General features: G+C 40.7%; 9 protein-coding genes, 2 non-coding genes and 1 pseudogene across 50 annotated transcripts; 7 read left to right on the top strand and 5 right to left on the bottom strand.

The window, feature by feature from the left end:
• The first annotated feature begins 12117 nt into the window (after positions 1 to 12117).
• Positions 12118 to 36683, top strand: LOC129546089 (uncharacterized). 4 transcript variants are annotated; one of them, XM_055410856.2, is made up of 5 exons: positions 12118 to 12153; positions 15187 to 15271; positions 19411 to 19537; positions 24285 to 24380; positions 32741 to 36683. In XM_055410856.2, exons 2-5 carry the CDS (start codon positions 15263 to 15265, stop codon positions 34105 to 34107), a joined length of 1599 nt encoding a protein of 532 aa, XP_055266831.1. In that variant the 5' UTR covers positions 12118 to 12153; positions 15187 to 15262; the 3' UTR covers positions 34108 to 36683. The 4 variants fall into 4 exon arrangements, with proteins under 4 accessions (XP_055266831.1, XP_055266829.1, XP_088687002.1 ...); XM_055410854.2 differs by having other exon boundaries at positions 24282 to 24380; XM_088830876.1 differs by lacking the exons at positions 12118 to 12153; positions 15187 to 15271 and adding an exon at positions 16484 to 16552 and having other exon boundaries at positions 24282 to 24380.
• Positions 24858 to 24964, top strand: LOC129547401 (U6 spliceosomal RNA). The gene has a single exon (XR_008684075.2). It is a non-coding gene; the product is annotated as a U6 spliceosomal RNA (small nuclear RNA).
• Positions 36684 to 44484: 7801 nt separating the features above from the next.
• Positions 44485 to 59904, bottom strand: LOC129546115 (uncharacterized). The gene is made up of 5 exons (XM_055410938.2): positions 59410 to 59904; positions 58078 to 58132; positions 50114 to 50237; positions 49198 to 49293; positions 44485 to 46629 (listed from the first exon to the last, which is right to left on the bottom strand). Exons 2-5 carry the CDS (start codon positions 58087 to 58089, stop codon positions 45188 to 45190), a joined length of 1674 nt encoding a protein of 557 aa, XP_055266913.2. The 5' UTR covers positions 58090 to 58132; positions 59410 to 59904; the 3' UTR covers positions 44485 to 45187.
• A 20107-nt stretch (positions 59905 to 80011) lies between these two features.
• ZNF568 (zinc finger protein 568) lies at positions 80012 to 106060 on the bottom strand. 14 transcript variants are annotated; one of them, XM_055410798.2, is made up of 9 exons: positions 105576 to 105826; positions 104410 to 104469; positions 100837 to 100996; positions 100054 to 100326; positions 99520 to 99651; positions 97799 to 97857; positions 87691 to 87817; positions 87346 to 87441; positions 80014 to 84115 (listed from the first exon to the last, which is right to left on the bottom strand). In XM_055410798.2, exons 6-9 carry the CDS (start codon positions 97811 to 97813, stop codon positions 82533 to 82535), a joined length of 1821 nt encoding a protein of 606 aa, XP_055266773.1. In that variant the 5' UTR covers positions 97814 to 97857; positions 99520 to 99651; positions 100054 to 100326; positions 100837 to 100996; positions 104410 to 104469; positions 105576 to 105826; the 3' UTR covers positions 80014 to 82532. The 14 variants fall into 14 exon arrangements, with proteins under 14 accessions (XP_055266771.1, XP_055266773.1, XP_055266769.1 ...); XM_055410796.2 differs by lacking the exon at positions 99520 to 99651 and having other exon boundaries at positions 80012 to 84112; positions 105576 to 105828; XM_055410794.2 differs by lacking the exons at positions 99520 to 99651; positions 105576 to 105826 and adding an exon at positions 106002 to 106059.
• Positions 95268 to 95394, top strand: LOC129547375 (small nucleolar RNA SNORA25). Its single transcript, XR_008684052.1, has one exon. It is a non-coding gene; the product is annotated as a small nucleolar RNA SNORA25 (small nucleolar RNA).
• Positions 105920 to 119922, top strand: ZNF829 (zinc finger protein 829). 5 transcript variants are annotated; one of them, XM_055410905.2, is made up of 5 exons: positions 105920 to 106214; positions 107932 to 107989; positions 110668 to 110794; positions 111097 to 111192; positions 117654 to 119922. In XM_055410905.2, the coding sequence occupies exons 2-5, from the start codon at positions 107957 to 107959 to the stop codon at positions 118631 to 118633; spliced, it is 1236 nt and encodes a 411-aa protein (XP_055266880.2). In that variant the 5' UTR covers positions 105920 to 106214; positions 107932 to 107956; the 3' UTR covers positions 118634 to 119922. The 5 variants fall into 5 exon arrangements, with proteins under 5 accessions (XP_055266880.2, XP_055266878.2, XP_055266879.2 ...); XM_055410903.2 differs by having other exon boundaries at positions 107916 to 107989; XM_055410904.2 differs by having other exon boundaries at positions 105920 to 106540.
• A 7491-nt stretch (positions 119923 to 127413) lies between these two features.
• ZNF793 (zinc finger protein 793) lies at positions 127414 to 155938 on the bottom strand. 9 transcript variants are annotated; one of them, XM_088830887.1, is made up of 8 exons: positions 155624 to 155938; positions 154223 to 154364; positions 150560 to 150651; positions 148797 to 148858; positions 148400 to 148445; positions 137496 to 137622; positions 136438 to 136533; positions 127414 to 133089 (listed from the first exon to the last, which is right to left on the bottom strand). In XM_088830887.1, the coding sequence occupies exons 5-8, from the start codon at positions 148412 to 148414 to the stop codon at positions 132110 to 132112; spliced, it is 1218 nt and encodes a 405-aa protein (XP_088687013.1). In that variant the 5' UTR covers positions 148415 to 148445; positions 148797 to 148858; positions 150560 to 150651; positions 154223 to 154364; positions 155624 to 155938; the 3' UTR covers positions 127414 to 132109. The 9 variants fall into 9 exon arrangements, with proteins under 9 accessions (XP_088687013.1, XP_055266895.2, XP_055266897.2 ...); XM_055410921.2 differs by having other exon boundaries at positions 127415 to 133089; positions 137496 to 137625; XM_055410920.2 differs by lacking the exon at positions 148797 to 148858 and having other exon boundaries at positions 137496 to 137625.
• A 12532-nt stretch (positions 155939 to 168470) lies between these two features.
• On the bottom strand, positions 168471 to 186020 carry LOC129546064 (uncharacterized). The gene is made up of 4 exons (XM_088830862.1): positions 185888 to 186020; positions 177860 to 177986; positions 173804 to 173896; positions 168471 to 172541 (listed from the first exon to the last, which is right to left on the bottom strand). The coding sequence occupies exons 1-4, from the start codon at positions 185963 to 185965 to the stop codon at positions 170206 to 170208; spliced, it is 2634 nt and encodes an 877-aa protein (XP_088686988.1). The 5' UTR covers positions 185966 to 186020; the 3' UTR covers positions 168471 to 170205.
• LOC148774360 (large ribosomal subunit protein uL24 pseudogene) lies at positions 180218 to 186024 on the bottom strand (annotated as a pseudogene). Its single transcript, XR_016035970.1, has 2 exons — positions 185888 to 186024; positions 180218 to 181088 (listed from the first exon to the last, which is right to left on the bottom strand). The product of XR_016035970.1 is annotated as a large ribosomal subunit protein uL24 pseudogene (transcript).
• An 11668-nt stretch (positions 186025 to 197692) lies between these two features.
• LOC129546097 (uncharacterized) lies at positions 197693 to 212847 on the top strand. Of its 2 annotated transcripts, XM_088830878.1 has the most exons (6): positions 197693 to 197888; positions 198728 to 198794; positions 200459 to 200515; positions 201910 to 202036; positions 202346 to 202441; positions 210700 to 212847. In XM_088830878.1, exons 3-6 carry the CDS (start codon positions 200507 to 200509, stop codon positions 211890 to 211892), a joined length of 1425 nt encoding a protein of 474 aa, XP_088687004.1. In that variant the 5' UTR covers positions 197693 to 197888; positions 198728 to 198794; positions 200459 to 200506; the 3' UTR covers positions 211893 to 212847. The 2 variants fall into 2 exon arrangements, with proteins under 2 accessions (XP_088687004.1, XP_055266859.1); XM_055410884.2 differs by lacking the exon at positions 198728 to 198794 and having other exon boundaries at positions 197694 to 197888.
• A 6974-nt stretch (positions 212848 to 219821) lies between these two features.
• LOC129546100 (uncharacterized) lies at positions 219822 to 232550 on the top strand. 5 transcript variants are annotated; one of them, XM_088830883.1, is made up of 7 exons: positions 219822 to 219988; positions 223442 to 223680; positions 223948 to 224006; positions 225802 to 225873; positions 227625 to 227751; positions 228886 to 228981; positions 230620 to 232550. In XM_088830883.1, exons 2-7 carry the CDS (start codon positions 223632 to 223634, stop codon positions 231588 to 231590), a joined length of 1374 nt encoding a protein of 457 aa, XP_088687009.1. In that variant the 5' UTR covers positions 219822 to 219988; positions 223442 to 223631; the 3' UTR covers positions 231591 to 232550. The 5 variants fall into 5 exon arrangements, with proteins under 5 accessions (XP_088687009.1, XP_088687007.1, XP_055266867.2 ...); XM_088830881.1 differs by lacking the exon at positions 225802 to 225873 and having other exon boundaries at positions 219826 to 219988; positions 223549 to 223680; XM_055410892.2 differs by lacking the exon at positions 225802 to 225873 and having other exon boundaries at positions 219827 to 219988.
• A 15793-nt stretch (positions 232551 to 248343) lies between these two features.
• ZNF527 (zinc finger protein 527) lies at positions 248344 to 288058 on the top strand. Of its 6 annotated transcripts, none has more exons than XM_055410811.2 (6): positions 248344 to 248465; positions 263243 to 263363; positions 264793 to 264867; positions 267332 to 267458; positions 268082 to 268177; positions 272086 to 278179. In XM_055410811.2, exons 3-6 carry the CDS (start codon positions 264835 to 264837, stop codon positions 273657 to 273659), a joined length of 1830 nt encoding a protein of 609 aa, XP_055266786.2. In that variant the 5' UTR covers positions 248344 to 248465; positions 263243 to 263363; positions 264793 to 264834; the 3' UTR covers positions 273660 to 278179. The 6 variants fall into 6 exon arrangements, with proteins under 6 accessions (XP_055266786.2, XP_055266790.2, XP_055266785.2 ...); XM_055410815.2 differs by lacking the exon at positions 248344 to 248465 and adding an exon at positions 261466 to 261603 and having other exon boundaries at positions 267332 to 267448; positions 272086 to 288058; XM_055410810.2 differs by lacking the exon at positions 248344 to 248465 and adding an exon at positions 261466 to 261603.
• Positions 288059 to 288358: the final 300 nt, after the last annotated feature.

Below are 288358 nucleotides of genomic sequence, written 5' to 3'. Positions count from 1 at the left end.
CAGTAGATTTTATCTAAGAATATTCTCCTTGAAAAGACCATTAAAATAGAATCAACAGTTATTATTGAGGGAAAAAAGATGATTCAGTTACAGCTTTATGTATGGGAATGTATGTATGTATCAAAGAAGTTTAAAAGTTTTTTAAGTTTTTAAGTTTATGAATGTACTATAATATACATATATTTCATTATGTATAAAAATAAGGAGAATGAATTATTTAGAGAAACCTAAATGATCAAAGTTGACTCAAGATTGTATAAAAATCCTGGACAATTTATTTTATATTTTAAACAATTTATAATTTATAGATTTTGTAACATAGGTTTAAAATGTAAGAGATCTGTAGGTAAGGGAAATATAGTTATGCTCTTGTTTTTTTAAAAACTAGGGTCAGTAGTTTTGCAGGCAAGAAAGTTTTAAAGAATAGATAATCTCTAACAAAATTTTTCAGAATCGTTCTACAAAGTTGACTCAAGATTGTATAAAAATCCTGGACAATTTATTTTATATTTTAAACAATTTATAATTTATAGATTTTGTAACATAGGTTTAAAATGTAAGAGATCTGTAGGTAAGGGAAATATAGTTATGCTCTTGTTTTTTTAAAAACTAGGGTCAGTAGTTTTGCAGGCAAGAAAGTTTTAAAGAATAGATAATCTCTAACAAAATTTTTCAGAATCATTCTACAAGGCAAATATCCCAATAATAAAATTAGATGAGGATAACTCCTAAAAAGCAAAATCTAGACCAGTATCATTTGAGATCGGAGAGGGCAATGGCAAGCCACTCCAGTACTCTTGCCTAGAAAATCCCATGGATGGAGGAGCCTGGTAGGCTGCAGTCCGTGGGATCGCTAAGGGTCGGACACGACTGAGCGATTTCACTTTCACTTTTCACTTTCACACATTGGAGAAGGAAATGGCAACCCACTCCAGTGTTCTTGCCTGGAGAATCCCGGGGATGGGGGAGCCTGGTGGGCTGCCATCTATGGGGTCACAAAGAGTCGGACACAACTGAAGTGACTTAGCAGCAGCAGCAGCAGCATCATTTGAGAAACATGCATACATTTCAAAAAGAGGTAAGTAAATTGAACTCAGTAGTCTAATAAAACAATTATAAACCATAAAATGATTTACCAGGAATACCTGGGGCCTGACCTCTTGTGATTTAGTTAGGCATCCGGATTTTAGGTTTTCTAACTTGAGCCGTGTGACAATGTTGGGGGAAATGACATGATCCAGCCCCAGTTATCTTTTAGATTGTTTCTCTTTTTCTTGTTTGTGTTAGCCTCATTAATTTTATAAAAGGAATGAAAAATTACTATGAAAAATAGGCATTCAATACTTAAAAATTAATACCTTCAATAGGAGAAAATGAGTAGTGCCATAATAAAGAGATTTATTTTATTTTCAGTCAAACTAATGCCACTCTTATATTGACTTGTACCTCCAAGTACATTTTGCTTTAAGTGGGCAGACGGTCAGATGTCACTGAAAAATCATTCATCATTTAGAATAGCAAATCTCTCCCACTCATGATTTCAAAATGCTTTTAATTTGTAGACAGTGCACAGTGTTTACACAAAAATGTAACACAAGTATTTTAGGTGCTATAATAAAATTAAGTTTTTCTAACAAGTCAATATGTTTCTCTCTGGTAACATTTTCTTATTAATAGAAGTGTTTTGGGGACAGTACATTAACTCAAAATTTCTTAAAGTATGTTCCACAAGACACTGCTACTTAATGATTCTTACAGAAAATGATTTTGTGGTCTAACAAGCATGTTGTTCAGTTGCTCAGTCATATTCAACTCTTTACAACCCCATGGACTGCAGCATGCCAGGTCTCCCTGTCCCTCACCATCTCCGGGAGCTTGCTCAAACTCATGTCCCTTAAGTCGGTGATGCCATCCAACAATCTCGTCCCCTGTCATCCTCTTCTGCTGCCTTTAATCTTTCCCAGCATCCAAGTCTTTTCCAATAAATTGGCTCTTCGCATCAGGTGGCCAAAGCATGAGAGTGCTGTATTTTGTATTTCTTGAGGGGGGAAAAATCACATTAAGTGCCTATCAAAAGACTATGAAGTGTTTTATCTAATGCAATGTATCTCATACTTCAGTATAGAACTCCCATTCCCAATACCTATTGTAGATGTAATTCCACTTTGGCAGATGTTGCCCTCACCAAAAAAGAGAGACTTCAGGGATGGAAATTTCAGCATTACGGCAGGTGTATGGTTATCTGGTGAGGAAAGCAACTCACAGCATGCTGTCCAAACAGCTGCTTGCTTTATTTTGGATTTAGCATGGTGCTTTTCCTTAGAATTGAAACCCCAGCCCTGTTCTAAATATACAATATGTATTTAGGCCTTTTATTGGTCAATATTTAGATTATATATAATTTCTCACTGAAAAATATCTTATTGGATATATGTTTCTTGCTATTCATAAGCAAGGTTTTCTCTGAAATATTTATCCAAAGGTGATATTGGTAAGTCACAGGTTATGTTCACTCTCATCCTCACTAGATATTACCATAGAAGAGGAGAACGTTGGGGAATTTACCTGACAGTCCAGGGGTTAAGACCTTGCAATACGGGGAGTGTGAGTTCGATCCCTGGTCAAGTAGCCAGGATCTTACATGCTTGCAGCCAAAAAGCCAAAACATAAAACAGAGCAGTATTGTAACAAATTCAGTAAAGACTTTAAAAATGGTCCACATCCAAAAAAAAAAAAGGAGAATATTATTGTAGTGCCAGTTTACAACCCCTTCAACTTTACAGCCCCATTTCTGGTATATGCTTTAATATTTTCTTGGTAAATAAGGAGTTGAGCATCTTGTTGCTGCTACTGCTGCTGCTAAGTCACTTCAGTCGTGTCCTACTCTGTGCGACCCCATAGACGGCAGCCCACCAGGCTCCCCCGCCCCTGGGATTCTCCAGGCAAGAACACTGGAGTGGGTTGCCATTTCCTTCTCCAATGTGTGAAAGTGAAGTCGCTCAGTCATGTTCGACCCTTAGCGACCCCACGGACTGCAGCCTACCAGGCTCCTCCATCCATGGGATTTTCTAGGCAAGAGTAACTGGAGTGGCTTGCCATTGCCTTCTCTGGAGCATCTTTTTACATTTGTTTATTACTAGATACTGTAGCTTGCCAATTCGTATGTATTGCCCATGTTCCTTTAAAAAAAATTGATATAAAAATCGTGCGATTCTTGGGACATCCCCTGGTGGTCCAGAGATTAGGACTCAGTACTTTCACTGCCATAGCCCCAGATTCAGTCCCTGGTGGGGGAACTAAATTCCTGCAAGCCACATGGCATGGCCCCCCAAAAATCGTGGGATTCTTAAAACATTCTAGAGAGTCATCCTTTACCTAGTATTATGATAGACTTAAACTTCTCACAGATTTTTTTTATTGTGATATTGTGATAAAGTTTTAAACATGGATGAAATCATAGCTTTCATTGTTACCCAATAAACTATTTTAAAATTAGACTTGATTTTTTTAAGCAATCAACTACAAATAGATGTGATTTTTTTGAATATTTATAGTGATTATTGTAATAAAAATAATTTCCAGAACAAGATTTAGGATTAGTGATAGCAGGCATCCAGTTGTTTTTCCCAACTTAATGGAAATCACTTAGTGTAACGTTTGCTAATTGTTTCCTTCAGTTCCTATTTAACTTTTTTTTATTTAATTAAAAATGCCTGTGAATATTGTCAGATGCCTTTTTGGTACATTGATATATTTTTCTTCTTGAATTTGTTAATGTGATCAGGTGTACTTTGGTCATTAAGGCAACATGATGCTGATGCAAAATGAACAACTAGACCAACAATAAAATAGAGTCCTGAAATAGACCTAATAATACATATATGTGGTCATCTGATTTATGACAAAAGTTCCTCTGCAGGGTGACACTGATTTTAAAAAATCAATTCCAGATGTATTAGTGATATAATTGTAAAAGATACAACAAAGGCTTTAGAAGAAAACATAGGATATATTTCTGGTCTTGGGGCAACAAAAATTTCTTAAACAGGACACTGGAACCACTATATGGAGAAAAGATAGTCAATTTTACTGTATTAAAATTAAACATCTGTTTTCATCAAGAAAGTAAAAAGACAAGTCACAGACTGGGAGAATATATTCACAATATACTCATCCAGAATGTATAAAGAACCGCTACAGATCAATAAGTGACAGACAACTAGTAAGAGATGGGAGGGACTTCCCTGGCTCTCCAGTGGTTAAGACTCCTCGCTTCCACTGTGGGGATGCAGGTTCGATCCCTGGTCAGGGAACTAAGATCCTGCATGCTGGGCAATATAACCAGAAAAGGAGGGGGGAGGAAAATTAGCACTTACAAAAAATGGGTATCCAAATGAACAATAAAGATATCAGAAGGTACAGAAAATGGAAAAATTAAAACCACAATGTGATAAAACTGTACAGCCACTGTAATAGCTAATGAAAAAATACAAGTAAAGTGCATGTGCAAAAGGCACACCCACAGTCTGCCATTGTGTGCGCTGCCTGTCAATATGCTGCTGCTGCTGCTAAGTCGCTTCAGTCGTGTCCGACTCGTGCGATCCCATAGACGAAAGCCCACCAGGCTCCCTCGTCTCTAGGATTCTCCAGGCAAGAACACTGGAGTGGGTTGCCATTTCCTTCCGCAATGCATGAAAGTGAAAAGTGAAAGTGAAGTCGCTCAGTGGTGTCTGACTCTTCGCGACCGCATGGACTGAAGCCTACCAGGCACCTCCATCCATGGGATTTTCCAGGCAAGAGTACTGGAGTGGAGTGCCATTGCCTTCTCCGACTCTAACCACTGCTAGCCCTCTAACAAGCAAAAACATAACCTCTCCCACATAGTCAATTTCCTTGTTCAGAAATTCACTGATAAAGCCCTCTAAACAAGAGAATTATATATTTTACATATTATAAAGATAACTACGAATTCTCAAACTTCAGTTTTTAACCCACACAGGCTAATTATATTGCCTGCTGCTGCTGCTGCTGCTGCTAAGTCACTTCAGTCGTGTCCGACTCTGTCTGGAAAACACAACCAGTGAGTACCTAACTTATAAAACTTCAGATATTGATAAGGGTCACAAAGAGAAAATATGCTGGGAAAGAGAATTACTGAAGGGGGACAATTCAGTTAATCTTTTCATCTGAAGTGTATAAAGTACCCATAGTGGTAGCAATACAGGTTTTATGTAAGAATAGCCTGACTAACACTGAAAAAAGCTTCAAAGGGGGTACTAATCCAAGGAGAATGAAAAATGCTGAAAAGTCCCTATCATTGAAACACTGGTACTCATGCATGAACAGATCAGTGAAATAGAACAAAATTCCATAAATAGACCCAAATACACAGGGAATTTTATTACATGAGGGGATAGGGAAGTGACACATTCTTTTTGTGTATGTTTTTTCTTTTTTTTTTTTACTTTGGGGACCATATGAATGTTTTGCAAATTTTAAAAGTCAGTAACAACCAAAGGGGAAAGTAGGGAGTAATAAAGAGTATGGGACTAACAGGTGCATACCACTATATATAAAATAGATAAGGATTTGCTGTATAGCACATGGAACTGTACTCAATATCTTGTAATAACCTCTAATGAAAAGTAATCTGAAAATATATATATATATATAAATAACTGAATCACTTTGCTGTACACCTAAAACTATTGTAAATCAACTATAGTTCAGTTTTTTAAAGTGAATCACAGAAGAGAGACCTTAAGTTGGAACATAAGCAAAAACAAATGTTTCCTTCATACTAAACGGGGAAAAAAGACAGGCAAGCAACTTTTGAAGACAATTTGACTGTACTTCTTCAGGCTAAAAACAGAATAAAAAGAATCCGTAAACTAATAATTAACTCTTGTTAGTAGGATTGGTTTACACAGCTATATAGATTAGTAATTCTGAAAATAACTCATGTATTCTAGAATCAGGCAAAAAAGTATTGTGGGAGTAAATAAATAGGAGCCAAGTTTATTGTTGCTGGAGAAGGGAACTACAATATGGAGAGGAGGAGGCTAGAATAAACCCTGTGATTTTGGATTGCAATTGGGAGTATCACTTTTCAAAGTGATGTTTTTAAAAATAAATTTAGAAATACATATAGGAATGTGTGTATGTATGTCCCTCTAGCAGAAAGGACATAAAAGCAATTACACTTTGTAGCAATGAGAATATCCAGCACCCAGATCCAAGGAACAAGGACTCCTTGGAGAAATAGCATAAAAGGCTGAGCAGAGAAAACATAAGATGTGGTTTGGAACATTCTGTGGAAGTAGAAAGTAAGGAAGTGCTCATAAAATGGATGAAATATGTCAGAAAATCACAGTATTTCAAGGAGTTCTCACTGGCCAAATCTGGACAATGTGAGCATCAAAATAGGTCATGATAGTAGCAGATTGAGTAAAATCATTGACTAACCCAGCGACTATAAAACATTTAATAGTAGAATGCCAACTTACTAATGTATTAATAGAAGGCATGGTGAAATTAGAAAATCACCATCAGTCAGTCATCACAGTAATCATTGATTCTGGTAAGAATCATCAATGTAGGGGCCTCCCTGGTGGCTCAGTGTTGAAAGAATCCACCTGCCAGTGCAAGGGACACAGGTGTTTGATCCCTGGTCCAGGAAGATGGCACATGCGACTAAGCCCATGCATCACAACTTACTGAGCCTGTGCTCTAGAGCCTGGAAGCCGCAAACACTGAGCCCATGTGCCACAACTACTGAAGCCTGCATGCCGTAGAGCCCATGCACCCCAACAAGAGAAGCCACTGCAATGAGAAGCTCATGCCCTGCAAATGGAGAGTAGTCCCTCGCTTGTCGCAGCTAGAGAAAAGCCTGCACAGCAACAAAGACCCAGCGCAGCCAGGAAAGAAATAAAATTAAGAAAAAAATCATCAATGTATGCCAAAACTAGTGAGTGAAAATTTGATGAGAAAAAAGAATTTGATACCATTTTAAATTCTGTCTCCACAAATATTGATTACAAAGGGGAAAGTAGTCATTTTACAGTGAAGAAACCTGGCAGACAGCACCTTAACCAGTAATCAAAGTTAACATAACCACTGTGGTACAAAATGATATCCTGTACCTCCTGTTATAATGCATTGAGAAGAACAGAGCAAATCCTGTGATATTCCTAACAAAGGGCATACCAGAATTTAATCATAAGGAAATCACAGAAAAATGCAATTCAAGCAATGTTCTACAATTGGCCTTTACTCTTCAAAAATGTCACCGTCAAGAAAGATCAAACTTGAGGAACTGTTTCAAGTTAAAGGAGACCAAAGAGACATGACAAGTGTAATATATGATCCTGAACCAGAAAAAACTTTTTTTCTATAAAGGCTTTATTTGAACAATTGTGAATTTGAATAAGGTAAATATTAAAAGTATTATATGCATGTAAATTTCGTAATTTTGATAATTATAATAATGGAAATTATGAAAGAGAATGTTTTTGCTTTTAGGATGTATATACTGAAGCATTTAGGGGAAAGGATCCTTATGTGGGCAATTGACTTTTCTGAATGAAATTCCAATTGTTCAGACAAAAATAAGATTGTAAAATAAATGTGGTAAATGTTAGCATTTATAGAATCTATGTGAAGGGTAAACAAATTCTTTGTGCTGTTTTTGTAAGTTTTCTGTTTGATATGTCAAAATAAAAAGTTTTATTAACAAAGAAAACAAGTTTGCATTCTGCCTCCTCCACTAATTGCTCTGTGACTTTGGACAGGTTGCTTCACCTCTTTTGGTTTCTGTATCTGTCACAGGATCAAAATAGTACTGACACAAAGAGATTGTTCTAAGAAATAATTAATGCATGTAACATTTTTAAAAGTAGGCCTGGGAAAAGAAAGAGTACTTTAAATTTTAGCTTTTATAATTTTTACTTGAAAATTTGTGTCTTTTTCACCCCCAAGAAAATTTTTTATCTGCTTTTTTTATTTTTTCCTTAAAATTCCCTTTTCTTCCTTATTATTGGTTTCTCCTAGAATTTCTGACACTGCCTTTCACATGTCATTTTCTTTCATGTTTACCACTTTTATTGTTTTTTTAAATTGCTATTGTTCAGTTGCTAAGTTGTGTCCAACTCTTTGCAACTTCCCTGTCTATAGCCTCATACTTTATTTTAAATAAGCTTTTTCTTTTAAAATGGTTTTAGACCTACAGAAAAGTTGCAAAAATAGTTGAGTTCCCAAATAATGAGAACTCAGTTTTTCCTTTTGTTAACATCCTACACTAATATGGTACATTTGCATTAACATATTCTTATTAACTGAAGCCCATACTCCATCCTTGGACAGCAAGGAGATCAAACCAGTCAATCTTAAAGGAAATCAACCCTGAATATTCATTGGAAGGACTGACGCTGAGGCTGAAGCTCCAATACTTTGGCCACCTGATACGAAGAGCTGACTCATTAGAAAAGGCCCTGATCCTGAGAAAGATTGAATGAAGGAGTAGAAGGGGACGAAAGAGGATGAGATGGTTAGATACCATCACCAACTCAATGGGACATGACTTTGAACAAACTCCAGAACATGGTGAAGGACAGGGAAGCCTGGCGTGCTGCAGTCCATGGGGTCACAGAGTCGGACATGACTGAGTGAACAATACTCAAATCAAATGTCCTTGCTGCTGCTAAGTTGCTTCAGTCGTGTCTGACTCTGTGCGACCCCATAGACGGCAGCCCACCAGGTTCCCCTGTCCCTGGGATTCTCCAGGCAAGAACACTGGAGTGGGTTGCCATTTCTTTCTCCAATTCATGAAAGTGAAAAGTGAAAGTGAAGTCGTGTCCGACTCGTAGCGACCCCATGGATTGCAGCCTACCAGGCTCCTCCATCCATGGGATTTTCCAGGCAAGAGTACTGGAGTGGGCTGCCATTGCCTTCTCCGTCAAATGTCCTTAGTTTTTACCTAATGTCCTTCTGCTCCAGGATCCTATCCAGGATACATTATATTTAGTCCTCTGTATCCTTATGCTGCTCAAGACTGTGACAGTTTCTCAGGATTTCCTTGGTTTTTTTTTTTTTTTTTAGTTTTGGTTGCTTTGGGTCTTCATTTCTGTGCTCAGGCTTTCTTCAGCTGCAGCCAGTGGGGGCTACTCTTCCTTGTGGTGCACGGGTTTCCCATAATGGCTTCTCTTGTTGCAGACAACGGCTCTAGAGTGCACGGGCTTCAGTAGTTGTGTTCCACGAGCTTAGTTGCTCTGTGGCATGTGGGATATTCCAGGACCAGGGATGAAACCCATGTGCCCTGCATTGGCAGGAGGATTGTTTACCACTGGACCATCAGGGAAGTCCCAGTTTCCTTGTTTTTGATGTCCTTGACAGTTTTGAGAAGCACTGGTTAGTTTTATAAAATGTCCCCCAAGTTGTAATTGTCTGAAGTTCTTTTCCTAGTTAGACTTGGGGTTTAAATCTGGAGGAAGAAGTTCACGCTAACTGCCATTCTTACAACATCACATTAGAAGTACATGCTATCAACATATCACTGATGATATCAGCCCTTAAAAAATTATTTACTTTTGGTTGTGCCGGGAATTCGTTGCTGCATATGCTTTTTCTAGTTGTGGCGAGCAGGGGCTCCTCTTCGTTGTGGTGCACAGGCTTCTCATTGCAGTGGCTTTTGTTGCAACGCACAAGCTCTAGGCACACTGGCTTCAGTAGTTGCTGCATGCAGACTCAGTAGTTGTGGCTCATGGGCTTAGTTGCCCGGTGGCATGTGGGATGCTCCTGGATAAGGGATCAGACCTGTGTCCCCTTCATTGGCACATGGATTCTTAGCCACTGGAGCACCAGAGAAGCCCAAGAAGTGACTTTTGGAAAGCACCCAAGGATGGGATCTGGTAGCCAGTGGAGTCCACCATGTGACTAGAGGTTGAAACTTTCAGACCCCCTTTTTCTCTCCTTTGTCACCGTCCCACCTCTGGGGATGGAGAGGGGCTAGAAATTGGGCTATGTAATGAAGCCTCCATAAAAACCCAAAAGGAGGGGGTTCAGAGAGCTTCTAGCTTAGGGAATCAGAATGCATCCATATGTCACTGTGCCCTGCAGGCCCCAAACTCCATGATAACTTTCCCCTCCATATCTCATTTGGCTGTTCATTCATGTCCTTTAACATCCTTCCTAATAAATTGGTAATCTAGTAAGTAAACAGTTTTCCTTAGTTTTGTGAGCCATTGCAGCAAATTAATCAAGCCTGAAGGAGGGGTTGTGAGAACATAACCAATTGGTCAGAAACACAGGTAACAATCTGGGCTTACAATTCGCATCTAAAGTGGTGGGGGTGAGCAATCTTACAGGACCGAGCCCTCAACCTATGCAATCTGATGCTATCTCTGAGTAAATGGTGTCTGAATTGGGTTGAATTGTAGGACATCCAGCTGGTGTCCAAAAATTTCTTGGTGGTGTGTGGAAAACCCTTCACACACATTGTAACTGGTGACCAGAACCCTCTTACCTTCCCTGCTTGGTGGTCTAGAACCTCCCACTTCAAGACTGAAAAACCTGACTTTCATTGTCTTTCATCCATCTATTTGTTTAATAGATACATGTAGTGGTTTCAGAACTGTTTACCCAGACACCATTTATGTATATTTGTCTCTAGACTTACAGTTTCTGCTCATTTCCAGAGTTACTTAGATCAGCTTCTTTCCCCCCCATACTCTTCAGTGAAGTTTATCATACATTTTTAATGCAATGGGTACGTGGGTGCGTACTCAATCACTCAGTCGTGTCTGACTCTTCACGACCCTGTGGGCTGTAGCCCACAAGATTCCCCGGTCCATGGGATTTCCCAGGCAAGAATACTGGAGTGGGTTGCCATCCTTTCCTCCAGGGGATCTTCCTGACCCAGGGATCCAATCCGAGTCTCTTAACATCTCCTGCATTGGCATGTGGGTTCTTTACCACCATCACAACCTGGCAAGCCCAGAGTGACTACTAAATTAAAACAGATATCAAGACAAGAGACAGAGAAATGTTTCATAATAGAAGAGTCAATTCATTAGGAAGACACACAATCATAAATGTGCATATACTGTACTAACAGTTTTAAAACATTGTTACATGAAGCAAAAACAAAATGAACTAAAGATAGAGACAAATCCACTACCATAATTTTCATTTATCTCCTACCCCATATATATTTAACTGTTAAAAAAAGTGAAATTTAAGATAAGCCTAGATATTTTCAGATGTTTCCTGAAGGTTTTTGAGAGATGAAAAACTCTTCTATCTATGAACCAATACATAAAAATTTTAAGACTAGGATGCTGCTGCAGTGTGGTCCCCAGCAGGCTTATCCAGTTTCTTTCCTGAATGAACTCAGCACAGGACAAATTCAATTATTACTCATCGGAGGACACCCTTCCTAATGTTTACTTTTCAGACCTCTTCGTCAGGAAAACAATCATAAATATATGTACTTAACAGGGCTTGAAAATACTTGAAGCAAAACCTGGTGGTACTAATAGAAATAGACACCCTATCTCAGTAATTACTAGAACTAGAATTTTTTTTTTAATCAGTATGGACAAAGAATATCTAAATGACAATATCAACCACCTTAACCTAGTAGGCTTTTATAGAATTATACCTTCACAAGTGTAGGAGGGAAAGAGGGAAAAAAACTAAAGAGAGGAGGAAGCGGGGGAGGGAAAGAGCTAGAGCGCGAGCAACCTCTGTGTGTCCAGATTATGCTAAGAGTTTGGGGATGTTGAGACTTGATGTACCTACGTCCTGCTTGGGTATATATAGAGAGCACCTGCCCTATGTCTAGTACATGTATTAGGTGCTGCTAGTGCCAAGACGTCTCTCTAAACCGCAGTAGCAGTTCCGCAGACACCTCAAACCCAAGCTGGCAGCGGGCGCCTCATTCATCCCCATGCAGCCTCGAAGCTGGTGCCGCTTCAGCTGAATCCCAAGCCGGGAGGTCCACAGCGAGCTCCCGCCCTGCCCACTCGCGCCCGCGCTTGCGCATCCCACGCAGCCCGTTAAGGCGAGGACCAGGCCCTCCCTACCCGGGACTACATTTCCCACATGCCTCTGCGCCTAGTTTCCTTCCGGCTTCCTTGCTGGTTTCGGCTCGGAGAGGTGAGTTGGTCTCGTGCACTGAGGAAATGGGCGCGGGGGCGGCGCGGGGGCGGCGCGGTCTCTGTGTGCACCCGGCTGCAGTGACTGTGTAGTTTGTGACGCTGCCCGGACACTGGGTGCTCTGATGCGTCCTCTGTCCTCCTGCTTCAGGGCCTCGCAGATGCAGCGGCCCAGAATGGCTTCGAGTTAGATTTACGAACCCCACAGTGAAGGCCTGTAACAAAAAGACGCAGAAGAACAACAGCTCTCAGAACCACAGCTTAACCAGAGCTCCCTCCCAAGGCAGCGCTGTTGAACTCGGAGACAGCTTCCAGCCCTTGGCCATTGTACTCTAGCCATTCTCTCCGATGCCGGGAAGGCACAGCGTCACCCCAGGCTCCCTCTTATTTCCATCGGGTAGCGTGTGTGATGGATGGTGGGAGCGAGGGTCGTAGCGGGGGTGTGTCCTTAGTCTGGCCTGGCTGAGCTCGGGAAAAAGGCTCACTGCGTCGATTCCTGTCACCGTCCCCCAATCTTTAGAAAGGAGGAAATTTATATGATGTTTCCTCTTTGTTCCATGAAGTGTAATTTTAATTTTTTTTCTAGACCCGGGGATATTTGCTTCTGTGAGAGAAGTGAAAAATCGGTCAGACTAAGACAAAAAGCAATCCTGCCGTTAATCTGGTTGAGAGACAAAAGACAGAAAACCAACTACACAGTTAATAGAAAACGTTACTACTGCACAGGTCACGCAGCAGTTGTAAAATGCCATAAAGACTCCCCTTTTTTGAGAGCTTATAGCTTTCTTACCAGTGTTGCTCCAGACCTGCCTTGCTGTTTTTATTTCGGGGGATACCCGCTTGCTAAATTACCCTCACTTCACTAATAGCACTCAACCTCCAGTTAGTCCCTGCCTATCTTGTTCTCTCACTTCAGTAGCATCATTCCAGAATGGTTCCCCACAGCCTCAGAATCCTTCAACTGGAGCACAACTGCTTACAGAGGGGCTTTTCTTATCCCTCTTCTCTGTCACATTTCAACGAATTTCCTCCCTCTCTTGAGTTAGTCCTATTTTGTTGGACTCTGGAGGCTTATTCCAGGTAGTCTTTAGCTGGTTAGGCTTTAACTAACCAGCTGAAATATCCTACCCATTGGCCTAGTATTTTGTTCTTCCTTCCCCGTGAATGATGGAGAGGATGAGGGTAGTACCCTGACTCCTACCAAGGGTAGCCTCTCCTCTCCATTGGCTCTCTGATGAACACTTGGCAGTCATTTAATTCCGCCTGTGAGCTGCTGCTTTCTAATAATTTAAATAATCTGCAGGTCATACAGGGAGGCTAACTGCATAGCATTATTTTAGGCTGTCATTTATTGAGAAGATTACAGTTTAGTTGGAATCATACCCTAGGTGTCCTTGATCTTTTTCTCTGCCCTGAGGTCAAAAGCAGGAAAAGATAGGAGAATGTTTGATTGGTAACAAAGTCTTAGCTTTTCAGGCCTTTAGGAGTTTCAAGATGACAGATTCTTAACAGAGAAATCTGTGTTAACAAGAGAAGGGAAATATTAGTAGGAATGAAGGAAAACAGTATAGAAATTTGACCAGTGATTTGAAGTTTTTGACAGCATGTGTGTGTTTCAGATCACATATTTATGTGATCTTATGAAAGGGAGTTTAGTATAGTGGCAATAGTATGAGTTATGGACCTGAATTACCTGGATTCTAATCCTAACTTGCCACTTAAAACGGTGAAGTTGGGGCAGTTCATCTCTTTGCACCACTATTCCTTCATCTGTAAAAGGAGGATAGTAATAGAACCTACTGCATAGGATTGCTATGAATAGGTGAATTAATATATGTAAAGTCCTCAGATAATGCTTGACACATAAAGGCTCAATAGATTTAGTTGTTATTATTAAATTATAATTCCATGTTTTTCCTCATCACCCAGATCCAAAAATTATGAGGATTTTGCCACGTGTGCTTCATCCATCCTCATACTGTCTGTCCTTTTGTAAATTATTGTTAATCAAAAGGAATTGCCTACCAACCTGAAGTTTTGACATTTATTAGCATTATGAGGGGCTGAGAAGCTCACAGTTTTTGTGGAAGAATAAAGAAAGAGTAGAAGAGAATTTTCTTTAATAATTGTTGAAAGAAGTATATAGTATTCTTCATTTTCAGTGATATAGTTGACTTTTATTAAATGATTATTTGCAACTTTAGTGTATATATATGTAGAGTATTATTTAATACTCATAACAGTGCTTTGGGATAGAATCTATAGTTATCACCATTTTTTATAGGAGGAATCTAAGGCTGCAAAGTAACATGTCTAAGGTAACACAGTTTGATAACTATGAGAGCTGAGATTTATATCCTGGAAGTTTGACAGCAAAGCCTATGTTAGTAATTACAACAGTGTACCAAATCTCATCATTATGTATACTTAAATCTTTCCCACTTTACTTAGTAATCCATCATCAGTAGTAGTAATGCGTAGTCAATCGTGTCCAATTCTGCGACCCCATGGACTACAGCCTACCAGGCTCCTCCGTCCGTGGGATTTTCCAGGCAAGAGTACTGGAGTGGGGTGCCATCGCCTTCTCCGCATGAGACTGCTATCGGTGCCTAAAAGACATCAGTCAGAGACTTTCTTTCTTTTCTAGGTAGTATTCTTAACACATGGGCTTCACAGGTGTCTTGGTGGTGAATCTGCCTGCCAAGAAGAAGCAAGTTTGATCCCTGGGTTGGGGAAATCCCCTGGAATAGGAAATGGCAATCCCACTCCAGTATTCTTGCCTGGGAAATCCCTTGGATGGAGGAGCCTGGCAGGCTAAGGTCCATGGAGTCACAGAGAGTGGGATGAGACAGCATGCACACATCAAAGCTTGGATTTCTTGAGACTCCCTGTGCTGTCCTCCAGTTTGAATATGAGAGCAGTGAGGAGTATTTTGGAAGCAGGAATGGAAGAGGAAAACTCATAAAACTAACATAAGTCATTTGGGGGAGCTCTGAGGCACCTCTGGTTTTATTGCTGCTTTGTCTTCTTCCAGATCTGGCTTATCTGAACTCTGCAGATCTCTAATAGAAATCTTGAAAAGGACTGACCAGTGCTTGCAGTTCGAAACAATGGCCCATGTAAGTTGATGTTTCTTCTTCCTTTTTGAAATATTGCCTATTTCTAGACCATGTATACATACTCATTCCTTATTCTAAAACTTCTGTTTAATGGAACTCCATTCAATAATCTACTCTAGTCCCTCTCATTCCTGTGAGAATTGGCAACAAATAGCCCAGTGTCCCCTCTGTGTGCCCTTCTCTTTTTTTCCACTAATGTGGAACATCTTCTGTCAAGAGCCATGAGGGAGCAGAAGTAAATTGCCTTAAGAAAAAAGCAGCTAATTTCTGCCGAATGTGCCCCCGTTAACATTTTTTATCTTAGGTTTTTATTTTAATACCTAAACTTCAACGAAAGCCTGCTTCTCTGAAAACAGTGATTTTTGGTCTGGTTCTATATGGAAACAATTTACATCCCCAGGGACTTCCTTGGTGGTCCAGTGGTTAAGACTGTGCACTTCTAACTACAGGGGCTGCTACTGCTAAGTCACTTAGCAGTGTCCGACTCTGTGTGAACCCATAGACGGCAGCCCACCAGGCTCCCCTGTCCCTGGGATTCTCCAGGCAAGAACACTGGAGTGGGTTGCCATTTCCTTCTCCAGTGTGTGAAAGTGAAAAGTGAAAGTGAAGTCGCTCAGTCAGGTCTGACCCTTAGCGACCCCATGGACTGCAGCCTACCAGGCTCCTCTGTCCATGGGATTTTCTAGGCAAGAGTACTGGAGTGGCTTGCCATTGCCTTCTCATGGGTTCAATTCCTGGTTGGGGAAATAAGATCCCACATGCCATGTGGCATGGCCAAAAACAAACAAACAGCAACAAAAATTTACATCCCCAGTACAGAATTTAACATCTTTTAAAAGTTTTTTAAAACTTTTTATTGATGCAAAACATACATAGAGAATAGTGCTCAAATCCTAAGTGTGCAGCTAAATGAATTTTCATAAATTGAGTATATCTGTTGTATGAGCCCTCAGGAGAAGAAAGAATGTTCTTGGTATTCAGATACCCCCCTTTCAGTTACTTTCTACCCACCCTGTCCAAATGTAACCGTGACTTTGAATACCCTATAATAATTTTGCTTATTTTGAGGACTTTATGTAAGTGAAATCATATAGTTCAATGTAACTTTTTTAATTTAAAAAACAGAAAACTATATACAGGAAGTCTTGTTGTATTCCAAATACAATTGCTGAACCATCAGAACCATCTGCAGATGTTTTGAAATGCTTGCAAATATCATCAAAGGAGATGTGTATAATTGGTGTTGCTGGCAGAAGGGGAGGCATAAGAGCATTGTACAGAGTATGAGTCATTCCTCTGTTATGTTCTTATTAGAAACGCACTTTCATGGTGCATTTCCCATGCAGCTCCTGTTTTTGTCATTTTGTAAAATGAGTTCCTGAAAAGTTGGAAAAGTATTGAAGAAAAGTGTGGAGAAACAAAGCAAGTGAGAAAAAAAAATTGGTAAAAGAAATAACAAAGCCAAAAGAAAATACGAAAGCCAAAGATATCATATGTGCATGACCCATGTGTACTGGAGTTCTGTCCTGGGGGAAATGTGAAGCTGGTGGGAGGGTTGGAATTAATGTATAATGCAATATAATTCTTTGCTTTAAAACGGTAGGAAAATAGGCACTCACCCAAAATGGTAGGAAAATTATGTAGTGTTAGAATGTCTTGATTTTCAGCAATGGATTATTGATACTAAGTGGGAGATCCCTCTTTGAACTTTCCTTGAAAATCTTGTGGTTTGATGAAAGAGAGAATTTGGTCTTATTTGACTGCTGATACGGAAAACGCCAAATTTTTCCACAAACCTGAGTTTTTTAAATATGTGATGAGATTTTGTGTTGGTAGAAATATTAGTGCATTGAAATATTATGGTATGTAAAGAGTCGGACACGACTGAGCAACTGAACCGAACTGAAGGCTTTGTAGAGGGTGGAAGAGGTAGGGATTTGATTGAGGCCTCATTTTGTGAGGCTTAAAATTTCATATGCTGCCTTGATATCTTGTCAAGGCTCCAGAGACCTAACTTAGAGTTTCCCTGCTCTCCCCAGATGGGGCCCCCATTTACCTGGCTAGATCCTCTGTTCGCCAGACCAGCTGAATCTCTCCTGGTCCTTAACCTAGTTTCATTTCCTGGGCTGTGAGTATATGTGACTAATAAACTGCCGTCAGTCACATCTATCAGGTGTCAGATATTCAGTCATCTCATACTGTTTAGGATCCCTCCCTCACGAGCGGGTTGAGTAGGAGGTGATCAGAACTGAACAGCAAATAGGTCAAGAATTATCTCCAGGAAACCCTGAGAGAAGAATACTAGGAGCAGAGTCCATAGTACAGTTTTACCAGATGTGCTGGTTTCAAGCAGGGTTTCTCAATTTTGGAACTACAGTTGATCTTTGAACAGTGCAGGGATTGGGGGTGCTGACCCTCTGGGCAGTTGAAAATCTGGCCCTCTGTGTATGCCATCCCTCCATATCTGGAATTCCTCATTATCTGCAGTTCCACATCCATAGATTCAGTGAACCTAGAATTGCATCATACTGTAGTATTTATGACTGAGAAAAATACACATAGAACTGGTACCATGCATTTCAAACCTTGTTGTTCAAGTGTCAACTGTACTAATATTTTGAGCCAGAGAATCGTTTACTCTGGCGGAGTGTCCTCTGCATTGTTGGATGTCTAACAGTATCCATATTAGACATTTATTAGATGCTTCTAACACTCACACCCCCTCTCCCCAGTTGTGCCAATCAGAATTGTCCCCGGACGTGGCCAGATGTCTTCTTGGAAGTAAAATCCCTCCTCATTGATAATCATGATCCAGAGTGCTATTTTTAACACTTGGGGCTTCCCTGGTGGCTAAGACGGTAAAGAATCTGCAATGCAGGAGACTCAGGTTTAATCTGGGTCTCCCTGGGTCGGGAAGATCCCGTGGAGGAGGAAATAGCAACCCACTCCAGTATTCTTGCCTGGGAAATACCGTGGACAGAGGAGCCTGGTGAATCTGTGGGGATTGCAAAGAATCGGACATGACTGAGCGACTAAACACGCACACACTCTCTAACTCAGAAATGAGGAAAGGTGTTCATTGAGGGATGATGAATGATAAAGAGCTAAGAAGATCATACAGATGCAGAAATAATGTGTCATTTATCCATATAACTCAGTTGCTCAGTCCTGTCTGACTCTTTGCGACCCCATGGACTGTAGCCCGCCAGGTTCCTCTGTTGATGAGTGTAAGTAATAGTGTAGAATGTGAGGGTTGAGGAAGATTTTTGAGATTGTATTGAATCCAGTAATCTAAAGAGAGCGAAAAAAGATTGAATTTAATGCATTCGAAATGTGGACTGCCATGTAGCAAATTTTTAAAAATATACCAAAGAATTGGTCATAATAGGCAAAGTGCTTATAATAAAATCTGACTTTATGATGAACTTGAGTCATTTTCTTAGAGATTTTGTAGTACATTTGGGAGAAACTTTTATCAATATTTTTTCATTATCAGTGAAGGGAAAAGAAGATAGAAGATCTTATACTTCTTAAGAATTTGTGGTGGAGAAACAGCTTGCTGAAGGCTTGTGCACTGTTCATTTCATTGGGACTTCTTTTGGTTAATTTATTCCTTTCCAGGTATTTTTGGGTAAAAATTTAATCTTATCTGCAGTCACAGGACAGTTCATAACATGTAGCACTGTATTTCGGTGATGCTAATTTTCTTACTGTTTCATTCACATGGCATAAATTTGCTTGCTCTGGGCTTCCTCTGGTGGGCCAGTGGTTAAGAATCCACCTGCCAATGCAAGGGACATGGGTTTGATCCCCGGTCTGGGAAGATGTCACAGGGCATCTGGACAACTAAGCCCATGTGCCACAACTACCGAGCCTGCAAGCCCTAGAATATGTGCCGTGCAACAAGAGAAGCCACTGCAATGAGAAGCCCGTGCACAACTAGAGAGTAATCACTGTAACTAGAGAAAGCCAGCGCACAGCAATGAAGACCTAGCAAAACCAGAAATAAATAACAAATAAATAAATGTGCTTGCTCTGTGCTCCCTCCCTCTCTGCAATGCAATCATTGATCCCCTCTCTATTTATAAAAAATGTTTCATGTATTTTCACAAGTAATACATGAATTTTATTTTTTTCAGGGTTCAGTGACTTTCAGAGATGTGGCCATTGACTTCTCACAGGAAGAATGGGAATTCTTGGACTCAGCACAGAGGGACTTATATAGGGATGTGATGTGGGAGAATTACAGCAACTTCATCTCACTAGGTAAGGCAGTTTATCTCAAATTATACTGACTTTCTCTCCTGTCAATTTGAGGACTGTGTTTTGAGAAACTAGATAAAATTTTTCTCTCTGTTCCAAAGGAGTGGTTTAAGCTTTGTTAGGTTGGAAATAGGGCCCTCCTTTTAACATTTGTCTTTCTCAGGCTCAGCAGGCTAGGTCCTTCAGACTTTCTTCAGGCTCTGTTTGTTGTTTCCATGTTTCCTTAGTACACAAAGGCTGGGTTTGAATTCTGGATTTTTTTTTTTTTTCGACAGAAACATTGTCTAATAAACCGGAATTCACTATGTATTTGAGCTAAGACTTGATGAAGCTCCTTTCTAATCCACCTGTGAAGAGAATACCTAGACACAGGGATTCTGAATCTCTTTAAAAATTAGAGGAGCCCATAGAATTTACATAGTAGGAGATGAATCCACATAGTTCATCTAAAACTCAAGTAAATGCATTCTATTTTGTATAACAGACATATTCAGTTCTACTTGCTTTGTGGTTGAAGGTTAAAATCTAAGAACTTTACATTTACTCTTAAACAAATATCCTAGTAAGTATCTGAGGATGTCTCAGGAAGCCTCTTATTATTCTTTCAACCAATTGATAACAATAGAAATCAACCACTAATATACACATGTATTATGTGTATATATCGGAGAAGGCAATGGCAGGCCACTCCAGTACTCTTGCCTAGAAAATCCCATGGATGGAGGAGCCTGGTAGGCTGCAGTCCGTGGGGTCGCTACGAGTCAGACATGACCGAGTGACTTCACTTTCACACATTGGAGAAGGAAATGGCAACCCACTCCAGTGTTCTTGCCTGGAGAATCCCAGGGACGGGGGAGCCTGGTGGGCTTCCGTCTGTGGGGTCACACAGAGTCGGACACGACTGAAGTGACTTAGCAGCAGCAGCAGCAGCATGTGTATATATAACAGGCTTCCCTGGTAGCTCAGATGGTAAGGAATCTGCCTGCAGTGCAGGAGATCTAGGTTCAGTCCCTGGGTCGGGAAGATCCACTGAAGAAAGGAATGACTACCCACTCCAGTATTCTTGCCCAAAGAATTCCATGGATGGAGGAGCCATGGACTGGCAGGCTACAGTCCATAGGGTCACACAGAGTTGGACACGACTGAGTGACTAACACTTTCACTTTAATATATATAAATGCATAAATTTGTACTTATGTACTATTCTGAACATTGTATATTACTAATTAATCCTCACAACAACTCTATGAGAAATGTACTGTTATTATCCTTATTTCAGATGAGAAAATTTAGGCACAAAAGGTTAATAATTTGCTGAGGCAACATAGCAACAAAGGCAGGATGAACCTGTACTATCTGGATCCATATTTTGTGTTCTTAGCTATGAAATAAGACTGCCTCTCAGCAGAGCTTGTATGAGTTTAAATTATTTTAAAGCCTGTTCTTAACTTTCTGGTGTCTGTTCTTAGTGGTCCTGAGGTTACCCTAGTGTGAGTGTTCTTCAACTTTCTAGCATTTCTTTGTGCTTCAGTTCAATTCAGTTCAGTTCAGTCGCTCAGTCGTGTCCGACTCTCCGCGACCCCATGAATCACAGCACGGCAGGCCTCCCTGTCCATCACCAACTCCCGGAGTTCACTCAAACTCATTTCCACAGAGTCGGTGATGCCATCCAGCCATCTCATTTTCTGTCGTCCCCTTCTCTTCCCGCCCCCAACCTTTCCTAGCATCACAGTCTTTTCCAGTGAGTTAACTCGTTGCATGAAGTGGCCAAAGTATTGCAGTTTCAGCTTTAGCATCAGTCCTTCAAATGAACACCCAGGATCGATCTCCCTTAGAATGGACTGGTTGGATCTCCTTGCAGTACAAGGGACTCTCAAGATTCTTCTCCAACACCACAGTTCAAAAGCATCAATTCTTTGGCACTCAGCTTTTTTCACAGTCCAACTCTCACATCCATACATGACCATGGGAAAAACCATAGCCTTGACTAGACGGACCTTTGTTGGCAAAGTAATGTCTCTGCTTTTTAATATACTATCAAGGTTGGTCATAACTTTCCTTCCAAGGAGTAAGCGTCTTTTAATTTCATGGCTGCAGTCAGCATCCGCAGTGATTTTGGAACCCAAAAAAATAAAGTCTGACACTGTTTCCACTGTTTTTCCATCTATTTCCCTTGAAGTGATGGGACCAGATGCCATGATCTTTGTTTTCTGAATGTTGAGCTTCAAGCCAACCTTTTCACTCTCCTCTTTCACTTTCATCAAGAGGCTTCTTAGTTCCTCTTCACTTTCTGCCATAAGGGTAGTGTCATCTGCATATCTGAGGTTATTGATATTTTTCCCAGCAATCTTGATTCCAGCCTGTGCTTCTTCCAGCCCAGCGTTCCTCATGATGTACTCTGCATATAAGTTAAATAAGCAAGGTGACAATATACAGCCTTGACGCACTCCTTTTCCTATTTGGAACCAGTCTGTTGTTCCATGTACAGTTCTGACTGTTACTTCCTGACCTGCATACGGGTTTCTCAAGAGACAGGTCAGGTGGTCTGGTATTCACATCTCTTCAGAATTTTCCAAAGTTTATTGTGATCCACACAGTCAAAGGCTTTGGCATAGTCAATGAAGCAGAAATAGATGCTCTTCTGGAACTCTCTTGCTTTCTCCATGATCCAGCGGATGTTGGCAATTTGATCTCTGGTGCCTCTGCCTTTTCTAAAACCTGCTTAAACATCTGGGAGTTCACGGTTCACATATTGCTGAAGCCTGGCTTGGAGAATTTTGAGCATGACTTTACTAGCATGTGAGATGAGTGCAATTGTGCGGTAGTTAGAGCATTCTTTGGCATTGCCTTTCTTTGGGATTGGAATGAAGACTGACCTTTTCCAGTCCTGTGGCCACTGCTGAGTTTCCAAATTTGCTGGCATATTGAGTGCAGCACTTTCACAGCATCATCTTTCAAGATTTGAAATAGCTCAACTGGAATTCCATCACCTCCACTAGCTTTGTTCGTCGTGATGCTTTCTAAGGCCCACTTGACTTCACATTCCAAGATGTTTGGCTCTAGGTCAGTGATCACGTTATCGTGACTATCTTGGTCGTGAAGATCTTTTTTGTACAGTTCTTCTGTGTATTCTTGCCACCTCTTCTTAATATCTTCTGCTTCTGTTAGGTCCATACCATTTCTGTCCTTTATCAAGCCCATCTTTGCATGAAATGTTCCCTTGGAATCTCTAATTTTCTTGAAGAGATCTCTTGTTTTTCCTATTCTGTTATTTTCCTCTATTTCTTTGCATTGATCACTGAGGCAGACTTTCTAATCTCTCCTTGCTATTCTTTGGAACTCTGCATTCAGATGCTTATATCTTTCCTTTTCTCCTTTGCTTTTCGCTTCTCTTCTTTTCACAGCTATTTGTAAGGCCTCCTCAGACAGCCATTTTGCTTTTTTGCATTTCTTTTCCATGGGGATGGTCTTGGTCCCTGTCTCCTGTATAATGTCACAAACCTCCGTCCAGAGTTCATCAGGCACTCTATCTAGTCCCTTAAATCTATTTCTCACTTCCACTGTATAATCATAAGGGATTTGATTTAGGTCATATTTGAATGGTCTAGTGGTTTTCCCTACTTTCTTCAATTTAAGTCTGAATTTGGCAATAAGGAGTTCATGATCTGAGCCACAGTCAGCTCCTGGTCTTGTTTTTGCTAACTGTATACAGCTTCTCCATCTTTGGCTGCAAAGAATATAATCAATCTGATTTTGGTGTTGACCATCTGGTGATGTCCATGTGTAGAGTCTTCTCTTGTGTTGTTGGAAGAGGGTGTTTGCTATGACCAGTGTGTTCTCCTGACAAAACTCTATTAGCCTTTGCCCTGCTTCATTCCGTGCTCCATGGCCAAATTTGCCTGTTACTCCAGGTGTTCCTTGACTTCCTACTTTTGCATTCCAGTCCCCTTTAATGAAAAGGATATCTTTTTTGGGTGTTAGTTCTAAAAGGTCGTGTAGGTCTTCATAGAACCGTTCAACTTCGGCTTCTTCAGCGTTACTGGTTGGGGCGTAGGCCTGGATTACTGTAATATTGAATGGTTTGCCTTGGAAACAAACAGAAATCATTCTGTCGTTTTTAAGATTGCATCCAAGTACTGCATTTTGGACTCTTTTGTTGACCATGATGGCTACTCCATTTCTTCTAAGGGATTCCTGCCCACAGTAGTAGATATAATGGTCATCTCAGTTAAATTCACCCATTCCAGTCCATTTTAATTCACTGATTCCTAGAATGTCTATGTTCACTCTTGCCATCTCCTGTTTGACCACTTCCAATTTGCCTCGATTCATGGACCTAATATTCCAGGTTCCTATGCAATATTGCTCTTTACAGCACTGGACCTTGCTTCTGTCATCGGTCACATCCACAACTGGGTATTGGTTTTGCTTTTGCTCCATCCCTTTATTCCTTCTAGAGTTATTTCTCCACTGATCTCCAGTAGCATACTGGGCACCTACCGACCTGGGGAATTCCTCATTCAGTATCCTGAGTTTAAACTGTTTTAAAGCCTGTTCTTAACTATCTGGTGTCTGTTCTTAGTGGTCCTGAGGATACCCTAGTGTGAGTGTTCTTCAACTTCCTAGCATTTCTTTGTGCTTAGACTTTATAAAATACCATTTTGAACTACTAGTTTATTATAAATTTAACCAAATCTGAACCTCAGGACTTTGGGGTTTATAATTTCATGTCACATTATATTTTAAGCAGGACCTTCCGTGTCTAAGCCAGATGTGATTACCCTATTGGATGAAGGGAAGGAACCCTGGATGGTTGTGAGAGAAGGAACAGGAAGACATCACCATGGTGAGTGAGGGCTGAGTAGGCATGGGAAAATCATTACTGTAGGTAATAGCCAAGTATGTCAGGGTAGAGACATTCCCTTGAGATTTACAGATCACTCTTCAAAAGCCTGTAGAGGAAAGGCCTAAGACCTATGAATCAAATTAAAATCTTTAAACCTGGGCTAACAAGGGAATTTCCTACTGACCTTGATTACAACTCTCTAATTCTTGCATCATATTTCTCTCCCACTTCAAAGAAAAAAGCTGTTTTCAGTAGAAGGAAAACAAATGATAATATAAGAGTTAAAATCAACAGAATAGAAAAAAAAGAATTAGAGAAACTTAACAGAGCTTAGAGTTGATTTCTCGATAAGATCAAAAAAATTAATAAACATCAACTTAACTAATCAAGAGAAAAAGAGAGACAACATAAATTACTATTACCAGGAAAGAAAGAGAGGTTTTCGCTTAACGTATTATATCTGTTAAAAGAATAAGAGTGCTCACTTCAGCAGCACATACACTCAAATTGAAACAATACAGAGAAGATTAACATGGCCCCTGTGCAGGGATGACTTGTAAATTCATGACATGTTCCATATTAAAAAAAGAGCGAATGTCATGTATAACTTTATGTCAGTAAATTTGACAACTTAAATGGAAAAATTCCTTGAAAAATACAAACTCACCAGATCTGACACAAGAGTAAAAAGAAAATATTCATAATCTCATATCTACTAAAGTAATTAAGTTCATTATCAGAAGTCTTTCCAGAAAGAAAATGCTGGACCCACATAGTTTCCCTGGTGAATTCTATTAAATATTTAAGGAAGTAATAGTACAGTATTACACGTATTCCTTCAGAAAAAGAACTCCTTCCAACTCATTTTATGAGACTACTTTAATTCTTACACTATGTTCATGAAGGATGTAAGTTTATAATTCCGCCCCCCTCTTGGTAATTGCTGTCCTTCTTAAACATAGATGTAAACTGCTTAACAAAATATCAGAAAATTAAATCCAGCAATATATAGAAATGATGACTAAATAGGGTTTACCCCAGGAAATTATGCTTGGTTTAACATTTAAAAATTAATCAGTGTAATTTACCATATTAACAGAAATGTGAGAAATCATTTGATTATCTCCATGATTGTAAAAATAGCATATGACAAAATTCAATATCCATTCATGATAAAAACTCTCAGGAAACTAGAAATCGAAGGGAGCTTCCTCAGTGTAATAAAGGGCATCTGCTGAAAAAATACTGCATCGTTAACTTTATCATCCTTGATTGAAGATTTCCCTCCTAAGACTGAACAAGGCAAGGATGCCCAGTCTCCCTGTATCTGCTGCTAAGTCACTTCAGTCGTGCCCGACTCTGTGTGACCCCATAGACGGAGGCCCACAAGGCTCCCCCATCCCTGGGATTCTCCAGGCAAGAACACTGGAGTGGGTTGCCATTTCCTTCTCCAATGTGTGAAAGTGAAAAGTGAAAGTGAAGTCGTTCAGTCATGCCCGACCCCTAGCGACCCCACAGACTGCAACCCACCAGGCTCCTCCATCCATGGGATTTTCTAGGCAATAGTACTGGAGTGGCTTGCCATTGCCTTCTCCGCTCCCTGTATCTACTTAACATTAAATTGAAGATCCGAGCATTGCAATAAGGCAAGAAAAAGAAATAAGAGATACAAAGATCAAAAAGGAAGAAGTAAAACTATTTGGACATGGTATAATAATATACTTAGAAAATCCTAAGGAATCAAAACAACATCTACTCAAACTAGTAAGTGAAGACCACAGTATACAGTTAAGCTACAAAAATCAGTTTTTTTTTATATATGAAAAAAATTAGAAAATTAAAGTTAAGTCAATTAAGAAAAATTAAATTAAGTCCGTTTACAATAGGGTCAGAAAACAAAATCCTAAGGAATAAATTTGACAAAATGTGCAAAACCTCTACAATAAAAGCCATGGAACATTGCCAAGGTGATCCGATGAATAGGAAGATACCATTTTGGGGATGGAAACTCTGTTATGAAAATGGTCAATTGTATAGATGCAACACAATTCCAGGCACAATCCTAGGAACCTTTTTTTTTATTTTTTAGATACTGACAAACTGATTCTAAAATTTATATGGAAGAGCAGTGGACTTCGCATGTCTAAAACAATCTCAAAAAAGGAAGAGCATGTTATGGAACTTAGACTACATGACTTCAATATACTTTGAGATATATTATAAAACTAAATTAATCAAGACATTGTGGTATTGGCTAAGGATCAACAAACAGAACAGATACCCTAGATGTAGACCTCACATGCACTTAGAACTGTCATTTATTTACTGACAAAGCTGTCCAAGCCTTCCAATGGTAAAGGAAAGTATTTCAACAAATGATACTGGAATAATTGGGGAAAAAATCTTGACCTCATACCACAATTAATTTGAGATAGATTTTAGACCTAAATATAAAAACTAAATGTTAAAAAATCTTAAAAGTCAAATATAAAAAATAAAATAAAAATTTTAAAACTAGATATACATTTTATATGCAAAAAATATAAAAGCAAAATGTAAATTGGCTTCTCAGGTGGTGCTAGTGGCAAAGAACCTGCCTGCCAGTGCAGAAGACTTAAGACACAGGTTCGATCCCTGGCTTGGGACAATCCTCTGGAGGACGGCATGGCAACCCACTCCAGTATTCTTGCCTGGAGAATCCCATGGTCAGAGGAGCCTGGCGGGCTACAGTCCATAGGGTTGCAGAGTCAACATGACTGAAGCGACTTAGCATGCATGCAAAGCTTTAAGAGGAAAACATAGGGGAATGACTTGATATTAGGGAAAAGTTTCTTAGGAGAAAGTAGTAGCCATAAAAATTAAAATTGATGTCATAATTTATCCAAATAAAAAATTTTATCTCATCAAAATATACCAATAAAAAATAAATAAGCAAGTCATAGATTGAGAGAAAATAGTAGTAAAACAAAGGACCAACATCCAGTAGATACATTACAACTCAACACTATAATGATAGACAACTCAATTAAAAATGGGTAAAAAGTACATCCATACCATGGAATAACACTCAGCAACAAAAAGGAATATATTCTTAATACATGTGATAATTTGGATGAACCTGGAAGAAATTATGTTGAATGAAAAAAATAATCATGAAAGGTTATACCATATGACTCTAATTAATATTTATGAAATAATAAAATTATAGAGATGGAAATTGGATTAGTGGTTAGCTGGGGTTAGGAATGTAGGGAGGGGAAAAGATGGTTGAAGCTACAAAGGAATAAAACATTGTGGTTATGATACAGTAGAGTCTTGATTGTGGTGAGTGTTAGGCAAGGCTATGTGTTATGTTATGTGTTAGTGGCTCAGTCGTGTCCATCTTTTTGTGACCCCACAGACTGTAGCTTACCAGGCTTCTCTGTCCATGGGATTCTCCAGGCAAGAATAGTGGAGTGGATTGCCATTCCCTTCTCCAGAGAATCTTCCTGACCCAGGGATTGAACCCTGGTCTCCTGCATTGCAGGCAGATTCTTTACTGTTTGAGCTATAGGGAAGTCCTCAGGCAAGGCTATCAGTTCAGTTCAGTTTAGTCGCTCAATCATGTCTGACTCTTTGCGACCCCATGAATTGCAGCATGCCAGGCCTCCCTGTCCGTCACCAACTCCCGGAGTCCACCCAAAAGCAGGTCCATTGAGTCCGTGATGCCATCCAACCATCTCATCCTCTGCCGTCCCCTTTTTCTCCTGCCCTCAATCTTTCCCAGCATCAGGGTCTTTTCCAATGAGTCATCTCTTCGCATCAGGTGGCCAAAGGATTGGAGTTTCAGCTTTAGCATCAGCCCTTCCAATGAATACCCAGGACTGAGCTCCTTTAGGATGGACTGGTTGGACCTCCTTGCAGTCCAAGGGACTCTTCAAGAGTCTTCTCCAACACCACAGTTCAAAAGCATCAATTCTTCCGTACTCAGCTTTCTTTATAGTACAACTCTCACATCCATACATGACCACTGGAAAAACCATATCTTTGACTAGACGGACCTTTGTTGACAAAGTAATGTCTCTGATTTTTAATATGCTGTCTAGATTGACCATAATTTTCCTTCCAAGGAGTAAGTGTCTTTTAATTTCATGGCTGCAATCAACATCTGCAGTGATTTTGGAGCCCAGAAAAATAAAGTCTGACACTGTTTCCACCGTTTCCCCATCTATTTGCCATGAAGTGATGGGACCTGATGCCATGATCTTAGTTTTCTGAATGTTGAGCTTTAAGCCAACTTTTTCACTCTCCTCTTTGACTTTCATCAAGAGGCTCTTTAGTTCTTCTTCACTTTCTGCCATAAGGGTGGTGTCATCTGCATATCTGAGATTATTGGTATTTCTCCTGGCAGTCTTGATTCCAGCTTGTGCTTCCTCCAGCCCAGCGTTTCTCATGATATACTCTGCATATAAGGCTATACATTTGGTAAAATTGCATAGACCTGTATACAAACACATACATGAGGGCATGTATAACTAATGAAATCTACATCAGCCCTATGGATTATTCCAAGGGTAATTTCTTGGTTTGAATATTGTACTATAGTTTGTAAGATGTTCACATTGAGAGGGAGGGTGAATGGGTCGTGAGACTTCCCTGTAGTTTTCTTTGCAGCATCCTGTAAATCTGCAGTTATTTCAAAACAAAAAGTAAATGAAAATGTCCTGTTGGAGTGATAGGTAAAAGATTTGAGCCAAGAGAGGAGCTACTCTCTTTCTTGATTAATAACTATAATGCATCATGATCTAAACCTGTACTAGGCACCTCTTGCTGCCATAACAAAATACCATAGAATAGGTGACTTAAACAATAGAAATGTATTTTCCTACAATTCTGGTGGCCAGAAGTTCGAGGTTAGCATTTTGGGGCCTGATGAGGGCTCTCTTCCTGGCTTGCAGGTGGCCCCATTCTCACACTGTCTTCACATGATGAAGAGAGAAAGATCTCTCTCTTCCTCCTGTAAGGCCACCAGTGCTGTCCTGTCCTATTCTGTCCACCAGTCCTGTGAATTAGGATTCCACCCTTATTACTTCATTTAACCTTAATTGCTTCCTAAAAGCACTGTCTCCAAATATAGGCACATTGGATATTTAGGGCTTAAGTATATTTTGGAGGGACAAAATTCAGTCCATAGCAATGTCTATATAGGGTCCAGTTTCTTTCCAGTCTAACTAATATACATACACCTGCTTGCCTAAAAATATGTTCATTTATTCAGTAATACTTGCATGCCCAATCTGAACCAAGCACTGTGCTACACACCAGTGGAACAGTTGTGAGCAAGAGTGGTAGTTCCCAGCAGTCTTCTTGTTTACATTTTAATAAGAGTAAGGACATTAAGTTAACAAGTAAATGAATAGTATTATGTAGTGACAAGTGTTATTAAGAAAAGTAAGGAGAACAGGAGATAGAAATTGGGAGGTGTAGACAGATTTTTGGGCGGTTGGGGCTTTTTGAAGAGGTGATTTTTGAGTGGAGACATGAAAAAAGAGCTCAGACTATTTGAATATCTAAAGCAAGAAGCAAGAACAGTCATAATGAAACAGTAAGTGCAGAGACCTGGGGTCAGAGGGCAAAGACTTTGATGTTTGAGGAACAGCAAAAAGGCCAGCATGCAGATTTTTCTTATCATCCTTACCTTTTTTCTAGATGATCTTACTTGCAAAGCAGAAATAGAAACACAGCAGTGTAGAGAACAAACTTGTGGCTACCGAGGGGGAAGTTCAGATAGAATGACTTGGGAGATTGGGACTGACATATGTACACTATTGATACTATTATAAAGTAGACAAATAATGATAACCTACTGTATATCACAGGGAACTCTACTCAGTGCTCTGTGATAACCTAAAGAGGAAGGAAATCCAAAAGAGACAGGATATATGTAAACATATAGCTGATTCACATTGCTGTACAGCAGAAACTAATACACTATAAAGCAACTATACTCCAATCAAAATTTTAAAAAGAAGAAGAGGAGGAAGGCCAGGATTATTATTCAAAAGGTAAGTGAGAAGTAGAGTAACAAGATGAAGTTAGAAAGTTAGGCAAGGGCTAGGTCATGTAAAATTTGTGTATCATAAGGGAAGTCATTGTGATAGAAAGCCGTTGGAGATTTCTAAGCAGGGGAATGCCATGAGCTGATTTGTCTTATACTTATCACTCTATAGAGAATAGATCAAATAGGGGCAAGATGAATAGTAGGAAGACCAATTAGGAGGCTATTTTGTTTGTCCCAGTGTAATATGGTAGTGGCTTTGATTTGAATGTTACTGGTGGGAGATAAGCAGATGTTAGATTCATGGTGGGTTTGCCCAGAATATACTGCTGGGCTGCTCCTCGGTCTGAATCCTCCACACTTGAGGCTGCTCGCACAAGTGGATGTTTTCTTTACCCAGATTGAACTCCTCATACAGCCTCCTTCTCCCTATGTGGATAAGAAGCATCTTTATCTTTTAGTTGGTGCATTTTATCCATCTGCAATTAAGTAATTTTCTTATATGTGCTGTGCTTAGTTACTCAGTCATGTCCGACTCTTTGCAACCCCATGCACTGTTGCCGGGCAGGCCACTCCATGGACTGTTGGCCTGCCAGGCTCCTCTGTTCATGGGGATTCTCCAGGCAAGAATACTAGAGTGGGTTACCATTCCTTTCTCCAGGGGATCTTCCCGACCCAGGATTTGAACCCAGGTCTCCTGCATTGCAAGCGAATTCTTTACTGTCTGAGTCACCAGGGAAATATATAAACCTTATATACTTAGGTTTAAATCCACCTTCTTTTTTCTGTTTGTTCAGCATTCTCTTTTTTCCCTCTCATGCCTATTTTGGATTAATCAAAATATTTTAGCTTTTGCCTCTTGAGTGTGTTAGTTATACATACTTTAATTTTTAATAGTTGCTCTGGAGGTTAGCACATGCATTCTTCACTTACTGCACTGTACCTTAAATTAGTTCCTTTATATCTTTCTAAATATTGTAGAGACATTAGTAACATTTAAATTCTTTTTATGTATTCTCTACTTTTTCTACTGTTGTTAGGTATCTTAACTCTATATACATATAGATCCCCATAGAGTATTAATTTACATATTATTATTAATACTAATTTAGATTTACCTACACAGGTGCCTTTTACAGTGCTCCTTTTTCTTTTCTGCACTGTAGTGCTTCTGCTTAGAATCATTTTCTCTGTTCCTGAAGAACTTCCTTTAGTATTTCTTTTATTGTGCCTGTTGGCAATGAATTCTCTTAGGTTTTATTTGAAACTGTCTTTATTTTGTCTTCATTTTTAAAGGGTACAGAATTTCGTCTTCATTCTTTGAAGTACAGAACTCTGGATTGGCTGTTGTTTTCTCTTAGCAGCTGTCTTCTTGTTTTTCTGGCTTCTGTCATTTTCATTGAGCAGCAGTTTGTCAGTCATGTTGTAATTCTGTTGGAGGTATTGTTTTGGAGATATTTTTCCTGTTTTCCCCATAAACTCTAATATTTGGTGTGTAATTTTTCCAGAAGATAGGTTTTTTAGGTACTCATACGTGTTATTAGCAGGAATACAATGTCTTCTAGAGATGTCTAATCCATTCACTGGTAATAATGTTGAAAACTCAGCCTCTGCATGCTGGTGGTGAATCAAATATCAGAAACAGAGTTTTGGGTGAATAGAAAAGAATAGCCTTATTTCTTTGCCAGGCAAAGGGGGACACGGTGGACTTGTGCTTTAAAAATTATGCGTCCCAACCTGGGAGGAGTTGGTGAAAGTTTTATAGCAATAGTTCAAGATCAGGGTTAAAAGATCAGGGTGTGTGCAGGGCCTGTATTCCTTTCATTTAATCTGGCCTCTGGTGGTCTCCTGATGAGCTTCACTGGTTCCTTTAATCTGGCCTCAGGTGGTATCTTCATGAGCTTCTCAAGGTTATCAAATTGTCACTTTCTCTCTGGAACATCTTCCAGTTTCTGGGGGTTTTAGTTCTGCAGAAAAGCTCAAAGATACTGTTATGTGTATCCCTAGTGGTGGAACCGGGACTCTGACCCAAGGTTGCAGTACTATTTCTTGACTGCCCCTTTCTTGTTTCTGCATCCTCTCCCTTCCCTGATTAGCGCCTGTTCAAATTTTCCCTTTGGAATCTAGGGAAGGTCCATGGAGGCTGGAGTCTATTCTCTGCAAAGAAACAGGGGACACAGAAAGGCTTCCATACCCAGGAGCCCCGAAAGGTCCTACTTGGTTTCAGTAATAGGCATTATTTTAGGTGCTTTTTATTTCTGTATAGTTTTCTTTCTTCTGGAACAGGAAAACATTGTGTGTTTGCTTTCTTGTTTTCTTTCAGACTTGGAACCCAGATACAGTGCCAATATTTTATCTCCAGAAAAGGACATTTACGAAATATATTCATTCCAGTGGGAGATAATGGAAAGAATTAAAAGCTATAGCCTTCAGGACTCCATTTTTAGAAATGACTGGGAGTGCAAAAGCAAAATTGAGGGACAAAAGGAACCACAAGAGGGATATTTTAGGCAAGTGAAAATTGCTTCTGAAAAAATGACCACTTACAAAAAGCATAATCTTCTTGCTGAATATCAGAGAGTTCATAATGGAGAAAAGTTATATGAATGTAAGGAATGTAGGAAGACCTTTATTCGTCGCTCAACACTTAGTCAACACCTGAGAATTCATACTGGTGAGAAACCTTACAAATGTAAGGAATGTGGGCAGGCCTTTAGACAGCGCGCACACCTTATCCGGCATCACAAACTTCATACTGGTGAGAAACCCTATGAATGCAAGGAATGTGGGAAGGCCTTTACAGTCCTCCAAGAACTGACTCAGCATCAGAGACTTCATACTGGTGAAAAGCCCTATGAATGTAAGGAATGTGGAAAGGCCTTTAGAGTACATCAGCAACTTGCTCGACATCAGAGAATTCACACTGGCGAGAAGCCCTATGAATGTAAGGCATGTGGGAAGACCTTTAGGCAATGTACACACCTTACTCGACATCAGAGACTTCATACTTCCGAGAAGCTCTATGAATGTAAGGAATGTGGGAAAGCCTTCGTATGTGGTCCAGACCTTAGAATACATCAGAAAATACATTTTGGGGAGAAACCCTATGAATGTAAGGAATGTGGAAAGGCTTTTAGGATATGCCAGCAGCTTACTGTCCATCAGAGTATTCATACTGGCGAGAAACCCTATGAATGTAAGGAGTGTGGGAAGACTTTTAGATTAAGGCAACAGCTTGTTCGCCATCAGAGAATTCATACTCGTGAGAAACCCTATGAATGTATGGAGTGTTGGAAGACCTTTAGTAGTTACTCACAACTTATTTCCCATCAGAGCATTCATATTGGTGAGAGACCTTATGAATGTGAAGAATGTGGGAAGGCCTTTAGACTACTGTCACAACTTACTCAACACCAGAGTATTCATACTGGTGAGAAACCTTATGAATGTAAGGAATGCAGAAAACCTTTTAGACTGCTCTCACAACTTACTCAACATCAGAGTATTCATACTGGAGAGAAACCTTATGAATGTAAGGAATGTGGTAAAGCTTTTAGACTTTATTCTTTTCTTACTCAACACCAGAGAATTCATACTGGTGAGAAACCCTACAAATGTAAGGAATGTAAGAAGGCCTTTAGACAGCATTCACACCTTACTCAACATCAAAAAATTCATAATGTAATTTAATACAAGGCTTTCAAATGCACATTATGTTACAGAACATCAGAAAATTCATTTTTGAGAGAATTTGTTTGATGCTCCTCATTAAGCATAAAAAATTTCTATTACAGAAAAAAATGTTGCTTTAATGGTTGCTTCCACCACCGTTCAAGCATTGTCTTCAGCATATTCATATGAGAAAGTAATATAATGAATGCAGGAAAATCTTTAGCCTTATCTATCTGTTATCACCATTTCATCACTGTATTACCAGTGTATTATTGGATAGGTACTTAAGTTTCTGTGCCTCATTTTGCTCACTTGTAAAATGGTGATAGTAGTATCTATGAATATTAGCTATTTATTGCTGTATAATAAAATACCACAAACTTAGTAGCTTAAAATAATACACATTTATTATCTCAGTTTCTGCCGGTCAGGAGTCTAGGCATTAGTTGGGTCCTCTGCTTCAGGCCTCTCACAAGGCTAAAATCAAGGTTTCAACCATGTCTGAGTCTCATCTGAAGGTTCAACTGGGGAAGAGATCCACTTCTAACCTCACTTGGTTGTTGGCCAAATTAATTTCCTGAGGGCTGTTGTACTGAGGTCTTCAGATTCTAACTGGCTGTTGGCTGAAGGCTGACTTCAGTCATTTCCTTGCTACATGAGCCTCTTCAGCGTAACTGCTTGCTTCATTCATCAGAGAATGCAATCCAAGAAAACAGGAATCTGCTAGCATTGAAGAAGCTATCATCTTGTGTTTCTAATCATTGAAATGACATTATTTCATTACCTTTGCTACCTTTTATTGCTTGGAAGCAAGGAACTAGGCTGCCCTACACTCAAGGGAACGGGCTTATAGAAGAGTATGAATCCCAGGAGAAAGGGATTACTGGGGCCAATTCAGAGTCAGCCTGTGTATCATTGTGAGGATTGAGTAGTTAATACTTGGAAAAACATCAGCCATATAGCATGTTTTCTGTAAATATTATCTATAGTTGTTATTAACATCATTAGTGTTAGTGAATTCATATGAAAGGAAGATTCTATAGAAGTAATAAATGTAGAAATGCCTTCTGTCACTGCTCAGCACTTACTAAACTTAAGATTATTCTGGATAAAATCTAGGAGGTTATATTGAATGCGAGAAGTTCTTTGTCACTTGAGCTGCATCAGAAATTTCATGCTGAAAAAAAACCTGATGAATTTCATGAATATGAGGTTAAGAATATAGTGGTTGAAGAAGCAAAGAGATATATGAAATTATTTTCCCATAATAAATTACAAGGTAAATGTTTTATAGTATATTTTCTGACTACCACTCAATATTAATTAGAAACTGTCAAAAAGATGGCAAAAAAGAAACTAACCACTTGGAAATATAATTGTGTATGTGTGTGTGCACATGTGTGTGTATATGTTACTCTTGTAGAAAGAAAGAAAACATTCCATTACAACTAGTAAACTTTTTGATGCTCATAGTATCCCATCTTCAACCGGTTGGAGTTGGGTTTTTTGACATAACCCCAGTAGCAGTTTGATAGTTTACTTGGTTATGGCTGCCTAATTTGGTCAGCTTGGGAAGATGCTTGGGTACCAACTCATCATTCTGAAAACTAATAAATAAAGGGAAAAGTATTTATTTTGCTTATTCCATGTGAATCAAGTCTCAGGGTCACCCAAAGCTCATCAAATTTAATTTTTTTTAATTTAATAAATCTTTCCAGTAAATACAGAAAATAAAAGATATTTGGATTAGAAAAATCATTTTCTAGTTCCTAATTTAAAGAATGATGTCCAGAAAGTGATCTTCAAGGGATATTAAAACTATTTGGGGAAAGAGTTTATAGTGAGAACAGTATATAGGATTTATCAAGCTGACCATCTCTAAGCCCTTTGGTTGACTTTAATGTTTATAAAAGTGGAACTGTCAGACAGTATGCACCTCCTGGTATGATGCAGTTAGGAAGTACATGTCACTACCTATGAAGTTTTCTTGCCAAAATAATGAACAGAAGGAATCAAACTTTTAAATCAAAAAAATTTTTAAACCCAAGAATTTGAGAAATAGATGAACAAAGTAAATGATACCACAGGAAGCAGCCAAGCAGATCCTGAATGTATAAAATTCCCAAAGCAGTTCCCAAAATTGAGCTGATTTCTTCAACTATTGAGTGGCATGAGAAAAGAAGGGCACTGTTAACAGATTTTAAAAAAAGACTTGAGGCACATCAACTAAATTCAATATGTGGGCATTATTTGGACCCAGATTGAACAAAGTGCAAAAAGACATTTTGGAGACTGGGGAAAATATGGCCATGCAGTGAGTATTACATGATTTTTAGAAATACTAGTTTTGTTGTTTAGTTACTAAGTTGTATCCATGGACTGTAGCCCACCAGGCTCCTCTGTCCATGGGATTTCCCAGGCAAGAATACTGAAGTGAGTTGCCATTTCCTTTTCCAGGGATCTTCCTGAATTGGATCTTCCCAACCCAGGGATCGAACCTGAATCTCTCGGGTCTCCTGCATTGGCAGGTGGATTCTTTATCACTGGCGCCACCCAGGAAGCTTAATAATATCAATGTAGTTATTAAAAAATAAAAGATTTTATGATTAGAAATAAATATATTGGAAATGGTAAGATATCCAGATTTGTATTAAAATAGTCCAGCAAAAGAATAATAATTGGCAAAGAGAGCTAGAAAGTATCAATAGATTGGTAAAATGTTAATAATTACTGAAGTAGAATGGTTTATGGGGGGATTCATTGTTCTAATATTTTTACTTTTTTATGTGTTTGGAAGTTTCAATAATAAAATATTTAAAATCAAAACAAATTATACACTGCTTCAGTAATCATTGTTAATAAGATGCCTGCATATATGAACTTGTCAGATGTCACCAAAGTTCTATTCAGTGAGGAACTTATGCCCCTGAATGTATTAAGAAAATCTTGTTTGTAGACCTAGGCTTCATCTTCACTTTTCCACAGCCATCAAAGCTGGGCCTGTCACATGGATAAATGTGTTAAAAGTAAACCTTTATGTCAAGAAACCATAAAAAGAACAAAGTAAAACCAACAGAAGAGAAGCAAAGTAAAATTAAAATTAGAAATTAAGGGGTTAGATACTAGTAGACTTAATCCAATGTTAATGACTATATCTTGGCAAGTCTAATCAATGAAAAGAAAATGAAATATGAAACAGCATTAATGATGATAAAAGGGACATAACTACAGATTATCAAGAAATTTTTCTTTTAATTCTCAGGTAACACTATTTGTATGTACAATAGGTATTCCAATATATGTCAAAACATAGAGGGATTACATTTTCTTCTCTAAGAATGTTATCACAACTGACTGTGCTCTAGAACCCAAACAGACCAACAAATAAATGTGTGTGTATGAAGTTGCTGTTGAAGGAAAAAAATCTGATAGTTGCACAGGTGAAAGCCTTAAGAAACAGGTAATCCTTAATAGGATTTTAGCAATTAATTTTGCACAGGTAAAATAGTCCTGCTATAAAACTAGACGTGGATAACTCCCAAAGAGCAAAATCTAAACCAGCTTCATTTATGACAATTCTATTAATTCTAAATAGTTGTATTCAGAATTTATTACAAAATCAGTCTTCATTAATAGGTTAGTGTTTTGCCTTTTTCAAGCACAAAATATCTCCAGAAGGCCTGTGTTTAACCTAGCACAAGACCTTAACCCAACATTCTCCACAAGTTTGTTTCAGGGATACCAATCCATGAGGATATTTGAAAAAAAGGTATTGTGGGGAAAATCATGAATTGAACAAAGGATAAAATATCTATTTTGCGGGGGGAATCCAAGTACCTGTTACCAGCTTGTTAAAAGATGTATTCAAGATATATTTTCATTAACACAGTGTATCTCAAATTTACTTCGCTGTGCAATTCTCTCACTCCAAATATCCCGTAACACCTTTAGAGTGTGAACCATTCTGGTAGGTGTTAGCATAACCACAGTGAGTGTCTTGCAGGATGTCATTTCAGACGTTACGGTAAGTGAGTGTGTTGGGGAAGGGTGAGGAAGGAAACTTTTCTCCGCAGCTCACATCATACTCTGAAAGCAGCTTCCGGCTTGAATACTGGGCTAGTGCTTTTCTACAGAGTGGAAATGATTTCTGCCTGGTCCTTGGTAGTGTATGTATTAAACATGCTGAAATACTCTATTAAACAGTGATTAGGACATAAATGATTTTTCATTGTAATAAAAACGCTATATTAAATATCATTTTGTGTATTTCTTTATAGAGACAAGATTTTCTCAAAGGTGCATATCTAGAAGTGCTGTATAGACTTTGCTTCACATATTGCCAGATTGTTGCCCCATCCTTGAACCAATTTTGAATCCCTTCAGTTATTAAAGATGAGTGTCTGTATTTCCCTGATTACAAGCAAATTGAGCACATTTTTTCATATGTGTTTATTGATCAATCATATTTTCCTAAAAGTGGTTTTTATTCACGTACTTTCTCTGTTTCTTTTTGGGTTTTCTCATTGATTCTTTTAGGATCCTTAAAGTAATCTGCTGCTGCTGCTAAGTCACTTCAATCGTGTCCGACTCTGTGCGACCCCATAGACGGCAGCCCTCCAGGCTCCCCCGTCCCTGGGATTCTCCAGGCAAGAACACTGGAGTGGGTTGCCATTTCCTTCTCCAATGCATGAAAGGAAAAGTGAAAGTGAAGTTGCTCAGTCGTGTCTGACTCTTAGCGGCCCCATGGACTGCACCCTACCAGGCTCCTCTGTCCATGGGATTTTCCAGGCGAGAGTACTGGAGTAGGTTGTCATTGCCTTCTCCATTAAAGTAATCTGCTACTGCTACGTCACTTCAGTCGTGTCCGACTCTGTGTGACCCCATAGACGGAAGCCCACCAGGCTCCCCTGTCCCTAGGATTCTCCAGGCAAGAACACTGAAGTGGGTTGCCATTTCCTTCTCCAATGTGTGAAAGTGAAGTCTCTCAGTCGTGTCCGACCATTAGCGACCCCATGGACTGCAACCTACCAGGCTCCTCCATCCATGGGATTTTCTAGGCAAGAGTACTGGAGTGGCTTGCCATTGCCTTCTCCGATTAAAGTAATCTAGGTATTGATAATTCCAGGTATTGTTGTTCAGTTGCTCAGTCATGTCCGACTCTCTTTGCGACACCATGGACTGCAGCATGGCAGCCTTCCCTGTCCTTCACCATCTCCTGGAGTTTGCTCAAACTCATGTCCATTGAGTCGATGATGCCAGGTATTACACCATTTATAAATGTTGGACTTATTTTCTTCATAGATAGCATGTGTTGTAACTGTGTTACAGTGTTCATTGTTTTGCTAACGTTAAATTTAGATACAGTTTTCATTTGAAAGTGAAAAGTGAAGGTGAAAGTTGCTCAGTCGGGTCTGACTCTTCGCAACCCCATGGACTATACCAACTGAGCTATTAGAGACGCCCATAGTTTTCATTTTAAATCATACCAAATAATTGTATTCAAAAGATAGGAAGGACCTCTTATGATTTACTCCTTTTTAAGTATGTTTTCTGCCATGTATCTGCAAATAGAAATAAGTTCCCCCAATATGTTATTTATTTATATTTCCCAGTAGATAAAATGACATCAAGCTGTACACTTAAGATTTATGCCCTTTATGTACTGTAGAAACAGACAAGCACCCCCTGGTGTGCTGGAGCTGCTCAGGGCCCTTCAGCTACATCTTGGTGTTTTCCTGGTGACTTTCAGTGATCTCACTTCCCTGGTGGCTCAGATGGTAAAGAATCCACCTGCAATGTGGGAGACCTGGGTTCGATCCCTGGGTTGGGAAGACCTCCTGGAGAAGGACATGACAACCCACTTCACTTCAGTATTCTTGCCTGGCGAATCCTGTGGACAGAGGAGCCTGGCAGGCTACAGTCCATAGGGTTGCAAAGAGTCAGACACGACCGAAGCAACTTAGCAACAGCAGACAGGTACCTCTGTGACTCCAATGGGTCAAGACAAAAACAAGATCATTCTGTAATAATACTGAAACAGATAAAACAGGAACATTTTTCAAACCACAAAATGCCAAACATGCTCCTGGATAATAGGAATGACTGCTATTTCTTTACCAATTGCAATTTTAAGCTTGCTTTATTCTGCCCCCCCCAGAGATAAGATTTATTAATATATGTAGTCATAAACAACAAGGTCCTATTGTATAGCACAGGGAACTATATTCAATATCCTGTAGTTAACCACAATGGAAAAGAATATGAAAAAGAATACATATGTGTATGTGTGTGTGTATATATCTGACTCACTTTGTTGTGCACCAGAAACTAACATAACATTGTAAATCAACTATACTTCAATTCTTTAAAAAAAAGAAAAAAGTTAGCCCTAATTCCTGACTACATCCAAACTAGAACAAAGCTCACTTCCTTAAACCTTCTCTAAATCAATAAACACAAGAACAAGCCTTCTAGCACCTTCTTGTGGACACACCCCCATGGTTCCCAATGGTATGTGTTTGCTGCAACGAACAGTAAACCCAACTTGCTCTTTTACAGGAATGTTCCTGGTAGTGGTGTTTGACTGGAGGACACCTGTACACTTTATGAATCTTAACAATAAAAATATTTTTTTAGGGTTCAGTTTTTCAACTGACTGACCAGAAGCTAAGTTGATTGCAACACTAAGGAAGTTGTGAAGTGAAAGTCACTCAGTCATATCTGACTCTTTGTAACCCCCATGGACTGTAGCCCACCAGGCTCTGTCCATGGAATTCTCCAGGCCTGAATAGTGGAGTGGGTAGCCATGCCATTCTCCAGGGGATCTTCCCAACCCAGGGATCAAACAACCCAGGTCTTCCGCATTGCAGGCAGATTCTTTACCATCTGAGCCACCAGGGAACATTTATTTATTTAATCAGAGCCTTAAGATCATCTGTAATAATTTTTTCAATCAATTAAAACAGGATATGGTTAAATCTCAGCTTTGCTGATACATCTGCCATTAACAGGATATTTTGTTGTTGTTCAGTGACCAAGTCCTGTTTGACTCTGTAACCCCATGGATTGCAGCGTCCCAGGCTTCCCTGTTTGCTCAAGCTCTTGTCTGTTGAGTTGGTAATTCTATGTAACCATCTCATCCTCTGCCACCCCCTTCTTTTGCCTTCAATCTTTCCCAGCATCAGGGTCTTTTCCAATGAGTCTGCTCCTCACAGCAGGTGGCCGGTGTATTGGAGCTTCAGCGTCAGTCCTTCCACTGAATATTCAGGGTTGATATTCTTTAGGATTAGGCTGCACAAATCAGTCCTTTATTCTTTTTCAAAATCCACTGTTTCCCTTAATGTAGCATTTCCATGTGGCTGCATTTGGAAAGAACTCTTAAAAGAGCCCCTGGTAAATTCACCAGACTCAAGCATAGTTTGCATGCTGCTGCTGCTAAGTCGCTTCAGTCGTGTCCGACTCCGTGCGACCCCATAGACGGCAGCCGACCAGGCTCGGCCATCCCTGGGATTCTCCAGGCAAGAACACTGGAGTGGGTTGCCATCTCCTTCTCCAATGTGTGAAAGCGAAAAGTAAAAGTGAAGTTGTTCAGTTGTGTCCGACTAGTAGCGACCCCATGGACTGCAGCCCACCAGGCTCCTCTGTCCATGCGATTTTCTAGGCAAGAGTACTGGATAAGAAGTAATAATTTGCATAAGAAAGCAAGATTCCCTGTTCTCAGATGAGGGGATAAACTAGCCTGAGTGATTATTTTTTCCATTCATAAAAGGAATTAAAAAATCGAGGGACTTCGCTGGTGGTCCAGTGGCTAAGGCTCCGGGCTCTCAATTCAGGGGGCCCAAGTTCAATCCCTGGTCAGGGAACTAGATCCCACATGACACAACTAAGACCTGGCACAGCCAAATTAAATTAAAAAAAATTTTTTTTAAATTGGGGATTGTTGGAGAAGGCAATGGCAAGCCACTCCAGTACTCTTGCCTAGAAAATCGCATGGACAGAGGAGCCTGGTGGGCTACAGTCCATGGGGTTGTTACTAGTCGGACACGACCGAGCAACTTCACTTTCACACATTGGAGAAGGAAATGGCAACCCACTCCAGTGTTTTTTCCTGGAGAATCCCAGGGACGGCGGAGCCTGGTCAGCTGCCGTCTATGGGGTCGCACAGAGTCGGACACGACTGAAGCGACTTAGCAGCAGCAGCAGAGGTTCCGCATCTGGACACCGTCATGTAGGCTCCTTACAGAATTGGTTGGGGACGGAAGTGGGGGAACCGCTGAAGCCCACCCAGGCCCTAGTGTGCACCCAGACCTGGGGCTCCGCCTGAACGCAGGGTGGAGCTGGGCAAGAGCTGGAAAGAGCTTTCTGCCCATGGGGCACAGTGCTTCCCACCCATCGATTTCCAGGTATCAGGATCACCCTAATTTCCAGAAGCCCTGAGCTCTGCTCCCCAATCTCCCTGTGGGAAGGTTCACACATGAGTGCCCGGGAAGTGCATTTGTTGAAGTCTTTACGGCTCAGGGGAAAAAATCCTGGAGCAAAATGGAAAATGTCTGGCAGTCTACCTGTGATTTGGAAAGACTTCAATAAAGAAGTTAAAAGGTTTGTGTTTGCCCTGGAAGGCAGCAGCCAAACAAATAAAATCCAGTCACCAAAGACATGTTGTCCCTGCCTTTCATCCTTATCACTGCACAATTAAGCCTGGACGTCCCTGTATTTTTATTTATGCCCCATGTGAGCTGTTCACAATTAACTTAATTAGAAGATGACTGAAGCATGGATGGGGCAGAAAGAAATGTTGAGGGACTCCATGTATTAATAAGCCACTCCTCCAGGACCAGGAAAGTGAGCTTTGCCCAACTACCAATAAAGCAGCCTCCAAAGTAAGAAAAGGCAGGCTAAATCTCAGCCACTGGACCACCAGGTGAAGTCCCTTTGATCTCCTTCATTTCTGCAGTTACACATACTTTCTCACTTATGATGCTTGAATTTTTTCTGTCCAGGGTGCAATCTCTTTCACTTCAAAAAGTTTTCAAGGTGTCTTTTCGGTTTTGCACTTATTTTGCTAGAGCACCTCAAGAGACTACAGCAGGATGCTTGTTGAGCGAGTGAATGCACTCGCTCATTTTTCACTCGCTCATTCCTCTGGCCAACAAACGCTTACTGAGAACCTCTTAGGAACTGGCAGTGGACTAAGTATTTATAATAGTGAGAATAAATCCTGGCTTTTAATTGTCCCCGTTTTCTATACATACACTGAAAGAAGTTAAATTCCCTGAGTAAAGCTTTGGTTGCATCCAACAAATTTTAACATTGTCTCTTTGTCATCCATTTGCTGAATGATAATTTGACTTCCTTTTTAATGTAAAACTTATATAGGTATCTTAAATTTCCTTGTAGAGAAATGGATTTTGTCTGAGGCTTTATTTTCTAATTCACTAGAAGAGAGGTCAGACAGATTGTGGCATATGTCTCCTGGTTTTTGGAAGGTCTTAAAAAAATCATCTAAATCTTCTCTCTGACCTTACAGTAGCCCACTTTTATTATACTGGAGTTCCTTACACTATGAATCCCCTGGTGGGGAAAAAGGCAATCGATGAAAAGTTTCAGTTTTAAACTTTTTCTCCAGAAGGAACTATCTAACATTCTAGAAGGAAAGAAAGATGATGTAAGATGTTCATACAGTCACTGTACACTGTAAGGCCTTCCTCTTAGAGGATTTCTAATACAAAACTGGGAAAACAAAAAAGAATATAATGCAACTCTCATTTAGCACACTTTCAATATGAGTCAGATAAGGGATACAATGTACACAATGCTAAGAAATATGATGCTAATATTACTAATTGATTAAGTAATTAGCCCTATAAGAAATGAGCAATAATGGTGAAGTAAACAGTAAATGTTGGTTAAACTGTTTCCCACTCTGATTTGGTTCAGGTTAATTTTAGCAGATTTTTCATCTATATGATATTTGTATTATGACACTTGATTTCCCATAAAGGCTAATGACCCTTCATGTTCAGAAAAGTTAGAATGATTTCTGTCTCTAACATTTTCACTACCTTCCTAAGTCCGCCCGGTTGGCTTATCTTCATGGAGTTTTTCACTTTTTCACCAACCGAACTCTGATGTCTAATAATTAAGAAATACAGATACACCCTTCCCAATTCCAAACATTTATAATTTTTCTCATCAGTTCAGTTCAGTTCAGTCGCGTCCAACTCTCTGCGACCCCATGAATCACAGCACGCCAGGCCTCCCTGTCTATCACCAACTCCCGGAGTTCACTCAAACTCATGTCCACAGAGTCAGTGATGCCATCCAGCCATCTCATTCTCTGTCATCCCCTTCTCCTCCTGACCCCAACCCCTCCCATCATCAGAGTCTTTTCCAGTGAGTTAACTCGTTGCATGAGGTGGCCAAAGTATTGCAGTTTCAGCTTCAGCATCAGTCCTTCCAATGAACACCCAGGATTGATCTCCTTTAGAATGGACTGGTTGGATCTCCTTGCAGTACAAGGGTCTCTCAAGAGTCTTCTCCAGCACCACAGTTCAAAAGCATCAATTCTTTGGCGATCAGCTTTCTTCACAGTCCAACTCTCACATCCATACATGACCACGGGAAAAACCATAGCCTTGACTAGAAGGACCTTTGTTGGCAAAGTAATGTCTCTGCTTTTTAATATACTATCTAGGTTGGTCATAACTTTCCTTCCAAGGAGTAAGCATCTTTTAATTTCATGACTGCAACTCATCAGTAACACATGTCAAATTCTGGCCTTTAATTAAAGGCCTCATATCCACAGTATGAAGTGTGATATTAAGCTGCTGTCTTTAAATGCTTTCCCATGTTCCTAACAATTATAGGCTTGTTTTACTAGCACAAATTTCCAGATGTCAATTTTTATTTTTTTTAGTTTTACCTGTTTATTGTTACCAGCCATCTCCCTCCAACCCCTCATGCATGCGTGCTCTGGTCATGTGACACCATGGACTGCAGCCCACCAGGCTCTTCTCTCCGTGGAATTTTCCAGGCAAGAATACTGGAGTGGGTTGCCATTTGCTTCTCTCAGATGTCAAATTTTAGGTTTCCCACATCTTCACTCACTCCTCTGTCCTGCATGAATTCTTTGATGTTGACTAAGGTGTGAGCCACGAATAAAGGCCTTCCCACATTGCTCACATTCATAGGGTTTCTCACCAGTATGAATTTTCTGATGTCGACTAAGCTCTGAGCCACGGCCAAAGGCCTTCCCACATTCCTTACACTCATAGGGTTTTTCACCACTATGATTTCTCTCATGATGAGTAAGTTCTGATCGTCGAATAAAAGCCTTCCCACATTCCTTACATTTATGGGGTCTCTCACCAGTGTGAATTTTTTGATGCCGGATAAGTTCTGTGCTACAAGTAAAGGCCATTTCACATTCCTTGCATTTATAAGGTTTCTCACCCGTGTGAGCTCTCTGATGTCTGGTAAGTTCTGAGCCACGGCGAAAGGCTTTCCCACATTGCTTACACTTGTATGGTTTCTCCCCTGTATGAACACTCTGATGTCGGACAAGATGTGACTCAGAGATAAAACCTTTCCCACATTCCCTACATTTATGAGGCTTCTCACCGGTATGAATTCTTTGATGTAGGTTCAGTTGTGAGGCACAACTGTACACCTTCCCACATTCTTTACATTCATAGCGTCTCTCACCAGTATGAATTATCTGATGAAGACTAAGTTGTGTGTCATAGTGAAAAGCTTCCCCACAGTCCTGACACTTATGGGGTTTCTCACCAGTATGGATTCTCTGATGTCGAAGAAGGTGTGAGGGTCGGGTAAAGGCTTTCCCACACTCCTTACATTCGTAGTATTTCTCATTGGTATGAATCCTCTGATGTAACTTCAGCTGTGAGGTAGATGGAAAGGCCTTTTCACATTCTGTACACTTAAAGGGCTTCTCACCTATGTGAATCTTTTGGTGTTTACTAAGCTGTGAGGTAGAATGAAAGGTTTTCCCACATTCCTTACATTTATGAGGTTTCTCAGCAGTATTAATGCTCTGAGATTTCATAATCTGAGAGTCACAAATAAAGTCACCTTCCTTATTTTCATTACTTTTTTGGCTTTCATGAATTCTCTGATGCTTCATCAAGTCTGACCTACTATTAAAGGCTTTCTCACATTCTCCACATTTAGAGTCTTTCTCCTTATTATAACTTCTTTCATGTTGACTCTGGTGTGGTTGGGACCTGGAAGTCTTACATTCCTTGGATTCACAGGATTTTGTTCCAGTAGGAGCTGTCTGAGGTGCTCTAGGATCTGTGTGCTGAATGGAAGTGGATCTTTCTTCAGAAGTTATTATGGCTTGTCTGAAATGTTCTTCCGGTAGCCTTTCCAAGTGGCATCTGACTTTTCTGGTATTTCTGACTCTAGGACACTCAAGATTAGAGCTTGTAAGTCTCTTTGTTATCTCCAGTTGCAATGACTGAATTTCATAACTGTCCTCCTTTAAAGATAAAGTCTTGGCTTCTCTTCTAGATTCCCAGTCTGTAAGATAACAAAGAAAAGAGTATTTTCATGTTGCAGGAGAAAGGTAGAAACAACAAACTAAAAATAGTGAATAGTTTAAATTGCTCTTAACACTGCGTTACAATTTGAAATAAAAAAGGACGGGAGGGGAATAAGAATAGAGAAAATGAGGGCAACTTATGAAGGAAGTGATTTTTAAAATATTTATTTATTTGGCTGTGCCAGGTCTTAGTAGTAGCATGTGAACTCTTTAGTTGCAGCATGTGGGATCTAGTTCCCTGACCAGTGATTGAACCCAGGCCCCCTGTGCTGGAAGTACTGGAGTCTTAGCCACTGCACCACCAGGGAAGTCCCAGGGAAGTGACTTTTCACTTCTGGTGAGAATCAGCTGGGGAACTTGTTAAAAATACAATGCCCGGGACCTCCCAGGTGGTCTAGCAGTTAAGACTCCGCACTCCCAACCCAGGGGGTTTGGCTTGGATCCCTACTTGGGGAACTAGATCCCACATGCTGCATCCAGCAGTTGGTAACTAAACACTGAAGATTTTATGTGCCACAACTAAAATCCAGCGTAGCCAAATAAATAAATTATAAATATTTTTTAAAAAATATGTAATGTCTAGGAACCAACCAACTAAATGAGAATCTAAAGGAGTAGGACATTATCTAACAGCAAGTCCTCTCATCGCTAGCCCCAGGTTTTGATTACTTCTATTAGTATCTCTAGTAGTAATCACCTTGTCCAGAGCCATCCCTCACCAAGATTAACAAAACACTATCCTAGCATCATATCTCCCTATTTCCTCCTGATATCCCATCCCCAACACAGTAGCCAGAGTGCTCTTATTAAAATAAGTTCGATCATGTCCTTCTGCTCAAAATCACCCACTGGATTTTCTTCTCACCCAGAGTAAAAGTCAAAATCCCTCAGTGATCCACAGGGCCTTTCCAGAATTTGTCCTGCACTACCTCTCTGTGACCTTACTGCCTTATCCCCTCCCATAAGCTGACTCTAGCTCCCTGACCAACCAGACATTCACATTTGCCAAGCACACCCTTCCTTCAGAATCTCTGCCTACAAATATCTTCCCTAAGATATCAACATGGCTCTTTCAATTACTTCATTCTGACCTCTATTTAGATGCCAACTTAAGAGACCACTCTTTACAAAACAGGACCTTCATCAATCTACTTACTGTACTTTTTTGCAGTGTACTTATCACATGTCATTTTATCTTTTCCCACAACATTATTCTTGAAAGTTTTCATAACACAGAAGAATGAAAAGAACTAGACAGTGAACTCCCATAATCTCATCACCTAGATTCTACAATAAATGTTTGGATCTACTTGCCTTACTATACATCTATCTACCCCTCTAAACATCAAGTCACCTTGCAAACATCAGTATACTTCACCTCTAAACTCAACAGATATTTTAACTTGTTTACTTCTGTACTGTCTGTCCACCCTTCACTGTACCTGCACAAAGTAAATAATATTTGTCTGCCGAATGTATGGCTATTGGTATGTTTTTCTATCTCCCTCACTGATTTCTGAGGCAACTCAAAATGTAGGTCTCACTGTTTAAATGCAGTGCCTTCCCCCTTCACCTAAAATATACAAAATTCACTATCAGAACTGCAAAATTCTGCAGCATCTGGCCCCTGCTTCCCTCTTCAACTTAATTTTGAGGTACTGTCACCTTCACTCACCATGAGTTCACTATACTGGCCTCCGTTCAACTTGCATGTCATGCCAATTATATTCTCATCTTTCAGGAAATGTTCTGGCTTCTTTGCATGCTCTCTGTTCCAGGATATCTGCCATGGCCTGCTTCTTTCATTCTATAAATCTTAATTTTCTATTCTATATCCTTTTCTTTGCCCTCATAATCTTTTTCTCAATTTTATAATTACGTATTTGTTCATTAATTTATCTACTGGTATAATTTCTCCCAAGGCTTCCCTGGAGGCTCAGTGGTAAGGAATCCACCTACTGGTCTGGGAAGATCCCACATGCCAAGGAGTGACTGAGCCCATGCGCCACAACTTCTGAGCCCACATGCAGCAACTACTGAAGCCTGAGTGCCCTAGAGCTGGTGCTCCACAGCAAGAGAAGCCACTGCAATGAGAAGCCCACACACCACAACTAGAGGGCAGCTTTAGTTGAAGCCCAGCTTGCCACAACTACAGAAAGCCCATGCAGCAATGAAGACCCAGCACAGTCAAGAATAAAAATAAATAAATAAAAATTATTAAAAAAAAAAAATCAGAACAAAACTGGACCCAAAGTGTGGTGAAAATGGTTATCTCATGGAAAGGAGGAACGGAGGAAAGCAGAAAGGCACTTCCTTCCTGAAATCAGAGGGAATATGAGGAAGAGTAGCAAGAAAGTGGTAACTGCAATAACAACTGGAAGACTTATGTGAAACATCAGTTTCGCATTACACATTACTCTCTTCTCCAGATCTCAGGCTTCTTGGCGAGCTTTCCTAACAACATCTCAGACGTGCTGCCCGCCTTCTCATAGGCCAGGAGAGTCACACCTTCCACGGCATTTCCCATGTGAATCTCTATTACTCACCTGGGCACCATTCTTCTGTCTCCTTGCCCTTAACCATCCAGGGCTCCTTCCCCTGCTCCAATAAAGAGATCACATCTGGCTTAAAATTGGCAAATCCTGTTCAAGAAAGGAAAAAAGGATCAAGTTATGTTGTGGGTGTCCCAGAATTAAAATCAGTCCATGATTATCACGAAAGAGGAGTAAGAAAATTAAGGGTAAGAGGAAAGGGGGAAGAAGATAAAGTTCAATGGAGCAACTGATTTATTTTTCTTTTTTATTTCAGGTCCTGAATATTTATTTTTTAAGTTTGTTTTTCCTAGGCTGCATGCATTATTTTATTAATGTATTTTTAATTGGATGATAATTGCTTTACAATATTGTGTTGGTTTTTGCTGTACAACAACGTGAATCAGTCATAATTATATACATATATCCCCTCTCTCTTGAGCTTCCCTGCTCTCCCCCTACAACCCCACTAGGTTGTCACAGAGCACCAGGCTCAGGTCCCTGTGTTATATATCAGCTTTCTACTAGTTATCTGTTTTACACATGATAATGTATAAAGGAGCAGCCAGTTTCTAACTTCACAAGGGACAAAGCATTCTTTGGTAAGCACTTAGGAAGAATTGTTAATTCAGCCAAGCATTCAGGAAGGACTCACAAGAAATTGGGATTCCCTTGTGGCTCAGCTGGTAAAAAATCTGCCTGCAATGAGGGAGACCTGGGTTTGATTCCTGGGTTGGGAAGATCCCCTGGAGAAGGGAAAGGCTATCCACTTCAGTATTCTGGCCTGGAGAATTCCATGTATGTATAGTCCATGGGGTTGCAGAGTCGGACACGACTGAGTGACTTTCACTTCTTCACTTCACAAGAAATTATTAAAATAAATATAAAAGTTTAAGACCAATTCTGAGTTTTGGAGGACAAATCAACTTACCCAGTGAGATCAGGTTGTTATAATTCTCCAGCATCACATCTCGGTACAAATCCTTCTGAGCAGAGTGCAAGCATTCCCACTCTTTCTGAGAGAAGTAAATGACCACATCTTTGAACTTGAAATCCTGAAACCACAGATAAAAATACACAGAAATTAATGGGACAAAATCTTTTCAAGAAAATAAAAGAAAATTAAGAGAGCAATTCAATAGGAAAACGTTGTTTGGAAAAAAAGGACATGCTGGACCTTTCAAAATGGATAAATCAACAGCTCTGTATCAAAAACAAACAGCCTAATCAAAAAATGGGCAAAAGACCTAAACAGACATTTCTTCAAAGAAGACATCAGTTCAGTTCAGTTCAGTCGCTCAGTCGTGTCCAACTCTTTGCGACCCCATGAATCACAGCATGGGACTCTTTGCGACCCCATGGATCACAGCACGCCAGGCCTCCCTGTCCATCACCAACTCCCAGAGTTCACTCAAACTCATGTCCATCAAGTCAGTGATGCCATCCAGCCATCTCATTCTCTGTCGTCCCTGTCTCCTCCTGCCCCCAACCCCTCCCAGTATCAGAATCTTTTCTAGTGAGTCAACTTGTTGCGTGAGGTGGCCAAAGTATTGGAATTTCAGCTTTAGCATCAGTCCTTCCAATGAACACCCAGGATTGATCTCCTTTAGAATGGACTGGTTGGATCTCCTTGCAGTCCAAGGGATCTCAAAGAAGACATACAGAGGTGGAAAAAGCACATGAAAAGATGCTTCAACATCATTAATTATTAGAGAAATGCAAATCAAAACCACAGTGAGGTATCACCTCACACTAGTCAGAATGGCCATCATTAAAAAGTCTATGAATAATAAATGCTTGAGAGGGTGTGGAGAAAAAGGAACCCTCCTACACTGTTGGTAGGAATCTAAATTGGTACAGCCACTATGGAACACAGTTTGGAGGTTTCTTAATAAACTAAAAACAGAGCTACCATATGATCCTGCAATCCCACTCCTGAGTATATGTTTGGAGAAAACCATAATTCAATAAGATACATACACTGCAATATTCACTGCAGCACTACTGACAATAGCTAAGACACAGAAGCAACCTAAATGTCCATCAACAGATGAATGGATAAAGAAGATGTGGTGTATTTATACAATGGAATATCAGTCAGCTATAAAAAGGAATGAAACAATGCTATTTGCATGTTTTGGACATCCATCCAACATGGATGGACCTAGAGATTATCATACTAAGTGAAGTAAGCCAGACAGAGAACGACAAATAAGATGTTATTGCTTATATGTGGAATCTTAAAAAAAAAATGATACAAATGAACTTATATATAAAACAGAAACAGACCCACAGACAGAAAACAAACTTATGCTTACCAAAGGGGAAAGGGTGGGAGGAGGGATAAATTAGAAGTTTGGGATTAACATATATATACTATTATATAGGGCTTCCCTGGTGGCTCAGGCGGTAAAGAATCTGCCTGCAATGAGGGAGACCTGGGTTGGGAAGATCCCCTGGAGAAGGGAATGGCAATCCACTACAGTATTCTTGCCTGGAGAATTCCATGGACAGAGGATCCTGGTGAGCTATAGTCCATGGGGTCACAAAGAACTGGACACGACTAAGCTACTAACACACATACACACTGCTAATATATATATAATATAACCAATAAGGATAGCACAGGGAACTATACACAGCATTTTGTAATAACTTTTAAGGAAAAGAATCTGAAAAGATACGTATATGTATAACTGAATAACTTTGCTGTACACTTGAAACTAACAACATTGTAAATTGACTATACTTCAATTAGAAAAAAAAGAAAAAAAAAAACATACAGTTCAGTGTGGAAACAAGGGTGATCACAGTACACATTCTTGGTGTACACACCATTTGTTAAAACTGAGATATAGTTGATGTATAATACTGTATGTTTCAGGTACATAACATGGTGATTCACAATTTTTAAAGATTATTTTCCATTTATAATTATTATAAAATATTGGTTACAGTACCTGTGTCATTCAAATCATTCTTAAACATGCCTGCAACTACAGATATAACCTCTTTGGCATTATCCTTTTTCATTATCCAGCCAGGTCTAGGAATAATCAAAGTCTAGATAATCAGTGTTTCCCAATTAAATAAAACTGTACATACAAGTACATAACACATGCTATGTTCAGCACACAACACTGTGATCATCTCCTTGCATTTACCCATTTAAGAAATTTGTTCAAAAGTCTGAATCATTCAAAGATATCTTTAAAAACCTCTCTCTCTGAAAATAGGATTTGAATATAGCTCATGTGATTTAATCATTTCTTAAAAACTCAGGCTCATAAATATGCCAGAATATTTAATCCTAATTATTCTCCATGTCCACAAATAGACATTTTTTCTGGGTGTACAACACCCCATCTTATGTATTCAGTGCTGTATTTTGCAGCACTAGCTTAGACAAGTTCTCTAAAGTTTTGTTGCAGTTACAAGGGTCATTACTTCTTAATAATTTATACATCTGGTTGAATGGTTCCTGTTATAATAAAGTGTCCCCAACTATACTCTCTTTGTTTCAGAACTCCCAGAACTAATGGAGTAAGATCCAGACTCACACGATGGGACCCACAATGAGAAAACACTACACAAGTTCAAAATGGACCCACAGGTTCCATGTGGACTATCACATAACTGCATACACAGAATCTATCATATCTCTATCATATCCTTAGTCCCCAAAAATCTCAGAGCCAAAAATATGAGCAAATACTAATAATCAAAAAAATCAGTATCAATTACCTTCTTGTCTAATTGGAAACCCCTGGAAAAAGAAATGGCAACACACTCCAGTATTCTTGTGGGGAAACTCCCATGGAAGAGAAGCCTGGTGGGCTACAGTCCATGGGGTCACAAAGAGTCAGACACGACTGAGGGACTGGGCATGCATCCACTATAATCGGAAAACCCAAGTCTTCAACATGGAGTCTCACTTAACCACTCACCTCCACTTCATCAAAGCACAGCTCTAACAAGAGAGGGACACAATTTCCAGCAAGGGTTGGTTTTCCCATTCCATCAGTACTCCCAGTGGAAGGATATACACTTATGGAATGCTAAATAGTTTCTGAATAAACGATTAAACATTTGTTGGGGAAGAGAGACACTTAGGGGACAGCAGCGACACTCATTGGAATTGGAAGAACTGGAGAACAAGTTCTTCAGAGAGGCTCAGGGAAGCAAGCAGTTCCAGGAAAAAGAAATCCACAGTTCAAATCTTCCAAAATAAAAAAATGCTCTTGATGTAGGAGACAGAAGAAACATCAATTCACGTAAGCATGGCTTTTAGGGTTACAAACCAGATCATTTGTATCCTGGGTTCACCCAAGTGAAATACAAGTTAAGAAAGCAAAGGAGGAAGAGGCAAGAATAGCCCTGAATCACCAGACTGACCTCAGAGTCCGCAAATGAAGTTTCCTCTCTCCTCCCCTGTTCCTATCTTCCTGCCTTTGGCAACCCAGTGCGTGCACACACAGACACAGAGTCCCTTTCTCTTTCTCCACCTGAGGAAGAGTAACAAACCTTGGCTTTCCCTGAACTCCAGGGAATCCAACTGTACATAATGTGTTCAGAAGAAATAACTTTCCACCATAAGGAGCTCATCTGAACCCACAAGAGCCTGCTCTGATCTGCCCCGGGTAGACCCTTGGTCTATCAGGAAGATGCTCAGCTCCTCAGGTGAGGAGCATCTTAGAGACATGAGGACATTCTCAGGCCCAGAGCACAGGACACTGAGGCAGGCCCAGCCCTAGACGGATTCCGCAACAGAGGTCTCCAGCCGCCTCCATGCCTAAGACTCAAGTACTTCCTTGGCTTTGTGCCCATATCCCAGAACTAGGGCCCCGAGAACCCAATCTAGAACCTCTTTCCACAAAGACCCTGTCCAGAATCACCAACAGTGGGCCAAACAACCAGTATGATCAGCAGGTTCTCAGCAGCCTCAGCCAAGCTCAACTACCTGTATGCAGGCTGCCATGACTTTTGTTGTTGTTCTGGTTGTTCAGTCACCATGTCCGACTCTCTGTGACCCTATGGACTGCAGCAGGCCAGCCTCCCTTGTCTTTCACTATCTCCCGGAGTTTGCTCAAATTCATGTCCCCTGAGTCGGTAATGCTATCCAACCATCTCATCCTCTGCCATCCCATTCTCCTTTTGACTTCAATAAGGGTCTTTTCCAATGACAGCTTTACATGAAACCATAATTTTCAGAATCCTCATGGTCTGCACATCCTGGTCCCCAACCAAGATCATCCATGGCTTTCCTGCTTTTCATTCCTACCCTCAGCCTTACTGCTGATAGGCAGTACTCATTGTGCCTCAAGCACAATTACAGTGCATTAAGCACTTTTAGTCCCTGGTGTCTTATATGTATTAATCTTCAGGAAAGGCCTGTGACTCTTTAGGTTAGTGAAGAAATAATTTACTCAAGTTTGCAGTAAGCAGTGGCACTGCTTGGCTTTAAATTTAGATTTCTCCAGCCCTCCAGATGATGCCCTTCCACTTCTGACCCTTGCACATGCAGCCAGGGATTTCCTGATCCTTGGCAAGAACCCTGAGCTGGACTCTGCATCTAGGGAAGCAGAAAACACTTGGTTTGCTCTGTTTATCACTGCAGAGCACAACACTATGAGGGGAAATCAAAGGTAGAAGGGTAAGGGAGGAAAGAAGCAGTTATATAAATGGAATTCCTTTAAAATGAACTAACAGTGACTCACTTAAGTTGAGGGGTATGTGGAAAATTTCACGTAACATGTAAAAGAGTAACTGGGGCCCAGAAAAGTAACAGAATTCCAACAAATGAAAACAGACTGAACAGCATTCCAAGAACAGTGAATGTGCTAGGTTGGAGGTAGAGAGGGAGACAAATTGCATCCTATGTGTCTGAGGAAAGGTAAGTTAATGGGGGTAAATGGTGAGGGATTCTGGGAAAGGAGTGGACAGCTGTGATGCTGGAGAAATCCGAAAGGGCCAGAAAAGAAAGGCCTTGGATGACGGTCATCTTTGCCAGGACTAAATACATCATCTTGACTTACCACTCAAGGCCAATACTAGGACTGGTGCTCTAGTAAATATAGATATTCACTATAGTAAATAAACAATAGTGTGAAAGAGCTGGGGTTTTATCCTGAAAGTAACAGGGATTCACTGAATAAAGGAAGTGATGCAATTGGACTATTTTATTTTGGAGGAATAAACTAGAGTTAGGGAGTCCAATCGAGGTTCCCCTGGTGACTCAGTGGTAAAGAATCTGCCTGCAATATAGGAGACGTAGGTTTAATCCCTGGGTGGGGAAAATCCCCTAGAAAAGGGAATGGCTATCCACTCTAGTATTCTTTCTTGCCTGGAGAATTCTATGGTCAGAGGAGCCTGGCGGGCTACAGTCCATGAGATCAACAAGAGTTGGAACAACTGAGCAACTAACACTTTCAAGGAGTTCAATTAGGTAAATGCACTACCTGTTCCCACAAAAGTTTTACCTGGCACAAAGACAGTGGGGTGACATTTCCATTATTAGCATATTCCCCAAAGCCTGCAGACTACATTATACAGAAGTTTTGAGGAAGTTCATGGTCAGAGAGATAAGAAATGGGAGAAACGGGAGGTGGGCGCTACCCTTTTATGCAGTGCAAATATCATTAATACAGAGAAAGGACGACAAGAATTCTAAGAGGAGGAAATAGAGGGAGAAATGGACAGTCAAAGGTTGAAGGGCAAAGGGAAGCTGGAGCTTCTTCCTCACCAAAATGTGCTGAGAATTGAGGAGGACGATATGGTCCCTTTCTCAGAATCTTAGGAAGGTTCTGACCAGAATGGAAATATGAAGACAAACTCAGTAAGTTTCCACAGAATTCATAAGAAAAGTCAAAGACAAAGGAAGAAACAGATTTATCCAAGGGAAAAAAAAAGAGAATATTTCTTCTTTCTTTTTTTCTATTTATTCTTTATAAAAAAAAAAGAATATTTCTAAAGAATATTTAGCCTAAATATTTCAAGACTAAAGAAATACGTAGTTCTGAAAAGCAACTGGACAGAATTAATAAAAAAAAAAAAAGAGTTCTAACTCAGACACATTGAGGGGGAAAAACTCCCAAAGAGCCAGACATAACTGAGCACATACACACACAGGAATTTTACAGCCAATATTCTGTAGTTATATCTCAAATCAGATACCTTAAAGATTAAACTGCTTAGACAAAACGTACTTTAGAAAAATGAGTGATTTTATATTTTTGTATTAGAGAAGAACTTCTGGCATGACAGAAACACACACAAAATAGATTAACTGTGAAAAAATACTTCTAAAACAACCTATAAATGACAGAGTAGTTCTGAAAAGAACTTTGCTTAATGTATGCTTAATATGCTTAATGTATAAACTGACAAATGGCCAAGAAAAATCAGTAGGCAATTTAGAAATTCCAACTGTACCATTTATTAACTGTAATTCTGGAGCAACTGACTCAGCAGAATCTATTTTCTCATCTGTCAACTCAGAATAATACCAAATTTCATCAAATCTGACATGCCATTGTTTGTAAAGCCACCATTATTTTATATACCAGGAAAGAAATAAATGTCATCAATTAAACTATAACTTGCCAGGAACTGGAAAACCCATCCTGGTTTCAAAGAAGTTAAAATGTGGAGGGGGAAAAAAAAAAGTCACAGAATTCACATTCGTAGCTGACTGATAGGGTTGTTATATGGATCCAACAAGATAACATATCAAGAACTTTAAGCTACAAGTGGTTCAAAGTGAACACCCAATAAGTTAAATTCTTCTATTAGTAATTTGATCCCATTCTGAAAACAAAATTACACACCCACACATATGTGCAGATAAAATAATTTAAAATATTAATAATGATTACCTGTAGATGGTAGGACCATGGGCATTAAACTTTAATAACTTACTCAAATTTTGAAATTTTTGCAAGAAACCTGTATTACTTTTGGAGAACGGAATGGCAACCCAATCCAGTACTCTCGCCTGGAAAATCCCACGGATGGAGGAGCCTGGCGGACTACAGTCCATGGGGTCACAAAGAGTCGGACACAACTGAGAGACTTCACTTACTGTATTACTTTAATCATCACAAAGAGAGCAATTAGGTTATTTTTATTTGGGCGGGGATGGAGAAATATCAAGATCTGAAAGGGGCTGGCAGGCATTCCATGCTGTTAGAAATTTGGAAGCCAACAGGCTACAGTGAACCTGGACCCCTAAAATTTCTTTTACAAGAAATAAATTAGTAAGATTTAAGTAACTTATTCTGGTCTTCAATTTCCCTACCAAATCACACAAGCACATTCTCTCAAGACTGTTATGTTGCTGTTTAGTTGCTCAGTCTTGTCTGACTCTTTCATGACTCCATGGACTGCAGCCCACCAGGCTCCTCTGTCCATGGGATTTCCCAGGCAAAAATACTGGAGTGGGTTGACATTTCCTTCTCCAGAGGATCTTCTGGACCCAGGGATTGAACCCATGTCTCCTGCACTGGCAGGTGAATTCTTTGCCACTGAGCCATCAAGGAAGCCCCCAAGATTGTTACAACACTGAACAAAATCCAGGGAAATGGAAACTCCAGATGAGAATACATGCAAAGCAGATAGCCTGGGTTTAACCATCTGTGGTTTCCTTCTCTCTCCCCCTTTCTCCAAATCACTACTGTTAATCTCCTGGATGAAGTGAAGTAAAGTGAAAGCCGCTCAGTTGTGTCTGACTCTTTGTGACTCCATGGATCATACAATCCATGGAATTCTCCAGGCCAGAACACTGAAGTGGGTAGCTTTTCCCTTCTCCAGGAGATCTTCCCATAGAATCCTGAAATGATAGTGTCCTGAAAACCAACAAGTCGCCCTTTCCAAGAAGAGAATGGCAAACAACTTTACCTCCTCCACCATGACTTTTGATGCACAGCACTCTTTTCTTCTCCTCTTCTGGATTCTTAGAGAAGGAAAAAAATAGAAAATGGTTAAGAAACTATGAGACTGCAGGTCCTTCCTGGAGCCTGGGGGAGCCCAAGGCAGAACAAATCCCTGCTCCACCCCAGGCACTGAGAGGGAGCCCAAAGCCAAAGAGGCCAGCTACCTCTCTCATCATCAAAAAGAAGAGCAGACAACCTTAGGGGCCCAGATGGGAGTCCTGGGAAAGACTCCCAGACTGTGGCCTCTTTCTTTCACAAGGGCCTGTCTTTGGGTACTTCCAGACCCAAACTGAGCCCAGATCTGTGATGCAAAGAAACATCCTAACTGGATCCACCTGCTAGAGTCCCACATTTCTGTCCTCTAGGCTGGGGGCACGTGACTGGGCCTTGGCAGCCACAAGGTGAAAAGCAGAGAAGTGGAAGTAGAAGGAGAATCCCAACCCAAAGCTCTAGAAACCCCGTGCGAGAGTGCTAAGTTGCTTCAGTCGTGTCCGACTCTTTCCCACTCCATGGACTGTAACCCACCAGGATCCTCTGTCATGGGATTCTCCAGGTAAGAATACTGGAGTGGCCCGCCTTGCCCTCCTACAGGGGATCTTCCCGACCCAGGGACCGAACCCGCGTCTCTTATATCTCCTGCATTGGCAGGTGGGTTCTTTATCACTAGCACCACCTGGAAAGCACCCTAGAAACCCCCGACACCACCATGAACGGCCCCAGGAGAACGCGATTCACTGCGCTGGAGAGCGAGCTGCTGCAGTTGTGTCAGTTCTTGGGCCGAAGAGTGCAACGGCAGCGCGATCCCGGCCCGAGGCAAGCGCCCAGGACCCACCCACCCGCGGACCCCATTCAACACCTGCCAAAAATGTACAAAAATGGCGCCATTCCCAGCTCCAGCCCCAAAGGCAGAGTCGGCGACGTGGCCATATAGGGGGTGCGCGCGCACCCACGCAGACACCTACCCACACACCCACGCACAGAGCCAGAGTCCAGCTTCTACAGGATACCCACCACAGCCCCGCAAGATCCTGGTTGCCCAGCACCGGACCTCTGGCGCACAAACCACTTTCAGGGAGCATCTCGCGGGCTTTCCCCAAGCAGGCAGCCAACCACACAGCTGCGACACTCCTGACCTTCAGACATCCGACCCCTAGCCGGCGTGGACAGGCGGCCTGGATGCCACCCCCTCCCCGTCAGGCTGTATTTTTCGAGCGCGGGCACCTTGCTTGGACATGCCCGACAGCCACCCATATTTAAAACTCCTGACAAACCCCAGACCTGCCCCGGGGCCCCTCACCGTTCACTTCTCTGAGGTCCTCTCACGCCAGTCTGATGGAATCCGCCCCAAACCAGTGAGCGAAGCAACCTCGAATGCCTCAATCCTTTGCGTCCGAACTCCGGCCAACTTCGTACGGAAGCCGCATATACCGAGGGGCCCTCGGGGAAATGTAGTCCAGGGGAGGAAAAATCCAAGCAGGGCCTGGGCAGGCACAACCTTTTTCGTCCCGAGTCGCGTCGTGTTCCAAGCTTCAACGAAGCCCAGTCCCGATCGCCCAGTCGCGCCTGAGCATCCTCCAAGGATCGGGGCGAACCGACCGGTCGAGGTAGCAACAGGTGGCCTTGGATGGGTAAGAAAGGGTTGTGGCCCGTGGAGGCTTCTGGGAAACGTAGCCCACAGTCAGGGTAAGGGGGTGCTCAAGTTTCAGCTCAAGTTTCATTCCCAGAGGTCCGCAGCGTAGACCCCAAGCGCAGCCCTCGGTCTGGAACTCCGAACGCCGCAGCCGGAAGTCAAGGCTTTTCCAAACGACTTGGGCGGGGCCCCAGAGACGCCCAGTAGGGGTTGGACCCACCCTGGAGGCTTTTGGGAAATGTAGTCCCAGGCTAACGGGTTGGCGGTCTGGTTGGGGAGAGACTGAAGGGGAGTAATCGAGCTCTTGATGGGGGAGTCCGAGAAGGGCTCGGGGAGGTTCAAGAAGGACAACACTGAATCCCGGAATGGACTACCAATACTAAAACTAAACTTAATAATAGGTAATACTGTTAAAATATGTCATACTGTTTTCAAACATTTTGTAAGTACTTGCTGCTGCTAAGTCGCTTCAGTCGTGTCCGACTCTGTGCGACCCCATAGACGGCAGCCCACCAGGCTCCCCAGTCTCTGGGATTCTCCAGGCAAGAACACTGGAGTGGGTTGCCATTTCCTTCTCCAATGCGTGAAAGTGAAAAGTGAAAGTGAGGTCGCTCAGTCGTGTCCGACTGAGTGACCCCATGGACTGCAGCCTACCAGGCTTCTCCATCCATGGGATTTTCTAGGCAAGAGTACTGGAGTGGCTTGCCATTTGTAAGTACTTGCTGCTGCTAAGTCACTTCAGTCGTGTCCGACTCTGTGTGACCCCATAGACGGAAGCCCACCAGGCTCCCCCATCCCTGGGATTCTCCAGGCAAGAACACTGGAGTGGGTTGCCATTTCCTTCTCCAATGTGTGAAAGTGGAAAGTGAAAAGTGAAAGTGAAGTCGCTCAGTTGTGTCCGACCCTTAGCGACCCCACGGACTGCAGCCTACCAGGCTCCTCCATCCATGGGATTTTCTAGGCAATAGTACTGGAGTGACTTGCCATTGCCTTCTCCGTGTAAGTACTTAAATATAGATAAAAAGACATGTAGCTAATAAGATCCCAGGAAAGTCACAGTAACATTTGTAGTTAACTTCTAGGATGTGCGGTTATGAGTTTTCTCTTTTTGAGTATTCCCTTATATTTGGGCCATTTTCATGTCCTTCTTGTAAAACATTACTTATTGAATTTTGTTACATATAAAATGAACAACTATTGTGGATGCAAAAAATCAATAAACAACCTACAATAAGCAATAGAGGAAGGTTTTAATTCAGCTGTACTGAGAACCATATTGGAGGATTTAGCTTGTCAGTAGTTCTGAGAAACTGGTCTTAGAAGCATGGCTTTCAGCATAGTTTGTATTTTGTCAGAGCAAAATACATACATCAAACATGACATGAGAACATTCCTTCAAAATTTCAAGAGACAGATTATCATGTACACAGGGAGTCAGTATAGCCTTAGTGTCTGGGAAAGGAATCTTATCTTTAAAGGAATACTGAAAGTGAAAGTTGCTTGGTCATCTCTAACTCTTTGTGACCCCATGGACCATACAGTACATGGAATTCTCCAGGCCAGAATACTGGAGTGGATAGCCTTTCCCTTCTCCAAGGGATCTTCCCAACCCAGGGATCGAACCCAGGTCACCCACATTGCAGGCAGATTCTTTACCAGCTGAGCCATCAGGGAAGCCCTAAAGGAGTACTGGCATGGGCTTATAGGAGGGGAGGTGTTTATTTATTCCCATCTTCAAAGTGAACCGTCTTTACTTCTGGATCATGCTTTTTTTTTTCTCTTTAATGGTTAAACGAGATGAATAATGTATGATGGTACATCTGCAGCCATGTATAATGCAGATATATAATGCAGATGGTGACTGCATCCATGAAGTTAAAAGATGCTTGCTCTTTGGAAGAAAAGTTATGACCATCCTAGACAGCATAGTAAAAGGCAGAGACATTACTTTGCCAGCAAAGGTCCATCTAGTCAAAGCTATGGTTTTTCCAGTAGTCATGTATGGATGTGAGAGTTAGACTATAAAGAAAGCTGAGCGCCAAAGAACTAATGCTTTTGAACAATGGTATTGAGAGGCTATTGAGAGGCCCTTGGACTGCAAGGAGATCCAACCAGTCCATCCTAAAGGAAATCAGTCCTGAATATTCATTGGAAGGACTGATGCTGAAGCTGAAACTCCAATACTTTGGCCACCTGATGAGAAGAACTGACTCATTTGAAAAGACCCTGATGCTGGGAAAGATTGCAGGCAGGAAGAAAAGAGGATGACAGAGGATGAGATGGTTGCATGGCATCACCAACTCAATGGACATGAGTTTGAGTAAACTCCAGGAGTTGGTGATGAACAGGGAGGCCTGGTGTGCTGCAGTCAATGGGGTTGCGAAGAGTCGGACACGACTGAGTGACTGAACTGAACTGATAATGTATGAAAAACAGGAAAGAAAGCCATTTCAGTAACATAAAGTTCAGGCCAAATTATGTATAAGCCAGAATGATTTTGTTGCCAAAACTCAGCCTCTGTTCACTGGTGCCGAATAGAAATGTGGAGAGAGTTTTGGATGAAGTAGAAAAGAATAGCTTTTAGTGCTTTGCCAGGCAAAGGGGGCCACCGTGGGCTAATGCCCTCAAGACTGTGTGACTCACCCTGGAGGAGGCAGTGAGGAGTTCTCAAGTGTTCAAGGAGCAGGGCATGATCAGCTCATGGACAGTTCTTGGACTGGTTGGCATCAAGGCAAAGTTTCAAGTCAACCTTCTGGTTTCAATCAGTCTAGGATCTATGGTTAGTAGTTTTCATCTTCAGGGGTCTGCTTCCTGTAAAAACAACTTAGGAATGTGCGTCAGGCCTTTATCTATATCTTTCAGGAAATGGAGTTCACTGATTCTGCTATGTCACAGAATTATAGTCTAAACTGTTAGTTCCCTAGCCCAACAGCTGTTCTTTGTTTCTACATCTTCACATTTCCCAATCATTAACTCTTGAGTCAGCCTTTTACTTCAAAAGACAAGGATGCAGGAGCTTGCACACAGTTTCAATTTCCCTATACCTCAATATGTGAAAATTTCTTCTGCCAGTGTAGATTCTGAAATTCTGAAATGGATGAATAGTGGGCCAGATTTTTAAAATTCAGTTTGGTTCTAAAAGATAAGTGAAACACAATATTGACAAATGAGAACAAAACAAAACAAAAACACGAGAAATGTGAAAGGTTAAACCATAGACATTATGTTTAAAATAATTTTGAGGACTTCCCTGATGGTCCAGTGGTTGGGAATCCACGTGCCAATGCTGGGGACACAGATTCAATTGCAGGTCCAGGAAGATCCCACATGCCAAGGAGCAACAAACCTATGCACTGCAACTACTGAAGCCCACCGGTCCTAGTGCCGATGCTCTGAAACAAGAAGAGCCACCTCAATGAGAAGCCTGAACACCACAGTGAAGAGTAGGCCTGGTTCAGCTCAACTGGAGAAAGCCCGGTGAAGCAACTGAAGCCCCAGTGCAGCCAAAACTAAATTAATTGATTAATTAAATTTAAAAAATAATTTTGAGGCTATGTGCAACTTCATAACCACAGTAGAGGGACTTCCCTGGTGTTCCAGTAAGTAAGACTCAGCACTCCTAAAACTGGGCTCAGATTCAATCCTGATTAGGGAACTAGATCCCACGTGCTGTAACTAGAAGCTCCCATGTGCCACCAACGAAGACCCAGTGCAGCCAAATAATAAAATATTTATAACCACAGTAGAGATAACTGGATTTTCTGTGTGTGTTTGTGTGTGTATGTGTGTGTGCTCAGTCATGTCTGGCTCTTTGTGACCCCATGGACTATAGCCCATCTGGCTCCTCTGTCCACGGAATTTTCCAGGCAAGAATACTGGAGTGGGTTGCCATTTCCTGTTCCAGGGGATCTTCTTGACCCAGGGATCGAAACTGCGTCTCTTTTGTCTCCTGCGTTGGCAGGCAGAGTCTTCACCACAGCGCCATCAGGAACCATCCTCATAGATTTTCTAGTAAAATTTAAATTACTAACTTCTACTAAGAAGTAGAACACCTAATTTTACCTAATTTTTGAACTAATAACGATTGTTCAGTTTATTCAGAGCCTAGGAAAAGAAGGAATGCTCTCTAATTAACTTTGTTTAACTGGTATAGAACCTGATAATGACAGGTCAAAAGAAAAGCACTACTCAGTTTCGTTGGTGTTAAAAGATAAGCTGAGACACAGAATTTTTTAAGCGTTTACTTGAACATTCATAAGTTTGAACCAGGCAGCATTAAGTCAAAAGTGGCTAGGAATATTCAACAAATAGGAGCTGATGGAGAGGTTTTTATAGAGAAGACCCCAAAGCAAAGCAAGGAAATAATTTGATTGGCTATACCTTAACCAGTGGTGGTCACATACAGTTGTGCTGGGCTGTAAAGAAGGCAGAGTGCCAAAGAATTGATGCCTTCAAACTGTAGTGCTGGAGAAGACTTCTGAGAGTCCCTTGAAGTACAAGGAGATCAAACCAGTCAATCTTAAGGGAAATCAACTCTGAATACTTGGAAGACTGATGCTGAAGCCGAAGCTCCAGTATTTTGGTCAACTGATGTGAATAGCTGACTCACTGGAAAAGTCCCTGATGCTGGGAAAGATTGAGGGCAGAAGGAGAAGAGGGCATCAGAGGATGAGATGGCTGATGGCATCACCGATGCAGTGGACATAAACTTGGGCAAACTTCAGGAGATGGTGAGGGACAGGGAGGCCTGGCTTGCTGCAGTCCATAGGGTCGCAAAGAGTCAGACATGACTGGGCGACTGAACAACAACAACCTTAAGCAACCATCTTATCTGGGAAAGCTGAGTTGGCTGTTAGTGATTGGTTGTCCCTAAGGTTTGTTTTCTTGGATTCAAGTGCATTGACTCTGGGTTAGGTTTGGGTTTGCTTACATAGACGACCAAAGCATTAGGATCACCTCAGTCTAAGAGCCTCTTCCTTTAATTACTTTAACTTTGTGATTATAGAGGGCTTCCCTGATAGCTCAGTTGGTAAAGAATCCACCTGCAATGCAGGAGACCCTGGTTCAATTCCTAGGTTGGGAAGATCCACTGGAGAAGGGGTAGGCTACCCACTTCAGTGTTCTTGGGCTTACCTTGTGGCTCAGCTGGTAAAGAATCCATCTGAAATGCAGGAGACCTGGGTTCAATCCCTGGATTGGGACGGTCCCCTGGAGAAGGGAAAGGCTATAAAAAATTCCAAATAAAAAGCTGATTTCAATAATATACTATAGGGATTTTGCTGGTGATGCAGTGGTTAAGAATCCATACATCTTCCAATGCAGGGGATGTGAGCTGGCTCCCTGTTCCAGGAACTAAGATTCCATGTGCTGTGGGACAATTAAGCCTGAGCACTGCAACTACTGAACCCATGTGCCAGAACTAGGAGAGTCCACATGCTACAAGGAAGACCTGACACCACCCAAAATAAATTAATTGATTAAAAAAAGAAAAGAAACTTAAGTATCATACTTCTCCACTAAATATGACAGCATTTATCTTCTAAAAACAAGGACATCTTCTTACCACACACCACTAAACAGTGTCTCGCCTATTATGTCACCAAATAACACAAAATACCTGTGTCTTACACTCACATCAGTAAACACGGTAGCACATCCCTTGTATCTCTAACCACAACAGCATAATCAGAGCCAAGAAAAGTAACAATTCCACAATTCATTTGCAATTTCCCCCCAATGTCCACAAAATGCCTTGTGTAGGTTTTTCTATAATCAGGACACAAAATTTATTCCATTACATTTGATGTTATGCATTAAGTTTATGCATTACATTTGATGTTGTGTCTTTTTAGTCTCTTTTAATCTAGAACAGTCCCTCCACCTTTTTGTTTTCTTTAAACATTGATTTTTTTAAAAAAAGAACCTAGCTCTATTGTTCTACAGAATGTCTTATGTTTTAGATTTCTCCGGTTATATCCTCATGGTAAAATCCACATTAACCATAATTTTTCAGGGCACTTCATAGACAGTGTAGTGTCCTCTTGTATCACATCAGGAGAAACATGAAGTCATTTGACTATTGGTGGTGATAAATTTGATCACTTGGTTAAGGTGTTAATGGCCAGGTATTTTAATTATAAAGTTATATTTGTTCCCGTCTAATTGGTGAGTAACCTGAGGGCTGATAATTTAGGACTACATGAATATTCTATTTTCTCAACAATCATATATGAACTTAATATAAGGTGAGTGTTGCCCTCTCACATAAATTAATATGTGTTAATATTTCATGTAAATATGAGACATGAGATATTTTGTATAGGAATTTTATGTATGTATATGAATGTTGTATTACTGACACATGTATACACATTGTTCCTCAGTGTTAGATAATCAATTCATGTTATATTCCTTGTGAACCATTTAAGATATTTTAGAGTATAATTTAGAATATAGTTAATTTTTTATTTTGTTCCTGACTTTTGAATTTAACCCCCATAAAAATACAACATCACTGTAAACAGATATTCATTTTTAGGTTTTTGAGCTTCTCTATCATGTCCAGTGTTCCATTAGCAACACTGATTGACAGAAATACATATCTTGGAGAGAAGTTGAATCTTTATTGTGGAGATTATGATCTGTCAAGGAGGCAGATGGCAAACTATCCTGCCTTTTTAGAGTTGGGTATCAGGACTTCCCTGGTGGTTCAGTGGCTAAGACTCCGCCTGACTAATGCAGGGGGCCTGGGTTCAACCCCTGGTTAGGGAACTAGATCCCACATGCTACAACTAAATCTGCATACCACAACTAAAACCTAGTGCAGCCAAACACAAAAAACCTGATTTTTTTTTTAAAAAGAGTTAGATATCATGGAGACTTAAGTGTGAAGGTCTTGGTAAAAAATGGTGACTTTTGCCAAAAATGGATAAGAAACTTTTTGTACCTGTGACCAATTCCTACAGTCAGTTTGTATCTGTTTGAGTTCAATCACGAAACAAAACTGCACCAGAATTTAAACAGAAGTTCAATATAAAGGTTGGAAGGACTGATGCTAAAGCTGAAGCTCCAATACTTTGGCCACCTGATAGGAAGAACTGACTCATTGGAGAAGAGCCTGATGCTGGGAAAGACTGAAGGAGAAGGGGACAACAGAGGATGAGATGGTTGGATGGCATCACCAACTCAATGGACATGAGTTTGAACAAGCTCCGGGAGATGGTGATGGACAGGGAAACCTGGTGTGCTGCATGCAGTCCATGGGGTTCAAAGAGTCAGACATTACTGAGTGACTGAACTGAACTGAACTGATAGGAGAGTAACCATAAAGACATCAAAGAATTTGAAAGGGCTGTTTATGGTTAAGGAAGGAAAAACTTTGAAGCTGGGTTTCAGACCTCATTTAAGAAGATGTGGTTACAGCCTGTTGGATGGCAGAGAAATCTGCTGGGTTGCCAAGCACTCAAGGAGAGTTGAAGTAGTACTGCAGGTATGAGGCCTGAAATGCATAGTATCAACATCAGGATAGCTCCAGAAAACAGTCCTCCAAGGTACGTGCAAGCCAAAGTGGATGGACAGGCATGCAGACAGAGTTGGGATACCACTGTGGGCATGAGGTCTGGAGCACACAGTGTCTCATAAGGAGGGCCTCAGCCCGGTGGTCACTGAGTCCAGGCCAGGTCTGCCAGACCTCCAGGAGACTGCATGCACTGGAGCACAGCTGAACTGAGCATCACTGAATGCCCCTACCCGCACAAACGCCAAGAAGCAGGAGCAAGAAAAAGCAAAATGCAAAATTCAGAACCAAGAAGAGACAGCCTCTTCCTCCTCCAGCATCCTCCACTGATGAAAAGTTTCACAACATATTCATCGTAAAGATATCCTTAAAGAGGACTTCTCTGACAGTCCTGTGGTTCGAGTGGTCAAGAATCCACTTGCCAACGCAGAGAAAATGGACTCGATCCCTGGTCCAGGAAGATCCCACCTGTCTCAGGGCAGCTAAGCCCACGTGCCACAACTACTGAAGCCCAGGCACCTAGAACCTGTGCTCTGCAACAAGAGAAGCCACTGCAATGAGAAGCCCTCACACTGCAATGAAGAGTAGTCACTGCTCTCCACAACTAGAGAAAGCCCAAGTGCAGCAACAAAGACCCAGAGCAGCCATAAACAAATAAACACATATATTCTTTCAAAGAGATATGCTTAAAGAATCAAGTCCATATTCACAGAGCAGGTACTGAAGGGTGAATGTGGAGCTGAGAGGCAATAATAACTGGGAATAGTCAACCCTTTGGTTACTCAGTCTCTAAACACCTTTCTACACACATTTGAGCTCTCATACAATAACAAAACAACTCTACAGATCTACCTAGCTAGGTACAACTATCCAAATGAGAATGTAAAATCCCAACACGTAACTACATTAATTACTACTTAGTTAATTTCTAGCTGTATTAATTATTCTTCAAGCCAAAGTGGGATTCAGTTACAGCCCCACTGAATATTCCATTGCCTAGAGAAACCTGTATGCAGATCAGGAAGCAACAGTTAGAACTGGACATGGAACAACAGACTGGTTCTAAATAGGAAAAGGAGTACGTCAAGGCTGTATATTGTCACCCTGCTTATTTAACTTATATGCAGAATACATTATGAGAAACGCTGGGCTGGAGGAAGCACAAGCTGGAATCAAGATTGCTAGGAGAAATATAACCTCAGATACACAGATGACACCACACTTATGGCAGAAAATGAAGAAGAACTAAAGAGCCCCTTGATGAAAGTGAAAGAGGAGAGTGAAAAAGTTGGCTTGAAGTTCAACATTCAGATAACTAAGATCATGGCATCCAGTCCCATCACTTCATGGCAGATAGATGGGGAAACAGTGGAAACAGTGTCCGACTTTATTTTTCTGGGCTCCAAAATCACTGCAGATGGTGATTGCAGTCATGAAATTAAAAGATGCTTACTCCTTGGAAGGAAAGTTATGACCAACCTAGACAGCATATTAAAAAGCAAAGACATTACTTTGCCAACAAAGGTCCATCTAGTCAAGGCCATGGTTTTTCCAGTGCTCATGTATGGATGTGAGAGTTGGACTATAAAGAAAGCTGAACACCGAAGAATTGATGCTTTTGAACTGTGCTGTTAGAGAAGACTCTTGAGAGTCCCTTGTACTGCAAGGAGATCCAACCAGTCCATCCTAAAAGAGATCAGTCCTTGGTGTTCATTGGAAGGACTGATGTTGAGGCTGAAACTCCAATCCTTTGGCCACCTGATGCGAAGAGCTGACTCATTGGAAAAGACCCTGATGCTGGGAAAGATTGAGGGCATGAGGAGAAGGGGACAACAGAGAATGAGAATGGATGGCATCACTGACTCGATGGACATGGGTTTGGGTGGACTCCAGGAGTTGGTGATGGACAGGGAAGCCTGGCGTGCTGCAGTTCATGGGGTCATAAAGAGTTGGACATGACTGAGCAACTGAACTGAACTGAGAGAATAAATTGTAAGGTTAACCTCCAACAACTTCTTGTATATAAAATTAAAATGAGGGACTTCCCTGGTGGTCCAGTGGTTAAGAATCCACCTTGCAATGCAGGGGACACAGGTTTGATTCCTGGTTAGGAAACTAAGATCCCACATGCTTCATGGCAACTAAACCCACATGCCACAACTACTGAAGCCCCTGCACTCAAGAGCCCAGTGCTCCACCAAAACAAAGAGCCTGTGCAGCTCCCCACCCCCAAACATACCTGGCTATGAATGTACTGCTGCACTTCCTTCACTGTGAAATTAGTTTCTTGTTCAGACAAAGAGTCATACAGGAAACCATAATGGTGGACAACGAATTCTATGAGTCTGTAGTTAGTGATGCTTGGAAAAATCTAATGTAATTCACCGTCTACCAGGCTGGTCCTCACAGGGAATGGTGCCTTATCAGGGAATCAAGGTTGGTCTCTGCTGCTGGCAAAAAGTAAAAGGAAGGTTTTTGCTAAATAACTGTGCCCCTTTTATTAAGAAAGAAAATGCTAACACTCCGACCCCCAAATATTTCTGCTTATGTATCACTGGCCAAATTTATGACACATGGTCGCCCTTAGTCACAAGGTCAGTTGGAAAATAAAGTACTGAATTCCTCCAATATCTATAACGAAAGTCAGCAAAGAAAATGTGGGCTGAAACTGTCACAGGGACCCACCAGCAGAGAAATGGTTTCTTGCAGGAATACAAACATGGACCCAGAGTGAAGATTTTGGGTGAAGAGACAATGTTTCTGAGTTTAATACATGGGCAAAAGTCACACTGTTTGAATTAGAGATACCTGCAAATCAGATTCTTTGTTGTTGGGTTTTTAAAATTTTTTGTTTGTTTATTTAATATTTTTATTTATTTATTTGGCTATGCTGATCTTAGTTGCAGCACACGCAATCTTCATTGCATGACTCTCGATGCAAGACTCTTAATTGCAGCAGTGGGATCTAGTTCCCTGACCAGGGATTGAACCCCATGGTCCTGGCATTGGGAGCATGCAGTCTTAGTGACTGGACCACCAGGGAAGCCCTGCAAATTGGATTCTTCTGGGGGAAGTAAGAGGACAAGACCTTAGGAACAGGAATCTCTCCTGAGAGGAACCCCTAGTAAAACCTGTGAGGTATGGGCCAAGGTGAGACTCTCCTGGAAGTGGCAGAGGCTGGTGCTGTTTGGATGTTATTACCAGGGTAGAATTAAGAGTGTACACTCTGGGGCCTGTGACCAGAGGTAAGAGTGACAGGTAGATGGCAGCAGGGTAGCACAGAAGAGGTAAGTTTATTCAACAACTTAAAGAGCTCACCTGTCATAGAAACAAAAATGTGTTATACACAGTGTTCATTCAAAGTGTGTTTTTTATAGACACAGTACAGAGAATTGCTATTTCCTTTATGCTTTCTTTGTTATGATTACAGAACTACAAAAGTTATAATAGTAATTTTGTGTCACCCCTATGCACACTTGAATGAACAATGTGAGGTGTTTAATATTATTTTCTTTTCCCTGTTATGTTTGTTCTGATTATATTTGTGAAAATATAATTCTATGCTTGTTAATCTAGAAATGACAAAAATTAGAGCATGTGTTATATGTGTCTTTTTTACTTTTCAAGAAATTTATGTCATAAAAATATATAATACATATAACAACAAAATATATATAATAATATTTTCCAAAAGTCTTGGTCCATAACAGGTTGCTAATCTTAAACAAAGAAAGAAACAAGATCTTGTCTCTCACCACAATTTAAGAAGCATTACTTTAAAAGACAAAAGATGGAATGGTATATTTATGTAGTCGTCTTTGAAGAAATAGCTAATAATTTTCTGTATTCTAGTTAATATAACCAAAGAAAAAAAAATAAGATCACATTTTTATCCTTAATGAAAATTTCAAGCCCAGCTATAATCTCTCTCTTGTAACATTCATATCTCCCCAGATAACTAAAGACCAAACCAGTGTCCTAAGATTGTGTAAAAGATAAATTCTTTTATTCAGAGGTACCCCTCTTCCACCTCTAATGTTAGGGGTGTTGGTCAGCCCATGGGACATACCTTATTTGTCTTCTGCTGCAGGCTCCACCACCTTTTATGTCTACCTTCACTTCACTGTTTTTTTTTTTTCCCCCAATTCATTAGTTTTATTTGGCTGTGTCAGGTCTTGTTGTAGCACCCAGGGTCTTTGTGGCGTCCTGTGGGATCTTTTGCACTTTAGCTCAGTAGTTGTGGCACATGGGCTTAGTTGCCCTGAAGCATATGGAATCTTCCAGAACCAGGGACCGAACTCATGTTCCCTGCATTGCAAGGTATATTCTCAACCACTACATCGCCAGTGCCTTCATTTCACTCCTGAGAGTGATCTTTTTATTTAAAGATCAGACCAGTTCTGGTGTCTCATATTTCAAATAACACTTGTGACTTATTCTGTGCCTACAGTATTTGTCCTTTGAAGGAACTTCCCAGACATAGCAGAAATCACACTTGCCTGCTAGACACTAGGAGATCTTAGAAAGTTATTGTCCAGCATGCAACAAGAAAATAAAATTTCCCAAAGGTTAAAGCTGATATGTGTATGACTTGAAGAAATTTGGAAATGGGGCAGCACTCATAGTATAGCTCGCTGCCAAGTTCATTTAACAGAGACTATATTGGGAGTATTACATAAAATGGCTGCTCATGTTGCTCTCAGTTGTCGAATTTAGTTAGAGGAGAAATGGCAGCTGGTTATCTGGGACCACTGAAACAGTCATTAATTATGCCCCAGAAATAACTGCTGAAGCTTTGCCTCGGCTTTGACACTCTGCGCTCTGCCCAAAGCCTGGTGCCGCTGACGTTCATCTGTATTTGTTGGTCACGAATTTATCAGTCAAAACTGCCACTGTGGCTAATATTTCCATAGGCTGCCAAGCTAAGAAAATGAAACTACTGAAACTGAGTTCAGTTCAGTTCAGTTCAGTTCAGTCGCTCAGTCGTGTCCGACTCTCCGCGACCCCATGAATCACAGCACGCCAGGCCTCCCTGTCCATCACCAACTCCCGGAGTACACTCAAACTCATGTCCACAGAGTCGGTGATGCCATCCAGCCATCTCATTCTCCGTCGTCCCCTTCTCCTCCCGCCCCCAACCTTTCCCAGCAGTATCTAAAATTTAGATCTTTCATGCATATACCTTCTATATCAGTGGTCCCCAACCTTTCTGGCACCAGGGACCAGTTTCGTGGAAGACAATTTTTCCACAGACAGGGGTGCAGGAAGATGGTTTTGGAATGATTCAAACGCACTACATTTATTGTGCACTTTGTTTCTATTATTATTACATTAGTTCCACCTCAGATCATCAGGTATTAGATCCAAGAGGTAGGCTGGGGCTCCCATTCTATAGGACCCAGCCAACCTACTTCTAGTTATTTATCCAAGAGTAGTGAAAACAGAGATCTATACAAAAACTTGTATACAAATGTTCATGGTACTTTTTTTCCTTTTTAAAAGAATATTTATTTATTTATTTATTTATGTGGCTGTACCAGGTCTTAGTTGCAGCATGTGGGATCTAGTTTCCTGACCAGGGATCAAACCCAGGCCCCCTGCATTGGGAAAGCAGAGTCTTAGTCACAGGACCACCAGGGAACTCCCATGGTAGTTTTATCTGTAACAGTCCCAAACTGGAAACAACCCAACTATTTGTCAACAGGTGATTGGATACACAACTGTGGTACCTTAACTCAACAATGAAAAGAAATAAACTGCTACACACAACAATATTGATGAATCTTACAACATCTGAGCAAATGAAGGCAAGATACCAAAGACAATGTATAATTCCACTTATATGGAGTTCTAAAACAAGCAAAACTAGGACTTCCCTGGTGGTCCAGTTGTTAAGAATCCACCTGCCAGTGCAGGGGATACAGGTTCGATCCCTGGTGCAGGAAGATCCCATATGCCGCAGGGTAACTAAACCTATGTGCCGTAACTACTGAGCCTGTGCTCTAGAGCCTGTGAGCTGCAAATACTGAAGCTCACATGTCTAAGACCTGTACTCTGCACAGAGAAGATAAGCCACAGCAATGAGAAGCCTGTGCACAGCAACGAAGACCCAGCACAGCCAAAAAATAAATAAGTAATTTAAAAAATAAAGCTATAAAAAAAATAAAACAAGCAAAACTAATCTACGGAAATGGAAGTCAGAAGAGTGATCACCTCAGAAAAGGATGATAGTTATTGTCTGGGAAGGAGCCAAGGGAACTTTCTGAGGGAATGAAAAATATTGTATTTCTTGATCTGGGTGAGGGATACACACCTATGTGCATATGATGCATACTTAAGATTTTTATTTTATTTTATATAAATTATAACTCAGTTTTTAAAAAGAGAGTGAAAAAATAGAAATTAAAAGACTTTTAGTCATTAAGGAAGGGGGTAGGCAAGTTTTAGAGACATGAGTCAGGGATGGAGTGAAGGATGAAGTAATGCTGGGTTAACAACTTGATACCTGTGGACTACTCAAGAGCCTACAAATATCTCAGACCTATGCGTATAGGCTTTAAAAACATGAGAACTGCAACATAAAGATACCATTTATAGTCCATTGTCTCTAAAATTCTATTTGATAAGTTTAATATTCAATGGAATTCTATGGAGCTACGTAAAAATAATTTTCATGTAGGCTCTATGTGTTTTTGTACTGCATTTATTTGATTTTAAGTGTGCTGAAGCCTTCATGCACCCTTAAAGTTTATTTTAATCTTAAAGTAGCGATGACTTTCTTCATTTCCTTTCTCCCCTCTGTGTTTTGTCTCCCTCATCCCACACTTTTGAGTTGAAAATAATCTTCTATCCCAGGGATCTTGGCTTCTGCCTTCTACATTTCAACTTGGTTCAACACACCCAGTTCCCATTCAACTCCTGGTAAAAGAACTTTTCAACTAGGCCCAGTGGCTATTAATAGGACATGGGGTTCTTTTTTATTCAAGATCTTCTTGAACCCATTTCCTCTGGTCTACAGGCTCCCAAAGCATCCAATTTTCCCACAACAAGACTAACCAAAATATAGGGCTTTTGGGCAAATTTTGAGCCTATTACACTAAATCCAAAGAGAAAAACCAATGTAATATGATTAAATAAAGCATGTGCCCATGCTTCTTACTTTAGCAAAACTATATATATATATATATAGTTTTAGTTTATATGTATATATAAGCCATCCTCCTCTCCAGGTAGAGTAATAGACCCTGTGTTCATTAGTCCTTTGCTTTGTTTTTACGCAGTTTTACTGCATCTGGTCCCATCACTTCATGGGAAATAGATGGGGAAACAGTGAAAACAATGTCAGATTTTATTTTTTGGGGCTCCAAAATCACTGCAGATGCTGATTGCAGCCATGAAATTAAAAGACGCTTACTCCTTGGAAGGAAAGTTATGACCAACCTAGATAGCATATTAAAAAGCAGAGACATTACTTTGCCAACCAAGGTCCGTCTAGTCAAGGCTATGGTTTTTCCAGTGGTCATGTATGGATGTGAGAGTTGGACTGTGAAGAAAGCTGATGGCTGAAAAATTGATGCTTTTGAACTGTGGTGCTGGAGAAGACTCTTGAGAGTCCCTTGGACTGCAAGGAGATCCAACCAGTCCATTCTAAAGGATATCAATCCTGGGTGTTCATTGAAAGGACTGATGCTGAAGCTGAAACTCCAATACTTTGGCCACCTGATGCGAAGAGTTGACTCACTAGAAAAGACTCTGATGCTGGGTGGTATTGGGGGCAGGAGGAGAAGGGGACGACAGAGAATGAGATGGCTGGACTCGAGTCCATCACCGACTCAATGGACATGAGTTTGAGTGAACTCTGGGAGTTGGTGATGGACAGGGAGACCTGGTGTGCTGTGATTCATGGGGTCACAAAGAGCCGGACATGACTGAGCAACTGAACTGAACAGTTTATGAGGGCTTCCTTGGTAGCTTAGCTGGTAAAGAATCTGCCTGCAATGTGGGAGACCTGGGTTCAATCCCTGGGTTGGGAAGATCCCCTGGAGGACAACATGGCAACCCATTCCAGTATTCTTGCCTGGAGAATCCCCATGGACAGAAGAGCCTGGTGGGCTACAGTTCATGGGATCACAGTCAGTCAGACATGACTGAGCGACTAAACACAGAACAGCACTAACTGTTTATGACTCTCATGTGACTTTAGCTCCAGGTAAGCTGATTTTGGCTGTTAATCTAGATTTTCCATCTCTTCACAATTCAGGGTGGTGGTTTTCCCTGCCACCTCAATTCTGATAGGTTTAAGAAAAGTCATTGATTTTCACAAAGTAAGTATGTCTATGAGCTATTGTCATAAAAAAAGCATGGAGGAAATTTACATGCAAATTTTTACCTGAAAGAAGCCAATCTGAAAAGGCTACATACTATATAATTCCAACTATATGGGAAAGGCAAAACTATGGAAACAAAAAGACCAATGGTTGCCAAGGATTGGTTATTCCTTTTTCAAAGGGAATAACAGGCATAGCAGAGAGGATTTTAAGGGCAGTGAAAATATCTGTATGATACTATTCTATAATTGTAGATACATGTGGATACATTTGTCCAAACCCATGAATGTTCAGGGCTTCCCTGGTGAATCAGACGGTAAACAATTCACCTGTAATGTAGGAGACCCAGGTTCAATCCCAGGGTTGGGAAGATCCCCTGGAGAAGGGAATGGCTACCCACTCCAGTATTCTTGCCTGGAAAATCCCATGGACAGAGAAGCCTGGCAGGCTATCGTCACAAATTGTCAGACACGACTGAGTGACTAACATTTTCACTTTTCATGAACATACAAACCAAGAGTGAATTCTGAGGTTGAACTGTGAACTTTGGTTGGTTATGATGTGTCAATGCAGGTCCATAGATTGTAACAAATGTACCACTCTGGTGATGGATGTTGGTAATGGGGTGGCCAGGAGGTGCTGAGGGCATATAGGAAATCACTGTACCTTCCCCTCAACTTTGCTGTTAAAACTTCTCTTTAAAAGACTTTAGAGGGACTTCCCTGGTGGTCCAGTGGCTAAGACTCTGCACTCCCAATGCAGGGGGCCTGGGTTTGATTCCTAGTCCCATATGCTACAACTAACACCCAGTGCAGCCAAATAAATAAAACTTCAAAAAATAATAGTTAACAGTTGCAGGTTCCTAGAGTTGGTGCGGGGGGGAATCATTGATTTTCAGTTTGTTTCTGTTTTTTTCTCCTTGTTTTAAGGATGGGAGTGATGACTTCCAAGATCCTTAAATGTCAAAGCTGAAACCAAAAGTCCTGGATTTTAAAACTGGTGTTAAAACTTTAATTTCCACAGGACTCATACATTTCACATCCTTACCAGCAATGTTCAGTATTCACTTACTTGCACCATTACCAGTGCTGGATGTCATACATCTTTGTAATTTCCCAGCTGGCTCTGCAGCTATTTCTGTTCTTGTTTCTAAGTGATAGCCAGCAGTGTGTAAAAGAAGGTAATGTGTGTAATGCTAATCCCTGTCCTTAAACTGATGTGCCTCTTTGCCCCCTATTCTCCTTGACTCCTGGGGATGTGAATGTGATAGTGTGCCATATTGGGCTGTGTGAATAAGACCTCCCTAGGAGTAATGGAGAAGGCAATGGCAACCCACTCCAATACTCTTGCCTGGGAAATCCCATGGATGGAGGAGCTTGGTAGGCTGCAGTCCATGGGGTCGCTAAGAGTTGGACATGACTGAGCGACTTCACTTTCACTTTTCACTTTCATGTATTAGAGAAGGAAATGGCAAACCACTCCAGTGTTCTTGCCTGGAGAATCCCAGGGATGGGGGAGCCTGGTGGGCTGCCATCTACGGGATCGCACAGAGTTGGACACGACTAAAGCAACTTAGCAGCAGCAGCAGGAGTGATGGAAAACAAGAAAGAGAATCTGAACCAGTTCCGTACTACCTAACTGCAGACTAATTATTACATGTGAGGATAAAAAGATCAACTTTTAAGGCACTGTTATTTGAGGTCTCTTACATTCCATTCAATCTGTATTTCAAAACACTAGTTCTGTCTTTGCAAAGAGAAAGATCTGGGTTTGATCCCTGGGTTGGGAAGATCCCCTGGAGGAGGGTATGGCAATCCACTCCAGTATTCTTGCCTGGAGAATCCTCATGGACAAAGGAGCTTGACAGGCTACAGTCCATGCGGTCACAAAGAGTCCCTCTATCTGCAACAATAAATGGACTTGAAAAACTTTAAATCAAAGTCACATCAATCCTGTAAATTATATGCCGGTGTTTTCCAATAATTTCATTGTTGTTTTTAATATCATAAGTCAATTCTGCTATTCTGTTCCACTGTATTTGTTTCCATTTACTCCCATTTTAACATTTTCTTTGTCCACTATTCTTGTTTCTGAAATCCTCCATCTAGGACTACTTAGATTACTAAATAGCATGCCAATACCCCTCCTCAGTCCTCCTCCCTTCACATCCCTTTAGTCTTTTAACAATGAGTTTTTGAAGAGACCAGGCCAGATGTCAAACAGCTGTTCTTAAAGAGTGGTTGGAGTATCCTCAGGGGTCTCTTAGGTCAAAATTATTTTCATAGTAATTTCAAGAACTTTTTTCCTTTTTCACTTTCATTCTTTCCTGAGAGTAGTTTCCTGGTCTACATAACATGCGACATTGCTACAGAATGAATGCAGAGGTGAGAACCCAACTCTTTCATTAAACTATTAAAGGTATTTGCAAAATTATATAATAATGCAATTGTCATTGTTTTTCAAATATACTTTTCATAAAATGTTATTATGTTAACATGTGATGAGTTTATTTATAAATGAATTTAAAGTTTTTGTTTCACTTTGAGATTTGCTGTTGCAGAATATCCCCGTCTTAGGTCAGGTTCCCTGGGAGATAGAATCTGAAATGAAGCAGAATTGGGTGGAAGGTGAAGTTGAACTGTGACAGGGTTGCAAACTCTCAGGGAGCTCTGGAATGGGATGGCTCTTTGCACTTGCTATAAATTGCCCTTGGGGAGGCAGTGTAGCCATGCATGATGCAGCTCTCTTCATCCAAGGTCAATTCTTACAGAGGAACTCTGGTGAGTTATCAGCAAAGATTTTCAGCAGTTAGCACAGAGAGAGGGGAGTATAAGGGAAAGCTTACATTCTAGAATTCCCTTAGTGATCCGGCTGAAATGACAGATGGCAGGACTACAGCTGGAGATGACACCTTTAACTTCTTTCCTGTCCTGCTTCCTTCATGCCTTTACCACTCTTGCTGGGAGCACTTCCTTAATAAATCACTTGTGTAGGAATTCTCAAGATCTGCCTCTGGCAAATTACAGGTAAAAGAATGTCCACAATATGATTCAATTCCATCTTCCTATCTTTACTCCTAAATGTTTCTCCTTAGTCTGCTGCATTTTTAGCAACTGGTGACCATCCAGCTGGTCCTCGCCACAAAAATGTAGTTTTCCTTTCTCTCTCTTTTCCTTACCTTTCATATCAGCAAGCTTCAAATTAAGTCTGAAATCTAGAATGGAAATTATCAGGCAGTAACCATTCATGTGTATTCAAGTGGAGAGGGATTTATTGTGATTTGACTGATTTTTTAAATATGTTATCTCAGTCATTTAGACCTTATTTCTGCTCTTAAGGATAGGAAAAAAATTAACAGAGACAAGATCATCTTCTTGTTGACATGCAGTAAAACAGCCGTCCTAGACTTGAGATTCAGGTTTACTCTCAGGCACTATATCTCACCCAATCAGCACAGCCACTCTTAGTGGGACAGGCTAAAAAGGCACCTAAGGTGGTCGTTATGAGTATAAGGGAAATTTAAAAAATTTCTGTTGACTCCAAAGCTATGTAAAGAATGGGACAGAAAAAAAGTGAGATACGAGCCAAATAAAGAAGCATGAAGAAGAAAATCAGAATGAAAAATGAGTTTAGATCCCCTCCAAAATTTTGCAACTAAAAATATTTACACAGATTTTGTTGTGTGTGTAAAACAGGAACTTTGAAAAGTACTTTTTAAAAATTCTAAAAAAAAGTGTGCTTGCAAAATTGGACTTACCACAAAACCCATGAAAGAAGAGATTATGAAGTGACAACACATTTAGATATTTAAATTTTGGGAAAGTGCTGATTTCATAAATATCAGTGCCTGCTATTTATAATTCTAAGTCACTGTCAATCTTCAAAAATGACTAACTGAAGTAAAACTGAGCTTAGTCATGCTTGTACTTCATAAATTTAGTCTGAGAATGATTTAATTTTGTAAAATTAGCTTCAAATAAATGCAACTGACATTCAAACATTCAAAGCTAAAGATTCCTTTTGAACAACATTCCCAATCATAAACACCTTTTTAAAAAGACACTAATGGTTTTCTGTGCATCAAGTAATATTGCAGAGTTGGTACAATAAAAAAATAAAATGCCTGAAGGGCTGATTCACGTATTGTTTAACAGAGAATGAAATCCTTTCAGAGGAACTGTTATTACTGCTCAGGGTCTTAGACCACACACTGCTTTCAACCAAAACTAGATAGGTATATAAATCTAGGATTGTAGAATAAATAAAATGATCTGTAGGTTAAGAGTGAAGCAATTTTACATAATTGCTTAAGGCTAGCTCAATAAAATATTGTTTCAAAATATTATAATAATTAATGATTAAGCACAAGCTGGAATCAAGATTGCTGGGAGAAATATCAATAACCTCAGATATGCAGATGACACTACCCTTATGGCAGAAAGTGAAGAGGAACTCAAAAGCCTCTTGATGAAAGTGAAAGAGGAGAGTGAAAAGGTTGGCTTGAAGCTCAACATTCAGAAAACAAAGATCACGGCATCTGGTCCCATCACTTCATGGGAAATAGATGGAAAAACAGTGGAAACAGTGTCAGGCTTTATTTTTTTGGGCTCCAAAATCACTGCAGATGCTGATTGCAGCCATGAAATTAAAAGACGCTTGCTCCTTGGAAGGAAAGTTATGACCAACCTTGATAATATATTAAAAAGCAGAGACATTACTTTGCCAACCAAGGTCCATCTAGTCAAGGCAATGGTTTTTCCTATGGTCATGTATGGATGTGAGAGTTGGACTGTGAAGAAAGCTGATCGCCGAAGAATTGATGCTTTTGAACTGTGGTTTTGGAGAAGACTCTTGAGAGTCCCTTATACTGCAAGGAGATCCAACCAGTCCATTCTAAAGGAGATCAGTCCTGGGTGTTCATTGGAGGGACTGATGCTAAAGCTGAAACTCCAATACTTTGGCCACCTCATGCGACGAGTTGACTCACTGGAAAAGACTGATGCTGGGAAAGGTTGGGGGCGGGAGGAGAAGGGGACGACGGAGAATGAGATGGCTGGATGGCATCACCGACTCTGTGGACATGAGTTTGAGTGTACTCCGGGAGTTGGTGATGGACAGGGAGGCCTGGCGTGCTGTGATTCATGGGGTCGCGGAGAGTCGGACACGACTGAGCAACTGAACTGAACTGAACTGAATAATGCTTATGCTGGTTGTATGGAAATGTACAGAGTAAGAAGACTAATATTGTAGAGTTAGTTTCTCAAGATTTTTTTCTCTCCATAATGACTCTAATCATATTACTAACTCATTAGTTATGAATCCAACAAGTTGTCAAATAAAACAAGACACACTGAGAGAGTAGGGATCATTAGATCATGATACCCTAAAATTCTAAATAAAAATCACATTTGATTTTTCACATTGCCCTCTGATTTTCAAATTTTTAACAAATAACTACATGCTTCTTGACTCTAAGATATAATTGTTTGAAAATTAAGTCCTAAATAAAGAATGTGAAAAAAAAGCATAAGACTGATGAGACATGCTAATTTCATATTAAACAGTAAACAGGATTATCACTTTTAATTACTAATTTTCTGGAAATATTTTTGACAAAACAGTTCAGCATCTGATAGAGCACATGAATCTATTATAACACTTTCCTCTATGCATAGTCATCCCCTAACCCATAAATTCTGTGAAGTACAAAAACAATATTAAGACATCCATATCACCATCATGGATCATTAACTTTTAAGATTTATTTTATATGCTATTCATCTCTTTTTAAGGCATAAAAATTACAAGTAAAGCTAAAAGCCCCCTTCGATCAACACCCTGAATCCTAACCTCCTGCAAGAGACAACACTATCAATAATTTGATATGTGTTCTTTTTAATCCATTTAAAATAGTTTTACATACATATTTCAGTAATAAAAACATAGTTCTATTCTTTGTGAATGATTTCACTCCAATTTACATGAATGTTATTTTATAGTATGTTTCACCTAGATCTTAATTTTTTTCCACTCAACATTATTTTAGATAACAACCCATGTTACACAATACAGACCAAGCTCATTACTTTTAACTGCTGTATACTATTCCACTATTTTAATATCACATTTTATTCATCCATTATCCCTTCAATATATAGGTTGTTTTCTATGCAGATATATATATTTCTTATCCATAGTTGTGAATTTCTTTAGGATGTATATCCAGAAGAGAATCTACAGGGTCCTTTTAAAAAATGTTTCCCTGCCTCGAAGTCACAGACAAACATCCTGTTATTTCCTTCCAAGAAGTTCAGAGTTTGGCTGTTCACATTTCAGTGTTCAAATCCTCTGGAATTCTGTTTTTTTATATATTGTAAGGTTGTATGTAATTTTATTTTCTCCAGTATGGAGATTCAAGTACTCCAACTATTTTTATTGACTAGGCTGTTCCTCCTACTGATTCATGATGTCATGCCTAATACACAACAAGTTGGCATATATTCACGGGTATATTTCTAGGCATTCTATTCTGTAAAACTTTTCTATCTACCTATTAATGCACTAATATTACACACTATTAAATGACCATAACTTTGCTATACATGTAGTATATGGTAGAAGATATGTCCTCTCTGTTCTTTTTCAATATTATCTCAGCAATCCATAGACTTTTATTTCATATGAGGTTTAGAATCATTTTATAAAGATCCTAGAAAATTCTTGTTAGATGTTTGGAACTCTACTAGGACTGTAGATTAAGTTGGGAAGAACAGACATTTTATAATATTTGGTTTTTCCATCTACATTTTCTCCTTTACTCGCATCTTTTACCCTTCAATAAAGCTTTACAATTTTTTCATAAGAATCTTGTTCATTTTTTGAGATTATGCCAAGATATTTTAAAGTTAAGTAAAGCTTGGGTTGAATTTAAAAGAAAGTCTTATTCATTAATACACTCGGCGTTTCTCACCTGTATGACCTCTCTTATGTATAGAAAGGGATGCTCTTTGAGAGAATGCTTTTCCACATTCGTTACATTCATAGGGTTTCTCACCAGTGTGAATTCTCATATGTATAATAAGTAATGAGCATTGAGAGAAGGCTTTTCCACATTTATTACATTCATACGGTTTCTCCCCTGTATGACTTCTAACATGAAGAGTAAGGGATGAGATTCGAGAAAAAGCTTTACCGCACTCATTACATTTAAATGGTTTCTCTCCAGTATGAATTTTTTCATGTTCAAGGAGGTTTTGTCTCTGACTGAAAGCTTTTCCACATTGATTACAATGATAGGGTTTCTCTCCAGTATGAATTTTTTCATGTTCCGTGAGATTTGATTTCTGACTAAAGGCTTTCCCACATACTGTACATGCATAGGGTTTTTCACCAGTATGAATTCTCTGGTGTCGGATGAGGTTTGACATCTGAATAAAAGCTTTCCCACATTCATTACATTCATAAGGTTTTTCTCCAGTATGAATTTTCTGATGTGTAATGAGATTTTCTTTCCGGCTGAAGGCTTTTCCACATTCATTACATTCGTAGGGTTTCTCAGCTGTATGATTTCTCATGTGTACAGTAAGGGATGAACTTTGAGAGAATGCTTTTCCACATTCACTACATACATAGGGTTTCTCACCTGTATGACTTCTCATATGTATAATAAATACTGAGCATTGAGAGAAGGCTTTTCCACATTTATTACATTTATAGGGTTTCTCCCCTGTGTGACTTCTCATATGTAGATTAACAGATGACATCCTAGAAAAAGCTCTACCACATTCATTACATGCATAAGGTTTCTCACCAGTATGAATTTTCTCGTGCTCAATAAGATTTTGCTTCTGGCTGAAGGCTTTTCCACATTCCTTACATTCATAGGGTTTTTCTCCAGTATGAATTCTCTCATGTTCAATGAGATTTGACTTCTGGCTGAAGGCCTTCCAACAATCCTTACATGCATAAGGTTTCTCTCCAGTATGAATTCTCTGGTGTCTAATAAGGTTTGACATCTGAATGAAAGCTTTTCCACATTCATTACACTTATATGGTTTTTCCCCAGTATGAATTTTTTGATGTGTAATAAGATTTTCCTTCCTACTGAAAGCTTTTCCACATTCCTTACATTCATAGGGTTTATCTCCAGCATGAGTTCTCTCATGTCTGATGAGGTCAAATCTATGACTAAAGTCCTGTCCACACTGATTACACTTTAAGGGGGTTATGACATGGGATGAGCAATGGTAAAATGGTTTCCCATACTTATTACATTCAAAACTTTTCTTTTTTATAAAGCCTTTCTCATAATTAAGTAAGTCTAAACTATGTTCAAAATCCTTATCAAGTGAGTCACATTTGAAGAACTTTTGTCTTGAAGTAACAATGTCTGAGTCCAGAGGAAATACTTTTGCAACATTTTTATATTCAGGGACATTTTCCTTAATCAGAGTTTTTTTGGAGATGGATGTGACATTCCTCACAAGGGTTTCCTGTTGCTTCTTGATCTGTTCATCAACTTTCCAAACTTCTAAAATGGAAGACCAAAAATTATTACTTTTGAATATTTCTCCTACTGTTCTATTGATAACATTTCAGAAATTTGCTAAAGTGGGGCGACTTCCCTGGCAGTTCAGTGGTTAAGACTCTGTACTTCCACTGCAGGGGGTGCGAGTTTGATCCCTGGTCAGGGAACTAAGATCCTGCATGCCACGCAGCACACACACACACACACACACACACACACACACAATGGAGGATTTAGGTACTTGAAAGGCAGGGAGAAGAGTGGGGCTGAAAAAAAAGAGGATGAATTTAAATTCTGGAGTTACATACTGATTTGAAGGCAGGAACACGTCTACATCATGAAGGTACATAAAGGAAAAAGGAGTCCATATGTAATTTAGAACTAGTTTCAATAATGTTCTTGAGGGCTGGAGAAGAGGAATTATGTAAAACACAGTTCATAAGGGAATAAGAAAAAATAAACAAATGGAGGAGAAACCAGAATCCTTTAGAGAAGAGTAAAGAAGACATTTCCAAGAAGGGTGATCCATAGGATCAAATACAGAAGAGACTTTCCTGTTTCAATATAGTAGAATTAAACATCTCTATCTTCTCTCCTTTCTGCAAACATGAAGAATAAACAGAAAAAGAAATATGTCTTCAATTATACTAAAAGGCAGCTAAACTCCAATTCCAAAGTATAAAGAAAGTCAGAGGATAGACAGAAATAGGTAGGAAAGAAACCAAGAGGCAGTGGCTGTTATTTCTTGTCTCAGACAGAAAACACGGTGAACAGAGTTCTCCAAAACAGAAGGCACACCCTGTGGACAGAATGAATGAGTCATTTTTCAAAACAATGGAATCTGGATGTGTTAAGACTGCCTGGTGGAACATAATCATCTTGTTCTGGCCCTGTCAAAAGGTAGGAAAGACAGAGCTAAATAGATGCAAATATCTGCAGAGATGCAAATAGCTATTATTCTCGTATAAGCAGGATATTGACATAGGAAGGTAGAAGAGAAACTGAGTGTTAGAAAAAGCATGCAACTGATAATCTTTGATTCAGAAGAAGTAAAGGGCAAACCAACTCTTAACACAAAACTCTGTATGACAGAGGAAGTTGATACAAGCAACAGAGACTTCCTACTAGCTCAGAGTATTTTTTTAGACACTCTCCAACACTTCTTCAGTAAACAGTGGGTCCAGCTGTAAATATCCTTATTCAAAGAAGAGGAATGACAGTTATTCAGATCATATGACACTACAAGAACCAAAAAGTATGAATATACAAGCTGAAAGGAAAAACTGATATTGACTGATCAATAAGCCTCATAAAGTTCTAAAGCGTTAAAGAAAAACAAAACTGAGCATCCAGACAAACAAATCAAGTCATGTATGAAGGAAAACAATCAGGCTTCAGATTTCTCCAAGCAACGTTCAAATCCAAGAAGCAGTAGAGGACTATCTAAAGTCTTCAGGGAACTGTCTATAAAACCTCCAGAGAAGACAGGATGGCCTAAGAATTTTATACATAGACAACTATCAACTAAATATAAAGTTTTTTTTAAAAAAGATATTTTCTTAATTTCAAAATCTCAGGAACTCTTGTTCCCACTAAATTATAAGCTCCCTGAAGACAGGACTTTGTTTTTTTTTTATTGTTTTATGCCCATGTCCAGAATAGTATTTTATCTATATTGTTACAACTATTAATGTGGTTTCCTTTTCCTTGTATCTTCTACTTGGTTATTGAAGTATACATGAAAACAACTGATTTTTTACTTGTTAATTTGATACCTTACCATATCACTGAATTCTCTTAAAGTTTGTTGAAGTTTATTCTCTTGTGTTTTAAGGGATATCATGTTATCATCTGTAAATAAAGATGGTTTTATAGGGTCCTTTCCAATTCCGTTAGCACTGCTTTCTTTCTCTTGTCTATTACTTAGGTATAAACTTAGTAAGAAATTTACAAAAGGTATAAAGGAAACCTTAGAGAGCATTTCTGAAGGATACAAAACAGGCAGATCTGAACAAAGACAGAGAACATGTTCTTGGATAGAAAACCTTGACAGTATAAAGATGTCAGCTCTCTGAAAGTTCATTTATACTTCTAACACATTCCCAGCAAGAAAATCCAACAGGTTTTTCTCCAGAAATAGATAGTTAAATCTAAAATTCATACAGTTAAGAGGTTTCCCTGGTGGCTCAGTTGGTAAAGAATCCACCTGCCAATGCAGGAGATATGGGTCGAATCCCTAATCTGAGAAAATCCCACATGCTGTTCAGCAGCTAAACCCGTGTGTCACAACTATTGAGACTATGTTCTAGAGTCCAAGAGCCACAAATACTGAAGCCTGAGTGCCCTAGAGCCCATGCTCTGCAACAAGAGAAGCCACCACAATGAGAAGCCTGTACACACCAAAGAAAGAGAAGCAAGCCCCTGTTCACTGAAATTAGAGGAAAGCCCGCATAACAATGAAGACCCAGCACAGACCAAAAAAAAAAAAAAAAAATCCATAATTCCTTTAATAAACTGTTCCACCTTAAAATAAAAAACACCCAATATACAAAAAATAAAAAAATAAAATTCATAAGGTGAAATAAACAAGAATAGTTAGCACAACTCTGAAAAAAAAGTGTACTTAGCTTGGAAAAGAAAGGGACTGAGTGTGAAGGGTAAGAGAGAGACTCACTTTTGAATGTTACCTTTTGGATTGTTAATGTTTTTCAACCAAGGGTGCATATATTATATTTCAAAAAAATTAAAGGAATGAAAGGTGTGAATAAGCAAGGAGGAGGTAACAAGTTGTAAGTCAGAGACTGTCAAAGCTATATTGGATTGTGAGAGTTGTGAATACAACAGAAAGTGAGTATTGTTACAAAACAAATCTGAAGCTTTACAAAATAGAAAGAAGAAAAGAAATAAAAGGGAATTTGACTCAAATATTGAACACACAAAAAAGAAAACCTGTGAATACAAAGGAATGAGAAAGCTTAACGATCATAGAAAGGGACTAATCCTGAAAGTAAGGCTGTAAATGAGCTAGGAAGTTTTAGTATTTAAAATTTGAAAAAAGGAAGAGAGCTGCAATGTAAGAATAGTATCTAGAAGTATCACCATAATTCAAGGCATTCATATCTTCTGTCATTCTAGAAGACTTAAGCAAATCTTGGAAAATGTGAAATGGTATCAACCTCCTGAACAGCTGCTATGTGGCTTTCTCATTCCGACCTGCCTTTTCACTTATTCACCTGGACAGTGCCTCCCAAGCATTTCTTCTTCTACCACCCATGGCTCCTCTTCCTGCTCCAACTTGAAGATCACATCTGGTTTGGTGACTTGACAACCTATTTTGAGAGACAGCAAAGGACTTGAGACAACCATCCAGATCTTGGGTTGAGTCCTGGGGACTTGAGGGCCTATGAAAGATGATGGAGGAACTTTCACAGTGACACAAAATAATTAGCATTTACTCTAAAGACCAGCACATACAATCATATGAAGAAAGGAAATGCTAGTTAAAGACATATGGCAAGTTGAAGTCTTCACATATTTCAAAGACAGAATTCTGTGTAAGACTACAAAGCTACCCTTACCCACTGTGACCAGGTTGCTGTAGTTCTCCAGCATCACATCACGGTACAAGTTCCTCTGAGCAGGCTTCATTTGCTTCCATTCCTCCTGGGTGAGGTCCACGGCCACATCCTTAAATGTCACTGTTTCCTGTTAAAACACAATTTGAAGTCATCAAAGCTAAACACTGTGGTCAAAACATGCAAGAACTCATTTAGCTAGTATCCAGGGATCAGATACTGATCAAGTTTTCTAATTTCTAAATACTTAATTTTGTATTTATACTGTGGGGGAAAATATACCATAATAGAAAAACCCTGTAGGAATGTGTTATTACTAAATCAGGTAACTTATTAATTCATCATTTATTTTGCAGGAAGCTGGAAACAGTTGTCACCAATTTGTACTGGGCTGTGACAGCGATGACACAGATAAGATTCACAGGCTCAGAACTGTCCAAGCTGCTGTGTGATCTAATAAGAAAGAGGATATGGGAATAGTAGGGAAGTAATAAAGACAGAAGGTAAAGGGGTAAATAAATGGTGGTACACCCAGATAAAGGAATATTGCTCAGTGCTCGAAAAATAAATGTGCTATCAAGTCATGAAAAGACATGGAGGAATCTTAAATGCATGTAACTAAGTGAAAGAAGCTGACCTGAAAAGGCTATCTATGGTATGATTCCACTATATGACATTCTGGAAAAGGCAAAACTATAGAAACAGTAAAAAGATTAGTGGATACCAGGGGTTGGAGTAGAAATGAGTAGACAGAGCACAGAGGATTTTTAGGTCAGTGAAAATATTCTGTATGATACTATAATGATGGATACATGTATGTGTGTGTGTGTGTATGTTAGTTGCTCAGTCATTTCCGACCCTTCAGTTCAGTTCAGTCGCTCAGTCGTGTCCGACTCTTTGCGACCCCATGAGTCACAGCACACCAGGCCTGCCTGTCCATCACCAACTCCCAGAGTTCACTCAAACTCACGTCCATCGAGTCGGTGATGCCATCCAGCCATCTCATTCTCTGTCGTGCCCTTCTCCTCCTGCCCCCAACCCCTCCCAGCATCAGAGTCTTTTCCAGTGAGTCAACTCTTCCCATGAGGTGGCCAAAGCATTGGAGCTTCAGCTTCAGCATCAGTCCTTCCAATGAACACCCAGGACTGATCTCCTTTAGAATGGACTGGTTGGATCTCCTTCTGACCCTTGGTGACCCATAAACTGTAGCCCACCAGGCTCCTCTGTCAAGGGAATTTTCCAGACAAGAATACTGGAGTGGGTTGCCATTCCCCTCTCCAGGAGATCTTCCGGACTGAGGGACCAAACCCTGGTCTCCTGCATTGCAGGCAGATGAGTGTGTAATAAGCACACACACACCCCATTCTTTACCAACCGAGCTACCAGGGAAGCCCCCATATATATACACACACACATACATACATGTACATACATTTGTCCAAATCCATAGATTGTACAACACCAAGAGTGAGTCTGAATGTAAACTACTGGACATTGGGTGATCATGATATGTCAATATAGGACCATCAATTGTAACAACTGTACCACTCTGATGGGGGATGTTGATAATGGGGGAGGCTATACACATGTGGAGGCAAGGGGCATATGGAGAACCTCTGTACCTTCCTCTCAACTTTGCTGTGAACTTGAAACTGCTCTTTAAAGGCAAACAAGATATATATATATAAACTAATGTAATACACAATGTGGACAGAATAAAGAACAAATTCCATATGCTCATCTCAACAGCTGCAGAAAAAGCACTTGACAAAACCCAATACTTTTTCAGGAGAAAAATGCTTACACCTGTTAAAAACAAGACAACAGGCCCAAAATTGAGTCACTTATGCTAAGCCTCACGTCATCAAACTGAGATTTAATTAGTTTCAGCCTCTCCTACAACTGGACTATTAAACTAGTCAAGCAGAAATCACCTGATGATCACCAGTGAAGTAATCTGTCTGATAGACTCTACCATCCCCTGAGGGAAAGTAATCGGGCCAGAACCAATCTGCTTTTAGCTACTGTACTTCCTTGCCCCGCTCCCTCTGCATGTAAAATTAACTTGGTATAGCTCCTCAAAGTTCCTGTATATCTGCTAGATTGGAAGTTCTCTGACTCATAAATCATGGAATAAAGCCGGTAAGATCTTCAAAATGTACTCAAGTTGAATTTTGTATTTTAACACACCCTTTGACTTGGTCCATGTATTCCAGTGATCAGGCAAGTGAAGAGCTTACCCCAGGAAGCTGCTGCCTATTCACCTGAATGAACACAACCTGGAGGAGCCAGGAGCCCATCCCACAGCCTGTGTCAAGACCAGGTGATCTACAGCCCAAATCAGAGCCCAAAGTCCACAAAATCAACCTGCATAAGAATAAAGACCTGTTGTTCTACTCATAAAAGAAGCAGAAAAGCTGAAAAGAAACCTGATTTAACACATATGAAAATTTTTAAAGCTGAAACTCCAATACTTTGGCCACCTCATGTGAAGAGTTGACTCACTGGAAAAGACTCTGATGCTGGGAGGAATTGGGGGCAGGAGGAGACGGGGACGACAGAGAATAAGATGGCTGGATGGCATCACCAACTCGATGGACATGAGTTTGAGTGAACTCCGGGAGTTGGTGACGGACAGGGAGGCCTGGTGTGCTGTGATTCATGGGGTCACAAAGAGTCGGACATGACTGAGCGACTGAACTGAACTAAACTGAAGCTCTCAAAATGAAACTGGGTTTAGATATTTTTACTGGTCAACAGGCTGTAGAATCTGACATCATAAGTTCAAATCCTGGCCTCAAAATTTAATAATTATGTGGGAATTCCCTGGAAGTCTAGTGGTTAGGACTTGGTTCTTTCACTGCCTTGGCCCAGGTTCAATCCCTGATCAGGGAACTAAGATTCCCATAAGCCTCTCGGCATAGCCAAATTTTTTTTTTCTTAACTAATTGTGTAAACAATTAGTGTAAGGCTTCCTGTCTTAACATTTCCAGAGGTCCTGCTGGTAATCACAGCAGTCTCCTCCTTCATTTTTAAGACACTTAATATAATAAATCTTTTTTAAAAATAAAGTTTACAGTGAAGGCATAAAGGTAATTACATGTCAATTCTATAGTGTATATGCTGACTGGAAACTTTTTGTAAAAGGATTTTTTTTTCCTTAAAGTTATACAAATATTAAATAAATGTTCAGTTCAGTTCAGTTGCTCAGTTGTGACAGACTCTTTGCGACCCCATGAATCACAGCACGCCAGGCCTCCCTGGACATCACCAACTCCCGGAGTTCACTCAAACTCATGTCCATCGAGTTGGTGATGCCATCCAGCCATCTCATCCTCTGTCGTTCCCTTCTCCTCCCGCCCCCAATCCTTCCCAGCATCAGAGTCTTTTCCAGTGAGTCAACTCTTCGCATGAGGTGGCCAAAGTATTGGAGTTTCAGCTTTAGCATCAGTCCTTCCAATGTTATTCTTTCTAAAGCTTGGAGCATAACACACAGTATTTTTTCATGTTTTTTTCTTGGATATAATATGCATTTTTATTTTCCAAATGTCTTCTACACTCAGCTTGAACAGAACTGCCTTGTTCTAAAAGGCGTATTTAGAATATCTGAGATTTAAATAAATCTGAAGATTAAAGAGAATTCATATTGATTTAATAATGACAATTTTATTTTTAAAAAGTATATATTAAAAATTTACTCAAAAAAAAAATTACTCAAATCCTTTTCTAAAATTTACTCTAATCCACTTCAAATCCTCAGTAATGTTTTAAAGGTTTCTTTCTCCTATATACATCTTTTTTTCCTTTAGGATTTTGTTTCCACTCTTAACATCTTTCTTCCATTTTATTTTATTCATTTTTAAAATTTACATGTTTTTTGGCTGCAGCACAGGGTTTTCAGGATCTTAGTTCCCCAACCAGGGATTGAATTCTGACCATGACAGTGAAAGTGTTGAGCCTTAACCACTGTACTGCCAGGGAATTCCCAGCTTCCATTTTATTTCTGAACTGGTTGTGGTTTGTATTAATATATAGAAATGCTATTAATTTTTGCATATTAATTTTGTGTCCATACTGTTTTGAATTCTCTTGTTTCATCTTCAGGTATACACACACATAAATGTATCATCTAGATATAATAATTTTGTATGCACCTTCCCAATTTTTATCTTTTTTCTCTTTTCTATATGTATATAGTGGTGGTGGTGGTTTGGTCGCTAAATCACGTCCAACTCTTGCAATCCCACAGACTGTAGCCTGCCAGGACCCTCTGTCCATGGGATTCTCCAGGTGAGATTACTGGAGTAGGTTGCCATTTCCTTCTCCAGAGGATCTTCCCAACCTAGGAATCAAACCCCAGATCTGCATTGCAGGCAGATTCTTTACCGACTAAACTATGAGGGAAGCCCTATATATATATATATAATTTTAGTAAATAAATGTGGTAGCATGAGCAATCTGGTCACATTCCTGACTTTAGTAGGAATATGTCTCATTTTCCATAGTAAATATGATTCTGGCTTTTAGCTTATTATGTATGTAGAATGATTTTTTAAAATATCACGTTAAGGAAGTATCCTTTTACTTCTATTTTATAAATATATCCTCCTAAAAGTCTCACATTCTGATTTAAGAAAAATTAGCAGTTCTATGGAGCTGATTATATTTTTTCTTGAATATGATAAATTATATTAGTGGATTTTCTTAAAATGAAACATCTTTATGATAGTAAAAATGTTTCAATTATTCTCTGATTACAGATAGTCCCTAACGTACACTAGTTTGACTTACAAATTTTCAACTTCACAACGGAGAGAAAGTGAAGAAAATACCTCAAATTTTTAATCTTTTCTCATGTTAGCTATCAGAGAAGGCAATGGCAAGCCACTCCAGTACTATTGCCTAGAAAATCCCATGGATGGAGGAGCCTGGTAGGCTGTAGTCCATGGGGTCGCTAAGGGTCGGACACGACTGAGCGACTTCACTTTCACTTTTTACTTTCACACATTGGAGAAGGAAATGGCAACCCACTCCAGTGTTCTTGCCTGGAGAATCCCAGGGATGGGGGAGCCTGGTGGGCTTCCGTCTATGGGGTCACACAGAGTCGGACACGACTGAAGTGACTTAGCAGCAGCAGCAGCATGTTAGCTATATGCAGTAGAATATTCTCTGGTGATGCCGGGCAGTGGCAGCAAGCCATAGCTCCCAGTCAGCCAGGTGATCACAAAGGTAAACAACCAATAAACTCTTACAACTATTCTGTACCCACTCAGCCATTCTGTTGTTCATTTTCACTACAGTATTCAATAAATCACATGTGATATTCAATACTTTACTATAAAAGTATTTGTGTTAGATGATTTTCCACAACTATAAGCCAATGTAAGTGTTCTGAGCATACTTAAGGTAGGCTAAACTAAGCTACGATGTTTGGTAGGTTAGATGTGCAGGCTAAGTCCCTTCAGTCATGTCTGACTCTTTGAGACCCCATGGACTGTAGTCTACCAGCTCCTCTGTTCATGGGATTCTACAGGCAAGAATGCTGCTGCTGCTTCTAAGTCACTTCAGTCGTGTCCAACTCTGTATGACCCCATAGACGGCCTCCTACCAGGCTCCCCTGTCCATGGGATTTTCCAGGCAAGAGTACTGGAGTGGGGTGCCATTGCCTTCTCCACCAGGCAAGAATAGTGGAGTGGAATTTGGAACTATAGCCAAATTCCACCCTGGAGGAGGGAATCTGGCTATAGTTTGCTTCAAAATATTGCTCCTTTTTCCCACAAAGGATTGGGGTCTCCGTGCTGCTTGAAGGGAACATTTTATCCCCAAGTTTTCAGCTACTTGTTGAGTAATTTTAGAGGTAAAGGCAGGTCCAGTATCACTTTGTATAGATTGAGATAATCCGAAATGTGGGATTATCTCCTAAAGCAACTTTTCTGTTACCTCCAAGACCTGTTCTGTCTGTGTGGGAAAAGTTTCTATTCATTCAGCGAATGTGTCTACCATTACTAATAAATATTTGCATCTTCTGGACTTGGGCATCTTATTAAAATTAATTTGCCAATTCTCCTTCATATTGCTTCCTCGGTGTTGAATGGATCTGACTAGTGGAGGAGGGGGTGACGCTGTTCTAGGATTATTTTGTAAACATGTGTCACATGATTTGGTAACCTGAGCCACCACCACTTTTATTCCTTTGCTTACAAACAAACTTTGCGATAAATTCCAAAGGGCTTTCCAAAAAGCCTTGCATCCATAATGGATGGTTTCACATAAAGTCTTGATTACTTTCCATTGCTGAACTTGTGGAAACATAAGGTTAGATATATTAAATATTATTAAATATATTTTCAATTTATAATATTTTCAAATTATGACGGGTTTAACAGATGTAAGTCAGGAAGGTCTGTAGTCTATAATTCTTTGCAATTCCAATTAAAATCCCAATGAGTTTTTTTCCTTAGATAGGAAATAAACTGATTTTGAAATTCAAAGAGAAGCACACAGGTCCCAAAGTAGCTGAGAAATTTCTTAAAAACTAGAACACTGTTTGTGCAGATCCCTGTCAATCAAACAGGGTTATTATTAAGTAATTAAAACAATGTAAACACATATACACACACAGAGTATAGCACTGGTATGCTGCTGCTACTGCTGCTGCTAAGTCGCTTCAGTCGTGTCCGACTGTGCGACCCCATAGACGGCAGCCCAACAGGCTCCACCGTCCCTGGGATTCTCCAGGCAAGAATATTGGAGTGGGTTGCCATTTCCTTCTCCAATGCATGAAAGTGAAAAGTGAAAGTGAAGTTGCTCAGTCGTGTCCGACTCTTCGCGACCCCATGGACTGCAGCCTATCAGGCTCCTGTCCATGGGATTTTCCAGGCAAAAGTACTGGAGTGGGTTGCCACTGCCTTCTCCAAGCACTGGTATAGATGTAGACAGATTAAAGAAACTGAATAAACAGCCTAGAAATGGGCTTCCCTGATGGCTCAGTGGTAAAGAATCCACCTGCCAACAGAGGGGACACGCATTTGATCCCTCGTCCAGGGAAGATTCTACATGCTAGGGAGCAACTAAGTCTATGCACAACTACTGAGCCCACATACCACAACAACTGAAGCCTGCATGCTCCAGAGCCTGAGCTCAGCAACAACAGAAGCCACTGCAATGAGAAGCCCTAGTACCGCAACGAGGAGTAGCCCCCGCTTGCCACAACTAAGAAGCCCGAACACAGCAATGAAGGCCCAGCGCAGCCATAAATAAATAAATAAACCTTTAAAAAATAAATAGCCTAGAAATGATTAAGCATGTATATGACAAAACTGGCATCACAAAGGAAGTATTTATTTAACAAACAGTATTGGAACACTGGTCTCCTACATGCAAAAATAATTTTACTGAGATAATTAGCAGCCAATTCCTACCTTGGACCAATTACAAAATTAAATTCCAGGTGGATCAAAGACTAAATATGAAAAACAAAGGTTTGAAAAGAAACTATCTCTATATTGTAATATTAAGAAAGTTATCTTAGAAAAGACAACATTGGCAACTCATGAAAGAAGACTTCATTACTGTTGCACAGGTCATTTCAAAGAGGGCTTATGAGACCAAAACCAGGAGCTCTTAATGCGGTGACCAAAGATTGAAGTTCTCCATAGAATATAACAGTCATTCAACAGTGCTATGTTTTCCTGAGGAGATAATAAGATTTAACCACTCATATACAGGACTGGTGATATAGGAAAGTAAAAATAAATGTCCTCAAGTTTAACAACAATTAAAATTAATGTTGCATATTAATTTTGATTGAATTCTTATTGTATGCCATACTTTTCATAGGCTAGATATAACTATTCAAGTTTAAAGTTTATATACAACAAAAGATGCATGATAATATGTAACTGACAAATTAGAAGATACCTGTATAAATCCTGATGCTGAAGCAGGCATTCTTAAAATTCCTTAATTTCAAGTAGAAAAAGGACTAACAACATAAAATGGACAAATAATATGAACAGTCAATTGACAAAATTTACATTTCTTCACTCAGGAGTGGATTTCCATTTGTACAGTATCATAAGAGTGTGGTCCTAGAGTCAGACTGAGTGAGTTTGAATCCTGTCTTTATTATATACTTGATGCATGAAGTTATGACAGTTTCTTAATCTCTGTGCTTCATTTCCTTTTTCTGTAAAAATTAAAATAATATCGACTTCACAAGCTTCTGGTAATGATTACAGGAAATAAGCTATGTAAAGTTTACAGCACAAAATAACTAGTACATAATAGGTACTCAATAAAGCTATTATACTTATTGCTATAGAAGATTATTTTACCTGCTATGTAGTCTATTCAAATATAAAAAAAAGCTACCATGGAATATAATTTTAACCATATTCTACAATGAATTTAGGTCTTCATGCCCAGAAACATATGCAGTCCATTTCTATTTGAGAATCCAGACCAAAACGTCTGACTCTGGTATCTGAGAGGAACTACACAAATTTTTTGAAAGCTTAGTATCCTATATGTAGATCACAACTCGTTACCTCCAGGTTTTTACTTTCTAAAGAAAATTCACAACGAACTATTTGAAATCCTCTAAAGGATAATCATTACCCATGAATTCAAAATACATCTAAAAAAAATGTATCTACAAATCTGACAGTCTGTTTCTTTGTGACATTTTTATGATATTTTAAAATATTTACTGGCCACTTGCATTTTTTCCAACTGCTTGCTCATGTTCTTCACTCAATTATCTATATTCTTAATTACTGATTTTTAAGAATTATAAGTTGTTTTTTTTTTAATTATTGGCCACATGCTGAGGCATATGGGACCTCAGTACCCCAACCAGGAATTGAACCTACACCTGCCACAGTGAAAGGTGAAGTCTTAACTACTGGACCACCTGGAAAGTTCCAATATGCTTCTGTATTACAAAAACTTTACAGTTTTGCCTTATTACAGTGTTTATGGCAGGTTTATTGAAGAGAAGGATTAATTTTGTGAACACGAATAAGGCATCTTCTCTTTTATCAGTTTTATATGCTAAACTAAAAAAGTAGGCCAATGAATACAGCTAACAAAAGAAAGTTATACAGATAATAATTATTAACAATATTTATCATTTATGGAGCACTTACTGTGTGCATTTAGCACTCCCAATATTCCTATGGGATAGGTATTGTTATTATCTCCATTTACTGATGACATAACTAAGGCCAAAGAGATTAAAAAACTTGCCCATAATCATGTACTTAGTAAGTCACTCAGCCAGGATTTGAACCCAAGTCTGTCTAGGCCCAGAAAAATCACTCTGCCAAAAGGAGAAATAACTGGATGAGCCACATGATCATACGGTCAATAGAAGTGTGTATGTGTCTTTCAAGATGGAAAAGATATGAGCTGAGAAAAAAAGAGTCAGTGAAGTGGAAAATATTTAAAATATAAGAGTGTGAGGGATTCCAAAGTTGGAAACAAAAAGAATCAACAGCAGAGGAAAATGAGTCATTCTGTAAAAATATGACGAATAATGTTATCTTTTGAGACCATAAAAAAAAAAAATGAAGATATCAGAATGACAAAAAATTTTGTCATAGAATATTAGTATATATTTTAGTTCAACTTAAAAAATCTCAACTGAAGAAAATATTAGATCATTTTAAAGAAGTATTCAAATTACTCTTCTATATAATTCTAATTTTTAATCTATGACCAAGGACTTTTAATAAACTGAACTTAAAATCATTAGAATTATGGAATTGTTTTGGATTTCTTTTTCATCTGGGTGTCAATGAAAAGTTTTTTTCTTTCCTGAATTATAAGCTTTTTTCCTCAAAAACAGTGTAAACTATTGGATGAACTTTATGTTTCAATTTGCTTTTGCTTCTCCAGATCATATTCAAATTTGAACTCAAGTTTTATAACCCTGTATGGACCTGTTTATGCATAGCCATATCTCACATCTCCCCTGGTTCTGATCTTCTAGCTGTATTTTTCCTCACCATAATTTTTGACATTTTTTTCCAACTTACTGGTAGTTTAAGGTACTCATTGCAACTGGTTGTAAAATAATACAGGAAACAAACACATGCTTAAAACATACAAGAGAACCGGCCATTTCCTCTTCTTCCTGGAAAAGGGCAGGGTCTGGAGAATGCCAAGCTGAGGAAAAAGAAATAAAAACCTATTTACTTTAAAGCTCCAGATAAAGGACTACAGAAATTTTCAACATCAGCTACAAGATTATCTGTAACAACCCTCAGAGCTTTGAGAAATATTAACCACCACCAGGCTACAAACACACTGAAATGTACACAGATGGCTTATAATTTAATCCTATAGAATTCTATGGGAATTTCTAGAGGGCTAAGTCCAGGGTGCCCAATGAATCTATTTCCATAGGATCCTGATATAAGGATCCTATTCCTAATAAGAGACATATTAAGTACATAATAATAAATACTACAGAGATTTAAGGATTAAATTATTTATGAAGTACTATAAAGAATTTGGAAAAACTTTAATCATAGACAGGTTATAGGCACTGTGGAATATTCATATGATGAAATGAAATACAGTTATAATTCTAAAGACATTTTAAAATAACTTAATTGACATTTTTTACCCTAAAAAATTCAGGTCCTTCAGGTTAGAAATCAAAGACTGAACACTTGTATTTATTTCTATTCTCTCTGAAACACAAGCAAAATGAAAGAAACAAAAGAGCAAAATCTCACAAGGACAAATAATATAGAAGGCTTTGACAGATAAGAGATGTCGACACTTCCTTTTGCGCTAAGCAGCCTCAGGTGACCTCTAAAAATGGTGGGCTATTCACTCGACCCAGAAAACCCCACAAAATCATGCAAATCAAGAGGTTCAAATCTTTGTGTTCACTTTAAGAACACTCGTGAAACTGCCCAGGCTATAAAGGGTATGTATACCAGAAAAGTCACCAAGTATCTGAAGGATGTCACTTTAAAGAAGCAAGTGTGCCATTCTGTCATTACAATGGTGGAGTTGGTAGGTGTGCATAGGCCAAACAGTGGGGCTGGATGCAGGGTCGGTGGCCCAAAAAGAGTGGTGAATTTTTACTGCACATGCTCAAAAATGCAGAGAGTAATGCTGAATTTAAGGGGTTAGATGTAGATTCTCTGGTCATTGAGCACATCCAGGTGAACAAAGCCCCCAAGATACAGCGCAGGGCTTACAGAGCTCATGGATGGATCAACCCATACATGAGCTCTCCCTGCTACACTGAGATGATCGTTACTGAAAAAGAATGGATTGTTCCTAAACCAGAAGACAAGGTTGCACAGAAGATATCCCAAAAGAAACTGAAGAAACACAAACTTATGGCCTGGGAATAAACGCCGCAAAAAATAAATGCAAATAAAAGTTCCTTATTTTTCAGCCCCACCCCAATCTCCTGCTTGCAGAAGTAACTAGTGCCTCTATTCCTGAGCCTTTCAAGTGTTCTGCCATGTTTTCCTCAACCTGAAGCTCAGTTAAGCTTCACCCTTCTCTAGAGAAAATAAGGGAATTAAGTGAAAGTTATCAGATTGAAAGATGAGGTACTCCCCTCAACTTTTTTCCTTTGTTTGCCTCCCAGCATTCCAGCTTATACTCCTCAATCTGTCTAGGACTTCTTGCTGAGAAAATTGACTAGCTCAAAAGAAAATGTATACAGATCCTGACACTGTCAACCTTCAACCTCCAACAAAACACCATATTAGAAAGAAGGGAAAGAATAGTGGGTGGGAGTCAGGATGGGGAAAGGGTGATGAGGAAGGGGTTAGGCAGAAAACAGAGATAAATCCTCACCTCCATTGTCAAAAGTCAATAGGAAATATCTAGACAGAAATCAAACATCAGCAGTATGAGGATGTTATTCAGGAAAGCAGAGTTGAATACCAGAATATCCAGAAAAAAAATGTTCCAAGTAGTTGCTGATGGCTAGTGGGAAGAGGGTATGGGAAGGAATGGAACAGGAAACTTTTGTTTAGCTATATATTTAACAGCACTTTAAAAAAAATCTAAATGTATTTAAGAAGAAAAACAGAAATTACATGAAAAATTTTAAAAGCACTTGTCAAGTGAATAAAAACCATTGACAAAAGGACTTCCCTGGTGGGCAAATGGCTAAGACTCCATGGTCCCGAAGCAGGGGGCCCAGGGTTGATCCCTGATCAGAAAACTAGATCCCAAATGCCTCAACTAAGACCTGGTACAGCAAAATTATAAAACAAAACAAAACACGACAACAGTCAATATCTTGTGTAATTTCTTGGTAGGAGTACTGAACTTCTATTTTTACATCCTCTCTCCTAAACTCTACCCATCTCTGAGCCACCTCACCTGTCCTTTCCATCATCCAAGTCAAACACTTCATTGTCACACTGCTACTGTTGATCTCTGAAGGTTAAGATGTCCTTCAGACCTTCCACAATCCATACAGAGGGGTAAAGACAGGGTGCAGGTCTAGCAATTCCAGGGTCCACTCTATCTCAGGATTCCCCAGCTGGTGGGAAAGGTCTCAGATCAGGAGGTCTCCTTCCATAACAGATACCTGCTCTTCATGCTTCTTTCTCCTTACATCACAGATCTGTCTTATCTTTGTGGAGCCAGGACCTGTGGGTTTATGATATAAATCCAATTTACCCGATGTCTTCTCACTGCATCCCTATCCCTATGGGAACCAGCCTTTAAGGTGCCCCCAGGGATCACTATCTTCTGGTATTCATGTTTCTCATACACCCCTCCCATACTGAATAGAGTTGACCTGTCTAACCAATAGGATATTGCAGAATGACAATGTGTAACTTTCAAGGTTAGGTCATAAAAGACATTGTTGTTTCTGTCTTGCACATTTTTGGATCATGTACTTTGAAAGAAGCCAGCTACCATGACATGAAGATATTCAACCAGCCCTAGGGAGAGGCTTGTGCCAGCAACCAACACCAATATGCCAGCCATCTTGGAAGCAAATCCTCCAATCCCCATTAGCCTTCTGATGACTACAGCTCTGCCAACAACTGACTGCAACTTCATGAAATATCTGAGCCAGAATACCCTCCCCACTTCCCACAAAAGCTGAGATAATGTGTTTATTGTTGTTTAAGCCACTAAATTTTGAGTTACCTTATTAAACAGTAATAGATATTAATATAGTCCCAAACTGATTTCCTTGCTTCTAATTCACAGTCCCTGGAGTCACTGACCAGAGATACTGAGAGAGCAGGAGTTTGGAAGACAACTCAGACTCAGCAACTCAGGTTGAACCAATAGAAACACCAAGAGTCTAGAAACAAAGGGAATAAAAATAGTCACGTTCACATAATATCTCCTCCTCAAATATCTTTTGTGAGCATAAAGGTATAGGCCTAACGCAGTGACAGATATAAAGCTGAGTCACAAAACATTCAGATTTTCAGCAACCCCAAACTTGGAGTGAAAGAGAGTGGCATTAAAAGTCCAGGAGAGTGAAAAGGTTGGCTTGAAGCTCAACATTCAGAAAACAAAGATCATGGCATCTGGTCCCATCACTTCATGGGAAATAGATGGAAAAACAGTGGAAATAGTGTCAGACTTTATTTTTGGGGGCTCCAAAATCACTGTGGATGCTGATTGCAGCCATGAAATTAAAAGACGCTTGCTCCTTGGAAGGAAAGTGATGACCAACCTAGATAGTATATTAAAAAGCAGAGACATTACTTTGCCAAGGTCCGTCTAGTCAAGGCTATGGTTTTTCCCGTGGTCATGTATGGATGTGAGAGTTGGACTGTGAAGAAAGCTGATCGCCGAAGAACTGATGCTTTTGAACTGTGGTGCTGGAGAAGACTCTTGAGATTCCCTTGGACTGCAAAGAGATCCAACCAGTCCATTCTAAAGGAGATCAATCCTGGGTGTTCATTGGAAGGACTGATGCTAAAGCTGAAACTGCAATACTTTGGCCACCTGATGCGACGAGTTGACTCACTGGAAAAGACTCTGATGCTGGGAAAGGTTGGGGGAGGGAGGAGAAGGGGACGACAGAGAATGAGATGGCTGGATGGCATCACCGACTCTATGGACATGAGTTTGAGTGAACTCCAGGAGTTGGTGATGGACAGGGAGGCCTGGCGTGCTGTGATTCATAGGGTCGCAGAGATTCGGACACGACTGAGCGACTGAACTAATCTGAACTCCATTTCTTATCTATCTTGACAACTGAGGTAAATAAGAGTTGCAATTTAGAATTCCCATACTCATTTGAAATGAGAACTATACTCATGTCACAGTGACACTGTCACATGACATTAATTTATCATCTATGGTAAAAAAAAAATCATACACAAGAGAGGAGACTAATCCTTGTGCTGTACGACAGAAAAGAAATAAAAACAGAAAACATTCATTTATAATAAATTTTCAGAAGCATTATGCCTGGGATATACTCCTAATATCCCTCACACCATTTCTATGTTTTTCCAAAGTCCATTATCACTAACAAATTATATAATTTATCATGCATGTTGTCCGTCCCCTCATATAAAATACATGAAAACAGGGATTTATTTTTGTCTGTTTTGCTCCTGTTAGTAGGTGCTCAGAAAATATGTTGATAAATTGGTATAGCCACTAGGGAAAACACTATGGCAGTCACAAAATTAAGAACAGAACTAATATACAATCCATAAATTCCACTTGTGGATATATATCCAAAAGAACTGAAAGCAGGCACTTGAACAGGTATTTGTACACTCATGTTTGTAGCAGCATTATTTGCAATAGTCAAAAGATAGAAACAATCCAACTGTTCATTAACAGATGAATGGATAAACAAAATGTGGTCTGTACAATCAATGAAATATTATTCAGCCTTAAAAAGGATGGAAATTCTGACACATGCTTTAACATGGATGAACCTTAAGGAGATGCTAAGTTAAAATAGTCACAAATGGACAAATACTGTATGATCTGGTATACAGGGTACATAATGAGGCAACGTCAAATTCACAGAGACAGAAAGTAGAATCGTGGTTGCCTGGAACTGGGGGATTGTTAAGAATGGGAACTTATTATTTAATAGGTACAGAGTTTCTGTTTCACAAGATAAAAAGAGTTCTATGGATGGACAGTGGTGATGGTGGCATAGCAATGTGGATATAATGCCACTGAACTTGAAAGTGGTTTCAAGAAGACTTGAAAATGGTTAAGACAGTAAAGTTTTGTAGGGTTTTTTTTTTTTTTGCCTTTATTGAGGTATGACTGATTCACAAAAAATTTCACAAGCTTAATGTATATATCCTGATGTGTCTGGACATATGTATCTGTGATACCAATACCATGACCAAGATACTAAACATATCCATCACCTCCAAAAATTTTCTTGTGCTGTTTAGTTTTTCCAGTAAGAACACTGGACACGAGATCTACTCTCAACATATTTTAAAGAGCATAATACCATTTTTAAAATATAGGTACTATGCCGTACAGGTCTCCAAAGTTTATTCATCTTACATAACAGAAACTTTGCACTCACTGGAAAACAATTCCCCATTTCCTTCTCTCCCAGCCCCTGGCAATAACCATTCTACTCTCTGTTTCTTTGAATCTGATTATTTTTAATAGCTCATATGAAAGAATTTTATTTTTGATAGCTCATATAAAAGAACTGTGTAAAGAAAAAAAAAAGAACTGTGTAGTATTTGTCCTGCAACTGGCTTCTTTTACTTATTTCATAATGTCCTAAAGGTTCATCCATGTTGTCACAAATGGCAGGATTTACTTTTTTCTTAAGGCTGAGTAATATTTCAATGCATGCATATATCATGTTTTCTTTATCCATTCATCTGTTAATAGAAAGATGTTTCCATACCTTGGCTATTTCAATAATGCTGCAGTGAACAAGGGAGTAAGGATATCATGATAGCAAATTTTACGTCATTTGTTATGTTCTAATTTCCCATAATTTTAAATACACATACACACAGAGTGGACCCTTGAACAACATGGGTTTGAACTGCATGAGTCCACTGATACACAGATTTGCTCTCAATCAATACATATTACAGTTCCGTTCCGTCGCTCAGTCGTGTCCGACTCTTTGCGACCCCATGGACTGTAGCCTACCTGGCTTCTCCATCCATGGGATTCTCCAGGCAAGAATACTGGAGTGGGTTACCATTTCCTTCTCCAGGGGATCTTCCCGACCCAGGGATCGAACCCGTGTCTCCCGCATTGGAGGCAGACGCTTTAACCTCTGAGCCACCAGGGAAGCCCCACATATTACAGTACTACTACACAATCTGAGGTTGGTTGAAACTGCAGTTGCAGAATCTAGGATACACAGAGCCAACTGTAAAGTTCTACTTGGATTTTTGACTGCAAAAGAAGGGGAGGGGATTCACATCCCCATACTGTTCAAAGGTCAACTGTATATCATGGGCAAATGAATTACTACTAATTTCAGGTAATTAAAATTAGAGGAAAGCAATATATCAGAAAAGAAAAACATAAAATGGGTGGATAGTTTGGAGTTCAAGTGTTCTAAAATCTTATTTAGTTTGGGTTTTGATAAACATGCATGTTAAAAATTCAAGGATAGGAAACCAAAGCAGTGGAGAGAGAAAAGGGGATAAGGTAAACCTGCACAATAAAAAAGAAGGCATAACAGACAATAAAGTAAATTTTTATCAGCAACCACAATAAATGTAAATGAATTAAACTCACCTATTAAAATAAGTCAAACAGGAGAAAAGCCCAGCAATATGCTCTTTATAAGAGACAGACCTGAAGTATAAAGACATAAAGGAAAGGGGTTGTAAAATGAAATTCCTGGAAAATACAGTAACAAAACCCCCCAAAAATATTAACAGACAAAAGAGAACTGTGGACTAAAAGACATTCACCAGGATAAAGAGGCATGTTTCCTAATGATGCAGATTGAAATCTTAGTTCCAATTCTTCACCCCCGTCTAACAGGATTAGACATTTTCACACTTTTTGCCATTTAATTTTGCCTTGCTCTCTGACTGTGGGTGTAATTAATGTTAAGCTTAGGCATCTGTAACATTAGTATACTAGGGAGCAGAGGTTTTTATGATTATCTTGTACTCTGGTGATCCATCAAGAGAAGAACACGTCCTGGTAACCACTGTTCTTTTTTCCTGAGTTGCATAAAGAACACATGTGGAGCAGGTCTGAATGGATTCTGCAGCCCAGCCCCCCAGGCAAGACCAGCCTACATAACCTGAACACAGAGATTCTGCAAACTTGTGAATAAGAGAATAAATGCTTGCTGCTGCATGCCACTGAGTTTAAAAGTGGTTAGGCAGCATTACTATGATCACAATAACTAATACAAATAATAAGAGAAGCCATAGGAAGATGAAATAATACATCTGTAAAAGATCACCAAGGGAAACTGGAAAATAACAGAACAGGGCTAAGTATGGCTAGGGGCGGGGTGCAAAGAGGGGTGGGAAGCAGACTAAGAAAGAGTGACCAATGGGGAGGAAAGACCACGTGAAGCCTTATACAGAAATTTCTTTCAAGCGGTTGCCAATTATGCCAAAAGGCGACAACAGAAGTCAACTGAGGTAAGACAAGAACCACTACACATCACAATCACTTCATCACATTCACACACACTGTACATCTATCTGATAATCACACAGACAACAGCAAACGTTATCATAAATTACAATCACAAACATCACATGACACAAACATCCCACATAACCACACCCCTCATCCTCACATCATCACAATCTCTCTCTCTCACACACACACACAGCATCGAAACTCCACAGACCATCATAGTCACACACACACTCTAACTCTCCACCAGTTTCTGTTCTAAGAACTCCAACCACACTCCAGGGGCGTACTCCCACCCGAAGCACTCCGCACTGCCACTATTCCACTCTGGGCCTCCTTAAAGGCTCCGCCCCGCCAGCCTCCCGCGTTGCTTCAGCCAGGAATGTTTCAGGGCCTCCTTAAAGTCCCGCTCCGAAGACGCGGTAGCGTCACCTGCCGGAAACCCCCGAATGCGCATCTAACGCGCAGTGTTTGGGAGGCCGGGTGAAGGCGACACTCGGAAAGGCCAGGTGCGGATAACTCCGAACCACCCCTCAGCGCCCGCCTCCCCACTGACGTTCCACACATAACACCTCCCAGAAGGTCCCGCGGCCGGAGTCAACTTCCGGCCAGAAAGGAGCAGGCGCTTCCTGTCTGAGGGAGGGGGTCAGCCAGGTCCTATCGGGTAGCTGAGCCCCAGCGTGCTGAGATACCGCGAATTGCAACTCCGAGACCTGGCTAACCTCTGAATTGAAGGAGCAGTCGTTTCGGGTGGGTCCAGGCAGGGCGCTGAGAGGAATCGGCCGCGGGGACAACTCTGGACCACATTTCCCAGAGGGCCTGGCGGCCTGTCACTCTTCTCGCGGGAACTCGAAATTTTCATCACGCCTGGCGGGACCGTTAGATCCGTGAGGCCAGAGATCGTGGGCCCCTGGGGACCTGGTTCAACTCTGCAGGTTCGGACCCCGGGGGACCCGAAAGGTCTAAATTGAAGAGACTGGAAACCTATACGGAGCTTCTGTGCTGGCGGAATGGAGTGAGAAGGGGGGAGGTTATGCGACCTGTGTGCAGATATAGGATGCCTATCATTGTGAAATTTTGACTGTGTGTCCCTATGCTCGTAATACCAAGACAGTGGGGAGAAGGCAATGGCAAAATCCCATGGACGGAGGAGCCTGATAGGCTGCAGTCCATGGGGTCGCACAGAGTCGGACACGACTGAAGTGACTTAGCAGCAGCATGGGGTGCCTGCAACTGTGCGAGTGTAATTCTGCGTCCTGTGGTGAGTTAGCGATTGTGTCTATATTACCACCTTTGACTCTGTGTGTGCGGATGTGCAGTTCGTGTTCTCTTAAGTATGACTGCTCAGAATGTATGGGCTTCCCAGGTGGAAAGAAAGTGAAGTCGCTCAGTCGTGTCCGACTCTTTGCGACCCCGTGAACTGTAGCCTATCAGGATCCTCCGTCCATGGGATTTTTTCAGGCAAGAGTACTGGAGTGGGTTGCCATTTCCTTCTCCAGGGGGTCTTCCCGACCCAGGGATCGAACCGGAATCTCCCGCATCTTAGGCGGACGCTTTGCCGTCTGAGCCAACACAGGAGCGTGTGCTCGGTCAGGACCGGAGCTGAGGCCGCACCCGTCAGCCTCCACGACGAGGGGAACAGGCAGGCCTCTCTTACAGTCTCGACCCCCCCAAAGAGAGCCACTCACGGGACACACACCACCGTGGCGGGGACCGAGGAGAACGCCGGGTTAAGGGAAACGACACCACCGCTCGCCTCAGGCACCTGAGGAACGACCTTGAGCGCTCCAGGGGCACCACTGAGGGTCAAACGAGGCACGCTCACACAGCTACGCGGGGCGCGCAGCGCGGCAGCGGCACAGCCCTCCCCACCGCGGGGCACACGCGACCCCGGGAGAGAGCCAAGCCAGAGCACTTGCTGTGTCAGAAGACCAACGGCCCCACTGACGCCCGAGGCGGGGGACAGGAGACCGAAGGTCAGGGCCGGAGGCCTCACCCAACACCTGTCTTCCTCACCCTCCCCGACGGGCAGGGGGAAAGACAGGCGAAGGGCCCCGCGGACAGACGGAGAAGAGAGGACACGTTCACCGGGAACGCCTGTCCCTCATCCCGCACGGCTTAGGCCCGGCCGGGAGAGCAAGACCACACCACATTGATTCCCAGGTGGCGCTAGTGGTAAAGAACCTGCCTGCCTGCCAGGAGACTTAAGAGACGCCGGTTCGATCCCTGGGTCAAGAATATCGTAAGAGGGCATGGCAACTCACTCCAGTATTCTTGCCTGGAGAATCCCATGGACAGAGAAGCATGGCAGGTTACAGGCTATAGGAATGCACGAGTTGGACACGATTGAAGCGTCTCAGCATGCACGCACGTGCGGAATGTAAGAGTCTGATCAGCTGTGCCGTTGTTACTCTAGAGCTCAGTTCTTAGGCAACCTCTGTGAAGTTTGGTTTGATTGGAGTCCTCGACAGCAGTAACCTCAGCTTTCTCCTGAGACACTGGGAATGGACGGGACACCCCATTTTCCTCTGATCTCCTTTACCTGTGTGTACTGAGGGGTGGGGATGAGGATGGGGCTGAGCTGGAGCTGACCTGTGACCTGACCAGTGTCTTACCATTACTTTCTACTCTCCCAGTTCTACCCTTCTCCAGGTGAGGCTCAAAAGAGAAGGAAAGAATGCGTGATGAACTTCTGCAGGCAGTGTCCAAGGTATGTTGGGATTGCCTCCTTGCTTTCTGTCTTCTGAAAGTTAATGCTTAATAAAGGTATATCATTTGATGATAAGTTACTATGATTTTCCTACTGGAGAAAAGGATAGTTGAGTCTGGTACTGAAGCACAGTAACTCCCATATACCTAATGTTTACTTATTTGGAAAACGGCTCCAATTCTGTTTGTCAAATTTTTTTCTTTTTAAATGCAGTATTTATTATGACTTTAAAAGCATGACTATTTTAGAGAGTTTAAAAACAGAATTACCAAGAAAAAAATAAAATAGGACCACTCAAATAACTAGTGTTAATATTTTTGTGTATTTTCTTTGTTTTTCCAAAATCAAATTACACTTTATTTACCATTTTGAGTGGTAGTCACTCAGTCACGTGTGACTCTTTGCGACCTCATGGACTGTAGCCTGCCAGGCTTGTCTGTCGGTGGAATTCTCCAGGCCAAAAAAGTATTTTCCTCTGTCATCAAATGATCTTTGTAAATACAATTTTTCAAAGGTACATATTATTTTTTTCATGAATGAGTTATAGTTTATTCTTCAAATCAGTTGTATGAGACATGAAGTCTTTGCTTTATCTCAGGAAGGGGGTGGAGGACTGGCAGGCAGCTAGAATTTTGAAGTCTCCTTCTAACTAGAAGAAACAAGAATATCTTTATTCACTTATGTTTCAACATGTCTCACCTTGGGGAACTCACCAAATCACAAGGCTATCAATCACGTTATTTTTTTTTTTTTTTTTGAGTATTAGAGTGTACCCAGGTAGAAGAGTCAGAATAGGGATACTGTTTTCTCAAGGTATAAATTTGGAGCTGAAATTCAGTTCTCATGGAACTAAATTTGGAACTCTCAGTTTTAAGACTGTGTGTTTGGTACAGAGGCAAAGAAAATCAGGATGAGAATCAGTCTTATCAAATAAGCTTAAGGCCTTTCTATCTGAATTTCTTCAGAAAGAGTTGAGTCCTTCCAATCCATTCTCCTGTGCCAAAGCCCAAACAGAGCATCTGGTTCCTCTCTCCCATCAACCTCTAATTACACTCACCAGCTCTATATTGAAGATATTGCCCAATATTAATACTCTAGGGAGGTCGTATACTGCAGTGGGGAATAAAATGAAATTTGTTTTCAGAAGCTAACCTAATGTTTGATCTGGAAATATCTGAAACATTCCCAGTAAAATCAGAGAAAGACAAGGGTACACACCATTACCAATGTTATTTAACATTGTTCTGTAGGCATTAACCAAAGCACTTAAACAACAGGAAAAATTAGGTTAAAAATTAGAAAAGAGGGTGTAAGATTATTACTTTTTGCAGATGACATGACTATGTACCTGGAAAACCAAATCACCTTATAACCAACACTCTGAAATAAGCAGGACTTCATAGGAAGCAAGGAAAAGAATATTTTTTCCCCTAAATTTCCACTCTCAACTCTATAGCTAATTTTTTTGTTGCCCTGGATAAAAACTGTTGTGATCACTCTTTGGTATTTTTTGGTTATTTTCAGTCACAAGATCATTCTTATTTTAGTAATTACACTCTCTGGTTGAGTGTAATAATGTGCAAATTTTATTTAAACCCTGTTCTCTGATCTCAGGCTTACTTCAGGCTAGAAGCTTGCATTGTGAAGAGGACATATGGTCCTAAGCTGCTTTGTTTCCTTAACCTGAACTCCTGTCTTTGCTCCGTAGTCAATTTCTTTCCCATAGTCCTTTATCCTCCTATTCCTAGGTATTACTTTCTGGATCTGCTCCGAGATATTATCCTGAGCCTTGCCTTTTACAATTATACTGGACTTCATTCATCATTCTCATGTTAGTTTCCTAGCTTCTGAATATAATACCTTTCATTTGCTTATTCTCTAGTTTTGATGGAACACAAAAGCCAGTACCTTCCCAAGGGCAGGAGAAAATTTAACATTCATTCTCTATGAATCTAGAATTGTCTTGAGCTAATCTTCATACTAGCTTGGTATTTAATCTTGCTTAGTATATAATCTTCATATTAACTTTGAGTATTGAATTCCCTGCCAAAATTTGTTGTCCTTTGTAATATTAAAGGAATTAGAAACTTCCCTAGTGTTCTAGTGGCTAAGACTCTGCACTCACAAAACGGGGCTCAGGTTCGATCCCTGGTCAGGGAACTAGATCCTACATGCAGTTAATTAATTAATTAAAAAGTAAAGGGATAATTTCATTTTCTTATTTTAAATAGTGCTGTTGAGACATCCATTGCCATTCCAATTTCTGAAAATTTTTAATGTGATCCACAGAAGCTTTTAAAAAGTTCTGTTTTTCCCTAATATTCTGAAATTTTACTCCAAAATATAACATAAAGTATTTTTTAAAGTCTATCACATTTTCCCCTCTTTTAGGGCTTAAAGGGAGCATGGGAAGGGACTCTCATTTATGCAGACTTTACTGTGGCTAGGCACTGAGCTGCAGGCTTGCTGTTTCATCTCATTGGAAAAGTCTACTTTACTTGCCCACTCCTAGACAGATCCCTCTGTACATAGCAGATATGTCTTGGCTGATGTAATGGGGTCCAGCTCCTTCAGTTTGCTTAGTAATCTGTCCTTTTCTGTAGAGCTCTCTACCATCTCATCTACTACCATCATTTTCTTCTGTCCTTCCATTGTGAAAGCATGTGTGTTATTTTCAGGGGTCAATGATGTTCAGGGACGTGTCTGTAAACTTCTCTCAGGAGGAATGGGAATGCCTGGACTCTGGTCAGATGAATTTATACAAAGAAGTGATGTTGGAGAATTTCAGCAACCTGGTTTCAGTGGGTAAGGATGACTGTCCCCCTAGTTCAGAGGCTGCTCTTGGGAATGGCTCCTTTCTCTACTGTGAATTACTCATTCCAGGTAACCAGCTAAATTCCTGCTCTCTGTCCCCAAAGGAATGGTTGAGTTGGAATAGAATGGAAGAGCTGGAAATGGGCAGCTCTGTTGGGATATGGCTGAAGCTTCATCTTCATCTTTTCTCTGGTCCTTCCTGTAGTGGCATCTCTCTTGATCACCAAAAGACTGGATCTGATTTCTGGGACACCAACAGCATAACCATGTCCTATGTCTTTTCTTGTGATCAGGACTTTCCAGTTCTAAACCAGCTGTGATCTCCTTATTGGAACAAGGAAAAGAGCCCTGGATGATCGACAGAGAACTGACTAGAAGCCTTTGTTCAGGTAAGCCAGAGATGATAGTGCAGGATATTACCTGTAAGATGTTATCAGGAAACTCCCTTCAAAAAAAAAAAAGGAAACTCACTTCAAAAACCCAAGGCCTCTTCCATAAAAGATATATCTTGGTTTTTTTCCTCTTATACTTTTTTCTCTGTCCAGTGTAGCAAGTATTAATGCCTTCCTGCTTCATTTCCAAGGCAGTTATTCTACCCACTTTTTAGATTTCATTCCTTCATAGGATATGCTGCATTTAGACTTATGTAACAGTAGATATTCCCACCCTAAGAAGTGTATGTGTGTATTTGTGTTTTCTCTTCCAATACTGGTTTTCATTTTATCTACTTTTCAGAACCCTTTCCCAATCACTCCCCTCTTTGTCCTCCCCCAAAATACACACTATCTTTACTTCTAACTCTGTGAAGTAATTTTTGTCTGTTTCTGTGTCAGACTTTATTTTTTTGGGCTCCAAAATCACTGCGGATGCTGATTGCAGCCATGAAATTAAAAGACGCTTACTCCTTGGAAGGAAAGTGATGACCAACCTAGATAGTATATTAAAAAGCAGAGACATTACTTTGCCAACCAAGGTCCGTCCAGTCAAGGCTATGGTTTTTCCCGTGGTCATGTATGGATGTGAGAGTTGGACTGTGAAGAAAGCTGATCGCCGAAGAATTGATGCTTTTGAACTGTGGTGCTGGAGAAGACTCTTGAGAGTCCCTTGGACTGCAAGGAGATCCAACCAGTCCATTCTAAAGGATATCAATCCTGGGTGTTCATTGGAAGGACTGATGCTTAAGCTGAAACTGCAATACTTTGGCCACCTGATGCGACGAGTTGACTCACTGGAAAAGACTCTGATGCTGGGAAGGATTGGGGGCGGGAGGTGAAGGGGACGACAGAGAATGAGATGGCTGGATGGCATCACCGACTCTATGGACATGAGTTTGAGTGAACTCCGGGAGTTGGTGATGGACAGGGAGGCCTGGTGTGCTGTGATTCATGGGGTCGCAAAGAGTCGGACACGACTGAGCGACTGAACTGAACTGAACTGAGCTGCATGTAAGTGGAATCATACGGTACTTATGCTTTTGTTTTTTTTCTCAACTTTATGGGATACATCATCCATGTTATTGCATATCAGTTCAGTTCAGTTGCTCAGTCGTGTCCGACTCTTTGCAATCCCATGGACTGCAGCACACGAGGCTTCTCTGTCCGTCACCAACTCCCGGAGCTTGCTCACGCCTGTCCATCAAGTTGGTGATGCCATCCAACCATCTCATCCTCTGTTGTCTCCTTTTCCTCCTGCCTTCAATCTTCCCCAGCATCAGGGTCTTTTCAGATGAGTCAGTTCTTTGCATCAGGTGGCCAAAGTATTGGAGTTTCAGCATCAGTCCTTCCAATGAATAGTCAGGACTGATTTCCTTTCAGATGACCTGGTTGGATCTCCTTGCAGTCCAAGGGACTTGAGAGTCTTCTCCAACACCACAGGTCAAAAGCATCAATTCTTTGGCACTCAGCTTTCTTTATAGTCCAACTCTCACATCCGTACATGACTACTGGAAAAACCATAACTTTGACCAGACAGACCTTTGTTGGCAAAGTAATGTCTCTGCTTTTTAATATGCTAAGTTAGTCATAACTTTTCTTCCAAGGAGCAAGTGTCTTTTAATTTCATGGCTAAAATCACCATCCACAGTGATTTTGGAGCCCAGAAAAATAAAGTCAGCCACTATTTCCACTGTTTCCCCATCTATTTGCCATGAAATGATGGGACCAGATGCCATGATCTTAGTTTTCTGAATGTTGAAAGCCAACTTTTTCACTCTCCTCTTTCACTTTCATCAAGAGGCTCTTTAGTTCTTCTTCACTTTCTGCCATAAGGGTGGTGTCATCTGCGTATCTGAGGTTACTGATATTTCTCCTGGCAATCTTGATTCCAGCTTGTGTTTCAGCCCAGCATTTCTCATGATGTACTCTGCATATAAGTTAAATAAGCAGGGTGATAATATACACACATTTATTGCATATAGCTAATGTTGGTTCATTCTCAGTGCTATGTGGTAGTCCATTCTGTGGGTATATTTTATATTATTTATTCCTTATTGCTAATTTTTATAAATTAAGTATCCTTTCTGCTACTGACTGTTGGGTTGTTTTCCAGTTTTTAACTGTGTACATAATGCTGCTGTGAACATCTGTGTACATATATTTGGTGCATATATGCACACATTTCTTTTGGGTGTATACATAGGAACGGAGTTACTAGGTAATAGGATATGTGTTGGTTCAGTTTTAATAATGCCAGTTTTTTAAATTGGTTATGCCAATTTATATTTCCAATAGCAGTATGAATGTTGCTATTGCTCTGCATTCTTGCCAGTTCTTGATATTGCTAGACGTTTTAATGTTAGCCATCCTATGGTATGTTTATGTGCATGTGTGTGTGTGTGCATGTGTGTGTGTTCTGCAACTTGCCCATTTAAGTTTCTTGGTTCTGTTCATTGGGTTGTCTTTCTTTCTCTTAGTGATTTGAAGGGGCTCTTTGTATATTCTGAATATGAGCCTTTGTAAGTATCTACCTTTATCACTTACTTTTTTTATTCTCTTAGTGTTGTCTTTTGATGTCATTACTTTTAAGAAGACAAGTTTACCTATCTTTTCCTTTATAGTTGTTGCTTTTTGTGTTTTGTATAGGATTCATTGCCTTCTCCAAAATCATGAAGATACTTCCTATGTTATATTCTAGTAGCTACGTTACTTTACCTCTTACATTTAGATCTCCAGCTCCTTGGAGCTGATATCTGATGTAGTATGAGGTAGGAGTCAAATTTCATTTTTTTTCCCCCATGTGAATATGCAGTTGACCCAGCAAGGTCTACTGGAAAGACTTTATATATAAGGCTACTTTGCTATAAATTATGTGTTGCCATATCTATAAGTCTGTCTCGACTTATGTTCCATTTGCTTGTCTACCTTTGTCCGAATACCACACTAGAATAGTACTATAGCATTTTCAAAAACCTGCTCACTGTTCTGTATTATTGACATTGTTTCCTCTATTCTTTTCTTTATTTTTCAAAATTTCTTTTATAACTATAGTCCACATGTCCTAGTGATATTGCCCTTCAGTGAAATTCCCTGCTTTCCAGTACTTTTAATGTATATTAGAAAAAAAATGTTTATAAGACATACTTAACAGGGTATTACACTCTAGTTTTGAAGCTTTTGTTTTTCCCTTTTTCCTTTAAATGCTATTTAAGTCAGTAAATAAATAAAACTCCAAAAGTACAAACCATAAAGCAAAATCGTGAACTGAAAATATATTAAGAATTAAGAAAATACATTAAGAATTTCTGTTAAATGAAGGACACAATAGATAAATTTAATGCAGAGTAGATTGGAAGATAGTTGCTAATTAATAGGAAGAAGTTAGTGACCCAATAAAAATACTGATAAAGGTTAACGAGGTTAAAATGCTAATTAATAAGCCTTTCAGATGTTGACACTTAATAATTACAAATGCAAATGATGACAATAATGAAATATTACTTTTCACTTACTATACATGGAAAAGTAGAAAGCTGGATAATGACAGCAGTGGGGACGTAGAAATTCTTATGCATTCTTGGTGAAACTATAAAATGGTATTGTCTTTCTCTACAGTTATCTGTTACTACTTAAACTGGTATACATATGCCCCACTTTTGAGTATATATCTACAATTGAAAATCATACAAAAGGGTAAATACTTCATGTATTTACCAGTGCCAGTGTGTTTTTCACGTCCATTTAAGGATTATTTAATTATCTGGGGAAATGTATTTTTGTTTCACTTATTATTTGCTACTCATTAGGGACCAACTTCTCTTAAAATTAGATGTTCAATTTAAAAAGATTGGTAAGTTGCAAATGATTTGTCTAGTGGAAAAGGTAGCCTGGTAGGAATAGGATAATATCTTATTATCTTATTCTTATCTAATAGGATTATTCTATTATCTTAAAGATTTTTATCCTTTTTTCTATTAATGTGGCTGATATCACCAACTGCTTTTATGTTTGCTTCTGGAATCCTGGGCTTGAAATAAAGATATTGTACTACTGCACTCTATAGTTCCATTCCGTTCCGTTCCGTCCGGACGCTCAGTCGTGTCCGACTCTTTGCGACCCCGTGGACTATAGCCTACCAGGCTTCTCCGTCCATGGGATTCTCCAGGCAAGAATACTGGAGTGGGTTACCGTTTCCTTCGCTAGGGGATCTTCCCGACCCAGGGATCGAACCCGGGTCTCCCGCATTGGAGGCAGACACTTTAACCTCTGAGCCACCAGGGAAGCCCACTGTACAGTAAAATATACAAAAGCACAACCACTTGTAGAGGATGCACAGACATGACAGTGTACACCAGACACGTGAGCTAACTTATGTGATTGGACATGTGAAAGATGTACTTTTGCATTTTTGAAAGTTTGCAACTTGAAGGTTTGTCTGTAAGGGTCTTACTCTATTGCTTTCTCCATTCATTCTCTTTTGATTTGAGAGTTTAATCCATTTACATTTAAAGTTATTGTTAATAAATAACAATTTGCTATTTTATTATTTTCTGTCCTTGTAGTTCTTTTGTCCCTCTTTCCCTCCCTTGTTGCCTTCATTTTCTTTCTTTATTTGTATTGATATGCTTTGAATCCTTTATTTTTCTTTTGTTTATCTTCTATAAGCTGTTTTCTTTGTAGTTATCATGGGGCTTTCAAAAATATAACAGTATGTTTTATGCTGGTAACAGTCACATACAAAAATAATTTTACTTCTCATTATCCACACTTTGTGCTATTGACCTTGTACCCTTCTGGTACATAGATTAGTTCACCAACCAGGAAGCTTCCCCCAATCCTTGCCAAGTATTTTACTGGAGTGTCATTATTCAGGCAAGTGTGACCAGGCCCATCGCTTGAAACAAAGGATCCACTGTGAATCACCTCCTTATCATAAAGTCAGATATGATCAAAAGACCCTTGTTGTGAATAATGAAAGATAGTCCAGTAGTTTTTGAAGCTCTGCCAGGAACTGGGAACAAACACCAGATACAATTTTATATCACAAGTATGTATATTTTCTGTTAATTCTTTCTTCTCAGTTCAGTACCAGTGTCCCTGCCTATGCTGGATGTTCCTGAGTCCAGATTTTCTCTGGTTCCATTTTTCTAGATTTCTAGTTTTCTTTGAGAATGGAAAACTATAATCATCCTTTCCTGTGGGATGGGGAGGAGATACTCTTTGAATTCATCCTTCAGCTTTTACTCTGCTCTGCACTCCGCTATTAAAAGTGCCTGATGCCTCCAGTTCTTATGTATTTGAAGGGATTTGCACCATGAATCAATACTGTGGAGTTCACCCACTGGAGCTTGTTTGGTATTCTCTGGTCTGCAGTCACTTATCACGTATCCATTGACTTTCCAGTTTCCAAGTTCTGTTTCTTCTCCAGTATCTTTCATCCTCATGGGGTTTTCCTTTCCCCTTGTTAAGCTTTTAGTGTAATTTTCTTATGGATTCATGAAAAACATTGGTAAACTTATACCTACAGTCTGCCATTTTTAACAGAAATTATGCCCCCTTTAAAAAAAAATACAGTTGTCCCTCATTAAGTCACAAATTCTATATTTATGGATTCACTTACTCACTGAAATTTATTTGTAAATCCCAAATCAGTACTTAAAGTGTTTTCATGCTCATTAGCAGATATAATGCAGAGTGGCGGAAAATCCTCTCTTCTCACAGAGACTGTTTCATTCTTATTCTCTTCTTTCTCACACTCAAGCTGCCTCCCTTCTTAGTGACTGCCATGATTTGAAGATTCCATTTCTCTCTCCCAGCGTCAGCATCACAGAATTCGAAAGCAGACTGTTTTCACTGCATTTCCAACATGTACCAGGCTCTATTCACAGAAGTGATTTATCTGTATACCATTCTCACCAGTTTCATTCAGCACCCTAGTCTTGCTGTGGGCTGTCCCCCAATGTGAATTTGCCAACAATATACCCTTTGCTTAAAGCACTAACCCTCCACTATCCCCATTTATACATTTCAACACATTTATTCCTCAGTAGTCTGGAAAGCATGACAGTTATCCACAAATTACAAGACATAGTATGGTGCTGTGTGAGCATGTGCTTATATAAATGTATATATCCTAAGAATCACTGTGTAATGTGGAGGATAGCCCTGAATAGTGTGGACTCACTGAAGTTGCAGGTGATTCTGATCCCCGCCAGGTTCTCTTCAGCTCCCTCTATTGCCTTTCCTTAATGTCTGTGCTTTTCTTACCAATTTTACAAATTGCTTAGCCATGTTTGAGAACTATCTAACTGTTTACTTTCCCAAAAATTATTTTCAGTTTAATCTTTGCATTTTTCAGATGTTTAACCTTTCCCAGAATAAGAAAAATAAGCATATGCCTTTCTGTTTTCTTTCAGATCTGGAATTCATGTGTGAGACCGAGTTATTATCTCTAAAGAAGAGACATTTTAGTCAAGTAATATTTACCCATGAAGACCTACCCACTTTTTTTCAGCCAACATTTCTCATTCCACATCAAAAAACTATTAATGAAGAGAAATCCTGTGAATGTAAAATATGTGGAAAGGCCTTTAATCAAAACTCACAGTTTATTCAACATCAAAGAATTCATTCTGCTGTAAAGAACTATGAATGTAAGGAGTGTGGGAAATCCTTTAGTCGTGGCTCACTTGTTACTCGACATCAGAGGATTCACACTGGTGAAAAACCCTATGAATGTAAAGAATGTGGCAAGGCTTTTAGTTGTAGTTCATATTTTTCTCAACATCAGAGGATTCACACTGGTGAGAAACCCTATGAATGTAAGGAATGTGGAAAGGCCTTTAATTATTGCTCAAACCTTAATGATCATCAGAGAATTCACACTGGTGAAAAACCCTATGAATGTAAAGTATGTGGAAAAGCCTTTACTAAGAGTTCACAACTTTTTCCACACCTGAGAATTCATACTGGTGAGAAACCTTATGAATGTAAAGAATGTGGGAAAGCGTTTACTCAACATTCAAGGCTTATTCAACATCACAGAATGCACACTGGTGAGAAACCTTATGAGTGTAAGGAATGTGGGAAGGCCTTTAGTAGTGCCTCAACACTTACTAACCATCACAGAATTCACACTGGCAAGAAACTCTATGACTGTAAAGAATGTGGAAAGGCCTTTATTCAGAGCTCAGAACTTATTCAACATCAGAGAATCCATACAGATGAAAAACCATATGAATGTAATGAGTGTGGAAAGGCTTTTAATAAAGGCTCAAACCTTACTCGTCATCAAAGAATTCACACTGGTGAGAAACCTTATGACTGTAAAGAATGTGGAAAGTCCTTTGGTAGTCGCTCTGACCTCATCCGCCATGAAGGAACTCATAATGGATAAGTGATATTTCGTTTTGATAAACTTGATAGTAATATTTTTAAAACACGTGATGCAAAAAAAGCAAGGGAAAAAAACTGAAGGTTCTTCTTTGTAATAGTTTCCTAGGGCTGCTGTAATGAAGTACCAAGTACTACAAAACAAGGGGGCTTAAAACAACAGAACTTATTCTCTCATAGTTTTTGAGATTTGAAACCCAAAATCAAAGTTGTTGGCAAGTTTGGTTCCTTCCAGGGACTCGGGAAGAATCTGTTCCACACCCTTCTAGCTTCTTATAACAGCAATTTTTGACATGCCTAGGCTTATAGAAGCATTACTGCTATCTCTGCCTCCATCTTCACACTACATTCTCTGTCTCTGCTTTTGTTCTGTTATACAGATACAGGACATATTGGATTAGGGCTCACCATAAGGACCTCATCTTAGCTTGATTTTGTCTGCAAAGACCTTATTTCCAGGTACTATCACATTAACATACCAGGGGTTTGGACTTCCAACATAGTTCTACCCATTACACTGTTAACACTATTTTTTCTAATGTGTTTGTAATTTTATACATAACATTAATCAAATGTATTTAATAATGTGAATTCAAGTCTAAATTAAACCCCCTTTTCCCTCAAAAAATTCTATCCCCCAATTCTATGTTTTAGGACCATCTTTTCTATTTCTGGGGCCTACATAATACTACACTGTAAATTGTGTTGCATAAGCTATGTTTGAATTCATGGTGGAACTATAAATTTGTATTTGAAGGCAGCTCTATTCTTTTTTCCTTTTGTTAAGTTAATATTGTTTAAAAAAACAGAGGGCACAAAGAAATAAAGATTTATAAGCCTGTGAAACAGAAATGACTGCTTTCAAATTATCATAGTATATCCTTGCAGGCTTTATTTAATGTAATCATGACATACATGTTGTACCATAACCTGTTTTTATCATGCTATTGTTTAAGTACAGATGTTTATGTATTATAATTTTTAATGGTGTCATAATCTTTTCTGTGGTTGACTCTCATTTTGCTAAATAACTACTGATAAACATTTTGGTGCCTGTTTAAACTTTTGTAGTTACAGAAATTGCCTTCTAAATGCAACTTTAGCACTTTTTCTGTTTGAAATTTCAAAACATTTAATTTCAGTGTTGAAATAACTAATGAATATTTTCTCCCTGTAAAAAATTTCCCATAATCCCCAATTCCCTCATAATCACTGTTATGAATTTATTTTTATCCTTTGAAACCTTTCTTAAAAAGTTTTTTACATGCATGTGCACTCACAACCAAATATGTAAACAGTTTAGTAAAAGTGTTGCTTTATACTTTTTTTTGTATAATTACCTACTAATGATGGTTATGTTGGATTGTTGTAAGGATTTAATTCATTTGAGTTAAGTGAAAAATGGGAGTCTTACTAACATACAGTAAGAATGTAGCTGGTTCAGTTCAGTTCAGTCACTCAGTCGTGTCCGACTCTTTGCGACCCCATGAATCACAGCACGCCAGGCCTCCCTGTCCATCACCAACTCCTGGAGTTCACTCAAACTCATGTCCATCGAGTCGGTGATGCCATCCAGCCATGTAGCTGGTAGTTATCCAAAATTAACATTAATATTTTCAACATTATTATTTATGGAAAGGACTTTTACCATGTTTCATCATATTAACACCTTAATTTATATCAAAGAATTTATAATGAAAAAGGACCTATGGCTGTAATGTTTGCAAAAAAGCATTTTAGCAACACTCCTTATTCAACATGAAATATAAAAATACAACATTAAGAAAGCTCAGAGACAAAGAATGGGTGAATAAGCCTACATTAACACCTTGTACTTCATGCTGCACAATTATCTCATACCCAGCAAAAAACCTATTTATCAAGAATAGTTGAAAACCCATTGTCAAAAAAGAGAAAGACATGAAATATTAAGTTAATAATCACTTCCTTCTCAGAAAACCTATAGATCATATTCTTTTCCAGAATGGGAAAAAATTAAAATATGACAGACAACAATATCTAAATATTGACAATGCTCCTCCAAATGTTGGGGCTTCCCTGGTGGTAAAGAACCCACATGCTAAGCAGGAGATGTGGATTTAATCCCTGGGTCGGGAAGGTTCCCTGGAGAAGGAAATGGCAACCCACTCCAGTATTCTTGCCTGGGAAATCCCATGGACACAAGAGCCTGGATGGCTACAGTCCGTGAGGTAGCAAAGATCAGACACAACTGAGCAACGAAGCACACACACACAAGCATACAAGCACATTATGCAGGAAAATTTTGAGGGTTGGCAAGCAACTATATCTGTATTTAGATTAGAATGTATAGACTGGGACTTCCCTGGTGGTCCAGTAGTTGAGAATCCACTTGCCAGTGCAGGGAAAAAGGGTTTTATCTTTGGCCCAGAGTCGGACATGACTGAAGCGACTTAGCAGCAGCAGCAGGAAGATTTCACATGCTGCAGGGCAGTTAAGCCAGTGTGCCACAACTAGTGAAGCCTGTGAACCCTAGAGCCTGTGTTTTGCAATAAGAGAAGCCACTGGAATGAGAAGCCTGAGCATGGCAACTGGAGAGTAGCCCCTGCTCCCTGTAATTAGAGAAAGGTCCCTGCAGCAACAAAGACCCAGCATGGCCATGTGCCGTGCTTGTGTGCTTAGTGACTCAGTCGTGTCCGATACTTTGTGACCCTGTGGACTGTGGCCCAACAGGCTTCTCTGTCCATAGGGATTCTCCAGGCAAGAATACTGGAGTGGGTTTCCATGCCCTCCTCCAGGGGATCTTCCCAACCCAGGGATCGAACCCAGGTCTCCTGCGTTGCAGGCGGATTCTTTATGAGCCACCAGGGAAGCCCAGCGCAGCCGTACATAAATTAAAAATAATTTTAATGTATTGGCTTGCTGATATTATCAGAAAATCACTAATAAATGAGCTAAATATATAAGACAAAATGTCAGAATAATGAAAGCAAACTAAATTCAAATGTAGAAGAAAAGACTTCCCTGGTGGTCCAGTGGTTGCCATGCCAATCTTCCAATGCAGGGGATGAAGGTTTGATCCTTGGTTGGGGAACTAAGATCCCACATACCTCTTGGTGAGGAAAAAATAAGAGATTGTCAAGAGAATGAGAAGACAATTCATAGGATGGTATAAAATGCCTACAAATCATATATCTGATAAGAGATTAATATCTATAATATATAAAGCACTCCAAAAGCAATATGAAAAACAGGGACTTACCTGGTGGTTCAGCGGTAAAGAATCCAACTGCCAATGCAGGAGATACAGGTTAGATCCTTAATCCAGGAGAATCCCGCATGCCTTGAAGCAGCTAAGCCCGTGTACCACAACTATTGAGCCTCTGCTCTAGATCACAGGAGCCACAACTACTGAGGCCTGCTCCTTAGAGCCTGTGCTCTGCAACAAGAGAAGCCACTGCAATGAGAGGCCCAAGCAACGAAACTAGAGAGTAACCCCAACACTGCAACTAGAAAAAAGCCCAAGCAGCAACAAAGACCCAGAACAGCCAAAAATTAATTTTTAAAAAACCATCAGGGTCTTTTCAAATGAGTCAGTTCTTCGCATCAAGTGGCCAAAGTATTGGAGTTTCAGCTTCAGCATCAGTCCTTCCAGTGAATAATCAGGACTGATTTCCTTTAGGATGGACTGGTTGGATCTCCTTGCTGTCCAAGGGGCTCTCAAGAGTCCCCAGCACCACAGTTCAAAACCATCAATTCTTTGGCGCTCAGCTTTCTTTATAGTCCAACTCTCACACCCATACATGACTACTGGAAAAACCATAGCTTCGACTAGACTTTGATGGCAAAGTAATGTCTCTGCTTTTTAATATGCTGTCTAGGTTTGTCATAACTTTTCTTCCAAGGAGCAAGTGTCTTTTAATTTCATGGCTACAGTCACCATCTGCAGTGATTTTAGAGTCCCCCAAAATAAAATCTTGTCACCATTTCCACTGTTTCCCCATATACTTGCCATAAAGTGATGGGACCAGATGCCATGATCTTAGTTTTCTGAATGTTGAGTTTTAAGTCAGCTTTTTCACTCTCCACTTTCATCAAGAGGCTCTTTAGTTCTTCTTCACTTTCTGCCATAAGCGTAGTGTCATCTGCATATCTGAGGTTATTGATATTTCTCCTGGCAACCTTGATTCCAGCTTGTGCTTCTTCCAGCCCAGCGTTCCTCATGATGTACTCTACATATAAGTTAAATAAGCAGGGTGACAATATACAGCCTTGACGTACTCCTTTCCCTATTTAGAACCAGTCTGTTGTTCCATGTCCAGTTCTCACTGTTGCTTCCTGAGCTGCATAAGATTTCTCAAGAGACAGTTCAGGTGGTCTGGCATTCCAATCTCTTTAAGAAGTTTCCACAGTTTATTGTGATCCACACAGTCAAAGGCTTTGGCATAGTCAATAAAGCAGAAGTAGATGTTTTTCTGGAACTCTCTTGCTCTGGCATTGTTTGCTATCCCCAATACCAAGAACAGTGCCTGGTTCATGGTAAGCACTCTGTATGCACTTGTGATAAATGGATATATTACTTCTATTTAGAGTTCAATAACTCTCAGGAAGGGACTTCCCTGGCAGTCCAGTGGTTAAGACTTTGAGCTTCTACTGGGGGGGCCTGAGTTTGATTCCTGCTTGGGGAACTACAATCCCACATGCCCTGTGGTGCAGCCAAAAAAAAAAAAAAAATTATTATTTTTTTTAAAGTCCCAGCATGGCTCACTCAGCTCTGTTCCAGCACAGTCACCTTCCTGATTCTTTCCTACTTTCAGACTTATTTCCCTGGTGAGGTGGGTAGGTTCTAAGCTGCCTGCAGTGACACTACCTCCTGAAAAATCTGGAAGGAGGAATTCCCCTTATGTAATTTCTTCCCCTTGAGTATGACTGGGAATTGTGACTTGCATGAAACCAATAAAATAACAGCAAAGTATGTCACAGGCATGATAATAAAGTGTAACTTCTGTATTGGTGAGTGTGTGCTAAGTCGCTTCAGTCATGTCCAACTCTTCACGACCCCATGGACTGTAGCCTGCCAGGCTCCTCTGTCCATGGGGATTCTCCAGGCAAGAGTACTGGAGTTGTCATTCCTTCCTCCCGACCCAGGGATTGAACCCTGATAGTGAGAGGGTAACAGGCAGGAAGGCCAGGGGTCTCCAAATGGAGGAAATAGGCTGCAAGTTTCAGACATTTTTTATTTCTCTCTCAAGCGGCAGGAGGAAACAAACTAGTTATATATATATATATATATATATATATATATATATATATTCTTTTTTTCCTTCTCTATACAAATTTAAAAGGAGGTTTCTTTTAAAATACTGTGTTGCCATAATGACACCTGATTATTAAGTTAACTATTCTCAAACCTTGAATTAACCAATGCATTTTTCTTATGGAAATGTTTGTCTTAAGCTCTGTTAATATACTATGCATTTACCCCAGACTCTGTCCTCAATTTGGTTCCGCCTAATGGCTCAGAACTGACTTGACAAACCAGTATGTTATACTCAGACACTGTTCCCCTAATCTATGTAAACAAAACTATTTGTATGGTAATCTAGCTTTCCACAAGATTCAAGTCAATCGTTTCATGGCCCGGGATGTTTTCATGGCCCAGGATGACTTGTCCGGTGCCAAGATTATCCCAAAATACATTTTATGGATAAGGGGTCTGGTGCCATTCTTGAGTTTTAAGACATTCCTTTCTTTCATTAACAGACTGCTAGTGATTATATACGGAGAAGGCAATGGCAAGCCACTTCAGTACACTTGCCTAGAAAATCCCACGGACGGAGGAGCCTGGTAGGCTGCAGTCCATGGGGTCGCTAAGAGTCAGACATGACTGAGCGACTTCACTTTCACTTTTCACTTGCACACATTGGAGAAGGAAATGGCAACCCACTCCAGTGTTCTTGCCTGGAGAATCCCAGGGACGGGGGAACCTGGTGGGCAGCCGTCTATGGGGTCACACAGAGTCAGACACGACTGAAGTGACTTAGCAGCAGCAGCAGTGACTATATAACTAGGTAAAAACTAGCAGTGGGGTATTCTTTCTACCCCCTTCTGATGTCTATGTCAGAAGCTTTCTCTATCTCCTTTATACTTTAATAAAACTTTATTACACAAAAGCTCTGAGCGATCAAGCCTCATCTCTGGCCCCAGATTGAATTCTTCTCCTCTGGAGGCCAAGAATCCTGGCGTCTTTTCATGGTTCAGCAACAACCTTTCAATAACTCAGTTGGTAAAGAATCCGCTTGCAATGCAGGAGACCCGGGTTCCATTCCTGGGTCGGAAAGATCCACTGGAGAAGGGATAGGCTACCCTACCCACTCCAGTATTCTTAGGCTTCACTTGTGGCTCGGGTGGTAAGGAATCTGCCTGCAATGCGGGAGACCTGAGTTCGATCCCTGGATTGGGATGATCCGCTGCAGAAGGGAAAGGCTACCCACTCCAGTATTCTGGCCTAGAGAATTCCATGGACGTCTATGTGGTGCACTGAGCAACTTTCACTTGACTCCTCCATTGCAGGCAGATTCTTTACCACTAGCGCCACCTGGTGTCTGTATTGGTAGCTGATTCCTTATTTGAAGCAAGCTGCTTGGTTGTGAGCTGTACATAGGAGAGACCCGTGTGGCAAGGAACGGTGGAGGCCCTCAGTCCAGCAGTTCACATGGAGTTGAATTCTGCCAACAGCTATGTGATCCTGGAAGCAACTTCTTCCCTAGTTGAGGATTGTTGTGGTCAACACCTTGACTGCAGCCTTGTGAGATCTGAACTAGAGGACCCAGCTGAGTCGTGTATGTGTTGCAGGAAGGGGGACCCCTTCCAGGGCCCGAAACTGGGCTCTTATCTAACACTCGGAAATGAATTGTCTGAGGAGACACATGGGCTGGCAAACCAAGAGATTTTATTGGGAATGGGCACCCGGGCAGAGCAGCAAGGTAAGGGAACCCAGGAGAACTGCTCTGCCACGTGGCTCACAGTCTCGGGTTTTATGGTGATGGGATAGTTTCCGGGTTGTCTTTAGCCAATCATTCTGACTCAGAGTCCTTCCTGGTGGTGCATGCCTTGTTCAGCCAAGATGGATACCAGTGAGAAGGATTCTGGGAGGTGGTTGGACATGTGGTGTCTCCTTTTGACCTTTCCCGAACTCTTATGGTTGGTGGTGGCTTATTAGTTCCGTGTTCCTTACCAGGACCCCCTGTTGTAAAACAACTCAAGCAGATGGTTACTATGGTGCATGGACAGGGTGGGCAGTTTCAGTCGGTGTGTGCTTCCCCTAACATATGAACTCACAGAAACTGTGAGAAAACAAATGTGGGTTGGTTTAAGCTACTACATTTGTGATAATTTGTTAGGTAGCACTAGATAACTAAAACACTTAGGTGTGTTAGTTGTCTAGAGACCAGGGTTAACAAATGTCATAATTGTTTCTCTTTATTATCTGTACTGTGGAGAAGGTGCTTTGTATCAGAGCTGATGATTAGGAGTGTGATCCATATCAAAAGTTCACCCTTGTCTGACCATCAGAATTACTGAAGATGCTCAAAACCTCTGTCAGAGCTAATAAAACATAATCTCTGGGGCTAATGTGTGCACGCTTGCCGAGTTACTTCAGTCGTGTCCGACTCCAGCTGTGTGCGACCCTATGGACTGTAGCCTGCCAGGCTCCTGTGTCCATGGGATTCTCTAGGCAAGAATACTGGAGTGGGCTGCCATGCCCACCTTAGGGCTAATGTGTAATATTTTTTTCAATTGTCGAACTTCTCTGGTGGTCTACTGGTTAAGAATCTGCCTGCCAATGGAGGGGACATGGGTTTGATCTTTGGTCCAGGAAGATCCCACATAGCTCAGAGCAACTGAGACTGTGCGCCACAATTACTGAGGCTGTGCTGTAGAGCCTGTGCTGCACAAAAAAAGAAGCCAGTGCAATGAGAAGCCCTCACACCACAACTAGAAGGTAGTCCCCACTTGCTGCAAATAGAGAAAGCCCGTGCACAGCAATGAAGACCCAGCACAGCTGAAAATAAATAAAATAAAAAACAATAAAAACAAATTACCTGCAAAATATCTTGCCCTAGATATTAACTACAAAGGCAGAAATAGTAGCTTTAGAGTAGGGGAATCTGACGGTGAGCACCTTGACCAAGGTTAACGTCACCAATAAGATTTATCACCATCATGTGCCCGCTGATATGATGAACTGAAGATGCATCTCTTCCGTAATATTAATGCATAACCCACTGAATCAAACCCAAATGAAGGGATAGTCTACAAAATAACTGGCCAGTATTGTTCAAAAGTGAATGAGATGGCTGGATGGCATCACCGACTCTGTGGACATGAGTTTGAGTGTACTCCGGGAGTTGGTGATGGACAGGGAGGCCTGGCATGCTGTGATTCATGGGGTCGCAGAGAGTCGGACACGACTGAGCGACTGAACTGAACTGAACTGAAGTCATGAAAAACAACAGACTGAGGAACTATCATAGACTGGAGGAAACTGAAGAGAAATAACAGGCAATGTGGGATCTGGACTGGATCTTGGACTAGATGAAGAACATCAGTGGGACGGGCTTATAATGGTAAATGTTAATTTCCTGGTTTTGATCATTGTATTATGATTATATAAAGTGTTAACATTAGGGGAAGCTGAGTGAAGACTATTTGGGAACTATTCTGCAATTTTTTTGAAAGTCAATTTATTTAAAAATAAAACCAAAAAAAAATATCTCTACTTGAGGGATTTTTCGAAGTATTGCCTTTTGCGCTTTAGATCTACATGTTTTCTTTTACTCTGATGATATCCCAAAGACTGGATTAGGGGAAAGATAATAGACCAGGCCAGGGTGCCATCTTGTCAGAAAATGAAACCATTTCCCAGGCTTCATGTATTTCAAAACACTTCTTCCCCCTTTATTTTGTTTTTCAAATTACAAAATTACATGTTTGTAGCAAATCAAACCTTTAATACAAAGGTATATAAATTAAACAACTATTTCTGTTCCCCACCAGGGTAATCAATGTTAATTAACACCTTGTTTTATATCCCTCCACACTTTTCTTTGTTTATATAAACACATGCATGCATATATACACATATAGGTATTTTAATTTTAAAAAATAGATTCATATACATTATTTTGAAATTTTCTCTTTTAAACTTAACAATATACCACAAATATCTCCACAAATGAAAGTTCTACTAACCTTTCAAATTTCTTAATCATACATTGGACATATCATACGTGGTTCAGATATTTACATATTTTTTCTTCTGGGCTTTTTCCCCTAAATCTCCCATTACCCACCTACATCACCCACCTCCCCCCAACCCAATGCATACTCTTCTATACTTTTCTTCATGCATATGAAATCTTACACAAACATATAATACATGTTTATCACTCATAGACACCTAGAAGCATTCTGTAACTGATTTACAAAAACAGAGTCATGTTTTACACACTTACTTTTATCTTGCTTCTTTCACTCAAGAAAACATTGTGGAATTTCATTCAAGTTCACTAGCATAGTTTTAACCTGTCCACTTTAATTGCTATATATACATCCTATGGAGTGGACATACTCTAGGTCCTTCCCTCTTCCAATTTCCAGCATTTGATTCCAGTGTTTTTTGCCACTAGGAACAGCATCACAATAAATGTAGATGTCCTTTGTATATTGGGGTTTTATTTCTAAGAGAAGATCCCCTAAAATGAGTACTTTCACTTATGATAGATGTACTTTCAGTTATAATAGATGTCAGATTGCTTCTCAAAAGAGCTGTAAAAATTTATGTTTCTAACAGCAGTGGCTAAGTTCATTCTTTGTTTCTGACAGCAAAAAGCATTCCTGCTCTTTCTTGCCAGTCTGATTGTATACTGTTATCTCATAACTTTAGTCTGCATTCCCCAACAATTACTAAGGCTAAACACTTTTTGATAAGCCCATCAGTCACTTGGATTTGCTCTTCTCTCAACTATATTCTTTGCCATGTTTTATTACTGGGCTATTTTTTCTTGTCAATATGAAGAGCACTTTTTCTCTAACTGACTCTGCAAATATTTTTTCCCCAAGTCACTGTTTATTGGCTGTTGATGGCATCTTTTGCTATGCAAAAGACTGAGCTTTTCATGTAGTCAAATATTCATTTAACAGTTTTTGAGTGTCCTGTGTTGGTAAAGTTAATCTTCCCCCAGTTTCTAGATTGTACATGTAGTCTCCTTTTATTTCAAGAATTTTATTGTTATTTTAAAATTTTAAATCTTAAGTTCATCTGGAGTCTTTTTTCATATGGTTTGTACTGTTAGTTCAACTTTACTTTCTTCCTGATTAAAAGCCAGTTGTGCCAGAATTTGTTTTTTAAATAAACAGTTCTTTTCCCCTATGGTTTGAAACTGTACCCTTTCCATATGTGATAAAACTCATATACACTGCAGTCTATTCAGTATTTGCTATCTGTTCCATTGATGTATTTATCTGTTCTTTTGCCAATACTATATTAATTTGCTTAGAATGACTTCATCTTATATTCTGACACTGGCATGAAATTTTCTCTTTTATACTTGTCTAGATTCTCAGGCATTTATTTTTCCATATGGAATTTAAGATCATTCACATAAGTTTTAAAAAAAGGGGAGTTCCTTGGTGGTCTAAGGGTAAGGATTCAGTGCTTTCACTGCCATGGCTGGAATTCAATTCCTGGTCAGAGAACTGAAATCCCATAAGCTGCAGGGGGGGAAGAAAAATCAGTGGGACTTAATATAATTCCAAAAGAAGTACATACAAATTATAAGATGTTTATGGAGAAAATCTCTTAATTTCTATACCCTGTCTTCTTAGAAAATTACCTTTTTAACTAAAAAAATCATAAGTCTCTCCATTTATTGATATACAATCCCATCATCAGCAAAAAGGAACAGTTTTACCTTTGTTTAACCTTATTCATAACAGTTATTCAATTTTCTTTCTTATCATCTTCACTGGAACTTCCAAGATAATCTTTAGTAAAAATAGATGACAGTGGACATCTATTAAACTATTAAATTCTTGATTTTACAAAATGGCTTCAGCATAACATATACTATAGGGTTTTGGTAAAGAAACTCTAGGTAGTTATCATCTCTTATAATTTAATTTGTATTTTATTAGATTAGAAATGTTTATAAATTTCATTAAATCACTTATCAGCAACTATTGATAGTATCTTCTTTCCTAAGTGAATTTTATTGATATGTTTTCTATTACTATTGTATTGGCTCTTCATATCATGATGACTTTTCCTTGGTCATTATAATATATTGCTGTTTAGGTATACCGGTAAATTCTGTTTTCTATTATTCTCATTATAGTGTTTGTTCCTATATTCATGAGTAAGGATGGTCTGGAGTTTCCTGTTTTCCAACTACCTTTATTTGGTTTTGGTGTTAGAACTTGTTCTGGTTTCATAAAATAAATTGGGGAGCATAGTCTATAGGATGAAATATTTTAACTAACACTGGAATTATTCTTTCTTTAAAAGTTAGAATGAATCATGAAATCATCTAGGCCTGGAGCATTGTTCAATCATGAATCTTTCATCACTTTTCCAAATTCTCCAATGGTAATTGTTCCATCAAGTTTTCCACTATGTATTGCAATTTTCATAGCTTGCATTTTGTTAGAATAGCATCTATTTCCTGTTTCAAAAATATGTTGATCTATAGTTGCATGAAATATCTTATCATTCTTTTTTTTTTCTTACCATGCCTTCTAGCTTGTGGGATCTTAGTTCCTCAACCAGGGATTGAACCTGGGCCCTTGGCAGTGAAAGGGTGGAGTCCTAACCACTGGCCCACTGGGGAATTACCCTTATTCTTTTAAATACATCTTTATTTTTGATTATGTTTTCTCTTTCATTCTGGATTAGGCATTCTTACAGGGAGGCAATATGACCATCTGTTTTCTTATATAAATGACATGGCAGCTCAAAGAGATGGGCTTGAATTGGAATGATGAAAAAACTTGGATTTCAGTGTCTAGGACAGTAGCAGGGAAATTTATAGGGAAGAAAAAAAAAATCAATGCTGCTGAATTAATTTGGAGGAAAAAAAAAAAGGAATGCTCCTTCATTGGTCTGTGCATGAAATATTTCTGAATTATAATACTCATAAAAAGTATATCTCCTACTAATTTTCTGCAAGGTATTTTAAGCAAGACTAAGAAAACAGGAATAGTGCACAATATATCAGGGCCACACTACTTTCTGTGCACATGTGCTAAGTTGCTTTAGTCATGTCCAACTCTGCAACCCTAGGGACTGTAGCATGCCAGGTTCCTTTGTCCACATCCAGGTAAGAATAGTGGAGTGAGTTGCTGTGCATTCCTCCAGGGGATCTTCCTGACCCAGGAATCAGACCCTCGCCTCTTACAGCCCCTGCATTGGCAGGCAGATCCTTTACCACTAGTGCCAACACTACTTTCTATTAAGTAATGAATATGCTGAGTCATCGTTTTGTTCACTGAGTGTTAAGTTGTAAAACTATTCCTTAGCTTTGTCTTTAACATTAAAAAAGGCAAAACAAATAATGTTTACTTATTTAATAATATATTTACATATTAAAATAATAAAGGCAAAATAAGTGCCTTTTAAAAGTTAAAAACATATAATAAAGTTTTTGGCTAATTTAACAAAAGATATTAAAAACATTATTATTCAGAAAAGGGACCAAGAACAAATGTTATGACTATTTACATGTATTACAAAAAGACAGAGAAAATATACTGGTTTAATATGTTAAAGCTTTTTAAAAAAATAGTTGGTCATGCTATTATTGTTGCTGCTTGTATTGTTAAAGGATTCTCAGGTGGCTCAGTGGTAAAGAATAAGCCTGCCAATGCAGGAGATGTGCATTCAATCGCTGGGTTGGGAAGATCCCCTGGAGGAAGAAATGGCAACCCACTCCAGTATTCTTGCCTGGAAAATTCCACGGATAGAGGAGTCTGGTGGGCTATAGTCCATGGAGTCACAAAGAGTTGGAGACAACTGAGCATGCACACATGTATGTGAAGACACCAAAAGACAATGGTGATATTTAGAGTGAAAAAGTTTGGTGAATGGCATTCTAAATATGTGCTTGATATTCAACTTAAATTCACATTTATAATTCTAAAATAAAAATAGTGCTTATTATGTGGGTCACTATGGGACATACCATAATATATTTTTAATTTTCATCACATATATTTTGTGTTCTGTAATCATTCCATTTAATATATTTTAAACTTTCACAAGCCAAAGTGATCATGTTTATGTTTTAAATATAGAGTATTTTCTATAATCTCTTGTATAAAATTTTCTATCACAATTGGAATATGACTTGCCTTATGATGAAACACCTGGTCAAAATTCATTAAATATGACATTTTTCCTAAGGATGAATTCCTCCACATATAATGAAATAGGATATCTTGCTCAAGGCTTTCCTACTATTTTTAGGTCATTCCTATAAGCATTCTTCCTAGCATGAATTTTCTGATGTCTACTGAGGTTTGGCTTCTGATAGAATGCTTTGCCACATTCATTGCATCCATAGGGTTTTTCTCCTGTATGAGTTCTCCAATGTTTATTGAGGCATGACTTTTGACTGAAAGATTTTCCACATTCTCTACAATGATAGGGTCTTTCTCCTGTGTGTATTTTTCGATGTACATTGAGGTATGATTTCTCGCCAAATGACTTCCCACATTCATTGCACACAAAGGGTCTCTCTCCTGTATGTGTCCTCTGATGTTCTCTGCGGTGTGACTTCTGGGTGAAGGCTTTCCCACAAAAAAAACATTCAAAGGGTCTAATACCAGTGTGTATTCTCTGGTGCTTAATGAGGGTTGACTTATGTGAAAAGGCTTTTCCACAGTCAGTACATTCATATGGCTTCTCCCCAGTGTGACTTCTTTGATGCCTAATGAATTCAGACTTGTAGCAGAAGGCTTTTCCACATTCAGTACAGATGTGGGGTTTCTCTGTAGGTGGAACCCTCTTACGTTTGTACACAAGAGAATTGGTTGCTGGGGGTTTATACATAAATGCTGGGCTATGGCTGAAAGCTTTTTCACAGTGATTGCATTCCCAGAATTTTTCTTCATTTGGTCTTCTATCATGCTTTGAATGTTGTAACAGTTTTCCATATCCATAGCACTCATCTTGTTTTTTTGAGTAGTTTTTCTTAAAACCATTTAAGTCTAAATTATTGTTCACACTCTTTCCACAAGAGTCCCAGTTACTGGAGTTTTGAATTGAAGGAAAAAGGTCAGTGCTCAGATGTGATAGTTTCCCACACTTATTACATTCATGGCTTCTTTCCTTAGGGAACATTTTCCTGCTGATGAATGGACCTTGCCTCAAAAGTGTGTCTTGCCTCCTTTTCCTGTGGACGTTAACTTGCCAAATGTTGTCTGGAGAAAGTATAGGAAAATTTTCCTTATTAATCTATGATTATGATTTGGAATAAAACTATTTGGGAAATGCCCTAAAAATTTTAAGGGTGCACAGTATATGAATAGAGGGCATGTATCATAACTAAAGGCACCAATGCAGGGAAGTGTCATATGAAAATAGAAGATTCAGAAACTAGCACAAATGGAATGGACCATGTCACAGAAGATAGGAATAAATTTAAAGAAGAGAGGATATTATAGAGCAGTATTTGGCAAGCATGTTCTTAAAGAATCAGAGTAAATATTTTAGGCTTTGTGGGCCATATGGTCTTGGTCACAATTATTTAACTTTTCCACTGTATGGCGAGAACACAGACAGTATGTAAATATAAGGGTACACTTGTGCCAATAAAAACTTTATTCACAAAATTTGGTGGCTAACTTATAGGCTGAAGTTTGCTGATCCCTGTTACAGAGGAAAGAGGTTTAAATGTCATATAGCACTTTGTTACCATTGCATGGTTCTCAATGGTAGGCTCACCTGGGAACTGATATCGTGACAGATATGCGGAATCTTGGGCCCCACCCCTATACCTACAGAATCAGATTCAGCATTTTAACAAATTCCCAATGCTTATCATATTACAATTTGACAAGCATTGATACAGCAGTCAGACAGCTTATCATGTTGAGCTAGTCAAACATAATATAAATGACCAGGGCTCTAAGATGAACTAGATAAAAGAAGGAATTAACCAAACTAACTAGAGTTTAAATCAGGAGTTCTTAACTTGGTATACAGAAATCTGGGGAGCTGTGAACTTGGATAGGGGAAAAATTACAGCTTTATTTTCACTAAGTTCTAACTATAATTGAGCATTTCATTTGATTATGAATGTGAACACCAAAACACACTAGTATTAGTTCCTGTAACTTTGTGAATAAGGTATTTTATGTCACATTATAGCTGTCAAAGATTTCTCAAAATGTGTTTACAATCATCTCTATTTTGAGGTCATGACAGTTACTTGACCTGATGTTAGATCTCACTATTTAATGTATTAATAAGGAAGTATATTTACTATTATCCACTAATATCATTGGTGGCTCAGAGGTTAAAGCGTCTTCCTCCAATGCGGGAGACCTGGGTTCGATCCCTGGGTCGGGAAGATCCCCTGGAGAAGGAAACGGTAACCCACTCCAGTATTCTTGCCTGGAGAATCCCATGGACGGGGAAGCTTGGTAGGCTACAGTCCATGGGGTCGCAAAGAGTCAGACACAACTGAGCGACGGAACGGAACTAATATCATTAATATTTTGACACTGCATTTTCCAACTTTATTTCAGTTAATTACTGTATCTTAGTAATTTGTTTTTCATGTAATCCTAAGGATTTTTTTTTAAATACATAAAAAAGGAATTTATTAGGCTTCACCAGAATGTTTAAGAGTTCTATGGCACAAAAATGATTAAGAATTCTTGACTTAAAGACATTCAGGCATGAGATAATTTGGGTTCAATTTTAGGAGAAGTCAGTGGAAAATGAAAAGTAGACAGGAAGATTTAAAGTCATTTTTCAAAGGAAAAACAACAGAACTAGCACATATGCATAGAACAATTAGAGAGAAGACTCAAAATGAGTTCATGGTAGCAAAATACTGGAATGAGAAGTAAGCTGAGGTAGGTATATGCGTGTACTTGTGTGCATGTGGGGTGGAGGGGAGGTAGCAAGTAGAAAAGAGGATGACTTCAGTGTTTGTCCCCCAAAAAGCAGGGATGAGTGGATACAACTATGGAGATGATCCACAGACTGGTAAAATGGTGGGCAGGGGAGCCTAGGTGGCACAAGGCGGATAAAAGTTGGTAAAATGGCAAAGAGGCTAGTGGTGAGCATCTTATGGTTTCAGAATGGATGAACTCTTTAAGGGAGTTACACCATTGAGAAGAGAATCAAGTCTAGAAGACCAGTGTATTAATATGAGAGAATACAGAGCACTTAGAAAGGAGGGCTGCCTGGATAACTTTTTTACAATTATATAAAATACTTGAAAGATGGGAAAGAAAAAGTTGATAGCCAGGTTACAATGGTTTCAGGAAGGTTGATGAGCAATTTCATGAAGCAAAATACACTTCAGAGGGCACCAGAGTGTGATGGTTAAGAATACTGGTTCTAGGGACTTCCCCAGCAGTCCAGTGGTTAAGACTCCGAGCTTCCACTGCAGTGGGCACAGGTTCAATCCCTGGTCAGGGAACTAAGATCCTACATGCCATGCGGCATGGCAAAAAAAAAAAAAAGGAATATTAGTTCTAGAGCCTGACCACCTTGGTTCAAATCCTCATTTGGTCCCTTACTTTGTTATATGTTCTTAGACAAGTTTCTTAACTTTTCTGTGATGCTTCCTCATTTGTAAATGGGATAATAAAGGCTAGTAATAAACACCTCACAAGTGTTTTAAGGGTTGAATGAGTTGATACATGTAAAGGATTGAGAAAAGACCTAGCACAAAGTGAGCACACACTGAGTGTTGGCCAGGAATTCTAATGCTGTTTTGGTCACTACTACAACCAGTGAAAGCTGGAGAGTGGTAATCTTAAAGACATTATTTAGGGGAGAAGCATGAAAATGACTTGAATGTTTGAAGGTTTTATCTAATATTTAATTCAACTATGAGATTACAACACCAAGTATAAATGGCATAAAGTGATCTGGAAACAGATGGCAATGGCACTTCATGCTAAACTCATGAATTCATTGAAGAAGCAGAAGTCCAGAGGCATCCTAAAGAGTAGGTTACCAACACTCAGAGTACGAGGGACTATTGTTGAGATATTTTATAGAGCTGATGGGAGAGGGGCAGTTATTCTGAATATTCAATAGAAGGGGTTAAGACAGGCTAACCTCAGCCTCCTTCACTACACAACTGTTCCTGGTCACTTCCCAGAATTCACTGCTTCCTCCTCTGTGACTTAAGGAAATTAAGGGACTCAAGGATAACTTAAGGGATTCAGAAAGGATGGGAAGTGAGACTGTGAGTAGGGCAGGCAGGTCTGGGGCCTTTTACCCCAAAACTGTTAGAGTAGGGACCAGCAAGAACAGAAGACTCATAGAAGCTTATCTGAATGTGAAAGAGAAATGTACTGATAACCTCAAGACAGAGAGATCAAGGATTCTGGAGAGAGGGAGATGGAGCAAGCACATGGAGTGGGATGCATGAAGCTTGAGGGGTCACCAAGAAGGCTAAAGCTCTCAGAGAAATGTCTCCAGCTGCTTCAAACCTCTAAGGCTTTGAAGAGCTGGATCTTGAACAGAATTCTAAAGCTGCCAGCCTCCCATAGCACATCTTTTGCTGGATTGATCATACTTACCCCGACAGTGGCAGCCTGAGCATGCTGCCTCACAAATCCAGGGTGCTTCTTCCTGCTCCAGCCGGAGGATCACGTATGGTTTGGTGCCTTCATAACCTGTTCCAGAGAAATGATCCAGGCCTTGGGCTGAGCTCCGTGATCTTCAGGGCCACTCAGGCAACATTAAAGGCTGCACAACAGACATTGTACTTGGGAGGAGACTATACACACAACTTGTCCAGAACTCGAAAGGAACTAGTCATCCAGGAACATTGAAACTCAAGTCACACTTGCTGAGGCAACACAGAACAAGGGTTAGGAATGCAAACTGTGCAGCCAGACTGCTGGCATTCAAATCCCACTTTGGCTCTGCTATGTACTAGGTGGGTGACACTGGGCAAGTGACTTCACCTGTCTGCCTCAGTTCCCAAATGTGTAAAAGAGTGGAACTAATAGTACGTACCTTGTAAAGCACTTATGAAGATTACACAAGTTAATATTTTTCAAGTGGCCAGGGACTTCCCTGGTGGTTCAGTGGTTAAGAATATTCTCTGCAGTGCAGAGGACATGGGTTTGATCCCTGGTCAGGGAACTAAAATCTCATATGCTGCAGAGAAACTAAGTCTGCACATTGCAACTACTGAAGCTCATGCACTCTGGAGCCATGCACCCCAACTACTGAGCCCCTGCAGTACAACTAGAGAGTCCCACATGACATGATGAAGATCCCATGTGCCACAACTAAGACCTGACACAGCCAAATAAATAAATATTTTAAAAAATAATAAGCAAAGTAGCTAAAAGTGTCTGGCACATAGAAAACATTTGGTACTTCAGTTACTTTTTAAAGAATATTAAATAATTTAATTTATTTATTTGAGTGCACCAAGTCTTAGTTACTGCATGTGGGATCTAGTTCCCTGAGCAGGGAATGAACCTGGGCCCTCTGTATTGGGAGCTCGGAGTCTCAGCCATTGGACCACCAGGGAAGTCCCAGTACTTCAGTTACTTTTAGCAACTGAAAGAAGAAAGGTGGTCATTCAAGCATGATATAGAGTGTGCAGCAGAACTGTTCTTACCCACTGAGACGAGGTTGCTGTAGGTCTCCAGCATCACATCCCGGTACAGGGCCCTCTGTGCAGGATTAAGCCCATGCCATTCCTCTTGTGTGAAGCCCACTACCACGTCCTTGAATGACACAGGTCTCTGCTGAAGATGAAATGACATTGGGTCACATTGGGAAAGTGCAGGCAGGAGTGGATGGTCCTGATTTTCTATAATGTTCATAGGTTAGAGCCTATTTTTTAATTACTTACTTAATTTTTGGCTGTGCTGGGTCTTCCTTGCAGCACGTGGGCTTTCTCTAGTTGCAGCAAGCAGGAGCTGCTCTTTGATGCAGTGCTTGGGCTTCTCATTGTAGGGGCTTCTCTTGTTGTGGAGCATGGGCTCTAGGTAAGCAGGCTACAGTAGTTGTGGCACATGGGCTTAGTTGCCCTGAGGCATATGGGATCAAATCAAACCCATGTCCCCTGCATTGGCAGGTGGATTCTTATCCCCTGGACCACCAGGGAAGTCCCAGGTCAGAGCTTATTATGATCATTTATCTTTTTTACATTTTCTATTCCTAGCTTTGGGCTCTATATGGTGGGATTGGAAGCCACTGTCATTTATACTTTGGGTCAACACATACTGACTGAAGACTGTGTGTCTGCCCCAGTCCTGGTCGCTGGGGACACAGTCATGGATGGCTCCTGACCTCAAGGAGCTCACAGCCTGGCAGTGACAGCAATATGTAAGGCCATCAGGGTGAGATGGTAAGGGATGTAACAGCAGGGTATCTGGGCTCTAGCATGCAGAGAAGTGAACTGTCCACTAAAATTATCAGGGTCTGGGACTTCCCTGGTAGTCCAGGGAAATGACTCTGAACTCTCAATGCAAGGACTTGAGTTCAATCCCTGGTAAGGGAACTAGATCCCATATGCTGCAACTAGAGATCCCAAGTGCTACAGTGAAGACAGAAGATTCCATGTGCTGCAACTAAGACCCAGTGCAACCAAATAAATATTTTTAAAAATTATCAGGGTGTAGTGAGGCTTCAGTGCTAAGGGATGTGTGTGCAGCTGAGTGTTCTCTGCAGAGATGGAGAAACTGCCTTCCTTGCAGAGGGAATAGCATAGGGCGAACAAAGGCATGGGGCAAACAGTGATGTGTAAAGGCAGCAACTTACTCAGTTACAGGGGAGAGTACACAGGCCTGTGAGTTATGAGATGATGGACTTGAAGACCATAAGAAATCAAGGAAGTAGTGGTGTGTGTGGAAAGTACATTCTAGAAGGCATGTGAGTTTCCTGCATCCTGTGCCCAGTGGTATAATGTTAATTCTAAGCAGACTGTGAAAAGATGAGGACATACATTGTATCTCTACAGTAATCACTAAACTCATAGTGCAAAGAGGTGTACTGAAGTAAACAAAGAGAATTCTAAGAAATATCCCATTAATCCACACAAATACACACACACAAGAGAAAAGAAAGAGGAACAAAAGCAAATGGGACAAATAGGAAACCCAGTACCAAAGATAGATATAAATCCAACCATACCAATGATTACACTTATATTAAACTACTGGAGAAGTAAATGGCAACCCATTCCAGTATTCTTGCCTGGAGAACCCCATGGACAGAGGGGCCTGGTGGGCTACAGTCTATAGGGTTGCAGAGTTTGATATGACTTAGCAACTGAACAACATATTAAACTAGAAGGTTTCTCTAATACATGATTAAATGCTCCAAAAATGCAGAGACAGTTAGACTGGATAAAAAAGGAATACTGCCTACAAGAGATACAGAATTCACAGATAGTTTTAAGGTGAACGGATGAAAAGAGCAATGTGGTGGGTAACCTGGAGGGAGGAGAAAGGAAAGACTCTGCACTAATGCAGATGGAAGATGATGCTCCTAAGTAGGACAGAAACAGTAAGAAAGAGAAGGATCACTGTGAGGAAGACCTGAAGCTGCACCTTAACTGGTTGTGGGGGGTGAAGAAGGTCTAAGGTTGACACTCAAGTATCTCAAAGGCAACCGGGTGATGGTGGTGGTAAACTGGAGTTAACAAAAACAGCAAAAGTGAAGAGGACACGCTGTGTTGGGGACACATAGGTGGAGACGCTTGACAGGCAGCAGGATGAATAGATGAGCCATGTCAAGATCAAGGTCAGGAACAGAGCTAAAGCTATAGAAGGTGCCAGCACAGATGTGGTAGCTTACAGCATGGGATCTCTCTGCAAGGAGACAGGATGAGCAGAGTGCTCAGGCTAGATCCCCAGGGCACACTAATGAGAAAGAGGCCAATGGCAGGAGATTTTAGCTAGAGACCCAGAGGAGGAAGATAGTCTGGGAAGGAGGCTCCACAGCCTGGCAAGCCTCAGATGATAATGTTCTTGCAGTTAGTCCTCTGATGTAGGGCACAGAGAACAAATTCTTCAAAGAGCCTCGTGCCCTGGGACAAGACAGATGCTGAAAGAGCTCCACCGGTACTAACCTAAGAAGGCATCTGTTGTGATACTGTGATGTATTAAGAAATATATATATTTGGTCTTCTTGCCTGATTCCAGACACAGTTTCTTAAACCCTTGTAACTTCCACGGTAACAGGAGTCATAGGAAGGTCTTTTATTATTAGTAACAAGCCCATGTCAATCATATCAGAGTTTATACTAATGATGTCACTTTTTGAGGATGGGGGCTGGTTACCAGAGGAATCAACCAGGTATTAATTGGTTGGGACCTACAGCCATATATCCCCCAGCCTCTGAGGACAGGAAAGGGATTTGCAATTAAGCTAATCATCAAAGGCCAACAATTTAATTAAGTATGCCTATATAATTATAAAAACCATGGAGAGCTTCCAGTTTGGTGAACATATCCAGTTTGGGGTGTGCACCCCAAACTCTGGAGACAGAAGCTCCTGTGCTCAGGACCCTTCTGTATCTTGCCATACATACCACTTTATCTAGCTGTTCATTCGTGTGTATTAGTCACTCAGTCATGTCTGACTCTGCAACCTCATGGACTATAGGCAGCCAGGCTCCTCTGTCCATGGAATTCTCTCCAGGCAAGAATACTGGAGTGGGTTACCATCCCCTTCTCCAGGGGATCTTCCCGACCCAGGGATCGAATCCAGGTCTCCTGCACTGCAGGCAGTTTCCTTACCATCTGAGTCACCAGGGAAGCCCAATGGCTGTTCCTTTATATCCTTTAAAATAAATCTGTAATAGTAAGTAAAGTGTTTCCCTGAGTTCTGTGAGTAATAGAAAATTATCATTGGGGAGGGATTCCAATTTATAGCTGGTTGTAAAATAGGAAGGAAGGGGGCAAGGCACAACCTTTAAAAGAATGACACAGTTATGGAGGCTGTGACAAAAACTGATCAGAACTGATGAGGTCCAAGATGACGGAAGATTCAACTTCCAGTGGACCTTGAGCCTCATTATATGCTCACTGTACTACATTCAGTTCAGTTCAGTTCAGTTCAGTCGCTCCTATGTTAAATGACACACCCACATGTGCCGTGACTGTTATGAGGCCAACCAGAAAAGGCCAGAAAGGTGAGTTCAGTTCAGTTGCTCAGTCATGTCCGACTCTTTGCGACCCCATGAATCACAGCACACCAGGCCTCCCTGTATAGCAGCCCAATTTCTGAAAATTCCTACCCTTCCCCAAAATAGATGGAATAATCCTCCCACTCATTGTTCAGTCATTCAGTCATGTCCAACTCTTTGTAACCCCATGGACTGCAGCACTCCAGGCTTCCCTGTCCTTCACCATTGCCCAGAGTTTCCTCAAACTCATGTCCATTGAGTCAGTGATGCCATCCAACCATCTTGTCCTCTGTCATCACCTTCTCCTTCTGCCTTCAGTCTTTGCCAGCATCAGGGTCTTTTCCAGTGACTCAACTCTTTGCATCAGGTAGCCAAAGTATTGGAGTTTCAGCTTCAGCATCAGTCCTTCCAATGAATGTTCAGGGTTGATTTCTTTTAGGACTGACTGGTTTGATCTTGCAGTCCAAGGGACTCTGAAGAGTCTTCTCCAGCACCACAGTTTGAAGGCATCAATTCTTCAGCACTCAGCCTTTTTTACTGTCCAGCTCTCACATCCGTACATGACTACTGGAAAAACCATAGCTTTGACTTTATGAACCTTTTTGGGCAAAGTAATGTCTCTGCTTTTGAATAAGCTATCTAGGTTTGTCATAACTTTTCTTCCAAGGAGCAAGCATCTTTTAATTTCATGGCTGCTGTCACCATCTGCAGTAAGTTTGGAGCCCAAGAAAATAAAGTCTGTCACTGTTTCCCCATTTATTTGCCATGAAGTGATGGGACTAGATTCTGTGATCTTGGTTTTTTGAATGTTGAGTTTTAAGCCAGCTTTCTCATTCTCTGTCACTTTCATCAAGAGGCTCTTTAATTCTTCTTCAATTTCTGCCATAAGGGTGGTGTCATCTGCACATCTGAGGTTATTGATATTCTCCTGGCAATCATGATTCCAGCTTGTGCTTCATCCCACCTGGCACTTCGTATGATATACTCTGCATATAGGCAGGGTGACAATATACAGCCTTCTTTTTGATGTACTTCTTTCCCAATTTGGAACCAGTGCATTGTTCCATGTCTGGTTCTAACTGCTGCTTCTTGACCTGCATACAGGTTTCGCATGAGGCAGGTAAGGTGGTCTGGTATTCCCACCTCTTGAAGAATTTTCCACAGTTTCTTGTGATCCACACAGTCAAAGGTTTTAGCATAGTCAATGAAGCAGAAGTAGATGTTTTTCTGGAATTCTCTTGCTTTTTTGATGATCCAACGGATGTTGGCAATTTGATCTCTGGTTCTTCTGCCTTTTCTAAATCCAGCTTGTACATCTGGAAGTTCTCAGTTCATATACTATTGAAGCCTAACTTAGAGAATGTTGAGCATTACTTTGCTAGCACATGAAACAAGTGCAATTTTGTGGTAGTTTAAACATTCTTTGGCACTGCCTTTCTTTGGGATTGGAATGAAAACTGACCTTTTCCAGTATTGTGCCCACTGCTGAGTTTTCCAAATTTGCTGGCACATTGAGTGAAGCATTTTAACAGCATCATCTTTTAGGATTTGAAATAGCTCAGCTGGAATTGTATCACCACCCACTAGCTTTGTTCACAGTGATGTTTCCTAAGGCCCACTTGACTTCGGACTAGGATGTCTGGCTCTAGGTGCGTGATCACACCTTTGTAGTTATCTGGGTCATTAAAATCCTTTTTGTATCGTTATTCTGTGTATTCTTGCCTCCTCTTCTTAATATCTTCTGCTTCTGTTAGGTCCATACTATTTCTGTCCTTTATTGTGCCCATCTTTGCATGAAATGTTCCCTTGGTATCCCTAATTTTCTTGAAGAGATGTCTAGTCTTTCCCATTCTACTGTTTTCCTCTATTTCTTTGCACTGTTCACTTTAAAAGGCTTTCTTATCTCTCTGTGCTATTCTTTGGAACTCTGCATTCCCTCATTAGCCTATGGAATTACCTAGTCCATAAATACTAACCACCCCACATTCGGTGTCTCTTGTCTTCTGAGATGGCCCCCACTCTCTCTGTGGTATGTGTTTCTCTCAGGGCATTCTCACCTTATAAGAGGGACCATATTCTATGGAATGTGTATCTCTGTAAATAAATCCACTTCTTAACTACCACTTTGTCTCTCACTGAATTCTTCCTGTGATGAGACATCCAGAACCTGAGCTTCATTAAATTCTGAGACCGGATATGTGATTGCAATGAAAAGACAATGGATTCAAGTCCCAGTCAGGGTTTTGGCTGGGGTGAAGTCCCAGTCTGAGCTGTGTGGTTATAGTTGGTCAGAAGTTCAGATGATAACCTGGGATTTGCGATTGGCATTTGAAGTGGTGGTAGGTGGGGGGAAGTCTTGTGAGACTGAGCCCCTAACTTGCACAGAATTAGAGAATTGTTTAGTTTGGGGAAAAAACTTCCTCTACTCTTGTGAATAAATAGATTTTCCTTTAGTACTTAACATATATCTTGAAGTGACCTAGAGAATTTAACCTTGCCCAAGGAAAGGTCTGACCTCAGTTCCCAGAAGTTAATCTCTAAGCCCCTGGAATGTCCTCCTAGATGAGGGTGTCTTGTTTTACCTGGGGCCTTGGGCTACACCAGATAGTCTAACAACATGATTTCTGGGGGAAGCTCTGGCTCACAGGCATCAATCAGCTCAGCCTCCACTAGCAAGCAATCATGTCTACTTGAATACAGCTCTGGATACCAAGGCTTAGGTGAGCTTTCTGGTTGGCAATACTCTGTACCATCATACGTGGTTGTTGGGAGAATTTTTCACTGTTCACACTCACTGGGAGAGGACACATGGACGTTCAGTGTGTGGAACTCTCCTGGACTCTGCCCCAAGCGCCTCTTTTCTTGGCTGATTTTAATCTTTGTACATCTGCTGTAATGAACCCTAACTGTGAATACATCATTCTGTGGGTCTTTCTAGCAAATTATCAAAACTGAGGGTGGTCTTGGAAACCTCCAAACTTACAAATGTTGTCAGAATGAGGGTGGTTTCGGGACTTCCCTGGTCATCCCGTGGTTAAGAATCCGCCTGCCAGTGCAGGATACAAGGGTTTGAGCCCTGGTCTGGGAAGATCCTACATACTGCAGTGCAACTAAACCTGTGTGCCATAACTGCTGAAGCTTGAATGTCTTAGAATCTGTGCTCTGCAACAAGAGAAGTGACTATGATAAGAAACCCGTGCTCCGCAACTACAGAGTAGCCCTGCTCTCTATAACTAGAGAAAGTCTATGCACAGCAATGATGACCCAGCAGAGCCAAAAATTTATTAATTAATTTTTTAAAAAAGAAGCGAGCGTGGTTTTGTGGACTGCTATCTAACTTTACAGGTACTGACAGACACGAGAGGCAATAGGGCAGATCAGCTAAAAGCATGGACTTTGGGGCAGGACTTATTGAGTTCAAATATAGGCTATAACACTAAATGCATGACCCTGGGAAAGCTATTTAATGTCTCTGCCTCAGCTTTCTCATCTGTTGAATGGAGACAATAATAATGTGTGTCTCTCAGTTATTATAGTATGAGGTTTAAATGAGTTAATATGTGTCAAGCCTTTAAACTGTGCCTGGAATATGACAGTGCCACATAAAGGTACCTATGTTACTTAATGAGAAAAAAGATTGTAAGTCAATATTTAAAAAATCTGTTAAGAAAGGGAAAGCAATTCTAAAGGACAGAAAAAGGGAGAGTGTTAATGGGGTGGAGAGCCCTAGTGCACTGCATAGTGGCAGTGGCACCAGTCTGCCACCTCTGGGAGTGGCCAGAGGAAAGAAGCATTGAGAGGGCCCTGCAGAGACAAAGGGGCTGAGAGCAGCCACTCTCCACTTCCAGGAGACTGCAGGTCTCCTTGATGAATGCTAGTGTGGCACTTGAGCAGTGGCTCATGTAAGTAGATGTGAAGACAGGACCAAAACCAGGATGGAGGCAATGGAAGCTGGCACGTGGGACCCTAAGACTCACACAAAGGCCGTGGAACAGAGAAAGTGCCAATTAGACACCCTCACTGATGCCAGAACAGCATGCTGTGGTAGAGGGTGAGCAGCAATCAGGCTTCATCTGAGAACACAGGACGTAGCTCTGGGTGACAGACTCTGGGTCATTATTCCCCAAACAGAGCTAACTGGAATGGGATGAGATAGGATGGAGTGGAGTGGAGTGGAGTGGGATGGGATGAAACAGAATGGGGGCGGGGAATAAAACAGAAGAGAAAAAAGTAGAAAAGACATAATTTTGCACCTAAAGGGCCATGCCATTTTCACCAAACATAGGGATGAAAAGGATGGATGAAACACTGAGGCTGTAAAATCAGCAAGACTTAGGTCTCCTACATTGGCAAGCAAGTTATTTACCACTCACACCACCTGGGAAGTCCTAAAATCAGGAAGACTTGGTGACTGAGTGTGAGAGATGGAAGGTGGGGAGATGTCAAGGGTCTCGGTGTCTGGGCTTGCCTGGGGGTTTAGGTTGGTATTATCTCCTGAGATGAGAAACAGGGAAGAAGAGACAGAAAGAATTCAACATTGCATACATTAAACTGAAGGCAGCCACAGGCACAGATGTTAGACAAAGGGGTCTAAAGTTCTTGGAGGAGGCCTGGGCTTAGATATGGAGGAGGGAGCCACGTGCAGACTCACCAGCACCCACCTTAAGAGTAGATGAAACCGGGACTTCCCTGGCTGTCCAGCAGTTAGGACTCTGAGTTTTTGCTGCCAAAGGCAGTGATCTCTTCAATCTCTGGTTAGGGAACTAAGATCATGCAGCCAAAAAAAAAGAAAAAGACTGGCATCCCAGAGGCCCCAGAGAAGGTTCAAACCCACAGGAACACCAGTGTCTAAGACATAAGAAGATGGAAAGAGAAACCCCAGAAGATGTAGGGAAGCCATAGGGAAGCACTGTCCCTGGCATGAAGGAAGGAGGCCTAAACTTAGTAATAATAACCAAATACATAATAAGGACAAATAGTCTATTTCAAGCACTTTACACATATTAGTTCATTTAATTCTACTCTCTGAAGTAAGTGCCATTATTCCCATATTAAAGAAAACTGGGGCAGAGAGGTTCAGGGACTTGCCAAAGTCGTACAGATGGTAAGGATGGGGACTCAAACTTAGCAATTCAGTTCCAAATTCTGTGCTCCTACCCAGCACATGGTGCTGCCTTTCAGACACAAGGAGGAGGCAAAAGGTACAGTCTCAATTCAGTAGAACAATCAAACAGCATCTTCTAATTTTAGCCTCAGCAAGGTCACCTGGGACCTTGGCCAGAAAAGTTTTAGTTAAGTGGGAAGAGAGGATTTTGGACTCAAGGAAGAATGAGAAGCAGGAGGGGACACATTAAGAGCAGGGAAATCAATTCAGAAGATGAAGGAGATCAGCAGAGAAAGGAAAGAACTTTTTGGGTTATAAGCGGTGATGGTTTCTAGGGTTGAAGTTACTGACAATGGTTGTAGGGACAAGGAAAAAGACCTAGGAAAGGAGGCAGGCATGGATAGGTTTTCAGAAAGAGATGTTCTTGCTTGAGAAAGGGCTCTGAAAGGTGGGAATGCAGGAACTCAGGGGCTGAGAAGGAGACCTTCACCATCTCCTTCACCATCAAAAGTCAATGAGGAAGGTGGGGGAACTGGTGACATCTCACACTGAAACTTGTTGGGGATAAGATGTTCAACTGTTTGCTGCAAAACTGGCAGAGACACTTAAAGAGGAATGACAGTAATTCAAATAATGAGCAGTTCATCACTTCCTCAATGTAGATACCTTGGATCAAAATCAGAACTTCTATAAACTTGGAAGAATCTTCCTGCTCCCTTACCAGCCCCACCAAAAGAAATATTTGTATTTTGACTTTCTTATAACTTAAATTGAGCATTTTTCTGCCATTACATGTGGGCCACAAAGCACAGAGGAGTTCAAACTTCCAGCAACTTTGATAGAAAACATTGTTACATCATTGGGAAGCTAAGACATGATGGTTTTGGCCACCTGGAGAACTGAGTTTTGCTGTGGTGCTAATACTCAACTCCAAGGGAAGAGTTGAACCACTGTTGAAAACATGCTTCTGTATTTGTCAGTGATTGTTAAAAATTCTGTTCACTCTTTCAGTGCTTCTCACACTTTCAAGCACAAATGGATCATCCAGAGCTTGTTAAACAAAGATTCTCAGGCCCCACCCACAGTTAACCTGATCCAGAAGGTCTAGGTGGGGTTAGACAACTCTGGATGTTAACAAGGTTCCAGAAGGTGACTATGTCCTGGGACCACACCAATAGCAGCAGTGCTGCCCTAAGAAGGTCGCTCTTAGAAAGAAGTGCCCTGAAAAGCTAGATTTCTCCTAGAAATAACAATATGCTTCCTCCTTATGGCCAATGGAAATCATGGGCCATGTCTGCCTGTTTGTTGGGCTACCAGGAAGTCCACTGACTCTCGTTGGACTCGCTCCTTTGTAAATCTGTATTCCAACAAAGGATGTTTCCTGCATCATTCCTTGAAATATCAAGCCTGGACACTACCCAAATGTCCATAATACGGAGGATGGGTTAAATATTCCATGCATATGATGGAGCATTATGTACACTGGAAAAAAAAAAAGCATGGTTCTAGGTAAAATGGTAAAACGTCTAGGATAGTTTAATTGGGCAAAAAGGGGAGAGTAGTATGTGTAGTATCTGGCCATTATGTCATTATGTGGAGAGAGAGATTGTGGTCTTCAACCCAAATCTCCCTACAGTACCAAGGTACTTCTCCCAGCTACTAGGAGACAGCTGGCTATTGCAGGTGTGAAACCTATTGGGAATTTCCTTTGGCCAAAGGGAGCTACTCTAACCAATGTTATGTCCCCTCCTGGGGCAGCCTAAACCAATGACTGGTTGATTTCAGAATACAAAGGCTTCCTTGCCTCCACTCAGGACAACATTGAGGACTATCCCTGGTGGCTCAATGGTAAAGAACCCTCCTGCCAAGCAGGAGGCATGGGTTCGATCTCTGGATTGGGAAGATCCCCGGGAGAAGGAAATTACAACTCACTCTAGTATTATTGCTTGGGAAATCCCATGGAGAGAGGAGCTTGGTGGGCTACAGTCCATGGGGTAGCAAGAGTCAGACACAACTGAGCAACAAAACAACAACTACCAGCTCTAGAGCATCTTACAAGATCAGCTGATGCCTCTGTTCAGCAACTCCCTCTGCCTATCTTGCCTCCTTCACTGACTTATAAGTGTTCTAAGAGCCTCCCTAGTAAACCTCCTGTGTGCAAATTTTCATCCCCAAGTGTTTTCCTGAGAACCCAACCTACGACAAAGCATACGTGGTTGAAATGCACATATTTTCCAGTTTCCCCAGGAAGGGAAAGTAGGCTCATTAATGTTGCACTTACCTGGTACTCAATCATTTTCTGTTGTTCTTGGGAAAAGATCTGCAGCCTGTGAAGATGGGGGTGGGGAGGAGAATGGAGAAAGAACAGAGTTGTGAGGGACCAGGCTTGTTTCAGAACTTGCAAATTCCCTATGTAAATCTTGGACAAAAACCCATGCTTTACATCATTGTAGTAGAAGGAAAAAAGGGTGCCATTCAACTTAGAATGTGGATACACACAACAGACTTTCCAGGAAACAAAAGTTGCTACCAAGTAAGAACTGAAAGGGATTAAAAAACAAACTCCTTAAAATTTAAACACCTGGCCCCAAGTACATTCTGGGAAAGGGGTTTCTATATCTGTTATGAAAATATTACAAAAGGAACTCAAAGCAAAGTAAAATAACTGTGCAACATACCAGAGATTGAACCCAGGCAATGAAAGTACCAAGTCCTAACCACTGGACTGCCAGGGAATTCCCTAAAAAATCATTTTTAACAGATGAGAGCAAGCAATTGTTACTTTTAATTAAGATGTTTAATTAAAGAAGTAACTATAAGGCTTAAATCATTTTTTAAAAAGCAAATCATAGTTTAGGAGTATAAGTAAATTATTTGAATGTCTAATGTCAGAACTATATTAAAATTATCAAAAGGATAATTCACAATTTTTAAATTTTAAAAAAAAATTATTTATTTATTTTGGTGCTTCATGCAACACGTGGGATCTTAGTTCCCAGACCAGGGATCAAACCTATGCCCCGTGCAGTGGAAGCAAGGAGTCTTAACCACTAAACCACTAGGAAAGTCCCAGTTTCCTCTTGACTTGATAAGGTTTGCTAGTGGTTTAATCTATATTACTGACTTTTTTTAAAAAAAATCAGATTTATCAGTTATCCCTTTTTTATTTTTTAACTGATTAATTTCTCCTTTTGTAGCTACTGATGTCTTCCATTTTTCACGTGTATTTTCTAATTTCTTTGACTAAATGTTTAATCAAGACAGAAAATTAAACCACAGAAAACTACCCACAGTTTGGCAAGACTGAACTGAAGAAACTATCCCACATAATCTCATCTGACCTTTTCCACCTTGATTTAAAAAAAAAAATATGATTTATAAAATTTACTGTCAACAAAACTACAACTTAGCTTTCATAACATGTATGGATCATTTCATCAGGTTTTGTCAGTTCTACTACATTTCTGACAGTCCATTTCTTTTCCTTCTCTCACTCCCAAATCCCTTACTACGGCAGCGCTTTAGAAATCTATCTGACCAAAGTGGGACCCTAGAGGTTTCCTGTCTATGTGGTCATTTGTCACATGATCTGACAACTCTTTCTCTGTAAACTAGTCACTCTCTCAAGATGTTTTCTTTGAGATTTAGAAGATCTGAGCTCTGGCTCATGATCTAACTCAACATTTTAAACAGATTGTAAGTTTCCAATGTGTAGCTTCTCTTTTTTTGTTTTTAAATATTTATTTATTTGGCCACATCAGGTCTCAGTTGTGGCATGTGGGATCTCTCTAGCTGTGGCGCCTGGGCTTAGTTGCCCTGAGGCATGTGGGATGTTAGTTTCCTGACTAGGGATCGAACTTGCATCCTCTGCATTGCAAGATGTATTCTTAACCACTGGACCACCCGGGAAGTCCCATAGCTTCTGTTTTATATATAACTAGGACACACTATTTTATTTATACTGATAAATACATGGGAGATAAGGGAAAGCTCTGACTAATCAATGTAGAAAGAAGGAACTAATCAATATAGAAGCAACTAGAAAAATCACCATTTGGCAACCATAACAGTGGTAACTGATTCAGGCAAGAGTCATTAAAGCATAATACTAACACTAGTGAATGAGGGACTTTCCCTGTGGTCCAGTGGCTAAGGCTTCTTGTTCCCAATGCAGGGGGCCCAGGTTCGATCCCTGGTCAGGGAACTAAAAACTGAAAGATCCTGTGTGTCACAAGGTAGATCAAAGACCCTTCATGCTGCACTGAACCTGGTACAGCCAAATACATAAATATTAAGAAAAAATACTAACACTAGTAAATGAAAGTGTGAAGTTATTTACATGGTCTCAAAAAATGCCCTCATAAGATACTTACTAACATAATTTTATAGTGGACAGCCCTGGTGCATATAACTTTAACCAAATTATCAAGGTGAACATTACCATCAATATGACAAACCAACATCAGGCATCTCCTGATACGGGACACTGAGAACACACCATTGCTCCAGCAGCAATCATGAATGTACATGACTCTAGACATGAGGAAAATCAGAAAAATTCAATTGATGGGCATCTTATAAAAATAACTGGCTTGTACTCCTCAAAACATCAAGGTCAAAAGAGGCAAAAAATGACTGAGAAAATATTCCAAATTAAAGGAGTCTAAGGCAATGGCCGGAGAAGGCAATGGCAAGCCACTCCGGTACTCTTGCCTGGAAAATCCCATGGACGGAGGAGCCTGGTAGGCTGCAGTCCTTGGGGTCACTACGAGTCAGACATGACTGAGCGACTTCACTTTCACTTTTCACTTTTACACATTGGAGAAGGAAATGGCAACCCACTCCAGTGTTCTTGCCTGGAGAATCCCAGGGACGGGGGAGCCTGGTGGGCTTCCGTCTATGGGGTCACACAGAGTCGGACACGACTGAAGTGACTTAGCAGCAGTAGCAGCAAGGCAATGGCACCCCACTCCAGTACTCTTGCCTAGAAAATCCCATGGATGGAGGAGCCTGGTGGGCTGCAGTCCGTGGGGTCGCTAAGGGTCGGAAACGACTGAGTGACTTCACTTTCACTTTTCACTTTCACACATTGGAGAAGGAAATGGCAACCCACTCCAGTGTTCTTGCCTGGAGAATCCCAGGGACGGGGGAGCCTGGTGGGCTTCCGTCTGTGGGGTCACACAGAGTCGGACACGACTGAAGTGACTTAGCAGCAGCAGTAGCAGTAAAGAGATATGACAATTAAATGCAACATGTATTCCTGGATTATATTCCTGGACCAGAAAAAAAAATGCTATAAAGGACATTATTGGGACAATTAAAGAAATCTAAATAACATCTGTGGATGAGACTGCTGTAAACAAAGAATGTTGTTCACCATTTCAGTTCTACAAGTATTAAGTCACTAGACACTGCCAGTGCCTACCAACAATATGCCCCGAGGGAAAAAACAGGAGGCACTCTGTGCTTCGGATGAAGGGTACCTAGGTAGTTAAGATGCATATCTAGGAAGAATTTCAAGGACCCCAGATTGTTCCATCTTCTAAACACAGAAAAGCACTAAAATTATGAGATGTCTTTTCTTTGTGATTAGCAGTCATCTTTTCATGCTTGACTACATGTATTTCCCAGTCCCCCCCCCCCCCCGCCAAAATCATATATATATATATAGACTGGCTTCTCCTCTACCTCTTCAGAGCAATTCCTCAGAGCTATCTGAGAGGCTGTCTCCTGGGCTATAGTGCTTAGCTGCAGTGCTTATAGGTAAGACTGAATAAAACTCAATTCACAGTTTTAATGTTGTGCGTTTTTTCTTCACTTCACACTACTATAATAACAACAATAATAATACTGCTTCAATGTTAGCTTTCCTGCTCTTGATAATTATATTGTGGTCAAAGAATAACATGTTCTTGTACTCAGGAAATTTACATTAGGGGTAAAGGGCCATCATGTCAACAACTTACTATCAAATGGCAGGCAGGCAACCTCATGAAGGTTCTTTTTTTTTGACCATGCCCCATGGCTTGTGGGACCTTAGTTACCCAACCAGGGATCCAACCCAGGCCACAGCAGTAAAAGTGCCAAGTCCTAACCACTGGACCACCAGGGAATTCCCTGGAAGCTCTTAGCCTTATTCAGGTCACTGCAGCCAACGGTTAGTCTCCAAAGGCTAAGAGATTTTGACCAGGGGCTCTTAGATCCCCCTCCAAATTACCTACAAAGAAGAACCAGCCTTAACTTGTTAACTTCATTAACAGGATTCTGACTCCAAATCTACTCCAAACCAGAGGATCCACTTAAATGTTCATGTGTTTGGATCCCAAAGGAAATAACAGAAAACAAGCAATCTCAAATGACCAAGAAAGACGGTAGAATAAAATTTTGTCCCGGTGTGTCTGGTTTCAGAATTTCATGACAAAACTTCCACATCGTATGAATGTTTTTGGCTTCAAATAATTTCTATGATTCCATTTAACTCAAGTTCAAAAACAGGTAAAACTAATCCACTGAATTAGACCAAGGGTGGCAGTGGGTAATGAGTGATAAGGAAGGCTTCAGGGTGCGAGAAATGATGGATACCTTCCTAGATTTTTTGGGGGCTGTGTTTTGGGGCATTCAGGTGTCTTAATTCCCCAACTAGGGTTTGAACCCAGGCCCTCTACAGTGGAACATGGAGTCTTAACCACTGGACCATGAGGAAAGTCCCTGAAATGATGCATATCTTGATCTAGGTTGTGTTTACACAGGTCTCTGAAATGTAAAAATTCACTGAGCTGTAGCTTTAACATAAGAATACTTGATTGTCTGTGTGTTATGCCTGGAAATGATCTGGAAAAAATGTTTGTTGCCTAAATAAAATGAAACAATCTGGATTCAAACTTAAAAAAATTTTTCACATAAGAGTCACTTACTGCTACCCCATCAGGTATGAATATTCCTTTTAATTAGAGTTCAAAGACAGAAAAAATTAATCTGTGATGTAAGAACTGGGAAAACAGTTCCCTATGGTAGGGTAGTAACGGGGAGCGGGTATCATAGAGCTTTCAGGGTGTTATAACGTTCTGTTTTCTGATCTGAGCACATTACCCAGAGGTGTTCCCTTTGTGACAATTCATTGAGTTGAATGTATATTATTATATGCATCTTATATCTCAATTTAAAAAACTATGTTAAAACTTGAAAAAGTATTTGCTCCCAAACCTGGCACTAGGCATAATATAGGTGAAGGAAAAGAGCAACAAGAAAAAGAAAATGCTCCAACTCCTTACCCATACACATGTGTGCTGAATCACAGAAACTACCTGTTTTGGATTCTGGGCATGTAAAAAGCAGGGGCTATCTGCTCTAAAAACGAAAGCTTGACACTGATGGCTTCTGAAAGATATTGCCTGCCTTACCTCTCAACTTCCTTTGTTGTTTAAGATGATATACTCATGTTTTGTCTAAAGACTACAGAAGGATTGATTGTAACATTTATAAAAACAAATACTGTTTCAGTATTTCACCCTTTTATCAAGCTAATAGTTAAAATCTTATTTCCATTACATCTGTGATTTTGTCTCAGTCCATCTTATTCACCATTAGCTTGATTTTAAGTTCAGTGAAGAACAGTTTCTATAAGTAGCTTTAACTTTTGTCTTTGTGGTTGGTTGTTATTGTAGTTTTATGTTTACTGAATTGTTCTACCAGGATTTTATAAGGCACTGATTCATGCAAGTCAAACGTGCCATGCCTAAAAAAAACACAGAACAAGGCAAAAAAATTCTTAGAACATAGTAACTTCCAGGTCCAGTTTCTTTTCCCTCCATAACTCATATTTTCCCCAGCCTTATAAAAATATAACTGGCAGATAATATCGTGTAAGTTTAAGGTGTACAATGCCCTGATCTAATACATGTATACATTGCAAAATGATTACCACAATAGGATTAGTTAACATCTTCATAATTACCTCACATAATTACCTTTCTTTTCCTTTCTTTTTTTTTTTTGGTGTGGTAAGAACATTATTTTTAAGTTAATCCCAGATTAAAATAATCTCCAAATATTCTCAAGGTTTGCTCCTTCCGCAAAATCTTTTACATTAGACTTAGGTACTTACTCAGTAAACTCTTTGTTTTCTGACCACAGGCAAAGTTACATCCATCCTAGGTGCCATGTAGTCAGAATAGACTTTTAGAAACCAGGCTCACTCTCAAGATGCTGTCACAGATGGATATCTCATTAGATTTTCTAGAAAGAACCTTAAAGGAAATATTAGGAGAAATATGCATTAAATCCTTTGCAAAAGCAACAGAAGCCATATTTTAAATAACACGTTACTTTAGATGCTTTTAGAGTACTTTCATTAATGTAAGGAACAACAACAAAAAAAAAAGGCAGGGGGAGAAAGAAGTTTATTTTTGTTTTTTGCTTGTTTGTTTGGCTGCTCTGATTGGCTTGCAGGATCTTAGTTCCCCAACCAGGAATTGAAACTGGGACATCAGTAATGAACTTGGGGAGTCCAAACCACTGAAAGGCCAGGGAATTCTTGGAGAGGGAGGTTTCAAAAACAGTTTGAGGTGGGCTTTAGCCTTCACAACTTAATGGAACTGGCTGCTAATCAGTTGGGGAAAATCACTGTGCAGAGGAGCAGCCTCAACTCCTTGCCTCTCCCATCCCCAACTTCTGCATTTTGCAAGCCCCAGCATCAACCGGCAGTAAGCCTCTTAATTACAGACATAGCAGGTGTCTCCAATATACAATTCTCAGTGGCCCTTGTGGTCACAGATACCCCAGAATGTCCAAATACGACTGTTAAAGACAGTGACTACAAAACTCACTGATCCACTCTGATTGCGGAACAGTGAATTAGGCAGATCCCTGATGGCAAACCCACACTGATCTTCAATAATATCCCAATGACTGGGAACCAATCACTGACTCTCACTGTCACACCTCCCCCCACAATTACTGACAGTCCCAAAGCATTAACCCCCTCCTCCACTGATCCCGCTATTCCCCACACTCTGATCTACACAAGTCGGGTCACTGATATCTTCAGATTCCTCTCCAGTGATGATCTAAAAGGAGTCTCCATCACTGATTGCCTAAAGCGTTTCTCCAAACATTGATCCTCACTGACCACCCTCGGTGAGGATGAACCTCGAAGTTTCCACAATCACCAGCTTCAGGTACCCAAACAGAACTTAGAACCTCCAGTCACTGACCCCTCAGGCTTCTGATCACTGAGTCCTAACGCCGATCAAATCAGCGTCTTCGAAGAAACTCACTTGTCCTCGAAACACTTGAAGATCACTATAAACTGATTTCCACGCATTCTGTCAGTCAAGAACCCTAGTTTATTGATTCCCACATACTCCCAATCCATCTTCTTCACAAACACTAACGCTGATTCCCATAAACCCGCCACCACAGACTCTCTATCCCAAGAGACAGACGCCCAATCACTTAACCCTTCAGTACCCTCAGTCTCTGACCCTTACGGGTATCCATGACTGACCCAGTCGGGCCACCGTAGTCGTCTGATCGCCATCCTACACACGTCTTGAATTTTGACTATTTCTCACATTGCTCTTTCCCATTTTCCCGGCATCCGCGCCCATAACCTGAAATTGACTGCCGTACCACGCTGCCTCTCCACCGTGTGAGCTCTTCCCAAAACGAGTGGCCGTGCGCAGACTCAGTCGCATCTTTGAGGCTGGCTGCCGCCACCTGGCATCTTTTCAGCGAACAGGATTCTGGGTTTCTGAATGTTAACAGGTATTATGGCCGCGCCCACTAGCCAACCGCTTGCAGGGGGCGGCCATGTTTGAATCTGTACCGTACAGCGGATGACTAGGCCCTTTGTTAGGCGACTAGGCTATTTTAGGGCGGGAAGAAGCAAGTGTTTCTGGATCCCTAAACACAGATGTCGGAGAAGGCAATGGTACCCCACTCCGGTCCTCTTGCCTGGAAAATCCCATGGACGGAGGAGCCTGGTAGGCTGCAGACCATGGGGTCTCTGCGAGTCGGACAAGACTGAGCGCCTTTACTTTCACTTTTCACTTTCACGCACTGGAGAAGGAAATGGCAACCCACTCCAGTGTTCTTGCCTGGAGAATCCCAGGGACGGGGGAGCCTGGTGGGCTGCCGTCTTTGGGGTCGCACAGAGTCGGACACGACTGACATGACTTAGCAGCAGCAAACACAGATGTCACTGCTGCTTTTAGCATCTCAGAAGCCCAAACCTCCTGAGGTCAACATAGCGGCTCCCTGACCTGGAAATTAAGGTTTCATTGTCTCCAGTAGGGCAGGCAGTGATTTAAGATGGCCGCGTACGTGTTATACAGCTTAAGTGCGGTGTGTGCGGCCATCTCCCAGGAGGAACGTCCGTAAAGCGAGGTACAACTTTGTCTGGGCCAGCTTTGTATGTTGATGAACAGCGGAAGAGAGAAGACTTTCTCTTGGGGAGCTTGAGGCCCCGGGAGGAAGAGGAGTCTTTACTCGGAGGGCGGAGCAGCAAGAAAGGGAAAGTAGGAGGTTCTTAGCCGGTTATTGAAAGAATACGTGAAGAGCCGGGTCTTTATCATAGGTGGCTTTACTCTATTTACACTAAAAATAAAATACCCAGTTATTTTACCAGAAAATCGGTTTATTCTGGAATGGCAGGGAACTGCAATTCCAGACAAGCAAGCTACAGCAAAACTCATAGGCAAGTCCAACAAACGAGGAAAAGAAACTGTTAATTTTGTAAAGAAAAAGGAAGGTATTTGGAGGAGGGGGGGTGGGGTGGGCGGGGGGCAGTGGTTTTGAAGGAAAGTCCCTTAGAGAAAAGTGAAAGTTCAGAGTGATTACAGTTTCTCATTGGCTGAGTTTCTGGGGGGTAGTGGATGTCTTGTAGAAGGTACAATGTACATCTCTTCTTGTTGAGGCCTGTGAGTGATAACTATTTCCTTTTGATTCCTTTGTTGGGGTCTTTAATTGACATTTCTTCCTGTAATTGACATGGGGAAAATCGCATGGACGGAGGAGCCTGGTGGGCTGCAGTCCATGGGGTCGCTACTAGTCGGACACGACTGGGCGTCTTCACTTTCATTTTTCACTTTCACACATTGGAGAAGGAAATGGCAACCCACTCCGGTGTTCTTGCCCGGAGAATCCCAGGGACGGCGGAGCCTGGTCGGCTGCCGTCTATGGGGTCGCGCGGAGTCGGACACGACTGAAGTGACTTAGCAGCAGCAGCAGCAGCAGTACTGTCTGAGATCTACCCCTTCAGGCCTCCCTACTCTATTTGAGTGAGGTTTTCCTCTATTTTCATGCTCCAGAAGACACAAGGGTGTGAGTGCAAGCAGTTTGTTTATTTGACAGGTAGGGGATGGGTGAGACCGAGGAGGGATGAAAACCCACACAGAGTGCATCCATGAGTAGAGTATCCCTGAGCAATGGGGGCTCAGTCAAAGGTTGATGAAGATGAGATAGTTATATGTCATCTCTGGTTCCTCATTGTTGAGGGCTACTGTAGCACTTTCAGCCTGCCTTATGAGCAAGTCTCAGGCAGAGTCTGTAGGTGTGTTCAGGAAGAAGCCAGCCCTCAGCATATGGGCATGGTACAGACAGCATTCACCAGAGTCCTGTTTTTAATACCAGCTAAAGCGGTGCTCTGCACATCACAGGAATTGTTTTGGAACATCTCTTGAAATGATTGCTTTGTCCTATGAAAATAGGTTTTTAAAAAATAAACCCATAATTCTATTTGGTGGTCAAAACAAGTGGAGTAACATCTGACTTCTAAAATGACTCCTGGACTTCCCTGGTGGTCCAGAGATTAAGAATCTGCTTGCATTAGCAGGGAACACCGGTCAGTCCCTGGTCCAGGAAGATTCCACATGCTTCGGGGCAACTAAGCCCTCATGCCACAACTACTGAAGTTCATGCACCCTAGGACCTATGCTCTGAAACACAAATATATGAGAAGCCTACGAACCACAACTACAGAGTAGCTTTTGCTTGCTGCAACTAGAGAAAGGCTGCATGCAGCAATGAAGACCCAGAGAACAAAAAATAATTTAAAATAAAGTAAAAATAAAATGAAAATGACTCCCGACAATTCCTATCTCCTGGTTTTCACACCTTGTGTAGCCCCCTTCCACACTGTACCATGGCAGATCTGTAAGACTGATAGTATACAGTAGAAGTGAGAGTAAGTTGTAAATGACACCCCAGCTTCTGACTTGGAAGTGTTCATGCTCTTTCTCTCAAATAACTTACTCTGAGAGAAGTTAGTTGCCATGTCATTGAGGACACTGAGACAGACTATGAACAGGCCCATGTAGCAAGGAGCTGAGATATCCTGCTAACAGTCAGGGAGGAACTGATGTCATCTTGTATCAAGTGGGTCACCTTGGAAACAAATACTGTACCCTAATTAAGCCTTGAGATGAGTGCAGCCCCCATCAGTACCTGGACTGCTACCACATGAGGGACTCAGAAACACCCAGCTAGCAGCTCCCATATCCTTGACTGTCATAATATTTGTTTTTAGCCACTGAGTTTGAGAGTAATTTGTTATTCAGCAGTAGTTAATTTGGATACTTTTGGTAAAAATGCTCTAAGTGATGTCTCTGGATTTCTTAAACAAGCTCCTAAGTTTTTGATTGTTCTTTCAAGTCAGAGAGGATTTTTAGCCATTTCCTCTTCACTTGCATAATAGACAAATTAAAGGTTCTGCGAGATATTTTAAATTCAACAGAGAGTTTAAGAGTCTTGCTTCATTTGAATTAATACAAGTGTGTTTATGTGACACTTTTGAAATAATTATAGTAATTAACAAAAATGACCATTTAGAGAGTGCCTAGGTGTTCACTGGAAGGACTGATGCTAAAGCTGAAACTCCAATACTTTGGCCACCTCATGCGATGAGTTGACTCACTGGAAAAGACTCTGATGCTGGGAGGGATTGGGGGCAGGAGGAGAAGGGGACGACAGAGAATGAGATGGCTGGATGGCATCACCGACTCAGTGGACACGAGTTTGAGTGAACTCTGGGAGTTGGTGATGGACAGGGAGGCCTGGCGTGCTGTGATTCATGGGGTCACAAAGAATCGGACACTACAGAGCGACTGAACTGAACTGAGAGAGTGCTTGTGACATGCCTGGCCTGTCACTGGCCTTCTCACTTCAAGGGCTACCCTTATTCTAGCACGAGTCATAAAGGAAAGAGAGTCTTGGAGTGTCTTATGCTTGGAATTAAATGCTCTGCCTCAGAAATGACACAAGTCATTTCCTCTCACTACTTATTGAGTCACCCAACCATGTGAAATACAATCTTACCATAGAAACAGATATACAATCTTAGCATAAGGTTGGAATGGGGAGAGCTAGAAATATTTAAGATTCCCTGGAGAAGGAAATGGAAACACACTCCAGCATTCTTGCCTAGGAAATCCAATGATCGGAGGAGCCTGGCAGGCTACAGTCCATGGCATTGCAGAGAGTCAAACACTAGTTAGCGACTAAACCACCCAACACAAACTTCAGGATATCCACAAGCACTATGAGAACAGTGTTATTATCACCATCCTAAAGAAAATGCAGTATAGAGATGAGGTGACCAATCCATAATCTTTCAGTTAATAAGTAAAAAAGAAGGACTCAGAGCCAGGTATGTCTATTTTATACAAAGGTAAAGGATCATCACAGGCTTCCCAGGTGACTCAGTGGTAAAGAATCTACCTGCCAATGCAGGAGATGCAGGTTTGATCCCTGGGTCGAGACAATCCCCTGGAGAAGGAAATGGCAACCCACTCCAGTATTCTCACCTGGGAAATCCCATAGAAGAGCCTGGTAGGCTACATCCATAGGGTCGCAAGAGTCAGACATGGCTTAGCGACTTAACAACAACAAAGATCATTACCATTATTGTTAAAATTTTTTTTATTACTGTTATATTTTGCTTCAACATATCTAAGGCACTGAATTAGGGAACAGAGAGGACTGAGGTCTCCGATAAAATAAAGCATACTCAAGATGTTGCGGCCTGGTGGGGGAAAGGAATACACAAGAAAATGAGTAAAAAGAGTGTTTAAAAAAAGACTATACACTGTAGGATTCAATTTATGTGAAGCTCAAGAACAGGCAAAACAAATCTGAGTTATAAATCAGAAAGCAGTTGACTCTTGTTAAACTATTGACTCAAGAGAATTTCTTGGGGTGATGAAAATGTTCTGTATCTTGTTTAGGGTGGCGGTTTCAAGAGTCTGTATAATCATCAGGACTCATCAAAGTAAACACTTATGATTTGTGCATTTATTATATGTAAATTGTACCTTAATTTTTTGAAGCCAAAGAGTGTTCAGGGTATTGAGAGATCATGTTAGTAGGGAAAAGAGAGAGATGTGAAAGAACTGACAGAACTTTACCCTAGTTTGTGGAAAGATGAGGCCCTGGTGAGACCATCACAGCACTTATGCCTTATGATAGTGCCCTCTCTAGAGAAAGGCATTAGAGAAAGGAGTCTCTAAGGATTCGTGGTTTGGCAAATTAAAGGCTCTGGGCTAACCTAGCCTGCAATGACCATCAGCTCTTATTTATTCCCTAGACTGATAGGCCTCAGCCTATTGAACCAGATATGGTGACTTTCTACACTGTCATCGTTTAAAGGGATTCCAGGCCCCCAGTTTGGCATAAAAGGAGGCATAGCTCTTCCCTACCCTGGAGCAGAAAGAACTGTGCCTTGGCCTGAGCAGAAATAGGCCTTGCATGAGTGAAGACTGTTCTGGATCTAGGTGGAATGTGACCTGTTTCCTGGATCAAGATAGATCTTGAAAGTAGCCTGGCATGAGTAAAGACCACACCCCATCCTGTCCTGTCTTGAGTCAGGAGTTTTGGTGGTGGTGGTAATTGGTGATACAAGTCTCAAAGTATTAATTTTCAAAAAGTTAGAACTCCTACAGATATTTACTTAACTTATTAATGAGGGAACTAGCAGGATTGGAGATTTGGTTCAAAGTAGTTTCAATCCCTAGGTTGGGAAGATCCACTCGAGTAGGAAATGGCAACCCACTCCAGTATTCTTGCTGAGAAGATTCCATGGACAGAGGAGGCTGGCAGGTTACAGTTCAAGGGGTTGCAGAGTCAGAAACAACAGGATAACACACACACACAAATAGGTATATAGTCAGTGGAATAAAGAATCTTGCAATAAGACTGCAAAGTTAGATAGATATAAAACTAATGTCCTATAGGGCAATAAAACCATAAGCTTGAAGATTATCTTTTCTTCAGAGAATCAGTTTATATAGAACAAATGTATGAAATGTACCAACTGCCAAGTTAACATTTTATCTATGTAGTCTGCATCCTGCTGCTGCTAAGTTGCTTCAGTCGTGTCCGACTCTGTGCAACCCCATAGATGGCAGCCCACCAGGCTCCCCCGTCCCTGGGATTCTCCAGGCAAGAATACTGAAGTGAATTGCCATTTCCTTCTCCAATGTGTGAAAGTGAAGTCGCTTTATTGCATCCGACTCTTAGCGACCCCATGGACTGCAGCCTACCAGGCTCCTCCATCCATGGGATTTCCCAGGCAAGAGTACTGGAGTGGGGTGCCATTGCCTTCTCCAGGCTGCATCCTAATTAGTAGTAAAAAGTGACCCAAACAAGGGTACATTCTACCAGAGCAGTGGGTTCTCAAACTGGTAGAGTTTTAATCCCCAGGGAACATTAAGCAATCTTTGGAGACAGTTTAGAGAGAGGAGTGGATGCCATGGATGCTTTCAACCATACAGAGAACAAGCTGGTACAACAGAGTTATTTGGCCCCAAATGCAAACAGTGCTGAGTTTAGGAAAACTTTCTCAATAATGATTTGTTAGACTTTGGGTGGGTTTGTTAGACCATGCTATAGTATGACTTTGAAAAGGCACACAGGATGACACAGTATAATTTCCTTATTTCTGGGTTTTTGATAATTTTTCTTAACACAAATTTGGGAAAGTGTTGATAATCGTTGGATCTGGGTAATGAATACTTGGTAATTAATCTTTTCTCTATTTTTTTTGTATGTTTGCATAGCATCTTAGTTCTCTGACCAGGGACTGGGAATTGAGCCTGGGACCATGGCAGTGAAAGTACTGAGTCTTAACCACTAAACCACCAGGGAATGCCCTAGGATGGACTTAATGAAAAATAGTAGAAGCCATGAGATTAAGTGCTAATAAGAAAAAGCGAAGAATTAAAATTGGACATATTTAAGAATGAAACAAAAATGGTCATATTGCAGATGATGTCACTGGACAACAGGAATAAAAAGACCAAGAAGATCCAAGAATGAATTCATCCCACTCTGTGTGAGGCATCCTGAAAGAAGATTTTGCATTGAAACAGAAAGTAATTCTGGGACTTGCCTAGTGGCACAGTGGATAAGAATCCATCTGCCAATGCAGGGGTCACAGGTTCAATCCAACCCACCCTCCTATCCTCTCCTTCCTCCCTACAAATTTAGTTCACTCTGTGTGGAGCACTTGGTCAACCTCAGTGCTATTGATATCATTCATCCATCCATTTAACAAACTTGTACTGAGTCTCTACTTTGTGCTGGTGCCATGCTGGGTGCCTTGGACACAGCAGGAGGAAGACAAAGTCCTGACATCATGAGGGTTATGGTCCAGTGGGGAGGGAAGAATGATAAAAAAGAAACAATATTAGGTCAGAGGGTGGTACTTGCAGCACAAATATAGTACAAAATAGGGAGTGACCCCAAGAAGTGTGTTACTTCATACACAGTGGTGTGTGTGTAAACTCTCCAAACAAGGAGAGGACAGCAAGCTTCATGGAGACTGGGGAAGCAGAGTCTCAGAGAACACAGCCAGGGAAAGGCCCAAAGAGAAACAAGCTTCCATGACGTTAAGAGCAGCCAGAATGGGCATGTTGACAGGTAATAAAAATGGTGACAAGCTACAATTAAATGGCTTTCCAACCCCATGCCCCCTTTTATTATAGTCATAACTTTACACTATAAACATTAAATATAAACTTGTAAAAATACAAATAACCAAAATTGTATGTGAAAGACTGATATGCAAAATAGAAAAACTTACATATTCTAATAATCATATGTACATATTATATATCATATAAAATGTTTATTGTAATAGGAGTATACAATAATAGATATTACAGTGTAATATATGTTACAGTATATGATATGCAATATAAAATTATAACTAATGTACAAATCTAATTATATATATCATTTAATTTCTAATAAATAATCTTTTATCAAACATAATTTATCATACAGTAAAACATAATGCTTCTGAGATTCATCCATGTTGGAGCTTGTGTCATAACTCAGCTTTTTTATGGCTGAGTACCTCATGCGACGAGTTGACTCACTGGAAAAGACTCTGATGCTGGGAAAGGTTGGGGGCGGAAGGAGAAGGGGACGAGAGAAAATGAGATGGCTGGATGGCATCACCGACTCTGTGGACATGAGTTTGAGTGAACTCCGGGAGTTGGTGATGGACAGGGAGGCCTGGCGTGCTGTGATTCATGGGGTCGCAGAGAGTCGGACACGACTGAGCGACTGAACTGAACTGAACTGAACTGAGTATTCCCCTGTATTGATGTACTATACTGTATTTAGTTATTCACCCATTGATGGATATTTAGGTTGTTTCCAATCTTTTGGTGATTATGAATGTAGTTCCTGTGAACATTCAATTACATACATAATTTCTCATTTCTCTATGGTAAAAACCTAGAAGTGGGATTGCTGGGTCATAGGATAAGTATATAGTTACCTTTATAAGAACTTGTGAAACTTTTGTCCATAGTGAATATACTACTTTGTATCATTCCCACAGCAATACATGAAAGTGTCTATTGCTCTACATTCTTGCCAACTTTTGGTACTATGTTATTTATTCACTGCCATTATAACAAGCGTGTAATGGTATGTCATTATGGTTTTTATTTGCATTTTCCTGATGACTATGTCCAGTGTCTTTTCATCACCATACTTTCATTTGTATCATACAACCTTATGGATGAATCTCAGATACGTTAAATGAAAGAAGTCAGACTCAAAAGGAGATACATACTTACATATTTATATGGATATACACACATTCATGACATGTAAAAAAGGCAAAACTATAGAAACAGGAAACAGATAAGCAATATCAAGGGGTTGGGAGTAGATAGATTGATCAAAAAGGGATAGGACCTTTCTACCATGTGTAAAATAGCTAGTGGGAACCTGCTGTATAGCACAGGGAGCTCAGCCTGGTGCTCTGTGATGATCTAGAGGGGTGGGATGAGGTGATGAGAGGGAGGGGATATATGTATACATACAGCTGATGCAGGTTGTTGCATAGCAGAAACTAACACAACATTGTAAAGCAATTATACTCCACTTAAAAAAAGAACATTTAAGAAAGAAATATTCATAATTTTTTAAAGAGATAGGAAGGAATTTAGGGTAGTGAAGAAACTGTTTTCTTGATTGTGGTGTTGACTCCTTGATTGTATGCTGTATTTGTCAAAACTCTCAGAACTGTACACTTTTAAGGGTGACTATTACTATGTGTAAATGATACCTCAGTAAATCTAACTTTTAAAAATACCTCAGTACTATAACATTGGGCTTCCCTAGTAGCTCAGCTGGTAAAGAACCCACATGCATTGCTGGAGACCCCAGTTTGATTCCTGGGCTGGGAAAATCCCCCGGAGAAGGGATAGGTTATCCCGTCTGGTATTCTTGGGCTTCCCTGGTGGTTCAGACAGTAAAGAATCTGCCTGCAATGCAGGAGACCTAGGTTCAATCCCTGGGTTAGGAAGATCCCCTGGAGGAGGGCATGGCAACCCAGTCCAGTATTCTTGCCTGGAGAATCCTCATGGACAGAGGAGCCTGCTGGGTTATAGTCCATGGGGTCACAAAGAGCCAGACAGGACTGAACAACTAAGCACAGCACAGCAGCACTATGATACTATGTTACAGTAAATATAAAAGAGAATTAGTTGAAAGTAATTTATAAAATAACATACATTTTACATTTCCCTCTGTGAGGTTTGGGTACAGCCATTCAGAGGTTGGTCTTGTGTCAGTTTATAACTGGTAATATTATTAACAGGGACACTCTCATTGGTCTCCACTAGCTCTGTTCCCCTCATGTGAACCATATTAAATCCCTTCATCTTCCATAAATCTATTTTACAAGTGAAGCAATCAAGGCTCAGAGGAGGTTACTGGGCATCAGGGTTGGCACCAGGATTTTAATCCATGTTGACAGCTTTAGCTATTTTGCTTGCATCACTGATGTAGTGAGTCGGTACCTCAGTATGTGATCTCCTGGGGCCCAGAGATCCTCCCCAGTCTACTCCAGGCCAACAATTCCCTGGACAGTGTGTATGAGGCTAGTACCCTCTCCTTATCCCTTCTCCATCCCCAAAGGGTTCCTGTCCATGCAAACAGTGGGGACTTGGACAAGCAATGCTGGGGGACTTGCAGGAGCCACACTATGTGGCCTGATGAAGCAATATGAGCAACGGGGAACCAGTAGACACTATGTTATTGGGGGCAAATAGGGAAACAGATATTACCAAGATTTAATGGAAGAGTAACAGATACTGTTTTAGTGGGTAATGGTCATCAAAAGACTTTGTACAGGTTGTTAATGGGGGTCCTACAGAGACGGTTAATGTGAAGTCTATGATGTCTTATCAGTCACTGCCCTTACCTGGGGATAGGGAAGCAGATGAACAGAACACACCAATGTTCAGAGAGTATTGGGGGCATCACCACATATTGTGTTGGGGATGGTTACAAACACTGCTGTGTGGGGGTAATGGAAGACTGTCACTATCACTATGAGAGACAATTAATGGAGGGAAACAAAAGCCATCTGGATAGAGGTGTCATGAAAGAATCAGGAGATAATATTAAAAGTTGGATTTGGTAGGGTATACTATGGTTTCCTACTCTGAGGATTGTTGTAAGCGGTCATCAGTCATGATTTAGGTGAAAATGGGAATAAATTGGGAGTATGGAGGTTACCAGACTGTTCACAAATGGGGCAAAGTAATATACATTATGCTGGAGGTTAACTGGAAGATGTAATGAAGAAGTTCTCCAGACATTATTTCTAACCAATTCATTACAGGTGACACAGTGATGGAATAAGGTAAAAGGAGGATAATGGAGGGTGTCCAGACATTGTGGATTAAGAAGGGGATAATGGTGAGATCTCCAGACATTCTCCTGAGGAGTTAGCAAACACTATCCCCAGTTGGGGGATAATCCTGGGTCACGAAACATTTAGTGAAGCCCCAGAAGCAATACTGGATGCAGTAAAAGGGGGTAGTGGGTCACCAGATATTGTTCTAACATAGTGGGTTCATCAGTTACTGTGAAGCAGTGAGATAAAGAAGAGCTAATGATGGATTAGACATCATCATTAAGGTAATGGGACATGCCACTAATCACTGCCCAATTTGATTATTGGAGACTATATGAACATCCTTAGTTCTGCTCCTTCAACCAGGTTCTGTCCCCATTCTCAATCCTCATGCTGCTATTCACAAAGGTGAGAACAATTCTGTACCACCTATTGCCCACTCTCAGCGTTGTCAATGGACTGACCTGGAGGAACCATTCTGCTTGCTCCAGTTTGGCCACCCAACAGCTGATCATCCAATCAGATCCTCTGCATGCATTTGTAAGGCCACTGCTGCCCCAGTCTTAGGCTGCCCATCTGACTTCCAAGGAAAGGCAACCCCTCTCTCTGCTCTTGGTCTTTCCATATTAGCAGCTTTGGGCAGACCTGTCAGGGCATGATAAGCAGGTCTGCACATTAGCTTATGAGGTAGGCAAGGCCCTGTCAAGGTGCAATTGGGGTAGGGCAGGGTTGTGAATGCTTGGGCAGAATGAGCATTCTCTTTTGTGATCACTTTGGAACTGACTGAGGTATTTTGGAATCATTGAAGGGAATCTTGAAACATCAAGTATCTATGTGGGACTGACTTCCTGTGCCTCAGTTCTCCTTTCCTTAAATGGGTTGGTATCAGACCAAAAGGTTTACAATGATGTTACAACTTTTGGGACAGGAAGGAAGGACTGAGGGTGAAAAAGCCTGCTGTGTATTAGGTAAGTTGGTTCTCCCCATCAGAGCATTTTATGCTGCAATATAGAAAGCACCAGGCTTCCCAGGTGGCTCAGTGGTAAAGAATCTGCCTGCTAATGCAGGAGACACAGGAGATGGGAGTTCAATCTCTGGGTTGGGAAGATCCCCTGGAGAAGGAAATGGCAACCCCTTCAAGTATTCTTGAAGGAAAAAAAAAATCTCATGGACAGAGGAACCTGGTGGGCTACAGTCCATGGGGTCACAAAGAATTGGACATGACTGAGTGACTGAGCATAGAACACACATAGAAAGCATCAAAGGGAAATCGTGAGAAGAGCAGGGTCAACACTCCATAATGTACATTCATGGAAGGACTGCTGTGTTAGGCATGGGTCTAAGTTCACTATGGTGAACAAAATGGGAAAAAAACATTCTAGAATGGGAACCACAGACAAACAAGTGAAATATACAGGGTACTGTGGTAATAAGTGTTATAGAGAATGATAAAGGAGGAAGAGGAGAGGGATGTAATTTTAAGTCAGATAGACAGGGAAGGGAAGGAAAGGGCTCTGCAAAGACATGCTGCTGGATGAAAGAAATGAAGGAGTAAAGCACAAAGATATAACGAGGAACTGTGCTCTTTGAAGAGGGCACTGTAAATGCAAAGGCCCTGAGGCAGGATCTAATTTGATGTGTTTGAGGGACATGGGGGAGAAGGTCCTTGTGGAGTGTATGGAATGAATATGGATAGAAAGAAGACAGTAAAGGTAATGTTGAGGTTTGTTTCTATGAGTTAGTGATTCATCACTATCATTATAAAGGGCAAGCCATTAAGGAAGGCAAATGAGCTGGAAGAACTATGACAGCAAATGAGAGACTGAGGTGAAGAGTCGACTGAGATGACCTGAACATTCTTACTTCAGAAACTTTCCTGAAGGTAATGCAAACTCACAGAACATTATGCTGCAGGATAATTAAGGGTCAGTAAATCTGGGAGATAAGGGTAGTCAGCAGATAAGGTGTTTAGCATGAATTGACAGTCATAATGCAATGCCAAAGAATGCTCAAACTACCACACAATTGCACTTATCTCACACATTAGTAAAGTCATGCTCAAAATTCTCCATGCCAGGCTTCAGCAATATGTGAAGTGTGAACTCCCAGATGTTCAAACAGGTTTTAGAAAAGGCAGAGGCACCAGAGATCAAATTGCCAACATCCACTGGATCATGGAGAAAGCAAGATTTCTGCTTCATTGACTATGCCAAAGCCTTTGACTGTGTGGATCACGATAAACTGCGGAAAATTCTGAAAGAGATGGGAATACCAGACCACCTGACCTGCCTCTTGAGAAACCTGTATGCAGGTCAGGAAGCAACAGTTAGAACTGGACATGGAACAGCAGACTGGTTCCAAATAGGAAAAGGAGTACGTCAAGGCTGTATATTGTCACCTTGCTTATTTAACTTATATGCAGAGTACATCATGAGGAACGCTGGGCTGGAAGAAGCACAAGCTGGAATCAAGATTGCTGGGAGAAATATCAATAACCTCAGATATGCAGATGATACCACCCTTATGGCAGAAAGTGAAGAGGAACTCAAAAGCCTCTTGATGAAAGTGAAAGAAGAGACTGAAAAGGTTGGCTTGAAGCTCAACATTCAGAAAACAAAGATCACGGCATATGGTCCCATCACTTCATGGGAAATAGATGGGAAAACAGTGGAAACAGTGTCAGACTTTATTTTGGGGGGCTCCAAAATCACTGCAGATGCTGATTGCAGCCATGAAATTAAAAGACGCTTACTCCTTGGAAGGAAAGTTATGACCAACCTAGATAGTATATTAAAAAGCAGAGACATTACTTTGCCAACAAAGGTCTTCTAGTCAAGGCTATGGTTTTTCCAGTGGTCATGTATGGATGTGAGAGTCGGCCTGTGAAGAAAGCTGTTCACCGAAGAATTGATGTTTTTGAACTATGGTGCTGGAGAAGACTCTTGAGAGTCCCTTGGACTGCAAGGAGATCCAACCAGTCCATTCTAAAGGAGATCAATCCTGGGTGTTCATTGGAAGGACTGATGCTAAAGCTAAAACTGCAATACTTTGGCCACCTCATGTGACGAGTTGACTCACTGGAAAAGACTCTGATGCTGGGAAAGGTTGGGGGCGGGAGGAGAAGGGGACGACAGAGAATGAGATGGCTGGATGGCATCACCGACTCTATGGACATGAGTTTGAGTGAACTCCGGGAGTTGGTAATGGACAGGGAGGCCTGGCGTGCTGTGATTCATGGGGTCACAAAGAGTCGGACACGACTGAGCAACTGAACTGAACTGAATGCAATTATAGCAGTCAGAAGACCATGTGCTTCATCGGAGTTGAAGATATCTACTGATAGCTAACGAGGGGTGCTAGAGGATAACGGGGCAGTCAACTGTATACAAAAATAATTTTTCAATTATTATGGCATCCCTTTTTTGATAAAAATATGCAATAGGGAATTGGATAGACAAGACTGTGTTAGATTCAGCAGAAAAATGTCACCCAAAATTCTGTTAGACAATGTGTTCTGCAACAAACACCTCACAGAACTCAGGGCTTATCATTATCATATATATTATGTTGTTCTACCATTCAGCTTCCTGGCATGTTACCTATTCCACAGTAAACAGGGTTATCATTAACATGACTTCACATAATGTTTCCAGTGCAGAATTTGGTAACAGTGTTCCATTACAGTTTTCACGAGAAAAATTCCACTAATGTACCAAGTTGACAAAGTTCTTGCTCAGTATAAATGCCTCAGGGTTTACTGAGGCTGGTGACAATGTGGAAAGGGGCCCTCTCTTTCAGGGCCCTTTCAGAGGTCCTCTTCTGTATACTAATATGTGACATTATGATGGAGCATTTCTACTTAATATGCATATTTTCTGCTGCATGAATTTCATAATATAAAATCAGATCTGATCTCACTGAGGTTCCTCTCAACTGTGAATACTCTGATGCACATTGAACACTGACTTCTGAACAAAGCCTTTCCCACAGACGACACACTTATAGGGCTTGTCTCCAGTGTGTGTTGTCTGGTGTTTATTCAAATTTGACCTGTCAGTGAAGGCCTTTCCACACTCTGCGCACACATAAGGCTTCTCTCCTGTATGAATGCGCTGATGCACTTGGAGCTGTGATTTCTTAGTAAATGATTTACCACAATCACTGCATTCATAAGGTTTCTCTCCAGTATGAATTCTATGGTGTATAATCAGTTCTGACTTTTGTCTGAAGGTCTTTCCACATTCAGAACAAATGTAGGGCTTCTCTCCAGTATGAGTTTTCTGGTGTTTACTGAGATTTGACCTGCCACTAAAGGCTTTCCCACATACAACACACACATATGGTTTTTCTCCTGTGTGAATTGGTTGATGCACCAGAAGCTGAGATTTGGAGGTGAAAGATTTCCCACAATCACTGCATTCATAAGGTTTCTCCCCAGTATGAATTCTCTGATGAGTAATAAAGTTTGACTTCCGGATGAAGGCTCTCCCACACTCAGTGCACACGTAGGGTTTCTCTCCTGTATGAATTTTCTGGTGCACAATGAGTATTGACTTCTGGTTGAAGGCTTTCCCACATTCATGGCATTCATACTGCCTCTCTCCAGTGTGAATTTTCTGGTGTATATTGAGGTGTGACTTCTGGGTGAAGGCTTTTCCACAGGTACTGCATTCATAAGGTTTCTCCCCAGTATGAATTCTCTGATGTGTAATCAAATCTGATCTTTGAGTGAAGGCCTTGCCACATTTAGGACATATATAGGATTTCTCTCCTGTATGAGTTTTTTGATGTGTAATGAGATTTGATCTGTTAGTGAATGCCTTCCCACATTTAGTGCACGTATAGGGTTTCTCTCCTGTGTGAATTCGTTTATGCACGTGGAGTTGTGACTTGGAAGTAAAGGATTTCCCACAGTGACCACATTTATAAGGTTTCTCTCCTGTATGAATTATTTGATGGGCTATCAAGTGTGCCTTCTGGATGAAGGCTATACCGCATTTCATGCATATATATGATTTCTCTCCTGTATGAATTCTCTGATGCACTGTGAGTGCAGACTTCTGAGTGAAGGCTTTTCCACAATCACTACATTCATAAGGTTTTTCTCCAGTGTGAATCCTTTGATGTACAATCAACTCTGACCTGTAGGTAAATGCCTTACCACATTCAGTACATATGAAAGATTTCTCTCTAATTTGAACCTTCTTATGTGTATTGAAGTTGGAATTATTGCTGAAAACCTTTCCATAGTCACTGCACATAGACGATTTCATTCTTGTGTGAGTTCGTTGATGTACCTGAAGCTGTGACTTGGAAATGAAGGACTTCCCACAATTACTGCATTTATATGGTTTTTCTCCAGTGTGAATTCTTCGGTGTGCAATCAAGTGGGTCTTCTGGATGAAGGCCTGTCCACATTCAATACATATATAGGATCTCTCACCTGTATGAATTTTCTGATGCATCTTGAGCGTGGACTTCTGCGTGAATGCTTTCCCACAGTCACTGCACTCATGGTGTCTCTCTCCAGTATGAATTTTCTGATGTATACTAAGATCTGAGTTATAACAGAAGCCTTTCCCACATTCACTGCATTCATAGAGTTTTTCTCCAGTATGAATTCTCTGATGCCTGAAAAGAGAAGATACTTGGAAAAAGGCTTTCCCACATTCACTGCACTTATAGGGCTTCTCTCGAGTATGAGTTATCTGATGTGTGATGAATTCTGGCTTCTGTACAAAAGCCTTCCCACAGTCAATACATACATAGAGCTTTTCTCCTGTATGAACTTTCAGATGTACCTTGAGTTGTGAATTCTGAGTGAAGATATTTCCAAATTCAGCACATTCGTAAGATTCCACCCCAGTATGAATTTTCTGATGTTGAGAGGGTACTTGTTTATAGCTGAGAATTTTTGCATATTGATTATGGTCCCGTAATTTCTCTCCTGTTGGAGTACACTCTTGTTTAGTATAGGAGGAAATTTTACCATGTTCAGTAATCTTAATGTTCTTTGATCCACTGTTTCTATTATGAGTGCATAAATCTAAATTACAGCTTAAAGCACTTTCAAATAAGTCACATTGATGATGAGGGCTCTTTGGGGAAGGAATGTTTTGGCTCACATGAATTATTTTTCTTATGCCCTTATATGCATAATCCCTCTGTATAGTCAATACTTTCTTGACGAAAGCCACATTTCTTAAAGATCTGTTTTCTCTCTGATGATAGTTCTCTATCTGGTCACCAATCTGCCACAATTCTTCTAGAATAAAATACAACAAAACATCATTTGTAGCATCACTTTCCCTCTCAACATAGAAAGTTTTTGAGGTTTGAAACCCAGAGTCTCCTTCTCAAAGGAGAATGATTTTAGCTCAAAGAACAGCTAGCAAAGGCAAGATGAGAGGGTCATATGGTTCATCCAAGTTGAACACAATGAAAAAAGTGATGAGGGTGAATCAATGACTTAGCAGACTTGGTGACAGGGGTGATAGGAAACACTGTGGGATAGAATTCAGTGTATTTAGAGAATAAACTTTATGAACTCAATTCACTATGTGCAGAAATGAAAAAAGGGCAAAGAACAAGATGTACAGCACAATAACATTTATATAAATTAATAATACATACCCCAAGTCATTTTAAACTTTAAAAGACCATGTATGAACTGAAAAATATCTTTCTATCATAAGAAACAATTGCCTGTGATGGGAAGTGAGATGAGCATGGGGGAAAGAAGAAAAAAGGAATAAACAGAAAAAAAAATTATAGAGACTCCTTACTTATACTGATTATGATAGTGCATCCTGAATGAAGACATGATCAAACTCAAACCTCATCTTGCGAAGTACAGAAATAAAGCAATTTAAAAAATCAGTCAGCCAGGCAGAGTTCCCAGTCAGTATGAAGTCTTAAGTAATTTTGGAAGGAAAAATCAGAAAGGTACTCCTAACAGTTAAGCGACAGTGAGCCCTAAGTAATCAGTTGGATGAAAGGCATAGGGAATGGGAAAGTAAGAAATCTTCAGTCAGTGACTATAGAGAAAACAGGAAGAGAGCATGACTCGAGATAAAGTTTAGAACCATCTCACAATAAGAAATGAGAGAGGACTAGCAGGAATGGGAGTATGTGACACATAGTAAGTTTTAAAGAAAGCAAATCCACAAACAGCTGAATACATAAAGAGTGAATCTCAGACAATGGGTAATGCAAAAAGAAAAGAGTGTTAGAGAAAGTGAGCATAACCAAGAAAAAAAGAAAATATTTAATGAGGCAGATTGGCATGTGATCCAGAGGACAAAAAGCCAAGGAAGAAGATAGTTAGAATTGACAAAGGCATTTATGTAGAAGGCATTTAGTTATTTGAGAGGCCAATGTTAAGGACTCTCAAGAAATTAAAAAAAAACAACACACCAGAACCTTCCAGAAGAGTCATACTAATAGCAATTCAAAGATGCCAGCCTTTCTCAAGATGGCTGAGATTTACTCTCCTGTGTCCCATCAGTCTGGGTCACTCTCACTCACCTGGACAGCTCTGATATGGGCCCTCACCTTGCAATGCCCATGGCTCCTTTCCTTGTTCCAACATGAAAACCTCGGGTTCAGGAACTTGATATCCTGTTCATGAGAAATGATAAAAGGTCTTGCTTGCTTCTGCCTGTGTTTAGTCATGTCCGACCCTTTGCAACCTCATGGACTGTAGCCCACCAGACTCCTCTGTCCATGGGATTCTCCAGGAAATAATACTGGAGTGAGTTGCCATTCCCTTCTCCAGGGGATCTTCCCAACCCAGGGATCAAACTGGGGTCTCCTGATTGCAGGCAGATTCTTTACCGTCTAAGCCACCAGGGAAGCCCACCATAAAGTATACACAAATCTATTCTAAAAAGTTAAAATTTATCAAAATTTATGCACACAAAAACTTAAAACTGTACATGGCACCATTCACAGTCCCGAGAAATGTAGACAAATGTAAATATACAATAATAAGTTATAATTGCATAAACTGTAGTACATACTGTACTGCTGTAATGATTTTGTAGCTACCTCCTATTGCTATTTCAGTAAGTTTAAGTGCTGTGAATATCCACTTAAAACACCCTAATCATCACTTTATGAGCAATCCCTCTCTCCAATAAATTGCACATAGCACTAAAAATTAATCTCCCTGGGTTGTCATGTACTTTTTCATGTTCACTCAATACCATAAACCTTGAATAATATCATAGAACCCATACTAAGTGCCATTATAAGAAAAAGTTGAATTGCATGATTAAGGTCCAGCTAATTGTGCTTCAGTCCATGGGGTCGCAAAGAGTTGGACACAACTGAGTGACTGAACTGAACTGAATTGTGTTTCTGAGCCCAGTCAGTAAAGTCTTATTGTTCAATGAGGCTTTGTTTTTCAGGAAACTAACCATGTATCTCTGAGAACAAAGTATAGTTAATCCTTGAACAACAGAGCTTTGAACTGCATGGGTCCACTCACATGGATTTTGATGAAAATATTTTCCAAGCTAAAGCTGTGGTTGACAGCCATTTCAAGATAAACAAACTCAGTATGAGGACCATTCTAAAAAGAGAAAAAGAAATTCATAAAGCATTGCTGTAGCTAAACCAGAAGATACAAAAACCTTGCACTTTTTAAGAAAAACTTTTTTATCTTCTATTATAAGTGGAGTTTTGGGCTTCCCTGCGTAGGGAAGTGGCTCAATGGTAAAGAATTTGCCGGCCAGTGCAAGAGACACAGGTTCAGTCGCTGATCCTGGAAGATCCCACATGCTGTGGAGCAACTAAGCCTGTGTGTCACAAAAACTATTGAGCCTGTGCTCTAGAGCCTGGGAGCCACAACTCCTGAACCCATGTGCTGCAACTACTGATGCCCTCTGCAACAAGAGAAGCCACCACAATGAGAAGTCTGCACACTGCAACTAGAGTAGCCCCAGCTCACCGCAACTAGAGGAAAGCCTGCACAGCAACGAAGACTCAGCACAGCCAAAAATAAACTTTTTTTAAATGTGGTTTTTATGTAGGTTCAGAATTTCTATAAGAGAAGTATATCTAGAAACTCTAATACTATTTGAGAAAAAGCAAAGTAATTATATAATAAATTAAAGTGAAAGGAAGGTGAAGGGCCTAAAGAGAGGATATAATCCCAGTAAAGGATGGTTTGATAAATTTAGAAAGAGGTTTGGCGTTTTAAAAAAGATAACAGGACAAGCAGCTTCTGCTGACCAAAAGGGAACACATGAGTTCCTAGATACCTTTAAGAAAATCATCAGCAGCAGCCAGTCTTTCTGCTGTAAAACAAGAAGGCCTGAACAGCAAGAAACTTCTTTCTGGATTGGTTCCACTGATGCTTGTCCCTTAAGTCGGGATGTACCTAGCCAGTAAAGGACTGCCTTTTAAAGTTATTTTGATACTGAACAATGCTACTGGCCACCCAGAACCCCACAAGTTCAACACCAAAAGTGATAAAGTGGTCTACTTGTCCCCAAACACACATCTCTAATGTAGCCCCTAGATCAGGGGGTCACAAGGATCATGAAAGCTTATTACACATGATAGTCCATGGAAAGGAATGTCAATGCTATGGAAGAGAACCTTGACAGAACATCATAAAAGGCTGGAAGGATAACACCACTGAAGATGCCATTCTTGTTACAGAAAAAGCTATAAAAGTCATCAAGCCTGAACCATAAATTCCTGCCAAAGAAACTGTGTCCAGATGTTGTGTATGACTTTACAGGATTTATGGCAGAACCAATCAGGGAAATCATGAAAGACACTGTGAATAAGGCAAAAAAGGTGGAGGTGAAAGTGTGAAGGATTTGAGGATATGGATCTTGGAGAAATTCAAGAGCTAATAGACATCACACCACAGGTATGGTAAATGTGAAGGCTTCCGAATCAGTGCCAGATGGTAGGAACTGCTAAGTCACTTCAGTCGTGTCCAACTCTGTGTGACCCCATAGACGGCAGCCCACCAGGCTCCCCCGTCCCTGGGATTCTCCAGGCAAGAACACTGGAGTGGGTTGCCATTTCCTTCTCCAATGTGTGAAAATGAAAAGTGAAAGTGAAGTCGCTCAGTCATGTCTGACTCATAGCGACCCCATGGACTGCAGCCTACCAGGCTCCTCCGTCCATGGGATTTTCTAGGCAAGAGTACTGGAGTGGCTTGCCATTGCCTTCTCCGAGATGGTAGGAAACAGACATAAAATAAGCAGTGCCAGAGAACAAACTGACATGAGACAGTCTAGCAGACTGGTTCCACTTGCTTAAGACTGTTTCTGACTTCTTTTACCACATGGACCTTTCTATGATATGGACACTGAAACTAAAGCAAATGGTGGAGGAAGGATTGGTATGGTATAGAAGCATTTTTAGAGAAATGAAAAAGCAAAAAAGTTAAGACAGAAATTATGATGTATTTCCGTAAAGTTACACTGAGTGCGCCTGCTTCTCCAGCCTCAACTCTTCTACCTTCCCCACTTCTGTTGCCCCTGCCACCTCTGAGACAGCAAAACCAGTTTTTTTTCTTCCTTCTCTCCTCAGCCCACTTAATGTGAAGATGATGAAGATGAAGACTTTTATGGTGATCTGCTTCCACCTAAAAAGCAGTAAACACTCATCATGCTATACAGTTAATAAACTTACCTGTTGTATATGCATGTGTCTTCCTGTGAAAATCTACTGATAAGAACTATATGAGGAGTTTTAGTTTCATCATCATCATTGCCTAAGTATTCATCATGTAGAATGTCATACATAAGACCTGTACTGAGGTTGACAGACTATTCTTACATAGGCATAAGATGAGTGACATTTAACATAAATTAACAATGTCTTAGTTTTCTTACTGTTTTATAACTTTGCTTTCCAAGAACTGCATTACTGTAAGTGTGCCTCTTTTGTAATTGTTTTCTCTAGCTGACTTTATTATAAGAATACAATATATAATACATACAATATACAAAATATACATTGACTATTTATGTTATTGGTAACAAATAAAATAGGTAAATAACATAAATAAAACATAAAATAAAATAAATAACATAAATAAAATAGGTAACATAAGCCCAATACGTAGGGATTCTCAGGTGGCTCAGACTATAAAGAATCTGCCTGCAATGCAGGAGACCCAGGTTCGACCCCAGAAGATCCCTTGGAGAAGGGAATGGCTACCTACTCCAGTATTCTTGTCTGGAGAATTCCATGGACTGAGAAATCTGGTGGGCTGCAGTCCATAGGGTCACAAAGAGTTGGACACGACTGAGGGATTAACACTTTCACATGTTACTGGTAAGTCTTCCAGTCAGCAGTAGGCTATTAGTAGTTAAGTGTTTGGGAAGTGAAAAGTTAAATGTAAATTTTCAACTGTGCAGGGGGTCTGCGCCTCAACCCCTGTGGTGTTCAAGAGTCAAGTATAATATTCACAGTGCTCAAAAGGGAAAAAGAATTCTGGACAAATAAGGGCAAAACCATCATATAAGTCAGATGTCTTATAGCATTCAGCACCTGAGAATAACAACATTCTCAGTGGGGCCTTCCCTCAGACACCCAGGTGACTGTGCTTACCTATTGAAAGCAAGTGACTACAAGTCTCCAGCATCACATCCCGGTACAGGTTTTTCTGATCAAGGTCCAATTGCTGCCACTCCTCTCTGCTGAAATCTACAGCCACGTCCCTGAAGGACACTGATCCCTGTAAGGGCATATTCCTGTTCAGCATGAATAGTTAGCTTTGGAGGATGGAGACACTTTATTTAGGAATACAGAACTTGAGTTTTGTAGTTATTAGTTTACCTCTTTTCTTTAAAACCTCACCACCCTCATTTCCCTAAAAATTTATTATGAAATTTTATACAGAAAATGTAAAAGAATTATATAGGGAAAACCTATATAATTACCACTTATAATCATCACTAACATGTTACTCTACTTGCTTTTACCACATATTTACCCATCCATCAATCCATCTTTTCTGTGCATTTCAAAAACTAGGTGCCAATATACTTCCTTCTTAATACTTCAAAAATACAAATCATTAAGTAGAGTATAACATACTTTTATCGTTTTTAAGATAAGCCTTACATACAATGAAATGTACAAACCCTCAGAGTATCATTTGAAGTTTTGACAAATGCATATACTTGTGTAATCCAGGAACATTTAAAAAATAATATTTCATAAGAGTATGCATGTGTGTATGCTAAGTCACTTCAGTCTGTACAGAGTGTATATTAAATACCTAGTTCTACATAATATTTTATGGAAGAAAGAAGTCCAGTAAAGAATTTCTGCTATTGTCCTATACTATGATCAATCAATTACTCACTTTTCAAAACTGAAGACTGAAATAGGCTCTTTTGTAGTTTTCTAGCAACGGGATGAATAACCTAAAATATAGTTTCTGTTCAATTTAGGCCAACCCATTATGCTAGTCCTGGAAACACAAAAATAAATTACTTATGTTTCTAATCTTCTAGCAACTTAAAAGACTTGGAAAATAAACGAGGCCTATGTTTTTTAAAAAAGGAAGTCACAAATTCACTAAAGGGTTAAAAAGTGAATCTCCATGTAGAAAACACTGAGGTCCCCAAAAAGGAAAAATATATTCTACATGGGGATGTAAGTTTACATTAATTGAGGAATTTAAGTTAGAAGATGAGAAGTATAATACAGAATGGCAGGGGTGAGGGAGGTCATTTCCCAGAAAAGACAAACCAAAGGTGTGGATATAGGAAAATACATGATGAGTTTGGAGAACAGCAAATAACTCTATGTAAATGAAGAGAAGTCTCCATGACATGCCAGGAAGGTGGTTATGGGAAAAACAGGTTGCTTATAGAAGAAGTATGAATCTTCCACTTTAAGTAAAGGTAATTAAGCTAATCAGATTTATATTAAAATGTCTTTGTACTGCAGAATAACCAAATAAATGATGAGGAACAGTTCCTTACAAAATGCTTTCTGGCTAATTAATGAAGAAGTTAGGATAGAATCAGAATAGAATCTGAATAGAATCATAATTTGTAATGAAATAACAGATTTAGACAATAATCACTAAAGGTTGCTCAACTGTTTCATGTGAAAGGCTGAAGAGAAGTTTAAAATAAATGAATGAGCTAAGAACATCTGCAATGAATCAACAATTTTAACATCATAAAAAGAGATAACCAGGTATTATGTGCCTCCTGATATGATATATAAAGAAAAATACAACCTGAAACTCATTAGGCCTCTAGATCCAACAAATTATTCATAAGGCATCCTTGGTGCCTCAGGGGCAAAGAATCCGCCTGCAATGCAGGAGATGGGGGTTCACTCCCTGGGTTGGGAAGATTCCCTGGAGAAGGAAACGGGAATCTTTCTCCAGTATTCTTGCCAGGGAAATCCCATGGACAGAGGAACCTGACAGGCTATAATCTATGGGGTCGCAGAGAGTCAGACACAACTTAGTGACTAAACAACAACAATGTGAAGTGTAGAGGAAAATGTTCAACAATATCAAGACTAAAACATAAGCTAAATCCAGAAGGCAGCAAATGACTTGTTTCTTCAAAAAATAAATCACAAAAGAAAAAAAATATGGAGGGGAATCTTTTTTTTTTTTTAACAGTTTTTAATGAAAGCTGTAGACAAGATGACTTTATTTCTGCTGCTGCTGCTAAGTCGCTTCAGTTGTGTCTGACTCTGTGCGACCCCATAGATGGCAGCCCACCAGGCTCCCCTGTCCCTGGGATTCTCCAAGCAAGAACACTGGAGTGGGTTGCCATTTCCTTCTCCAATGTGTGAAAGTGAAAAGTGAAAGTGAGGTCGCTCAGTCGTGTCCGACTCTCAGCGACCCCATGGACTGCAGCCTACCACGTTCCTCTGTCCTAGGGATTTTCCAAGCAAGAGTACTGGAGTGGGGTGCCATTGCCTTCTCCGATTTTATTCCTGCATCTTCTCAACTGTTTCTTCCTTATATTTGCCCTTTTCCTTTCCTACTTGGCGAGATTTGGCTTTACCTTTGAGGATCTTTTTGTGGTCTTTGTCCAGAGTTAGTCTGGTGATAACCACCTTGCTGGGGTGAATGCCCACATGGACAGTTGTGCCATTAGCCTTCTCCTGCTGCACTCATTCAATGTAGATGACGTATTTCTTCCTGTAAACCTGGACTACTTTGCCAATTTGCTGCCCTTTGTAGTGCCCTCATACAACCTGAACTTCATTATCCTTTCGGATGGGCATGGATTGAATGTTGTACTTCTGTCTTAGCTTTTCAGAAAGAGGAGAAGACATAATTTTCCTGAGAATGTGGGAAGGTGCATTGAAATGCCTTTTTCGATTCTTGCTCAGGTCAGAAGTCACAAAGGGACTGAACTTCATTTTGGTTGCTGGCTTCAGTGATGGTCACAGAAGGGAAGAGGGGAATCTTTTCTTTACGAAAAGAGACTAAGAGAAGTCCCTGGCGGCTCAATGGTTGGAAGTTGGAGCTTTCACTGCCAAGATCCCGGGTTCAGTCTCTGGTTGGGATCTAGGATCCCACAAGCCTTGTGCTGTGCTCCCCAACTTCCCCCTACAAAAAAGACTTCAGAGTCATACTAACCAAGTGCAACTTATGGACCTTGTTTGGCTCTTAATCAAAGCAAACCAACATTAAAAAGATACTTATGGCATGTTTGTATGTATGTCTTTGTGCATGCTCAGTTGTGTCCGACTCTTTGCAACCCCATGGACTGTAGCCCACCATGCTCCTCTGTCCATGGGATTTTCCAGGCAAGAATACTGGAGTGGGTTGCCATTTCCTCATCCAGGGGATCTTAAGAGAAATTCAAATAAAAACTGTATATTAGATTATATCTAGAAATTACTGTCACTATGTTATGTGTGTGATAATGGCTCTATGGTTACATTAAACAAAAAGGAAAAAAAAGAATTCTCATATCTAAAGAGATATACATCAAAGTATTCACAGATAAAATGGTTTTTGGAATTTACTTTAAAATAATCTGGCAGTTGGGGAGGAGGGTGACTTTGTAATATAAAAATGTCAGAATATTGATTACTACTAAAGCTGAGTGATCAGTATAATAGATACAAGGGTTCCTTATACTATTCTCTCTAGGATATGTTTACATTTTTTTTCATAATAAAGTGGGGTTTTTTTTGTAAAACATGATCATTTATATTTAAAAAATCTAGTCTGGAAATGCATAATTGAAGGAATGACTTATTTCCACCTGGAGTTATAAACACTTAAAAAAGGGATTATATAGGGACTTGAACATCCCACACTCAGCAAATTGCAGAAATAACAGAGAGGGTATTATCAATGCTATAGAAAAGCAAACACCATCTAATCAATATTTATAGGATACTCCAACAAAAGAAAAATACACATTCTTTTCAAGAACCCACAGAACAATGACCAAGACAGACCGTATCCTAGGCTGTGAAACAAATCTCAACAAACTCGAAAGAACCGAAATAATGCAAAGTTGTTCTCTGAAAACAATGGAATCCAATTAAAAATCAGTAACAGAAAGACAACAGAAAAATCTCCAAAGGAATTATGTTAGAAAATAATAACGAAAACTGAAAAGTCACAAAATATCTTGAAATCAATCAACACACTTCTAAATAAACTACAAGTCAAGGAGAAATCCTCAAAAGAAATTTAGAAAATACACGGAACTGAAAGAAAATGAAAAATACTACATATCAACTCATCTTATCTCTCATTACCATTAAGTGCTGTCCTTTTAAAATCTTTGTCATGTTGGGCAAAAACGGTAATGCGTTATTATCTTTACAGCTATTTGATTACTAACTAAATAAAAATTTTTATGTTTATTGGCTGGTGAAAAATATGTAACGTATCAAAATCTGTGCGATGCTGAAAGGGAAATTTATAGAAAAGGGGAAACACACAATCCAAGTAAAAAATGGGCAGAGGATCTGAATAAGGCATTTTTCCAAAGAAAATATACAGATTTCCAACAGATATATGAAAACAAGCTCAACATCACTAATGATCAGGGAAATACAAGTTAAATTCACCATAAGATACCACCTTACACATGTTAGAATGGCTATTATCAAAAAAATCCACCACACAAAACAAAAACAAAAAATACCACAAGAAATAACAAGTATTGGCAAAGATGTGGAGAAAAGGGAATCCTTGTGCACTACTGGAAGAATGTAAACTGGTACAACCACTACGGAAAATACTATGGAAGTTCCTCAAAAAATTAGAAATATAACTGCCTTGTGAAAGTTAATAAATATCTTAAAGGTTCTCAACACAAGAAAAACATCTGTAACTATGTGTGATGAAAACTAGATTTATTGTGGTGACCATTTAACAATATATACAAAGATCGAATAATGTTGTATACCTAAAACTAATGTGTGATATGTCAATTACATCAATTTAAAAAAAAAAGGAAAGGGGAAAGTTCTCAAGAAAATAATCTAAATTCCTACCTCAAGAAAGTAGAAAAAGAAAAGCAAAATAAACCCAAAGCAAGCAGAAAGAAGAAAATAATAGAAAGTAAATATCAATGAAATTGAAAACAAATATTATTTTTTTAAACTAGAGAAAAATCAATAACACACAATGTACTATTTGGGGAAAAATAAATAAATAAAATTGCTAAATCTTGCTAACTGACCTAGTAATCAAGGATTAAAAAGATACAAATCACCAATGTTAGGAATGAAACAGGACTATGATTACAGATCTGGCACCCATTAAAAGAAAAATAAGGGAATACAAAAATTCCATGCTGGTAAGAGTCAGAAATTTAGAAGAAATGGATCAATTCCTCAAAAACCACAAATTACCAAAACTTACATTATGGCATAGATAAATTGATAATCCCACAACCAATCAATTAAAATCATAATTTAAAATCTCCTGGCCCAGATAGTTTTACTAGAGAGTTCTACTAAATTTTTAAAGACGCATTAGTCTCATTTTTACATAATCCCATTCAGAAAGTAAAGGAGGAGGAAGCCCTTCTAATTAAGCCCAACTAATTTTATGAAGTCAGTATTATTACCCTGCTACCAAAACAGGACAAAGACAGTACCAAAAAGAAAAGTATAGACCAGTATCTCTTTTATGAATTTATATGAAAACATCCTGAAAAAAATACTGGCAGACTGGATCCAGCAATGAATAAAAATAACTATGCACCACAATAAACTGGAATTTATGAAAGAATTCTCTGTATTATATTCTGCAATGCTCTTTGAATCTATAATTATTTCAAAACAAATAAAAGTTGAAAAAATATATTTAAGAAAGATTATTCTCATAAGAGAACATTCTGAAATGAGCAAAACTGGAAAATAAGTCATGAAAACCACTGCATAATTCAGGTGGGAGAATACAAATTTCTTACTTACCTAAAGTAAGGCTGCAGTAAGGCTATAGAACAGATTGATATTAATTATTAAGGAGGTAAAATTGATTCCAAGTGTGAAGATGAGATAATGGGACTCAAGAAACTCTCAGTTATCAGTTTTGTGTTGCTATAGATTCTAAGGTCACAGGTGAATTTAAGGACTAGAAGTGGAGGCTAGGGGAAGAAGACAAGAATTAATAAATTTTGTACATATTGAGGTTTAGGTGATAAAACATACACAAGGAGGGACACTAGGCAGATGGATACAGAGCTAGTATGGAGATGATGATTCAGTCATACTAATATGTATAAAGCAGGTCACTGAATTCAGAGAAGGGAATAAGCATATAGGGAGGACAGGACAGAGAAAGTATTAAAGATACTTGTGGTTTTTCATACCATGGGGCAACTAAGCTTGTGCACTACAACTACTGAAGCCTGTGTGCTCTAGGGCCTGTGCTCTGCAACAAGAGAAGCCACCACAATGAGAAGGCCACACATCACAACTAGAGAAAGCCCGCTGGCACCAATGAAGACCTAGCACAGTCAAAAATAAATAAACACAAAAATTTTTCTTAAGATGCTCTTGGTTTTTAATGTCTAAAATTATGTTGTTTAAAAGCTATCTTTTTTATTTCTTCATTTAACTGTCTTCAAAGATTCTAGTTTTCCTCTTTGCGATATGTTTATTCTGTTTAGGAGGCTTAAAACATTATCATTTCTTTGAAAATGTCCCCTATATACTTGAAAAGACTATATATGCTCTAATTTTTCTCTTTCATACACTTGCACATTCACAACCTACTTCACACCAAAACCCTGGCCTCTGAACCCTATGCCATCAATAATTAAATAAGGAATCAAGAAGATGTCATATCCGTGGCTTTGACTCCACACCAAATGAGCTTCTTATAAACAATCTGTCCGGGGAAAAAAATCTCCTTACTTAAAGATAACAATAAAAATCTAATGTACAAAGGCACTACAAGCAAAAAGAATGAAAGAAAAAGAAGATTTAAAGGAACATGCTAGAAAAAAGCTGCCACACAATTAAACACATTCACCATGAATTCAAGGAATTCACTAAAACAAGCAACAACTTAATTAAGTAAATAGGGATATAAGAGTCCAAGAAATAAATTCTGGAAAAACAGGTTAAAAAATTGTTATTTAATTGTTAAAAAAAAAATGGCAGATCTCAGTAAAGAAAGAAAAAGTAACACAGAAATGAAGTTTTCTCTGAAAGCAATAAAAACATTCTGTGAAAAATTGGCATTGGCCAATCTCAATCCTATTAAAAGTAGAATTTTTAAAATAAAAGTCAGAATACATACAAGGGAAAACATAGTAAATGGTAATTAAAGATTTGATGGGAAAGTTAATATGTTCCTAGAAATACACCCATTTCATCTGCAATTTACATTTTATTTCTTTGAGATAAATTATTTCTCTAGATTATTTTTCCCTGGAGAAGGAAATGGCATCCCACTCCAGTACTCTTGCCTGGAGAATTCCACGGACAGAGGAGCTGGACAGACTACGGTCCTTGGGATCACAAAGAGTCAGACATGACTGTGTGACTAACTTTCACTTAAATTTCTCACTTCCAGATTATTTTTGAACATCGTTTTGCTGTGAATAGTTAATACATTTGACTTCTGAATCTATATTTATAATCTTCAGTTCCTTTACTATCATTGACTGGTTGGGACATCAAGGTTACATAGTAAACAAAATGAAACAAATGCCAAAAACAAGGTTGGGAATAACTTTCAGTTCAGTTCAGTTCAGTCGCTCAGTCATGTCCGACTCTCCGCGACCCCATGAATCACAGCACGCCAGGCCTCCCTGTCCATCACCAACTCCCGGAGTACACTCAAACTCATGTCCACAGAGTCGGTGATGCCATCCAGCCATCTCATTCTCTGTCGTCCCCTTCTCCTCCCGCCCCCAACCTTTCCCAGCATCAGAGTCTTTTCCAGTGAGTCAACTCGTCGCATGAGGTGGCCAAAGTATTGCAGTTTCAGCTTTAGCATCAGTCCCTCCATGAACATCCAGGATTGATCTCCTTTAGAATGGACTGGGTGGATCTCCTTGCAGTATAAGGGAATAACTTTAGGTATCATCTTTATCCAAAACCTTGTTGTAAAGATCAAACTACTCCCAGAATGAATTTCCACCCACTGGGATTCCTCCTCCTCACCTCACATGAGCTGCCACGTTCCTCTGGAGCCAGGCCCAGGGATTTCTGGGGAGAGGTCCAATTAGTTGGCATGGTCATGCTGGGTCTCAACCTATATTCTCTCAGCAAACTAAAGTTTGGTGCACATATGAACTCCAACAGAGCCGCTGAAGAGTGGTGAGGTGAAATCTGGAGGAAGATCTAGTCCAGAGGCTCCTGGAAAGATAATGTCCACATGGTCAGTCATCACATCAACATTTCCAGGGAACTCCAAGGTGTAGTTTCCTGAACCAGACACCACAGAACAGTGGTTCTCAAATGTAAGTGTGCATTCGAATCACCTGGAGTGTCTGTTAAAATATTAATACAGTTAAAAATCTGCACACTCTATATAACAGTTTCCGATTCAGCAGGTCTAGGATAGGGCCCTGGAGAAGGCGATGGCACCCCACTCCAGTACTCTTGCCTGGAAAATCCCATGGGCGGAGGAGCCTGGTAGGCTGCAGTCCATGGGGTCGCGAAGTTGGACACGACTGAGTGACTTCACTTTCACTTTTCACTTTCATGCATTGGAGAAGGAAATGGCAACCCACTCCAGTGTTCTTGCCTGGAGAATCCCAGGGACAGGGGAGCCTGGTGGGCTGCTGTCTATGGGGTCGCACAGAGTCGGACACGACTGAAGCGACTTAGCAGCAGTAGCAGCAGCAGGATAGGGCCCATCTCAGACTATTCAGGTTGTTGTAACAAAATACCAGGGACTGGGTAGCTTATAAACAACAGAAAGTTACTGCTCACAGTTCTGGAAGCTGAGAAGTCCAAGATTAAGGTGCCAGCATCATCATGTTTTGATGAAGGCACTCTTCCTGGTTCAAAGTCAGCACCTTCTAGCTGTGTCTTCACATGATGGAAGGGGCTAGGGCGCTCTGTGGTGTCTCTTTTGTATGGGCACTAATCCCATTCACCAGGGTTCTACTTTTATGACCTAATCATTCCCCAAAGGTCCCATCTTCTAACACCATAATTTTGGGTGTTTGGATTTTAACATATGAATTTGGGAGGAACAAATATTCAGATCATAGCAGGGCCTCCAAATCTGCATTTCTAACTAGTACCCAGGTGATGCTAATATTGCTGTTTCAGGAACCACATTTTGAGAACTAGCGCTGTGGAGTACAGGCTTCCCAGTTGGCTCAGTGGTAAAGAATCCACCTGCCAATGCAGGAGACACAGGTTCAATCCCTGCGTTGGGACAATTCCCTGGAGGAGGAAATGGCAACCCACTCCAGTATTCTTGCCTGGGAAATCCCATGGACAGAGAAGCCTGGTGGGCTACAGTCTGTGGGGTCACAGAGTCAGATGCAACTGAACATACACGCACTCTGTGGAGGACAGAAAGTTTAACAAATCCTGTGGTAAGTTATTCATGGTAAAATATGGGAAAAAAAACATGAAATACAGAGAAACAGTACTAAAGATGTGAATTGCAGCTCAGCTATTTTTTGGCTATGAGAAAATGAAGAAGTTATTTTAGCTTTAGTTTTAAAAATAAGAAAGTGCTTACCTCATAGAATTATGAAAATTAAATAAGATGGTGCTTGTAAAGTACTCAACACCTCCCTGGAACACAAGAAGCATGCCATAAATATCAGCAATTACCATCACTATTAGATATTAAAACAATATAAAAACAATTTAATCAAAGCAAGGAAAACAACAGACCAGACAATGATTTATGTATGTATTACTTAATGATTTATGTGACATTCAACTGAATGTACACAAGATAGTCACTGCATAAGCGGTGTTGATGTTACTGGCCATCCACCTGGAACAAAACAAACTAGATCCCCATCACACACTATACTTTAGATTGATTTCCAACAGGAATAAGTACTTTAAGTACATACATTTTTAAAACCTCAAAGAATATTAAAATAAACTTTAGAAGAATACATTTGTATAACATTCTGGTGGAATAGGAGGGATCTTACTTATAAATATCTAACATAAATGAGATCTAACTTAAAAATGAGAGAAAACCCAGAAACTATAAAAGAAAAAACAAATATTTCTGATTATACACTAAGATACACTTTAAAAATAAAAATGAAGATATATATATAAAATTTTTCAATATGTGATGACAGGTTATCCCTAGTGGTAAAAAAAAAAAAAAAAACCAACAAAAACTAGCAATCAAATAGATTTTTAAAAAAAAGTGACATGGGACATGCAAATTCACAGAAAAGGAAATTCAGATGGCCAACTGCATTATAACAATTAGATATAATTTTTCCCTCAGAACTGTAAAAGCTTTTTTTAAAATGCTGAAAAGCATTTTGGAAAATGAGCTCTTTTATGAGTTAGTGGTGGGTGCTTAAATGGCTACAGTATCTTTTGAGTTATTTAGGTACAACTATTACTAAAAATACAAATAACTGTTCCTAATAATAGTTTCAAATATACAAACCACAAACTTGCAGAAAGAAGGGCAAGAGGACAAATAACTTTTCCAATGTGAGTTCACCTGGCTCGGTAATTAACTAAGCAGCGAAAATAACATGGAAATACATTCGCTATGAAACAATTATTAAAGAAGACACATTGCTTTTCCGTAAAAGAAGTGTGACATTTATGAAAACTGACCCTAAATTGGGCCATAAGCAATTTTTACCCTCGAGCCTCACCCAGAGGCATTATTTGAAATAAGAAAGCCCTTCTGAATAATTCGCGGGTCAAAGAAAAAATTGAAATTCAAAGAAAAAGACAAAAACAAAAACCCAAACACTGAAATGTGAACAATAAGGAAAATGCTTGTGAATGTTTAGAAAACAAGCTCATGACAGACTCCATGCTGACGCCCCAAGCCCTACCACTGACCACAGACTTCCATCACTGGGCCCAAAAATCCCAGTCACTCATCTAAAAGACACTCATCGTTGCCCAGAACCCATCACTGAACTCTTCGATACCAATCAAGGGACGCCGCAGACCCGACCCCCCACCACTGAAGCCGAAAACCATCATCACTAACTCCACGGACAAGCCTTCCATCACTGACCTCACAGAACTCCTAATCAAGACCAACCAAAATCACCACAGAGACCTCTCGGAAATAAAGTGTGAAAAAGCTCCCCACACAAGCCGCAAAAAAAAAAAAACCTCCCCGAGGCACTTCCGCTTCCAGTCAGACCTCTAGCACCGCCCCTAACGGACGGTTGGCATTGCGCATGCTCCGAATTACTTTGACAGTCTCGTTCAACAGGGCGAAGAGACGTTAAGAGACTTTGTGCAGTTTCCCGTGGGGGCGCTGTGGGGTAGAGAACATGGCTGCACCCAATGGTGTTTCTGAGAGCGGGTCGCCATCTTGGAAGTGTGTCCATTCCGTACACCGGAGAAATAGGCCTCCGTGGGTTTTTAGAGTGAGGCAAGGGTTACTACTCCTCCAGTATTCTTGCCTGGAGAATCTCATAGAAAAGGAGTCTGGAGGGATACAGTCCATGTGGTCGCAAGAGTGGGTCACGACTTAACGACTAAACAACAGCAAGGTATTGCCACAGGGACAAGCACTCAGGGAGTGTGGAGAGGTCAGAATGGGAGTCCACCCCTAGATGAAATGACTTGACAGAGAAATGTTAGAATGGGCAATCCGCTGAGGAAGGGTGGGACAGCCTTTAATGCAAGAAAGCACTGGGGCAAACAGGGTTAGAAGTTAGAATATAGTCCTTAGCTCTCTGGTGGCTCGGATGGTAAAGAATTTGCCTGCAATGTAGGAGACCTAAGTTCGATTCCTGGATAAGGAAGATCCCCGGGATAAGGGAATGGCAACCCACTCCAGTGTTCCTGCCTGGAGAATTCCATGGACAGAGGAGCCTAGCGGGTTGCAGTCCATGGGATTGCAAAGAATCGCACACGACTGAGTGACTAACACAGGAAGGGCTGGTGCGGGGAATGGAGACTTGAATCCCCATTAATCTTCACTAGCCTTCACCTTAACAACCACAAGGAAACAATAGTAGGCAACAACAATAAAATAATTATAGTCTTTAAGATGGTCGTGCATGCATGCTGAGTCGCTTCTTTCCTGTGCAATTCTTTGTGACCCTATGGACTGCAGCCCACCAAGCTCCTCTGTTCATGGGATTCTCTAGGCAAGAACACTGGAGCGGATTACCATGCCCTCCTCCAGGTCAATGTGTGGCTAAAAGTACTTAAGGAAAACTACTATTTTTATTTACTTGTAAATTAAAATCTAATAACAATGTCCTTACTGTATAAATGAAGCCTTAAGTCCCATCTCTGACTCCTCTGTAAATTTTCATATATAGCAGCTAACACTCTCCCCATCCCCATACCCTGTTTTTTTGGGGGGCGGGGCAGTGAGTGTAAAGTCCACAAAGACAGTAGTTAGCAATAGGTATTATATACTTGAAAATTGCTAATAGAGTAGATCCTAAATGTTCTTACCACACACACACACACACAAAAAGGTAATTATGTGAGGTGATGGATGTGTTGACTAACCTTACTGTGGAAATTATTTCTCAATATATCCATGTATCAAATCATCATGTTATGTGACAATTATATCTCAATAGAGCTGAAAAAAATAAATTCTCTCTCATCTTAACTATAATCACCCCTATATGGTTTACTCACAGCTACATGCAACCTAGTATATCACCTTTCTTTTTTCTCCTTAATAACAGAATCCAGATTTTAATCGAAGCAGCAATGTGCCCAGCTGAAGGATTATCCTGCCTCCCTTGCATATCCTGACTCCCATGGATATGTTCATGTGATTAAGTTTCCATCCCTGAGATGGAGGCAAAAGTGTTGTATAGTACCTTCTGTGATATCTCCTGAGAGGGCTGCTTGAAACGAGATGACCCAAATGAAAGGTCCACACATCTTGTCTTCTACCAGCTTTTTCTTTCTTCCTTCTTCCCAGAATGCAGATATATTTGCTGTAGTGGCAGTAGGCTTTTCGGATCATGAGGTGACCTTGAACATGGAAGTATAAAAGAAAAATTGCATTGGACAAGTTAAACAGGCAAGGAAGACCTGATCGAGACTATTGCAGTAGGGCTCAAGTCTATTCATATAGGAGAGAGAGAATGAACTCAGTTCTAAATACAATACTAGGGACAGTTCAGGACAGCTAACAGGCAGGTCAAAGAAGTCAATGGATGGAAAATTACTAAGAAGAACTTGGTTATAAATATTAAGAATTGGGGGGATTCTTGTTAAACTGATTTGGCGGTCTTCTTGCTGAACCAAGGACAGAATGCCAAGGCCTCAGAGAGTTCTCATTAAAGTTTTTGATCAAGGAGGGAGTCCTTGTCAGAGCTCCATGTTAAGATAATAAAGCGGTAAGAAAGGAGCATGCATTCTTAAGACAAGGAAAGGAAATAGGAGGTATCAAAAATCACAAACCCCAGAAGAACAAATGAAAAAGAAATATAACTAATAGACTGATTTGGCAACAATGGAGGGATTAAAAGAAATCAACTGTGAACAAAATTAATTTTATGTCAGCAATAATCCATCAGAAAATAGAAAAGAAAAAATATTCCATTTGAGCAATTTTAAAAGTTCTAAGAAATAACTCTAAGAGGAGATTTCAGAGATTTTCATGTATATAAAACTGTTAAATCCTAATGAAGGACCTAAAAGATCTCAATGAAAGTGAAAGTGAAGTTGCTCAGTCGTGTCCAACTCTTTGCGACCCTGTGGACTGCAGCCTACCAGGCTCCTCTGTCCATGGCATTTTCCAGGCAAGAATACTGGAGTAGGTTGTGATTTCCTTCTCCATAGGATCTTCTCAACACAGGGATTGAACCCGAGTCTCTTGCGTCTCCTCCATCCATCTGACAAGCGAATTCTTTACAACTGTGCCACCTGGAAAACCCATAAAAAGTGTGCCAAGGGTCAACAAAACAGACATATAGCCATATTAATTGCTATGAAGTAAGATGTTACATCCTAATGTGACAGTTTGTTACTTATAAGCATTGTATTCTGTTTTACTTGTATTTTAGAAAATTGTTTGGGGACTTGGGGCTATTTTTAACATTTAAATTTTATCCAGTTAAAATAATGAGAGGACTTTCCTGGCAGTCCAGTGGTTAAGATTCCGTGCTTCTACTACGGAGGGCTCAGGTTCAATCTCTGGTTGGGGAAGTTCAGCATGCCCCGCAGTGTGGCCAAAAAAAATAAGATAGTGGGAAACGACTTCTTGTTTGGTACTTTGTGCACAGATATTTACACACACAAATATACACACAGAGCTAATAATTATACCGCATGTCAATAATTGTTGCATTTAAGCAGTAGATATATGTCAGAAGATTTTTCTTTCAAGTTTTCTGTTTGAATTTTTCAAGATAAAAAGTAGCAAAAAGATTAAAAAACAGTTTTAAATGATATACCTTTATGACTATGAAGAAGTCATTTTAAACAAAGTAAGTCAGGGACCTCCCTGGTGGTCCAGTGGTTAAGAATCTGGCTGCCAGTGCAGGAGACATGCATTCCATTCCTGTTCAGGGAAGATTCCACATGCTGCGGGGCAACTAAGCCCATGCTCCATGATAAGAGAAGTCACAGCAATGAGAAGTCTGTGCACCACAATAAAAGAATAGCCCCCACTCTCCTCAACTAGAGAAAGCCCATGTGCAGCAACAAAAACCCAGAGCAGCCAAAAATAAATAATTTTTTAAAAATAATAAATAAAATACTACAGAAAAAAATTCAAAGAGGACTAGATGAAACAAGATTGGCAAAATGTTGATAACTGTTAAAGCTGAAAGGTACACGGGTTGGGTGGGTAAGAAGGGGGTGTTCATACTATTCAGTCTACTTTTGTGTTTGTCTAGAAGTGTTTAAGATAAAAAGTTAAAATAATACATGTTTTGTTTGGCCAGATTATACATGGACACATGTACATATTAAACTATACAAAAAATTAATATAAAAACAAAGTGTATGTAAAAGGAGAAGGGGGTGATGGCTCAGAGAAAAGACACTGTAATTTGCATTTGCTGTCAGTGTGAATTGTAAATGTCCTTTGCTTTCTGTTATTCTGCTCTGGTAGAAGACAGGGCTGTCTCACCAGAGTATGAATTTCTATTTCTTCAGAGCCCTCTGTTACTTACTGGACTCTTTTTAGGTCTTTGGGTTCTTCTTGTCTATAAACAACTGAAAAACCAAGATCAGGCTCCAAAATGTTCGGAAATTACGTACTGTTGTCAGTTTCTTCACTTCTGAAGGAGCTAAAAAAATATCTAATGGTCCCTGGGTTGCCTTCGACATAGCTAAGGCTGCAGTCATTTCTCATTCTCAGCTATCTTTCCTTCTCGTCTTGTCAGTTGACCAGTGTTCTCTGGGCTTTTATTTATTTTTTAACGTTTCCTTTCTCTAAGGCTAGATTCCAAACCCATAAACTCTGAGATCTGGCAGGGCATCCTTTGCACAAGACTACCTTTATTGCTTCCCAGATGACCACTTGATAACCCCAAAGCCTCATTCCCTCACCCCTTGGTACAACTCAGGAGGCAAAACAAACAAATAAACAAAAGGAATGCTGAGAATTACCAAGCATCACTAGTAAGTTTCAAGAAGTTCAAGGTGGCTAAGAGCTGTCCTAATTGTTAGGTCCACAATGTGGGGGAAAGCTGTTGAAAATGAGAACAGTTTGTCCTTTCCATGTGGGAACCCTTAAAAAAATGACATTGTTATTTCATTTGCTTTTCAGACATTGTGTAAACATTTCAGGATGATAGAAATGGTTAAAAAAAAAAAAAAAAATGATGACAGGCCAAAAAAAAATGTCTTCCAAATATTAAGTTTGATGCTGATAAATCTTTAGAGTTTTACAAACTTTTTATTTTTAGTCATCCTCATGCATGCATGCTTAGTCACTCAGTTATGTCCAACTCTTTGCAACCCTTTGCACTCTAGTCTGTCTGCCAGGCTCCTCTGTCCATGGGATGTTTTCAGGCAAGAATACTGGAGTGGGTTGCCATTTCCTTCTCTAGGAGAGCTTCCCGATCTAGGGATCAAATCCTGGTCTCCTACCTTGCAGGTGGATTGTTTACCGTCTGAGCCACTTGTCATCCTAGTGTGGGTGAAATACTATCTCATTTTGGTTTTGATTTGCATTTTCTTCATGCAAATAACACCTAATGGTGTTGAATATTTTTTAGCGTGCTGATTGGTCATTTGCACATTTGTTTTCTTTGAAGATATATCTATTCGAATATTTTGGCCATTTGAAAATTTGAGTTATTTATACTTTTCTAGAGTTGTAACCATTCTCCATATATCATGAAAACAAATTCCTTATCAGATATATGATTTGAAATTGGGTTGTCTTTTCACTTTCTTAAAGGTGTCCTTTGAAGTACACAGGTGTCATTATCAGGTTGAAGAAGTTCTCTTATATTCCTGGTTTGAATGTTGTTTTTTAAACCATGAATTGTTATTGGGTTTTATCAAACGCTTTTTTGGATCTATTGAGATGATCATGTGGCTTTTGTTTTTATTCTGCTAATATACTGAATTATTTTGATTGGTTTACATATGGTGGAACAGGCTTGTATTCTTAGAATAAATTTGGTTATTTGTATCATATAATCTTTCTTATATGTTTTTGGATTCCATTTGCTAGTAATTTTTGTGTCTATCTTCATAAACAATTTGCCTCTGGTTCTTTTCTCTTCTAATATCTTTATCTGATTTTGGCATCAGGGTAATACTGGTCTTAAAAAGATAGTCAAGATGTGTTCAATAGCTTTTGAGCATTTATTTTGTATAAGTGAATCTATACATTTTCCCTGATCCATACGACATTCCTGAGAAGAAGATACATTTATCAAGATTTTTGATGACGTTGTGCATACAGCACAAGTCATTTACTCAAGGTCACAAATAGTAATTTTCAGAACTGGGATTTGAATCTCAGGCTTGTCATAATCTGAAGCCTACAATCTTCCTGAAAGCTTTAGTCGCTCAGTCGTGTTCAACTCTTTGCGACCCCATGGACTATAGCCTACCCGGCTCCTCTGTCCATAGGAGTTTCTAGGCAAGAATACTGAAATGGGTTGCCATTTCCTACTCCAGGGGATCTTCCTGACATGGGGATCGAACCCTGTGTCCCTGTGTCTCCTGCATTGGCAGGAAGGTTCTTTACCATCTGAGCCACAAGGGAGGCTCACAGTCTTCCTAGAAAGCCATTTTATTGCACATGTTTCTCTGTTACCCAGTTCTTTTCTTCTCTCATCTCTGTAACTGGTGCATCTGTACCCTGCTTTCTTGTCCTAAGAATGTCTCCTGCAAATTCTGCTTCATCAAGTGCTACTCATTCTATTCTCTTTCCTCAATCTTCTTCCACTCATGCCAGGCTCAGCTAAAACTTTAGTGTCTTTGTTCATTTCTCTATTTTCAGCAATTTTTACATTTTAATCACCATCCTGTTTATTCTGTTAGAATAAACCAGCCTATCCTTTATAGTACTGTCCTTGCTTCTCAAGTCATCCTAGTTCACATCCTCACTTTAGGGTGATCCTAAATTATACCTATACTTGAATTTCAACTTGATTGTTAACAAAAATATTTGACATTCATGCTCTTGATTATCCTCTTGGCTTTGTTCCACTGACTTCTGGTGCTAAATTTTGTTGAGTAGAAACTTGACACTAGCCTATTTCTCTCCTTTAAGCAACTGAAGGTTTCCTCTGAAGCTGGAGTCTTCTTCTAGCTTATGGATCAATAACTGAGACATATTTAACTTTATGGATAAATTTTTCTTTAAACATGACTCCTGATCTTGGCACATGAGTTCTGTATGTTATTCTCCTTGACCTCTACTCTATTCATGGCAGTTCCCTCTCCTACGTTTATCCTTCAAGATAAGCCCCTGCTGCTCCTGCTCCTCTAAGTCGCTTCAGTCGTGTCCGACTCTGTGCGACCTCATAGAGGGCAGCCCACCAGGCTCCACCATCCCTGGGATTCTCCAAGCAAGAACACTGGAGTGGGTTGCCATTTCCTTCTCCAATGCATGAAAGTGAAAAGTGAAAGTGAAGTTGCTCAGTCGTGTCCGACTCTTCGCGACCCCATGGACTGCAGTCTACCAGGCTCCTCTGTGGGATTTTCCAGGCAAGAGTTACTGGAGTGGTTGCCATTGCCTTCTCCGAGATAAGCACCTAGTCTTCCTGAAATGATTTTTTTCCCTGTGTCTGGAGTCTTCTTTAATAGAGGTTATTAGCTCCTAAGCCTCACTCTCACTTCTGCTTACCAGGCCTCATTCTCTGACATGCTTTCACCTAATCTCAACTGTATTGGGAACTGCTTACGTGTATTTTGGTGTTTACGGGCTTTTCCTTTCTCTGAATTTCACCGAAACTTGAGTTTTCTGTTTTGGTCTCCATTTGTGGCTTTTAATTTATTCTAAGAGATGAAAGGGGTAGGATTCATACCGAAGCTATTGTACTGATCATACTAATGAATCCTCCCACCCACCGCCCCCATGCCCACCCCCATCTGCTGGGAGAATCAGGGATCAAGCTATGGAAGACTGGAAAAGAATAAAGTATAACTCTAAATGCTGCAAAGGGAGACTGAAAGTTGTGAAAGGAAAATCAATATGCAATCAATTTTACTAATAGAGATCTGGAAAATGGAATGGGGAGACCACAAAGTATGACTTATACATACCTCAGAAAGTATGACTTATGATAGAATCTTAACTTCCAGAAAATCAAGATACTTATAAAACCCTGACCCTAAAATAACTCCAGAGCCTGTCTACTTATCAAACTCTTCCCCTAAAATAACTCAGTGACAGCCTAGCCATTAAGAACAAATATTTCCTTTTCTAAAGTCAAAGTCAATCATAATTCCTTCCAGACAATGTTATTAACTTTGTGGGGTTTATATTTGGAAGTCCCTGACTCTTTCTCTTCTGGAACACTCTTTTGGTTTTACTCAAATCTGCCTCCCAAATTGCAGTTCCTAAGACCTCCAAATAAACTTTTTTTTTTTTTTTCAGCCTTCTGTGCTTTCTTGGAAGACAAGCTGTATCCATGAAAACAAGATCCGTAAGGCATGGAAGGGTGTGGGATCCAAGGCCATACAAGAAACAGAACTATGATTTATAAAAGACAAATCTGAAACTATGTTTCAGACACATTGGTTTGCTTTTTGCTTCTCCAAAAGTCAAAACTGACAGTACCAGAACATGCACCTTAAATGGTCACTGTTTTCCAGATGAAGAAAGTGAGGTAACTCCAATTTCACCTGTGGCTTTACTCACTGGGGCCATTATCAAAGTCAACATTACCATGCACAACAAACAAACTGCTGGACGCGCCTGATAATCCGTCCCCATCCGCCCCATTCCTGGGGTCGCTGATTGTTCTCCTTCACTTTCCTGCTGAGGGTTCGTATCTGAGACTCCTAGGTTTCCGCTCCCAGACTAGCACAGATCACACACCACGTTAATCCACGGAGGAAGGCAAAAATGGTGCTTTAGTCAATCTGGAATATTCTCAGAGTAAGCTACAACTCCTAGAAGAGTCTTGGGCGCCACTCTGTCCTCCACAGCAGCAAGCTCAGTGCAAAAAGACAACCAAGACAATCTTCTACTTCGGCGGGAGCCTCGCCCATTCTGGTTCTAGACTACATTTCCCAGAAGTTCTTGCTGCCCTAACCTACTTTCGGCGAGAATCTAGCGACATTGTTCTATTTCTCAGGGAACATCTATGGGATTGGCCTGGCCCTTGGAGGAAGCTTGTCTCTGGGATATGGGGACTGTATCTATATCTCAAGATTCTTGGCAGCAATTCCGAGAGGGGAGAAGAGGTGTAACTTGGCCCCAGGCGGTGCAGAAAATCCGAGAGCGAGGAGCCATCTTGTCCTAGCGGATCTGGCTCCGGACTACATTTCCCAGAGACCCTGGCGCGTATAGGGCCGACCCATCACTCGCCTGCGGGACCCTCGGCCTCCGGGGAAAGGGAAGTGCAAGGTGAGCAGCCTAGGTCCTGGGGGCTCGACTAGGTTCCGGATGTGCATCTCTGAGGTTCTGAAGGGACAGTCCAGGCGGGTCCGAAGTCTTGGGCCTGTATGATTTGATAGGACAAGGGGAGGGGAAGTGTGGGATTCCATGTATGTGATTGTGACCTTATGTGACCGTGCGGCGTTGTGTATGCGTGTGTCACTGTGACTGACCATGCGCGCGAAACTGTGTGCAGATGTGACTGGATATTCTCGCTGTGGTGTGTGATTGTGTGTGTGGTGTGTGCGGCTCCGACCGCGTAGTGGGACAAGTGATTGTGGGTACCCATACAACTTTGTGTCGTGTGTGTTGGGGTGGGGAGTGTAGAGAATCTGTGATTGTGCTGCTATGACTGTGTTATCTGAGGTCTGCCTCTGATGGTGGTTTTATGAACGTTAGCAGTACTGTGGGGTCACACAGAGTCGGACACGACTGAAGTGACTTAGCAGCAGCAGCAGCAGCAGCAGCAGTACTAAGTGTACTGGATGTCTATGACTGTAAGGATGTGTGAGTGTGATCACATACGTTTTTGTGGCACTGTGTGTGCGGTTGGAGAGTGCCTGTAATTGCCAAACTGACAGTGTGTGTGTCCCAGTGGTTGATGTGTGAGATCAGGACAGATTTTGGTCTTGAGCAGCAGACTTTTCCCCTTCTGCAACCAGGAATGCTCAGGACAGCCTCCATTCCTCTGACCTCTCTCCATCCCTCCTTCCCATGGGTAGTAGATGTGGGTCCAGAGTAACTCTTATCTAATCAGTCTGAGCCACAGGAAGACCTGGCATTTCATGATTCCTTTCTCCTTCCTCCAGCTCTGTCTTTCTCAGAGAGGTACCCTGAAGAGAAGGAGGAATGGCTGTTGACCAAGCCCAATACAAGGTGCACTGGGGTTTCCTTTTTGTTTTATAAGTACCCTGGTGCACATGTGCATGCTTTCATAGAATATAAACATACCAATAGAGTTGCTCGGATAAGGCGATGGCACCCTACTCCAGTACTCTTGCCTGGAAAATCCCATGGGCGGAGGAGCCTGGTAGGCTGCAGTCCACAGGGTCACAAAGAGTCGGACATGACTGAGCGAATTCACTTTCAGTTTTCACTTTCATGCATTGGAGAAGGAAATGGCAACCCACCCCAGTGTTCTTGCCTGGAGAATCCCAGGGACAGGGGAGCCTGGTGGGCTGCCGTCTATGGGCTCGCACAGAGCCAGACACGACTGAAGCGACTTAGCAGCAGCAGCAGAGTTGCTAGGCCAGAAGATACGTACGTGATTTTGGTACATTTGGGTAGCCCTCTGGGGAAAAATGAAGTAGGATTCTTAACTCATATCTTTTACTAAAGTAAAATTATAATTGGTAATCTCATGCCATTGTTTTTTACCAAATAATACCAAAATAAATAATAGATTAAAGGTTTAAATGTAATGAAAGCATTACAGTTGTAGAAAAAAGAAAAATTTTTTAATATAAATATGTATGGGTAAGAAAACTCTTACCCCAGAACTAGAAGAGTCAACATTTTAACTTTTGTGTGGCTAAAACACATAAGCAGAGGTTTTTGGTTTTTTTAATATTTATTTGGCTGCACTGGGTTTTAGTTGCAGCACTTGGAATCTTTGATCTTTAGTTGCGGCATGTGGGATCAAATGCTCCTGCACTGGGAGCACTGAGTCTTAGCCCCTGGACCACCAGGGAAGTCCTGGTGGTTGTTTTTTAGAAAAAAACAGCTAGTGCATAAGGAAAGGAGTGCCTCAGTGTGAATGTGAGCGTAGTTGTATGTTGGGGGAAGTTGACCTCAGGCTTGGAAAATAAGAATTGCTTAAGGAAGTCTTTAGCCCTAATTGGGCTTCCCTAGTGATTGAGATAGTAAAGAATCCACCTGCAATGCAGGAGACCCAAGTTCAATCCCTGGGTTGGGAAGATTCCCTGGAGAAGGAAATGGCAACCCCTTCCAGTATTCTTGCCAGAAAAAAAATCTCATGGACAGAGGAACCTGGTGAGCTACAGTCCATGGTGTCACAAAGAGTAGGAGCAACTGAGCAACTAACACTTTCACTTCACACTTAGTCCTAGTTAGAATAAACTGTGTTCCTGGCCACAGCCTGGCCACAGGCACCATTTTGGTAAAGTTGGCTTGGGGACCTGAGGGTTACAGAGAAGGGGTCCACTCAGAGCAGGTCATAGCAGCTCTGTCTTGGGTTCAGAGCAACAGCAGCACTGAGATGGGGCAAGGTCTTGCCTGGATCACTTGGCTGAGGCAGGAACCTGGGTTGCTTATATGAAGGAGAGGAATTATGAATCTTTATTCCTTTGGGTCAACTAGCTGGGATCCATCTTGATGCAGCAAAAGCCTGGGATTTCTGGAGTTGAGGAATGAGGGGGATTTATTCCAGACTCCCATTCACTAACTAGAATTATATCCCGAGACCAAGGAAAATGGAAGTAATTTTGCCTGGAGAGTCCAAAAGCTGTAAGGCCAGAGTTGTCTCTAGATATTTCTTTGATTTCCCAGGCCTGCCTTCTCAGAACACTGTCCTTTTTCAGGAGAACAACCCCAAGGAGGACTGATCATCTCCTGTAATACTGAAAGCCATGGCCCAGGTAAGTTAGCTGAGGTTCTTTCTTACCTTCCTGACATTCAATTCTTTCTAAGAAAAACAAAATTTTAAGGGTATGTGAGCCCAATCTCTTACTTTGTAGGTAGCCCTTCTATGTCTTTCCTTTCTTTGCAATTTTTGTTGTTGTTATTAGAAAAGAAGAAAAAAAAAAGATTCATTTGTCTGCTATTTGGATTTTGCTGATTTCTTCTCTAGGGTATCATGTAAGTGTTTCCTGGGAATTGGTATGTAGGTCTTGATCAGATTCAGTTGGGATTTTTTTTGTCAGGAGTGTTTCCTAGGTGGTGATGTGTGATTCCATTAGGAGGTGTATTATTTATGGTTCTCTTTCCTTTTGTAATGTTAGCTACCAGTAAGGATTATTGTCTAGATTCATTAATTCATTAGAGATTGCAAAGTGATATTTAAATTCTGTCATTCATTCTCCATAGATTAGGTAGCATACTGTGTTTAAAGTAAAACATCTCATCAACTCTTTGGTTACATTAAAGGACCATTTGTATGGGAAAGAATGTTTGATTCTTTCCCCTTATTTACCTGTCTTTATTTTATTATTTATTTATTTATTGGCTGTGCCTGGGTCTTTGTTGCTACTCACAGTCTTTCTCTAGTTGTGAAGAGCAGGTGCTTCTCTTGTTGCCGAGTTCGGACTCTGGAGCATGGACTGAGTAGTTACAGTGCATGGGCTGAGTTGCTCCAAGGGATGTGGAATCTTCTTGGACCAGGGATCAAACCCAGGTCCCTTGCATTGGCAGGTGGATTTTTAACCACTAGACCACCAGGGAAGTCCTTTACCATTTTTAAAATAATGAGTTGGTGTCTTAGAATCCTACAAAGATGACTAGTAATTTCTTATGCAATATTGTTAGGAGCTGATGGATTTAAACATTTTTGATCTAATCAGTCCATTACATTTGATCCTCAAATTATGCTGTCTTTGGCCAGTGGGAGGCTATTCAAGTTGGCTTTTGAACCCTTTTAACATGATGCCAATAGTTTTTGATAGCTCTCTTGCTTTCTGAGAATGTTCAAACTCATCCGCCGCATTTGACTCAATCTTGAAATTGTCTCTTTGCCAACTTTTGTTTCTTTTATTTGAATACAGTGCTTAGAAATGACAATCTAGACACTAGGGATGTTCATTGCTATTGGGTTAATTATTGTTTCTGGGCCTTTTCTATAGACTGAGTCAGGAATTTTTTTTTTTTTTTTTACTATGAAATAAACTGATAACTCTTGCATCTACTTCTAGGGTCCAGAGATGGTTCTCAGTGATACCAATGTAGTTGCTCTTTGCTTTACCCCCAGATATAAGCACAGTAGTCTATGAAATATTTCTTTTTGTTGCACAGATAATACACGTGTTTATTGTTTCAGGGATCAGTGATGTTCAGTGATGTGTCTATAGACTTCTCTCAAGAGGAGTGGGAATTCCTGAACCCTGCTCAGAGGGACTTGTACAGAGATGTGATGTTGGAAAACTATAGCAATCTGGTGTCAATGGGTAAGGACATCTATACTGGTAATTTTGAGTTCTCCCCTGGAATGTCTGTTTCTTCTGCAGTGAATTTCTCAGCTACTTTTCAAGTTACCAGCTGAATTTCTGCTTCCTTTTCTCAAATAAATGGTTTGAACTAAAATGGAAAGGAAGAGTGGGAAATGGGCAACTCCCAGTTGGCTATGGCTGAGCCTCATCGTTGTTTGACTGTTCCCACAGTAGCATCTCTTCCTTGATCATCAAGGGACTGGGTATTACATTCGGGTCTGATTTACCCACAGCCTAACCATGTTCCATATCTTTTCTTGTGAGCAGGACTTTACATTCCCAAGCCTCAAGTTATCTCCTTATTGGAACAAGGGAAAGAGCCATGGATGATTGGCAGAGAGCTGACAAGAGGCCTGTGCTCAGGTAAGTGAGAAATGACTGGACCAAGGCAGGGCACTGTAGGTAATAACTCAGTTGATTCATGAAGAAACAGCACCCTTGAGATGTGATCTTGGAAGCTCCCATCAAAACAGTAGGCCTGTGGGAAAAACTAACTCCTCTGAGCATGAGTTTACTAATGACCTGTTCCATTCCTTTTCTCACTTACTGCTCTTTCTGCTACTCTTTCTCCAATACCCTTCTTAATTTTAAGTAGAAAATGCCCTTCATATTCCCTGCAAAGAAAACTCTTTACCCGTACATTTTTGTTTCCTATTTTTGGGCTGTGCTACGGAATCTTAATCCCTGACCAGGGTTCGAGCCCATGCCCCCTGCCATGGAAGCATGTTTTCTTAACCACTGGACCTCCAGGGAAGTCCCTACCTGTATTTTTTAATTTTAATTAATTTATTTATTATTTTGGCTGTGCTGGGTCTTCATTGCTGCGTGCAGGCTTTCTCTTCATTGTAGTGTACAGGATTCCCATTGCGTGGGTTCTCTTGTTGGGAGCATGGACTCTAGGTGCATGGGCCTCAGTAGTTGCAGCTCGTGGGCTCAGTAGTTGCAATTCCCGGGCTCTGGAGCACAGGCGCGATGGTTATGGAGCACAGCATGGGCTTAGTTGTCCCTTGACATGTAGGATCTTCCTGGACCCATGATTGAACCCATGTCCCCTGTTTTGGCAGGTGGATTCTTAACTGCTGGATCATCAGGGAGGTCCTCCTACCTATATTTTAGATTCAGTTCCTTGCTAGGTTTTCTTCCTCTTCAGTTCAGTTCAGTTCAGTTCAGTTGCTCAGTCGTGTCCGACTCTTTGAGACCCCATGAACCACAGCACGCCAGGCCTCCCTGTCCATCACCAACTCCCGGAGTTCACTCAAACTCATGTCCATCGAGTCGGTGATGCCATCCACCATCTCATTCTCCGTCGTCCCTGTCTCCTCCCACCCCCAATCCCTCCCAGCATCAGACTCTTTTCCAGTGAGTCAACTCGTCGCATGAGGTGGCCAAAATATTGGAGTTTCAGCTTTAGCATCAGATCTTCCAATGAACACCCAGGATTGGTCTCCTTTAGAATGGACTGGTTGGATCTCCTTGCAGTCCAAGGGACTCTCAAGAGTCTTCTCCAGCACCACTTAGACTCAACTAAATGTTTTCTGTTACCACTCCCAAAATAGTATACCTGTGTGTGTGCGCGCACGTTTGTGCATGTCTGCATGTACCTGCCCCAGCTCCAAGTCCTAGTCTTCATTATAGCCGCCCACCAATGACTGATTTTTTTTGTTTGTTGTGTATTTTTCCTTTATCCAATATTTTTTATTTCCTAATTTGTGCAAAGGAGTCTGCCATATGATGCATTTTTCTAATTGTGTCAACTGTTAAAAACTTGGAGTCAAAAAGTAGTGCTAAACAAATGAACTTCTCTACAAAACAGAAATGGACTCACAAGACATAGAAAACAGACTCATGGTTGCCAAGAGGTAGGAAGGTGGGGGAGAGAAGGACTGGGAGTTTGGGATTACCAGCTGTAAACCGTTAATATTACATATAGGATAGATAAACAACAAGGTCCTACTGTATAGCACAGGGAATATAGTCTTTATCCTGTGATAAACCATAGCGGAAAAGAAAATCTATGGGAAATCTAATGGAAAAGAAACAACGTATGTGTATAATTGAGTCACTTGGCTGTATAGCAGAGATCGGCACAACACTGAAAATCAACTCTACTTCAAAAAAAAACATTAAATTTTTAAAAAAGTAGTGTTAAAATATATCCATAAATAACCTTCACAAAGTAGTGCCTGGTAAAAGAATCAGATGGCAGGGAGCTTAGCAGCAAGTCTGCTGCTGCTGCTGCTAAGTCACTTCAGTCGTGTCCGACTCTGTGTGACCCCATAGACGGAAGCCCACCAGGCTCCCCTGTCCCTGGGATTCTCCAGGCAAGAACACTGGAGTGGGTTGCCATTTCCTTCTCCAATGTGTGAAAGTGAAAAGGAAAAGTGAAGTCGCTCAGTCATGTCCGACCCCTAGCGACCCCATGGACTGCAGCCCACCAGGCTCCTCCATCCATGGGATTTTCCAGGCAAGAGTACTGGAGTGGCTTGCCATTGGCTTCTCCGTAGCAGAAAGTCAGGGGCTAAATATTCAGAAATGGATTTAATCTATACTGAAATAGCAGTTGGAGCCTCACAAGTGATTGCAGTCACTGTCTAAAGAGACAATGTTGGGAAAACAAAAAGGTCTTTGCCTAAATTGGGAATGAACAGGGCAGAGAAGAAGAGATTCGGTATAAAGTAGGAGAACCAAAAGAATACTTATGGAACAGTACTATATACTAAGCTTTGGTTCAGATGCTGCGATTGTAATATTGAACAAAGCATTTAAAATGCTGCTCTCCTGGAGCTTATATTCTAGGGGATGAGAGAGAAAAAGTATATATCATATATATATATATATATATATATATGTCAGATGATGATAAATGCTATGAAGGAAGGTAGAGAAGGCCTTTTTAGAATTAGTATTATTTTTCTTTAATAAATCTCTTTCTTACTTTCATGTATTTATTTGGCTGTGCTGGGTCTTAGTTGCAGTACATGGGATCTTCCATCTTTGTTGTGGCATCTTCTGGTTGTGGTGTGGAAACTCTTAGTTGCAGCATGTGGGATCTAGTTCCCTGACTGGGCCCCCTGCATTGGGAGCATAGAGTCTTAGCCACTGGACCACTAGGGAAGTCCTGAAAGGTCCTTCTGGTGAGGAAGGAAGTAAGGGAACAAATAATGTAGATGTCTGGTAGAAGAGATTCAGGCAAAAGGATCAGGAAGAACGAAGTTCCTGAGTTAGGAGCTTTTTGGCTCCTGTCTTTGTGAATGGAACAGAATGAGCCAAGAGGGAATTATGTGAAAGGAGGTCAGCAAAGTAGCAGGCTGCATGTGTGTTTGTGTGCTCTGTGCTAGTGGGAGGGAGATGTATCTGCAGATAACCTGAGGTCTTCTAGGCCTTGGTATGGGCTTTGAATTCTATTTTGTGCTCAGTCGCTCAGTCATGTCTGACTCTTTGCGATCCTCTGGACTGCCTGCCAGGCTCCTCTGGGATGTAAAGCCATTCCATTCTCAGTGAGCTAATTTGAACAGGGGAGTGACTTCATGTTTTTAAAGGATCCCTCTAACTCAGAGGTTGCTAATTTTGGATTCCTTTGGATAGAATTGAGGAAACTCATGAACTTGGATGAAAAGAAAAAAAAAGCATCTTTGTATCTGCTGCTGCTGCTGTCGCTTCAGTCGTGTCCGACTCTGTGACCGACATCCGACTGTGTCCGACATCTTTAGGATGACAGGGACCCCATAGATGGCAGCCCACCAGGCTTCGCTGTCCCTGGGATTCTCCAGGCAAGAACACTGGAGTGGGTTGCCATTTCCTTCTCCAATGCATGAAAGTGAAAAGTAAAAGTGAAGTCACTCAGTCGTGTCCAACTCTTTGTGACCCCATAGACTGCAGCCTACCAGGCTCCTCCGTCCATGGGATTTTCCAGGCACGAGTACTGGAGTGGGTTGCCATTGCCTTCTCCGATCTTTATATCTAGTAATCTGTAACTGAAATTTAGCATGTCTTCCTATTATGATGTATGCAGCAAACCATGATAGTATTAGTAGTTCCTGTAACTTTGACATGAATAGAAATCACAGATATTTTCATATCATTTTACTGTTATTGTAGACATACTGAAATATCATTTGTAGTCATCACTATTTCAGAATTACAGGCTCACTGCTAGGACTTACTACTTAATTTTACTTATTTATTTATGGCTGTGCTGGGTCTTCATTGCTGCTTTCTTTAGTTGTGGTGTGGTGGCTACTCTAACTGTGGTGAGCAGGTTTCTCTTGTTACAGAGCATGAGTTTTAGGGCATACCAGCTTCAGTAGTTGTGGCACACAGGCTTAGTTGCTCCTTGGCTTTTGGGATCTTTCCAGAGCAGGGATGGAAGCCATGTTCCCTGCATTGGCTGGCAGATTCTTAACCACTAGATCACCAGGGAAGTCCAGTCTTAGATATATCCATAGAGAAGACAACTCCAGGCAAAGGGAAGAACCCCTGTGCAGCCCCTTCTAAGAGGGGAAGGGTTGGTATGTTTGAAGAACTGAAAGAAGTCAGCGTTGTCGCCCCCAGGAGCAAGCAAAAGCAGAGCGTGACTTGAGATTGGAGAGACAAATAGGAACTACATTATTCAGTCTTTGCTGGATTTTGAGCAGTGGAAGGCTGGGCCAAATGTCATTTTGGCCCTTGAATAGGTTCAGTTCAGTTCAGTTCAGTCGCTCAGTAGTGTCCGACTCTTTGCGACCCCATGAATCACAGCACGCCAGGCCTCCCTGTCCATCACCAACTCCCGGAGTTCACTCAAACTCATGTCCATCGAGTCAGTGATGCCATCCAGCCATCTCATTCTCTGTCGTCCCCATCTCCTCCCACCCCCAATCCCTCCTAGCATTAGAGAGTATGAGAACTTGGTGGGGATCTGGGTTAGGAGTCTACTTGAGTGGTCTGAGTTAGAGATGATTCTGGTTTGAAAGAGGGCATTGGCAGTGGAGATAAAAAACTACTGAGGAGGTTAACTGGATGAAATTGCTGAAAGATCCTATGAAGGTAGGAGGAAAAGAATATACTGAAATGAATTCCCTGTTTCTGGCTTGAGATATTCTAATAGGCTCCATTTTGATGTCTTCAAACTCTTTAATTTGCCTAAAATATCCATTAGCTGTCATATACTGAACACTTTACTCAACAACATTTACTCTACTTTTCCTCATCCTCCTAGTAATCACAAATTAAGGATTAGCTCCCTTTTACAGATGAAGAAATGGGAACTAGAAAGGTTAAATAATTGCCTTGGAACCTGTTGTGAATAACTTTCAGTTTTGGGACTCAGCTCTCATTAGTCTGCTTCTGACTCCTGTCATCCTTCCATGGCAGTATCTTGCACTGTATCTTATTATTATTTACAATCCTCATGTGAAACTCCTGAGAATTTTTTTTTAATTGAAGTATAGATGATTTACAATGTTGTGTTAGTTTCTGGTGTAGAGCAAAGTGATTCAGTTATACATATATGTGTATGCTGCTGCTGCAGATAAGTTGCTTCAGTTGTGTCTGACTCTGTGCGACCTCATAGATGGCAGCCCACAAGGCTCCCCCATCCCCTGGGATTCTCCAGGCAAGAACACCAGAGTGAGTTGCCATTTCCTTCTCCAATATATGTATATATACACATATTTTTTTCAGATTCATTTTCATTATGGTTTATTGTAAGATATTAAATATAGTTCCCTCCGGGAGTTGGTGATGGACAGGGATTCATGGGGTCGCAAAGAGTCGGACATGACTGAGTGACTGAACTGAACTGAACTGTGCTATATGGTGGGAACTTGTTGTTTATTTTATATATAATAGTGTGTATCTGCTAGTCCCCAAATCCTAATTTATCTTTCTGACTTTTTCCCCTTTGACTTTTCCCCTTTGGTAACCATAAGTTTGTTTTCTAGATCTATAAGTCTTTCTGTTTTGTAAATAAGTTCATTTGTATAATTTTTTTTTAGATTCCACATACAAGTGATATCATACAGTATTTGTCTTTCTCTGTGTGATTTACTTAGTATGATAATCTCTAGTCTATCCATGTTGTTGCAGATGGCATCATTTCATTCTTTTTATGGTTGATTAATATTCCAGTGTGTGTGGGTGTGTATGTGTGTATATCCCCTTTATCCGTTCATATATTTATGGCTGTTTAGGTTGCTTCCATGTCTTGGCTGTTGTAAATAGTACTGCTGTGAACATTGGGATGTATGTATCTTTTTGCATTATAGTTTTCATCTTTTCTGAATATATGCTTAGGAGTGAGATTGTTGGATCATATGGTATTAATAACTCTATTTTTAGTTCTTCAAGGAACCACCATACTATTCTCCATAGTGACAGTACCAATTTATGTTCCCACCAATAGTGTATAAGGGTTTTCTTTTTTCTACACTCTCTCTAGCATTTATTATTTGTAAATTTTTGGATGATGACCATTCTGATAGATGTGAGGTAGTATCTTACTATGGTTTTGATTTGCATTTCCCTGATTAGGTTGAGCACCTTTTCATATATCTATTGGCCATCTGAATGTCTTCTTTGGAGAAATATCTATTTAGATCTTCTGCCCATTATATGATTGGTTTTTTTGTTTGTTTGATATTGAGCTGTATGTATATTTTGAAATTAAGCCCTTTTCAGTCACATAACTTGCAAATATTTTCTTCCATTCTGTAGGTTGTCTTTTCATTTTGTTTATTGTTTCTTATGCTGTTGCACGTGTCTTTTTTCTCTCTGTATGCCTTAAACTTCAGTGGCCTCCCCTCCCAGTCACTGTGGTGGTATTAGTACATGAGCAAATCTCTCTCTTGTCCCAGGATCAGCATCACAGAATTCGGAGGCAAACAGTATTTGCACTGAATCTCCACCACATAACATATTCTGAGTCTTCCCTATCTGCTACTCACATCAAATTAGTTCACTACCTTAGACTTCGGGCTTCCCCGGTCCACAGTGGTAAAGAATCCACCTGCCAATGCTGGTGATGCAGGAGACGCAGGTTAGATCTCTGGATCGTGAAGATCCCCTGGATGAGGGAATGGCAACCCACTCCAGCATTCTTGCCTGGGAAATCCCATGGACAGAGGAGCCTAGTGGGCTACAGTCCATGGGATCTAAAAAAGTTGGACACATCTGAGTGACTGAACATGCATTCACTTTAGACTTATCTCAGGCTAGTCCCCCGTGTGGCTAACTCTCTGATCGCTTTCAATATGTCCTCACATCCAATATGTCCTTTATTATGGACCCTATTCTTCTTTATCCCCAGCTAGGTGAACTGCAGTTTATTTCTGACTCCCAACAACCCTGAGTCAGCATAAACCCCACAGGTTAACAGCCAGCCTTACACAAGACTGCTCTCACTCCTGACCCCAGCTGTGAGTCTCACCCACACTTCTGACCAACTGACTATAAATTCAGGTATTTCCATGCCCCGCTGAAGGCTCAATAATTTGCTAAAACAATTCAGAAGACTCAGGGAAGCGCTATACTTACAGTTGGAGTTTTACTATAAATGTTATCAGATGAGTTGGTAGGCTTTGGATGCTGAGGTTCCACACCCTCTCCCGGTGAAGTCAAAGTGTGTCAGCCTCCTGGTGAAGCACCAACCAGGAAACACCACTGAACTTTGGTGTTTTTATTGGAGCTTAATTACATAATTATATTTAAGCATAATTAATTGGCATAATTGATTAGGGCATCAGCCACTCAATCTCTGGCCTCCCTCTCTTTCCCAGGGGTCAAGTAGCTGAAAATCCCAGCCCTTTCATCATATGTTGGGTCTTTCTCATGAACAGTCACCGTCCTAAATCTGGGGACCCACCATGAGTCACCTCACTAGCACAGTGAAAACACTGCTATCAGTCAGTAAATTCAAAGGGTTTTTGATGCTCTTTGTTAGGAACTAGGGACAAAAATCAAATTTATACTTTATTATACCAGAGAGCCCAAGAATCTTTCCCTGTATGCTTTTATATCTCTTGCTGCTGCTGCCGCTGCCAAGTCGCTTCAGTCGTGTCCGACTCTGTGTGACCCCATAGACGGCAGCCCACCAGGCTCCCCCGTCCCTGGGATTCTCCAGGCAAGAACACTGGGGGGGTTGCCATTTCCTTCTCCAATGCATGAAAGTGAAAAGTGAAAGTGAAGTTGCTCAGTTGTGTCCGACTCTTAGCAACCCCATGGAGGAGACCTTTATTGGAGGTAAAAAAAAATTAGCCACTTTGTATAATACATATAGTATGATGATATACTTTGTTTCTTACATATACATATAAACTCATATAGATGTATATACAACTAGTCATCTTTTATGCCTAAGCATTTTATATTTATCAACTTTTCCAAATGACTCTGGTCCACATCAATATTTGAGAATCATTGTGCTTTTCTATTTCCATAGATTCTGCCTGCCGCTTCCTGCTTTACATCTCATTAATTTTTGTGTATTTCTTGTCCATTTTTCAGATTCAACAGATATACTTGAGAATTCTATGTCATTTACTACCACATTTTGTTTTTGCTTTAATTTTTCCATTTGTCTTATAGAAGTTTACCTTTTCACAAATGAGGTGGGAGAAGAATATTTACCTTTAATTGTCTTTCAGCTCTGGAATCAATGTGTGAAACCAAGTTATTATCACTAAAGAAGGAAGTTTACGAAATAGAATCATGCCAGAGGGAAATGATGGGACTTAGAAAACATGGCTTTGAATACTCCAGTTTCAGAGATGTTTTGGAATGTAGAAGTCACTTTGAAAAACAACTGGGATATCAAAATGGGCATTTCAGCCAAGAAATACTCACTCATGAGTACATGCCGACATTCATTCAACAGACATTCTTTACTTTACATCAAATTAACAATGAAGAGAAACCCTATGAATGTAAGAAATGTGGAAAGGTCTTTAGTCAGAATTCACAATTTCTTCAACATCAGAGAATTCATATTGGTGAAAAATCTTACGAATGTAAAGAATGTGGGAAATTCTTTAGCTGTGGCTCACATGTTACTCGACATCTGAAAATTCATACAGGTGAAAAACCCTTTGAATGTAAAGAATGTGGAAAGGCCTTCAGCTGTAGCTCATACCTTTCTCAACATCAGAGAATTCATACGGGTAAGAAACCCTATGAATGTAAGGAATGTGGGAAGGCCTTTAGTTATTGCTCAAATCTTATTGACCATCAGAGAATTCACACTGGTGAAAAACCCTATGAATGTAAAGTATGTGGAAAAGCCTTTACTAAGAGCTCACAACTTTTTCAGCATGTGAGAATTCATACAGGTGAGAAACCGTATGAATGCAAGGAATGTGGCAAAGCTTTTACTCAGAGCTCAAAGCTTGTACAGCATCAGAGAATTCATACAGGTGAGAAACCGTATGAGTGCAAAGAATGTGGCAAGGCCTTTAGTAGTGGCTCAGCACTTACTAATCATCAGAGAATTCACACGGGAGAGAAACCCTATGATTGTAAGGAATGTGGGAAGGCTTTTACTCAGAGCTCACAACTTCGTCAACATCAGAGAATTCATGCTGGTGAGAAACCTTTTGAATGTCTTGAATGTGGGAAGGCCTTTACTCAGAACTCACAGCTTTTTCAACATCAAAGAATTCATACAGATGAAAAACCATATGAATGTAATGAGTGTGGAAAGGCCTTTAATAAATGCTCAAACCTTACTCGACATCTCAGAATTCATACTGGTGAAAAGCCCTATAACTGTAAGGAATGTGGAAAGGCATTTAGTAGTGGCTCAGATCTCATTCGTCATCAGGGAATTCATACTGATGAATAATAAAAGTTAAAGCTCTTGTCACCTTCCTGTTCTTTTAAACAAACAAAAAATTCAGGTTTGATAGTTACCCTCTTTCACTATTTTTTGTTTAATTTTATTTTATAAAAAATATATATATTTTTAAAATATATTTCTTAAAATATATTTAATCCAAATATATTTTACTCTAAGTTAGGAATTTGGATTCTAAATTGATATTTGCTTGTCTCCACCCCTCTACTCCCCCACCCCATCTTGTACTAATGTCACATCAACAGTTTTATCCGTTACTATTGCTTTGTTTTACCTTCTTGGTGATATATTATATTCTTGTTTATATTTGTTTGAGTCTTAAGGCTATTCTTCTCTGATCTATATGTTTGTACTTACACCAGTATCACACTGTTTATACTGTGTGACTTTGTATTTTTTAATTCCTTGTAGAATTGATTATAATCTTGTTTTTGAAGTAAGTTTTAGTCCTTTTGTTTCATTTCACACATTTATATTTTCCTACTAGAAAACAGAATATCAGAAAACTAGAAACTAAAAAAGCCAGGATTAATTGTAATCATGCCATCTATAGATAATGACTCTCAATTGGTAGAGCAAATCCTACCAGACTTTGTTTTTAAAGAAAATGTGGTCATGGTACACATGTTGTACCTTTACCTGCTTTTATAATATAGTCAAAAATATGATTGTTATTTCAGTATATAGAGATTTTTTTATTATTTTTATTGATATATTTAATGACATTTTTTAATGACCTTATTATTCATGTATGGTTGCATCTAATTGTTTTGGTTATAAAATCTTCCTTGATTAATATGACCCAAGGTTTATCTTTGGATTTTTTGGCTTTTTCCTTTTAAAACATCTACTTTAGTTGGTGAAATTATCTACATTTTGTCCTTGTAAAATGTCTTGTTCCTTTCACCAAGCCTAACCCCAATCTCATATGAGAAAGGTAATTAACCACCATTATCAATATTATTTATCTTTCCAGATTTTTTTAACTTTTTACTTATATATGTTAGTGATATTTTCTTTTTTATGTATTAGGAAATATAATTATACTGTATGTGTTGGTTTGTTGTAATGATTTAATGAATTAATAAATATTCAGAACTTTTCCTATCATGTGGAAAATATCTAGTAGAAGTTGTTCATTATTATCATTGATACACTCATTTTCATAATTACCATTATTATTTGTGGAGGGCTTTCCTGGTGACTCAGGGTAAAGAATCCACCTGCCAATGCAGGAGACTCAGGTTCAATCCATGGGTCAGGAAGATCCCCTGGAGAAGGAAATAGCAACCCACTCCAGTATTCTTGCCTGGAGAATCCCATGGATTCTCTGGAATCCCAGAGGAGCCTGGCAGGCTACAGTCCATGGGGTCACAAAGAGTTGGACAAAACTGAGTGACTTAAACAACAATTATTTGTGGAAAGGATTTTAACCATGTTGTTTACCTTTATCTAAGTCAAAGAATTAATAATGAAAAAAGACAAATGAGAGACTTCCCTGATTGTCTAGTGGATAAGACTCAGTGCTCCCAATGTAGGAGGCCTGGGTTTGATCCCTGCTTGGGGAACTAGATCCCACATGCTGTATCTAAGAGTTCCCACACTGCAACTAAAGATCTCACAGGCTGCAATGAAGACCTAGTGCAGCCAAATAAATAAACATATATTTTTTAAAAAGAGAGAGAGAAATGAGTGTAATGAACATAGGAAAGTTTTTCCTATCCCCTTTATTCAGCTTGAAATTTTAAAAGGGAAAAAAAAATTTTTGTGGGTAGTCTACATTCAGACTTCATTTTTATGCTGCACAAAGAGTAATACCCATTTGAAACCCTATGGATATAATGATGGGTTGGTAAAAGCATAGTTGTCAAATAAGTAGAAAGAGATAAGAATATTTTTCCTAATTATTCCTTCAAAAGTAGAAAATATACAGGCCACGTTATTTGACCAGAATGAGTGACACAATAACAAAACGACAGCCAACAAATATCTGAATATTAATTTAGTACCCTTCTTGATTAACATGGGTTAAGGAACTAAATCCTTAGAATACACATTATTTAAATGTGAATGAATATGAGAACACAATTGAAAAACCTGTGAATGTCAGGCAAAATTGTATTGGAAGTTTTATAACTCAGCATACATGTATACATTAAAGTACTAGAAAGATCATTAAAATGAATGCAGAACTCAAAGAGCTAAAACAAGCAAAAATATATCTAAAATATGGGTAGAGAAAGGCATTGTTAGTTATCAAATGCAGAAATAAATGACAAAAGTAAACAATTTAAAATAGAAAATGTATCTGATTGAAAGTAGACAAACCACTGATTCAGGTTGGGGAGTACAAATGACAGCTGAACAGTACCATGAATGAGAAACTGAAATGACTCTCAGTAAAGAATCTGTCTATATTGTGGGAGACCCAGGTTCGATCCCTGGGTCGGGAAGATCCCCTGGAGAAGGGAATGGCAACTCAGTGCAGTATTCTTGCCTGAAGAATCCCATGGACAGAGGAGCATGGTAGGCTACAGTCCATGGGTTCTCAAAAGAGTTGGACACAACTGAGGGACTAATATTTTCATACTTACTACCTATTTAAATGTAAAAGGACATTATCTTTTTGGGTGATTAAAATATTCTGGGATTGGCAGTATATATATTAAAAACCACTCTATACTTTAAAAGGGTAAATATATACAGTATATGAATTTTATCTCAAACTTAAAAGTGCTATAGATGTTTTTTATAATATATCTGAAAATCTGGACAAAATGTATGATTTTTACAAAGAAATTGGATTGACTTGATATCAGAATTGACTAGAGAAGTATACAATCTTTAATAGATTCCTCTCCAAAAGGAACATTTTTTAAACCAAAAAAATGTCAGGAGAATTCCCTGGCAATCCAGTGGTTAGGACTCCATGCTGTCACTGCTGGGAGTCCAGGCTTGATCCCTGATGAGGAAACTAAGATCCTCCAAACCATGAGATGAAGTAAAAAGCTAAACAAATAAATGTCAGCTACACTAAAGACACATATATATTTATAGATGAAACTGAAATGTGTTAGGAACTCTTCCAGGACACAGACTGAGGTAGCAAGTTATCTGATTTTATGAATCTGTCATAACCCTAATGATAAAACTTGCTGGAAGGACACAGATAATATGCCCAGAATAAGTTATGAAAATATGCAACGTTAAAAATTAGCAAGCTAAATCTAGTAATCCATTGAAAGGAAATGCTTGTCACAATCTGAATTTTGGAACAAAATATTTCTAAAAAATATTTAAACTTGCTACTCACTTTTTGAAACTTGGAAATTAAATCAATTTAGTTAATAACAGTGTTCCTTAGTATTTGAACTTGGAAACCAAATAGACTTGGGTAGCAAGGGATTCTTGGAATACAACACAAGACAATTCACATGGAATTTCTAGAATTTAAATAACTAGAATATTATAAGTGAAAATATATTATCAATCCTCAATGTCTTCTAGTTGCACCTTTCTTATCAGTATTTGACAGAATGGGATATATTTTATAATAAGAGTTACCTGACCTGCTGGAATATCACTGTGTTCATTCATTTATACTCTGTCTACTTCTCCTTTGAAGTCTTTAAAACAGCTAATGAATCCAATCATTGACATGCATTTAGTACAAGGATGTAGTGGGAGTTGGGAAAGAGGTTGTTAAAATGATCACAGAATTTCAACTCTCATTGAATTTTGAATGTATGGTATGAAAGGTGTTCACTCCCATGATAGCAAGAAAACCAGGGCAAGATAAAAATCATACTTAGGAATAAGTTTAGTAAAAGATATGAAAGATCTTTATATGGAAAACTGCAAAATATTACCAAGGGAAATTAATCAAGATCTTTTTTTTTTTTGGCCCCGCTGCATAACTTGTGAGATCTCAGTTCCCCAACCAGGGATTGAACCTGGGCCCTGGCAGTGAAAGTGCAGAGTCTTAACCACTGTACCTCCAGAGAATTCCCTAGAAAAGATCTAAATAGATGGCAATACCATGGCTGCTGCTGCTGCTGCTAAGTCACTTCAGTCGTGTCCGACTCTGTGTGACCCCATAGACGGCAGCCAACCAGGCTCCCCCGTCCCTGGGATTCTCCAGGCAAGAACACTGGAGTGGGTTGCCATTTCCTTCTCCAAATACCATGGCTATGGATTGGAAAATTCAATGTCTCTAATAAAATTTCCCCAAATATAGCATTGAATAGATTCAATGCTCTCCTAGTCAAAATACCAGAATGGTTTTTTTAAATTTAAAATTGATGAAAGCATTCTAAAATTTATAGAGAAATCCAAAGACTTAGAACAACCAAAACTGGTACTGAAAAAGAACAAATTGGAGAACTTCTGATTTCAAGACTTGCTATAGAGCTATGATAAACCAGTAAGACTATGGTATTTGTCTAAGGATAGACAAATAGGTCAGTGGAGTAGAATAAAAAGTCCAGAAATATACCACAACAGACCCCAGAGTTCAACCTGTATATTCTAGCATGTCACAAAGTAATTTGACCATGAAACCTTTTCCCTCCTACTTGTCATTAACGTTTGTGAGAAATGAACACATCTGGGAAATGTTTACTTAACTAAAATACATGAGTAAGAAGTTAAGTTTAGGAGATTACTATAGGTAGTTAAAGTATTTGGGGTTAGGAGTTTTCCATGTCTGTTGGATCCTGTAGAAAGTCTCTTAGTCCTGCTCTTTTCACTGAGACAAAGACTCAGTCTGAGTTAGTCTCAGTTAGCCCTAATACTCTAATTGTGCAGAATAATCTTTATCAATTATTATCACTTTGAACCTAATACTCAAGGAGGGTAAAGGAAGACAGCTTCATTTTTGTCTCTCATTGTCACTTTTTTTTTGTTTGTTTTGACCACACCACACAGCTTGCAGGATATTAAGTTCCCCTACCAGGGACTGAACTTGACCTCTTGACAGTGAGCATGGCATCCTAACCACTGGACCACCAGGAAATTCACTCACATGCTCAGTGGAGCTAGGTCTTCTCTGATCCTCTTAAAATTTAATTAAAGAGCATGATTTTTTTTGATCATTCCTACTTACTACAGATAATTTCAGCTCAGTAATATAAATATCCTCTTGATGAAGGTGAAAGAGGAGAGTGAAAAATATGGTTTAAAACTCAATGTTCAAAAAACGAAAATCATGTCATCTGGGCCTGTCACTTCATGGCAAATAGATGAGGACAAAATGGAAACAGTGGCAGATTTTATTTTCTTGGGCTCCAAAATCATTGGACAGTGACTGCAGCCATGAAATTAAAAGAAGCTTGCTCTTTGGAAGAAAAGCTACGATAAACCGTTAGTTGCTCAGCCGTGTTTGATTCTGCGACGCCATGAACTGTAGCCTGTCAGGCTCCTCTGTCCATGGATTTTCCCAGGTGAGAATACTAGTGTGGGTTGCTATTTCCTTCTCCAATGATAAACCTACATAGCATATTAAAAAGGTGAGACATCACTTGCCAACAAAGGTCTGTATAGTCAAAGCTATGGTTTTTCCAGTAGTCATGTACAAATGTGAGAGTTGAACATAAAAAAGGCTGAGCACCGAGGAATTGATGCTTTCCAATTACGGTGCTGGAGAAGACTCTTGAGTCCCTTGGACAGCAAGGAGATCCAACCAGTCAATGCTAAAGGAAATCAACTCTGAATATTCATTGGAAGGACTGATGCTGATGTTGAAGCGCTAATACTTTGGCCACCTGATGAGAAGAGCCAACTCATTGGAAAAGACCCTGAAGCGGGGAAAGATTGAGGGCAGGAGGAGAAGGAGGCAACAGAGGATGAGATGGTTGGATGGCATCATCAACACAATGGACAAAAGTCTGAGCAAACTCTGGGAGATAGTGAAGGACAGGGAAACCTGGCATGCTGTAGTCCATAGGGTCACAAAGAGTCAGACATGACTTAGAGATTGAACAACAATATAAATACCCAATCTTCATAGCAGAGTGAAATTAAAACCGCTTTCTCTGCTTTGATCTGTTTGCTGCTGCTGCTGCTGCAGCTGCTGCTGCTGCGTCACTTCAGTCGTGTCCGACTCTGTGTGACCCCATAGACGGAAGCCCACCAGGCTCCCCCGTCCCTGGGATTCTCCAGGCAAGAACACTGGAGTGGGTTGCCATTTCCTTCTCCAATGTGTGAAAGTGAAAAGTGAAAGTGAAGTCGCTCAGTCGTGTCCGACCCTTAGCGACCGCACGGACTGCAGCCTACCAGGCTCCTCCATCCATGGGATTTTCTAGGCAAGAGTACTGGAGTGGCTTGCCATTGCCTTCTCCGGATATGTTTGCAGTTCATGGCAAATTGTATTTTCCAAAAATTGCCATAACTATATTTTTGTTTCTACATGGTCTTCCAGAACCTTATTATTTTCCCATCAGGAAGTGGAGTGCATGTTCTTTCCCTTTGAATCTGGATGGGCTTTTAAAACTGCAAGTACAGGGGAAATGATGCTCTGTGAATCTGAGACTAGCCATAAGAGGTGATTCATCTTCCATCTGGATCTTTCTCCGGATTTTGAGCTGCAGTGTAAGATGTCTGAATCTACCATGCTGTTAAGAAGCTCAAAGTAGCCCACACAGAAAAACCACATGGACAAACCCTTGAGACTACATGAAATAAGAGATGTTCAGCCAGCTTCCAGTTGCTCCTGGAACTTCACACTGTTCCAGATTTAGCCATCAAGAAAAGTCTGAGCTAGAACTGTCCAGCTAGGCTATTTCTGAATTCCTGACCCAGAAAAACCATGAAAAGATAATAAATGATTGCTGTTGTTTGAAACCACTAAAGTTGAAAGAACAGATATACAAACAGACAATGCCAGATTGTATATGATGGTAGAACTGTGACCCACAAACTCTGCAGAAACCAAACTACAAACTGTGCAGAACTCTCAGGACTTGGTCAATAACTGCTAGCTTCCCTATCTTTCGCCTCTCCTTCCAACTCAGAACCAACCAGAGAAAACCAAATCACCACCTCCAAACCAACCTCAAAAGTTGCACTTTTTGTGGCTGGCCCACCTCTATCTTTTCTTGGACAATGACCTCCAATCAAAATACACCTGAAGCCTTCCCTTTTTTTCAGTATAAAGTTTTGCCGGTTCCCTGCTTTTGAGTCAATGACAAACATAAGCAGTGGTGGCTGCAATACTAGTAATTTGAAGCAACCTAACAAAAATGAGATAAGACATTAATTACATAGATGGCATGTAGAATTTACAAAACATTGCGGAAGAACACAATGTTCAATATATATGATTTTAAAAGCAGGTTAAGAAGACAAATAGTGAAGGACAGGGAAGCCTGGCATGCTGCAGTTCATGCGGTCTCAGAGAGTCAGGGGGGACTTAGCGACTGAACAACAAAGAGAACAAATATTTATATGAAAGGATATAAGCTTAAGAGCCTCCCAGCTGGTCCTAGTGGTAAAGAACCCGCCTGCCAACGCAGGAGAGGCAAGAGAGGTGCGTTCGATTTCTGGATCGGGAATATCCCCTGGCGGAAGGCATGGCAACCCACTCCAGTATTCTTGCCTGGAGAATTCCGTGGACAGAGGAGCCTGGCAAGCTACAGTCCCTAGGGTCGCAAAGAGTCCTGCACGACTGAAGTGACACAGCACTGCACGCATATAAGCTTAAACATAGTTATGCCTGAATCGAGAAATTACAGGTGTTTTGTTATTTCTGGTTGTAGGCAATAGGACGAGGCGCTTACCTGGTTTTGTGTTTGTACGCTCAGCCCTCGCAAGCTGGCTGTTTCCACGTGAGACCCGGAGGTCACCTGCGCTGGCCTCGCCACGCCCCGATCGAGCCTTGGGGCGGGGCTTGGAGAGCTTCCCGGCCTGCGCAGGGGCTTCTGGGAGATGTGGTCCAGTCGCCAGGCCTCCGCGCCCGCTTGCGCCCAGACCCCATCGGTTGGGCCTTGTGGGTCTGCGGTGCGGGTGTATCGGGCTCATTACGTGGAACGAAGGCTGGTGAAGGTCCCGTGGCGGCCTCCATGCCCAAGATCTCTAGGCCTAGAGAGGTGAGTCCCCCAATTTTACTGGCTGAAGGTAGAGAGAATAGCCGAAGGTCCCCGGATCGTGCGAAAGGGGAAGGCTAAAACCGAAGGTCCGGGAGTCGTGGGGTCTGAGGGGGCGACTTGATTTTATTGAAATAGGGGTGAATGGCTACGACGATGGTCCCGAGGTTGGTGGCCTGCAGGCATCCATGGGTTGAGGGGCTGGAGGGCAGGGTTCCTTGCATTTGGGAGACAGCCTATGCCGGGCATTTTGGTTGGCGAGGCAGCTGGGGCTTTGCAACCCCAGGTTGGTGGGGAAGGGACAGTGAGGCAGGGTCCAGGGCTTTGGGAGTGTTTACTGGGGAAAAAAAAGCACAACCTAAAAGTTTATGTTTTATCTGGTGGTCTTTCTCAGATGGCTCTGAGGGACTGCTCTGAAGAGGTAAGAAGGAGCCAGCATTATAGGGGTTTTGCGAGAAAACCGAGGTAGTTAGAACAAGAAATGATTACTGTTAATTAGAAAAAAACGGACAGCTAAAGTTAATGACGAAGTGCAGGAATCTGGGCTCCCTGAAGTCATTCCTTTGATATGCACCTTAGCTATCTAGGGTAAATGTGCCTGTCTCCGGCTTGATTCCGGTCAGGGTGCACAGTTGGGGCTGGCTGCAGTGGCCGCTGACTAGCTGGCCACAACATCCTTTGTTTACTGATATGGCAGGCTGTATTCTTAGTCCAGAGAGGCAGCTTATGGGGCTGTAAGTTCTTAGGTGTTTATGAGGGCAGCTAGATGTGTGGAGCTGTGGAGAGGAGTTAGGAAGTGCCCCTTGGTTTGAGATGTAGTAGGGATCAAGAAAGTATTAGTCGCTCGTCGTGTTCAACTTGTGCCACCCCATGGACTGTAGTCCTCTCAGTTCCTCTGTCCATGGAATTCTCCAGGTAAGAATACTGGAGTGGGTAGCCATTCCCTTCTCCAGGGGATCTTCCTGACCCAGGGATAGAACCTGGCTATCCTGCATTCCTGGCAGATTCTTACTGTCTAAGCCAATAGGGAAGTCATGAGGTTTGGTGTTTATAGTGACAATATGTTCTGGTATCTCTTATTTTGGAGATAACTTGGACTTTGAGGAGGGGGGCCAAAATCTTGTAACCCCACTTTTGTTGTAGGTGCTCCTGTGAAACCACCTTCATCTCTGACTCAATGGGCTTTTATTTTTTTAACACTTCTTTTTAAAAAAATTTTATTTTTATTTGGCTGCACTGGGTCTTAATTGCTACACACATGATCTTATATCTTCCTTGTGTCATGAAAGATCTTTAGTTGCATCATCAGAGCTCTTAGTTGTGGCGTATGGGATGTAGTTCCCTGACCAGGGATCGAACCTGAGCCGCCTGCATTGAGAGCACAGAGTCTTAGCCACTGGACCACCAGGGAAGTCCCTCAGTGGGCTTTTTCTATAAGTGAGCCTAGGGATGTGTTATCAGAGGGATGGGCAGATTGTCTTGGACACCAGGATGGGCTCTTCTCCAGCCAGGCCCTCTATGGATTGCCAAAGGCTTGCTGCCACTTTGCATCTGAGAAATTCCTGAGCTCAAAGTGGTCAGCAGCTTCTCTAAGCTCCCAGATGCTTTGGAGTTAAATGACCTTCCACTGGGTACTTGCCTCTGGGCTAGCGAAGCCAGGAAGGTCACACCTATGGTTACTTCCATGTGTGTGCTTAGTCTATCAGTCGTGTCCGACTCTTTGCGACACTATGGACTGTAGTCCACCAGGTTCCTCAGTCCATGGGATTCTTCAGGCAAAAATACGGGAGATGCTCTGGTCATGCTCTCCTCCAGGAGATAGTCTCAACCCAAGGATCAAACCCGCGTCTCCTGTGTCTCCTGCATTGCAGGCAGATTCTTTACCCACTGAGTCACTGGCTGCTGCTGCTGCTAAGTCACTTCAGTCGTGTCCGACTCTGTTGACCCCATAGATGGAAGCCCACCAGACTCCTCTTTCCCTGGGATTCTCCAGGCAAGAACACTGGAGTGGGTTGCCATTTCCTTCTCCAATGCATGAAAAATGAAAGTGAAGTCGCTCAGTCGTGTCTGACTCTTAGCGACCCCATGGACTGTAGCCTACCAGGCTCCTCCGTCCATGGGATTTCCCGGGCAAGAGTACTGGAGTGGGGTGCCATTTCCTTCTCCAATCACCTCCCCAGTTATCTGCAAGAGAGAATTCTCCACATTCTTGACCAGTGAGGGTCGAAGGGGAGTTGTTTGTCCTTTCTTGTCTCAGTGGAAGTTACAGTTCCAGGTGTAAAAGGTGGAGGTATCCCAGTTGTGAGTTTGGTATCACATGTGACATGTGAGTCACAGGCCTGGCTGAATCTCTGCAAAGCCCCTCTGAGTGCAGACACATGATAAACTATATGTATTTAAAGTGTTCAATTTTATATATTTTGACATTTTAATACACTCATGAAACCATCATCTCAGTCAAGATGACAAATATATCTTATCACCTCCTAAAGATTCCTTGTTCACTTTCATAACCCTGCTTCCTGACCCTACTTGCCCCCTCCATTTGATGGACACAATCACTCTCCTCCAGAAGACTGTACCTGCTTACATTCTAATAGCATAAAAGACTGATCATTTTCCCAAGGCCTCTCTAATGATAAGGTTTTCAGATTTTGAAACATTTACCGATCTGATAGCAAAAAAAAAAGAGAAATTCAAGAATTTAACAAGTTCACCTTTTGAGAATTGTAGATCTGTATCCCAAAGGGCTTCTCTAGTGGCTCACATGGTAAAGAAACTGCCTGCAATGTGGGAAACCCTGGTTCTATCCCTGGGTCGGGAAGATCATCTGAGAAGGAAAGGGCAACCCACTCCAGTATTTTTATCTGGGAATTCCCATGGACAGAGGAGCCTGGCAGACTACAGTCCATGGGGTTTTGAGAAGTCAGACACAACTGAGCAACTTACATCCCAAAGTGGGGACTTCCCAGGTGGTGCAGCGGTGAAGAATCTGCCTGCCAATGCAGGAGATGCAGGAGACACTGGTTTGATCCTTGGATCAGAAAGATCCCCTGAGGGAGAAAATGGTAACCCACTCCAGTATTATTGCCTGGAGAATTCCATGGACAGAAGAGTGGTGGGCAACAGTCCATAGTGTCACAAAGAGTTGGACATGACTGAGTGACTGAGCATGCACGCATGCATCCCACAGTGGGAGGTTTTCAGGAAATCTTTATGGAGGTGGCAGCATTTGCTGCCGTGTGATTGGATCAACCTGTGAAGCTATAGTCCTGAGAAAGTCAGAGCCGGGTACCCCTGGGAAGTAGGGGCATGCCTTGTACACAGTGGATGCTTAGTAAATGTTTATCACCTTAACTATGCTTTAGTTCATTAACAGTATCCTCACTTAAATAGAGAAGTCCAGGCCCTAGCCTTAAGTCTGGGCTGCTGGGACATCTCCTCTCCTGCCTACAGGAACAAAACATCTACCTGAGCATGAAGGCCGCAGGAGGCCCCCCACATGCAGGAGTTCCGTCTTTCGTGGAGACAACACCTCCTGAAACTCCCTCTGGATGTTCCAGGTGGAGCTTGGAGAGGCTGAAGAGAGATTCCCCCAGCAGAGCCACTGGGCTACAGGGATTCCCTTCCTAACAGGGCGGGCAGGATGTGGGACCATGTTGAAGCTGGAGTGACCTCAGAGGCTAAGGAGAAAGGTGAGAGTTAAATCACTGTTGAAGCACATAGTAGGTACTCAGTGAGTGTTTGGGGGGCTGGGGAGAAAGTATCAGGGTCGAAAGGCTATTTGTGAAAGTACAAAGAGGAAAAATCTTTCTAGGGGAGGGTGTGTCAGGTAATGGTAAACGAGAACCAGTGTCACCAACTGAATATAACATGCCCCCTTCTCCCTTCTTGGTAACCAATATACTGGTCTATTTCAGTGAGCCACGTTCATTTTTCACAGCTTCTTTTTTTTTACCCAGCACTGCCTTCTGAAGACTCTGTCCTTCTTCCGGAAGAGGAGGAAATGCCCAGATTACAGGTAAATTAGAGTCTGCCTTCTCTCCCTGAAAATATCACCCACATACCTCATTTTGGGGCTGTTGGGGAAGGAGAGCAATACAACACGTATATTGTGCTGTCTCTGGGCTAGACATATGTTACTCCAGTTTCTCAAAATGTCTGAGCATTGCTGGTAGGAGTGTAAAATAGCATAATATACTTTGGAAAACAGTTTTAGAGTTTCTTATATAATTAAGCACACACTTACCATTGACCCAGAAATCCCATGATATTTACTCAGAGGAAATGAAAATATATGTCCACACAAAAATCTGTATGTGACTAGGGGCTTCCCTGGTGGCTCAGTGGTAAAGAATCTGCCTGCCAATGCAGGAGACAGCTTCAACCCCTCGTCTGGGAAGTTCCTACGTGCCGCAGAGCAAGCAAGGCTGTGTGCCACAACTATTAAGCCTGTGCTCTAGAGCCTGGGAACTGTAATTATTGCATCTACTAAAGCCCATGAGCCCTAGAGCCTGTGCTCTGCAACAAGAGAAGCCTCCACAATGAGAAGTGTGCGCACTGCAACTAGACAAGAGCCTACATGCAGCAAAGAAGACCCAGCACAGCCAAAAATAAATAAAATTATATTAAAAAAAAACTGTATATGACTATTAGCAACTTTGTTTATAATAGCCCCAAACCAGAAATGACCATCAACTGATAAGTAGATAAAATGTCTTAATCCATATAATTAAGAACTACTCAATTAAGAAAAAAAACAAGAACAAACTGCTGATACATGTAACAACCTGAATAAATATCAAAAGCATTAGGCCGAGAAAGATAAGCCAGATATGAAAGATATGCCAGATAATATATAAGGTAAAAAATAAGCCAGATATGTGCTGTGTGCTTCTGAGACAGGGTGGGACCTGGGGCCCTTTGCTCCAGTGCTGCAAGGCTTACACCTGGACAGGTGTCTCCTTGAGCAACAAAATGCTAAGAAAATATAAGAGACTAAAAATAACTTCAATAACTGTGCATACACAGTTGGGGCAAATTCTGGACAAAAGATACAAAAAGGGCAAAAAAAACCCCAGCTGCCAGCTCTGAAGGGCTTGGAGCAAAACCAGGGTGTTGGGAGCAAAAGCAGGTCTTACACATGCCCCTTGCATACAGCACCAATGAAGGGGTAGACAGAACACTTAAGCCATTTCTCCTGCCCAACCATTGGACACACCCCTACTCTCATCCTGCATAAGGAACCAGCTCAGGGAGGGAGCCAGTGAGCAAGCAAGGGAAGCCTTTACTTACTTTGATTCTCCTCTGCTGCTGCAGGGAACCCAATAAGGTCTTGCTTGAACTTCTTGTCTAACCTCTTGTCATTTTCTGTTGATTGGGAAAGGCCAAGAATCCTGGTCGGTATCAGTTCCATTTATATGAAATTCTAGAACAGGCTAGATTAATCTACAGTGACAGCAGATCATTGGTTGTTGAGAGCAGGGAGTCAGGGCAGGGAATCAACTAGGAGCAAACACCACAAGGGAACTTTCTGGAGTGATGGAAATGATCTATGTCATGATTGGTATGTGAGTTACACAGGAGTATTCTTTTGTCAAAACTCATCAACTGGCATACTTAGGGTTCGTGTTGGTTCACTGGATATTTAACCTAAATGAGAAACAATTTGTGAACAGAAGCAACATAGAAAACAACTCACCTCTCAAAAAATTTGTATGGTATACAGGAGATAACTATTTCAGAGAAGAAGAAGGCGTTTCAAAAAAGGATTTCTGGTTTTTTTACCCAGAATTACCTGTTTTTTAGTGCTTCAGCTTTGCATAAAGGACCATGTAGTCTGGTTTGACACTCTGCTTGCCCTCGTGTGCTCCCATCATCCCCACCTCGTGAGTTAATAGCCCTTTGCAAATTCTCTTCTCCTTATTCTTTATTTGGCAGGCTTAACATTTAGGCCAAAAAAGGACCAGAGACCAGGCTACTGCAGTGTGACACCCTTCTGTTGGCTGATCCTTGCACCATCCTTGATTTCCCCTCATAGCCATTCTGTCTTCTCTTTATGCTCTGAACAAACCCCTCCCTAGGAAAGAACCCCTGCTTCCCCATAATGATAGCCACTACTCTGACTTTTCATACTGTAGTTTAGTATGATTTTAACTTTTTAAATAGAAGCTGGATACATACAGTACTCTTCTGTGCCTGTCTTTTCTCAATATTTGTTGTGAGACTGATCTGTGTTATTTCATGTGTATATAGTTTCTTTTCATTTCTTGTAGAGCAGTAATTTCCAAAGCTTTTTGGTATCAGGACCCCTTTACACTTTTAAAAGTGGCTTTTGTTATGTGGGTTATCAATATTACCAGATCAGAAGTTCAAAAACTAACAAAACTTTAAAGTATTTATTAATCCATTCAAAAATTAATCCATTATAGTTAATATCACATTTTTTTTAAAAAAAGTCTTATTTTCCGAACAAAAAAAAATTTAAAGAATGGAAATGTTTTATATTTTTTCTAACATCTTTAATGTCTGCCTTAATAGAAAACAGCTGTAATCTTATATCTGCTTCCTCAGTTTCTTTGTTGCAAGATTGCACATCATGTAGCCTCTGAAAAATTCTTCTCTTTAACTGTAAGAGAATGATAGTGGATAAGCCCAATAATATCTTAGAATTATTATTGAAAATAATATTAGCTGTACAGACACCCCTGACAGGAGCTTGGCGATCCTCATGGGTCCCTGAACCACACTTTGAGAAATGCTACTGAATATTAATCCTTCATACGACTGTACCAAGAGTTTGTATATCTTTCTACTGTGGATGTGTGAGTGGGGATTCAGAGTCCAAAATAAACGTTGTTAGTATATAATCATCAGAGGAAGGTTTCCTAGGTAACATGTCTCATTAATCAGAGTCCTTATTTTAGATCTTTGACTTGCTCCTTCCCACGCGACTGTCCACTCCCTTTTCTTCCCAGCTGGAACTCCCCACTTTGCTCTATTCACATTTTAACCATCCCACAAGGCTAGTACCTGGCTTTCTCCAGGGTACCTGCCCTCATGGCCCCAGTCTACTCTAGATTCTTTCTCCAGACCCTCCCCTGAGTAAATCTCAAAATTGAGATTTGTTGTGTGGCTAGCACCTCTGGAATTATATAGCCTTTCATGTACTCTGGTTGAAATTGACTCTTCTTACCAGAGAAACTTTAAGGGCTGAAGGGTTTTGTTTTTTCTTTTTGATAAATCTGCCTCTTGTATCTTTTCTATATTCTATATAAGCAGTCCCCAATCTTTTTGGCACCAGAGACCCGTTTCATGAAAGAGTTTTCCATGGACCGGTGCGGGGTGAGGGTGGGGGATGATTTTAAGATGGTTCAAGCAATGTTACATTTATTGTACTTTATTTCTATTATTATTACATCAACTCCACCTCAAATAATCAGGCATTAGATCCCAGAGGTTGGGGACCCCTATTCTACATAATACAAACAGATGCATGCTTGTGTGCCTAAGTGAGTCTGATTCAGGACCCTGGAGACTGCCAGGACCACATATAGATGTCAGAATTCATTGGTGCTCATCAGCTGCATTCCTCTGTGGGAGTGGGTATACCTGAGGATAACCATGTTTGTTCTTTTAGGAGCTAGTGACATTCAAGGATGTGGCTGTTGACTTTACTGAGGAGGAGTGGGAGCATCTGGACCCTTCTCAGAGGCACCTGTACCGAGAAGTGATGTTGGAGAACTTTGGGAATCTCATCTCCTTGGGTGAGAATTGCATCTTCCAGAACCCACCTGATCTCCTGCTGGTTCAGTTGTATGGAATAAATCCTGAGGGGATTTGCATTTAGCGGTCCACATATTCCTGATCCCTTATGGTAGTGGGTATCAGATTTGAAACATAAAGATACCTGAGTTGAAGGCGAGAGATGCCAATTCCTATCCAAATTAAAAGAGACTAAAGAGATAAGACAGGGCTTCCCTGGTGGCTCAGATGGTAAAGAATCTGCCTGTAGTGCAGGAGACCTGGGTTCAATACCTGGGTATCAAATTTGAGCACAGAATCATTACTGCCTGTTCAACCCATTGAGAATTATTACTGTTGTATATTGCAAATAGGACTTCCCATGTGGCGCTAGTGGTAAAGAACCCACCTGCCAATGCAGGAGATGTAAGAGATGCAGGTTCGATCGCTGGGTTGGGAAGATCTCCCAGAGGAGGGCATAATCCCATGGACAGAGGAGCTTAGCGTCGCAAAGAGTTGGACACAGCTGAAGCAAGTTAGCACACATACAAATTGCAAATAGGCCTCTTCACTGAAGTTCCCTGGAACTCCTAGAACTTTTTTTTTGTTTGTTTTGAGAAGCAAAATATGTATTTATTTATTTGTGTGTTTTTGTGTATATATATTTGTATATATATGTGTGTGTGTGTGTGTGTGTGTGTGTGTATATATGGGATTTCCAGGTGGCTCAGTGGTAAAGAATCCGCCAGCCAGTGCAGGAGCCACAAGAGACTCAGGTTCGATCCCTAGGTCAGGAAGATCCCTGGAGAAGGGCATGGCACCCCACTCCAATATTCTCCCTGGGAAAATCCCATGAAGAGAGGAGCCTGGTGGGCTACAGTCCATGAGGTCACAAAGAGTTGGCCATGACTGAGCCACTGCGTTTGCATGCCTCTGTGTGTGTGTGTATATATGTATATATATATATGCATATGTGTGTGTATATATATATATATATAATATACATAAATATAAAATGTGGTTTTGATGCCTAACAGTTTTGTTCACCTTTCCCAATGTTTTATTCACCTTTTACAAATACCAGAAGATAAGATTTACTTGTGGGAGGGTCCTTGTCCATACCACATTGCCCTAATCAACATGTCTTTCCCCTCAAGCAGGGCATTTGCTGTCTGAACCAGAAATGATTTTCCATTTTGAACAAGAAGATTATGTGTGGATGGAAGAAACAATACCAAGAAGCTCTTATTCAGGTGTGTACCAGTCAGTCAGAACATGCCATTAATAATCCTATGAATCCATGAAGGGGTAGGAAGCAAGTTTAAAAGTATGTATTATTTGACTTTTTATGCCAATAATTTAATTGAAAACATTAAATATTTACTTGATTGGAGGTAAAAAAAATATATATATATATATATATTTTTTTTTTTAAACATTAAATGCCTAAACTCCTGAAATACCTTTGGAACCAACCTTACCATCTTATTGGTTCCTCATTATAACTTTTGACAGAGACTTCCCTGGTGGTCCAGTGGCTAAGACTTTGTGCTCTCAATGCAGGGGGAGCCCAGGTTTAGTCCCTGATTGGGGAACTAGATCCCACATGCCACAACTGGGAGTTCACATGCCATAACTAAGACCTGATGCAAATAAATAAATATATTAACAAAAAATTCTTGACAGATGTTCACTCCATATTTGTATTAAAGTTCTATTTTTAACTTTTTGATAACTATGCTTTGACAACATTAACTCCTTTGTAGCTCATGGAATTTGACTTGGTGTTTCTAGTAACATTTAGTTTCCTTAACTAAGGAAAAACTCTGACAAACCTAGACAGTGTATTAAAAAACAAAGATATCACTTTGCCGACAAAGGTCCCTATAGTCAAAGCTATGGTTTTTCCAGTAGTCATGTATGGATGTGAGAGTTGGACCATTAAGAAGGCTGAGTGCTGAAGAACTGATGCTTTCAAATTGTGCTGGAGAAGACTCTTGAAAGTCCCTTGGACAGCAAGGAGATCAATCAGTTCTAAAGGAAATCAACCCTGAATATTCATGGGAAGGATAATGGTGAAGCTGAAGCTCCAGTACTTTGGCCACCTGATGCAAAGAGCTGACTCATTAGAAAAGACCCTGAGGCTGGGAAAGATTGAGGGCAAGAAGAGAAGGGGGTGATAGAGGATGAAGTGGTTGGATGGCTCAATGTACATGAGTTTGAGCAGACTGTGGGAGATGGTGAAGGACAGGGAAGCCTGGCACACTGCCAATCATGGGGTCACAAAGAGCTGGACCCAACTTAGTGACTGAATAGCAACTACTAAGGAAAAGGTTCCCAATGATCTTCCCCATACCCTTGAAGCAGAAATGGAAGATGTAAAGAAAGAAAGACGGAGACCAGCAGCAGCACTTCTTTATTCAGTGAAGTTTCTTTGCCTGACCACTACTGCTTGAGAGTGTTCAGGAGCACTGTGCAGCCTTAGACAAAATCACTGCTCACTTTCTTATTTTTTTCTTAATATATATATTTTATTTGTTATCTATTTATTGGCTGTGTGGGATCTTTGTTGCTATACGCGGGCTTTCTCTAGTTGTGGCAGGTGTGGGATACTCTCTATTAGTGGTGTACAAGCTTCTCACTGCAGTTGCTTCTCTTATTGCAGAGCCCAGGCTCTAGGCATGCAGGCCAGTAGTTTCAGCTTGCCAGCTCTAGAGAATGGGCTCAGTAGTTGTGGTGCAAGGGCTTAGTTGCTCTGTGGCACGTGGGATCTTCCAAGACCAGGGATCAAACCCATGTCCCCTACACTGCAGGGTGGATTCTTAACCACTGGACCACCAGGGAAGCCCCCCCCCCCGCTCACTTTCATCATCTAATTTCCTTTGTCCCAGGAGTCAGGAATGAGAATGATGGGATCCTGTCTTGGCCAGTATCTCCAGGAGAAAAACTCTATAACTGTCCCCAGCATGGCCAAGACTTCAGCCAGCTCAGAAACCTTCTAATTCACCAGCGAACCCATATTGGAGAGAAGCCTTCTCCATATGCCGGTTGTGGAAAAGCCTTCAGTGAAAGGACAGCGGACCTTAACCTTCCTGTGCTCCTCCCAGGAGATGAACCCTACCGATGCATGGAGTATTCTGGAGTCTTCCACTCAGGATCTGCTCTGAGAAGGCACAAGAAGGAGCACATGGGAAAGAAACCTCACACATGTGAGGAATGTGGGAAGGACTTCAGCCGGAGCTCCAACTTGTCCATCCATCGACGAGTGCACACAGGCGAGAAGCCCTATAGATGCAGTGTGTGTGGGAAGGACTTCAGCCGCAGTTCCAACCTCTCCATCCACCAGCGCATCCACACAGGTGAGAAACCCTTCAGCTGCCGTGAGTGTGGCAAGGACTTCAGCCGCAGGGCAGCCCTGCAGATCCACCAGAGTGTCCACACAGGAAGGAAGCCCCATGCCTGTGAGGTATGTGACAGGCGCTTCACCTCACGCTCTGCACTGGCTCGACACCAGCAGGGCCATGCAGGAGACAAGGCCTATCTGTGTGATACATGTGGCCGGGGCTTCAGCCAGAGAGCCAACCTCTACCTGCACCAGCGTGTTCACACGGGAGAGAGGCCATTCCGGTGCGAGGCCTGTGGGAAGTGCTTCAGCTGGAGCAAGGACCTGGGTATCCACCGGAGGGTCCACACGGGTGAGCGGCCCTACAGATGTGCAGCTTGTGGCAGGGACTTCAGGCATCACTCAGCCCTCAAGAGGCACCAGAGGGTGCACACAGGGGAGAAGCCCTACCCCTGTGCCATATGTGGGAAGGGCTTCAGTCAGAGAGTCCACCTGCAGATGCACCAGAAGGTGCACTGACAGGAGAGGCTTCCAGGATTGGGCTCTGCACATGCAGGTGTCTTCCATGGGCAGGGCCAATGCCAGGGCATGGGTGCTGAGGTGCACAACATGGATCAGGCTTAATGATGTATGGCATTTGTTAATATTTATACTGAAAAGAAGGGGCTTCCCAGGTGGCTCAGTGGTAAAGAATCTGCCTGCCAGTGCAGGAGACACAGAAGACTCAGGTTCGTTCCCTGGGTTGGGAAGATCCCGTGGAGTAGGCAATGGCAACCCACTCCAGTATTCTTGCCTGGACAATCCCATGGACAGAGGAGTCTGGCAGGCTACGACTCGCTAGAGTTGGACATGACTGAGTGACTGAGGATGCTCGCATATATAAAAGAGGACACATCAACAGCACTTAGATAGACGGAGAAATATTGAAAGAACACTTCCAACCCTCCCAGGAGATCTCTGTGTGCTCCTTTCCACTCACTGCCCTACAAAGGGAATGACTATCCTGACTTCTAAAACTATAGATTGATTTTGCAAGTTCTAGAATATCATATAATTGAAAGTACACAGTATGTAATCTTTCATAGGACTTGATTCACTCAGTGTTTGCATCCATGTTGTTGCATGTATTTAGAAGTTCATTTATATTATTCCTGAGTAGTATTCCATTATATGAATGAACCAGAGTTTGTCTATTCACCTGTTGATGGACATTTACATTTGGACTATTTCTAGGTTTTCCAGGTTTTGATTGTTATGAATAAAGCTGCTGTGAGCATTTGGGTACATATCATTGTGTGGACATAAACTTTAATTCCGCCTGGGTATATACTTAGGAATAGAATTGATGGGTATTTTACATGATGAATTTTGTTTCCTCTCTTCCACCCTGAAGTAGTTTAAAAGCAAATCCTATTCCAGGATATTTTGTCATCTTTGTATCTTCAAAAAATAAAGACTTGTTTAAATTTTTTTTCCAAAGACTCAGAATTTTTTTTAAAATTAAGGTAAAATTCAGATAAGAAAAAATTCACCATTTTAACCATTTCAAAGTATATTATTCAATAATTTTTAATACATTCACAGGGTTGTATAAACATCATCACTATCTGATTCCAGAATATTTTCATCAGGCCAAAAAGAAACCCAGTTACTATTAAGCAGTCATTCTTCATTCTCCCCTTCCCCCAGCATCTGGCAACCACTAATCTACTTTTTGTTTCTATAGATTTGCCTGTTCTAGACATTTCATATAAAAGGAATCAGACAATATGTGCCCTTTTATGTCTTGGCTTCTTTCACTTAGAATAATGTTTTCAAGGTTCATTTATGTTGCAACATATATTACCACTTCATTCCTTTTTATGGCAAAACAATATTTCATTGTATGAATATACAATATTTTAAGATCTATTCTTTTTGTTTGTTTGTTTTACTTGACTGCACTGGGTCTTAGTTGTGCCACTCAGGATCTTCAGTCTTCCTTGCTTGTAGCATGTGGGATCTTTAGTTGTGGCATGCAATATCTTTAGGAGAAAATCACTTCATGTTGTATAATGTTCATTTTTTGTTTTTGATAATTGTACTATGGTTATTTCTGATGCTAACATTTAGGGAAAGATGCCAGCATACAGGGAGAAGGCAATGGCAACCCACTCCAGTGTTCTTGCCTGGAGAATCCCAGGGATGGGGGAGCCTGGTGGGCTGCCATCTATGGGGTCGCACACAATCGGACACAACTGAAGTGACTTAGCAGCAGCCAACACACAGAAACTCTCTGTACTATTTTTGCAATAACCAGGGTACCTTGTAGTAAAAACTTGAATACTGGACTTCCCTGATGGACCAGTGGTTAAGAATCTACCTGCCAATGCAGGGGATATGGGTTCATTTCCTGGTTTGGTAAGATTCCACAGGATGTGGGACAACTAAGACTGTGTGCCACAACTATAGAGCCCTCACACTAGAGCCTGTGCTCTGCAACAAGAGACGCTACCACAATGAGAAGCCCACACACCACAACCAGAGAGTAGCTCCTGCTTGCCGCAACTAGAGAAAGCCTGCATGCAGCATCAAATACACAGCCATAAAATAAATAAAGGTTTTATAAAAAAATTTTTTTAATTGGTTACTTATAGAACCAAGGGGTAGAGGTAATAAAGCAAATAGGGCAGACTGTTAGAATGAGCCTAATTACACAGAGATGTGAGAGGTTATTACTTCTTTAAAAATGGTCAGCAAAATATCTTGGAAATAAAAAATGATATCACTGAAATAAAAACAGTATAGTAAGTGGACTGGATGAAACAGTAAACAGTTTAAGTTGAACTTGTTGAACAAGAAGATAGATCTGAGGAATTTGCCGGATACAGTGGAAATGGCAAGTATGAAACAACAGCTGAAGATCTGGAGGAATCTGAAGATCTACTGTATTCTCATCTCACAGAAGTTCTAGAAGAAAAGAACAGCCAACAAGAAGGGGAGGAAAACATAGTCTATTCTTCGCATTGCAGACAAATGGTCCAAGGGGCCACAAAAAGTCCTGAGTGTCATGTGTTGGCAGCTATGGTAGAAATGGATACCCTCATGGGTGGCTTCTGGGATAGGATGTTTACAGACAGTCTCAGTGCCATTAAAAATTGAAATTCACAGGCTCTTTGGTGAGTGTTTCCAACCTGGAACTATAATCACACATCACATAAATGAACAAAGGTAAACATTTTAAAAATGCTCAGTACAGTGTTGCAATGAAAACAAAGCATTGAAAATAATTTAAATATCCACCAGTACAGGAATGGATAGATAATGGCTAGTTTTTACTATGAAACAGTATGAGGCTTAAAACCAGAAATATCTGTAATATTTTTGTGTATCAGGATGGGAAAATTCCCAAGAGATAATGTTAACTAATCAAACCAGGTATAAAACATATGTATAATTTATGTACACAAAATAAAACTACCTATTCTATAAATGTATACTATTAAGTAGTATCATTAACATATCAGTTCAGTTCACTTGCTCAGTTATGTCCAACTCTTTGGGACCCCATGGACTTCAGCATGCCAGGCTTCCCTGTCTATCACCAACTCCCAGAGAGAGCCTACTCAAACTCACGTTCATTGCATCAGTAATGCCATCCAACTATCTCATTCTCTATCGTCCCCTTCTCCTGCCTTCAGTTTTGCCCAGCATCAGGGTCTTTTCCAATGAGTCAGTTCTTCACATCAGGTGGCCAAAGTATTGGAGTTTCAGCTTCAGCATCTGTCCTTCCAATGAATATTCAGGACTGATTTCCTTTAGGATGGACTGGTTGGATCTCCTTGCAGTCCAAGGGACTCTCAAGAGTCTTTTCCAACACCACAGTTCAAAAGCATCAATTCTTCGGGGCTCATCTTTCTTTATAGTCCAACTCTCACGTCCATACGTGACTACTGGAAAAACCATAGCCTTGACTAGATGGACCTTTGTTGGTAAAGTAACGTCTCTGCTTTTTAATATGCCGTCTAGGTTGGTTATAGCTTTTCTTCCAAGGAGCAAGCATTTTTTAATTTCATGGCTGCAGTCACCATCTGCCGTGATTTTGGAGCCTCCCAAAATAAAGTCTGTCACTGTTTCCATTGCTTCCCCATCTATTTGCCATGAAGTGATGGAACCAGATGCCATGATCTTAGTTTTCTGAATGTTGAGTTTTAAGCCTACTTTTTCACTCTCCTCTTTCACTTTCATCAGGGGCTGTTTAGTGATGGACAGGGAGGCCTGGCGTGCTGTGATTCATGGGGTCGCAAAGAGTCGGACACGACTGAGCGACTGAACTGAAGTGACTGAACTGACACAACAATTGTAAAATTGAGATAAAAATGTATGGATTAAAGTAGAACTAAAGCATATTCTAGTTAAAATCCTGTTTTTCCAAGCTTCTGGTGTGGGGTTCTGTACTGAAGAATGGCAAGGTTTTTATGCCTATTTTCTGCATAATACTATACTATAATAAGATTATTTGGGGAACAGTCTCCTAGTGGAAGAATGGGGTTCTAGACTCAGTTGATAGGGATTAAATCAAGGGGCCTGATGGGTCTCTGGGGAGGCAAAAGAAAAAAAAAAAACAGCAGGAAGGCCAATGTCTACTTTGAAATGAAAAATTTAAAATACCCACACAAAGAGGAGTTTACTGAAATGAAACCAGTTGGTTGTTGTTGCCTATAAATGCAGTGTTGTGCTCAGACCTGAGGTGAACTGTGGAACATTGAAATGGCTGTCACTTGAATTAAATTCAGTGTCTGCTGCCAGCCCACTCTGTAGTATTTGCTGGTTAAAAATGTGCAACCTGCCCCTGGGTTCGGTTTTGCAAAGGGGCCCTTCACTGAAAGTGTCTGATCTCTTGCATTAATATCTCCACTGTCCTTTCCTTCATTTTATTACTTCTGATTAGCCCATTGATGAGACTGGCTGTACGCAAAATCGAGTCTCAGTGTTAACAGTGTTCTTGCCTGGAGAATCCCAGGGATGGGGGAACCTGGTGGGCTGCCGTGTATGGGGTTGCACAGAGTCGGACACGACTGAAGCGACTTAGCAGCAGCAGCAGCACTTGGAAAATGCTGGAGGGTCTCCAGCATCAAATGTAAATTTCAGAGAAGGAGCAGCCAACAGCATGAAGGGTTGACTGTCAAGTCAGACTTGGGTGCCCAGCACAAGAATTCTAATGCAGAGATCCACAGAACACTTTTTATTAATGTTTATAGGCACATACCATCCCAAAGAAAAAAGAAATGCAAGAAGGCAGAGTGGCTGTCTAAGGAGGCCTTTCGAATGGCTGAGAAAAGAAGAGAAGCGAAAGGCAAAGGAGAAAGGGAAAGATATATCCAACTGAGTGTAGAGTTCCAGAGAATAGTGAGGAGAGATAAGAAAGCCTTCTTATATGAACAATGCAAAGAAATAGAGGGAAACAATAGAAAGAGAAAGACTAGAGATCTATTTAAGAAAATTGGAGATACCAAGGGAACATTTCAAGCAAGGATGGGCACAATAAAGGACAGAAACGGTATGGACCTAACAGAAGCAGAAAACATTAAGAAGAGCTATCAAGGATACACAGAACTATACAAAAATGGTCTTAATGACCCAGGTCACCATGATGGTGTGGTCACTCACCTGGAGCCAGACATCCTGGAGTGTGAAGTCAAGTGTGACTTAGGAAGCGTTACTATGAACAAAGCTAGATGGAATTCCAGCTGAACTTTTAAAATCTTGAAAGCTGTTGCTGTTAAAGTTCTGTACTCAACATGTCAGCAAATTTGGAAAACTCAGCAGTGGCCACAGGACTGGAAAAGGTCAGTTTTCATTCCAGTCCCAAAGTAGGGCAATGCCAAAGAATGTTCAAACTACAGTAGAAATGTGCTCATTTCACATGCTAGCAAGGTAATGCTCAAAGTCCTCCAAGCTAGGTTTCAGCAGTACATGAACTGAGAAATTCCAGATGTACAAGCTGGGTTTAAAAAAGGCAGAGGACCCAGAGACCAAATTGCCAACATTCATTGGATCATAGAGAAAGCAAGGGAATTCCAGAAAAACATCTACTTCTGCTTCATTGACTATGCTAAAGCCTTTGACTGTGTGGATTACAACAAACTGGAAAATTCTTAGAGATGAGTATACCAGACCACTTTATCTGTCTCCTGAGAAACCTGTAAGCGGGTCAAGAAGCAACCGTTAGAACTGGGCGTGGAACAACAGACTGATTCACAATTGGGAAAGGAGTACTGCAAGGCTGCCTGCCGTCCATGGAGTGGCAAGGAGTCGAACAGTGTCAGCGAAACTTCCCCTCCCTTGCACTTCCGTTGACTAAGAGCGCTGCCTATACTTGAAGGTACCTGCTTTCTTGCAGCCTTTGTGTTGCCTGGAAACCGTGTCTAAGCAATAACAGTTGATCGTGTTTCCCATGGCTACCGTTCCCTGAAGCCCTCCCTCACAACATGCCCAGACAAGAGCAGGGCCAATCCTGGCTGACTGCGCTAAACGTGAGTTTTTTATCCTGGCAAAAGGCTACGGAACGTGGGAGGAAGGAGGCTGGCGGGCAGGGGGAACCTCCTCAGGGCCCTTCTGGGAAGTCGGCTCTCACGAGGGAACTGGGGACTCTGGCTTTAACACTATTTACCACGTCACAGCAAGTTACTTTGGACGTTTTTTCTTTTAAAGGAAAATATATTTCTGATTTTGGTATCTTACTATTAGTGATGATTCCCAGTTTCTTTAAGAAAAAAATTTTTTTGGCAGATATATAGAGAATGGCTTTTGTGAAAGGTCAGATAAGGAGGTTGAGGATTTTTGTTGTTGTTTAAAAAATGTAATCCTGTAAAAAACAAGGTCCTACTGTATAGCACAGGGAACATATTCAATATCCTGAGATAAACCATAGTAGAAAAGAATATAAAGAATGTGTGTATATATATATATATATATATGTTTAGGTCCCTCCTGTTTCAAACTGAACTTACTTGGCGGGCGCCTAAACCCTTTGGACAGATCCACGTGGTTTCCTAGCTTCCAACTTGCAGTGACTCGGTATTAAAAGTAAAAACAGGAGGTTTGCAGCCCACTTGGGTAAAGCAACCTTTTGTTTTTCCGCAGTGTTAGTGTTAGTTGCTCAGTTGTTTCTGACTCTGCGCCGCCATGCACTGTAGCCTGCCAGGCTCCTCTGTCCATGGTATTCTCTAGGCAAGAATACTGGAGTGGGTAGCCATTCCCTTCTCCAGGGGATCTTCCTGACCCAGGAATCGAACTCAGGTTTCCTGAATTGCAGGCAGGATTCTTTTACTGTCAGAGCCACCAGGGAAGCCCATATGTGTGTGTGTGTACATATATATATACTCAAATATATATACAACATAATCACTTTGCTGTAGAACAGAAATCAACACAACATTGTAAATCAACTATATTGCAATAAAAAAATGCATCCCTGGTTTTGATTGTTTTAATAATGGTAATAAAGCTCTTTTAAGACATTACTTGATAGCTACCTTATTTTCATGGGATTTATTTCGTACATTTGGATGAGAGACCTCATGTGACTTTGGATGAGAGACCTCATGTGACTTTGGATGAGAGACCTCATGTGACTTTTAAGTCCCTATCTTCATAAAGTATAAAGATTTGGGGGCTTTATAAAGTAGCCCTTACCCTCTTCACAGGCCTTGTCCTTAATTCTCAGCATCCCTCGGTTCCTGACATTGTACCTAAAATTAAATGGAGTTTTTGTTAGTTATGTGAGAGTTGTAGAAATATCTAGCACTGAACCACTGTCTCTCCCTGGTATTTCTCCACATACTGAATCCATTACTCAAATGGTGTCCCTTTTCCTGGATCTCTGGAAATCGTAATTGGACAGCCTTCTGACATCCCTGCTGAGTTATCGTTCTTTTTCTCTCCTCTCTTTTCTTGTCCAAACTTGAGTTAGTGACCTCAGCTCCTTTATGATGAGGCTTTTGATGCTTTTGTCTCCCTCTATCTCAGGAGTCCTTATTCCCAGTTCCATGAGCCAACTCTGGATTCCTACTTATCCCTAGTTCCATGAACCAAGTTTGAGAGGACCATGAGAAAATCCCATCTTAATGTTCATCTATGACAAACCTAGACAGGTATTAAGAAGCAGAGACTTTACTTAGTCAACAAAGGTCCATCTAGTCAAAGCTATGGTTTTTTCCAGTAGTCATGTATGGACCTGAGAGTTGGACCATAAAGAAGGCTGAGTGCAGAAGAATTATGCTTTTGAACTGTGGTGTTGGAGAAGACTCTTGAGAGTCCCTTGGACTGTAAGGAGATCAAACCAGTCAATCCTAAAGGAAATCAATCTTGAGTATTCATTGGAAGGACTGATGCTGAAGCTGGAACTTGAATACTTTGGCCACCTAATGTGAAGAGCTAACTCATTTGAAAAGACCCTGATGCTAGGAGGGATTGGGAGCAGGTGGAGAAGGGGCTGACAGAGGACGAAATGGTTGGATGGCATCAATGGACATGAGTTTGAGCAAACTCCAGGAGATGGTGATGGACAGGGAAGCCTGGCATGCTGCAGTCCATGGGGTGGCAAAGAGTCAGACACAACTGAATGACTGAACAACAACAACTGAAATGGAGTGTCCCTTCCATCCTGAATGTAGGCCATCTGGGTATGGGTCTTTGTTAGCAGTGGAGTCCATAGCAGTTTTCATGTCATGATACAACATCTGCACGTAGGCTTGATGGTTGTCCCTGCTTCCCAATGATGGTTCCCTATGACAGCCTGCCACTCAGTGTTGTTGTTCAGTTGCTAAGTTATATCCAACTCTTTGTGACCCCATGGACTCCAACATGCCAGTCTTCCCTGTCCTCCACTATCTCCTAAGTTTGATCAAATTCATGTCCCTTGAGTTGGTGATGCCATCCAACCATCACCGTCTATCGCTCCCTTCTCCTTTTGCCTTCAATCTTTCCCAGCATCAGGGTCTTTTCCAATGAGTTGGCTCTTCACATCAGGTGGCCAGAGCATTGGAGCTTTAGCTTCATCATCAGTTCAGTCGCTCAGTCACTCAGCTTCAGCATCAGTCCTTCCAATGAATATTCAGGACTGATTTCCTTTAGGACGGACTGGTTGGATCTGCTTGCAGTCCATGGGACTCTCAAGAGTCTTCTCCAACGCCACAGTTCAAAAGCATCAATTCTTTGGTGCTCAGCCTTCTTTATGGTCTAATTCTCACATCCATACATGACTACTGGAAAAACCATAGCTTTGATTATATGGATGTTGGCAAAGTGATGTCCCTGCTTTTTATTACATTGTCTAAGTTTGTCATAGCTTTCCTTTCAAGGAACAAGCATCTCTTAATTTCACAGCTGCAGTTACCATCTGCAGTAATTTTGGAGCCCAAGAAAATCTGTCACTGTTTCCACTTTTCCCCCTTCTATTTGCCATGAAGTGATGGGACCAGATGCCATGATCTTAGCTTTTTGAATGTTGAGTTTTAAGTCAGCTTTTTATTCAGTGTTGTTGCTCATGTGTTAAAGTGGCTGGTCCAGGGACTATGTTGCAAAAGAAATTTCACCCAAACTCGTGCTGCAAGCAAAATATTATTCTCATGGGTTTTGTAGGGATAAAGAATTAAGACACAAGCGTGACCAGCTTTTCTCAGTTCCACAATGTCTGTGGCCCTCTCAGCAAGGAAGACTCCACAGCTAGGGGCTGGAACCATCTGGATATTCATTCCCTCATATCTGGTGCCTGGGCTGGGGTGTTTGGAAGCCTGGCTCAGCTGGGACTGTCCCACTGGATTGCCTATGTGTGACTTTTCCATATGGCCTTGGCGTTCCCAGAGCCTGGCAGTCTCAGGATAGTCAGACTTATTACATGGCATAGGGCTCCAAAGGTGAGTATTGCAGTGATTGATCAAGGTGGAAGCTTCACGGTCTTTTATGAAAGCCTTGTAAGTTACATAAAATCACTGCTGTACTCTGTTAGTTTCAAACAACAGATCCACCCAGGATCAAGGAGACAGGTTGTGGACCCTACCTCTTAATGGAAGGAGTGTCAAGAAATGTGCAGCCATTAAAAAGAAACACTGCTAAAGTGATGTCTTTTAATATATTGCCCCCAAAATTGTGATAGATGCATTTCTATGTAGTTGCTTGAAATCCTATGAATTTCATGTCATGCATTTTATAGCATTATTCTGAGAAGGATTCAAGGACTTTCTCAGATGTCAAAAGGAGTGCTCAGACGTAGAAGGGGCTCAGGCTTCTTCCCTGGGGTGCACAGTTTCTTCCCTGGCTTGTTGGTCAGGTCAGGACTTTTTTTATATATATATATTTATTTGACTACGCTGGTTCTTAGTTGTGGCATGTGGGATCTATAACCAGGGCTAGAACCCTGGTCCCCTCCATTGGGAGTGCAGAGTCTTAGCCGGTGGACCACCAGGGAAGTCACCCAGACTTTCTCATTTGCCTTGGACTCAGAAGTGGTTAGAAACTGGTCTGTGATCTTTTTTTTTTTTTTGGTCTAATTTCCTCCTTTTATTCACACCTTAATAGAGGTTAGGAAGTTCCTTTCCAGCCCTGTTCTTCTGTCTTGGATACATTTGAAGGCAAGCTGTCTTCTAAGCTAGTCTTCGGACTCATTTTTCTTGTTTTGTCAAATGGCATTTTCATCCTCATATTATGTTACATGTTTTCTTCTTTGACCATTCATCACTTTAAAAGTATGTTTACTTTCCTGAGTTTTCATTTTCTTATTTTTCTTCTGTCATGTCTAGCTCACAGAGCAACCATCAACCAAAAAGAATAACTTGAGAGATGTGGAGAATACTTTCTTTGCACTTATTGCCAAATGATGTTGATTTTCACTTATTGAGCATTAGGCACAGGTCTGGGAGGCCAATGGCCTCATTTAAATCCCAAATCCAGTCTTTATTACCTGTCTGACCTTGAACCTACCATTGAACCTCTCTGTGGCTTTAATTCATCGTGGGGAGAATGGTAGCATCCAGAGTGGCTGACTGCCAGGTTTACAGTAATGACCCAGGAGAAGTGCCTGGCCTTCATCTGTTCCTTTACTGCTCCAACCTTTGCCCTGTTAATTGAAGAAATGCTGTTATGAACACTTCCTGGAGGTGTGACTGGCATTTTATTCTCCATACAGTTTACAGAAAAGCTCCTTCACATTTTCAGCTTTTCCCCTAGCTTTCTGTCATACCTAAACCACCTCACTCAACCTCGCGGAATCTTTTTTTTTTTTTACCATTTATTTATTTGATTGTGTTGGATCCTAGTTGTGGCATGCAGGATCTTCATTGCGTCATGAGGGATCTTTCATTGAAGTGCACAGACTCCAGTAGTGGCACACAGGCTCCAGACTGTGCGGGCTCAGTAGTTGTCACAGGTGGGCTTAGTTGCTCCACGGCCTGTGGGATCTTAGTTCCCTGACCAGAGATCGAACCCATGTCCCCTGCATTGCAAAGCTGATTCTTAACCACTGGACCACCAGGAAAGTCCCTGGTGTGATCTTAATTGTGTGTGTTTGCACAGATTCAGTTTTGGCTTATGTGTCTCTTCCAAGCCTGATGCCCACCCCTGACTTCTACCAGTGGAGTTTCTCAAGACCTACTCCCCAGTCAATCCTTACAGTCTCCTACCCACTTCCACCCACCAACAGTAACTTTATTGCTTAAACATTTCATAGTGGGCATCTCTTCCTGACTTTGTATTAAGTTATATTGGGTTATTGTTCTCTGTGTATCTGTGCTGTGCTATGCTTCATGGAGGCAGGTAGGCCTGGTAAGAATTTGCCTTCTGCTCCTGAAGGAGTCTCATGAGTTGCTGTTGAACAGAGGGCAGAGACTGGATGGTTGTAACTTAAAGTTTCCCCTCAGAAGGTCGAGGCTTAACCTTTTCAGGCAAATCTTAGTTTTTTATTCTTTCGGGTCAGAATTTTGGATACATCTTTCAGAGGTTGAAGAGGTAAGTCTGAGCTTTCAACATTTACGCTGAGAAAGCCCCAGGAAGGGACTTGAGCCAAGTTTGGAGTGGCAAAACTGGATAATAGGAAAGTAAATATAACAGAGAAGGAAGAGAGAAAAGACCCTCCGAAATCAAGGCAAAAGAGGTATTTAAGAATCCGCCTGCCAATGCAGCGGACACTGGTTCTATCCCCAATCTGGGAAGATTCCACATGCCTTGGAGCAGCAAAGCTCGTGAGCCACAACCACTGAGCCCTGTTGCCAAGAGCTAATACTACATAACAGGAGAGGCCACCACAAGGAGAAGCCGAGCACCACAAGGAAGACACAGCGCAGCCAAAAGCAAGTAAATGCATAAAAGAAATCAAGGCAAAAATTCCAAAATGTCTCTTTCTCCATGTAATTGCTGGAATGTGGATTCCCTTCCCTCTTCCCCCTCCTCTCTCCCCAAAAGACAAGAGGCCACAGATTGCAATACCAGTGAGGGACAGAGGAGCTCTGGGCATGAGAATTTGATCCCTCATTCAAATGCACACCCAGATACATGTGTGTCACCTCCTGATGTTACCCCACAGGATAAGTGCTTCTCCAGACCTAGCATATTTCGGTTAAGACATCCAGTCTGTGTGGTACCTGATGGAACAGAAGGTGTTGCCTGCCACCCTGTGGCTGCAGGTGATACAACAGAGGTATGGGTGGCTGGCTGATTGATTCCTAGTCTTGCCTCTGGACTTGAGTTCCCACATGTGTGGATTTTAAGCACTGTTTTTCTGAAGAGAGGATGGTGCTCATTTTCCTCATCCCCTCTTGCGGGGCTATTTCCTGTGTTTATTGACTCTTCATATGTGCCCTCACTTGCTAATGTTATTCATACTGCTCTCTGTCTATGCATAGGATGGGAAAGGCTCCACACTTGACTCTGGTTTTTCATCCAATGCTAACTCCTGAATATACCCTCCAGGGGTATATGTCGTCTTCCTTCCACAACTAGCATGATCTTCGTGTATCCACCTCTCCAAGGACTGTTTCTTTAAAGTGATCTTATGAACGAACTCCACATGTTCTTCCTGTCTTCTGCATTCCCATAAGCATCTCCCCCTGCCCTCATCTAATTGTTTCTTCCCTCTCTCATATCCTATTTTATTGGTTTTCTGATCTGAAAGTTGACTGCTAGTGTCTTGGTTTTCTGCCTTAATTTCTAAGTCATAGATTACTTTCAGGCTGAAAAGCTTCCCTCTAACCACTGTTTCGGTCATCATTATTCATTGGAAATTAAATTTGTAATAATTTGACTATATTACAAATTATTTGTAATAATTTGATATTTATCAGATCTTCGTTGTGGCCTGAGGGATCTTTCATTGCAGTGCAAGGACTCTAGTTGTGGCACTCGGGCTCAATAGTTTCAGCACTCCGGCTTAGTTGCTCCATGCCATGTGCAATCTTAGTTCCCTGACCAGGGATTGAACTGGCATTACAAGATGGATTCTTAACCAGGGGACCACCAGGGAAGTCCCTCATCAGTGATTTAGACTAGCCCTTCCTCCCCAGTTCTGGAGTTTTATTCTTCCCTTTTGTGATCATTTTTATTCAAACTTTTGACCTTACTGTAGAACTTAAGTTTTTGCCTTTTTTTATTTGGCACTGAGGTAACCTTATTCCACAGGTTTCAATCTGAAGTATTTCACTGTTGTTTCTTCCAATGATTTTGTAGATTGCAGGTCAGTTTCTCATTTGACTCATCAGTAACACAGTAGTTTGTACAGCCTTTCGTTTCAAAGAATATTTTTTTACTTTTTTTCTTTTTAACTGATTTTTATCTGATGTTAACTTTAACCAGTTATGTTCCCTAAATAGGCATGACTAGATTTTTTTCCCATTGTGTTTATAATTTAAAGGGATTTTCACATCTCTGAGCCTCAGAACCCAGAGAGGAGTGTGGGAAATAGGACTCCTCAAAGCACAGAGATTAAATCTCAAAGCTCTGAGATTTATTAAGTAAACTCAGGTCCAGGGTTAAAGGGTTTTGTACCCCCAATTCCAATGTGTGGGGATTTTTTTTCCTCCACATATCTAAGCCATTCTGAGACACCAGATAAGTGTCCTACAATTCAACTCAATTCTGACACTGTCTACCCAGAGATAGTATATTAAAAAGCAGAGACATTACTTTGCTAACAAAGGTCCATCTAGTCAAGGCTATGGTTTTTCCAGTGGTCATGTATGGATGTGAGAGTTGGACTGTGAAGAAAGCTGAGCGCCAAAGAATTGATGCTTTTGAACTGTGGCATTGGAGAAGACTCTTGAGAGTCCCTTGGACTGCAAGGAGATCCAACCAGTCCATCCTAAAGGAGCTCAGTCCTGGGTGTTCATTGGAAGGACTGATGATAAAGCTGAAACTCCAATACTTCGGCCACCTCATGCGAAGAGTTGGCTCACTGGAAAAGACCCTGATGCTGGGAGGGATGGGGCAGGAGGAGAAGGGGACGACAGAGCATGAGATGGCTGGATGACATCACCAACTCGATGGACATGAGTCTGAGTAGACTCCAGGAGTTGGTGATGGACAGGGAGGTCTGGCGTGCTGCGATTCATGGGGTCACAGAGTCGGACACGACTGAGTGACTGAACTGAAGTAAACTGAACTGAACCCAGAGATAGCATCAGATTCCACAGGTTATGGGCTCAGTCCTACAAGACAGTTCCCCACTCCCCCCACCCAAGATACCAGTCATAAGTCTGTATTTTCACCTGGGCTTCTAACTAATGGGCCATAGATTGGAGGCCCCAAAGGCCCCCTCCTTGTTTAATTTGTTGGAGTGGCTCAGAGAATGTCATTTTACTTACTAGAGAACCAGTTTATCATAAAAGATTACAACTCAGTAACAGCCAGATGGAAGAGATGCATAGGGCAAGGTATGGGGAAGGGGTGCAGAGCTTTCATGTTCTCGGAACACAAGTTCCTCCTGAATCTCTACCAACTTGGAAACCCCATCCTTTGGGGATTTTGTTGTGATTGTTTAGTCACTAAGTCGTGTCTGATTCTCTTGAGACTCATGAACTGTAGCCCGCCTGGCCCCTCTGTCCATGGCATTTCCCAGGCAAGAATACTGGAGTGGGTTGCCATTTCCTTCTCCAGGAGATCTTCCCAAACCAGGGATTGAACCCAGGTATCCTGCATTGCGGGCAGATGCTTTACCGTCTGAGCCACCAGGGAAACCCTTATAAGTATCTGGATTATCTCAGGGTCTCACTTCCATGGCTCACCTTCCCCTTCTAGCCCTTCTCTGATACTTTTCAGTCCCTTCATTTCATTTGTGCTCCTCTCTGTGCCATGCCCAACTTTGGGGCCCCATGAGTTCTTTTACAAGCATTCCACATTTATCAACATGAAATCCCTGGGGAGGGCTGTCAAGAACTGGAATAAGGTGCTGGGCTGATCCTCCATTCTGAATTCCCATGCACTGGAGGAGACTGCTATTAACATGCAAGCCTTGATTTTTACTTCTTCAGACAAAGGGATACTGAAGAATATTCTGAAGTAGAGTGTTAAGATTTAAGAGTAATTTTTGCATATTTGCACCATGATGGTCTAGGAAGTCCCTTTAGGGTGGTACTTTCGAGTGGAATGGTTATTAGGAAATTGTGGATGTTAAGGAAATCAGGAAAGAAAAGGTCACTCACAATTCAACAATTTAGGGTAAAAAAAAAAGCTAGAGCAGGATGACCCTAAATTCCTAAGACTCATTGTTCTGGAGTGTGTCCTAAAGGATTGGCTACTTAATGCCCAGAAGTCAAGCCCTGATCTCTGCTCAGAACTACAGGCCAGTAGGTGCCAATGAAGTTCACTGAGCGTCAGATCTATTTATGTCTTTCCTAAATGTGGAAATTCTGAATACAGAATTTAAGGAAGCACCAAAACCAGTCAGTAAACAAGACAAATATTTTACTGTTATCTTAAAAATGATGATGAACAAAAGCCACCCCCCTCCCCTCCAACTATGATGAACAAAACTGTCAAACTATGCCTCCTCTTCACCCCTCTCCCCCTCACCATCACTACCACCACCAGCTCGGGAAGTTTCCTCCGAGCGGTATCTGTCCCAGGGATTTCTGGATCGAGCTCTTTGCCCAAATCCAGACTCTCCACTTCTCAAAATCTCGGGCACACGAGACTAGAGCCACTCTCACAGACATTCTGTGAGCTGGCCCAAACCAATCCGGCTCTCTCGAAAAACAGCCCTGTCTATAGCGGCGCACCCTCCCACCGTCGGGGCCGCAAAGCCGATGTCGCTCCTATCTGGGAGTCCCAATAGAGTATCACCCCGCAGCCCTATCCCCCAAGTACTTTACTCCGAGCCGCTCCCACACCCACTCGGCTCAGGCCCAGCCCGTGACGACCCTGGTTTCAGCTCCGGGAAGCAGACACCGGCAGAGGCTTGCGTGGGGGAACTTAGATCCCCCGCACCGCTGAAGGTCAGCGCGCACAGTCTGGCCACCGGGCTGCAGGACCGCCTTTGCTAGAAACCTCGGGCGTGTCCAAGCCGGTCTATAGATATCATTGACCCTCAGCGGAGGAACTTGTGAACCGTGCAGTTTGGGCACCTTAACAATGGGCTCCTAACGTTGGCTGTGTAAGAAAAGGTGCAAACGGCCGTAGCACCTTGCGTGAGAGAAACCTACGCCTCCCTCTTCTCTATCCCAACACTACACTCCCGAGAGCCCTCCGCGGCCACTTCCGCCGTCCCTTCCGCTCGCCCCTTAGCGTGTGGAGTTGACGTAGCAGGAATAGTTCCGGTTGGTGGATTCCGTCAATTAGGTTTGTTGGTGGCGACTGGACCTTGCCATTCGGGTATTTCCCACACCTCGGCTCTTGGTTCCCGAGCTTCATCCTCAGGACTGGCAGCGTGCACCCCGAGTTCCGTGAGTGTCCTACAGTCACGGCCTCGTCCATTCAGGACGTTCCTCTGCTTGTCACTGTTTTACTCACGAGGGCACAGGCTGCGTCTGAACTCGGGAGCTCTCATGTAGGCACCTCAAGACCATCCATTTTCCTTTCATTCCAACCCACAGGGATGGAGACAAACGCTTACTCCGCTGCTGGGGGACATGGGTTTCACTCTCTGGCCAGAGCTTGGGGCTGAACTTGAGGGGCTCGGTCACCCTCGCCCCTTTCTGCAGGGCGCTGAATGGGAATGGGTTTGTGCTGGTGATTTCTGTGACACTCCCAACCCGCAGGAGTGAGCCTCTGGAGCAGACCCAGCCTTCACGTGGGAAGGATTTTCCAACTAGACATGCTCTCATTTCTCTTCACATCCTCAGATTTGCCTTCTGAGATTTGGCCTTCTTTAGGGAGAGCACTCAGGAGATCAGGAAAATGACCACGGAGCTGCTGAAAACCAAAAAAGAGGTGAGAATGTGTGTAAAATTGCATCTTGGCTGTCGAGAGAATGAATACACTCCCTTTTCTTACTTTGGATGCTGCTTTATTGGTAGTTGGGCAAAACTCACTTTCCTGGTCCTGGAGGAGTGGCTTATTAATACATGGAGTCCCTCAACATGTCTTTCTGCCCCATCCATGCTTCAGTCATCTTCTAATTAAGTTAATTGTGAACAGCGCACATGGGGCATAAATAAAAATACAGGGACGTCCAGGCTTAATTGTGCAGTGATAAGGATGAAAGGCAGAGACAACATAGTAGCCTGTGGCCTGAAGTGGCTAAGGAGGACTTCTAGGAGTAGGGTTGTCTGAACAACCCCTGAGAATCTGTTAAATTGAAGAGTTGGTGAAGACATACCAGTGGGAAGGGCAGGCATCATGGTTAGACTAAGGCTGGGCCACTAAGCACACTGCCCTTAACACAGTGTGGGAAGATTATATTTTAGGTTGATTTTAAAATATGTACTTATGAAAATACAGACTAGCCACCCATACATGGATCAGAGAGGAGTTTGCTATGGTCTGACTTGAATTTAACATTTGTGAGCGTTTTCAGCATCTGGCAGCAGGGAGGTTTCACCAAAAATTCTGGATTGCTTGCCTCTCTGAAAATAAACTGCATTGTAATGATGTAGGGGAATTTGAGCTGAATGGTGGCTGCATCATTTGGACAGGTCCTGCAGAGTCTGTTTGTACTTTCCCTAGTATCTTCCATACTGAAGTTGAAACCACTGACAGCTAACGTTTTGCCTGTCTCTCTCATATTCATTACCTACTTGGCCCCTGAAGGATTTTCATTTTCCACCTTTGAGTCTAGGTGGCCAGGTTGAGTGCCAGGCTGAGGAGTGTAGACTTTGAGTAGATGAGTTTTGAAGGATGTTGAGAGGGAATTTGATGTAGGAAATCAGAGATATAGGCATATAGGAACTGAAGGGGAAACTAACTCCAGAGAATGGTGACTGTGATGACTTAGACTTATGGACAGGGAGGCCTGGCGTGCTGTGATTCATGGGGTCGCGGAGAGTCGGACACGACTGAGCGACTGAACTGAACTGAACACTTATTGAGCACCAACACAGTTGCCAGACTGGTTTATTATCATTTTTGATGTGCACTAACTTGGTTTTTTCACATCTGCCTTCACAGTCTTGATTTATTCTTAATCTTGGTCTCCATAGTAAAGATTTACAATTTCCTGGGCATTGTCAGAACAACCTTGAGAGTCCTGTGTTTGTCATTTGTAAAATAGTTTATTCATTTGAAAAGTGTCAGTACCAAGAATGCATAAAAAATCTGGGGGCATTTCCAAAGGTAACATTGAATCTTTTATGTGTACTTTATTCACCACTCATAATGTTAATAGAGAAGCATTCTGATTTTCTGGGAAAAGCCAGAAATTTGTATGAGCTGACTTTTTCCTTTTTCTGCCCTTAAGTTTTTAAAAAAAAAAAAGCATTATGTAAACTTGCTCAAAGTGCACAAGCATTTGAATGGATAAGTGGTTTAGGATGAAACCTCTGTTCCTAAAGGAGTACCTGGCACACATGATATGTTTGGTGCATGACCTTAAATAAATTAATTTGAAGGAACTAAGTCAAAAGGGAGTTTCTCTTGTTTCTTTTGTTATGTTATTTGGGGCATATAATTAACCACATTTCAGTGGGGTTGGGAGGAACTCCAGGTATTCTAACATGCATGACATCTGAATTCCTCAAAACAACTAAGAAAATCCACAGTAGGATGTTAATTATCACCACCTGACAGGATAAATTTCTTTGCATTGATCCCTGAGGAAGGCTTTCTTATCTCTCCTTGCTATTCTTTGGAACTCTGCATTCAGATGCTTATATCTTTCCTTTTCTTCTTTGCTTTTCACTTCTCCTTTTCACGGCTATTTGTAAGGCCTCCTCAGACAGCCATTTTGCTTTTTTGCATTTCTTTTCCATTTGATTTAGGTCATATCTGAATGGTCTAGTGGTTTTCCCTACTTTCTTCAATTTAAGTCTGAATTTGGCAATAAGGAGTTCATGATCTGAGCCACAGTCAGCTCCTGGTCTTGTTTCTGCTAACTGTATACAGCTTCTCCATCTTTGACTGCAAAGAATATAATCAATCTGATTTCGGTGTTGACCATCTGGTGATGTCCATGTGTAGAGTCTTCTCTTGTGTTGTTGGAAGAGGGTATTTGCTATGACCAGTGTGTTCTCTTGGCAAAACTCTATTAGCCTTTGCCCTGCTTCATTCCATGCTCCAAGGCCAAATTTGCCTGTTACTTCAGGTGTTTCTTGAATTCCTACTTTTGCATTCCAGTCCCCTATAATGAAAAGGACATCTTTTTTGGGTGTTAGTTCTAAAAGGTCTTGTAGGTCTTCATAGAACGGTTCAACTTCGGCTTCTTCAGCGTTACTGGTTGGGGCATAGGCTTAGATTACTGTAATATTGAATGGTTTGCCTTGGAAACGAACAGAGATCATTCTGTTGTTTTTGAGATTGTATCCAAGTACTGCATTTAGGACTCTTTTGTTGACCATGATGGCTACTCCATTTCTTCTAAGGCTTATTCCTTGGAAGGAAAGTTATGACCAACCTAGATAGTATATTAAAAAGCAGAGACATTACTTTGCCAACAAAGGTCCGTCTCGTCAAGGCTATGGTTTTTCCAGTGGTCATGTATGAATGTGAGAGTTGGACTGTGAAGAAAGTTGATTGCCGAAGAATTGATGCTTTTGAACTGTGGTGCTGGAGAAGACTGTTTAGAGTCCCTTGGACTGCAAGGAGATCCAACCAGTCCATTCTAAAGGAGATCAATCCTGGGTGTTCATTGGAAGGACCGATGCTAAAGCTGAAACTGCAATACTTTGGCCACCTCATGCGATGAGTTGACTCACTGGAAAAGACTCTGATGCTGGGAAACGTTGGGGGTGAGAGGAGAAGGGGACGACAGAGAATGAGATGGCTGGATGGCATCACCGACTCGATGGACATGAGTTTGAGTGAACTCCGGGAGTTGGTGATGGACAGGGAGGCCTGGCATGCTATGATTCATGGGGTTGCAAAGAGTCAGACACGACTGAGCAACTGAACTGAACTGAATTCTTGTCTCACACCAGAGAACACATTCAGGGGAAAAGCCTTTCATTTGCAGGGAGTGTGATAGAAGGTTTAGCCAGAAGTCAAACCTATCTAGGCACAAGAGGGCACACTCAGGGGATAGCCCCTTTGTGTGCAGGGAGTGTGGACAAGGGTTTTATGATAAGCTAACTTTCATTACATATAAGTGGGCACACTCAGGGGGAAAACCTCATGTGTGCGAGTGTGGGCAAGGCTTTAGCCGGCAGTCACACCTCATGAGACATCAGAGGATACATTCAGGAGAGAAACCTTGTGTGTACAAGCAGTGAAACCTTTAGCCATTAGTCACACTGCACGAGACAATGGAAGTCCCATCCAGAGCTGTAGCTTCAGTAATAAGTCAGCCATTCAGTTCAGTTCAGTCACTCAGTCGTGTCCGACTCTCCGTGACCCCATGAATCATAGCACGCCAGGCCTCCCTGTCCATCACCAATTCCCGGAGTTCACTCAAACTCATGTCCACAGAGTCAGTGATGCCATCCAGCCATCTCATTCTCTGTCGTCCCCTTCTCCTCCTGCCCCCAACCTTTCCCAGCATCAGAGTCTTTTCCAGTGAGTCAACTCGTCGCATGAGGTGGCCAAAGTATTGCAGTTTCAGCTTTAGCATCAGTCCTTCCAATGAACACCCAGGATTGATCTCCTTTAGAATGGACTGGTTGGATCTCCTTGCAGTACAAGGGACTCTCAAGAGTCTTCTCCAACACCACAGTTCAAAAGCATCAATTCTTCGGCGATCAGCTTTCTTCACAGTCCAGCTCTCACATCCATACATGACCACTGGAAAAACCATAGCCTTGACTGCTGCTGCTGCTGCTGCTAAGTCGCTTCAGTCGTGTCTGACTCTGTGTGACCCCATAGACGGAAGCCCACCAGGCTCTCCCGTCCCTGGGATTCTCCAGGCAAGAACACTGGAGTGGGTTGCCATTTCCTTCTCCAATACCTTTATTGGCAAAGTGATGTCTCTGCTTTTTAATATACTATCAAGGTTGGTCATAACTTTCCTTCCAAGGAGTAAGCGTCTTTTAATTTCATGGCTGCAATCAGCATCTGCAGTGATTTTGGAGCCCAAAAAAATAAAATCTGACAGTTTCCACTGTTTTTCCATCTATGTCCCATGAAGTGATGGGACCAGATGCCATGATCTTTGTTTTCTGAATGTTGAGCTTCAAGCCAACCTTTTCACTCTTCCTCTTTCACTTTCATCAAGAGGCTTTTTAGTTCCTCTTCACTTTCTGCCATAAGGGTAGTGTCATCTGCATATCTGAGGTTATTGATATTTCTCCCAGCAATCTTGATTCCAGCTTGTGCTTCTTCCAGCCCAGCGTTCCTCATGATGTACTCTGCATACAAGTTAAATAAGCAGGGTGACAATATACAGCCTTGACGTACTCCTTTTCCTATTTGGAACCAGTCTGTTGTTCCATGTACAGTTCTGACTATTGCTTCCTGACCTGCATACAGGTTTCTCAAGAGGCAGGTCAGGTGATCTGGTATTCCCATCTCTTTCAGAATTTTCCACAGTTTATTGTGATCCACACAGTCAAAGGCTTTGGCATAGTCAATGAAGCAGAAATAGATGTTTTTCTGGAACTCTCTTGATTTCTCCATGATCCAGTGGATGTTGGCAATTAGCCATTCAGTTCAGTTCAATTCAGTTCAGTCGCTCAGTCGTGTCCGACTCTCCACGACCCCATGAATCACAGCACGCCAGGCCTCCCTGTCCATCACCAACTCCCGGAGTTCACTCAAACTCATGTCCACAGAGTCGATGATGCCATCCAGCCATCTCATTCTCGGTCGTCCCCTTCTCCTCCCTCCCCCAACCCTTCCCAGCATCAGAGTCTTTTCCAGTGAGTCAACTCGTCACATGAGGTGGCCAATTGGCTGACACTAAAACAGAGACATCTATGTGTGATGGGAGTGTTCATGAGACTAACGGTAAGGATCAGTATCTCCATTCCACCTGAAGGAGAATTGTTGCTGGCCTGTTTTCAGGGGCTCTGGTTTTCCCTACTGGGGATGGTAGATTTTGGAAGGTCTCTCACGTAACTTGATGGAGAGAGTACTTAAGTAGGTTGAAATTAGAGAATTGATACGGTTCCAATATCCAATATACTTCCCAAGTATACTTGAACACTCCTTCCACAGTAACCTGGATGTTGTAACAGCAGTTTTAGAGCCCATCTCTTGATGTCTGTTTGACCTGAGAACAAGAGACAGAAACCATGGCTGATTTAATGCTGGTTCCACAGAGCATGACCCAGCAGAGTCAGCTTCAGTGAAAGTCTGGAATATGGTCAGCTCATGGGGATAAGAGATAATGCATAGGTAGATGGTTTTATTCTACAAAGGGCTGCCAGGTAAGAAAGATTGTAAGTATCCTAAGTTTGGGAAGAGTTATCCATTTTTGGAAATATCATATCTTTGCTTGATTCCTGGGACTCTCTGGTTTCCAGGTTGAATCCATACTGTAGATGCTTTTGTTGACTGAGTATATTTAGACTAGAAATGTATTATGTAGTGTTATAAAGTAAATATGTATACATATACAGAAATGTAAAATGAAATTATTTTCTATTCTTTTTTGAGTTACAACATCCCATTAGTAATTATTTGGTTTAATTCCAACAGTTGTAAAATATACTACTTTTTTGGTTGAGAATAGTCTCTTTTTGGAAATGGCAGTGTCCACAAATTTACTTAGAATCCTGTCCCAAGGCCCAGTTTTTTTTTCATGAAACTTGACTAAATGATTGTGAATTATGTTTGGAAAATAAGTTTTCTAAGGATAGGAAAATATAGGAATTGTATTATAACTTATTTTTTTTAATTTGTGTACAGGTGTTTAGAATAGATCTGAAAGCCATAGAAAAACAAAGTATATGGGTACTTAGCAAGTGGTGAAGCAGGATTTCAAGTGCAATACTCAGTGCTTGGCTTTCAGTTTTGTTGTTGTTCAGTCATTCAGTTGTGTCCAACTCTTTGTGACCCCATGGACTGCAGCACGCCAGGCTTCTCTGTCCTTCATTACCCACCGGAGTTTGCTCAAACTTATGTCCATTGAGTTGATGTTGCCATCCAACCATCTCATCCTCTGTCGACCCCTTCTCATGCCCTCAATCTTTCCCAGCATCAGGGTCTTTTCCATTGAGTCAGCTCTTCTCATCAGGTGACCAAAGTATTGGAGCTTCAGCATCAGTCCTTCCAGTGATTTTCAGGATTGATTTCCTTTAGGATTGACTGGTTTGTTCTCCTTGCTGTCCAAGGGACTCTCAAGAGACTTTCAGTTTATGGAAAAAATAAACAGTGGTGGTCCCAAAGCCTTGATATCCAAAGTAGTTAGAGTTAGGGAATCACTCAAATAATATGAGGTGTAAAAGTCTTAATTTTTATTCAAAATCTTAAGTTTGAGTGGAGTGAGCAGAACCTGGTGAAAAATTATGAAATACTATCTTTGATGGAGCAGTTGACCTGGCCTCCTCCTCTTAGCCCTCCCCATGGTAAATCCTGACCTCATGCTCTTACATTTCCTCAACAGAAAAATATCTTTTGAGTTTTAATCACTTTAGGTCTTAGAACTTAATTACTCTTTTCCATAAAATCATGACATGTCACAAACATAAGGATTTCAAAATGAAACATACCTTTTACTGTTTTTTAACTTTCAGAAGGAACACTTCCATTTTCAGTGTAATTGATTCATAAAAATAAAAGATTTTACCACAAACTGTTTAAAACTCTCAACAGGAAAAAATAGAGCACTTCTGGTGTATGAAGCCTTAAATAGATTGAAAATAGATTAAAAAAAACCTTGGGAAACATTTTTATGGAGCAGCAATCAAACAGAAAGACTTGGAAATGTTCTGAGAAAGGGGTAGAAAGAAGCCCTATACTTTGGTGCTCCCCACGCCCACCACTGATTCTTAAACCTACATCAGGCCTTCTGCTTAGAACCTCCTATAAGAGACAAGAGTTTAGACAGGTAACCTGAGGTGTCTGCCTGGGCCTAGCATTAAAATCTGTGCAAATTTGGAAACTGATTGGGAGATAAAACACCACATGGTATTCAGATGTGAGAATCCTCAGTCTTGTTTTTGTGTTTTTTTTTTTTTTTTTCAATCTGTGTCTGGACTAGCTATTCACTACTGCCCCATATTTCATAACCTGAGGTGATTTAAAACAGGTGTTTAAAACAGAAAAATTGCCCTAGAGCAACCACTATCCATCCTGCCAACCTTCTGGTAAGTAGTAGACCACATTGCAGAAAAGTTTGAAGAAAAGATGATAAACAGTATGAAACAATGAATATTGCTTCAAATCTGTAAGTCTGTTATAGTCATCATGGAAATGTTCCATTTTATTTTTTTATTTTATTTTTGGAAATGTTCCATTTTTAAAGGAGTAGCAGTAAATGTTAATGGAACTGTTTCATTTAATTCAATTTTGACTTCTTATTATGGATCATTGGTTCCCTGAGTATGATCAGAGGATTTGGGGGCGTCCCTTTCAAGTGATCTGCATGGTCAAAACAAATTTCATTATAACACTAAGACATTACTTGCTTTTTTCTGTTTTGCTGAAATTTGTACTGATGGTGCAAAATCATTTAGCAATCGTGGGCAAAACTGCTGGGCTCTTAGCATGAGTCAAAGCAGTGACACCAAACTGTTGTTCAGTCACTCAGTTGTGTCAAACTGTGACCCCATGGACTGCAACAAACTGTACTACTAGCATTATTGTATTTTTTAACCACCCCCCATTTGTGGTCAAAAATGCAAGTTCCACTTAAGAATGTTCTTCATAAAATAGTAGAATTTTGTTAAATCTTGACCTTTGAGTACATCATTTTAAAATTATAGTTTAAATTTTGAGATAACTAACGCACAGTTGCAAGAAATTATATCGGGAAATCTCATGTATTCTTTATTCAGTTTATTCTAATGGCAATGTCTTATAAAATTATACTATAATATCACAGCCATGATACTAAAATTGGTATGTATACATCTTTTAAACATTTTGTGTGATGAAAAGAGAAATACATGTAAAGTCCTTCATGATAAAGTATGAAGCTGTTTCAAGGAGATGCACTTGTATGATTGTTTAATTTGTGAGCTGAACCAGCCACCTTTTTATGGACACCAATTTTATTTGAAAGATCAGCTGACAAGTTTTGGATAAGGTGACTCAGACTTGGATGTTTGGTAGACATTTTGTCAAAAATGAAGTGATTTTTTTTAAAAAACTGCCAGCGAAGAAAACTGATGGTAATTTCTGTTAATTTGACTTTCAAACAAAGGATTTGAATATTGAAAAACAATTTACCTGCCACCATGAACTTGACAGTTTCCCAGTACTTAGCCCTTTGTGATAAGATTAGTGATGATATTAATGAGCATGATTTTATAATACCATATAATGAAATATGATGATGGAAGAGCTGCCTAATTCATTGAACCAGTATTTTGCAAACAATTAGTACATAATGCTGCAAAATCATCTGTGGGTATATTAAAGTATAAGATAGACATGGATTTTAACAAGATAAAAGCCGGATTCCATGATTTTTGATGAAGTATCAAAGGATAATGTTGACAATTACCTGAAAAGAGTATTAAAACACTGCTCCATTTTCTTACTATGTGTCTAAAGGAGGCCAGATTTTATTTATATCAACACATTAAATGCAGGAGCACATATAAAATACCAACTATATTCTGTTAAATTGAATATTAAAGATTTGCAAACACATAAAACAATGTCACCCTTTTTTTTATGATGGAAAATGTTCAAACCCAAGTGAAAGTCAAACACTTTATTTTTTCACCTTTAAGTGTGTTGTTTCTAGATATTTGTGGTCTATAACCCATACTGAAGACACTGTACACACACATACCAGAAAAAAAGTTATAATAACATTTTATTAACATCTGTTGGAGAAGGAAATGGCAACCCACTCCAGTGTTCTTGCCTGGAGAATCCCAGGGACGGGGGAGCCTGGTGGGCTCCCGTCTATGGGGTCACACAGAGTCGGACACGACTGAAGTGACTTAGCAGTAGCAGCAACATCTGTGCTTTATATAATTTAAAATAGTCATAGAAGAAACAAATGCAGAAAAATGCTTAACATCCACTGACAGACGTAAACCTACAATCTGAGGTATGCTGCTCTATCTAGACAGAACACTGAAACGTGGGGCATATTCATTTCTAGAACTAAATGATATTACTTAATGGCTAGGCTTGTGGCTATGTCTCTTTAACTCTTCTTGGCAATCATTTTTTCTTTTTAGTCAAATAAGCAGCTTTATGCTTTTAATAATTTCTTCAGTGTATCTTTTTTATATTTGTTAATTTCTGTTAATATTTACTAATCTCAAGCTTTCTTTTTTATTGTATTGCTGTTTCAAGCTTGTTAAATCATAATTTGGTCTATTTATTGCCTTTTTACTGTCCTGAAAGTCAGTTCATTTCTAAGTGGCATAGAGTTTTCATTTTTTATTTTCTTTTATATAAGAATTACTATTTCAGAGTGCTTACAAGTGGCTAGATGGACATACTCATTTTTACAATATCCTAGTATTCAGCTTTTTATCTTATAGCATTGTAATCAATGTATTTTGTGATTTCTTCAATTTTAGTTCATACAGTGTAGTTTTGAATGTGATTAAGCTTGAATCTTAAAGTATTTAATGTGAGTGTGTATATATCTATTTTAATAATATGCCAAGATTAACACAAACTTGTAAAATTTTATATTTTCTATATAGTTATTTTATTCTCCTTTTGTCTTGTATTAATGATCTGTCTTTATTTTTATTTATTAATTCATATTATATGTTTGAGGGACTTCTCAGGTGGTGCTAGTGGTAAAGAACCTGCCTACCAGTGTAGGAGATGTGAGAGACGTGGGTTTGATCCCTGGGTTGGGAAAATTCCCTGAAGAAGGGCATGGCAACCCACTCCAGTACCCAAGCAGTATTCTTGCCTGGAGAATCCCATGGACAGAGGAGCCTGATGGGCTACAGTCCATGGAGTCACAAAGAGTTGAACACAACTGAGCGACTAACACTTCGAACTCTTTCACTGGGACTTCAGCTGTTAGAGGACTCTTTCTGGGGAGGGGATTGGAGAGGATCTCCAGAGATGTGTTTTTATTTCAAGAACTTCTCTTTACTTCCACATACACCGAGATCTTGACTTGGGTGCACCTTCCAGGTTTTTTTTTTTTTTTTTCGAAATTTCACTGACAAAGACCCCTCCTTGACCAAATTTTAGATAGACTCCTCATAACCCTGTTCTCAACTAGGCTTCAACCTTTGGGCTTCAGTGTTTGTCTTCGCATCACCCAGTTTTAGCAAAAATTCTGTCAAGTCAGTTTAGCTCACGTTCTTGATATCTAATCACTCAGTATTTAATTAAATTCCTCATCCACCCAGATGGTATGTGATCACTGTGGCCTTCCCTCAGCAAGAATCCTATTAGTCAGCCTAGCAAGAATTACCCCCTACCCCTTTATGTCTCCTCTTTATAATTTTCCATAAACTGACCACCCCCAACCCTAACTTGCTCCTTGTCTATAAATCCTCTCTTGATATTTGGAATTGAGCCGGTTCTATACTGAAGTCTCTTTTCTCCTATGGCAGTAGTTCCTGAATTAAAAAATAACAAACAAAACAAGCCCCTTCAAGTACCACTCAGTTCTTGTTTTCTTTAACATCACTCACAGATTCACATTCTTGGCCTCTTGACTATGGATAGTTTTCTTAAAGCTGGGCCGTAAATAAAGTTGTCAAGGTTTGTCATAGCTTTCCTTCCAAAGACCAAGAGTCTTTTAATTTCATGGCTTCAGTTATTGTCTGCAGTGATACTGGAGCTTTGACAAACCTAGACAGCATATTAAAAAGCAGAGACCACTTTACCAACAAAGGTCTGTATAATCAAAGCTGTGATTTTTTCAGTAGTCACGTTTGGATGTAAGTTGGACCACAAAGAAGGCTGAGTGCTGAAGAATTGATGCTTTGAAATTGTGCTGAGGAAGACTCTTGAGAATTTCTTGGACTGCAAGGAGATCAAACCAGTCAATCCTAAATGAAATCAACCCTGAATATTCATGGGAAGGACTGATGCTGAAGCTCCACTACTTTAGCTACGTGATGTGAAGAGCCAACTCATTAGAAAAGACCCTGTTGCTGGGAAAGACTGAAGGCAAAAGGAGAAGAGGGCAGCAGAGGATGAGATGGTTAGATAGCGTCACCGACTTAATGTACGTGAATTTGAGCAAATTCTGGGAGGTAGTAAAGGACAGGGAAGCCTGGCATGCTGCAGTCCATGGGGTCGCAAAGAGTTGGACACGACTTAGTGACTGAACAACACCGAAACAACAACAAATTAAAGTTGTAAAGTGAAAAGTAAGGAACAATAATAAAAGAAATTCCTGGCTACAATAATATAAATGGCCTTGATACAAGTGAGCATCTTCCTACAACTGGAATATAATTACTCTGTGCCTGTCATCACATTAGTGGCAAGTAGAGAAGGGATACAGAGAAGGCAATGGCAAGCCACTCCAGTACTCTTGCCTAGAAAATCCCATGGACAGAGGAGCCTGGTAGGCTGCAGTCCATGGGGTCGCTACTAGTCGGACACGACTGAGCAACTTCACTTTACTTTTCACTTTCACGCGTTGGAGAAGGAAATGGCAACCCACTCCAGTGTTCTTGCCTGGAGAATCCCAGGGATGGCGGAGCCTCGTGGGCTGCCGTCTATGGGGTCGCACAGAGTTGGACACGACTGAAGCGACTTAGCAGCAGCAGCAGAGAAGGGATATGGGCTTCCCAGGTGGCACAGTGGTAAAGAATTTGCCCGCCAATGCAGTAGACGCCAGGTCGCAGCTTCCATCCCTGGCTTGGGAAGATTCCCCTGGAGTAGGAAAGCGCAACCCAATCCAGTTATTCTTGCCTGGAAAATGCCATGGACAGAGGAGACTGGTGGGGCACAGTCAGTCAATGTGGTCGCAAAGAGCCTGACACGACTGAATGTCTGAATGAGTGCGTGTGTGTGTGTGTGCATGTGGGCGCGCACGCGCGCGCGCACACACACACACACACACACACGATATGAAAATAAGGAGAATATTGACCCCGCCCTGACTGGGGTGAGGTTGGGCAGGTATGAGAAAACAGTTGGACCTGTACACAGAAAGACAGACAGACACACACACACGACACACACAGGCTCCTCTTCCATGGACTCAACTCTAAGGACAAGCCCGTAAACAAAGCTCCACCGCCAATTATGAGAAAATCTCCGCGGATCTCTGGGCTAAGAACACAGTTACAGAAACGTCATGACCAAAGTCAGCCACAGTCCCTTAAACATCCACAATCACGTTCCCATTCTTGGCGTGACAGATCCACAGTCTGTCACACAATGACCCACAATCACGGAGCATGACTTAAAATACACAAGCTCACTACACTGACAGAACACGTCGCCCTGTGGTGTGCAAGCACAAAAGTGTGCAGCGACAGTCACACATAAATCGCCACACCTGAGCACTCAGTCACGGACGCGCGCAGCTTCAGCATTCCCTCACACACAGTTGCCCAGGGTCACTTACATGCTCATTCACGATATTCCAGGTTAACACACAGTTCTGTGGGTACTCGGACCTGTGGCCGTGGCCTCCTGTAGTGTAGCCGTGATGTTGGGGCGTGCTTCAGAGCCCTCTGGGAAATGTAGTTCATTCAGCAAGGAGGCCGAGACGCAAAGCGTCTGGGACTTGTGGTCCTCAGGGTCGGAGTGAAAAGCTGAGTCGCTAGTCTAGTTCTGTGCAGCTAGATGTTTCCTCAGCCGAACCCGGGGTCCCGTGAGCGTCAGTCCGCGTCCCGCTCGGCCCCGCGGGGGATTCTGGGAGGCGACGTCGCGGGTCTCGGGTCGCTGGGCGGGTTTCCAGAGCCAGGGACGCCGGGAGGTGAGTTGGGCCTGGCTGGCGCGAGAGCCAGAGATCAGGACCGGTCTTGGGGTGGACCGGCAGGGGTCGGGATGGGGACCAGGCGGGCGCCTCTGGGGAGATTGTGTGTCACCGTGTATGGCTGTGTGACAGTGTGTGTGTGTGTGACAGTGTGAACTTCTGTGTCACTGTATGGTTGGACTCGACTGTGAACATCTGTCTCTGGCATAAAACTGAGTCTGTGTTTCTGTGTGACTGTCTCCGCAGGTGTAATTGTGTTATTTGGGTTTGTGAGAGACTGCAGGTGTGACATTGTGTGTGTGTGTGTTGCTGTGTGGATGTGTGTGTTACTGTTTGACCACTTGTCCCTGTGGATGTAACTGCGTTTGAAGGTGTGGTTATGTACCCATGATCATCAGTCTCTGTAGGAATAATTTTGTATGCGTAATTGTGGCGGGATGTGTGACCTTGTGTGGTATGTCACTGTGTATGAGGTTGTGTGTGACTGCCTCTCTGTTGGAGTAATTGTGTATCATCTCTCTCTGCATTAATGCCACTGTGTGTGTATGTGACATTATGTTTGCGATTGTGTGGCCATGTTTGTATGCATATGATTGGGAGAGAATTTGTATGTGTAGGTCAGACCTAGTATGTGATTGTGAGACATAGAAAGATTAAAATTGCTCACCCACCTTCACGCAGTTACTAAGTGACAGAACTGGGACTTTAGCCTAGGGTATTTAGCTCCATAGTCCTTGCTTTTAATTTTTCAATTCTCTTGATCTTTTCCACATTGTGAGAGTGAAAAATGGGGGCCCTGTGTTCTGAGGGTGTTGGAGAGGATTGTTTGTGGTCTTGGCCCACATGGAACTTTCTGGACATGGAACTTAATTTGGATCTCTTCCATCTGTCCCCTTGTGAGTCACAGAACCCAGTCTAAAGACATTGTAGTGAGACCATCCTCACATTGGCTGCCTTTGAGGGAGGAAAGCCCAGCCTTCCTGTCCTTAGGCCATCGATTTTGAGATTTTAGGTTTGTCCATGTCAAAACTCTTCCATGTTTAGTGCTGAGAAAGGGTAATCCATGGCTCTTTTTCTCACATACTAAGTGAACTAAGGTTTTGGTTCTGACTTTTTAATAAAGAAATATGTTCTCATTTCCTTTTCAAATGTGTATGTAAAATCTAAATGGCAACAAGGGTGGCACTTCTCTGTGCCAGGAGTTGGCTCAAGCATTTTAACAATGAGGAAAGGTTCTGGCAGTTGGATTGATTTGCCCAAGGTCACCTAGCCAGTGAAGAAAGGACTGGAGAGTCAGTGTGTGCCTGGGGACTATATAAAGCCCAAACCTTTTCCATCACCTTCTTTCAGAGACCGATAGTTCTTTCAAACTTGAAAAATATTCGTGATGCACAGCTATTTGAAACAGAAATTTAAAAGATATTTCTTTTATGCAGATGCTACTTGGAGCTCCGATTCTGAAAAGACTTCGTTGATTTTCTTCTCAGGTTGCAAAGGCTTTTGTTGGTAATTTCAGGCTGCGTTGCACTAAGGAAATAAATAATTTTCTGGAAATTGAGTTGACTAGTGCAGAGTAGCCCAGAATTATGGGGTTGTGTATCTTAAATTCTAAGTCAAATACAACTGTCTTTGTTTTCAGAGTGAAGAAATGTTGGCTCTGAAAAGACAAGGAACTTATTTCAGGTTGTGCAGTTTCTCACTGGTTTGGTGTTGAAATTTGGCATGTTTACCTCAGGCTGAATTTCTGTGGAGAAATTAAGGTAACATCTTCCACCTCCAAATATGCTTCTCTAAAAAACATATAGCACTGATTTCTCAGGTTATGTTGATTATTTCCCATGCAAACACTGTGGTCTCTTGAAAGAGAACCAGTTTCTTTTTTGTTTTTTTGTTTTTAATATTTATTGTTGCTGTTGTTCAGTCACTAAGTAGTGTCTGACTGCTTGTGACCCCATGAGCTGAAGCACACCAGGCTTCCCTGTGTCCTTGACTAACTCCTGAAGTTTGCTCAAATTCATGTCTATTGATTTGGTGATGCCATCCCACCACCTCATCCTCTGTTGCCCCTTTCTCCTTCTGCTCTCAATCTTTCCTAGCATCACTGTCTTTTCCAGTGAGTCGGCTGTTCACATCAGGTGGCCAAAGTATTGGAGCTTCAGCTTCAGCATCAGTCCTTTCAATGGGTATTCAAGGTTGATTTCCTTGCAATCCAAGGGACTCTCAGAGTCTTAATATTTATTTTGTTTATTTATTTGGCTGGGCCAGGTCGTAGTTGTGGCATGTGGGATCTAGTTCCCTGACAGAGATTGAACCCAGGCCCCGTACATTGGGAGTCAGAGTCTTAGCCAGTTGACCATCAGGAAAGTCTGGCGGACCACTTTTTGAGTCACACTGTAATTTGACTCTTATGAATTTGAGTAAGCTGTCTAAGCTTTTTGAACCTCAGTTTCGCTTGATGGTAAAATAGGAAAAATAATACCTACCTTTGCAGTTTTGTGAAGATTAAATAAGATAATGACATATACAATATGTGTAACATTGCTATTTATATTACAGGAGTCACACTGAGATTTATTTGTTTATCAAATCTGTTTTGAGCACTTGCAGTGGTTCTGGCATTATTCTAGCCCTGGAGATACACAGGGACTTCCCTGGTGGCTCAGACAGTAAAGAATCTGCCTGCAATGCGGGAATCCTGAGTTTGATCCCTGGGTTGGGAAGCTACCCTGGAGGAGGGCATGGCAACCCACTCCAGCATTTTTGCCTTGAGAATTCCCATGGACAGAGGTGCCTGGCAGGCTACAGTCCATGGGGTCGCAAAGAACTGAGCAACTAAGCAACTGAGCAATTAAGCACAGCACAGAGATACACAGTGAACCCAATAAATCCTGGCTATCTTAAATCTTGTACTCTTATTTGGAAAGACAACAGAAAAAAAAGAAAGTAACATGTCCAATGATGTTAAATGCTAAGAAGAAAAAGAAATCAAGATAAGGAAAAATAGTAACGGAAGGAGATTCTCTTTAGGTAAAATAGAGAGTTCCCTCCAATGTGATGCACAGACTTGTTCATATAAGGAAACTAGGGACCATAAAGGGGCAGAAAACCTCTCTGTGAGTCTCAGATTAGCAGCATAGGACTGCTGTTCCATTTTTTGTTGTTGTTGTTGTTATAACTTCCCTTTTTCAGGACTTTTTTCTCCAAAAGAGAAAATTGAAGAAGGAAGGAAGAATGGCTGTTGGACTGTGTAAAGCCATGTCCCAGGTAAAGTGTTTTCACTTTGTTTTCAGAAATTCCATGTCATTTTTTTAGGACTTTGGAGAGTCCAAGGTGGTCCAGTGAGCACTCTCTTCACTTCTCCTTCTCCACTGTTTGTTCAGATAATCCTTCTTCAAAACATTTAGTATCTTTTTTTTTTTTTTTTAACTCAGTGTTGTGCTGAAATGTATAATGGAACAGAACTTTCATCTTTAGATGGATTGTGATTTGTTGTGTTGGAATGAAAGGATGGAGTGTGATTATCAAGTGCCCTTTTAACTAGGGAGGTCAAGGATTTTTTTTGTTGTTTTTTTTTTGGAAGTGACATTTAAGCAAAGAGAAACCTCAGTGAACATAGGGAGGAATTGTCGAGATCTGGGAAAGAGCTTTAAAAGTAGAAGGTGCTATGGGGTAGGGCAGGAGGGAAGTCCAAGAGGGAGGAGATATTTGTATACAAATAGCTGATTCACTTCATTGTACAGCAGAAACTAAAACAGTGTTGTAAAGCAATTAAATTCTGATTAAAAAAAGACAAAAAATGGTAGAAGAAATAGCAAGTGCAAAGTTACTGTGGTGGGAGCATGTTTGATGTATTTCAGGGATAGCAATAAGCCAGTATCATCAGAGGAAAATATGCACTGTGAGATTAGGGGAATAGCTGGGGACCAAATTAAGCAGGCCCTTGAAAGTCATGACCAGAGCTTTGATTTTTGTTCTAAGGGTGAAGGAGAACCACTAGAGTGTTGGTGATGTGATCTGATTTATATTTTATTTTATTTTATTATTATTATTTTTTTATGATCATAGCAGTTACTTGCAATAATTTATTAGTAATGTTCAATTACAGATTGATTTGCTACTATATATCGCCTGCTATTGATTTCTTTTTAAAGTAAAACTTTTGGTGACAGCTTTATGTTTTAATGCATGCTTAGAGCGTCTTAATTATAATAGTTAAGGTACCTTGAGATTATTTTTGCAACAATGGCAGCATACTCTACTTTTTCTTCTACTGAAAAGTCCTGATCTTCATTATTTTCCTTTTCTTCTTCTTTTTCTTTAAATTGTATTTTGAGTTGTTTGAATTCAACTCCTGGTTGAGTTCAGCACCTTGCTGCTTTTACATTATCATAAGTGATATTAAAATTGTGTATTCTTTTTAGTTATAATACAAAGCTGTGGTATAAATATAATCAGAAGTTAGAGGCAGAAAGCATTTCAACTGATCAGAAAGGCTTAACGCAAAGTCTTGCAGAACTGCTTGACAGTATGCTGCTGCTGCTAAGTCACTTCAGTCGTGTCCGACTCTGTGTGACCCCATAGACGGAAGCCCACCAGGCTCCCCCGTCCCTGGGATTCTCCAGGCAAGAACACTGGAGTGGGTTGTGATTTATATTTTAAAAGGAAGGAAAATCAAAAGCAAGGAAGTAAGAGTGGAAGCAAGGAGTCTAGTCAGGAGATGCTTAGTAATCCAGGTGGAAGGTGATAGCTGCCTGGATCATGGTGGTGGCATTGGAGCTTGTGAGATTCTGGGTATCTAGTGGAGATGGGAAATATGGCATTTGATCAGGGTTTGGTTGTGGGGTGTGAGAGAAAGAAAGAAAATCATGAATGACTATAAAGATTTTTGACCTGGGCAATTGTGTATATGGTCATGCTATTTACTGAGATGGGAAGATGGGCTAGGATGAGATAAGAAGCAAGATTTGAGTTCCAGATAAATTAGAGAGACCTGTTGGATATCCAAGTGGAGTATTGGTTATATATCTAGAGTTTAGGACTGGAGATGTGAATTTGAGAGTCGTTAATGTATTTAAGGGCTTTCCCAGTGGCTCAGTGGTATAAGAATCCACCTGCAATGCAGAGACACAGGAGACTTGGGTTCGATCCCTGGATGGAGAAGATCCCTTGGAGGAGGGCATGGCAACGAATTCCAGTATTCTTGCTGGAAAAATCCCATGGACAGAGGAGCCTGGTGGGCTACAGTCCATGGGGTCACAGAGTTGGACCTGACAGAACTGACTGAACACAGTGTAATTAAAGCCATGGGACAGGTTGAGATTATCTTGAGGGTAGATTGTCGTGAATATAGGTAGGAAAGAGGTCTAGGGAGTGAGTTTAGGGCTGACAAGAAAGAGAAGGAACCAGCAAAAGAGACTGAGGAGGACTAATGTAGAAGGAAACCCAAAAGTGTGTGGGTCCTGGGAGTCAAGAGGAGAAACATTTCAAGGAGGAGATGATCAACTGAGTTAAATTCTTCTGGTAGAGATGGAGGAAGATGCCTGGACTGTCTGGGAGTACTTGGGAAACAAAAGTTTTTTTCTTTTTCTTTTTTTTTTGTCCGTAACATGTAGTATGTGGGATCTTAGTTTCTTGACCAGGGATTAAACTCACACCCCCTGCATTGGAAACATGGAGTCTTAACCACTGCACTGTTTGGAAAGTCTCAAGAATCTTTTTTTAATTTCAGGGTTTGGTGACCTTCAGGGATGTAGCTCTGAATTTTTCCCAAGAGGAATGGGAATGGCTGGACTCATCTCAGAAGGATTTGTACAGAGATGTCATGTTGGAGAACTACAGGAACTTGGTATGGCTTGGTAAGGATGTATACCCCCATAATTCAGATCTTTCCTATGAGGTGTATTAGTTTCCTCCATGGGAATATCTAGGGCATCTGAAATGCTTAGCTGGATTTCTACTTCTTGTTCCCAGGAAATTATTCGAAGTATTTTCACAGAGTTGTAAATGTAGTTCCTTTTGCTACTGAATGATGGTTTGGTATAGCAGCATAAGTATGTCATGGGAATTTTTTAAATTGCAAATCATGGGGTCCCATTATAGACCTACAGTATCTGGGAATAGCCCCAATAGTCTGGTTTTAATAAGCCCAAATGGTTCTGATGCTGATTAATATTTGAGAACCATTGTGATTTCTGATTTGGTGGGGTCTGGGTTAGGGCAGCCTGAGAATTTGCGTTTCTGTTTGGTTCCAAGACAATGGTTCTTTTCTGCTCTGGTGCTTTGAGAATTGCTGCTATGACAGAAGCTTTGTCTTTCTCATCCTCCTTACAAGCTTCTTTTTATTTTCTGGCCCTTTCTCTATTATCCTTTCTTGCCTAATGACCAAGGGATTGAGTCACTGGAACAGCAATAGCAAGTGGATTTGTTTATCTATCTGTCTGTCTCTTGCTTGTTCTCATTTTTCTTCCCCTGTAAACAGGACTCTCCATTTCTAAGCCCAACATGATCTCCTTATTGGAACAAGGGAAGGAACCTTGGATGGTGGAGAGAGAGATATTGGATGGTCAACATGCAGGTGAGTGACAGGGGACTGGGCAGGGAGGGCTGTTGTAAGGTGGCAGCCAATGTGGTCATGAAAAGACTGCCCTGCACTTAAGGCGGCTGCCCTTGGTTGTTCCTGCTCTATTTCTATCAAGTTATACTCTCAAAGATGTACACATGTGTGCTAAGACACTTCAGTCATGTCTGACTCTTTGTGACCCTGTGGATTGTAGCCTGCCAGGCTCCTCTGTCCAAGGGATTCTCCAAGCAAGAATTCTGGAGAAGGTTGACATGCCCTCCTCCAGGGGATCTTCCCCACCCAGGAATCCAACCCACGTCTCTTGCATTTCAGGTGGATTCTTTACCACTGAGTCACTGGGGACACCCTACCTCTACCTAAACCCTGAGTCTTCTTCCTTTACATTTCTTATTTCCCCTTTATGGACAGAATTATATTCATTTCTAGATTTCTTTTTTTTTCACTTCTAGATTTCTTTATAGCACATTAGTTGAAGAGACAAGGGTTCGCATCTAAGTATCCACTTACATGCAGATTTTTTTCAATAAATACTACACAATTTGAGATTGGTTGAATCCATGGATGCTTAACTGCAGATTTGGAGGGCTGACTGTAAAGTTATGCCCCTAGCCCTTGCATTGTTCATGGGTCAGCTGTACAGGAAATCACTCCATTTTAGCTCCTGGAGAGCTTCTTCATTTTTCTAGTGGCTGCAGAATACCCCATTATGTGGATATTATGGTAATTTATTCAATACTCTCTAGTATGTGGACATTTAGGATATTTGCAGTAGTTTACAATTACAAACAATGCTGCAATAACTAACCTTGTACATACGTATTTTCCTGTTGTTGAAGTGTTATTTTCAGGGTCGTTTCTTAGATGTAAGATTGCTAAGTAAGTGGATATGTAGTGTTCAGTTCAGTTCAGTTCAGTGGCTCAGTCGTGTCCGACTCTTTGCGACCCCATGAATCACAGCACGCCAGGCCTCCCTGTCCATTACCAACTCCCGGAGCTCACTCAAACACATGTCCATCGAGTTGGTGATGCCATCCAGCCATCTCATTATCTGTCGTCCCCGTCTCCCCCCACCCCCAATCCCTCCCAGCATCAGACTCTTCCAGTGAGTCAACTCATCCCATGAGGTGGCCAAAGTATTGCAGTTTCAGCTTTAGCATCAGTCCTTCCAATGAACACCCAGGATTGATCTCCTTTAGAATGGACTGGTTGGATCTCCTTGCAGTCCAAGGGACTCTCAAGAGTCTTCTCCAGCACCAGGAATTGCCAAATTCCTCCTCAAAAAAGTTGTACCAGTCTGCTTTCTGTATTAGTTTCTTATGGCTGCTGTAACAAATTACCATAAATTTGGTGGCTGAAAAAACACAGATTTATTATCTTATAGCTCTAGAGGTCAGAAGTTGAAAATGGATCTTGCAGGGCTAAAATCAAAACATTAGAAGCCTGCTTTCCTTCTGAAGGCCCCTGGGGAGAATCTGTTTCTTGCCTTTTTCATGCTTTTTTTAGGGCCTTTTCCCATCTTTTTATTTTCAACTGTGTAAAATCACTTTGATTTAAACGTGGGGTTTACAGGCAGTATACCAGTCTGGATATCATTTCAATTTAATAAGTGAAAGTTCAGCCACATTTTTGATATGTTTAGGCTTAATTCTGTATATTGTTTTATATTTTCTGATTTTTACAGATTTTGAAAAAGACTTTCACTTGTCTATTTTCCTAGCCTTTTTTTGGTCATGTAGTACTGTAGTTTTTATAATAATTAGATTTTTCTTTCGATCTGGTGTTTACTTTCGTGTTTCTCTCAACAGTGTTTAAAGAAAAACATAAAGAGACCTTCATGTTTCTTTAAACGGTGTTTATTCCTTCTATTACTTGATTGGTCAGCTTTAAAAATTAGCCTGTGATTTCTTTTTACTTTTTACAGATGAAAAAGGTAAGCTATCCTTCCTTCATAAAAAGCTTCCTTGATAGCTCAATTAGTAAAGAATCTGCCTGCAATGCAAGAGACCCTGGTTTGATTCCTGGGTTGGGAAGATCCACTGGAAAAGGGAATAGGCTACCCACTCTAGTATTCTTGGGCTTCCCTTGTGGTTCAGCTGGTAAAGAATCCACCTGCAATGCGGGAGACCCTGGCTTGATCCCTGGGTTGGGAAGATGCCCTGGAGAAGGGAAAGGCTACCCACTCCCATATTCTGGCCTGGAGTTGAAACAGGCCAACCCCAACAGTACTTGGGGTTGCAAACAGCAGGACATGACCAAGCAACTTTCACTTTACAGATGAGTCAAAAAGTAGCCTTATTACATTCCTCACCTTCTCTTCCCAAATTTTGTTAGTTGTATGGTTTTTACACTGTCCAGGCATAGTATATTTACATGTTCTGGTGGCTCAGATGGTAAAGAATCTGCTGGCAGTGCAGAAGATCCAGGTTCAATCCCTGGGTCAGGAAGATCCCCTGAAGAAGGAAATGCCAAACCACTCCAGTATTCTTGCCTGGAGAATTCCATGGGCAGAGGAGCCTGGCAGGTTACAGTCCATGGGGTCTCCAAGAGTCAAAGATGATTGAGCGACTAACACCTTCACTTTCTTTCACTTATTTTTCTGTCAGATTTATCATAACTTTTTCTTTTATTTTATTTCTGTAGCTGAATATATTTAGTGTTTTCCACTAGGTTCTTTTGTTGAAGTTTCTCTGGACATCTCTTGATTGACTGAAATCTGTTCTTTAGCAATTTCCTCAAAAAGAATTCATGCAAATGATGTCCCCTAAGCTCTACCTTGTTCATAGTTGGCCATTCTTTTCTTAAGTTTCTTATAGTGTATTGGTACTGAATGTTGTTACAAAGAATCCTGATGCCAGCTTGATATTTTCTCTTTTGTATAAGTACCTTTATATTTTGTTCTGATCTCTTAGAAGGTTCTTTCATTTTAAAGTCATTTTATTGGGGCATGTTTCAGTCTACCATTTTGGGTCACTTTTTTCTAGTAGATATGTTCTCTTTCAGGATGTAGATTTGAGTTTTATTTCAGGAAATAATTTTTTATTTTTTATTGATGAATTAAAAAACATGAAAGTTTTTAGTGGGTTTCCTACTGATGAGAAATTTTTGTATTTCTCAGTTGCTTACTTGGTTATGTGTGTTATTCATTTAATATACCACCTGATTCAATTTTTGATATTTAAGAATCTTGCCTTTTATCTATGAGACTGATCTGATATAAGAACAGTGAAATAGGTCAGTGGAACAATAAAGAAATTTCAAAAATATACCCATGTATATATGAGAATTTGGTATTTGATAAAAATAGCTTTTCAAGTTAGTGTTACAAAAAGAATTTTGTAGAAGTTATGGATAATATTTGCATAATATTGGATTTTGGAAAAATCTTTCTTAAAATGACTGCAAAGCCAGACTCTATAATGAAAAGACTGAGATTTGAGTTCAAACTTTATCAGAAGCATTATAAATGAAGATGACATGTGACAATAAAAAGTGATGATTTGAGGGAGAAAAATACTTATAAAGCCTTACCACCTTATTTATAATGACTTCTATAAACCACTTAAAAGAAGATGCCAGTGTAATTAAAATATATGCAAAAATATATAAAAGGTACAAAAATTTATATGAAAATGCTCAATTTTCAGAGCCTTGCAATGTAGCACAATAATGAAGTACTCTTCACTTGTAGGGGCAAAGATTTTTAGAATGATGTTAGCCAGTGTGAATCAGTTTGAAGACATGTATTTCATGTTGCTGACAGGAATGTAAATTGATAAAAAAAAGTCAGAACCACTAGTTTCTCCCCTCTTTCCTTCAAGTAAATTCTTTAATTCCTTCTATAATGATTTACTTTCTCCTTGCAAAGGTGAAAAGGAGACATTTGCTTTCTTGATATTTTTCAGACTGGGAGTCTTGGTATGAGATCAAGGCATTATCTCCAAAATGGTACACTGATGAAGAGGAAATATCGCAGGGGGTGATAGCAAAAAGACTTACAAGTTATAGCCTTGAATGCTCCAGTTTCAGAGAAACCTGGAAATATGAGGCTGAATTTGAGCAGCATCAAGGAAATCAGGAGCGGCATTTCAGGCAAGTGGCAACTCTTAAGGAAATCTCTGCTGTGAAAAGAGACAACGAATATAATAATTCTGAGAGAAACGTTTTCTTGAAGTCAGTACTTTTAACACAACAGAGGGTTCCCCCAGTAGAGCAAATACATAAATTTGGTATTTTTAATGAAATGTTTCCCCGAAATTCAGTTCTAATTGAACATAAAAGATTGCATGCTGAGAAGGAATCTTTGATAGGTAATGAATGTGAAGAATTCAACCAGAACACATACCTTAGTAAAGATGTAGAAATTTCTCCTGGGGAGAAATCTTATGAAAGTAATGATTTTTCAAACCTCTTAAGTTTTCATTCATTACTTACTCAACATCAAGCAACTCATTTTGGAAAATCACCCCGTGGATATGATGAGTATGGCGATGCCTTTAGCTGTTACTCGTATTTTACTCAACCTCAGAGAATTCACAGTAGAGAGAAACCATATGCATGCAATGACTGTGGCAAGGGCTTCAGCCATGACTTTTTTCTCAGTGAGCATCAGAGAACTCATATTGGGGAGAAACCATATGAATGTAAGGAATGTAACAAAGCTTTCCGACAGAGTGCACACCTTGCGCAACATCAGAGAATCCACACTGGAGAGAAACCCTTTGCATGCAATGAATGTGGGAAGGCCTTTAGCCGTTATGCCTTCCTTGTTGAACATCAGAGAATTCACACAGGAGAGAAACCATATGAATGTAAAGAATGTAACAAAGCCTTCAGACAGAGTGCACACCTTAATCAACATCAGAGAATTCACACTGGAGAGAAACCCTATGAATGTAATCAATGTGGAAAAGCCTTCAGCAGACGCATAGCCCTTACTCTGCACCAGAGAATTCATACAGGAGAGAAACCCTTTAAATGTAATGAATGTGGGAAGACCTTTGGCTATCGCTCACACCTTAATCAACATCAGAGAATTCACACTGGTGAAAAGCCCTATGAGTGCATCAAATGTGGGAAGTTTTTTAGGACTGACTCACAACTTAATCGACATCATAGAATTCATACTGGAGAGAGGCCTTTTGAATGCAGTAAATGTGGGAAAGCCTTCAGTGATGCTTTAGTTCTAATTCATCATAAAAGAAGTCATGCAGGAGAGAAACCCTATGAATGTAACAAATGTGGGAAGGCCTTCAGTTGTGGCTCATACCTTAATCAACATCAAAGAATTCATACTGGAGAGAAACCCTACGAATGTAATGAGTGTGGGAAGGCTTTCCATCAGATCTTGTCCCTTAGGCTACACCAGAGAATTCATGCCGGAGAAAAGCCCTATAACTGTAATGAATGTGGGAACAATTTTAGCCGTGCTTCAACCCTTAGACGACATCAGAAAATTCATAATAGAAAAACTCGCTGATTATGTATAATAAGAGAACATGTAGTCATCACTTGGTCTTTATTAAATAAAAATCAATGAATTCTTCAGTTAGTAATTCTAATATGAATGTAGTAAATATGGAAAAGTCTCCAGTTCACAAGCATCCCTTATTTGAAATAACCTGAGTAGTAGCCATCTATTACTTTTGGATCTGTCGTATGCTGCATTTGAGACTTAACTCATCCTCAGTACATATCATTCTGATGAAATTATTTAATCAGGGAGAGCAGTGATCAATTATTTTCCTCAACCTAACTAGAAATGAGGGGTTTTCAGATGGCCCTGTCTAGACCAGTAGAGCCCTAGGAAAGTACTATTACGGGTAATGAGAAAAGGTCTTTTCTTTCCACACTGCCCCTACTGGAATTTCAAATGTCAAGGATTTGATAAAAACTCACCAGCAACCTTTCTGTTACCACGTAAAGCTTTCCCAAGATAAATTCAGTACAAAGGAATTGAAGATAATAGACAGAAATATGAGGATGTTGTTTGATCTGGATCCAGTCATGTCTGAAACCTACATCATCTTTGATATTTTCATTTTTGTGATCTAATAAATTTTCTCTTTTTTTGCTTCAGTTAATTTGATTTGAGTTTTTGCCTCTTGGAATTAGAGTCCTGACATGTATATCCTACGTTTGCTACACATGTGAAAAGACCTTAAATCTTTTATATGGCATAATTATTTATCCTGAGGAGAAACCTCATAACAAGTATATGAAAGTTAAATACACACCCTTCGTAAAGCTGAAAGAATTGTTATGTTTTATTTGTTGATAAAAAACTAATCTAGTATTTGTTTGTTTCACAATAAGAATTTTTAAAAATTCACATAATAAAACTTATTACCAGTCTTTCTCCTAGGGAATTAAAATCGTTTGTGGCAGTGACTTGCTATAGACCTTTAAAGAAATACTGGGGGACTTCCCTGGTGGTCCAGTGGTTGAGAGTCCACTTTCTAATGCAGAGAATGCGTGTTTGATCCCTAATTGAGGAACTAAGATCCCACATGCCATGAGACAACTAAGTCAGCATACCTCAACTGGAGAGCCTGCATGCTGCAACTATGAAACCCATGCCTCTGGAGCTTGTGCACCACAATGAAAGATCCCGCATGTCACAATAAAAATTTTTTTAAATTTATTTTTGGCTACACTGGGTCTTCATTGCTGTATGAGGGCTTTCTCTAGTTGCAGCGAGTTGGGGCTTCTCTTTGTTGAGGTGCTCGGGCTTATAGCGATGGCCTCTCTTATTGCCGAGCATGGGCTCCAGGTGTGTGGGCTTCAGTAGTTGTGGCTCACAGGCTCAGTAGTTGTGGCACAGGGGCTTAGTCGCTCTGAGGCGTGTGGAATCTTCCTGGAGCAAGGATGGAACCCATGTCCCCTGCATTGGCAGGTGGATTCATTGTTGTTGTTGTTTTGGGGCAGGAGAATTTGTATTCACTGCACCAGTAAGGAACTCCAATGAAATATTTTTAAAAAATAAAGATTGGCCAGCTAAGAGAATAATGGATCTTTCAGTTTAATGAATGTCTCTTCATCTTACAGGGATTATTTGATTTTCTACTTTCAGCATGGATTTAAACATTATATGATAGAATATAATAAGATAGAACTGTAAATGAAGTCATCTTTTGTGGGTGGGTTGTAAACTTGGTTTAAGAAGCTTATGGGTAACTTCTTTGAAACTGGAGATATTAGGTAAGACATTTCTGGCAGAAAGAATGAGCCATTTTCAACTAATGGTTAAAATAAAGCAGTTGGAGCCTAAAATTTTTAGAGTGTGAATCATTTCTATTCAGAGTAGTGAGGAACAGAAAGGTGTGGGGAATATATTCCTGTTTTATCTGAGTGGATATATGAAGATAAACTTTGATATGGAGACCTTACCACTTTGAACAGTTAGAACCAGTTAGAATCTTGGGCATTTTCTGGAGAGATCTATAAAAATAGATCAGGAAAATGACTTATGAAAAAGTGATAGATTCACATGTATATGTATATGCATGTAGTGAAACAACTACTAGTGCAATAATTTAATAGTCGAATTATATAATCAGTTTGGTTCAGTTCAGTCGCTCATTCGTGTCCGACTCTTTGCAACCCCATGAACCGCAGCACAGCAGGCCTCCCTGTCCATCACCAACTCCCGGAGTCCACCCAAACCCATGTCCATTGTGTCGGTGATGCCATCCAACCATCTCATCCTCTGTCATCTCCTCCTCCTGCCCTCAGTTTTTCCCAGCATCAGGGTCTTTTCAAATGAGTCAGCTCTCTGCATCAGGAGGCCAGAGTACTGGAGTTTCAGCTTCAACAGTAGTCCCTCCAATGAACACCCAGGACTGATCTCCTTTAGAACGGACTGATTGGATCTCCTTGCAGTCCAAGGGACTCTCAAGAGTCTTCTCCAACACCACAGTTCAAAAGCATCGATTCTTCTGCACTCAGCTTTCTTTATGGTCCAACTCTCACATCCATACATGACTACTGGGAAAACCATAGCTTTGACTAGACGGACCTTTGTTGGCAACATAATGTCTCTGCTTTTTAATATGCTGTCTAGGTTGGTCATAACTTTCCTTCCAAGGAGCAAGTGTCTTTTAATTTCATGGCTGCAGTCACCATGTGCAGTGATTCTGGAGCCCAGAAAAATAAAGTCAGCCACTGTTTCCCCATCTACTTGCCATAAAGTGATGGGACCGGATGCCATGATCTTAGTTTTCTGAGTGTTGAGCTTTAAGCCAACTTTTTCACTGTCACTCTCTTCTTTCACTTTCATCAAGAGGCTCTTTAGTTCCTCTTCACTTTCTCCCATAAGGGTGATGTCATCTGCATATCTGAGGTTATTGATATTTCTCCCAGCAATCTTGATTCCAGCTTGTGCTTCCTCTAGCCCAGCATTTCTCATGATGTACTCTGCATATAAGTTAAATAAGCAGGGTGACAATATATAGCCTTGATGTACTCCTTTTCCTATTTGGAACCAGTGGCTCAGATGGTAAAGCATCTGCCTGCAGTGTGGAAGACCTGGGTTTGATCCCTGGGTTGGGAAGATCCCCTGGAGAAGAAAATGGCAACTCACTCCAGTACTTTTGCCTGGAAAATTCCATGGACGGAGGAGCCTGGTAGGCTACAGTCCATGGGGTCACAAAGAGTCAGACATGACTGAGTGACTTCACTTTCTTTTCACTTTCTGTTGTTCCATGTCCAATTCTAACTGTTGCTTCCTGACCTGCATACAGGTTTCTCAAGAGGCAGGTCAGGTGGTCTGGTATTCCCATTCTTTCAGAATTGTCTGCAGTTTATTGTGATCCACACAGTGAAAGGCTTTGGCATAATCAAGAAAGCAGAAATAGATTATATATTATTATATATATATAATTATAAGATAATACTTATATCTAATAAAAATTTGAAAATTATTTTTCTTAAAGTGACAGTGAAGTAGTTCAGTAATATCCGACTCTTTGCAACCCTATGGTCTGTAGCCCACCAGGCTCCTCCATCCATGGGATTTTCCAGGCAAGAATACTGGAGTGGGTTGCCATTTTCTTCTCCAGGGCATCTTCCTGACCCAGGAATCGAACTCAGGTCTCCCACATTGCAGGCAGACTCTTTACCGTCTGAGCAAGACAAATTCCCTCTGAACAACTTAAGAGATTTGCTATAATTGAATACTTCAAACCTTGAACACAAACAAATGTAATGGTTTTAAAACACTTAAAATTGCATTATATCTAATTAAAATATATTGGTATTGTAAGCCAAATTCACGTCATCATTCCTTTATTCTCATTTTCTGGAGGTGTAGGAATATTTATTTTAATACTTTCTAAGGATTAAGTTATAACTTGTTCCAGAAAAGCTCCCCAGGGTTACTCTAAACTTCAGTTCAGTTCAGTTCAGTTCAGTCTCTCAGTCGTGTCCGACTCTTTGCGACCCCATGAATCACAGCACACCAGGCCTCCCTATCCATCACCAACTCCCGGAGTTCACTCAAACTCATGTCCATCGAGTCGGTGATGCCATCCAGCCATCTCATTCTCTGTCGTTCCCTTCTCCTCCCGCCCCCAATCCTTCCCAGCATCAGAGTCTTTTCCAGTGAGTCAACTCGTCGCATGAGGTGGCCAAAGTACTGGAGTTTCAGCTTTAGCATCGTTCCTTCCAATGAACACCCAGGATTGATCTCCTTTAGAATGGACTGGTTGGATCTCCTTGCAGTCCAAGGGACTCTCAAGAGTCTTCTCCAGCACCATAGTTCAAAAGCATCAATTCTTCGGTGCTCAGCTTTCTTCACAGTCCAACTCTCACATCCATACATGACCACTGGAAAAACCATAGCCTTGACTAGATGGACCTTTGTTGGCAAAGTAATGTCTCTGCTTTTAAATATACTATCTAGGTTGGTCATAACTTTCCTTCCAAGAAGTAAGCATCTTCTAATTTCATGGCTGCAGTCAGCATCCACAGTGATTTTGGAGCCCCCCAAAATAAAGTCTGACACTGTTTCCACTGTTTTCCCATCTATTTCCCATGAAGTGATGGGACCAGATGCCATGATCTTTGTTTTCTGAATGTTGAGCTTCAAACCAACCTTTTCACTCTCCTCTTTCACTTTCATCAAGAGGCTTTTTAGTTTTTCTTCACTTTCTGCCATAAGGAGTACATCAGGGTTGTATATTGTCACCCTGCTTATTTAACTCTAAACTTACTTAGGCCTAAAGAAAAAAAAAAATTACTCAGACCAGTGATGAATTCACTGATTTTTGATCTAAGTATGGTACCTGATTTCTACTCCAAGCTGATATCAATCCAAGCCAGTGATTCTGTTTTTACAGTTAAACTTCACTTATTGTTGTTTTTAATATTTCTTTGGCTGAGCTGGGTCTTAGTTGCAGCATGCGGGATCTTCAGTTTTCGTTGTGGAATACAAATCCTTACTTGCAACTTGTGGGATCTAGTTCCCTGACCAGGGATCAAACCTGGTGCCCTGCATTGAGAGTGTTTCATCTTAGCCACTGGACCACCAGGGAAGTCCAGGTTAAACTTCACTTGCAATGTTGATAAAATCTTTACACCCATTCATGTAGCACTGGTGTTTTTACTTTACACTCTGATTTTTTTTTTTTTTAAGGATGAAAGGTTTGGGGGTTTTTTAATTTGGTTTGGGGGTATTTACGTGGTTTTAAAAAATAATAGAAAGAAGTTGTTTCTACCATCCAATTAATTTCAAACCCAGAATTCAGATCATGAATAGCCAACAGTGATCCCACAGCACCTAATTCATATTATCCCTCTTCTGAGACTTGAAGTCCCAGTCGAGTGAGAGGTGGTTCCAAGAGGCTGCTGCTGCTAAGTCACTTCAGTCGTGTCCGACTCTGTGTGACCCCATAGACAGAAGACCACCAGGCTCCCCTGTCCCTGGGATTCTCCAGGCAAAAACACTGGAGTGGGTTGCCATTTCCTTCTCCTACACTCTGATGTTGTTCCTCATAATGAGGTACTAAATTTTGTTTATCTGCAGCTATACAACCCATTGTCTTATTGTGATATATTGGCTTGATCTTATAACATTATTTCATGCCTTACTAGTAGTTTGTAGTTGTTAGGACCATCTAGAGATTTCCTACCCTAAGAAGATGAGAGTTTGAGTCTGGCTGTTAATTCTCTTTAGGATATGAACTAATTAATTTAGGGCACACTGATTAAACCTTTTCCACTTGGTTGAGTTTGATCAATGGCAATGAACTTTTGGATTTCCTTTTAAATCTGGTTATTGTGCTGAAAATATGTTTCTGCTCTGTTACAGTTGATGCAAGTTTTGCTTGTCATGTATAAGATTTTCTTTATTTACTCTTGATTAAGCAGAAGGTTTGTATTTGTGTTTATGTGTGTGTGTTATTTAAAATTTTTGTATCAAGTGCCTACTGTGTGCCAGGCTTTGTTCTAATCCAGCCTTTAGAGAGAACAGTTTGCGTGTTTAACAGAATTAAACAGACAGAAATCCTTGCCTTCATAGAGCTAATTTCTAGTGAAGAAGATAGACATTTAAAAAAATAAGGAAGTCTTATACTATGTAAGAGAGTAAATTCTAAGGAGAAAAAGATGAAGAGCTGGGTGATCAGGTTGCTATTTTATATTGTGCAACTGAAGAAGGCCTTTATAAAAAAAATTTGGTTGAGTTGGGTCTTAGCTGAGACATTCAGTATCTTCATTGTTTCATGAGGATCGCCTGGGCTCTCTAGTTGAGACATGCAGGCTTAATTGCCCTGCATCATGTGGGATCTTAGTTCCCCCAGCAAGGATGGAACCCTCACCCGCAGCATTGGAAGGTGTATTCTTAACCACTGGACCACCAGTGAAGCCCCTCACTTTCTTGATAATGGCCTTTGACACACAAAAGGGCTTTTAAAAAGTTTTTATGAAGTCCATTTTACCCAACCAATGAGATGTGAGCAAAAGAGATGATTAGTATTTCTGTGCCTGCTTCTTCTGCCCTTCCTCTACTCTATTACCTGGGATAGAATGAGAATTTTAATATTCACCTTTGCCCCAAAGATGGAAACTACTTGTTCAGGAAGACAGAGCTATCCCACCAGTCCTGGACTGCTCACCCCTAGATTCTTATATAAGGGGGAAATAAATGTATGATATTTAGATCATAGTATCTTGCTGTCTTTGTTATATCAGCTTAATCTATACCCTAACTTATACAAGTCCAGTGTACCATATATTACCATTTTCTGTTCTTGCCCTGGTAAAGCACCATGATCTGCACCACTTCTTCTTGGTCCCTTTTGGTAGTCCCTTCTCCTCTGTATTATCAAGGGGAAAAAATCATTTCCTTCCCATCCATCCAGTTATTTAGCTTATTCTGGCCCCAAGATATACACTGAATACCCCTAATTCTAGAAAAGTTGAGCATATAATGGGCGTTGGCCAGAGGAAGCCATTGCCTTGCCTTGAGTGGCATCTGGGGTAAAGACTGGTGAGAACTGGTGCTGAAAGTCCCCCTCCACCACCACCCCCAGGCGTCCAACACCCATGAAAGACTGTAACGGTGCCATGGGTTGCCCTGGCATAGTGTTTCCTCAAGGGTTTCCCTCCTATTTGGGACATAAGGTGTGCCTCATCCAAGAAGACATTCTCATTGCTTCTGCAGCCCTGACAAGTTTTTTTTTCTCCTGCTCTGCTTGGCTTGAGACAGTGATAACAGGGAAAATGAGCCTGTCAAAGTTGATCATTTAGCTCTGAATCTCCTTATAATGCAATAAACTACCAAAACTAACGTGAACTGATAGCTACTTGGCTTATTGGTTCCCCTTGGACAAGCATCATCTGAGCCCTCCTCTCCTAGGAGGATCCTTCCACCTGTGGAGCCTGACCCCTTTCTCCCCATCTCACCCCCCTCCTCCTCTCCCCCTCACCTTCCCCACTTCTCCAAACGGAGCTCACTCCTTTCCACTTTTTTTTTCTAATTTGAATTTTTATGTATTTATTTGGCTGCACCTTGTCTTAGCTTCTGGCATGCAAACTCTTTAGTTGTGGCACGCGGGATCTAGTTCCCTGACCAGGGACCCAAGTGATGCAGTAGGGGTGGGGGTTGCTGTTTTGGAAGTGCAGAGTCTTAGCCAGTGGACCACCAGGGAAGTCCACATATCTAATTTACAGTAGTTAGCAAAGTATACATAAATATGGCACTCTGTAAACAATCATTAAACAAAGGTGATGAATATGTGCTTGTTTATTGCTCTCCTTTGTATATTTAAACATTTTCATAATAAAAACTTTTTTAAAGGCATAAGTAGATAATTTTCTTTTTAAAAGACTTTTAGAGAAGGTTTAGGTTTACAGGCAAATTAAGAGGAAGTTACAGAGGTTTGTCATATACCCCTTTCCCCTGACACATGCATAGCCTCCCCCACTGCCAACATTATCCACCAGAGTGGTACATTTGATACTGTTGATAAACTTACATTGACACATTCTAATCACCCAAAGTCAGGAGTTTACATTAGGGTTCACTCTCTGTGTTGTACAATATATTTATCCATTGTTGTATAATCATACAGAGTATTTCACTACCTGAAACATTCTCTGTGATCCACCTATTCATCCTGTCACCATCCCTCATCCCTGGAAACCGCTGATCTTTTTAGTGTCTTCAGAGTTTTGCCTTTTCCAGAATGTCATATGATTGGAGTCATACAGTTTATGGCTTTTCTTTTTTAGATTGCCTTCTTTAACTTCCCTGAATTTAAATTTTCCTCCTTGTTTTTTCATGGGACGATAGCTTATTTCTTCTTAGCACTGAATAGTATTCCATTGTCTGAATATACCGCAGTTTTGTTTATTCCCTTATGAAGGTCATCTTGGTTGCTTCCAAATTTTGGCAATTGTGAATAAAGCTGCTATTAACATCCATGGGGGGACATAAGTTTTCAGCTCATTTGGGTAAATACCAAGGAGTGATTGCTGAATCAATGGTAAGAGCATGTTTAGTTTTGTAAGAAATTGTTGACCTAGCTTCCGAAGAGGCTGTTTCATTTTGCATTCCCATCAGCAATGAATGGTGTGGCTTATCCTTGTCAGTGCTCTAGATTTTTAGCTATCCTAATAGGTGTGTAGTGGTATCTTCTTGTTTTAATTTGCACTTCCCTGATGACATATGATATGGAGCATCTTTTCATGTGCTTATTTACCATCTGTTATCTTTTTTGGTGAGGTGTCTGTTCAGGCCTTTTTGTCTTTTTAAAATGAGATTGTTTTATTACTTTGATTTTTAAGAGTTGTTTGTATATTTTGGATAACTCCCTTGCCAGATATATTTTTTGCAAATATTTCTGATGTGCAGCTTGCCTTCTCATTCTCTTGACATATTTTTCCTGTTTTTGAAATAAATCACTTAAAATAAGTAGTATCATTAGGGAAAATATTAGATGATATACACAGGAATAAACCAGACTACTCCAGAAATTAAATTGTTTTTAAGTACTATTTATGGAGAAACGTGTGTTGTTGTTGTACAGTTGCTAAGTTGTGTCCAACTCTTTGTGACCCCACGGACTGCAGCACACCAAGCTTCCCTGTCCTTCAGTGTCTCCCAGAGTTTGCTCAAACCCTTATCTATAGAGTTAGTGATGCCATCCAACCATCTCATCCTCTGTTGCCCCCCTTCTCCTCCTGCCCTCAATCTTTCCCAGCATCAGGAGAAAAGTATAAACATTTTTAAAGATCTTATAAATAGGTGTACTGTGAAACATTGTTGCCTACCATCTGGTTCTACCAGGATTAAGTCACTGGCAATTGACTGGAAGAAATTCAGGACAAAAAACAGGGGATAAGATACACCAGCCCTATAGTCTTTGCAGGGGGGTCTTCTCTGGTCCCCACACGGGCCACCAAAATGTTGACCTAAAACAGACTGCCAGATGTTTCCCCAGATGGGTGTATTCAGGATCAGCAGGGAATTGCAGTTTGGGTCTGCAATCATCATGAACCTTATTCAAGAACCGGCCCCCCCAACAATGGCAATGGAGGGGAAAAGGATATTGGGAGGGCTGTAGTAAACAAAGCTAGGCAAGAAGAGTCTTGCTTCCTGTTGAGCTCTGTCATTGTGGGGTTGTGGTGTGAGAGCTCCCCCTTCTGGTCTCCTGACTCTTTAATCAAGGTTTCTGTGTATCAGTGTTTAACATGTTGAACTGGTGAACACAAGACCCGCTGGCCATCAGAGTCATGCTAAGCTCATAGATCTCTTTCACAGAAAGACTGGGCATCTCAGTCAGCTCCCTCTGCACTGTGCTCGGGGAGGGAAGGGGCATGGCTTGTTATGAACTTTTTCTCTTGCTACAGTCCTGTAGAACCTGTGAATGTAAGCCCTGCTGGCCACCAGAGCCAGGTAATCAAGATTATGGCAGCAGCCACAAAATCTGGGACTCTAGGTGTGTGCACAAGCTCCTTTCTGGGAGATGCCAGCAATGTGGAGTGAGGCAGGGGGCTAGTGCAAATGTGGACCGCCAGCCTTTCTGCTCTTTACTTCAGTAGACCTCTAGAGGTGTGTGAAATCAGAAGCCTGCCCCTCAGGCTGAAGCTTTCAGATAAGCAAATAGGCCTCTTTCACCGAAAGCCGGGGTGGGTGCCATTCTGCTACCTCTGTGCTGTTTCTTCTAAGAGTAACCAGTAATTGTTTCTGTTACCGAAGCAAACTTTGGTCCACTTGCCTGTGCACAGTGAAGCCCATCTTCTGACACTGGCTTGTGGTGAAGTAAACTGCAGTATTTATTGGTGGGCGCCCAGCAAGGAGTCCAGGGCAGCTAATGCTTAAAAGACCCAAACTCTCCAAAGGCTCTCAGGGTAAAGTTTATAAAGACAGGGTGAGGGAGGGGGTTTGTGGGCTGTGTGATCAGCTTGTGGACATTCTTCATTGGTTGGTGGTGTGGTAATTGGGAGTCAGCACCATCAGCCTTCTGGTTCCAAATAGTTTGGACTCTACATGCTTGTGGGCAGTATACAGTTAACTTCTTCCACCTGGTGGGGGTTTCAGTCTCTGCAGACAGGTCAAAGGACATGGCTCAGAATATTATCTATAATCCCTGAGGAAGAACTAAAGATCCTTGACTTTGTTTAATGGCTAAAGTATTTTTGTCTTGCTTGACTTTTCCTTTCTTTCTGCATTTTCTCACTTCTTTGATTAAATTTATTCCTTGACTAAACTTGTTCTACAGACAGAAGGCAGGTAGAGGACATAGGTGAAGGTCTATCCTGGGAAGGCTTTATAGGGTCTTGCTTGGTTACTTTTCTCTGTTTGTTATAGTTCAATGGGATCAGCAAACTTAAGCCCTTCTGGCCACAAGAGCTGGGTGATCAGGGGGTGTACCCTGCAGCCATCAAGAATCAGGGCACCAAATGTGTGCACAAGTTCCATTCTGGGAGATTCGGGCTACCTGGAGGGAGACTGAGGGAGAGCATAAAGTTAGTGCCTGCCTCCCAGGTTTCTGGAGAGGATTACGGTCAGCCCTAATATATGTGTTTAATTAGAAGCTGGGGGAATTCCCTGGGGGTCCAGTGGTTAGGACTTGGTGCTTTCATTGTGGTGGGACTAGGTTTGGATTTGATCCCTGGTCAGGGAGCTTGGGGCTTCCCTGGTGGCTCAACGGTAAAGAATCTGCTTGTGACGCAGGTGCTACAGGAGACACAGGCTCAATCCCTGGGTCAGGAAGATCCCCTGGAGAAGGGAATGACAACCCACTCCGGTATTCTTGCCTGGAGAATCCCACGGACAGAGGAGCCTTGTGGGCTACAGTCCATGGGGACACAAAGAGTTGGACATGACTGAAGCAACTTAGCATGCTAACTTAGCTTAGCTAAGATCCCACAGGCTGTGTGGTTCAGCAAAACAAAAAACAACTGGGCCCTCAGGCCGCAGCTGTGAAGATAAGCTAACAGGCCTCTTTCACAGAAAGACTGGGCATCTCAGTCTGCTACTTCTCCACTGTACCCTGGGGTGGGTAGCTGGTTAATAAAAAACCTCTCTGTTTATTACAGCCCTCTGGGACCTAGGAACATAAGCCCTGCTGATCATTTGGAGAGTATTTCGGTAGGCATTGGGGACGTGTTAAATTAAGTACCTGCTCCTCAGGCTTAAGCTTTGCAGATTGGCTCCTTTCATAGAAAACTGGATACACATTATGTTGTAGGAGGGAAATGTCACCATCCTGGAACCTCCAGGAGTCCTTAGGACAGACTGCCAAGTGAGGGTCCTTGGCTTCATGCAGGAAAGAATTCAAGAGTGAGCCCAGAGTAAAGGGAAAACCAGTTAATTTAGAGAGATACACCTCCCATAGGCAGAATGTAGACCGTCTTAAGTGATAGTGGCCCTGGGGCATGGGGTAGTAGGTTTCCCATCCAAGTACTAACCAGGTCTGACTGTGCTTAGCTTCCAAGATCAGACAAGATTGGGTGTGTTCAGGGTGATATGGTCATAGACAGGCTGTAGGTTTTTATAGGTTAAGGAATTTCATAGGCTAATGAACGGGAGGAACATCGTTGTTATTTTGATGTAAGGTGAGGATTTCCCAGGAATTGGACCACTGTCCACTTTTTTGGTCTTTTATGGTCCAACTTAGAGTTTGTGCAAGAGGGAGTAATTTTTAGTATTATAGTGAAGGTAGAATGAAGTAAAGGTCAATGACCAGACTGTTCTCAAAGCCACCTTGATTTTGGCCACTTCCAGCCAGTCTTTATTGTATCTAAACAGCTGGGCCCCTTCATTATCTGGAATTTGTGTCCTGCCGCTTTCACTGCTGTCTCAATTAGGCTCCCTCTGTGCTGGGCCCTGGGAGGTAGCAAGGTGGGTCTGCTGGAGCCCTTTAAGAATAGTTTCTCAGTTTGTACTATCCTGTATGTCTCATGAATGCAAATCCCACTCGTTGACTTTCAAAGCTGAGGGTTTGAGGGATTCATCTTAGATGCAGGTCTTAAAAGTTTGGATGCCAGATGTGAAGTTCAAATCCTTTGACCCTCAGGGAGAAGCTCTGGGTTGTGAAGTTTCCTCCCAGTTGTAGGTCACTGTGCGAAGGGTGGGGTTTATGGTGAAATTGTCTCTCAGCCTCTCCTACCTGTTTTGATGTGTGTTTTTTCCTTGTTTATCAAATGTGTGGCAGTTCCTCCTCTGGTTTGGGGTTTCTTTTAGAGGAAATTGTTCTGTGTGTAGCTGTAGATGCATTGTGTCTGCAGGAGGAGGTGATGAGTTCAGGATTCCTGTATGTTGCCATCTTAAACTAGATCCTCGTCCCATCCTTTTTCTCGAGGGATTGCGCACGTCCAAGTTCATATCGCTCGATTGACCTGTCTGTCCTGTGAAATCTTAGAAGTAAAACAGACTTTCTTCATTCTTCCCCATTTTCTCTGTTCCCTTTAGTTCCAGCTGACAGTTTTTCTGTTGTTATAATCCCATCTGTTCCTGGCTCCAACTGAGATGGCTGATTAAATCCATTGGTAAACTATAAGTGTCCAGCTACACTCTTGGTGTTGCCTCCAGAACTCATTTTCTCTTTTTTTGCAATGTGGATAGACTGAGAATTTTCTGAATGTTCAAGATCTGGTTCTTTTCTGCTCAACAATTCCTTTATCTCCCTGTCCTCTTACATTTTATAATAAACCTTAAGAATAAACTAGGCTACACCTTCAACACTTTGTTTAAAAATATCCTTACCTAATACAAGGTTGTCACTGATTTCCACAAAGCATGAGAGCAGTCCTGCCAAGTTCTGTCACTTTCTATTAATTTCCTTTGTTCCAGTTTCTAACAGCATGTTTATAGAACTCACTAGAATCACCTTTAACAACTGTCTTTCTACCACATATGCATGCACCTGTGTCTACCGACAGTCCCATCAATGCGAACCAGGCTTTTTCATACATGAACCTCAAAACTCTTCCAGCCTCTACCTATCACCCAGTTCGAAAGCGACTTACACCATTTTTTTTAATGGGATTTTACAGCAGCACTTCTACTTCATGGTGCCAGAATTTGTCCACATCAGTCACTTTCCAGCTTAAATTTATTATTATTTCCCTTTATCCACTGGATAAAATCTAACCTTTCCTGTACAAAATGCTTCATCATTTGGACTCTGATTACATAAAGTTATCTCTGGACTCCATAAAATTTTCTTGCAGTCTGCATAAATTCCACTCATTCTGCCACTTCTATGCCACTTCCCTTTACCTCAAATTAAAATATGTTACTGTATTCCCAGTTAATATGGGGTTTATTTAATCTATCTATTCAGAGAAGGCTTCATGCCCTCCTCAGAGCTAGGTCAGTTACTTTCATTTGCTCTCCCAAAGCTTTCTATTGTCTTAAAAATATATATCTTTTTCCATTTAAAATAATTTTTTGAAATTACATATGCTGTTTGTAGTATTAAAAATACACATATGTGATTTTTATTATTATTTTAATATAACTTTTACATAACTCCCTTTTATCCTTATCTCGAATCCCTTCAAACTCACCATGTCTTTAAGTGTCTCCTTTTAACAAAATAAAATGCAAATGTTACTGTTTTTTGTTTCTTTTAATTTACATAAGCAAACGGCACAACAGACTTATTAAAACTTTTTTCACTCAGCAAAACCATGTCTAGTTCTTTTGTTTGTACTGCCCCATAATATTCAACTGATTTTATTTGACCATTCCCTGAGTGAAGGATACTAGATTGCCTCTAATCCCACCAACAAATTTCACTCCTCCAACACCATAACAAACAAGACTATGATTAAAATTCTTATACATATGTCTTATGGAAATGTAAAATTTTCTCTGGGATATATACTCCAGAGAATGAGATTACTATATCATAGGTTTCAGTTCAGTTCAGTCGCTCAGTCGTGTCCGACTCTCCGCGACCCCATGAATCACAGCACGCCAGGCCTCCCTGTCCATCACCAACTCCCGGAGTACACTCAAACTCATGTCCACAGAGTCGGTGATGCCATCCAGCCATCTCATTCTCCGTCGTCCCCTTCTCCTCCCGCCCCCAACCTTTCCCAGCATCAGAGTCTTTTTTGTACTTAATTTGACCAAAAACTCTCCACTAGGTATATTCCTGCTAGTAGTGTATAAGAGTTCCTCTTTCTCCACATTACCACCAACCCTTGGCATTATCTAACTTT

Source organism: Moschus berezovskii, chromosome 22 (genome assembly GCF_049115385.1).
Source record: "Moschus berezovskii isolate FMDL1 chromosome 22, NW_MosBer_1.0, whole genome shotgun sequence".
Classification (NCBI taxonomy): Eukaryota; Metazoa; Chordata; class Mammalia; order Artiodactyla; family Moschidae; genus Moschus; species Moschus berezovskii.
This window is presented reverse-complemented; position numbering and strand designations above follow the sequence as displayed.

Coding starts and splice junctions, on each gene's coding strand:
- LOC129546097 (XM_088830878.1), top strand. Junction 202,037..202,345: donor TAGCAATCTGGTGTCAATGG/GTAAGGACATCT, acceptor TCTTGTGAGCAG/GACTTTACATTCCCAAGCCT. Junction 202,442..210,699: donor GACAAGAGGCCTGTGCTCAG/GTAAGTGAGAAA, acceptor ATTGTCTTTCAG/CTCTGGAATCAATGTGTGAA.
- LOC129546100 (XM_088830883.1), top strand. CDS start 223,632: ATGTGGGACCATGTTGAAGCTGGAGTGACCTCAGAGGCTAAGGAGAAA. Junction 225,874..227,624: donor GCTCCCATCATCCCCACCTC/GTGAGTTAATAG, acceptor TTGTTCTTTTAG/GAGCTAGTGACATTCAAGGA. Junction 228,982..230,619: donor ACCAAGAAGCTCTTATTCAG/GTGTGTACCAGT, acceptor CCTTTGTCCCAG/GAGTCAGGAATGAGAATGAT.
- ZNF793 (XM_055410920.2), bottom strand. Junction 136,534..137,495: donor CAGCAACCTCGTCTCAGTGG/GTAAGAACAGTT, acceptor TCTCTGGAACAG/GTTATGAAGGCACCAAACCA. Junction 133,090..136,437: donor CTCAGGCTGCCACTGTCGGG/GTAAGTATGATC, acceptor TACTTTCTCCAG/ACAACATTTGGCAAGTTAAC.
- ZNF829 (XM_055410905.2), top strand. CDS start 107,957: ATGCGTGATGAACTTCTGCAGGCAGTGTCCAAG. Junction 107,990..110,667: donor TTCTGCAGGCAGTGTCCAAG/GTATGTTGGGAT, acceptor TGTTATTTTCAG/GGGTCAATGATGTTCAGGGA. Junction 111,193..117,653: donor GACTAGAAGCCTTTGTTCAG/GTAAGCCAGAGA, acceptor GTTTTCTTTCAG/ATCTGGAATTCATGTGTGAG.
- ZNF527 (XM_088830869.1), top strand. CDS start 264,835: ATGGCTGTTGGACTGTGTAAAGCCATGTCCCAG. Junction 264,868..267,331: donor TGTGTAAAGCCATGTCCCAG/GTAAAGTGTTTT, acceptor TTTTAATTTCAG/GGTTTGGTGACCTTCAGGGA. Junction 267,459..268,081: donor CAGGAACTTGGTATGGCTTG/GTAAGGATGTAT, acceptor CCCTGTAAACAG/GACTCTCCATTTCTAAGCCC.
- LOC129546115 (XM_055410938.2), bottom strand. Junction 49,294..50,113: donor TAACAACCTGATCTCACTGG/GTAAGTTGATTT, acceptor TTTCTTGAACAG/GATTTGCCAATTTTAAGCCA. Junction 46,630..49,197: donor GACAGAAGAATGGTGCCCAG/GTGAGTAATAGA, acceptor GTTATCTTACAG/ACTGGGAATCTAGAAGAGAA.
- LOC129546064 (XM_088830862.1), bottom strand. CDS start 185,965: ATGACCATGCCAACTAATTGGACCTCTCCCCAGAAATCCCTGGGCCTG. Junction 173,897..177,859: donor TAGTCACTTGCTTTCAATAG/GTAAGCACAGTC, acceptor TCTCATGAACAG/GATATCAAGTTCCTGAACCC. Junction 172,542..173,803: donor CCCATATCAGAGCTGTCCAG/GTGAGTGAGAGT, acceptor ATTTTATTCTAG/AAGAATTGTGGCAGATTGGT.
- LOC129546089 (XM_088830876.1), top strand. CDS start 16,499: ATGTGTATAATTGGTGTTGCTGGCAGAAGGGGAGGCATAAGAGCATTG. Junction 16,553..19,410: donor GCATAAGAGCATTGTACAGA/GTATGAGTCATT, acceptor TATTTTTTTCAG/GGTTCAGTGACTTTCAGAGA. Junction 19,538..24,281: donor CAGCAACTTCATCTCACTAG/GTAAGGCAGTTT, acceptor TTATATTTTAAG/CAGGACCTTCCGTGTCTAAG.
- ZNF568 (XM_055410794.2), bottom strand. CDS start 100,087: ATGAAGTGTTTGACTTGGATGATGGAAAGGACAG. Junction 97,858..100,053: donor TTGGATGATGGAAAGGACAG/GTGAGGTGGCTC, acceptor CTTTTTCCTCAG/CTTGGCATTCTCCAGACCCT. Junction 87,818..97,798: donor AGGAAATGGCCGGTTCTCTT/GTATGTTTTAAG, acceptor GTGTTTTAACAG/GAAACAGTGACATTTAAGGA.